Source organism: Cricetulus griseus, chromosome 4 (genome assembly GCF_003668045.3).
Source record: "Cricetulus griseus strain 17A/GY chromosome 4, alternate assembly CriGri-PICRH-1.0, whole genome shotgun sequence".
Lineage (NCBI taxonomy): Eukaryota > Metazoa > Chordata > Mammalia > Rodentia > Cricetidae > Cricetulus > Cricetulus griseus.
This window is the reverse complement of record NC_048597.1, coordinates 214,855,955-215,099,092: the sequence shown is the minus strand read 5'-3', so window position 1 is coordinate 215,099,092 and position 243,138 is coordinate 214,855,955. Positions and strand designations below refer to the sequence as shown.

Sequence of the window (243,138 nt, the reverse complement as noted above, 5' to 3'; positions counted from 1 at the left end):
TGCCGCGGCCGCCGCCGCCGTGGGACTGTCTCGGGAGCGGACCCTGGACTACTACGGGTTGTACGACGACCGTGGGCGCCCCTACGGCTACCCGGCCGTGTGCGAGGAGGACCTGATGCCGGAGGATGACCAGAGAGCCACCCGAAACCTCTTCATCGGGAACCTGGACCACAGTGTATCCGAGGTGGAGCTTCGACGGGCCTTCGAGAAGTACGGCATCATTGAGGAGGTGGTCATCAAGAGGCCTGCCCGTGGCCAGGGTGGTGCCTATGCTTTCCTCAAGTTTCAGAACCTGGACATGGCACACAGGGCCAAGGTGGCTATGTCCGGTCGCGTGATTGGCAGAAACCCCATAAAGATAGGCTACGGCAAGGCTAACCCCACCACCCGCCTCTGGGTGGGTGGTCTGGGACCTAACACCTCGCTGGCGGCCTTGGCCAGGGAATTTGATCGCTTTGGGAGCATTCGGACCATCGATCACGTCAAAGGAGACAGCTTTGCCTACATCCAGTACGAGAGCCTGGACGCAGCCCAAGCCGCCTGTGCTAAAATGAGGGGCTTTCCCTTGGGTGGCCCAGATCGCAGGCTCAGAGTGGATTTTGCCAAAGCAGAGGAGACCCGCTATCCCCAGCAGTACCAGCCCTCACCTCTCCCTGTGCACTATGAGCTGCTCGCTGATGGATATACCCGGCATCGAAACCTGGATGCTGACCTTAGAGTGCGGGATAGGACCCCTCCACACCTTCTGTATTCGGACCGAGACCGGACCTTTTTGGAAGGGGACTGGACCAGCCTCAGTAAAAGTTCGGACCGCAGAAACAGCCTGGAGGGCTATAGCCGCTCAGTGCGCAGCCGGAGTGGTGAGCGCTGGGGAGGAGATGGGGACCGGAGTATAGCCAAGCCCTGGGAAGAGAGGCGCAAGCGGAGGAGCCTTTCCAGTGACCGTGGAAGGACAGCTCACTCCCCTTATGAGGAACGGAGCAGGACCAAGGGTGGGGGGCAGCAGTCTGAGCGAGGCTCGGACCGCACCCCTGATCGTAGCCGAAAGGAGAACCACTCCAGTGAAGGGACCAAGGAGTCAGGCAGCAACTCCCTTAGCAACAGCCGGCATGGTGTGGAGGAGAGGAGCCACCATCACCACCACCACGAGGCTCCAGACTCTTCCCATGGGAAAAAGACTAGAGAGAGTGAACGCAATCATCGGACCATTGAGGCAGAGCCCAAGACTCTTGAAGAGCCAAAACACGAGACCAAAAAGCTAAAGACTCTTTCAGAGTATGCTCAGACATTGCAGCTGGGTTGGAATGGGCTTCTAGTTTTGAAAAACAGCTGCTTTCCAACATCTATGCACATCCTAGAAGGAGACCAGGGAGTTATCAGCGGTCTCCTCAAAGACCACACTTCCGGCAGCAAGCTGACCCAGCTAAAGATTGCCCAGCGCCTTCGACTGGACCAGCCCAAGCTGGATGAGGTCACCCGTCGCATCAAGCAGGGGAGCCCCAATGGCTATGCAGTGCTCCTAGCCATCCAGTCAACCCCCAGTGGGCCTGGCACTGAGGGGATGCCCACGGTGGAGCCAGGCCTACAGAGGCGGCTTCTCAGGAACCTGGTCTCCTACTTGAAACAGAAGCAGGCTGCAGGGGTGATCAGCCTGCCAGTGGGTGGATCTAAGGGCAGAGACAGCACGGGCATGCTTTATGCCTTCCCACCCTGCGACTTTTCCCAGCAGTACCTCCAGTCGGCACTGAGGACATTGGGCAAGCTCGAGGAGGAGCACATGGTGATAGTCATAGTAAGAGACACTGCCTAGCCCACACCTGTGCTTCCCAGCTGCCTTTGGGTCGCAGAAGCAGTTCTTTTAAACATCTGCTCCCTTCTCTACCTACCTTACTCCCTTGGTTTGAATTCTCTGCTGGTTATTCTGGTTCATTTGGTGGCATCCTGTCCACTGCTAAAACTGAGTTCTTAGATCTGGGGCTTTTTGTTTCTTTAACAAGAAGAAACTCCTGTTATGTTTCCCGTGTATGAGATATTGTCTGCTGTATTCTGTATTTTTTTATTTTTATTTTTTTGACTAACTGTATGGAAAGTTGTCAGTAAAGCCTTTGTCAGGATGAATTTTTAATCTGACCAGAGTCCTGGTTTAATCAGGTTTTTTCTTAAAGAATGGAAGACTTCCCTCGGTGCATGCCCTATGTCCTGCTTTTGGCACCGCTGCTTCTAAAAGTTGTGCTGCGTTGGTGGTGCTCAGCTCTTCATGTCAGGAACTCTGTTCACACTTGTCAATCTTAGCTGATGGCCAGCAGGCTTATGTGACATGGGTCCGGTTACACCACCGTGAGCTGACCCCTTAGAGGAAGGGCCTGCGCCTAAGATCTGTGCCAACAGCTACAGGTAGTTTTTTGTTGTTGTTTTCCCTGTCCTAAGTGTGTGCTTTAGTTTGAGCTATGGCTGTTAGACAAAGCACCCAATTATAAAGCCTGTTGGACAGAGGGTAGTTTTCAGTTTTGCAGTCTTGCATTCGGGGGAAGTAACAGTGCAATATTGATGCTGAGGGGCCTTGTACATGACCTGTCCAGGTTCCCTCTGGTTCAGGCTTCAGTCTTAATATAGTTTAGGGTCTCCAGTATCAGAGTCAGCTACCTGGTTCCCAGGGGTCCTGGAGGCAAAATGTTGGCATGCAGGGTGAGAGGCATCCTAACTTGTTTAACTCTTCAATGTGCTTGTGATTTTGGGCTTTCTTTGGTCTTCCAGGGCTATGTCAGTAGAGTTGAGCCTGTGCCACAGTCAAACCTAGAGCTTTATGGCAAACAGCAAACCCCCCCAACTACAATCCTCAGTGCTGCAAGGGAATACAGTGCCAGGAAGATGTCCTTGATGAGTAACGTAATGTTCGTGCTCTGATACACAGAAATGAGGTAAGGAAATAGATATTTCTTTGTGGGAAAGAAGTCAGAGTTGCTAAATGATAGGCTACAGCCACATCAGCTATGGTTAGAAGGACACAGATTGGGGCATCCTTGGGTTCAGGGGGAAAAGTGGCCTAAGGAGTTTGAGGTTCTGCCTTTGCTGTCTCAGTATGAAACTGGATCAGGCAGCAGTTGTCACCACAGATGACAGCCAGGCTGAGAATGTGACAACTTGGATAGTTGAAACCAGTCAGGCCTTGGACAGTGGGAATCCTGGTCAGAGATTCTGGCCCACTTCCTGAGACAGCACTTGTGACCCCTGGGCTCTGAGATGGACTTTGGGGGTTGTATGGAGTTCATGCCTGTCTACAAGGGCAGAATCTCTGGAGATTGGGCAGAACAGGGACTTTTCACTCACCAGGCCTTGGCTGATATTCACGAGACCAAGCATGGCTCTAAAACAATGATTTTCAACCTGTGGGTCTCGACCCCTTTGACAAACTTAATATTGCCAGAAGATATTTACATTGCAATTCATAACAATAACAAAATTACAGTTATGAAGTAGCAATGAAAATAATTTTATGGTTGGGGTCTCCACATGAGGAACTGTATTAAAGAGTCACACCATAGGAAAGTTAAGAACCACTGCTCTAAAACATAGAGTGTCAATGTATCTGCCTGTGTCTACCTGAGCTGTATGGCCACAGCCTTTAGGGATGGGAGTGTCAGTCGGCCTGGTGTTCCAAACTACTTCGGGATTCTTTGTTGTACCACCAGAAACCACAATGGGCCTCATCTTGAAGGCCTGTTATAGTCTTTCTTGTAGATCTTGAACAATGTCACAGAACAGTTGTTGTAGCACTTCTGTGTCCCCATCTTCCTTACCAAAACAGGTTTTATCACCCAGGCAGAACCAACTAAATCACCTTGGCCCCAGCTTTATCAGCCTGTTTGGAAAGGGGCACCCTTTGGCTCCAGTGATAACCACTGCTTCTGGGTGAAGAACCACACTCCACTGTAACCTTCTACCTTGGACCACTTAACTGCTTCCTTTTAGTCCTTAAGACATAATGGGTCCGGTCCTGTGGCCTCTCAGCTAGCCCTGCCAGCACTAAAGGTGGTCAGGTGGCCAAGGTATTGTTTGATCATGGTATTGTCTCCAGTGAAAAAATCGAACAGCAGGTACCCAGTGCCTGAGATGTTTCATGAAGGCAAAAAACATGAGCAGACAAAAACCCCTGTTTTCATATCCTGTGTCTTCCTTACTGACTCAGGTTTTGAACCCTAGTTAGTAGAACAAGAAAGGTAGATGTTTTCTTTTAGTCTCAGGAAGCACATTCCTAAGGGAGAGTTGTCAAGTCAACCAGAATTGTGCTTTCCTATTAAATGTAGCCATCTCCACCTTGGGAGGCCTGTGGGCGCTCCCAAGAGCTCCTGACAGAGAGCTGGGGTAGTGACAGTGCAGTTGTTACTGCTTTCTCTTCAGCTGTGTTCAGTACCAGCCATCAAGACTTCACTCCCCACTGTCAGATAACCATTTAATGCTAAGGCAAATGAGGAGCTGAGGCCTCGGCCTTTAAAGGAACAGGATGTACCTCTGGTAAAGGCCACTTCAGTGTGACAGGTTGTGTTCCTGAGTGTAGCAGGTTCTACCTACCCCTGGAGAGTTTTCACTGTCTTGTGTTGCTTGTTTACTTCATACCCAATGCACCCTTCTCTCAGTTAAGGGAGAGGTGTCTCTGTGGCTGTGTAATTAATGCCTATGTAACAGAAACCGAAGCTACCATTTGGACAAAGTCAGAGAAATTAATGTTTTATATTTATTGTGGGAAGGGAAGGGTGGGATGAACAAAACATGAGCCCCTGACACTGTCAATTTTAGACCCGTGAAGTTTTTTTCCATATGCAGCCTGACCAAGCTTCAAGTACCCCTCAACTTCTGGGACTGAAAAAGACCAAGGGATGGCCAGAATGATCCCTAAAGGTCCCACACATGGTAAGAGATGTAGCCCTACTCCCTCTGCCCCCACGTCATCCTCACAAGACCTCTGGTCTGGCCAGAACTGTGAGGAGGTGGAGAGGAACACCCACTTCAGTAAAAGAAAGCAAGGAAAGGCCATAAACAAAGACAGACTTGTAGTTTATTTTGTATTTTTTTTTAAATAAATACACTTTACATTAAAGAAAAAGACCTTTGATTTGTAATTTCCACATTGGGGAGAAAGGGAAGGAAAAAAAGACTTGAAAAACTGAATCACAGGGGGTGGGGTGGGGGGAGTGAATTTATACCCTAAAGTTCTCTCAACTCCACAAAGCCAAGGTCCACACAACTGCTGTCTGGCCACCAAGGTAGGGAGTTAGGCATTTTCCCAGTAACAAGCCATGCCTTCCATTCCCGCTCTGGCACAAAGGAAAACAAATTAACTCGACAGCGTATGAGGCAACAAAACAGGTTAAAAAATCATATATTATATTTATAATAAAATATTCTTAATCCTTATCAATTTAAGAAACCACGATTTTCCTCTTCATTTAAATACGTATGTAAAAATGCCTCTATATTGTTCCTTAGACATCATTTTCTTCAAAGAAAATGAAGTGCAGGGATAGGAGACTGGTGGATATAAGTTCAGACCCTCGGTTTATAAATGCCTGTTGCTTTTTTTTTCTTTTTAAAGTTTTATAAAAAACTATTTCTTGTTCTTTAAGTAAAGAACATTATACAAAGAAAATATATTGTGAAATACCCAGAGACATGTTTGTTTTTTCCCTTGAGGAAAGCTATGTCCTTCCTAGGAGGAGGGGACGCAAACTAGGGCCTAGTCCCTGTAGTCTTTTTTTTTTTCTTTTTTTTTTTTCTTTTTTTTTGGGGGGGGGTTGTGTGTATGTGTGTGTGTGTGTGTGAGTGTGTTGTGTGTGGTTGTTATTGTTTTTAGAAGGGCCCTCAGATTCCAGGGAGGCTCTAAATCATAGTCCTCAATGCAGAGCATACAGTTCCTTAACGGACAGCCCTGGGAGACCGCAAAAGGCAGGTGTTCTGAATTCATTCACTCAGTTTCTCTGGCCTGCCAAGATTCTCTTCCAAGTGGGGATGGCACATCACTCATTCAGAGATAAGATGATGTCATCTTCCAAATCAGAGTTGTCCGAGCTGTCTGCTGAAAGGTAAGAGAAGGGAGAGAGAATTATGTGCTAGGATTGTAGGAAACCCTGCATTCAACACACTTATGCCTGAGCAGGGTTAATTACCAGTTTCCAGAAAGTAGAAAACACAACAATTAACTCCTTGGAGCTTAGCTCCAGAGAATATGCCTGTTGCTGGCAACAATGAACACCCTTGGGACCTTTAGTTCTCTTGCCTTTCAAAAGACCTGAACCTGAGGCCCTGCTTCCTACCTGAGGTGCCCCAGAGGGATCAAGTGTCCTCAAGCCTCCACCTGGGGCACTGGGCTGCAAAGGGACAGGGCTGAGAGGAGAACAGAGGTCCCAGCCCCAGGCCTATTGTGTCTTTATGGCAGGATCATAAGCCTGACCCTGAGAAAGCACTAAAAAGGGAGGCTCATGAGCTCTAAGCCAGCCTGAGTTAGAGTAAAACCCTGTCTTTAAAACAAAGTATGTTACCAGGGGACTGGGAGACCAGACAGGAAGAACAAAGTTAACAGTTCAAAGTAGCAGACACAAAGGATAAACAAGTCTAGAGTCCTAACATACTAAAGAGTTTTGGGGAGGGGTATTTTTTGGTTTTGTTTTTAGCTGTTCTTGCCATAGGAAGTAGGTGATGGTTAGATAGTAGGCATGTCCATTTTTCACTACAGTAACCTTTTTATATAAGTCCCATATTTTCATGATGGATACCTTAAATGTACACACTGACTTTTTTTGGGGGGGGAGGGGGGGGCTGTTTTAATTTAAGACAGGGTTTCTCTGTGCAGCCCTGGCTGTCCTGGAACTCACTTTGTAGACCAGGCTGGCCTTGAACTCGGAGAGATCCACCTGCCTCTGCCTCCCGAGTGCTGGGACTAAAGCCATGCACCACCATAGCCCGGCACTATAATTTAATTTTAAAAGCAAGTTGAATCTCTTTCTCCAGTCCTAGGAGCCTACAAAGGCAGATGACCGTAGGACTCAATCCTTGTATTGTAATGCAGCTACAGAAGAGCCATCCATCCACAAAGGAGGAGGCCAAAAGGAGCACTGAGACCAAAGGCCTCCAACAATATGCAGACAGGAACAAAATCATTGACACTTCTGGAACGATCCACTGAGAAATGAAACTAAATGATAGCAAAAGAGCCCCCCAAAGCCAGGTGTGAGGACCATTGTAATCCCACGCTCGGGAAAAGTCACCTGGCTGTAATGAGACCCTGGTCCTTAACCCTCCCTTCACCAAAGGGCCCTTAAAAATCACATCATGCCTATCTGATGAAGTCAAAACTAGTCAAAAAAAAAAAAAAAAAAAAAAAAAAAACCTCTAAGGCCCTATGTGTTTGTTCAATAAACTATGGAAAGGGGCCAATAAAGTGTCTCAGCAGGCAAAGGTCCCTGCCACCAATCCTATCCAATTGCCATCTGTCCCTGAAGCCTACATGGTGGAGAGAACCAACTCCACAAACTGTCCTCTGACCTCCGCACACTGTAGAAAACATGTTCTCTCCTTAAATGTAATTTGAACTTTTTTAAAAATGTACATATGGGTGTTTTGCTTGCATGTATATCTGTGCAACACAAATGTTGGGTGCCCAAGGAGGTAACAGGCATCAGGTCCCCTGGAACTGGAGTTACAGATGGTTATGAGCTGTCATGTAGGTGCTGGGAATCAAACCCAGGTCCTGCAAGATCAAGTGCTCTTAAAATTTTTTAAAATAATAACAAGGTGTGGAGAATATTTTCCTAAGATTCCCAGGAGTGTGGACCACAGAGCCTGAATCCTGAAACACCTAGACTCTGGCGTGTCCATGTGGAAAGGGATGCCCACACATACACAGTTTCAGCAGCCTCTCCAAGGTACCTGAAAGAATTCTAGGGCAAGGCAAGGAAGGAAAAACTCATGTTCCCAAATCCTCATTCTCTTCAAGGACCCTGGGGGGAGGGGGGACAGTAAAACAAAAAGACAGTACTAACACAAGAATGCCCTTCAAGTAAAAAAGAGATGGTTTGACGGTAGGGAAATCGGTGTTCCCAGAATCCAAACGTGGCCCAACATTGCAAGGATTGGGAAACACAATGGAGTGGTCACAGAATAAAAAGCTGACACTTGAACATGAACAGACCGTACCCAAGCAGCTTCTCTGAGGTAAAAACTCCAGAAGACAGTAAGGAAGTGCTCCCCAGAGCCACACACAGCACCTGTCAGTGCCAAACACTTCTGCAAACCTCTACAGAATCCTTCAGTGTTTGTATCATAGGCAAGCCAACAAGGCCAGGCCCAACTGCCTGAGAACCTCCCCAGGAAGTAAGGCAGTTCAATCCCCCTAGCCTACTGCAAAAAGGAGCCAGCCAAGACTTAACTCTGCATCACATCTAAGGACTGCTCAGTGAGGATCACAGTACCCAGTGGTCAGATGACAGGACCCCTTCTATCAATCCCCCTAGCCTTTTCTCAGCCCCAAGTGTTGCAGTGACCCAATCCCCAGCATCTGGTCAGGATCTCCCATCCTGAAAGGTCTATGCAGCAAAGACAGATGAACTATAAATATCTTTCTGGTGTTTTGACCTGTTGTTGCTTTACAATATCCAGGCTTGGGAGCAAGGGGTCCCCAGAAGCAGAAACACAAAGACCCTGACGACATGCCTTCCTCTCAAGCACTAGGGTTCTGTGTCTGGAGCTGTGCCCTGCAGGACCCAGGGCCTTTGCAAAGTCATATGACAGCCTATAGGGTGTGGGTTTCTATGGCTTTCACCATACCCTAAAAAGGCTCCATAAGCTCAGGCACAGTTACTCTAGACAATCAGAATGAATCTTATAACAATTCTTATAAATAAGGAGTCTAGTACAGCCACAAGGGATAGCAATATCCACAATGGACAGCCCATAAAACACAGAAAGAGCAATCAATAAAGGACAACCTACAGGTGCCACCTCTGTGTCTCCATCTCAGAGTCCAAGCAGAAATATCCACATGTTGTCATGTATATGTCAATATTTACAACCAAGTTATAGTGACAATATTCTTATAATTTATAAAATTAAAGTTTTCCAGATTACCTTTGTTTTGAGAGAAGAAATTTTCAGAATGGCAAAAGGAGGGTGTACTGTTAACAAATACAAATTGAGAGGATTTATATTCAAATTAAGAATGGAAAACCTGAAGCTGGGTGTGGTGGCACATGCCTGTAATCCCAGTACTCAGATGATGAAGGCAGAAGGATTAGGGAATTTGAGGTCAATCTGGGCCACACAGTAAACCATGTTAGGTGACTAGGACAAACTCGGGGTCTGAGATGACGACCATTGTGCCCCACACAAAACCAAGCATCCTTGGCTGAACCAGTACCTGGTGTCACCTTGCAATACCTGAGAGCAATGTACATTAACCATGTAGCCACTGCTGCCCAGGATCCCCCCTTTCAGAGAAACACTGAAGCGTCAACTGTCCCTGCCAGAATAAGACCCAATGTAACACTTAAAGGGCGTTTCATACCAAAATGCATCATCCCAATACAGGTAAGCTAGGACTACGCTAAGGTGTCTGGAAGGCAAGTAGTCCCCACCACTGGGGATGTGCACAGTTGTATCAAAACAGTGAAGTCCAAGACCTAAAAAAAGTTGGAGCACGGATTAGGCTCCTTGCCGCGAATAACACTTAAACCCATCTTATCACCATATGGGTGTCCCTGCTGCTGTCAAGACTCCTTCCATTTTTCTTTGCATTTAATGGGTAGAGGTTTAGAAACATTACAGAATAAAAAAGCCCAGAGATCTTCACTCCTCTGGTGATTAAATGCACATTAGCACATCTATGTGTCATTTACTGTTGTAAAGCATGAGCAGAAGCTGAAGTGCCATCTGGATTGTTGGGACACGGTCACTGGTAGCGGCTCTCTGCTTTCATTCACTGCCCCCATCATGGATTAAGTACACAGCCCTGTGAATGAAGGCAGTTGTCAGGGTTAGAGTAGGGGGTGGGAAGGTTTCTCTATTTTATCTTTGTTGGGGAGTATTTTTATTTTCATTGCCTGGGTTATATTCCCTCCCAATCCCCCTTTATGGAGATAGTGTACTGGTTAAAAAAAACAGGGATGCAGTTCTTCAGGATATGCAGTCTAGCCACTCCTCGCTATAAAGTAGGCCCTGGAGGAATAGGCCTGACTGAACAAAAATGGGACACCCAATAACAGTATTGCAACCCTTGTTGGTAATACTATAACTTTGTTGTAAAGTCCCTCCTTCAAAAGCAGCTTTTGATTAGTCTTTCTAGTTTATCTAAAAACTTACTTAAAAACAAACAAATAAAAAATAAATGGACACTCTCTTACATGTGGTGGTGACACCAGCTTCTTGCAGTTAACTGACCCCACCTCCTGTATTATTAACTAATGTTATTAATTGAAAGGAGGTATAATTGTCTGTAACATCTCACTATTGGTATTTTATTTAAAATGTCTCTGGGTCCTTCTTACCTGGCTTTTAGGTCATGGCCGGGATCACCTCAACCTTTAAATATGATAAACAGCAGATAGGTGGATATAAGCAATCCCACCCCCACCAAGAGCTTCCTCAAGTAACTCTAAGAGGACTTGCTAAAAGTCTCTACTAAGGCAATCAGCTGTCAGTCTTCAGCACTACCAGCCCATAAAAGTTATTTGTCCCAAAGAAAGTAAACTTACATCAGGTGGAAAAGCATTGTGTATGCATAGTACATATGACAGGAGTTATTTATATTCACCTCTTCTACCAGAAAACATGATTATAAACATAAGGCCCTCTGATGAAGAAGCTTGGCATTTGCTTGGCCTAGGCCATCACAACACAACTTTCTGTCATGATATTAAATGATATGAATGTATGTATTCCTGCCGTAGCAATATATGGCTACAGAGCATTTGGAAATAAGAAGCTAATTTTTAATTTAATTAAACATGAACATCCCTCTGTGATTAGTGGCTGTCATTATTACACACAATACCTTACCATGCCTGTGAGAATGCTGGTTATGATAGCTGGGTATATGAGACAGAAGTCACTCCTCACTCAGGCAGGGCAGCAATACAAAGAACTAGGACCACAGTTACAAGTCTGGCAACAATGGCACTCTATAGCAATGCTGAGACATGGAAGAGTGCAATGGTGGTGTTCGCTCAGTCTTAACACTGCTGGTTGGTTTATTTAAGATTCATTTGTAGCAAAAGTAGAAGATGGCTTCCGAAATCCACTAGTGGGGAATTACTACACAGACTGGAGTTTGCTCTTCAAACTTTGGAACAAGAAGTGGAGGAGGAATGAACAAAACAGATGCATTTGTTCCTCAGCCTTTAGGGGGGACTGGTCAAAAGCAGCCTGGAAATGGCTCTCCCACAAAAGGTCCTTAATTTGTATGCAACAATCACAAAGGCACAGTAGCCTGTAAGGAACTGCTTCTCACTGATTCCAGCCTGAGCCTCAAGTGACAGCTGTGCTTTGGCCTTTCTAAGGCCAAGCCTTTAAAGAAGGAATTCAAAAGCTATAGGCTTCATACCTACTTTGTAAACAAGGTTTATTGGAACAGTCATAAACATCAACTTATGTTTGGCCTGTGACTGCTTTCTCATTCTTACAGCACAGCTGAGTGTCTGCAATAGAGAGCATACAAGCCAGGAAGTGGAAAAAAAAAAGCATTGGCTTTGCTTTAACAGAAAAACGTTTACAGGCCTTTGGTTAAAATGTAGAGGTAGGAGCCAGGTAGGATAGTTATAAAATCTGATAGGAGAATAGGGGTGATTGATGCCACAGTGCTATTCCTCAAGAGGCCAGAGTGATGAATCAGCAGAACCCAAGCACAGCTGTCTTCTGGACTGGGTTGGTCCAAGAAGAGGGACCTGGCCCCAGGTGCTAGGGTTCCTCCCAAACTCTGCCTTATACTTACTGTCACCCAGGATCAGTTCTACTTCCTCATCTGCATCAGAGTCTTCATCTTCCCCCTCCTCTCCCTCTTCTAGAAGATTTGCTAACTCCTCATCAGAGGGAGAGAAGTCATTGTCTCCATCCTCTCCTGCGTTCTCATTGTTGTCATCCTCCTCCAGTTCTGCCTCCAGCAACTGGTCAGTGTCAAGTTCATCTAAATCATCAGTGTCATCATCATCTTCATCATCATCCTCTTCCTCCTGTTCTTCCTCTTCCTGGCAAGACAGCATCAAGTCCATTAGGACAAACACAAAGGCTTAACCCATATGGGCCATGTGGTGATTCCTACTCTTGGGGTGGGGGAGGCACAAAGGAATAAACCGTTATCCATGATGATTGGGACAGACACACATGTTCAAGACATTTGAAAAACCCTTCAGCAAGGATTATGGGCCTCTCCACAAGGGCATCCTGGTGATACAGCCCTTATGCAAAGAAACAGAAAACCTGCTTCACATGTGTCTAAAGCTACCAATAACCTTCAAAGACCTAAAGTTCCATGTTCTAGCAAAACAGAACACAGCTGCTGAGTTGCCAGCTCCTAAACCCCGCAGCTTATGTACTCCATCCTACATAATGGGAGATCCTTCAGAGCTACTGAGCACTTAGTATGAACATTTCAACAAACAAGGCACACAAGACAGAGCAAATAGATACCTACTCTTCCCTGTTACAAAGCAATCAAGCAAGCAAGCAAGCAATCAATATTGTGCTAGAAAAGCAATGAACATTTTCTCTAGGTATCCTAGACTCTAAATATCCTGCCACTCCCTTTTTAAAAAAGCACTTTGTTGACAAGGCCCTGGGTTCAAACTCCAGCACCACAAAGAAGGAAAAGAAAAGGAAAGGAAATCACATCTACAGTATAAGTCAGACTTGTCCACAAGCAGTTCTGCATCTAGGCCTCATAACCCAGGAATAACCATTAAAGACTTTTTAACACACAACAGGTAGGGGGTGAGCGTTCGCTCTTTGGTGTTAGTATAGCTGGGCAGAAGTGCAACAGCACACATGTGGAAGTCAGAGGACAACCTCCACTGCTGATCTCATCTTCCATCTTAAGACAGGATCTCTTGTTCTTCAGCCAAGTATCTAGTCTGGCATGCAAGCTTCTCCTGTCTCAGCCTCCCCCATCACTATAGGAGTTACAGGATTATAACTGCTTACTACCATAACCAGTTTTATGTGAGTTCTGGAGACTCAAGATTGGGTTCATGCTTATTTGGCAAGTACTTTTCTCACTCAGCCATCTCCCCAACCCATAGATACCCTTGATAAACAGCTTGATGCAGTGATTCAGACTTTCCAACAATTGATGGCAGCTACATGGGAAAAACTAGTGATATTCAGTAATCCTAGTGTGTGCAAGGATGTGACTATACTAGAGGTGTGTGTGTTGTGTGATCACTTGAGACCACTATTCTACGTCTTTGGCTATGTATCACTTCCAAAAACAGACTTGATAACTACTAAGCATTCACCTACCTGAAAGGAGCTAAGAATGTCTGGAGGAAGCAGTGAGTGAGTAACACAGACGAGCTCACACAAACAAAAGAGAAACAAGAGGTCAAAGTCAGGAAAAGCTCAAAGACCTCATCAGATAATAACTTCAGCTCCTTTGCAGGCACATTTCCATGGCCTTGACCAAAATTACATCTATTAACAAAGAACCAACATTAAAAATAAACACAGAGGAAAGAATAAGGACCTATGTCTCTCTAGTCATTGTGGAACAAAACAATTATGTTTAAAATTTTTGACAGGTAAGACCTGTCAAAAACAAACAAGAAATTACAACAGCACAACCCCTGAGCTTTTTTTACTGGGAGTGGGGGGTGCACAGAATGTATGGGGCTAGAATACAGACCAGGACACCATATATGCCAGGCAAGCACTCTGCCACTGTATACCTCCAGCTAAAAACAACCTGGTTCTGTTTTTTTTGAGACAGGGTTTCTCTGTGTAACATCCCTGGCTGCCCTAGAATTGCTCTGTAGACCAAGCTGACCTCCAAATCACAGAGATCTGCTTGTCTCTGCCTCCCTAGTGCTGGGATTAAAAGTGTGCATACCACCACACAGCATCAACATAACTTTTCAAGGCCCACAATTGAGTGGATATGTTAGCTGTTCAACTAGGTATTAGTTAATCAGCAAATGCAAGCTTGGTTGACCAATAATTAAGTAGTTTCCAAATCAAGAGCAATGCTGGAAAATAGCAAATACAAGGGTTAAATTTCACCATCTACAAACCAAACTTTTTAGGCTTTATGTCACCTCCTTGTCTCTACTCTTAATGCGTAGTTATGTCCATCTTAACTGTCTAAAATTCAAATCTGAAACCTGGATCATGGAGCTCACAGACCTATCCAAATGTTGTGGCAGAATCCAAAGAGACTAAGGAAGGAACATTTAGAGCAATTACTGCGAGTCAAAGCCCCAACAGCACAGCATCTCTCTTTTCTATCTAAATAAGGGTTCCATTGGATCTAATGTAAAGTGTTGGCTTTTGTTTTTCTAATTCTTTAAGTCTTTACCAGGATTGAAGACACTTTAGAAGAACTGAGAATGAAGCCATTTTAAAAGCTACTAATAATCTCTGCAGGGAATGAGGTACATTAAAAAAAAAAAAAGCTACTAATAAGTTTTAAAACATAGTGAAGTAAACTTTTTTCTTTCTGAATTCAAGTCAATTTCATGATTATCTAAAGCCCCAAAGCCTCCTGCCAGATCAAAAGCAGGAATTCCCTCCCTCCTCTAGTCTCTGGCCCTTAAATGTGACTTTGGCAAGCTTCCTGCTCTGGGCCTGAATCCACCTTGAAACATGTTCCCACAGATGTGCTCTTTACACCCCTGCCCTGGAGACCTTCACGCCCTCCACTGCTACTCACTTCTTAAGCAAAAAGATTCAGCTCCCCAAACCCAACAATTTCTCATTAGTACGTAGGCTCCAAGTGCCTGCCACCTATCCACTGTTGAAAAGGTAACAAATGCATATCTGGCTCCCAGACACTCAGCTGCCACTACTCCACTTGCTCACTTTGTCTTTCTTCTTATACAGGGAGGACCAATTTCGGCCCACACCACTCCACAGTGTACAGTGTGCTCTGGAATGAGGCTGCCTCCACTAAGCCAAACTATAAGCATAAAGATCAACTGTGAGGTAATTTTTAAGTGGTATTTTACTTATTGCTTTGGTTTATTGAGACAGGGTCTCACTATATAGCAATGGATGTCCTGGAATTTACTATGTAGACCAGGCTGGCCTTAAACTCACAAAGATCTGCCTGACTCTGCCTCCCCAGTGATGGAATTAAAGTTACGCAACACCATATCTGGTTAATCTAAGTGTTTTGTGTGCTTCTGTTTGTTTGTTTTCTTTGTTTAATGTATGTGTAAAGTATATGCTTTTGGAAAGTGCTTGATGTACATACAATGTTCAATGAGCGAGTTTGTTGTTCATAGGCACGTAACCCTCTGTGCTGAATATCAAAACCTGAACATTAACCATCAGGCTCCAATGTAGTAAATGTCACTAGCCAAAGCTGGCATTTAAACTATCAGCGAATGTCACTAGACAATTTTGTCTCCTAAACTATTGCTAGACTGATCCTTATTTTTTCCCCTAAGCATATTTGTTTTATTTTTTCTGCCTGCATATATCATTTCACACCTAAAGAAATTTAAAACTCACATAGTTTTACAACCAAATTCTGGCTACTTCTAACAGCATTCATCCCCCTTCTCAGGTAAAATCTGAAGCTTCCTTGCAATTGTCCCGCTTCCTTGGCTCTGCTTCTAGTTAACTTGTTTCTCAAAAACCAGGGTCTCCAGCAGCCCCTTCCCACACCCTGCCCTCCACTGCCGCACTATCCCTCAGCCCACCAGCCCACTGGGCTCTGCGCTCTGTGTGCTCTATTCCCTTCATAAGCTAAACATCCCAAAGGCTGCGTGACAATCCGCCTGGGTGCTGGGATTAGAGGCATGTACCACCGCAGCAGGCAAGCAGATTGTTCTGGATGGAGTTTACGCAGTACAATTGTGATGGGAACCCTAACCCTGAACCAGTGCAGATGCCAGCTCAAGTACACACGGCTCTGAAGCTCCACTTTTCTGTCCACCTCACCTTCCCAAGGACAGGAGCATGGAAGTTACGTCTAGGCAATCCCACTAACCACACATCAAACTGGCTAGTTGCCAAGATTTGTGAAAAATCTTCATATGTGTGCTTATTTAATGTAGCATTTGTTCAGAGATAATTCAAAAATTCTTCTTGAATCTTTTTTTCAAGAGAAACGGCTTTTAGCTTTTATTTCCTTCCAAAATATAACCAGTCAGAAAACCAAATTTCTGGCCATACTTTAAAAACAGTTAATCAAAAACCAAGGACAGTTTTTAAAATGAAATTCAGATGCAATCCTGCTGTCTGACACGTCTCATTTGCACACCTCACTTCCTTCTTTAGCACCTGTTTGTTACTGCACTGACCACCCCAAAAGGCTACGGGTTTTTTAACTCAAGTACATTCTTTTTTTTTTTTTTTTAAAGGGGAAAAAAAAAAAAGAGAGAGAGAACCTTTCAGGGGTCACTACATTCACCTCTGGCCAGGGGTGCAGTTGGTGTGGACTCACCATCCGCTTCTAGGCAGTGGAGAACACACACAGGAGGCACAGCACACAGTGTGTCCCAGATTCCAAACAGAGTGGAAAAAAGAAAACATTATTCCCTTGTTCAGATTGTTCTTTATAAATTTAAGGTTAACAGTAATTAACTGACAACTACTGAATTTTCAAAATCTAGTAATAATGATCATTAACCTTTGGCTTCATAACTTTCCCTAAAAGCCAACAACAAAGTTGACTAAATTTTTTGGAAATAGATACTAAACTTTGAATAAATAATATGAACTCTAGGAGTACTTTTATGAACTGCCTGATGCTAGGCAGAGTAGCTGCCTCAGGACCAACGAAGCAAGGTTAAGTGTTCCTATACATTCCACTCAATCAGCATGATGACAGTTCATCCCTTTCTGTTAAATATCCACACTTACTTAAGCCTAAGGATAAAAAGCAACTTTTTCATTCACGTATTATGTATATATGAGCAGAGATCAGGAGCCATCTTGTGGGAGTCTGTTCTCTCCTGCCACCACAGGGTTTTAGGGATTGAATGCAGGTCAGTCTTCATCTCTCAATAACTAGCATTTCATATAGGTACTTTATAGTAGACCATTTTAGCAAATGGCAACTGACCACTCATTATCCTGAGCTTGTTTTGCTAAAGTGAAAAGGCAAATTCAAAGGTGTTGGTCACAGGTGCTTGCTTCCCTAACCCATATGGCACACCCAAACCATCTGAGAAGACCAAAGAGCAGGTAGCAAGCCCAGGACAAAATTTTGAATAGCAAATAACTTGTATGAAAATGAAAAGTCTAGTTTTAAAAATCAGGTGAAGCATATAAACCAAAGTGTTCATTTAAAAAATTCAAGGAGGCATAAAGCAAGGTAGTGGGGAAGAGATGCAATGGGAACAGTATAAATGCATCACACTATCACAAGAGTCTAGAAATGATATGGACCAACATAATATTAGAAATGAAACTTACAGTATTATCCCATCCCAATATCTCTAAATCAAAAGCATTCAGTAATGGATGTCTTTCAAACTTGAAATACGGCAGGTGGTGAACCACCAGAGGGTGGTATTAGTGTGCAGTGAAGTTAGCCTAGATCCTGAGAAATCTGAAAGTAGTACTAACTTACCCATGCCACACACCTATGCATACAAAGTCCCTCTAATGTAGAAAGCATTTGTACTTTTCTACACACTTGCTAGGGTCCACCTAACTATTGGACACTGGCATCCATGCAGAGATAGCCTCCATTTTTCCTTCAGAATCAGAAACTCAGAAGCCCTTACCAACAGCCTGTCCTCATTCCAATATCTTTCTTACTTAATTATTCACAAATTAAGCAGAATCACAGAAAGAGAACTGGTCTTTTTCCTAACACATGCTCCCTGGAGAGAGGGGAGAGGAATGCAATATTTAGGTTAAGTTGCTATTTCATGATGGTTCCCTTGCTTCCAAAGCCAGCAACTTCTCTTTGGCGCCTTTGCCTTTCTCACTACCCCATATACTCAACAACGAAGCCCTCGAAATGAATAGCCCCAAAGTGCTCTGGGCAATCCTAGCTTCCTTCCAACTTCCACCTTAAAAGACAAAACACCAGGCCGCACTGGTGCCAGGTGATGATACCCAGAGAAGACTGCCCCCGGTCTTAAACTTCAAAAATATGGAGGACAAAGACGATGACGTTAGACAAGGAATTCAAAATACAACTCAATTTTGCTTCAGATTTACAATTACATATATCTCAGCCAAGAAGCCTAAGACAGACCTAATGGATGTTTTTTATGACCAAACAGGGGAAAGATACTCCTGAGTCTATCAGTACCTATGTCATTGCTGTGTAAGATAATGCTTGACAACTGCACCTTCTCTATTTACTTACCAAGAATAAAATATTTACTAATGCATTTGCTCATGCACTTTTGGAGGCAGGGTCTCAATATGCAACCAAGCCAGTCTCAAACAAAATTGTCCTGCTACAGCCTCCCAAGTGCCAGAATTACAAGCATGTACTACCATGCCCAGCCACTAAATCTCATCTTATTTCATGACAGGCAGCATGAAGAGTATAGTGTCTATAGCAACAAAGTAAAGCAAGAATAAAAGAATGGCACAACTAAGAAACTTGTACTGAGCCAGCAGTAATTGAAGATACCGGCTACACAAGCCTAAAGAACTGAGTTCAATCCCCAGAACCCAGACGAAGGTGGAAGGAAAGAACCACTCCACAAAGTTGTTCTCTGACCTCCACATGTTCCCTGTGGCATACACACACCTACATATACCCCACCCGTCTCTCTATCAAATAGACACATTAATCATACATGATTTTTGTAACTGTTAAGAAAAACTTTTCAGAGAACTGGACATAGTAGCTCATGCCTAACTATAATACTAACACTTGGGAGGGGGAGCCAGAAGATCAGTTCAGCGTCATTCTCAGCTATATGACAAGTTCAAGGCCAGCCTCAACTGTATGAGACCACCATCTAGGAAAGGAGGGAAGGATGAAAAAAGGAAGCAATTTATCAGGCATAGTGGCGAATGCTTGTAATCCTAGTACTCTGAAGGGAAGGTGGAGGCAAGAGTAGATGGGTCAAGGCCATCTCTGGCTACATAGTAAATTTGAGACCAGTGTGAACTACATAAGACCCTGCCTAAAATCTAAAAGACAAAAAAGAAACCCACTCAAACCAAGACATGATAGCTTCTGCCTATAATCTTAGCATTCAGGAGACTGCCAAAAAAGAACTGCCACAAGTTAAAACTGCCACCAGCCTGAGTTACAATGACTCTACCTCAAAATTAAGAAAAAAACAAACACGCACACACGCACAAGCTTTCAATTCCAGCAGTGAAGGCAGAGGTAGGTGGATCTCTGTGAGTTCAAGACCACCCTACTCAATATAGTGAGTTCTAAGCTAGTCAAGGGTACAAAGAAAAGACTATCTCAAAAAGGGGAAAAAAAAATACAAAAAAAAAAAAACAGCAAGAAAAAATTCAAGGCAACTACATGAAATTTAGAGATTTTATTATCACTTTCAAGCTGTTATAAGGAAAGAGTAGCAACATATAAATCAGAGTTTAGCACTCAAGAAAATATTATTTAGCTGTATGACAGAGGAAAGGAAGTCACAAATGAACACTTGGCTGATGGGGGATATGTCCTTCTGTATGCTATGAATATATGTTTCTCTTATTGGTTGATGAATAAAGCTGTTTCAGTCAATGGACAGGCAGGATGTAGCCAGGAGGAAGTATAGGCAGGGCTACCAGACTAGGGGAATTCGGGGAGGAGAAACACAGAGAGATGCCATGTAGCCGCCAAAGGAATAACATGCCATAGCATTACAGGTAAGCCACAGCCTCATGGCAATACACAGTTTAATAGAAATGGGTTAATAAGATAGAGCTAGCCAATAAGAAGCCTGAGCCATCAGCCAGAGTTTATAATTAATATAAGCCTCAGTATGTTTAATTGGGACTGAAGGGCGGCAGGACCAGGCTGGACAGAAACATCCGTCAACACATGGCCCTACAAAGGAGAACACCCTACAAAGGAAAATGCCTCTGGGTCAAGCAGCTGCTAGACAGTAATGAAGATTCTGCTCCTAGTGATTTCAGCCTTATCCAGAAACAGAAACACACACATACTTCACAAACGCATACTTTTCTCTTACTCCATTCAAAACTCCTATCTGAGGACTACCAATCACCCCTGAGCATGCTTAGCCAGGTGGAATACACCACCCAAACCAGCAGAAACCAAGAAAGCACACACGGGGTTCTAGAACTGTGTCTTAGATTTCTCAACACAGTGTTTCTCACTCAGGTGTCCTGAATCATCTTTCAAGTTCAGACAACACAGTATTCAAAAACAGACTCCTAGTTAGGGTACAGTTCAGCTGGGTAAAATGATTGCCTAGTGTTCAGGGAGCAGATAATGCACCAACTATAACTACAGTGAAATACATTCCCTGAATTTCAAAGTGACACAACAAAATGCCTTTGTTTAGTCAGTACTAAGGGGTCTGTTACAGAGAAATTTGAGTCTTTAGCCCACTGCACTCAGAAAACTGCTGGGTTTTGTTTTTTATTGGTTTTGAAAATTACTTTGGGATTTGGGTTTGTTACTTTTTTGTTGTTGTTTTAACAAGGTATGGGCAACTTGGTTAGATCCTATGTTAAAGTTTTAAAAAGGGTGAGGGGCTGGGAAGTGCTTAGCATGTAAAAGGACCTGTATTAATTTATACTACCACAAAAGAAACAGAGAGAGCATGCACAAAAGAGACTGAGGAGAAAGAAGAAAATTTTTACTTAAAAAATATTCTTGTAAATGTAAATGTTAAGTACATGCTATTTGGGGCACTAAAAAAGGTTACTTCATTAGCCCTGACCACAGAGCCTGATGCTCAAAAGCCGGAGAGTGATATGGCCAGAAAGAGGAGAGTTCTTCTCATTCTTTAGTACATATCATCCAGGGGACCTGAAAGTCCCTTACATAAGACCAATACTAAAAGTGAAGAAATTAACTCAAGATCTGCAAAAGGTTATTTCTGGGGGCTTCATTATCTTTAGTGAGAAGTCCAACACTAGTCCTTCACTTCAACTCTGCATGACCTTGGCAGCAAATGTTGTAAAAGACAAAAAAGAGGGACTAGAGGGTACTCTTGTAAAAAGAAGGCTGTGAGCCCAGCAATCAGGAAAATCTGCTGATGCTCTCAAGTTTGAGATGCTCTTCAGAACTGAAACCAATACAAACATCTGCTACATAAAATTCCCACCTCACAAGAAAGGTAAAGCTAATACTGTGGGATACAATATGACCTATTTACATTGTATTTATGTTTAAATTTCTCCAAACCATCAAAATGATCTTTACCTAATCCTTCCACTATTATCGTCTCCAGCAGGAGTGCTATCTGATCACATTGGCACTGGGATATGAGAGCTGCTATCTCCTGTGTTACCTTATTTACGTAAGGGGTGGGGTGCACACCATAGTCCACATGTGGAGGTCAGAGGACAATTTAGAAAATTGGTTTTCCTCTTTTAACACATGAATCCAGGGAATTGAATTCAGATCATCAGACTTGGCAACTGGAAATTTTAAACAATAAGCTATCTCGATCGCCCTAGGGGAGCTGCTTATCTTGAAGCCCAAATGGACACTGTAACAAGCATGGAAGTAAAATCAGAGATTGCTAGGCTGCACACTGTAAATGAACACAGGGTCGTTAGGTACTAGGTTATGTTGCTGTTGTTCTGGTTTGGTATTTGTGCTTTGGAGACATGATTTTACCAGGTAGCTCAGGCTGGCCTTGAACTCACTCTGTATAGACTAGACTGGCCTTGAACTCACAATCCTCCTGCCTGAGTACTAAGACAGCAAGCATATAATTCCACCCTTTGCATATTTAAAAGCCTAATGACAAAGTAGTTTCCTGTCCCCCTTTTGTTTTAAAATTCTTCAGTAAAGATGACTGTTTTTTAATTTATCCATTTAAATTTTTAAGAATGTTTTACACTAATATAATTTCACTTTCTGTAAGTTTCAGACATATTAAGAAGTCTTTGAAATAATGGCAGCATGTAGAAGACTTATCTTAAAATCCCCTCCAACAAAAACAGAGCACGTATCCCTCCAGGCTTTCACAGAGATCTCCAAGCTTACTGACCTGGTCCTCCTCTTCATCCTCGTCTTCCGCCAGACGCTGCCTGCCCACCTCATAAAGCCTGCACACCGTGTCCATGTTCAGGGCATCCATGCTGCCTTGATTCTGGAATGGGAAAAACACTCTGAACTAAGCAGTGAGTCAGAGTGCCCACATCCATACCTTAGCTCTGACAGGTGCCCTTTTCTTAGACCCTGTAACTATCAAAGTTTCCAACACCTACAATCATTTGGCTGACTCTCAAAATGGTATACACAGGACAGAGTGGGAAAGAGATGGAATGGAAAAGTTTAGGCAATGGTAGCTGGAAGCATAGGAGAAGCCACTACCACTGCAACAAAGTTATCTTACTCTGATGAGACACAAAGACTCCTCTGAGAAAGAAAGAGCAGTTTGAGTACAGGAGCTAGGAATTTATAAAGGGATTTTTCTCACTGTTTCTCTTAAACTATGCATTTCCCAAACTCTATCAACTGAGTACAGTATCAGTTATCTCTAATCAAGAATATTACTTACTTTAGGATGCAGCTGATGCCAAATAAAATCTCTAAATATAACTTGGAAATTATTGTAAATACCATCACAATAGTAAAAAAGTCTCTGTAAGCCTCCCTTACCTCAATGACAGCAAGATAGCAATCTTTGGTGTCTGTACACAGGTCAAAGATGTTCCGTTTCACATCAATAGTTGCTGAAAAAGAGAATGTGACTGAAACTTAAATTACTGCTGTGGCGTAAAAACCTTTTTCATTCACAGGAATTAATTAGAAGCCAATATTTAGGACTATACAGATGACTCAGTGGTCAAGAGTACATCCTTGCAGAGGACCCAAGTTTAGTTCTCAGCACCCATGTTAGATGGTTCACAACCACCTGTAACTCCAGGAGATCTGATGCCTCTGGCCACTGTGGGCAAATGCACTCACATGCACATACCTACACACTGACAAACACACAGACATAATTAAAAATAAATTTTTAAAGGTCAATATTCATAGATACTTCTATAACTTCTGTACTTGTCAATAAAAAGTCCTCCTGGAAAATGGAGGATCTTAAGGAAGGATACCAAGACATGAAGAAAACAATGATCAAGTGCCTGCCCTTGCATGCTTACCTATAGGTTTATAATCAGTTGCATTAAATGTTCGGAAGGAAGACCCAAAAGGACTTTTCATCCTCTCTTCCAACAAGTCATCTTCATCATCTGCCTGCAACATTGCTGATTGAGGGGAGGAAGAGTAATGAAACATTAAGAATCAGAAACATTACTAAGTTAACATCATGGAATTCACTGCTTTTTTTTTTTTTTTTTTTTTTTTCTCTCTTTTGGTTTTTCCAGACAGAGTCTCTATCTGTAATAGCCCTGGCTGTCCTGGAACTCACTTCATAGACCAGACTAGCCTGGAACTCACAAAGACAGACCTGCCTCTGCCTCCCAAATGCTGGAATTAAAGATATGCACCACCACATCTGGCTCATATATTTCTTTCTATACAAATTATCTTCAAAATTAGTTGCCTTTTATCCTAATCAACAAAATTTTTCATCCATTTGTTCTTTAAAAATAAACTTTTAATTTTCAGTTACTTTTCATAAGTGAAAAGCATTTCCAAAATTCAAGTACCCAATTATGTGAGAATGCAGGAGAAAGAGGATGAAGTAAAAAAGTCTTATTACCTCCATACATCACTGTCCCAGTGTGGTTAAACACCACACGACACTGATCCAGAGCAGGAACGGTGTGTAAAAGATGGAAAGTTCGAAGGTCCCACTAGGAGGGATGTGATTAAGGGAAACTATCTTATACAGAAGTTGAGAACTCTGCTTTACGTGGGTAGAATGGAACCATGCTTGCCAAGCACTCTACCAACTACAATCAAAGGCTCTTCCCTAACCTCATGGAGTCTCTAAAGCATTACTTTCTCTTCCTACTAAATTCAAAGTACTGATGTTTTAAGTGCCAACACATGTTACTGACTGATATTCCTGGCAAATAATTCCATATAATAAACACTACATGAGCTCCCTTCCCCCCAAAAGTAGCAGTTCATTCCCCTCTTTTCATGTCTAGCAACTGATTTCTACGGAGCAAAAGTGATGTAGTCCGAAATGGTTCTGCATAACAATCAGGTAACAAATGCAAAGTAAGACATGCAATCTCTTGTAAGGATACAATCTCTGTATTGATGATGACCTCCAGCCCATTTGGATGGAAAACGCCACTGATATTCATGTTGAACTTGTCAAACTTGTGGATGGCCTGTGCAGAGCGGACATCCCAGAGGACGCCATCATTTAAGACAAGATCATCTGTAGGATTAAAGGTGGCACAGTTCCTCTTGTAGTTGTTGGCAAGATCTGGGTTAAACAGAGTCAACAGCTTGTTGCCAGTCTGAATATCATAAATCTTTAGAGAAGAAGGGGCGGGAAGAAAAAAATCAGACCAATCTACGCAGTGACAGGTTTAAAGAGAGACTGTGAAATGCCTCTCCGTGTTCCCAAACCCCAATCACAAAAGCCCTGACACTGGTCAACTGAAATCCTCACAGCACACCCCCTGAGAAAAGGTAAAGGACACCAGCTCCTATCTGAGCTCTGAAACACCCCTTTCTCACAGTAAAATGGGAGGATTTTAGATAAGGATTTAAGATAACAAACAAACCTTTTCTTCTTCTATTTTGAACAGAAAATGTTTGCAAGGTTAAAACTTGAGAATTCTCATTATCATCAAAGATCATAATCATCAATGATTAACCATAACATAAAAATTCCAGAGTATATTTTAGCCCCATCACACTAAAAAATTCTAAAGTTTACAATTTGCAACCCATGCACAAACCAGATCCTTTGCATCAACTAAGACATTGTAATATTTCCAGTTTAAAAAAGATCCTCCTCTGATATAAATAAGGAAGACACCATAAAGAAACAAAGAAGCCCAGAACCATGGACAAGACAACCATTCTAGTCTGCAAAATTCAAAGTCAGGAAAACTGGAGGAAAGATTCTTGGCTTTAAAACATTAGGAAAACATAACAACACATTACATGAGTCCTGACTAGGTCCTGGTTTAAAAACAAACAACAACAACAAACAACAAACAACAACAACAAACAACAACAACAACAAAACCTTTGAAACCAAGTTCAACAGGAACAATTATGAAAATTGAGTGTGGACTGGATAGCAGATACATGGGAATTATTTGGAAATTTATTATACAATAAAGTGTCTTTATTGTTAGAAGGTAAATATCATAAAGATAAAAATACCATGATGATGTTTATAATCCCTTTCAAATGATCTTTTAAAAAAGGAATTTACACAGAAAACACTGCAAAATATTAAAATGACAAATCTAGGTAATGAGCATATGTATTTTTTTCTTTTTTTCTTTTTTAAAATTTTCTACATCCTCCCCAAGCTCCTACCCTGCTTCTCCAGTTACCTGATAGTCACACTTCCTTCGGTGTTCTTAAATACTGCCCTGTCTTACTCTGTAACACTTACTATCTAATATATTTCTTTTCTTTATTGTCTCTCCAATAAGACTCCCTAAAGGCAGAGGCTATAATTCATCTAAAACAAGGTAAGAAATCAATAAACATCTGTTCTTAGTTGGGTGTGGCTGGCCACACCTATAATCCTACAATTTGGTAGGCTGAGGCAAAAGAATCCTAAATTCAAGACCAGGCAAGTCTACAGAGAGAAATGCTGGATGGGGGGTGAGTGGGGAGAGAAAGAAAGAAAACTGAAAAAAAGGACAGATTACTATACTAAAAATCTTTTCAAGTTGCCAAATTCATACTCAACCCTCTGCTGTGTTTCTCATGTAGCTCACTGTTTATGACATAGTCTCACTAGTGGTCAGTACTGACCTTGAACTCCTTTTTTCCCCAAGACAGGTTTCTCTATGTGGCCCTGGCCGTTGTGGAACTCTCTCAGGAGACCAGGCTGGCCTTGAACTCACAGAGATCCACCTGCCTCTGCCTCCAGAGTGCTAGGATTAAAGGTGTGGTCACCACCACTGCTTGCCCTTGGGCTTGAACTTTTGATCCTCTTGCCTCAGAAGTAAGAAATCACAGGTATTCACAACCATGTCTGGCTCTTTGCATAATTTACAACTATTTACTTCTGGATTCTAACTAGAGGGTTTGTTTTGGTGTTTTGGTTCTTTGATATTTTGTTGTTGAGATACTACAGATTGATTGCAGATCATGTTAGGCAAGAGTTCTCAATACCTTCCCAACTCAGCTCCCAGTCCTTTAAATTTTATTTTGAAGAGGCTCATTAACTGCTCAGGCCAGCTCTGAATCTGCAGTCTCCCAAAGTCTTGGTCTCTAGAATAACTGGGATTACAGATATGGACTATCACACCCACTTCACTGAGTAATTTCTAGCTGCCAACAGGACATAAATTCCCACATTACCTCCAGAAGATTTCAATGTGAACAAATGGGTAAAATCAGCTTGATAGCAGTAGACTCTTAAGTACTTACATGGGCGATGTCTCCTTTTGTGCCTATGACCCGATCCTGAGAGTGCTTACTGAACTCAACATAATGATCTTCTGTGAAGGAATGCCTATAAACAAGAACATTACTGAGTAATGACTGTAGGGACTACTCTTCAGTCACCTGAAAATACAGGTAATTTTTAACCTCTTGCAAATCACTTACCTGATTCTCCTTAGTTTCTAAAGAAGAAACAATTGTATACATAGATTAAAAAGAAAACTCCCTCCACTGAATAATGGGGAGTTTGTTGGTATAAGAAATGACAAATACAGGATGTGTGCTTTTGAAATATCCCAGAAATCAATACTGTCATGTGAACATAATATATAAATGTCCATTTTGGGGTAGTGACAAGTCCATTTTATAATGAAAATATAAAGACATAATAAAGTTATTTATAAACTAAGATAAATTCTTATTAAATGTGAATCTCAAATGAAAAAGGAAGAAATTACCAACAGTTGAGATTATTTCTCTTTCCCCAAAAGGCTTGAAATTTAAAATCGGATGAAGGGAAACAAAGTGGGTAAATAAGATACAAAATACTATGCTGTAAAGCAAATAAATACATACTTCATATCAAATACTGACTTCATCCCCCAAAGTGCAGACAAAGGCTGGCTCCAAGTGGCAGATGTCAGAAGTAAGGACCCATCCTAAAAAAAGAAGGAGTTAGTAATCACTAAGATCTTAATTACATGTGCCTATAGTGGACTAGAAAAAAAAAATTATTCCCAGAGCCTAAAGATGGTTCTTTTTTTAAAGTTTATTTATTGTGCATCTATGTATGATATGTAGGTATGTGCCACGCATGTAGAAGTCAGAGGACAACTTTGTAGAGTTACCTTTTTCTTCTACCAAACAAACTAAGGAAGTCGGGATAAGCATGGTAAGCACTTTTACCCAATAACCCATCTTGCTGACCTGGGCTTTTTGTTTGTTTTTCTTTTGATGAAATAGGGTTTATGTACTTGGGCTGGCCTAGAACTTATTCTGTAACCCAAGGTGACTTTGCATCACAATCACCCTCAGTTTACTATGTGCCACCACACACAGCTGAAATTTTCCTATCAATAGCTCAGATCCCTTCTGAGATCTGTGTCAACATCAAGTAGACTCTCTAGCTAATGACTCATCTGAAATAAAGTCTAATGAAAGGTAAGGCCCTTTAACTCTGGCCCCATCCACATCAAATTAAGAGCTAACAAGGGGAGGAGCCCTCACCCTGGAAGGTTCAAGATGTGTGATGGCTGAGTTGTGACAGTTATAGCTAGCCTCTTCCTGTCCACTAAATACGTTGTAGAGCTTCAGCTGCCCTGTGCAGGTTCCAAGCATCAGGAACCGCTCCCGGGCTGAAAATGCACAGCAGGTAAAGCCACTCTCATCTTCATTAGCTTCCCGGAACACTGAAATAGGACGAAATCTAAGCAAAAACAGACAAAGTGCATAAATCAGAACAAAGAATATCCAGGAACTCTGAAAAACACAAACTTTGCTAGACAGTAGGAGAGAAGAGTATTATGTTTCAAACCGTGAAGTCTTATAAATAAAAATTTAATTCTAAAACATTACAGTGACCTTCAGTAGTTTAAATTTTCAATGAATAGTGTGTGGCTAACGCCAGGCATTGGTGCCCCATGCCTTTAATCCCAGCACTCGGGAGGCAGAGGCAGGCGGATCTTTGTGAGTTCCAGGCCAGCCTGATCTCCAGAGCAAGTGCCAGGATAAGCTCCAAAGCCACACAGAGAAACCCTGTCTTAAAAAACCAAAAAAAAAAAAAAAAAAAAAAAGAAAGAAAGAAAGAAAGAAAGAAAGAAATAAAGAAAGAAAGAAAGAAAAAGTGTGTGGTTCCATGATCTGTCTGTAATATTTGTAAAGAACTAGACAGAAGACAACTCGGCCAGCACACAAGACAAGTTTGAGAAATAGCTAGAAACAGTAAGTTTAAGTTAAGATCTAACAAACATACTGGTTGTGATGGTAACAAAGGAATCAAAATATTGTTCAGAATCTAATAAAATGAACCCATAATTTACTTAATAATTAATTCACAAAACACATAAAAATGATGTTCAGTAATACTTAAGGCCAACAAATAACTTTAACTAATCACTCAGTGATGTTAGTGACCAAACACTTGATTTAAATAAAAGAATAATTCCAAGGAACATGGGGAACCTCTCCTTACCTGCTGAAGATAAGGTGCCTATCAAAGCATCCGCCATCTACCCCTCCATACTTTGGAAATGATGCCCTTCGGTTTAGCCTTGAGGTAAAGTTTATTGGCGCTTGCCGCCTCTGTTTTGGCTCAGGACACTGATGAGGAGTAAAGAGAGAAAAAGGTGGACAGGTGGCAACGGGGTTCTTGCAGCGAGCATGTTGCTCTCTAAGATACTCTGTGATGATACTGTCCAGTGTAGGTGGGGAAGGAAGATGTCTATCCAATTGTTTTTTTATGGCGGGGCTCTGGCTGTATGCACCATGGTCCGACTTCTGCCGTAAAACTCGAATTTTTCTGCCATTGCACGGTGACGGCCTCTCTCTGATAAAACTGATCCTACCAATCAAAGGGGAGTTGCCTGTATACGATGGGCCAGGCAAAGCCAATGAACCCTGGGGGGGACGAGGTGGAGGATGAACAGGGGGCGCAGAAGGGGCAGAAGCACCCACAGCAGCATGGCTAGCCAACCGATTTGCAATGCCATTGGCAATTCTAGGGGTCCGGGGAAGAGAGACAGGAGAAGCAGCAGCAGTTACTGGGGTGAAGGCAGAAGAATGGGAGGCAGCAGTCATGGGCAAGTCAGCCTCTCTCGTCAGCACAGTTGCTGTCTCTCCAAGCCCTTTAGAAATGAGATGATTTCGTATCAACAGAAGCAGCTCTTTCTCAGGGAAGGAGATCCTTGACTGGGCAACAACATCTGCTTTCTGTAGTCGTGCCAGTGATACATCAGTGCCAATGAGAAGAGGTTTTCCTGATACTCGCTCAATGAGCTCAGCGGCGTATTTGCAGAACTTGACATGGTCACTACGCTTGTCCTGTAGCACTGGCTCCTTCATCAGCTGTTGAATCTGGCAGCTACTAAAAAGGGGCAATTTGCTGATGATCTGTCGAACAGTGCTACTTCGAGACAAGCCCACCAGGGCCTTGCAGGCCAGGGCCCGGATCTGGTCTGCATCTGTGATGGGCATCTTGATGGACAACAGGGACAGAAGCACCTTGATGCCATTGTTGGACTGGACCACATTCCACATTTTGGCCAGGGTATGCTCACTGCTCTTGGGGGTCTGAGACAGCTTTCTCCGAGGAGTTCCAGAAATAAATTTACCAATACTGGATATTCGGTTATCTGGTCCACATACACAATTGATGATAATCTGAAGTGCTGACTTCTGAATTTCAGCATCATGGATAAAGAACTCACCCTCAGCCACTCCCAAAATAATGCTAATACCTATAACATAAAAAAAAAAAATTGTATTATTATTTGTAAAACTAGTAGCTAGAAGGACCTGAGATGTCACATTACAAGGATACTATACCCATCCAATCTTTATTGTGCACTACTAACAGCAGCCAAGTTATGGGATCAGTGTAAGTGTCCTTCAACAGACAAATGGACAAAGAAGACATGGTATTATGCACAGTATAATCTTACTCAGCAATAAAAAAGAATGAAATTATATCATGTACAAAAAAATAGATGGGGCTGGCAAGACAACTTACTGAGGAGTCAACAAAGTCTGGCGTACCAAATTGAGGCAGGACCAATCCCCCACCCCCATCAAGGCTGAGCAAGGTATCCCACCATAGGGAATGGGCTCCAAAAAGCCAGTTCATGCCCCTGAGACAGGTCCTGGTAAGTGGCATAAATATCACCCATACTCAAGAGGGTCTAGTTCAGTCCCATGAAGGTTCCCCAGATGTCAGTCCATTGTCCATGAGCTCTTACTAGCTCTTGTCAGCGGCCTCTGTGGTTTTCCCATCATGGTCTTGACCCCCCTTGTTCATACGATCCCTCCTCCCTCTCTTTAACTGAACCCCAGGAGTTCAGCCCAGTGCATGGCTGTGGGTCACTGCATCTGCTTCCATCCTTTACTGGATATAGGTTCTATGATGACAATTACTCTCTTTATATGAACTGTATGGTGCCAATTACAGCAGACAAAGAAACCTCCACAACCTTCTATTCCAGTTGTTCTCAATCTTCCTAAAGCTATGACCCTTAAAAACAGTTCCTCATGTTGTGGTGACCACAACCATAAAATTATTTTCATTGCTACTTCATAACTAATTTTGTTACTGCTATGAACTGTAATATAAATTCCTGATATGCAGGTTATCTGATATGTAACCCCTATGAAAGGGTTGTTTGACCCCAAAGAGGTGGAGACCCACAGATTGAGAATATCTGTTGTATTCTAGCATCCTGAAATTAAGTTATAAACATGACCAGAAGGGCAAAGGCAATTTATCAGACAACAAAAATGGCAAGGTGAATGCTTCAGAGATAACTTAGTCTGTAAAATGTTTGCCTTACCATCACAGGACTTAAGTTTGATCCCTGGACTCACCAAAATAAATAAACAAGAGTCAGGAATAGTAGCACATGCCTGTATCCTAGTACTGGGAAAAAAGAACAAATCCATCCCCAAGACTCAATGGCCAACCAGCCTAGCCTACTTGGTGAGTTCCAGATATCAAAAAGAAATATGGTTTAATCCCTGAAGAATGATCCTGGTGTTGTCCCCTGGCCTTCAAACGCATGCATACATTAACAAAAGCTAGCACAGTAACAAGGTGCAACCTACCTACAGTGGACACAGTAGAGCCAGCCTCGTCTAGTACATCCACTGACTCTGCCAATTGGAGCTGAATTTTTGGCACCACAGTGAGAATAGCCAGGACATCCAAAGCAAAGCGCACAGTGTCATTCCTAGACAGGAAGAAGAATTATTCAAAGGGGAACTACAACACAACCTCAAAAACAATTTAAACAAAAGGAAGAGAAGTCAGGAGGTGGTGTTGCATGCCTTTAATCCCAGAACTCGGGGGGCAGAGGTAGGTGGTTCTCTGTGAGTTCGAGGCCAGCCTGGTCTACAAAGCTACACAGAAAAACCCTGCCTCTAGAGAGAAAAAAGACCTAAGAGATAATAACAAATTGGAACCACCATCTGAAAGGTTTTAAAATACTTATTTTTAAAAAGATATTTAAGACAGAATATACTGGACACTCTAAAAAATAATCTGGAAATATGAGATATGATTGTAATTACATTTAATTATTCATGTGTGTGTCATAGTGTGTGCAGTCAAAAGACAACTTGAAGGAACTGACTTTCTCCCATCATTAGGTACCAGAGATCAAACTCAGGTCACAAGGCTTGGAGGCAGTTTCTTTTCCCACTGAGTGATCTCACTTGCCCAAAACAGGTTTTTGTGTGTGTTTGTTTTTTAAGATTTATTTAGGTCAGGCAGTGGTGGTGCACACCTTTAACACCAGCACTCAGAAGGCAGATGAGTTCAAGGTCTACAGAGTGAGTTCCAGGACAGCCAAGGCTACACAAAGAAATCCTGTCTCAGAAACACAAAACAAGACAAAAAAATAAAAACAAAAACAAAAGACTGGATGTCTCAGTATTCCCAATCTGGTGCTGGAGTCCTGGGGTCTAGAGACCTGCTGGTCTTCAGCCTATGTTGCAGCACTGAAGAGGCAGATTCTGATAGGAGCAAAGGAAAGTCAAAGCAACAAGACAGACATTTAAAGCCAGGAATGGTGGCAGACACCTTTAGTCCCAGCAATCGGGAAGCAGAGGCAGGATCTCTTTTAGTTTGAGGCCAGCCTGGTCTATATGGTAAGTTCCAGAACAGTCAGGGCTATGTAGAAATCCTGTCTCAAGAAGAGAAGAGGTACAAACAAGTATTTATGTATAGACTAAGAATTCATTATCCAAAATGTTCTGGACCACTTCAGATGACAGTGCTTTTCCAATTTTAGAGTACTTGGATAGAATTTATCAACTGAGAATCACTAATCTAAAAACTTACAATCTAAAATGCCCCCAGGGCATTGGTGCCCCATGCCTTTAATCCCAGCACTCGGGAGGCAGAGGCAGAGGCAGGCGGATTTCTGTGAGTTCAAGGCCAGCCTGGTCTCCAGAGCGAGTGCCAGGATAGGCTCCAAAGCTACACAGAGAAACCCTGTCTCGAAAAACCAATAAATAAATAAATAAATAAAATGCCCCCAAATCAATTATGGCCAACAACCCTGTACAGTAACAATCATTTCAAAAAATAATTAAATAAATTTCTACAGGAAAGGATTCAAAATACAATTATGTGAAAGAGAAAATATATGACACAAAATCTAAAATCTGAAAATACCAAACACTTATAAGAAGGTGGGAAACTATCAAGGTCACTCTACAACATCCCACAAGTTGTTCCCTAACTTCCAAATATTTACCTTACCACATATGTACCCCACACAAGCAAGCAAGCAAAGAAATAACTTTTACACCATAGATGAGCAGATAGAGTGATTTGCTACCAAGTATTACTAACAGTGGTGAAAGGGAAAACCAACACATATCTGCTGTCTCTGACACTCACAATCTCAATCTCTACATAAGTGAGTAAAAAATATTTTTTTGAAAAATCACATTATAGCTGGGAATCATAGCACACACCTTTAATCCCAACACTCAGGAGGTAGAGGCAGGTGGATCTCATCAAGTTCCAGGCCAGTCAGGGCTACATAGTGAGATGCTGTCACAAAATATAAAAGGCTGGAGAGATGGCTCAGTGGTTAAGAGTACTGGCTGCTCTTCCAGAGGTCCTGAGTTCAATTCCCAGCAACCACATGGTGGCTCACCATGCCCTCTTCTGCCATAAAGGTGTATATGAAGATAGAGCAGTCATATACATTAAATAAAAAAATATTTTGAAAAATACATAAAAGGCTTGAATAATAAGGTCTGGCAGATAGATCAGGGGCTAAGAGCACTGGTTGTTCTTCCAGGACACAGGTTCAATTCCCAGCACCTACACAGCAGCTCACAACTGTCTGGCTCTAAATTCATGCTCTCTTCTGCTCAAGATCCTGCATGTGGGAATACATAAGTGCTCACACAACCACACACACACAGAAAGAAAAAGGAAGAGGGGGATTTAAATAATAAAATAAAAATCACTTTCTTCTTTCTTCCTTTGTTACTTCCTTTGTTCCTTTTTGTTGTTGTTGTTGTTACTGTTTTACTCTTCTTTTGATACAGGGTTTCTCTGTGTAGCTGTAACTGTCCTGGAACTCATTCTGTAGACCAGGCTGGCCTGGAACTCAAAGATCTGCCTACTTCTGCCTCCCACCCAACCAAAAAAGAGGAAAAGAAAATTGACACTTTCATACTTAATCAGCTTCCTTCACAGAGTCAAGTATAAAACTTCAATACAACAAAAACTTGTTAAACATGTATTATGTGAAACAACTTTGAGTCCCACCTTGCATAATAGGTCTTCCAATTGCAGGCAATGGAAATAAGCTGCAGTAAGAGTTGCACACAGGAAAGCTTGAGGAAGACTTCAGCAGGTTCCCAATACAGCTGAGCTGGGCCATATTCTATCAAAAACTCCATCATCTCCACAATCTGCTCATGAGTGTATGAGCATGCCTATGGGGACAGGATTGTAGTATTATAAAAAAAAAAAAAACTGTACCATCTGCTACTTTCTCAATGCTTGACAAAGATTTTAATAATAGTATCAATTTCTACAATTCTGGAGTCACCAGTCCATAACAATGCTACATAATGCTTAGTCCTTTTGGGGTTTTTTGTTGTTTTGTTCATTTTTTGGTTTTTTTCAAGACAGGGTTCTCTGTGTAGCTTTGGAGCCTGTCCTGGAACTGTCCAAGTTGCTTTGGTCATGGTGTTTCACCACAGCAATGATAATCTAAGACCCATGTCTCAAGAATAAAATTAAACAAATAAGTAAATGACTATTCTCTTACCTTGTATGGAGGTTGAGGGTGAACAAGAATGCCACCCTCAGTCCTCTGTAGTGATTGTTTGACTTGTTCCAATTTAATGGCCAGGTGAGCCTCAAAATACTTTCGAAGAGCCATGCAGGTATGTTTGCCTGTTTGGCGGCTAGCAAATATTTCATCATCACTCAAAAGTGCACCCTGGTCTTCCAAATTTAAAATCTCCAAAGTACTGATCTATTAGTAAACAGGTATAAGATTCCAAAGGAGATGGGGAAAGAGCACACAGAAAAGTAAAAAGATTAAAAAAAAACATTTGGTAAATGTTTATATTCAACAGTACTGACAAGTTTCATATTCTAACAGTCATATGAAATGAAAAAATGACATCATCTAATCATATTAAAATATATAGAGAAGATGAGGTATGATGGTGTACTCTTGTAGCAAAACACTTGAGAGGCTGAGGCATGAAAATACCAAGTTTCAGGCCAGCCAATCTACATAGCAAATTCAAGGCTCTTGAACTACAGAAAAATTTTCTTAAAAATCAAAAAAAGAAGGATTGGAGAGATCAGCAAGAGCACTGGCTGCTCTTCCAGAGGAGCCAGGTTCAATTCCCAGTACAACACGGCAGCTCACAACTGTCTGTGGCTCCAGTTTCGGGGATCCAACACCCTCACAAAGACACAAACACAGACAAAACACCAATGTACATAAAATGAAATTGAGTAAAATCTTTAAAAAGGTAATCAACTAGAAAGGAAAGCAAAAATACACCAGCCTAAAATTGTTGCCATTTGAAAAGATCAAAATTAACCAATTGCAGTGTGTGGTAGCCCACAGTTGCAATCCAACTCCCAGCACTTGGAAGCAGAGCCAGAAAACTAGATACAAGTTCAATGTCAGCCTGGTCTACAAAGGGAGTTCCAAACAAGGTGACATAATGAAACTACCTTTTCTCACAAAAGCCAGAGAGAGGGAGAGAAAGGGGGAGGGGGACTTCCTCTCTTTTACGTGGTATCTTTCAGAATAGCCAAAATAAACAGGACTCCTAACAGCTAACTGAAGAGCCAGTGGAAGAATCTCACCAAGTTCACCAGGCGACGAAGACCATCATAACGGTCAAAGAGCTCCAAGACAGCCCGGAATGAGAAGCAAATTGAGAAAAACATTGTAGCATGGCAGCATCCTGAAGCATGAGAACATTCCATTAACCATAGGGTATAGTTCACCACATCAGATAGAACATTGTGGGGATGCATGCAAACCTGCAAAAAAGTAAATAAATATATTTTAACATTTGGAGCAAAGGTTTCTTTAAAAGGGATGAAAAATTGTCCAATGTAGACAGAAATGTTTACAGAATACAGTGATCATTCTAAATCAGTTCTAGAGCATAATTCATTCCAAACCTGAAAACTACCTAAATTTAATTAAGTACAACCTATACTTACCAAGAGCCAAAAATATATCATTTAATGCTTCTAAATGACTAGGTGCATAAAGTATACACATCTTGCTTAACAATTATAAGATGCTCAGAGACGTTAAGGACTGTGGTGATATCTTATTTGTATTCTAACAAATAAACCTTGCCTGATGATCAGAAAAGTTAATCACAGAGGTCTGGAGGTCTGTACAGACAAACAGGAAGTAAGATGGCTTGGCAGAGGAATATAAGGCAGGAGACAGTAGCTCGGACTCTTTACAAAGGTATGGAAATTTTATAGAGATAAGAGCGCTAATGCTGAAAGCTCTACTTCTCTGACCTTTCAATTTCACTCCCTGATATCTGACTCGAGGTTTTTATTATTAAGACCAATTAGAACTCCTGCTACAAAGGACCTTTTACAGTCTCACTTTATGGCCTGGAATTCAACTATGTAGACCAGATGGGTCTCAAACTCACAGATATCCACCTGCCTCTGGCTCCCAACTACAAGGATTAAAGGCATGCACCACCGTGCCCAGCAAGGACATTCTTAAGTGGCTGAGCCTACTGATGATACTAAGTCTACAAATGTATCAGCTGCTCTACTGATTCATACATCTGTATGCTTCCTATAAATTAAACACCGTCAAACATTACCTAGGTTTGCCTGGTACTATTTTCTATATTTTAGTCATAATTAACTTTGAGCATATAGTTTACTATTCACAAAAAGTAAAATTTTAACTATTGGTTATCTTAATTAATTAGCAAAGACAAAGACAACACTCAAGACAATCAAGAGCTATACTTAACTTAAAAAGTCATGTACAATACAAAATATTAGAAAAATGTTCCTGGTACAGAAATGATAAGCCCTCTCCTAGAAACACCTAGGGGAAGCATCACTTTTCAAATGTATAGCCCACTCACTTTTTAAAAAATGATCACTAACATAAAAGACTTAATGGAAAAACAAAAGACTCAAACTAAGAATGAGAACAGCTAAAATTAGTTCACTATCTCCAACACAAATTATTTAACATATATAAAGCATATATAGTTTTTATAATAAATTAACTTTAAAATATAATACAGTTGACAAATGAAAAGTGCCTATTAATTGTAATGCCACAAAAATCACAAAAAAAAACAAATAAAGCTGGTAAAACATCTGTCCTGCACTTTCTCAGTAGAGTCAATTTTTTCTAAACCATTTCACATTTTAGGATGCTTTATGGAGATATACATCCTTATTCTTCATGTCTTTCATAAGAATTTCATCTTGTCAACTGTTTCTTTCTTCTTCTTATCCAAACATTCATATGTGAATATGCTGTTTTAAAGAGATGGTCCCCATCAAATCCCATTCTCATCACCTGAATGGACTAGACTTACTCTTTCCATAGCATCCTGGTTGTAGGACAGGTAATACAAGCACATGGATACACCAGTTGCAGCCATAGAAGGACGAGGAATTTCCAGTAATTTCTGTACTCCACCATGTGCAACAAATTCTGTGGCAAATTTGTTATGGAGCAGGAGAGATGCTAGGTGCTAAACAGTAAGGACACATGTTACAGTGGAATAATCAAAAACATCACAAATCTCATAACACAATATTAACTTCTATAGAGTCATCTAAATAGAGAACCACCCTCATTCATATATATATATATATATATATATATATATATATATATATATATATATAGTAGAGTAGTCAGACAGTGATGATGCACGCCTTTAATTCCAGCACTTGGGAGGCAGAGGCAGGTGGATCTCTGTCAGTGTGAGGCCGGCCTGGTCTACAGAGCAAGTTCCACAGAGAAACCCTGTCTCAACACACAAAAAAATAAAACACGAATTTATTACGTGAGTGGCTATGGTGTTACATGTGGAGGTCAGACAATAACTTGCAGGAATTGGTTTTCTCCTTCCACCATATGGTTCCCAGAGATCAAACTCTGCTCATCAGGGCTTGGCAACAAGTGCCCTAACCTGCTGAGCCATCTCACTGGCTCTAGATAGGCTATCTACTGGCCTTGAACCCACTGACTCCCCACAGCTGGGATTACAGCTTGCACCACAACACCCAATTTTTAATGTTTAAATTTTGTTAATTTCCTGCTCAAAATTCCCACCAGTCTCTCAGGATGAAACAATCTGTACTATTTTAAGGACAGAAAGTCCCACAAAAGTGGGATGGTCTTCATATTTCTGAACCCAGGGCCTCAAAGACAGCCTCAGGAGAGCTAGAGCTCCCCTCCTGTTTCCAGAACAGACAATACAAGCCTGCAATTGCATACTTGAAGAGATAAAGTCAATGGCACCATTAACAGGTATTTACCCTCTTCTCAACACCTAGAGCTGGACTAAGCCTTATATAAAATTCAAATCCTTTCCTTTATTATCCTCTTGTTTATCATAAAGGCCTCTACCATTCTTCCCTCAAGAAGCAGCTAAACTAGGTATCCATTCCCAGTAACTTAGGCCACACAAATCGTTTTCTCATGTTACTACCACACCACCATGACCACTCACAATCACAAAAGGTAGAGAAATAGAGTAAGTAGGCTTACCATTTATCAAGAAACCTAGTTTCATTTGGGTCCTCACCACCTACAAACCCACTTCATCTCACCCTGTGAGCAGATCCTGTTGGTTTTCTTTCTTTTTGATAGTCAGAGCCTGGAACTTGCTCTGCAGACCAGGCAGGCCTCAAACTCAGATTTGCCTGCCTCTGCCTCCTGAGTACTAAGATTAATGGTGGTAATGGTATACCCAGCCTCAATTTTCTTTTAACCCATTTTGTTCCTATTAAGTTGTTCCTTTCTGTTCCTTCTCTTACACAACTTGAATCTTCCTTCTGAACAAAATGATACACCCAGATCTAACTTCTAACTCTCCCTCCCCCCCCCCCCCGTGTGTGTGGGGGGGGGGAGGTACTCAAGATAGTAATGTGGGTGGCCAAGGAGGACTCAGACCCTGGAACTGGAGTCACAAGCAGTTATGAGCTGCCACATACAGGTTCTGGAAACCAAAGTTGGTATTTTAATTGTTGAGCCATCTCTCTAGTTCCAATTTTGTTTCTAAGAAGGATCCTTTTTCTTTTTTTCTTTTTTCTTTTGAGTTTTTTCTTGTTCATACATATTTTATTATCTCTTGTCCCATTTATAAATTTTTACAGAAACAGATGGATAATAATACCCATTTCCAAAAAGAGTGAACAAACATTCAAAGCCACTATCCAATTGCATTTTGGTCAAAATCAGTGTTGTAACTGAATGCAGCTGGGCCACTAGACACAGCTCCAACCTCCAGTGCCATTTCACTGTTCAAGGTATAACCACCAAGTTCACTCCTCAGACACACACACAGACACACACACAGACACACACACCATCCCCATATATTACTTCAATTGTCTGATTTCATCCAGACTTAAAATGTCTAGGGACTGAAAGACAAACTTACTCATTTCAATTCCACGTCAACATAAATTATAGCTGTACTACTGTTTACCGCAGCAGACACTGGTGACATGCAGGTTAACTTAATCAAAATTAACTAAATTTCAAATTTAAAGCCAGGCTTGAATTAGCTCACAAATGTAATCCCAACATCAAAGAGGCTTAGGCAAAAGGATTGCTATAAGCTTGAGGCCAACATGGTCTAGCTATAGAGTTACATGCTAACCTGACAGACTGAGATCCTGTCTCAAAAGTAAATAAATGAAACTTGAGTTCTTCAGAGACACTATATTTTCTTGTTGTTATTATTTTCCATTTTTTATTTTGGGAGGGTGGGGGGTGAGAGGAGGGATGGAAGGGAGAATTGTGGTTGTAATGTAAAATGAGACACTATATTTTCAAGTACTGAAAACTCACATATGATTGGCCAATACTGCTGTACTAACTGCATTTAGCATGAGTTTCATAAACACCAAATACTAATAAAATGCTCAGTGACCTAATATTTTTGAGATCTTTACCTTGAGTGCCTCAAAAGTAAGCAGAACATCATTAGTCTGTTTCAGATCAATATAAAACATCATCAATTCTCGTGATCCAAGTTGCATGAATATGGGAAGTAACTGAAATGAAAACCAAAAAAAAAAAAAAAACTCTTAAACTATGGTTTTTCACATTCCCTGCATTTATGAAGAATATTAAAGAAATGAAACCTCAAAGAATAAATTAAAAAAAGTTAATTTTTTTTTAAAAGTACCCCCGCCATGAAGAATATGTCCATATGAATAGGAATGGTCCCCACAGACTCATGTGTTTGAATACTTGGTTCATAGAGAGTAGCACTATTGGGAGGTGTGGTTTTGAAGGAGGAGGTGTGTCACTAGAGGGTGGGCTTTGAAGTCTCAGAAGCTCAAACCAGTTCACTTCATGCTGCCCACCAATCCAGATGCAGACCTGAGTTCCTTCTCCAATACCATGTCTGCCTATATGCCAGCATGCTTCCTGTCATGATAATAGACTAAACCTCTGAAACTGCAAGCCAGCCCCAATTAAATGTTTTCCTTTTATGAGTTACCGGGGTCATGATATCTTTTCACAGCAATAGAAAACCTAATGAAGACATGTGTTCACATACCATGTTTACATGAATACAATTGGATCAAACTAACCTTTTATCAGGAGTGGGCTGCATAAGACCTTATTTATTTGAAATGAAGACCTTTCCAGAATGTAGTTAAAAGTGTCAGTGGGCAATATATAACCATAAATACCTAGACATAAACATAATAGTCCCAAATTGTGACTAGTACCTTATGCCAATAACTTACCTCTTGATACTCTCCTAGAGGGGTCAGATACTGGAGAATAAGTCGCTGCTCAATAGCAGGAGTCATAGGATAAAGGGTATAATTGGTGCCAATCACCCAGGGGGACATTTCCGACCAGCTGCTATTAGACAGCTCAACAAACACACGATCTGGGTCAGAAGATGAGAAACCCAACTTCTGCTTGGCCTTCCTAAAGTTCTCTCTGTCACCATGCTTTGCAGACTTGTTCTTCTTTAATCCTTCCTCAGGCTTAGTTGCTGAGTTCACTCTACTACTGGTCTTGTGACCTGAATCCAGACGAAAGGAGATCTCCATATCTCTAGAAGTTTCTTGCTCTCCATCCACAACATCTACTGTCATGTCACCATAGTCCATATCCACAGCTTCCTCATCCAGAGGCAAAAGAGGTTCTGATGAAAGCTTCCGTGGACTAGGACGCTTATTTTCCTGCCTCAAAGCCACTTCCTGAAGCTGTAGCTCTCTCAGTCTTCGAAGCACTATTGCCACCTAGCAACAAATATTAGAGTGAAAGGAGTTATTCTTTCTGAATTTTAATTTACATGATTCTTATTAAATAATTCTTTTCTTTGTGTTTGTTTTATGAGGTAGAGTCTCACTCTTCCTTTGCCTCTCAAATGTTAAGATTTGTAGTCACATGCCACCACAAACAGCTCGTTATATATTACTTCCTATTAAACAGAACACAATACTCATGCAATTAGCCCAATGCCTGGGAATAGTAGATTTGATAAATATGTTGATTTAATTTCTGTGATTTGATGAAATAGTCTATTTTAAAGTGGATATGGTGGTGTTCCCCTTTAATCCCAGCACTCGGGAGGCAGATGGATCTCTGTGAGTTTGAAGCCAGCCTGATCTACAGAATGAGTTCCAGGACAGCATATATATATATATATATATATATATATATAGAGAGAGAGAGAGAGAGAGAGAGAGAGAGAGAGAGAGAGTGTTTTTCCAGAAAACCCAAACCAGAAGATTTAACATAAAACACACCATTTACAAGTGGTCTGTTTGGGTCAAGGTAGACTAGACTATGCATCCCACCTAAAAAAGTAGAAGCTAGATTTATTCATGAACTATTTTTAAATTGGCTTTGAATAAAAATCAAAACTAAAGATTTCAAAAACTTACTGAATATATTATATGTCACTAGCAACTACATAAACTAATGTCCAAGTTTGCCTTCTTAAACCTTTTAGTATTTATTTTGGGGACCAAAAGTAAAAGCTGGTTCTATGTTTATTTGAGTGCAGTAGTACATGCCTATAACTTCAGTACTTGGGAATTGAAGCAGAAGTACTGCTGTAAGTCTGAAGCCAGCCAAAGCTACACAGTGAATTCAAGGCTAACCTGGGCTACACAGAAAATGTCTTTTTTAAAAGAAAACATACACACACACACACACACACACAGAGGAATAGCAAAGCAAAAAAGAATGATACTACATTAAAGAAGGGGTTTGTACCTGAACTTCAATCTGAATTCCATTTCTTTTTTTGTTTTGTTTTGTTTTCAAGACAGGGTTTCTCTGTTGCTATAGAGCCAGACCTGGAACTTGCTCTGTAGACCACGCTGGCATTGAACTCAGTTACCCCCTGCCTCTGCCTCTGCCTCCCAAGTGCAAGGATTAAAGGCGTGCACTACCACTACCCAGCTGCCATTTCTTTTAAAATTTAGAATATTGGATAAATGAAAGGTAGATGAGTAAACTGATAATGAGTCTAGTAAAATATTAACAACCCATTCAACTGGTACAGATTCAAATATTCACTAAAATTCTTTCAACTTTGCTACATGTTTCAAAATCTTCAAAACACAAAGGATAAGGAGAGAGAAGAGAGCAGAACACAGGGAATGGAAGATATACCTACTCAGATTCAGGCAGTAATTGTGCAACAATTCACTCTAAGATGGTCCTTACCAGCTGTGAATTTTCATCTCTGTAGTTGGCAGCAATGTCTTGATTTTCCATAGCACCTCCTAACAATCCAGTAGAATATGTTCTCAGTGGCTGATCAGCCTCTCGGGCCCATTTGAAAAGATTTTCAACAATTCCTTCCTATAGTAAAGGATAAGAAATAGTACAATTCAGAAAAGGCCTATTTTCATAACTAAAATAATAAGCCAAGGTTTCCATCCCATAACAAAAAAAAGGTAAACGTTTCAGTGATAGACTAGGGATGGTTCAGACAGCTTGCTGCACAAGCATGAGGACCAAAGTTCAGATCCCATACATACCTCTAACAACTCTAAGGGAGTAAAGAAAAAGAGGCCCGCTGGGATACCCTAGCTTCCAACACAACAGAGAAAATGTGAGCCTCAACTTCAATGAAAGACTGCCTCAAAAGAATAGGTGGACCATGATATAGCAGGCCACCTGACACCTTCCTATGGCCTCTTAAGTGCATGCACAGGCCCGTGCCTACACGTGTGCATGTGCATGTGTATTCCAGTGTTGCTCTTTAGAGTAACTAGGTGTAATCTCCTTTACCACAAAGGAAGAAAAAGAGCAAGAATTTAAATGAAACCACAATAAACTTTTTAAAACATGATCTTAGGCTGGGAATTGGTGGCGCATGCCTTTAATCCTAACACTCGGGAGGCAGAAGCAGGCAGATTTCTGTGAGTTCAAGGCCAGCCTGGTCTACAGAGTGAGTTCCAGGACAACCTCCAAAGCAATAGAGAAACCCAGTCTTGAAAAACAAAATAAAAAATAAAATAAATAAAAAAAATAAACAAAAACAAAAAAACCATAATCTTAAGATTCTAAAAAATATTATTTCACCCATATAGAAGGTAGCTGTCCAAATAACATACTTTTGTTGATTTGGGAGATAGCATATTAGGGAGATCAGTGTGGCATCGAACTCCAAATTAGCAAAAGATGACTTTCAGCTCCTGATTCTCCTGCCTCAAACATCCCCATGCTGAGGTAGCAGCTAGATACCACCTGATTCAAGTAACTGCTCTTTAAATTTTTCTTTTGTCTATCTAGAGCACCCATTGCTACTTGAATAAGACACAATTAACAATTACTGTAGTAACAAACACAAATCCAACAATTCAATCCACTCAAACAAAAACACAATGACTTTTCTTCTATCAAATACCTTTTCTTGAAAGACAACTGCAGTTTCTAGACCTGGCATGATGTCCAGTAGCAGTCTGCAAGCTGCAGTATTTAAAGGGGGCTCTCTACTTGTCATCACATACGCATTCACCAGCTGTAAAGAAAGAGGAGGAAAGAAAACAAAGGGAGGGATGGGGGTAAAAAGAAATGAGTGGACATGATCAATGTACTATAAATAAATGAGAAATACTAAAATGAATGCCATCAACTTGTATAATCAATGTGTTAATACTCGAAATTTTTAATAAAGGTATAAAGGAGTACTATTTGTTCTGGAATTCAATCCAATCCAATTAAGTAAGTTTAATGAATTTATTAAACTTATTTATTATTTATAATAAATTTTTATATTTATATTTATAATAAATATTTATATAATATTTATATTTATTTATATATATTTATTTTATAATTTTATATATTATTTATATATTTGTTTTGTTTTTGAGGTGGTGCTTATTTTGAATTAGGGTCTCATGAAGCTCAAAAGCAATCTTTTTCCTCCCTCAGCCCGCCAAGTGCTAGGACTGCTTACATACATAAACCAACACACTGGTTCCCATCATTTTCCACTTCCAACTACTAATACGCATAATTTCTTTAGCTACTGCTACTTTCAGGAACTATAAGAGAAATGTGTTCATAATGTGTGTATACACACACTCTCTTTTACACATCACAACAGACAGAAAACACCTTCCTACCCACTCACATACCAAAGCATACAACAGTTTTAATGCAGAATCATACAATGCATATCATTCTTATGTAGCAAGAATTCTAATTGGTATTAATAATAAAAAACCCAGAGTCAGCTATCAGGGGTAAAAGCTGAAAGATCAGAGAAGCAAAGCAGCCATCCACTAGAAAGTTTTTACCTCTACCAATGCTCAGACCATAGCAGTGATCCTGTCCTCAGACTTTCTGCTCAACTACATGGCTTCTCAAACTGCTTCCTCAGACTGCCACCTCAGACTGTCAAGAGCTGCTGGCTCCTCCCACCTTTTTTCCTTTCTCTGCCCAGCCATGTCCCTTCCTGTCTCCACCTCCATAGTGCTTAGATTAAAGGTGTGTCACCCCAAGTGCAGGGATCACCTCTGTGTGAGCTGTTTTTCTTAGACTGGATCAATGTCGTGTAGCCCAGGGTGATGGGGGAAGTGCTTCTGTGTATGTGTTTGTCTTATTGGATGATAAATAAAGTAATGTTTGGCCAATGAGGCAGCAAGTTAGAAGGGACTAGGAGTCAAGGAGGATTCTGGGAAATGTAGTAAATAAGTGGTGATCCACAGGAAGTGACATGGCAAGGAGACTCATATATAAACAAGGGCAAGAAGGAAGTGGGCCCCTTCTCTATTCCTCCAGAGTCTCCATGTGATCCCAGGATGAGGGCACCAATGGAAGGCATACTAAATAAGTCTTATAAAAATATATAGATTTATGATAATTAAGACTGAGCTAACAGATGAGAAATCCTAGTCATTTGCCAAGCAGCATTTTCTACCTAATATAAGTCCCTGTGTATCATTTTGGCCATCCATGTGGCGGGCAGAACTCAAGCAGGTGGCGGAAAGATTTATCGTAATACCAGGGTGCCTTGAACTAACAGAAATCCGTCTGCCTGTCTGCCTGTCTGCCTGTCTGCCTGTCTCCCTGTCTCCCAAGTGCTGGAATTAAAGGCCTTCACCATCACTGCCTGGCCTCTATGGCTAACTAGTGTGGCTGCTGGAATTAAAGGTGTGCACCACCACTACCTGGCCTCTATGGCTAACTAGTGTGGCTAGCTTTTCACCCTGATCATCATCTTCTTTTGTTAGATCATAAACAAAATATCACCACACTCTTACTTTTCCATTCAAAAGAACATTTACATTCCTAAATCAAAACAGTCCTGCTAAAGAATAAGCAGTGATACCTTGAGAGCCTTTACCAATACTTGACACTAAACAAAGTACACACCAAACAGAAAATAATTTCATCACAACCAGAACTTTGCTGAAAAAGGAGCTTGATTACTTTTTCAATAACCAAATTAAAATAAAAAATCTAACCACTCTACTCTGAACTTTAACAAAGTTTTAGGTGACAAAAAAACCTATTATATAAACAAACAAATAAATGTATGATTATCTTCTGATAATTACTGAAGGAAAGAAAAGCAAACTTACTGCATTCATGAAATCATCATTCTTGAAGAGTATTCTCAGTAAGTGGCCCAGCATGCACTCTGGATCAGCTCGACCTACCAAAAGAAGAGGAACACACAAAGGAATAAGTAACCCTGTCAAACAAATTAGACCTATCAAATAACATCTGGGTTCTTATAAATATGACTAATAAGCTGTCAGCAAAAATAAACAGAAACAAAGACAAGAGTAAATTTAGTAACATTTTTAGGGCTAGACAAGGTAGCACACACCTCTAATCCCAGCACTTGGTAGGCAGAGGCAGGCAGATCTCTATGAGGCCAACCTGGTTCACACAGCTAGAGCTACATAGTGAGATCCTACCTCAAAAAACACGCAACAGCAATAATTTTTAAGAATCACTCTCTAGGGGCTAGGTAGATAGATTAGTCACTAAAGTGCTTACCATGCAAACATGAGGACCTGAGTTTGATCCCTGAAACCCATGTAAAAAGCCAGGCATAGGTGCACACTTGATGTCCCAACAATTGGAAGGTGGAGACAGAATGATCTCTAGACCAGCCATCCTAGCCAAACTAGGAGCCCCAGATCCAAGTGAGAGACCGTAGGAACTAGATGGATAGCTCCTGAGGAACAACATCTGGCCTCCACATGCACACATATTAGAAAAAGTTCACTCACATACTTACATATATATGAATATACATAAATACACCCACACATACAAAGAAAGAAAGATTGATTTCTGAGCAGTGGTGGTTCAACCTTTTATCCCAGCAACTTGAGGGGCAATAGTAGGCAGATCCGTTATGAGTTCCCGGACAGCCAGGGTTACACAGAGAAACACTGCCTCGAAAAATCAAAATCAAAATCAAACAAAAAACCCTGATCTTCCCACTGCTCATCACACTGCCTATTCAACAATACTAAATTAAATAATGGCACTCTGGAACTAGATAAGCATTACTAAAGTCTTAAAAAAAAAAAAAAAAAGAGGCTGAAGAGATGGTTCAGTAGTTAACAGTAATTGCTGCTCTTACAGAAGACCCAGATTCAGTACCAAGCACTACATGGCAGCTGACAACTACCAACTGTATTTTCCCACAAATACCAGAATAATTATTTCAGATAAAGATAAAGAAAACCTGTTTTCTTTTTTAAGTTAGAAATGAGGGGAAGGGGTCTGGAAAGATGGCTCAGAGGTTAAGAGCACTAGCTGCTCTTCCAGAGGTCCTGAGTTCAATTCCCAGCAACCACATGGTGGCTCACATCATCTATAATGAGATCTGGTGCCCTCTTCTGGCATGCAGGGATACATGCAGGCAGAACACCGTATACATAACAAATAAACAAATAAATCTTAAAAAAAAAAAAAAGGGGGGGGGAACGACTAGTGAAATGGTTCAATGAATAACAGTGCTTGACGAACAAGCCTGATGACCGGAGTTCATCCTTGGAACCCATGGGGGAGAAAGAACCAACTCTTGAAAATTTCTCCTTTAACATCAATACATTCCATGGCAGAAGCACACCTGTACACGTACGTACACACACACTCTGAAACAAAATATAATTAATGAATAAAAAATTATAGCCGGGCGGTGGTGGCGCACGCCTTTAATCCCAGCACTCTGGAGGCAGAGGCAGGCGGATCTCTGTGAGTTCGAGACCAGCCCAGTCTACAAGAACTAGTTCCAAGACAGCCTCCAAAGCCACAGGGAAACCCTGTCTCAAAAAAAATATATATATATAAGGGCAGCTGGGTGGTGGTGGCACTCAGGAGGCAAAGGCAGGACAATTTCTCTAAGTTCAAAGCTAGCCTGGTCTATAAAATAAGTTCCAGGACAGCCAGAGATGATACAGAGAAACCCTGTCTCAAAACCAACCTCCCCTCCACCAAAAATAAAAGAAAAAAAAAAGTCAAAAGAAAATCCTTAAGTCTTTAGTTTAAGTACATTAATTTAGTTCCTTTAACTAATATACATTCTATTTGATCCTGAAAGTGATCTATAACCATCAAATATTTCATTTTCTTTTTATTTCTACACAGGGTTTCTCTATGTAACAGAGGCCTGGACGTCCTGGAACTTGCTTTATAGACCAGACTGACCTCGAACTCACAGACCTCCGCCTGCCACTACCTCCCAAAATGTTGGGATTAAAGGTAATGTGCCACCATACCTGACTTATCACACATATTACAATTTTACTAGAATGTTTTTCCATGTCTCATCTTGAGAAATAGTGTAACACACACACACACACACACACACACACACACACACACACACACACACACACTTAGTTTTTATGAGGGTCCCACCATGTAATCCTGGCTCCTGGCTAGTCTAGAATTCACCTCATTTAAGTCAGGCTGGCCTTGAATTCACAGAAAATCCAGTCTCTGCCAACCAAGTGCTGGAATTAAAGATATGCGCTACCATGCCCAGCACAAATATAAGAACTTAAAATCAACCAAAGAGATCCAGGCAGTGGTGGCATATGCCTTGAATGCCAGCACTCAGAAGGCAGACACAGAAAATCCTATCTTAACAAACCAAAATAATAATAATAATTACCACAAAGGATGCTATTTCAATTGAAAAGTACTATTAGCAATTTTCTTTTTAATTTTTTTTTACTATTATCTCTATGTCGGAGGGATTGATATATAGGTGTGTATATGATCATGCCACAGTACACCAGGGCACATATACAGAAGTCAGATAACAATCTTGAGTGCTTCTCTTCTTTACCTTTACATGATCTCCAGGGATCAAACAGAATTCAGCCTGTCAGGCTTGCAGCAAGAACCCACCAAGCCATCTGCAAAGCCCAACAATTTTCTTTCTTTCTTCTTTCCTTCCTTCCTTTCTTTCTCTTTTTTTTTTTTTTTTTTTTTTTTTTTTTTTTTTTCTGAAACGGTTTCTCTGTGGCTTTAGAGCCTGTTCTGGAACTCTCTAAGTAGACCAGGCTGGCCTGGAACTCCACCTGCCTCTGCCTCAGGTTGCTGGGATTAAAGGGGTGTGCCACCACCACTGGGCAGTAACTTTCTCTTTAAAAAAATAAAGAACACAGTAGCACAGTGGCACATGCCTGTATCTCAGCTACTCATGAGGCTATGGTGGGAGAATCAAGAATTTTAGACCTGTCTGAACAATACAGCAAGATCCTGTTTCAAAAGAAATAGAAAATAAAAAGTCTCAGACATGAGAATATACATCTTACCAGGATGTCGATCATCAAATGGATCTGGATCTCCTTTACGATATTCTTCAGTTTCTTTTTCAATTAATTCTGACATCCTAGCACAAAAGGAAAAGAGTTAACTCTGAACAAGCATACAAAAATGCCAGGCAAAACCCCAACATTGAGGAGGTTGAGGCAGGAGGCCTACTTTTAAGCTCAAGGGCAACCTGGGCTACACAGTAAGCATCATCAGCCCAGTCAGGGCCACATAGTAAGACCATGTCAGAAAAAAAGCAAAAGTAAAATTCAAAAAAGTACATCATTAGCCAGGCATTGTTGGGCATCCCGCCCAGCACTCAGGATGCAGAGGCAGGTGATTTTCCTGAGGAATAACAAAATCTAAATAAATCACCTCATAAATATTGTGTAAGGAGTCATGTAATTACTATCTTTAAAAATAACCGCCTCTCTCCTCTTCCAACTTTTTTTTTTCTTTTTTTTTGTGTGTTTTTCTAGACAGGGTTTCTCTGTGGCTTTGGAAGTTGTCCAGGAACTGGAACTAGCTCTTGTAGACCAGGCTTGGTTTCGAACGAGTGCTGGGATTAAAGGCTTGCGCCACCAACACCCAGCTCAAATTCCTTTTTATTCATGAACTCTTGTTTTATTTATTTATTTATTTATTTATTTATTTATTTATTTATTCTTGTGTACAGGTGTACATGTGTGTGCAGGCCAAAAGACAATCCCAAGTATCATTTCTCAGGAATGCAGTCCACATGTTTTTTCTTTGAGGCAGGATCTCTCACTGGACTGGAATTCACCAAACCCGACAGGTAGACAGACCAGCAAGCCTCAGAGACCCTTCTTTCTCATCCTTCCCAGCACTGGGATTACAAGTGTACATCACCAGGCCTAACTTTTGTTTTAAACACTTGGTTCTGGGGATCAAATTCATACTTGCAAGACAAGTACTTTAGTTAACCAAGCTATCTCTTCCAGTCCCCCCACCCACTTTTTATTCTTCTATGGCAAAAATCTGATGTACTCCAGGCTAGGTTCTAATTCCTTACTAAGCTGAGAATGACCTCAAACTCACGATACCAAACAATGGCATCTAATGTGTATGCCACTAAGCCTAGCTCTATTTATACAAACTTGATGAAAACAAGAAAAATTACTTGAGTACCCTAAACAAGTCACATCATTTTGGTCTTTTTTAAAAGACATTTTTATATAGATTTTAAGCTTAGTTTAGTCCGTTAATCTATTATTATGATAACTCTCTAATAGTATGCTATCCATCCCGAGTCAAACATGCCTATACAAAATCAAATTCCTCACTTTTTATTGTATCTTTCTTTTTGTCTATGTCTGTGCATGCATATGTGCAAGCACACCATGACAGAGCATATGTGCAGGTCAAAGAATAACTGCCAAGAGTGAGTTCTCTCTCTTGGATGCTCTGGAACTATACATAGATCAGGCTAACCTCAATTCATAGAGATCCACCTGCCTAAGGCATTGCCACCAAGTCCAGCTAAATTTCCCACTTTTCAAAAATTATGTGTGTCTGTGTGGGGTGTGTGCATGAGGCCAGAAAGAGGAGCTAAATCCCCAGCAGCTCGAATTATTGGTGGTTGTAGGCTGATGGGGGAAATGTCCTTCTGCATGCTTCAAATATATGTTTCTCTTATTGGTTTAATAAAATGCTGATTGGCCAGTAACCAGGCAGAAAGTATAGGCGGGGCTACCAGACTAGGAGAATGCTGGGAAGAGAAAAGCAGAGAGGAGCCGCCAGGCAGATGCCATGTAGCTACCAGGAAGATAGGATGCTAGGCATTCTCTGGTAAATGTAGAAATAGATTAATAGCTATGGGTTAATAATTAAGAGAGCTAGCCAGTAAGAAGCCTAAGCCATTGGTCAAACAGTTTATAATTAATAGAAGCTTCTGTGTGTTTATTTGGGACTAAAGGGCTGGGAAGAAATTCCGTCTTCAGTAAGCCACCCAACATTGGTATTGGGAACCAAATTTGGGTCCTCTGAAAGAGCAATAGGTACTTGTAACCAGAGCCATTTCTCCAATCATATAAATTTCCCTTTCTTTTAGTTTTAAACTTTTTAAAATGTTTATTTTTATGTGAATGAGTATCTGCATGTATGTATTATGTATACTACATGTGTGCCTAGTTGCCCATGGAAGCCAGAAGAGGACTCAGATCCCTGGAACTAGAATTACAGACAGTTGTGAAGAGCCATCTAAGTGCTGGGGATTGAACCCAGGACCAGTCAGTACTTTTAACCACTAAGCCCTCTCTCTAGCCCTAAATTTTCCTTTTCCTATTTTTTTTTTTCTTTTTACTTATTTTTTTTGCTATTGGATCTCACAAAATGGCCCGGGCTGTCCTGGAACTCACTATGTAGACCAGCCTGGCCTCAAACTCAAGAGATCCTCCTGCCTCTGCTTCTCAAGTGCTGAGATAAAGGGCATATGCCACCATACCCAACAACTTTTCCTTTTTTGGGGGGGGGGTTTCAAGACAGGGTTTTTCTATATCGTTTTAGAGCCTATCCTGGTACTTGCTCTATAGACTAGGCTGGCCTCGAACTCACAGCGATCCACCTGCCTCTGCCTCCCAAGTGCTGGGATTAAAGGAGTGCACCACCAACGCCTGGCAACTTTTCCATTCCTAAAACTTTGCAACCCAAATCTCTAAAATATTCCTCAATCGCACTCCATCTCATCCTCTGACACAGGGTCCATCTCTCACTGACTAGCTATACCTGCTGGTCATAAGCTCCAGAGATTTATTTGTCTCCATCTGTCTGCATTAGATTATAAACACAAACCATATCTGGTTTGCTTGTCTTATGTTTTTTTTTGTTTACATAAGTGCTAGAGATCTGATCTCAAGTCATCATGCTTACACTGCAGGCACTATCATCTCCTAATATTTACATTCTCTTAACTCATTTTGGCTAAATTCTAACTATTTTTTTAAATAGTTTAAGTATTTGTTCTTTAGACTTTGATTATTATTAGTGTGTGCATTAAGTCAGAGGACAACTTCACTTTTGTCTACTAAGCCTTGTCTTTTTTTAAAGACAAGGTATGTAACCCTGGCTATCCTGGAGTTCACTATGTAGAACAGTGGTGTCAGATCCCCTGGAGCAGTTATGAGCAGCCCAACATGGTGCTGGGAACCAAATTCTACAAAAATTACAGATGTTCTTAACTGCTCAGCCATCTTGCTAGCACCAATACACCTATTTTTTTAAATATAGTTTTGTGTATAGAAAAGAAAGACAAGTTTTGTGTGGAAAAGCAAATTATTCTTACCTGGTAAGGATAGGTACCATATCCTGCCCACTGCCATGGTCCTTTTCCCACTGCTCCAGCAGGGTAGTGAGCTCAGCTTTGGAGTCCACATGTACCACTACCGTAGTCATGGCTTGGCCTAGAGAAGTAAAAACAGTAAGAAATGAACAAAACAAACATATCTGACATAGTTGCCACAAAAAGAAAAGGATGGAGGTAGTAGGTAAGGGATAAGCTGGACTGGGGAGATGACTCACTTGTTAGCGTCTGAGGCCAGCCTGGTCTATACAGTGAGTTTTACTCCAGCTAGGGCCACAAGAGAGACCCTGTCTCCAAAATATGGGTGGGAGGGCACTGAAACTGAAGAGGTGATGGCTGCAATCAATTGTCAATCTACTAAATACCACTGGGTTGTAAATTTACAATCTTCCGGGATAGGGAGACAGGCTCTCATTAGTAGCTCCAGCTGACATAACCACCACATCAGGCTTACAAGTTGTTTTTAAAGACAAGATATGTATCCTAGGCTACTTTTGAACTTACTTTATATCCAGGAATGACTTTGATTTTCTGATTCTCCTGCTTCTACCTCCCAAGAGCTAGGATTAGAGATATATAACCACTACAGAGGTTTATGGAGTACTGAGGATTGAACTGAGCTTCACGCATGCTAGACGAGTGCTCTACCACATAACAGTCCAGCTCCTTTTTATTTTTTCCATATTTTAAAAGGTTAAATTTTTAAAAGAAATGAATAAATAAATAAGTAAATATAAAAGTAAGTAAATAAGCCAGGCGTTGGTGGCGCACGCCTTTAATCCCAGCACTCGGGAGGCAGGGGCAGGCAGACCTCTGTGAGTTCGAGACCAGCCTGGTCTACAAGAGCTAGTTCCCGGACAGCCTCCAAAGCCACAGAGACACCCTGTCTTGAAAAGCCAAAAAAAAAAAAAATAAGTAAATAAATGAGCCTCACCATGCCTTTAATCCCAGCACTTGGGAAGAAAAGGCAGGAACATCTCCGTGAATTCCAGGACAGTCAGGACTACATAGAAAGAGATCCTGTCTCAAAAAGAACAAGCTAGGCATGGGAATGCAAGCCTTTTAGTTCCAGCACACGAGAGGCAAACGCAGGTGGATCTCTAAGTATGAGGTCAGCCTAGTCTACACAAAATAAGCTCCAAGATAGCCAGGGCTTTGATAACCACCCCTCAACACTCCCCACCCCACCTCCCACACACCCCCCACACCCCCACTCCCCGCCCCAGCAAAAAAAAAAAAAAAAAAAACCTGTAAAGAATGCCCTTTAAGCAATCAGCCTTCTAGAATACATACACTGTTACAGCTTTCTGCTGCTTTCACTTACTTTTGGTTGGCAATTTTTGTTTTGTCCTTTGACAATGACAGGGATTGAACACAGGGCCTTGCTCAGGTTAAGTAAGAACTCCACTACTGAGCTACATCACTAACTCTTGGTTTATTCATTTTGTTGTTTGGTACTAGAATTCTAGAGTCTCAAATATATTAAGAAATCACTCTAACACTGAGCTATACCCCCAATATTTGTTTAGGGCTTTTTGTTTTTTAGTTTTGTTTTTTGGGTAGCTGATATTTTGGTTTGGGTTGTTTTCTTTTTTGTTTTTTGGGGAGGGGAGCATTTTGGTTTTTTTGAGACAGGGTTTTTCTGTGTAGCGCTGGCTTTCCTGGAACTCACTCTGTAGACCAGGCTGGCCTCGAACTCAGAGATCCACCTGCCTCTGCCTCCAGCACTGGGATTAAAGGCTTTCACCCCCAATACCTGACTTGTTTGTTTGTTTGTTTGTTTGTTTTTTGAGTGGTCTATTTGCCCAAATTGTCCTTAAACTCGCTGTCACCCAGGTAGACCTTGAGCCTTGGGTATTCTTAGTTCATCTTTGATTCCTGGGCCTTCAGGCCTACCACACTAGGCCCACTGTGGTAGTTTGAATGTAATTGGCCCACAAATACATAGGGAGTGGTACTATTAGGAGAAAGTGGCCTTGTTGGAGGAAGTGCTTCACTGTAGAGGTCTGCTATGCAGAAGCTATATCCAGTGTGGATACAGACTCCTTCTGCTGCGTTCGGATCAAGAGGTAGGATTCTCAGCTCCTTCTCTAGCACCAAGTCTGCCAGCACACCATGTCCCACCATGATGAAAATGTACTAAACCTTTGAAATTGTAAGCCACCCCGATTAAATGTTTTCCCTTGTAAGAGTTGTAGCAGTTGCCAGGCAGTGGTGGCGCACACATTTAGTCCCAGCACTCAGGAGGCAGAGGCAGGCAGATCTCTGAGAGTTCAAGACCAGCCTGGTCTACAAGAGCTAGTTCCAGGACAGCCTCCAAAGCCAGAGAAACCTTGTTTCGAAAAACCAAGAGTTGTAGCAGTCATGGTGTCTCTTCACGGCAATAGAAACCCTAAGACACTCATGTAACCCAAGGTTTGCTGGGTTGTTTGTTTGTTTGTTTTGAGACAGTGTCACTATGTAACTTGGGCTTGAACTCAAATTCATGATTGTTCAGCTTCAAGTTACATGAGTATTTAGATTACAAGCGTGCACCACCATACCTACTACATTAACATACTATTTTCAAGGTTCTTCCACATATTAGCACAATTTAAAGAAAAAAAAAAGTTTTTAGCACTCGGGAGGCAGAGGCAGGTGGATCTCTGTGAGTACGAGACCAGCCTGGTCTATAAGAGCTAGTTCCAGGACAGCCTCCAAAGCCACAGAGAAACCCTGTCTAGAAAAACCAAAAAAAAAAAAAAAAAAAAAAAAAAAAAAAAAAAAAAAAAAAAAAAAAAAAGTTTTTAAAAGCACAAGAAAATAGCTGGGGCCAGATGGTAGTGGTGCACACCTCTAATCCCAGCACTTGGGAAGCAGAGTCCTCTAAGCCACACTCTCTGTGATTGTCCATCTTCTCTCCACTCGAACACAGAGATGGAGACTGGCCTAGGGGCTTGGAAAATCCAGGCAAGGCTGGAACAGCTCATTTCCTGCATGAGGAAAATGCAGTCAAGCCCAGACCTCCTTTCTACCCCATTCCCCAACTGTCATTAAAGGCACATGCCTTTAATCCCAGCACTTAGAAGGCAGAGGCAAACAGATCTCTGTGAGTTTGAGGCTAGCCTGGTCTACAAGAGCTAGCGCTAGGACAGGCTCTAAAGCTACATAGAGAAACCCTGTCTTAAAAAAAGAAAACAGGGAGTGGACATGACACATGCCTTTAATCCCAGCACTTGGGAGTTCAAGACCAGCCTGGTCTATACAGCAAGTTCCAGGACAACAAAGAAACACCCTGTATGTGTGTGTGGAGGGGGTATAGAATGAAGGGGAATTCAAGGACATTATAACAGTAAAATTTTAGAATTCAACTTAGAAACACACACAAGGTTGCAGATCCAGGACAGTGGTAGAGCATTTGCATGTTATTATAAAACCCTAGGTCTGAATTCTACCTTATATTAAATAAAAGCCAGTCTGGTGATAGTGCATGTCTTTAATACCAGCATAGGCAGGCAAATCTGAGTTTGAGGCCAGTCTGGTATAGAGTGAGTTACAGGACAGCCAGGACTACACAGAGAGAAACAATGTCTTGAAAAAACAGCCAGGAGGTGGTGGTGCATGCCTTTAATCCCAGCACTCCATAGGCAGATCAAGTTTGATCTCTGATTTCGAGGCCAGCCTGGTCCATAGAGCACTTCCAAGACAACCAGGGCTATACAGAGAAACCCTGTCCTGATCAACTTTTTTTTTAATGTGCATTGGTGTTCTTGTCTGCGTAAGGGTATCGGGTACCCTGGAACCGGAGTTACAGACAGTTGTGCGCTGCCATGTGGTTGTTAAGAAAGAACCCAGGTCCTCTGGAAGAAAAGCCAATGCTCTGAACCACTGAGCCATCTCTCCAGCCCCAAAACCCTGTCTTGAAAAACAAACAAAAAGATAATGTGCCAAAGAATTTAGAAGTGATGTGCCTACAACCTGAAGTAATTCCACAAAATAAACACAGAGACAGAATATACAACAAAGCGGTTAACTGGTGAAACTAAAGATAATCACTTCATTTAGCTTTTCTACCGAAAGGGATTTTTGGTAAGATCCTGACTCAAAAATCAAGCTGGGCCGGGTGGTGGTGGCGCATGCCTTTAATCCCAGTACTTGGGAGGCAGAGGCAGAGGCAGAGGCAGGCGGATCTCTGTGAGTTTGAGTCCAGCCTGGTCTACAAGAGCTAGTTCCAGGACAGCCTCCAAAGTCACAGAGAAACCCTGCCTTGAAATCCCCCCCAAAAAGAAAAATAGGTTCTATTCTACACTATACTTAATAGAAGATTCAGCAAAACTGTCCCCAAATATAAGATAAAGTCTGTTAAAATAGATCCTGTGCCACGAAGAAAAAGAGGGAAGACAGCACTCCTTCAGGAAAGTTGCAACCCTTACTTAAAAGAAGTAAAAGGTGTAGGTAAATGATAAGGCCTGTCCCTGAGACTCTAAATTCAATTCCTAGCACAAAGAAAGAAGGAAGGGAGGGAGGGAGGGAGGGAGACAGGCAGGTCAACTTGAGCTTGTGGTGCACACGTGTATCACAGAACTTATAAAGCTGAATGAGGCACATTCACAAGTCTGAGACCAGCCTGGGTTACAGAGACTCTATTTCAAAAGCCATAAGGGAGGAAGAGAGCCCTGGGTCAATCCCCAACACCACAGGAGAAAGGGGAGAAATTCCGAATTTACAGCTTCAAGCAAAACCTTAACACTATGACACATAATCACATAACTATTACTGTCCTGTGTACTTTATGAAAACAACAGTAGTTATAAACCAACTCCAATCACTTCAATTTAACATGGAGCTCGTTTTATTACATTTTATTAAATTTAATAACTGAACAAGACAATGTAAATAAAATGTTATGCTCAAGAAATGTGTAAAATTTCCTCATATTACCTTAACACCCAAAAATATACCCCTACTCGAAAACTGTTAATGAAAAACTGCTATATACAAACACAAATCTTGACATCTGGAAGAAATATACTGTATCAACTCCTAAAGTCAAAACAGGTTTATAAAAGCCTTAAAGGTAAATGCCAGGAAACACGGGCGGAGGGGGTGGGGGGAAGCCTTCAAGTGATGCTACCAATGAACCTCTCCAACTACAGCATTAACAAAGGGCTTGCAACAGGATGATAGTGCTACAATAAATTAATAATTAAAACACGCAGAATAGTTAAAAGGCTTCACAGGAAAGAGATACAAGAAACTGGCAGACGGGGGCGTTAATAGTGCACTGGGGGGGGGAGGCAGAGGCAGGCAAATCTCCGAGTTTGAGGCCACCCTGGTCTACAGAGCCAGTTCCAGGAAGAAGAGAAAGAGAGCCAGGAGTGGGGGAGACAGACAGAGGGGGGCAACAGGAGGCAGACAAAAACGAGTGGTAGTCATTTATTCAAAACTCTAAGAGTTAATTCCTCAACAAATGGAAAAAACAAAGAGCTATCACTGCAGTAAGAGCAAACAGACCGACACCTTCTAGAAACAGGACAGAGCATGGCAAACGGCCCGCCCACCAGAAAACAACTAAGAGCCCTGGGTACGAGCTCCCAAGAAGCCTGGCAGGCAACCTTAGGTCGGCACCCACACACCTCTCTGCCCCTCGGCTCACCACTGCATGGTAGGAGTAGGAGGGGCTCCCGGAAAGCTCCTCCCCCTAGCCCTGTCCAAGAGCAGGGCGGGTGCAAGTGGGAGGTGGCACGAAGCCGGAGGAGGGGAAAGCCCGCCCAGGTGACTGAAGCCGGAGGCGGGGACACAGTCCGGGAAGGGGTCCACCGTGCGGCAGGGGAGAGGGAGCCCCTCGGCTCGTCAGAGACTCGGAGCGGACCAGAGAAAATGAAAGAGCACCTCCTTCAGGTAGAGGCGGGCACATCCCTGCCCCCCACTCCGGGCGGAAGAGTTACTCTAAGGAAGCTTCTTTGGAAGACTGGAGGAAGAGCCTGAGGCCCCGCCCCCGGGCCAGGGATCAGGAGGAGGAAAGTCCTGTCAGGCCCCAGGCCCAGCCTCCCGGGTGGTCCCGCCCGCCCCCTCGCCGCCGCCGGCAGCCGAAGCAGGTGCCGCCCCTCCCCCAGCGAGGCGCCCACTCTCCCGCCCAGCCGGCCGCGCGCTCGCTCTCCTCGCGCTCCCCACAGAGAGTCGGCTCCTTCCTGTCCCCGCTTACCTTCGCGGGCGGCTCCGCCGCTTCTCCCCGCACCCCTCCAGCGGCCACAGTTCACACACACCGCCTCTGGTCCCGCACTCACTCTCCCTCACTCACACACACAGCGCGACCACGGCTCCTGAGCGGCCCACATATTATGCGTCACTCGCATGTTACGTGCAGTGCGCGCGCGCGCGCGCTTGGCGCGAGGCTCGCGAGCTGGGAGGCGGGGGGAGAACGTCGGCGCGAGCGGAGGAACATCATAGGGCTCCTGGGAAATGAAGTTCCGCTTTTAAGGGCGGGAAGGGCGGGGGGATAGAAAGACCAGAAAGCACCTCCCCAGCGCATTGGCTTCTGGGATCCGTAGTTTTCTGTATTATACGTAAATTGCTGTGTATTTATTGGCTGTTTCCAAAAGCGGAAGCGAAAAGTGAAGGAAGGAATCGATCTTTCTAAAGCCCGGCAGACTACCGCTGCCTGATAACTTTGCCAATACGTAATTCTACCCTGTGTAATCGGTAAGGCTCAGTAGTACTGGTATTGACACATAAGCCTTATAATATGCCAAAAATGAATCTCGCACAAATGTATCAAAAGTTGCAGTACTCATTAATAAGAAACTCACTGGTTTTCCTTTGTCTTTCTGTTCAAAACATACTCGGCAAGAATCAAAACAGCATTCGTTGCTACGTATTTTATGTGAGGAAGAAAAATTAAAAAAAAAAAAAAGTCTTCAGCCAAGACTTGACTAACCACAGAGGTCATCTAATTCAATTTCTTAATTTTAAAGTTGAGGAAAGTGAAACCCAGAGTAAATGACTCGCCTAATATCACCAACCAAAGTGAAGAAGCATCAGGGGATCTGACTTTGACCCACAGATCCTATGTGAGGGCATGAAAGATAAACTCCACAATTGAGCAGAATCTTGACAAGACCTACCCAGACGTCAGGCCTGATGCAACTCATTATTGCTCTTGGAATTCTGAGTGTGTTCTGTGCGTTTCCATAGAGTTCTCGCAGTCAATACTTTCACATGGAGATTGTAAGACACTGTGGACCTATTGTTGTGAACAGATTCTATGGCTGTTAAGCCAGTATCAGCCAGGCAGTAGTGGCATTTGTGAGTTCAGGGCCAGCCTGGGCTACAGAGCAAGTTCCAGGACAGCCAGAGCCAGGGCTACACAGAGAAACCCTGTCTTGGGGGGAGGGAGGGAGGGAGGGAGGAAAGAGAAGAAGCCAGTATCCCAGATTTCAAACTCAAGTCCACCACCACCCTATCCCACCCACCTGAGTTCTCCCCCTTACTTGTGTAGCTTAGAGTAACAAGCAGCTAAAAGTAAAAATTCTAGAGGGTGATGGCAGTGCCACAGGCATGTAGCATGTCTTCAGTCACTCCTCTTGCCACAGAACAGCTTTCCCCTGTGCTTCTGAAATCTCTGGTCTCTTGCTGTGATGACCATTATCATTCAATTTGTCTTTACAGCAGGCCTGGCTTGCATCAAGACCAGGGCAGGTAATGCCAGCCAACTTTATGGAGGAGAAATCTGAAGGAGTAAGGTTGAATCAAGATACTGAGTTTTGTTGGACATGATGTCACATGCCTTTAATCCCAGTACTCATGAGGTTAAGGCAAATGAATCCCTGAGTTAGATATCATCCTGACCTGCACATCGAGTTCTAGGATAGCCAGAGCTACATAATAGAGAGACCCTGTCTTGAATGACAAGACAAGTGAACAAAAGATACAGATTTGGGGGCTGGAGAATGGCTCCACAATTAAGAGCACTTCTCTTCCAGAGGACCAGGATTTGATTCCCAGTATCCACATGGCAGCTCACAGATCCAGGGGATCAGATGCCCTCTTTTGGCCTCTGGATATCATGCGTGCTTGTGGTGCACCAACACACAGACAAAACACTTATACACATAAATCTTTAAATTTCTTTTTTTTTCTTTGTATTTTTTTTTCAAGACAGGGTCTCACTATGTAGCTGTAGCTGAACTGGACCTCCCTATGTAGACCAGCTCTGACTTCAAAATCAGAGATCCACTTGCTTCTGCCTTCTAAGTGCTGGGATTAAAGGCTTGTGCCACTGTGCCTAGCTAAATTCTTATTTAAAAAAAAAAAAGACAGTCTGGGAGTGGTGGCACACGCCTTTAATCCCAGCACTCGGGAGGTAGAAGCAGGCAGACCTTTGTGCCAGCTGATCTACGACGTGAGTTCCAGGACAGCCAGAGCTGCTAACACCGAGAAACCCTGTCTCAAAAAACAAACAAACAAAGACATGGAGTTCACAATACCTACAATACTACTTGAGGCAGCTTTCCTGCCCTACCTCCCTGGGCTTTGAACCCAAAATGTACAGGGATGGATCCCCTAGGTATCCTCCCCTAATACCTTGGATACCTTTGGTCACCTCTAAGAGCCCTTGTGAGAACCCAAAAGTAAACTTTCAAAGTCACTGCCTTATTCTGTCACCAGATGGCACTATTCCACTTTAGGAACCCAGTGTAGGGAGCACTGGGTTGGTGGTGGTCCTAAGGGGCATCTAGGGGAGAACTGGGGGAAGCTAGAGTCTGGGACACTGGAGAAGTACAGCAGTACAGGGTCTGCCTAGGAGCAACTCCCTCAAGATTGTCCACCCTAAACTAGTGATTGTGGTGATAGCTTGCTTGTACAGATAAAGGCTGTCTGAAGGTCAGAGAATGGAGTTTGCCACTAGCTAACCAGAGAGGTCTTGGAGGTCTGTATAGACAGGAAGTGAGGTACTGCATGCCTATAATCCCAGTACTTTGAGTTGAGAGATAGGGATCAGAAGTTCAAGATCATCCTCAGCTACCTAACATGTTTGAGGCAAACCTAAGACACATGAGACCTTGTCTCCCAAGAAAATACCAAAATCTCTACCCTGTAACTACCGCAGCCCTCCTTCCCCTACTGCAAACACCAGGTAAACACACAGTCACATGCCTGCAAGCACTCCAGACTCCCATCCTGGGAGGAGCAATGAGGTGGCACCCAGGCTTCCCTAGCTACATATCCCTAGGTGAGCATTGGCATAGTTCAGAGAAAGGGTGTTACCTATATTGCCATTTGCAAAAGCATGTGCATCTGTGTATTGGGCGCCAGTGTTTACTGTCAACATTTTCACACCTAAGCGCATCTGAACACAAAACCACAGATAGTCCAGGCCTGAATACCTAGCTTGATTCTGACACATTGATTCTGAATTCTTAAAGAATTGTTCTGGTTCATTTGTTTATTTTTGCTTCTTTGGTAGAATATCTGTGGGCTTTGTCCTACCCTCCTCTACACATTCCTTCCTACCTTGTGGTACAACTAAGACAGAAACCCCGAGCCTGGCAGTGGTAGTGCACAGCTTTAATCCCAGCACTCAGGAGGCAAAGACAGGTAGATCTCTGTTGAGTTTGAGGCCAGCCTGATCTACAGAGCAAGTCCTTGAACATCCAAGTCCACACAAAGAAACCCTATCTCAAAAAAAAAAAAAAAAAAACACAAGAAAGAATAGGAGGAAGTGGAGGAGACCCACAGCTGAAAGAGGGAGGAATCATACAGAGCTCCCCAGAATCCGAACAGGGCAAGAGGAGCTCCAGCTCTGTCCCCAGAATCAAGGGTTACAGTCTTAGACATAATCTACCTCTCCCTGTCCTAAGCATGCTCATTATGTATACGAAAATTCACAGAAGCAAGTCCTCTGGGCCTCAAGCCCCAGCTCCTTCTATAATTACTTTTCTCCAAGTGCCCCCTCTCTAGGTTCATTGCACCCAGGTGTTTCTCCCCTGGTGCCACCCAATACCTCCTGCTTTCTTCTGCAATTCACTAAGGCTAGAAGATGAGCCTCATATCCCCTTATGATCCCCTGTTAACTGAACAAAACTAAACTACCACTGCCACAGATGTCACTGAGACTAGTAGTAGTGCCACCAGGTGCTGGGGATCTCTGCCTAAGCAAAAAGGAAAATCCAGCAGTCCTCCAGAAAATGAGTAGGAAGAACACTACCCTACCTCCCAAAAAGGTATGCCTAATTATATCCATGTATACCACTTCATTTCACAGAGAAATAAACTGAGTATCTACAAAGTTAAGAGTTGAATCCCCTACCTTATCTGATAAGTTCAAAACAGCTTCTTAGAGACCAGAAGGAAATAAAACCGTGATCTCCATCTCTACCCAGCTCCCACCTCCCTAAGCCTCAGACAGAGAGGAAAACCCCACGTAATTATTGAGGACAATAATAATAATAATAATAGCTGACCATCCTACATTTTATCTGACTGCCCTATGGCGACTCAACCACAGACTTCCAAGGACTCCCATTTCTGCTCTTTATGGAGCCTCACTTTTGTTTTCTGAAAAATGATGAGAAACAGCTTAGGGCTAGCATGGTAGCACCTGCCAGTAATCTAAGCAGAGGCTAAGGCAAGAGGATCAAGAATTCACAGCAGAGCAGGCTAGATGGCTCAGTGGGTAAAGGCTCTTGATGATAAACCTGATGGCTGAGTACAATTCCTGAGACTCACATGGAAGGAGATGAACCAAAGTTGTCCTCTCCTCTGTAAAAAATGTAATTAAATTCTTAAAGAGTTAAAGACAAGCCTTGGCAATGCTGGAGAAATGATTCAGAAGTTAAGAGCACTTGTTGCTCTTGCAGAGGACCCAGGTTAAGTTCCCAGTGCCCACATGATGGTTCACAGCCATCCATAACTCCAGTTCTAGGGAATCCAGCACCCTCTTCTGACTTCCTTGGGCACCAGATACACATGTGGCACACATAGACATGCAAGCAAAGACTCACACACATGAAATAAATCTCAAAATACTGGGAAAAATGAAACAAGCATTGGCTATATGGTAAGACTATCTCAAACCAAATTTTAAAAAAGGAGAAAATAAAATAATCAAAACAATGGGTGTTTAAGAGCACTGGCTGCTCTTCTAGAGGTCCTGAGTTCAATTCACTGCAATCACATGGTGGCCCATGACCATCTGTAATGGGATCTGATGCCCTCTTCTGGCATGCAGGTATACAAATGAATAAAATTGTTTCCAATCACTCTTACTAAAGATAAGACAGATTTGGTGATGCTCATCTTTAATCCCAGCACTCATGAGGCAGAGGCAGGCTGATCAGTATGACTTTGGGGCCAGTCTGGACAGGCTACAGAGAGAAACCTTGTCTCAAAAAAATTAGGATCAAAAATTCAAAGTCATCCTGAACTACATAGAAGTTTCAGAACAGCAGCCTGGGTGAACTATATAGCAAGACTCAGTCAATGATTAGACAAATCCAGGAGTCTGGGCTCCCTTATCAAATTGATCCTGATGATCAATAACCAGGCTCCTTCTTTGTCACTGATGGTTAGGAATAAGGAAACAGTTTATTTTATTCTAGTGGAATTTTGAGAACTAGATGGCTCCATGGTTCACTTCAGCTTTGGAGGCAAACAGACCAGTCCTAATACTGCTTGTGCTGGCTAGTTTTATGTCAGCCTGACACAACTAGTCATTTGGAAAGAGGGATTCTCAACTGAGAAAATACTTCTAATAAGATTGGTCAGTGCATTTTCTTAATTATTGATTGATGCTGGAGGACCTAACCCATTGTGGGTGATGCTAGCCCTGGCATGGTGGTCCTGGGTGCTACAAGCAAGTCAAGGAAGGGCAAGCCAGTGAACCATGTTTCTCCGTGACCTCTGCTCCTGTTCTTGTTTTCAGGTTCCTGACCTGATTTCCTACCTTTGACTTTCCTCAGTGCTAGCCCTATAAGCTGTAAGGTAAAATAAACCCTTTCCTCTCTGTTACTTTTTGTCATGGCAGTTTATGGCAGTAGAAAAGCTAAAACAGGGCTGGAGAGATGGCTCAGAGGTTAAGAGCACTGACTGCTCTTCCAGAGGTCCTGAGTTCAATTCCCAGGAACCACATGGTGGCTCACAACCATCCGTTATGAGATCTGGTGCCCTCTTCTGGTGTGCAGATATACATGGAAGCAGAATGTTGTATACATAATAAATAAAATCTTTAAAAAGAAAAAGTAAAAGCTAAAACACCGATGTTCCCTTTTACCAGTTCTGGGGCTTCAGGTTACTCCATTTTTCATACACTTCAATTTTTCTGGTTGAAAAATATGGCTATCTCTTTTCCAGCACTGATAGAAGAGTTAAATATAAAGTGCCTTAACTTGTCATGCTTTAAGTACCAGATCCTAATTCCTGTGGCCTTAGCTCTGGCTGGTTACTTTGCCCCTCTGATGACTAGAGTGCTGACTTTCCACATATAAATGAGAAATGAGCTTTATATCAGAATAATCCTAGAGCACATTTTCAGCAGCCCTGAAAAATAGGATAGCCTCTCTCTTTTGAAGGGAAAGTGGAGTTTGAAACAGGATCTCGGACACCCAGACTGGGCTGGAATTTATCTAGATAGATAGTTATCAAGGATGACCTTGAACTCCTGATCCTCTTGCCTCTACCCACCCCCCAGGAATTCTGGGGCTACAGAACCACACCTAGCAAGGTAGAATAGCCACTTCTTGATCTGTTTCTTCATTCTTTGTCCTAGCAGAGAACAGAAAGTAATGGAGTCAGCAGAAGAAAGAAGACCTTCTCCAGGCTTTCTCACCATGAGAGCCATGCGTCTAATCAAAGTTGAAGGATAGTAAAGGCCAAAGAGTCTCTTAGATGTGAAACTAGACCTGCTCACTCTTTCCACAAACCAACCCATTCATACTGATTTCCTATTGAGCTGCTGTCTGTTTTTTGGATCCTTGCCCAAAGCACACGTACCTCCTTCCCTGGGATTTGCTGGCAGAACAGTGATGGCATAACCAGAGTAGAGGCCAAAGAGGGTGGCTAGAGATAATATACCAAACACAATTCTTCACAGTCTACTTGCCCAACACAAGGCAGGAATATAAGCATGAAAGAGAGCCAAATGTCCTCCAGATCCTCCCCCTATCCCCACTCTATCTCATTTGATCCCCCAGGGAGCCTATCATTTTTGACTGCTGGAGATTTGCCCATCCCAAAGGCTGTACTCCAGGTGCAGGTTTGGGAAAGGGGGTACAGGCTTTTGTTGTTTTTTCTGTGTAGCCCTGACTTTCCTGGAAATAATACTATAGATCAGGCTGGCCTTGCACTCAGAGATCCCCCTGCCTCTGCCTCCTGAGTGTTGGGATTAAAGGCATATGCCACCACCACCTGGCATTCCCAGCTTCTTTAGCTTCTCAAGTTCCTTTAAGAGGAAATAGAAGTGGAATTAACATCAAACAGGCAATACTAGTCTTGCCTTCAAAATGCCAGAAGATCCAGGCAGTGGTGGCCATGCCTTTGATCCCAGCATTCGGGAGGCAGAGGCAGGGGGATCTCTATGAGTTTGAGACCAGCCTGGTCAACAGAGCTAGTTCCAGGACAGCCTCCAAAGCTGCACAAAGAAACTCTGCCTTGAAAAAACAACAAAAATGATCAAATTTTGCCAGGCGGTGGTGGTGCACACCTTTAGCTCCAGCACTCAGGAGCAGAGACAGGCAGATCTCTGTGAGTTCAAGGCCAGCCTGGTCTACTAAACAAATTCCAGGACAGCCTCCAAAGATACAGAAAAACAAACAAACAAAAAAATCCCAGAAGACTTTAGATTGCTTATGTTCACTTAGAACCTCCTGAAAGCCCCCCTCCCTCTCTCTCCAATCTCCAACTGCTCAGAGAGTCTCTGAACAAAGGAAAGTTTCGAACTCTTGGAGACAAGTATAACTTCCTCCCATGTTAGCACCAACAGCCCAAATCCCCGCCTAACCAATCAACTTTTGACCATACCTGGGTACAAACCAGCTTGGGGCAAATACATCATCACCCCTCACCTACAACCTATAAAGTCTCCCTGCTTTAGTTCGGCAGTGGGACCCAGAGAACCTGCCCAGGAGTTGCTCTGCTCAACTATACCTGTTATACTTTTTCAGTTTGGCTTGATCTAGCTTACTGTGTTAGTGAAGAAACTTATGGGGGGCAGAAAACCTATTAGTTTATAGCTATAAGATTTCTACAGAAAGCTGGGCATTTGGGCCTGGAAGTCAAAGCCATCAGGGAAAACCATTGCTAGGTGCAGAGGGTATCCGGGGCTCTTACCGTAGGGACAGCTCTTCTTCATTCCCTAATAGGTGGGGGTGTATCCCTATGAAAAGTCACATGATGTTCCTGAGGGGAGCCCCTTCTGCTCAGTTCCTGATTCACTGGGCTCAGACTTGTCACAAGAGATTTTTGTGAAGTCACAAAGCTGACTCCCTCTATACAGGGCCAAGGGCCAGGACAACCAGGAACTAATTGGGCATGACTTAATGAAAGGGAGGATTTCAGACAACAGTCTTTGGAGCAAAAAGAGAAATATGGAGCTTGAAAAAACTCAGTGGACCAACCTCAGTTTGAAGAGCTGTCAGAGACCTGGGGTTGAAGACAGTTTCTCAGGTTTTAACAGGAACTTCTAGTGAAAGACCCTCTCGAAATGCCCCTGAGCCCCCTGCCCCGAAGCTGCCGGGGCCTCCCAAGCCTTCACCCCGGCAGGGCTCGCGCCCCCGGCCCGCCCCGCCTGGCACCGAGCCTCGGGGCTGGGGCCGAGCAACGAGCACCAGATGGGCAGGCCCGAGAACGAGCACCAGGTAGGCTGGGGCCGAGCAACGAGCACCAGGTGGGCCGGCACGAGGGCGAGCACCAGGTGGGCCGGCACGAGAACGAACACCAAGGGAGCCGGCCTGGAGCCCTGCCCCTGAGCCCCGCCCGATGAGAAACACTCTGTCCCAAGGTCTCCGCCCCCAAGGTCAGCCATCTGGACGCGGAGGGAGGGGGAATTGAGTCTGTTGTACCAGACACCAGACCTTGAGAATATGCTGATCTGGAATGGCTCTGTGTCTTATTTGAACCATCCAATAGAAATGATTCTGTATTTCGCCTCATTTGAAAGACTCTGTGTTTCACCTCATTTGAATAACTCTGTACTTTGCCTCATTTGAATAACCCTGTATAGCGCCTCATATACATTGACCAATGGGAATAGCTCTGTACAATGCCTCATTAGAATTATCCAATAGAATCCCTGCTCCTAGCTTGCGCCTTTTTCCCTATATAAGGACCCCTTTCCCTTGGCTCGGGGCGCTTAGCCACACAAAGGCTAAGTCGCCCCGGGTACCCGCGTCTCCAATAAAGCCTCTTGTTTTTTGCATCCAGTTCGTGGCCTCGCTGATTCCTGGGTGTGTGGGTCTCCCTCTACGAAAGTGCCTCTTCGGGGGTCTTTCATTTGGGGGCTCGTCCGGGATAGAGACCCCCACTCAGGGACCACCGACCCACGTTTGGGAGGTAAGTGTTGTGCGGATCCGCTGTTTTGTCTTGTCTGGTCTGAGTCTGTCTTGTGAATTGCGCTTGCGTTTGTAGTATACAGCTGTGTACATTTGTATTTGGCGGCTCCGAGAGGAACTGACGAGTTCCGACTCCCAACCGCGGCTCCAGGAGACGTCCTGGTAGCGTTTGTAGCCCTCGGCGTGAGGGATTTGTAGGGATTTGTACTTTGGAGCCCTCAGCATGAGGGATTTGTACTTTGAACCTAGATCTATGACTGGACATCTTCCCAGTCTCTTTGGAGAAGGCCCTCGGCTTGAGGGATTTGCAATCTTTACTGGGGACGAAGAAGGAGGGCCCCCTTCTTCGACCGACCCCCTCTCAATTCTTCCTTTCGACTCTCTGTCGAAACCGCGCTGCGAAAACCTGTTCTGTGTTCTGTGTTGTTTGGCCTTTGTTTTGTAATTGATGTGCATAAACGCAAATGAATTACTCTTTGTTCCTCAGCTCGAGCGTATAAACTTATCTGGCCTGATCCGGACATCTAAACGGCCTTAAAGTTATTAAGAACTGTAAAAAGGACTTTGATAAAATTTTGATGTTAACTGAGAAATGAAAAAAAAATGTAGGAGACTTAAATAATAAAGAGGGAAAGGAAAAAGGAAACTTGTCTAAGAATGTCTAAGAGAGTCAGAGAAATGAACTAAAAGGTAGGATAAAGAGTTAAAGCAAGCGGTAAAAGTTACAGAGGGTTAAAGCAAGTTGTTGGAGGTCACAGAAAGTTACAGAGGGTTAAAGCAAGTTATAGAAGGTCAGAGGAAAGTTGTAAAAGGTCAGAGAAAAGTTATAGAAGGTCAGAGGAAAGTTGTCAAAGGTCAGAGAAAAGGTTGTTACAAGTCACAGAAAAACCCTGCCTAAGAAAGAAGTTAAGCTACTGTTTAAGGAATCCTGGCACTTAGATGTGCCTGCCCTGGCCTTGCATCACCTGTACCTCTCTAGAGCAGGTGCTAATTATTTACAGAAATAAGACCTTATCTAGCCACCTGTAGATACTTAATGTATGCTTAAGGCAAGTAATTAAAACAGACAAACAGACCTCTAATGCTTCAGAGATCTTCAGAATATGGCATTTAAATTGTTATCTTTAAAGTTTTTAATGTCAGACAGACTGCCAGATCCTGACAATGACCCAAAATCTCCAAAAGATTACGAGGCACCTCGGTTCCCGCACCTGGACCAGTGAGCGAGATGCTCAGATATGAAACCTGCTGCCTGCCAGAACCTGGCCGAGACTGCGAGACTGGACAAAGCTGCTGGACACTGGAAAATTGATTGTACCCCTTTGCCTAGACAAAACAAGGTCAGTCTTTTCCATGTCCCTCTTCCACAGAGAGAAAATAAAACCTCTCACAATATAGGCCTGGCGAAGATTGCTGTTCTTTGAGACACCTGCCTCCAACGATAATGGAGAAACTTGGGTTTGGCTAACTGTATATGGACTTGCTTCTAACTGGCTTCTGTCATTTTTTTAGTAGATTCGGATAAAATATACCCTTCTCAGATCTCTGAAATATTACTGGTTGTCAGCTTGACAGCATCAGACAGTCAGATCCACTATAGACTAGTCAGTATGTTAGCTGATAAAATAATGACTATCTACTGTTCAGGCACAAGCTCAAGGTTTTTAAGTTTATTTTGGTTGTCATCTAAGTACAAACTTAAAGGGCTATTCATCAGGCCAAAGGCACCCCTGTCCAATCCATACCTAGCTCTCTGGACAGAAGAAAAATGTACATGCTTATAGCCCAAATCTGTAGTTTTTGCTAGGACTCAAAGTTATAAATGTGTTCTTGCTGTTTGAACAGATATCCAGATATCTGCTTTTTCTGCACTGTGGGCTTCTATAAATAAGTTTTAACCTCTGTTCCTAGTTTAAATATGTCTTAAACAGGTTTCTGCTTCTGACAGACATCTGAATATCAGTTGCGGACTACTAGCTGTTCCAAGTAGACGGCGAGCCCTGGACTTGCTATGGATGTGAACCAGTCTGCTGATGTGGACACCCCCTATCTCTACAACAGTGTCTGCTAACCAGAAGCCCCTGATGGATTCCCCATTGCCTAAAATTCCTTTTTGCTTTTGACTAGCATTTCAACCTTCTGGGGTCCCTAACTTCGTCCCAAAGTCAGCAGGAAGCAGTTTGGAAAGAAATTTCGCCGTCCATTTTCCCTGGTTGGAATGCTAAGTCAAAAGGAACTCCCTTGCATGGGGATTCGAAACGACAGGGGATGCTCACTAGAAGCCTTCATCCTCATGGGACAAGATTCAGGTAACCAGAGGATGGCAAAAGGGCTCCACCAGTATCACCTCTATGCCTCTCCTTATTTCCTTTACAGCGTATTAGGGAAATCAACCCGATATAAGAGGGAGCCAATATCCTTTACCGTGGCCCTATTATTAGGAGGGATAACAGTGGGGGGCATAGCAGCCGGCATAGGGAATTAATCATTTCAAACTTCTACAGCAAGCCATGCACACAGATATCCAGGTCCTAAAAGAGTCAGTCAATGCACTCGAGAAATCCTTAACATCACTCTCTGAGGTAGTCCTATACAGACCATACAGGAATAGTTAGAGGCAGCATGGCCAAGCTTAGAGAAAGACCTAACCAGAGACCTCTGAATGGAAGATTCCATTCAGTTACAAGAGAAATGGGGGAATGAAAGACCCGCTCGAAATGCCCCTGAGCCCCCTGCCCCGAAGCTGCCGGGGCCTCCCAAGCCTTCACCCCGGCAGGGCTCGCGCCCCCGGCCCGCCCCGCCTGGCACCGAGCCTCGGGGCTGGGGCCGAGCAACGAGCACCAGATGGGCAGGCCCGAGAACGAGCACCAGGTAGGCTGGGGCCGAGCAACGAGCACCAGGTGGGCCGGCACGAGGGCGAGCACCAGGTGGGCCGGCACGAGAACGAACACCAAGGGAGCCGGCCTGGAGCCCTGCCCCTGAGCCCCGCCCGATGAGAAACACTCTGTCCCAAGGTCTCCGCCCCCAAGGTCAGCCATCTGGACGCGGAGGGAGGGGGAATTGAGTCTGTTGTACCAGACACCAGACCTTGAGAATATGCTGATCTGGAATGGCTCTGTGTCTTATTTGAACCATCCAATAGAAATGATTCTGTATTTCGCCTCATTTGAAAGACTCTGTGTTTCACCTCATTTGAATAACTCTGTACTTTGCCTCATTTGAATAACCCTGTATAGCGCCTCATATACATTGACCAATGGGAATAGCTCTGTACAATGCCTCATTAGAATTATCCAATAGAATCCCTGCTCCTAGCTTGCGCCTTTTTCCCTATATAAGGACCCCTTTCCCTTGGCTCGGGGCGCTTAGCCACACAAAGGCTAAGTCGCCCCGGGTACCCGAGTCTCCAATAAAGCCTCTTGTTTTTTGCATCCAGTTCGTGGCCTCGCTGATTCCTGGGTGTGTGGGTCTCCCTCTACGAAAGTGCCTCTTCGGGGGTCTTTCACTAGGAGCTTGGGATTTTGTTCCTTAGCTGTGTGTCTATCTCTTGAGACTCCTTTGGGAGACCTTCCCTCAACTGAATACATATAAAGATACTGATTACTGGCATTTATTCCATGGGAAAGAGAAGCTTAAAACCTGTGACCCAGAACCATACATGATCACCAATTTGTTTTGTCTGTTTCCTGGGCAAACATGGGCTACCATATTCTACTACTTTGAAAAGCAGCGCTGCTGGGAGGTGATAGCATATGTCTATAATCCCAGCACTTGGAAGATGGAGTCAAGAGAATCAGGGGTTCAAGGTCAGCCTTGAATGGAAGAAAATGAATAAAAGGGAGGACATGACTATTCCTGAAGCATCAGGCTAACATGAGCTACAGGAAACCCTGACCAGGAAAAAGGGGTGGGGACAAAAGAAGAGAAGAAAGAAAAGTAATCTTGGTGGCCTTGGAGTTCTCTTACTTCCCTGTTAGACTATGCAAAGGAAAAAGAATGGCAGCAGAAGAATGGCAGTCCCCACTGTCTCCTAAATGTAGAGATTCACCTCCTGAAGAGCCAACCAGAGGAGAAAACAAGATGAAAGAGAACACTCAATTCTATAAATTGTGGAAAGGCTATTCTATAAAGTTTGGAGGTAACAGTTTATATGTGGGTCATGATGAGAGCCACTGATTGAAACCCTGTTTTAAAAAGTAACTAATAAGCCAGGCAGTGGTGGCGCATGTCTTTAATTCCAGCACTCTGCAGGCAGAGGCAAGCAGATCTCTTTTGAGTACAAGGACAGCTAGATCTACATAATGAATTCCAGGTCAGCCAGAACTACATGGTTCTGAGGAATAAAACAAAAGGAAAAAGAAAGAAACAGAAACAGAGAAAGAGGAAAAGAAAGAAGAAGAGGATTATTGGTGTTCACTTTGGCAGTACATATACTAGAATTGAAATGGTACAGAGATTAATGTAGCATGAATTCTAATTGATCTTAATAATAAAACAACTGGCCAGGTGTTGGTGGTGCATTCCTTTAATCCCAGGACTCAGGAGGCAGAGGCAGGCAGATCTCTGTGAGTTTGCTGCCAGCCTGGTCTACAGAGCAAGTTCCAAGACAACCTCCAAAACAATACTGAGAAACCCTGTCTTGGGGAAAAAGTAAACAAACAAACAAACAAATAAAAACTCCAGTTAGATATAGGGGTAAATACTGAAAGATCAGAGAAGCAGAGCAGCCAGACACGAGTTCTTACCTCTACCGAATCCTCAGACCGAATGCCCGATTCTGTCTCTAGGAATTCTCAGACTGACTGACTGAGATCCTGTACCCTCCCGCCTTATATTCCTCTCTCTGCCCAGTCTCCACCTTCCTAGTGCTGAAATTAAAGGCATATGACTCACAAATACTGGGATTAAAGGTGTCAGCCATGACTGGCTCTATTTCTCTTAAACTGGATCAATCTTGTGTAGCCCAGGGTTGTAGGGGGATGTTGTAGCCACACCTGCTTAGGGGCTGGCTACAGGTGTGCCTGACTACGCCTGCAAGGGCATGGTCAGGGGAAAGTTTAAGAGTGAGGTGGCTCTGGTTTCGCTTTCATCTTTGGCTTGCTGTATTTACTGTTGCCCGCCAGCTGGCTAGGTCGCTGTGTAAGTAAGGCTTTTCCCAGTTAAATTCCCTTGTATTTTTTTTTAACCTGGCTCTGTATTTGTAATTTCCCCCATTAAACCTAGGCCCCATTTGGGAGAGCCTGCGGGTCCCACCGGGACGGTGGCCTAGGCCGGGAAAGGGCTTCCTGCCTCTCCTCAGTGCAGCTGGAAAGTGAATGCTCCTAATTCACTGTACCCCTCTAGTGCTGGGATTAAAGACATGTGATGGTAGTCTTTTAAACTGATTCAATCTCGTGTATCCCTGGGTGGCCTTGAACTCAGAGAAAATTCATCTACCTCTTAATTCTGTGTGCTAGGATTAAAGGTGTGTACCACCACCACCTAGCTTCTGGCTGCTGGGATTAAAGGTGTGTGTCTGACTTCTATGACTTGTGAAAGATTTGCTTTCTGAATCCTCAGGCAAGTTTTAATAGATCATAAATAATGCATCAACACAAAAACCATATCCATTTTTTGTCCCTTGTTGCAAATCAGAAGGAAGGCAGGTAAGATAGGTGCCCTACTCCACAAGTTAGGCAGGTCTAGATTCCAGAAGCTTTTGTTCCAAAGAATAAAAGAGAAGCTAATGTCCTTAGTTCATTCTAAGGAGGGCAGCAAGTCTTTGATCATTTATAAAAGTTTGCCAAAATATGTGCTTTATTATTTCTCCTGAAATTTTCGTTTTATCTTCTAAGCTGTTCTGTCATCCAGATCAGTATGGTTTTCTGTAACAGGTATTGAGTCTTTTAATTGCTCTGTGAAGGAGTTTCCCCAATGCTGACCAATAATGACTGAACCAAATTTGATACGGGGCGGGGGGGACAGTGAGAGGTTCCCTATGGTGTTCCCCAATGGCAAAGGATTACCTTGCCTGCCTGTTTTGTGTTGATCTGCATTTGTTAGTCAAATGTTGGCCTTTACCATACATACCTTCTGCATATACCAGAAGGCTAGGGCCTTCTATTTGGATTCTCTCTAGAAAAAAATCTTTGTTTCAGGGAACACCTTGCCTGCAATACTTTTTTCAGAAGACCTGGTTTACACAATTAAAACATCTAACCTTTAGATTTTTCTTAAAATTTTTAGAAGTCACTTCTGTTATCCAAGTATCTTAAGTGTAAGGCCCAATATCCGCTGTATTTGTAATCCATTCATCTTTGGGTGCTGATCTTCCTTTAAAGGCCTGACCCACCCCTTTACATTAGCATTTTCTTTCTTTTTTTTTTTCTTTCTTTTTTTGTTTTTTGTTTTGTTTTGTTTTGTTTTTTTTGAGACAGGGTTTCTCTGTTGCTTTGGAGGCTGTCCTGGAACTAGCTCTACTAGACCAGGCTAGTCTCGAACTCACAGAGATCCACCTGCCTCTGCCTCCCGAGTGCTGGGATTAAAGGCCTGCGCCACCAACGCCCGGCTGAAACTTTGGCTTTTGAAAATGCTAATGTAGCCAGGCATTGGTGAGTTCCAGGACAATTTCCAAAGCTACAGAGAAACCCTGTCTTGAAAAACAAAAACAAAAAAAGAGGAAGGATACCTGAGCTTGGGATGTAGGTGCTGGTATTATGTACAAGGGTCTGATCCCCAGCACTATATAAACTGTGTGTGGTGGTATATGCCTATAGTCTCAGCACCCAGGAAGTAGCAGCCAGGAGAACCAGACACTCAAGGTCACCCTCAACTATTTGCCAATTTGATGCCAGGCTGAGACACCTGAGACCCTATCTCAAAAAACAAAAACATAGGGAATGGTGGTGCACACCTTTGACCCCAGCACTCAAGAGGCAGAGATAGGGGGATCTCTGTGAGTCTGAGGTGCACCTGGTCTTCAGAGTGAGTTCCAGGACATCCAGGACTGTGGAGACACTGCCTCAAACAAACAAGCAAGCAAAAACATGAAATATAGGATAACACTAGACAGTGTGATACGCATCTGTAGTTTCAGCCCTCAGGAGACCGAGACACCTCGGAGGATGGTGAGTTTGATGCCAGCTGGGACTATATCCTAAGACCCCTTTTCAAAGGAGAGAGACAGAAATGGACACACACACACACACACACACACACACACACACACACACACACACACACATTTGCTGCCCAGGCTGGCCTAGAACTCTTAGGCTCAAGCAATCCTATCCTATCTCAGCCTGCCAAGTAGCTAGGATTACTGGTATGTACCCCTGCACCTAGCTGGCTTTTGTTTTATTGCCCTCTCTGACCCATGTTTCCTCTCAGCTGTTACCCATGGGAGGGAAATCCAGAGAATCAGGCCTTTATCTCAGTATGCTGAAGCATCAAAGGCTTTGTCACTAGCTTAGCTACAGGGCTTAACTGGTAATATTGCAAGCTAGGCCTCTGGGACCAACCACTGATCTCTGTCGGGATCAGGGTTCTATACTCAGCTCAGACGTCTGAAAGGCATTGGGTACCTTCCCATTTTATGCAATCCCATACACAGTGTTATGACTTGACCATGAGGTAACCCCAAAGTCTCCTGTACTCACCCTTAGTTAATCAGTGACTGAGCTAAAGACACATTGCTCTATCATGATCTCCCTGCCTTACCCATGAATGGGTGGGTTACTTTATTCAGAGGAGGATGGAGTTAGACACATTGGTCTGAAACTGTAATTTCAGAAGTCTGGAGACTGAGGCAGGGGTATGGTGAGGAGGTCTATACTAGCCTGGACTATATAGTAAGACCCTGTATCAAACAGACAGAAGAGGAAGAAGAGCCGAACACACCAACACAGGAAGTGCATTTATTTTGTTTTTATTCTAACTCAGGTAGTGGCTGTGTCTTTTCCCCATTGGCTGGAATCCAACCTCACAATCTTATTTGATTGTCTGAAAAGAATTGGCCCACTGCCCCAATTGGAGGATGGGGAAGGGATCACTGCTGCCAGGAGAAAAGGTCACTGCTCCATACCATCAAATTCCTGGAGTGGAGCAGTGGGCCTCTGTGTAAACAAAGGCTGAAAGGATTAAAATATTTGCATAAAGGTCTTAGGAGGTGGTGGAGATAAAAAAAAGATCATACTTCCTTGCCCTAAATACAAAGTTTCATACTATTTGATAGAAAAGACATCTGTTTGATACTTCTTACACTATGTAGCAGGGCTCTCCTTGAAATTTCGATCCTCCTGCCTCAGCGTCATGAGTGCTAGGATTATAGTCATATGCCGCCATACCCAGACTTAATATGAGTAGAGTATTTCCTCCCTTGAGTTCCTACTCATCGTTCTGTGCTCACAGTAGTTAAGGTTTTATTATAATTACATTTGTGTGCTTGTTTCCCCAGGAGCTATGTGGCTTTGTATAACAAATCCCCAGAGTCTGTTGACTGAAATTGAATCCCCTTTGTCATATGGGTAGGCCGAGAAACCTAAAGATCCCCTGCAATAAATACATGCTGATTGAACCCAATCCTCTACCAGACTTCAGGGGATTGAGACTGACCCAGCTGGTCCCATCTGGAGCAGACAAAATTCTACTAGGAATGAGATGTTGCAACCAAGATAATTGCAAATGTGCAGCTGAGTCTGGGGAGGTCCAGCCAGCCTTACACAGATTCTGCAATTGCCTTAAGAGTGTAGAGGTTGGCTGCATTTTATGTGAACTAAATAGACCTGCACATACGTTTAACAATCCAAACTTCACAGTAAGTGCCCTACTAATTTTAACATTAGATTCCATAAACTTACAATTGATAGATTTCATACCCCCTGAGGTATGGAATGAGATACTTAGAAGGTTAATTTTGCTTATAACAATAAATCAGTTCAAATCCCAACTTTGAGTTCAAGGAAGGATTTCTTTTGATTTAATTTATTGTTTGCTTGCTTGTTTGTTTGTTTTTGACAAAGAGTCTCACTCTGTTTTTGTTCTAGTCTAATTTAGCTCTTGAACTCATTATGTAGACCAGGCTGGTCTCACAATCTTAGCATCCTCCTGCTTGAGCTTTTTATATGCCGAGAGGTCAGGAGTCAGGTGTATGCTAGCACGCCTCACTTCGTTGATGTTATGTTTGTTTGAAACAGGGTATCACAGTACCCCTAGCTGGCCTCCAACTTATGTTGTACCTGAAGATGACCTTGAATTTAGGATTCTCCTGCTGTGAGGCTTAAAGTTATCTTTTAGGTTTAAGTTATTGTGCATAAGAGATCTATAAAACAAAAAATGCCTCTAATCTGTAATGGTCACTTGCCCAAGGACAGATAATTTCCTAGAATGCTGGGGGATGTTTATGCAAGATAACAAGTGTGGCACGGTGTTAGTGACACACTCCTTTGATCCCAGGACTCAGGAGGCAGAGGTAGGTGGATCTCTGTGAGTTTGATGCCAATCTGGTCTACAAAGCAAGTTGCAGGACAGCCAGTGCAGTTACACGGAGAAACCGTGTCTTCACAAACAAACAAAACAAAATAAGATAACAAGCCACATGTATTCACCTCTATACACAATGTTGGTTGCCCCAATTGAACAGGATGTGCTTGATCACAAATAGGTGGGAGGTACTCAGGCAGGGAGTACCTCAGGATACATACTTGCCTCTAATTGGACAAAGGCAGGAAGTATATAGCCTGTGGGTTTTGCCTTTATAAGCACCTGAGTAACGTGGTTCTATAAAGGTCCAAGAAAACTCTGAAGGAAGACCCCAGACTAAAATAGTATGCAAGAACAAGAGCGCTTATTACTGTACCTGCATGCAGGGATTGAACACCTGTACAAAATGGCAAAGACCCCGAGAGGAGTGTGCCGGCTCATCTTAAGGGCAGCTAGGGGAATTTCAGGGTCAGTTAGGTCATCTCAAACATAATTGGTTAAGGAAGTACATTAGTATACTTTTAGTTGGCTGAAGTTTTATCTTTGGACATACTTGGGTAAATTTCAAGGGGGTTGCAGGAACTGTCCTTGAGACACTGTGGAGCTGACTCGGGCCTTGCTCCTATTCTCTCCCTCATCCCTGAATGCAAGGGTGATCGTTGATGAATGAACCTTTGTTGGGAGAGACACCTGTTTGCCCCTCTCAGGGAACTAAAACCTAAATTCAGTTGTAAAAGTGGGAAAGTTTAAACCCTTCAGTTTATGGCCATTCTCTGCGAATCCCAATATCCATTGTTCTGGCCAGAGTCCAATGTCCTGGCCAGTATCTATTGTACTGGCCAGTACTGAATAAAGACTGTTTCAAATTTGGCTCAAAAACTGTGGTAGTGAACTTATTCTCACCAGGTAGGACTAACAATGCCTCTACCTCCCAAGTGCCAGGATAAGGATCAATCCCTTATCATGGTATACGGTTTGCAAATATCTTTATCATCCCAAAGGTTGACATTTCTTTACTAATAAAGCCATTTGATATACATAAGTTTTTACTTCTGATGGAATCCAACTTTTCTTTTTCTCTTTTATTGCTTTGCTTTCCGTATTATTTCTAAAGCCACACCATTGCTAAACCCAATGTTCAGCTTTTCTCTGTGGTTTCTTCTAACAGTTCTAAAGTGTCAACGCTTACTTTTTTGTTGTTGTTTTTCAAGACAGGGTTTAACTTTGAAGTTTGCTTCTTTCTTGGCTTTGAACTTGGAGTAGTCTCCTATCTCAGCCTCCAGACTCCTGAGATGATGAAAGTGAGGTGCTTGCTCAGTTCCTGAAGTTTCTGTGTTGATTTTTGGGGAGAGGTGTCTGGATGATCTATATCCTGGCGATTGGTTGTTGAAGTCACCTGGAATTTACTGTACCTGAACTGACTTTCCCCTTTATGTATAGCACTATTTGTTCTAGGAGGTTAGGTGTCCCAATATTAGGCATGTATATATTTAGAGTTGTTATATGTAAATTTTCCTTAAATTGTCAGTGGTACCATTGTTGTTTTTGAACTCAGGATGTAGCTAACGATCATCTTGAATTCTCAGTCCTCCTGTCTTTATTTTCCAAATGCTGTATAAATGGAGGCTTTTCTGTCCAGTCTGGTCCTACAGCCACTTTTAAAGTAGTCACTCAGAGGCTTAATATTAATTACAAATTGTTTGGCCTATTGCTCAGGCTTATTACTAGCTAGCTCTTACAACTTAAGTTAACCCGTTGTTATTATTCTATGTTTTACCACATCTGGTGACTTTACCTGTGATCTAATACATCTTGCTCCTCTGGCAGCTGGCTGGTATCTTCTCCTGACTCCATCCTTCTCCTCCCTGTATCTCTGCTTGGATTTCCTGCCTGACTCTATCCTGCCTTGCTATAGGCAAAAGCAGCTTCTTTATTAAAAATGGTAAGAAAGCATATTCACAGACTACAGAAAGGTATCCCCACAGCAGTGTTGTGATTGAATGTAAGTGCCACCATTTCCAGCTCAGATATTATTATTACTTTTATTGCTATTTATTTATTTATTTGGTTTTTCAAGACAGGGTTTCTCTATGTAGCTAGCCCTGGCTGGTTAAAGAAACTCAATCTGTAGACTAGGCAGGCCTTGAGCTCATGGAGATCAGCCTGCCTCTGCCTCCTGCGTGCTGGGATTAAAAATGTGCCCCACCACTGCCCAGCAAGTAACATCTTTTAATTGAATACTTTAGACTTTCTACATTCAGGGTTATTACTGAAAATATGTACAAATTCTGCATCTAGAGGATTACTACTTTACTGAGTTAATACTTGACACTCTTGGCGAATTCTCATTTGTTTATTCTTCTTATTAGATGTATTCTTCCTTGAGCTCACTTCCATAGGTGTATCTTTTCCACTTTTCTGTGCAGATCTCCTTTGAATATCTTCTTCAATGCTTGCTGAGTGGTCAAGGTTTGAGTTTATGTTTATCATGGAAGGCTTTTATTTTTACTATTTTAATTTAAAAATGTACTTATTTACTTATTTGTTTTTTGTAGACAGGGTCTCGCTATGTTGTCTATGTTGGTCTCAAGCTAATAGTACTCCTCCTGCCTCCCAAGCACAGGGATTAAAGAAAAGAGCCACCAAGATTGGCCAGAAAAATGAATTGGAACATCTGGACCTAGATTATAGATAGTAGTGAGCCACAAGAACTCTTAACTACTAAGCCACCTCTACAGCCTTCCTCTTTTAGTTTTAAAGAATATCTTTTCTGGATATAATAATTTGGACAACAGCTGATTTATTTGGTGGCTTGAAATACATCAGCCTATATTTTTCTGATATGTAGTACCTTGAAAGTAACTTTGGAATTCTCTTACAGTTTCAATATTCTTTCTTTGTCCTATGCCCCTGGCATATTAGCTATATTATCATGCTTAGAGGTTCTTCTCTGATCATAGAGCCAAGGATGACTTTGTGTTCCTTATTGTACTGCTTCCACCTCCCAAGTCCTGGGATTACAGGCATGTACCACCATGTCCGTCCAGCTTTCCCTTTGGAAAGGGTGTCCTCCTAGACTTGGATGTCCATTCCTTCACTAGATTTGAAGTCTTTGGGGCTAAGAGATGACTCAGTAGTTAAGAGCTTATGCTGTTCTTGCTGAGGACTGAATTTGGATCCTAGTACCCATGTCAGATGACTCACAACTACCTATAACTCTAGCTCTAGGGAATCCAACACCTATTTCTAGCTTCTACATGCAACAGCACAATATAGTATATACTCTCACAGACATTAACCTGTAAATAAAATAATTCTTGAACAAAAGAAAATTTGGTTTAAAATTTGTGATTAAAGGCATGTGCCACCTTTGCCTGGCATGTGCTTTAATTTTTATTGAATACATTTTCTTTGCCTTCAATTTGTATCTCAGTTCCACCTTCTGGAATACAGATTCATTGGTTTTGTCTCTGTATCCTAGGGGTCTTTTTGTTCTTGTTGTTTTGAGAACAGGGTTTCTCTGGACTGTCCTGGAACTTGCTTTGTAGACCAGGCTGGCCTCAAACTCATACAGATCTGTCTGTTTCTGCCTCCCAAGTGCTGGGATTAAAGGTGGGTGCCACCATCACCCAGCATTGTTGTTGTTTATACTCTTTGGCTCTTTTACTCTTGGGGGCCCACTACCCAGCTCCTAAATTAATCACAGAGAATCTTATTCTCTTTTAGGAATGCCTGACTGTAGCTTGCCTTATTTTGCCAGCTTTTCTTTCCTTTCTTTTTTTTTCTTTTTCTTTTTTGTTTTTTCTTTTTTTTTTTTTGAGACAGGGTTTCTCTATATTGTTTTGGAGCCTGTCCTGGAACTCGATCTGTAGACCAGGCTTGCCACGAACTCACAGAGAACTTCTTGCCTCTGCCTCCCAAGTGCTAGGATTAAAGGTGTGCACCACCATTGCCCAGCCTTTGCCAGCTTTTTTTAACCTAAATTGCCCCATCTACCTTTTGCCTCTAGGCTTTTGCTTTTTCTGTTTCTGTATATCTTTCCTTTTCTTCTTACTCTGTGTCTGGTTGTGTGGCTGGGTGGCTGACCTTTGGTGTCCTCCTCCTTTTCTCTTGCTCCTCTATCTTACCTTCCCAGATTTCTCCTACTATTTATTCTCTCTGCCTGTCAGTCCTGTCTATCCTTTCTCTCCTGCCTTGCTATTGGCTCTTCATCTCATTAGTAGACCAATCAGGTGTTTTTAGACAGTCATAGTAACACAGCTTCACAGAGTTGTTGCACAAATGAAACATACAAGAATGCAACACATCTTAAAATAATAACCCAAAACAACTATTGAACAACAAAACATTGTTAGAAAATACTTAAAACCTTTCAGCATTCCTTAGCAAAGTTAAAAGACAGTTTGCACACCAATACATTGATTGCAAAACTGAGGAATTTTCATTAAGGAAAGATTGGATTACTGTAATTTGATTTTTACCAAAAGTTACTACAAGTGTCTGTAAGATGGCTTAGTGGGTAAGGATGCCTGCTGCCAAACTTGATGACCTGAGTTTGAACTCCAGCAGCCACCTGGTAAAAAGAGACAAGCAACTCCCACAAGTTGTCCTCTGATCACTACCCATGTACATCTCCAACAAATACTTTAAAGTTATGTTATTGATAACATAATTTCTCTTTTATTGTGTATTATTATTGTATGAATATGTATGATGTGGGGGCATGTACATGAGGTGGTCAGATACCAACTATTGGAGTCAGTTCTCACCTTCTATTTTTATGTATGTCCTGGGGATGGAACTCAGACCATCAGGCTTGATATCAAGCACTTTACCCACGAAGCCATCTGGCTTGTGTCTTCTTTTTCTTTCTTAAGTCTACTTCTGGAAATTCAATCAATGTTTCTACTCTTTTGACTCTGGACAGCCATGGTCACCTTAGAGAATACCATTGTTTGTTTTTCAATCAGAAATACTAATGGTATGGCACATGATTTCATTTTCCTCTTCTTTGTATTTCACAAGAGGAGAGAGGGAGGACTTGCAGTGGTCCTGTTAAGTCTTTTATGTCTCAACAGCAATGGGGGGAAGCAGTGACAATGCAAAATAAGACCAGGTAACCTTGTCTCCACCTAACCTGGTAACAGCAAGGATGGCATGGTTGGGTAAATCCTGTCTCAGGGTGACTCCGTCCAGGCCTTGGTTCTTCAGTCTGTTGGTTGTGAGTTGATATTAATATGAAGACAACTGTCCGAGTAGCTCAGATGTTCATCCAGCCTTTGCAAGGATTTTCTGACATTGGCTCAACTCCAGGATCTATTTTGGTTCCCTTTTCCTTCATCTTCAGAGAAATTACAGATGAACAAACTTATCTGAGATAGCCTAATATATGCTTCTGCTCATCTGAAGCCACCAGAGCAGTGGTTCTCAACCTTCTTAATACTGTGACCCTTTCATACACTTCCTCACGGTGTGGTAACCCCCGACCATAAAGTTACTTTTGCTGCTGCTTCTTAACTATGATTTTGCTACTGTTGTGAATTGTAATGTAAATATCTGTGTTTTCCCATAGTCTTAAGCGACCCCTGTGAAAGGGTTACTCGATCCCCAAAGGGTGTTAGGTGACTCCCGTGAAAGGGTCTCCCGCAAAGGGGTCGTGATTCCCAGGTTGAGAAACACTGCACTAGTCCCAACAGCTTTTAAATGAAATGTTTGTTCTTCTGATACGATCCAAAAGGGATATAACAAAATCCGATTTCCAGGGATGGAGAGATGACTCAGGAGTTAAGATCACATACTGCTCTTGCCGAGGATCTGAGTCGTTTTCAGCACCCAGGCTTCGTGGTTCACAACTACTTGTACCTCCACTCTCTTGTAGCCTCAGCATGCACCTGCACTCATGTGCACAGGTCTTAATGGGTTGTTGACTGACACCCTCTCACAACTGCCTTTTGTGTCCCCAGTATTACAGAGAAATCTTAGGTGACTGTCCAGGCAGCAAGCTGTTTCTGTCACTTCTTGACTTTTTTTTGGGATTCGCTTGCTTGCACTTCTGTTTACTCAGGTAATATTTCTTTCTCCGGTCTTTGATGGAATTGAAGACTCCATAGTTACAGTTATGATCCTCACATATTTTAGCTAAAGACCTTGTACCTTGTCAGGTACAAGCCTAGATTCTTCAGGAAAGGACAGTTATTGGAGTAATCTCTATAAAATCACCTATTACCTATGATCTGGACATTAGGATGTATTTCTTACTGGATGATTGTTCTTGTTTATAATCTCATTTTTGTTAAGATTATTACCTTTTCCTTCTTCTGGACAATACTTGATAATAGTTCTTTTTTATTTAAATTCTTTAATTACTACTCATATTTACATATCCATCCCCCCTATTCCCTTGCCCTCCCATCCTCCCATGTTCCCCACTAACCCTCCCTCCCCAACCCCCCAACTCCTCCCCAGGGATAGTGAGGCCCTCCACCAGGGACCTTCAAAGTCTGTCATATTGTTTGGGGGAGGGCCTAGGCCCTCTTTGCTGTATCTGGGCTACAATAGTATTCCTCTATAGGGAATGGGCTTCCAGATAATAGTTCTTATTGCATATAGTTTTTATTATGTTCAGATTAGAACCTTCCTTCTTAATTAGACAAAAATGGGTAAATGTTGTGGGAATTATTGATGCTGGCCCTGATAGCTAATAGTAAGTAGCAGCTTGGCCCAATGGGCCTGGTCTTCTCTGAAGGGCAGTGTCTGGGTAAGAAGGGGTCACTCTCTCTTGGACTGTGGAGGGCTTGCTGACGTCATGGCTTGGTGAGCTTCCCCAGACCTTTCCCATCACTCATTTGGGAACAAGAGGAGTGGCAGCTGTGTTGTAAGTGTACTATATTGATGGCACCTGTTAATAAACCTAACTTGGTCCCAGAATTCCATCCCTCTTTAGTGAAGATATAACATCATTCAAAGTAGTCAGAGAACTTCCAGAAGGGCAAAACAGCAGTGACATTATAGAGCAATGGCGTCCTAGAAGGAAGGAACAGAAGGGACTTCTACCACCTGGGGAGCCACTCTTGGCCCTTGTTACTCCAAACTCAGTTATGGGAGAAAAGGGTTAGTGCAGCTGTTTTGATAGTTGGGCTTTGCATCTTCATTTATGGGGACATATAAATAAAGCTCTTAAGTCTCTGGCCACCCTTACTGGTCTTATTTTTGTCCCTCCATTGATCTTTAGGATCATCATCTGAACATGTTTAAACTTGTCTTGTAATTTTGAGAAATAGTCCTAATAGCTGGATTGGTGGCACACACCTTTAATCCCAGTACTTGGGAGGCAGAGACAGGTGATCTCTGAGTTTGAGGGCAACCTGGTCTATAGAGTGAGTTTCCAGACAGCTAGGGCTACACAGAGAAACCCTGACTTCAAATCTCCACCCCTCTCTACCCCCAGTAAAAATGAAAAGAAAAGAGAGATTGGTCCTACTATGTAGCCCTAGCTGGCCAGGTATTTACTATGTAGCCTAGGTTGACCTCAAACTTGTGACAATTGTCCGACCTCATTCAGGCTTGTATTATGCTCAGTTTTTGAGCCCTTTCAACTGCTGAAGCCAAATTTGCTTTACTGTCACCCAGAGGATTCCCTACTAGGAGGCCAATGGGAAAAATTAAAGACTGACCTCAGGCTGCAGAGAGAAGTAAACCAGGTTTGGGGCATGCTTTGTCCATCTGCAGCCTAGGATTAAGTTGTTCTCACAGCAGCAAAGAACTTTCAGAAACATTGAGTATGCTATTTTCTAACCCACAGTCCTGCTTTTCAAGAGGGTGCTAGACTGCCTTTTACACATCCGAACACATTAGTAATTTCCTGAAAGACAATCCAAATGGAAATTTATGTGTATTACACAGTGATAAAAAACTTCAGGTGCAAATGAATGGTCCTCAGAGCTCTTCAGAAGAGTGTCAAGGCATCTCAGAAAGTGACCCTGGTGAGTAAGAATGGAAAACTGAGAACATGTCAAGTGTGTGTTATCTTTTTTGGGGGAGTATCTGCGGCATATCTAAATTCCCAAATAGTTTGGGAAAGCACACCTGAATTTTGACAACCTAATTTGTTTTGAAAATAGCCATGAATAGGTATGAAATAGGTATGAAAGCCCAGGAGATGGAGTTGAGAAGGGAATTTTTATACGATTGATTTCACGAGGAAAACAAAATAAAATTAAAAAATAGACTCATTTACCTAATATTTTCATATTTCACCCATATTCACTTCTGGGAAGGGGGAGAGAAGAGAGAGCCAAAGGAATGTAGTAGAGAGAGACAGCAATACAGATCATAGGAAAGTAGAACGTAATTGCTAACAATCTCCAGCTCCAGGGAGAAAAATCCCGTAATCTTAACCTGCGCTGGAGTGTCAGTGATTAAAAAAAAAGCCCCATCCGCAGTCAGCCCCCTCACCCCGACTCTGCTACTTTTCTAGATAATTCTGAAGACAGCTTCAACCAACAGAAAATCCTAGGTGGGTAGGGATGAAGGGCAAAAGAGCAAGAATTACATGGCTCATATCAATTCAAGGGGAGTAACTTATTTTGGAGGCGACAGCCGTGGTACCATTAACCAGCGGCAGCAACGAGCTAACATCCGCATCATCTCATTCCCGGTAAGTTTTGACATTATCCCCAAATTGAGGAGAGTAGCTCAGGCTCAATTGTACTGATTTGTGTATGTTTTTGTGGCTAACGAATGCAAATCCACTTACAGGCAGGTTCTGGCCTAGGATCATATTTTATTTATTTGTTTGTATCTCATTTATTCCTGAACAGGTCCTCTGTAGCAAACACACTTTATTGAGGCAAGAATCGCTGTTTATTAGTGGAAGGGAAAGAACAGCAGAGCTCACAGCGGAACTTTACTGCGGATGGCTCGTGTTCCCGCCCGGGTGGCTGGGTGAGCGGGACGGGAGGGGGAAGCTTTCTGGTGCGGACCGCGAGCGGAGGCTGAGAGCGCCGCCGGCGGAGAAGACCGACCCTCGGCCAGAGCCAGCCCGTGACGCCCGGGCCTGGCTGGCTGCTTCCCGCCTCAGCCACTGCTCCGGCTCCCACTGCCGCAGACACTGTCCAGGCAGGCGCGGCGGAACGCGAGGTCCTTCGGCCCAGCCCGGTCCGGTGCGGCCCGGATCCGTGGCACGGGAGGTGAGAGCTCCTGCGGTCCCCTTACTCCCTGCCGGGGCCGCTGGGACCGGCAACAATGGGGACCCGGCCAGGGTCCCCGGCGCGCAGCAGCCTAGGGCAGCCACCTATTTCTGGCGGCTTGGGCCTTGGGGGAGCTGAGTCCGACCCGGGAAACTCCAGTGGTGGAAGCTTGGCGGGGGTCTTGGCGTCCACCCGGGGCTTCAGTGACTTGATATTTGGGGATTTCGTAGTCAAGGAAGGGAGTCGGAATTACCGAGACTTAACTACAGTGGCTGTGCGCTCTTGATGCTTGTTACCGGCGCCCTAGAAGCTGACCATATCGTGGCGTGGTTTGGGCGAGCGTGGTTGTAATTCAAATTTTAGGGGCCTCTGTGGCTTGATCCCTAAAGCACACAGGGGCGCGTCTCCTCCATGCCCCGTCGGGAGGTCTGGGAATTGATTAGACTGGGCTCGGGCTTTGGGAGAAGAGGCATGGAGAGTTTAGCTTTTCTGAGGTAATTGGTTGCTAGTTCCTGGAAAGGCAGAAGCTTTGTTGGGCACAAAAGAGTTGAGCAAAGAGCTAGCTGGATCCTTCGCGGTTCAGATGTATCCGAGTTAAGAGTGGTTCTCGGGTAGGAAACTTGTCTCAGGAGTAGTGTTGGCTGCCTTAGGTTAGGAGGGGCCGATGTGAGTTGTCAGCTGGAGAGGGCAGAAGATGGCCGGCCGCTGCTGGGGTCGAAGAATTGGCTTTATGTGGATCATGGTGGCGGTCTGGGAGTAGAACAAGAACACTTTGCAGAGTGGGCTTCCTGATAGAGAATGACCTCTTACTGCGGGGGAGTGGGTGACTCAGATCTGTTAGATTACTGCTCTCGCAGGCGGATGTGGCTGATTGTTGGTGCCTGGACTTTGAGGCGGAGTGGGTATTTGGGGGCGGGGGGGGGTGTTAATGAATTTGTTCCAGAGGAAAGGACAATGTGGACCTTTCCTTCTTACTCCAAAGTCAAAGTGGTGGCTGTCGTTGGCAGTCATTTAAGTAAGGAATTTCTTAGTGGTATTTGAATCCAACGCTCCTCTGTTCATTTTCCCCCCTTTTCTCCCCTTTTTTGAATTGTGACTCATACTTTGTTTTTAGCACTGTGGCTATTGTTTGTAATGATAGACAAACTTAGACCCAATAATAATGTTGTAATTCTTGGAGCTTTCAGTACAATTCTTATAAATCCAAACTAGTTTTAAAAGACTTCAGTAATTTGTTTTCCATTGCTGTTCAAAGTTCTTTAGATTCCTAAATCCATGAAGTGTCATTATCTCCTACTGCCATGAAGTGATTATATTCAATCTGTTAAGTCTTTCTCAGCATCATTTCTGCCTCCTTGCTAACTCTCACAGGACGTGATCTTCACTATAAATGCTGTCTTCAGTGCTTTTGATCTGTGCATTGTGTTTCCATGTCACAGTTTCTGCCATTGAGGGTCAGAGTAAACTCCAGCTCTGAGTCTTACAGCTGTGCCCCAGAGCTTTGGATGTGCTATGTTGTCTATGTATATTAAAAGGGAAAGCTCTATGAACAAAGCCCTATCAGGATCAACGTACCGTCTGAATTTATCTAGAGTGTGTAGGATGTATTGCCTGTTTGCAGGCTAGTATTGTCAAGTGAGAAGAGAAGTAGTTGTGTACCTGTACTGATAATTCTAATTGTAGGAATTTTTTTTCCCTTTAAATTTAAAGGCATGCAGTGGTGGTACATGCCTTTAATCCCAGGAGGCAGAGGCAGGCAGATCTCTAAGTTCAAGGCCAGCCTGATTTACAGAGTGAGTTACAGGACAGCTAGGACTACACAGAGAAACCCTATGTGTGTGTGTGGGGGGGGCGCATTTCTGTTAAAAAGTTTTTTCTCTTTCACTGTTTCTGTGGGTTTTTTTTTTTTTGTTTGTTTGCTTGTTTTTGTTTTTCATTTTTTGAGACAGGGTTTCTCTGTATATCCCTGGCTGTTCTGGAACTAGCTCTATAGACAGCCTGCCTCTAAAAGTTTTTCTCTCTCTCTTTTTTTTTTTTTTTAAAGATTTGTTACTATTATTATATTTTGTGCATATGTGGGTATGCACATGTATGTGAGGGTGTCTGTGGAAGCAAAGAGGTTAGTCTTCCAGGAGCTAGAGGTATAGGCAGATGTGAATTGTGTGGGTGCTAGGAATGAAACTCAGGTCCTCTGCAAGCGCAGTGCTCCTAACTGCTGAGCCATCTAACCAGCCCGAAGTTCTTTTCTCTTGTTTTGGAACAGGGTTTCTCTGTATAGCCCCAGCTGTCCTGTAACTCACTTTGTAGACCAGGCTGGCCTCTTCTTCCAGGGTGCTGGGATTAAAGGTGTGTGCCACCAATGCCTGGCCCAGAATTCTTTTTAAAATTCCTTTTTGAGGCAATGTCTCATTATGTAACCCTAACTGGCCTCGAATTTGTTTATGTATTAAGGTGACCGAAAATTCACAGAAGTCTGCCTGCCTCTGCCTCTGAGTACTGGGATTGAAGGTGTGTGCCTCCATGCCCAGCTATGTTCTTTCTTTTTTTCTCTTCCTTCCTACCTTCCTTCCTTCTTCTTTTTTTTTTTTTGAGACAGAATCTCAAACTGTAGCTCAGGTTGGCCTAGAACTCACTGTGTAGCCCAAACTTCAGCCTGGCCTTGAACTCAGGCAATTCTCCTCAGTCTCCCAGTATTGTGATTATAGGTTCATACTCTGCAAGTCATTTATTCATGGGTAAACTTATGGTTTGCTACTTTATGCCAATAACTGTGTTAAGCAGCTCTGAAGTGGTGATCTTTTGACATTCTAATAATGCTAGTTTATAGTTAAGAAATAGCTGTACATATATGAAGAAGTGACTCAGGTATAGCAAGGCTTTATTAAGTAGAGCAGTTAAGTCCCCTCACTCACCCAGACAGGTTTTTCTGTGTAGACCTGGACATCCTGGAATTTACTCTGTAGATTAGGCTGGCCCTGAACTCAGAGATCCACCTGCCTCTGTCTCTCTAGTGCTGGGATTAAAGGTGCGTACCACCACTATCTTCTAGCTTAAGTTTTTGTAGTATATTGATTTTGAATAGTGATAATTGCTTGTCTTCATGCTTTCATGCAAAAAGCTTAGCATATATTCACACTGATATGGGGTTGCATTATTTTGTTTAAATATACCTGTTAAATTTAAGTTCTTCTGTGTGTGTGTGGTACCAGGTGGTGGTGGGGGAACCACAGGACAAAACATTTTGTTTCTGTGTCATTAAGTGAGCAGTGATTTACAAATAATATATGTATTTAGTTTTTTTGTTTGTTTTTTTGTTTGTTTGTTTTTTTTTTTTTGAGACAGGGTTTCTCTGTGTAGCTTTGGAGCCTATCCTGGCACTCGCTCTGGAGACCAGGGTGGCCTTGAACTCACAGAGATCCAGCTGCCTCTGCCTTCCGAGTGCTGGGATTAAAGGCGTGCACCACCAACACCCGGCTGTATTTAGCCATCACATTCTCCTTCTTAGAGCTGTTTTGGGAGAATTAAGCTTTGCTTACTCTATATATTGATGGCTTGGAGTGCTGTCCTCTTAATAACAGAAATAAGATAGAGGTAAGGCCCCACGTCTTCATTTTTCTGGCATAAAATACAGAGTAAACCCAATTTTTTCCTTAGCTAACCTTCATCTTAATACAAATTCTTCCTTTGCTCTTTTCTGTTTTGTGTCTTAATGGAAAATAAATTTAAAATCAAGATACTTAGATCATAAATTATTTTAAATAGCACTGGGATTTTCTTTTCATCTGTAATTAATTGGTCAAAGAAAGTAAAACTGTGAGCAGGGCGTTGGTGGTGCACACTTTTAATCCCAGCACTCAGGAGGCAGAGGCAGGAGGATCTCTGTGAGTTTCGAGACCAGCCTGGTCTATAAGACCTAGTTCCAGGGCAGCCTCCAAAGCCATGGAGAAACCCTGTCTAGAACCCCTCGCCCCCCCCCCCAAAAAAAAGTAAAACTGATTCATTCATTGAAGGCAAGGTTTTATTGACTACTTGAGAGACTCATCTTCACTTAAGCTTTAGAGATATTTCTTTCTTTTTTGTTGCTTTTGAGACAAGGTCCAAATGTAACACAGGACTTTCTGTAACGCTGGATGCTTCTATCTCCACCCGCAAGTGCTGGAAATGAGGCTTGTGCCACATCTGGCTAGACTTCTCAGTTTCTTTAGACTCCCTAGTACAATGGGAAGAACAGTCTTTAGAGTCATTCTCCTTTGTTGCTTTTGTTGTTTTGAGATAGGGTGTCTTATAGCCCAGGCTGGCCAGGGTCTCGTGTAATCAACCCATTTAACCCTGAACTCTTATGTAGTTAGGATGACCTTAAACTTCTGATCCTCCTACCTTCACCTCCTGAGTGCTAGAATTTCAAGTGTGCACCATTCCCTGGCTTATGTTGTGCTGGGGATTAAACCCAGAGCACTGTATATGGCAAGGAGCACTCTACCAACCAGGTTGCATTCCTGCATTCCCAGTCTTTACTTTTGCTTCTTGTTTGCTTTTTGTTCATTTGTTCTTGAGACAGGTCTTACTATGTAACCCTGGCTGGCCTTGAATTTGCCATTTGCCTGCTTTAGCTGGGCTTACATGTATGCACCACCAAACTTATTTCTTGCCTTTGACCCCGGGCAAGGTGTGTGTATGTACATCTGCATATGTGTGCATGTTCATGTGTGTATGTGTGGGTGTGAGGCCAGAGGTCAACCTTGGGTATCTTTTCTTAGGTTCCATCCTTTTTTTTTTTTTTTTTTTTTTTTTTTTTTTTTTTGAGATAGGGTCTCTCACTGACCTTGAACTTCTTTAAGTAGGGTGGATGGCTAGTCTTGGGGATCCATTTCTTCCTGCCTCCCCAGTTCTGGGATTACAATCACATGATACCATACCTAGGCTTTATATGTGGGTTCTGGTGATAAAACTCATGTCTTCATGTTTGTACATCATTCCTTTGCCCTTCGCCTCTCTGGCCTTTATAAGGTGTAGTGAGGGGTGGGGATGTGGTCATAAGTGCTCTACAGATGACCAGTGTAGGCTATTAATAAAAGTTGCAGTCTATTACTATATAGGGGCTGCTGCCATACCACCTCCCCCCCTTCCTCCTCTTCTTTTCGAGGCACCATGAACTTGTGCCTAGAACTTGTAGCAATTCACTTGCTTCAGCTTCTTGATGGTTCAGTTGCAGATGTGAAGTCGCTGCACCTGGACTCAGGAGCTGCTATTCTAAGTAACTGCAGTAATATGCAGCTAGGTGCTGTGAAGAAGCGAGGGACGCAGTTACCTGGTCTGATGTGGAAGGCAGGGGCAGTCCATTGTGCACCTGCTGGTGCTCAGATGGGAGGAGCTGTTGAGATTGTCTTTATCTAGTACTGGTAAGTAGGAGTGCACATATAAAGTTCAAGGTCATTGTCAACACACACAGTTTTTTCCTCTAGCAGTTTCTGTGGCATATCCTTCCTTGGGAACAGTGAAACATTGACAGAACACAACTCTGGCTTTCTTCTGTTGGCTTCAGGGAACCCAATTTTGGTCTTTCTAGATTTTCTGGAGAGATCTGTCATCTAATTGGGGCTACTTTGATAGACTCTAGCACTCTGCTCAGATGTTTTGTTTTAATTTTACTCATTACTTATTTATACTGTGTGTGTGTGTGTGTGTGTGTGTGTGTGTGTGTGTGTGTGTGTGTTTGTGTGTGTTACAGGCAATTGTGTGCTGCCTACTGTGTGTGCCCAGCATGTGCTCTTAACCACCTAGCCTCTTCCCAGCCCTCAGACGTATCTTTGATAGACCAAAGGTTGCAGGCTTTGTTAGAGAATCACTCTATCTAGTTGTTTATTTATTTTTGGTTTTTCGATGTAGAGTTTCTTTGTGTAGCCCTGGCTGTCCTGGAACTCTCTCTGTAGGTCAGACTGGCCTCAAACTCAAAGGTAGCATACCTCTGCCTCCCTAATGAAAAATAAAATTACACCAATATTCAAAGGGAAAATTAAGGAGTGACCAGAGTGATTTGAAATAAGCAACCATTGAATCCTTCACAATCTTACATTAGTGAAATCTACCCTTCATTTTAGAAAAGTCTTCACTTCCAGTTAAGAATAAATAATGTTTTACTGGCCTGGAAATATCACAAGCATCTCACATGTCTCTAATTCAACCTTTTATAAAAATTTTTCGACCTGGCCCCTCATATCTTTTAGTTTCTCTTCTATTGTAATTACTTTGATACTGGAAGCCAGGTTATAAAGTTATAAATGTTTTTGAGTCTGACTGATAGACTTTTTAGTGACCTAAATGAACTCATTGTCACCATATTCAGGAAATAAGATTGACCAAATTTTATTGGGAATTTAAATTCAGTGATTATGAAGCCTTCATACCAGTTCTCTGCTTGGCCTACTATTGTACAAATGCTGAAATATTTTAAGCTATAGTGAGTTCCACAAATATACCAATATGCTTCATTTTAGTGTTTGGCCAACTTTAAGGCTTGAGCCAAGAATTCAGACATCTCTTCATAAATCCACAGCTTCCCGAGGGATTGAACTCAGGCTGTGTGCATGCTGGACAAATATCCTACCACTGAGCTTCATGCCCAGTCCCGTTTTTGTTTTCATTTGTTATTTATTTTTCTACCATCTGCAGCAATGAAAACTTCCCTGGGATGGCCGTCTTTCCTTTGGATGCATTGCAGTTTGGGGTTTCTTCTCTAGCAATCATACTAAATTGTTCAGTTTTGTTATTTATGAATATTTTCCATGACTAGATTTCAAACTACTCAAGGATAGGACTTACAAAAGAGATTTAATATGTTTTTTAATTTATGTATATGTTTATATGTATGTTTACTGCATATATGCCTGGTGCCCCCAGAGTCCAGAAGATGGCATCAGGTTCCTTGGAACTGGAGTTAACAGGTGGTTGTAAGTGCTGGGAACCAAACATGGCTTCTCTTTGGGGGTAACAGGTGGTGTTAACCACTGGGTCCAGTTCTTTAGCCCAAGGACAGGGTTTTTTATTTCCTGTTTCTCCTTTAAAAATACCTATTAATTCTCTCTCTCTCTCTCTCTCTCTCTCTCTCTCTCTCTCTCTCTCTCTCTCTCTGTGTGTGTGTGTGTGTGTGTGGGGGGGGTCAGTTGACATGTGGAAGTCAGTGGACAACTTGCAGGGAATTTGTGATTCTCTTACCTTAGTCTCCCTAACGCTGGGATTACAAATGAGTGTCACAACACCCAGTTTTGTTTATCTTTGTGTCCCTGTTCCTAACCATTACTGGCACAGAATAGCTACTTGGCAAATGTTTAAGTGAGGAATTAAATGAACTCTGTGTATGTCTGATGTGAAGTCATTTCGTGGGTAGTGGTGTGATAAGGCCTGACTTTGTGGATGCCTCTCATCTGCAGGGCCTCTGAAGCAGTGCTCTGCTTTTGTATTCTAGGTTACTAATGGCCTCACTAAAATAGTGTTTATTCCATATCTTCTTCAAGGCAGGGTCTTGTAGTGTAGCCCAGGCTGGACTTGAACTTGGAATCCTTCTGTCTCTGCCTTACAAGTGCTGGGAATAATGGCATGTGCTACCAAACCCTGTTGGTGGGTTTGGGGGCTGAGGACTGTTGCTTGCTCTTTTTGGATCTCAGGTTTCTTCGGTAGCAAATGTGGCAGTTCTTCACTGGTATTGTTTAGATCTTCCACTGGCTGTTTATTGCTCTAGGCATTTTGCCCTCATGTGTAAAAAGTGACTAGTTTGTACCACCAGGTCCAGACAACTCCTTCGATGCTGCCACCTATTTGGGAGTGGGAAATGAACTCAACAGTAGGATGTTGTGACTTTTGCTAACTTTCTGGAGGCCTCAATAGACTCATCACCACTATACTCAGGAAAGAAGAATTATTTTACTAAGCTTTATTCGGGAATTTGAAACTGTTTGTACCAATTCTCTGCTCAGCTCAATATGGAAATTCATAGATCCTGTCCTAAGTTGCTTTGCGTTCTGATTTGTTTACCTAGAAGGTACAGACTCTTGATTTTTTTAAATCTATGTCTGTCTGTCTGTCTGTCTACCTACCTACCTACTTATCATCTATCATGTCCAAGCATGCATGTCATGGCACATGTGTGGAAATGAGAGAAAAACTCAAGGGAGTTAACTTTATTCTATTTCTGCTCTGTTCTACCATGTGTATTCTGGGAATCAAACTCAAGTTGTCAAGTTCCTTGGCAGTAGGAGGAACTTTATGAGCTGACCCATCTCTCTAGCCTCACTATCTAGTTTCTTTTCTTTCTTTCAATTTTTTTTTTTTTTTTTTTTGAGAGAATCTCATATGTAGCCTTGGCTGGCCAGGAACCCACTATGTAAACCGGACTAGCTCTTGAACCCACAGAAATCTGCCTACCTCTGCCCTCCAAATACTTTCTGAATATTGGGATTAAAAGCATGTCTTACTACAAAATATTCTTGGTTCTTAGTGGTAAAATATGAAATAGCATTTAAGTTACTGTGATTTGCTGGCTGTGGTGGCATGATTTTTATCCCAGTAGAGGCAGGTAGATCTCTGAGTTCAAGGCCAGCGTGATCTACATAGGGAGTTCCAGGACAGCCAGGACTACACAGAGACTCCTTGTCTTGAAGAATTCCTCTCCCCAAAGAAATTACTCTGATTTAATTTTTCCTTCCTTCCTTCCTTCCTTCCTTCCTTCCTTCCTTCCTTCCTTCCTTCCTGCCTTCCTTCCTTCCTTCCTTCTTTTTTTTTTTTTTCCAAGGCAGGGTTTCTCCGTGTGACAGCTCTGGTTGTCCTGGAACTCACTCTGTAAACCAGGCAGTCCTTTGCTCTGGGACACTAGAGCCTGGGATTGGGTTCCCTCTGAACTCAGATCTGCAACTCAGCTCTCCTAAGCATGTTTTCTGTGACACTCTGTACTTTGTTCCTCAGACCTTGCTAACTCTTCTCCATCTCCCCTCCACCTGGCAGCTTGCCTGTACTATTGTTTTTTCTCTCAAATGCTAATACAGTTGTCTTTGAGCTTGGGGCTGGGAAGGTGGCTCAGTGGTTAAGAGTGAGTGCTGCTTCTCCAGCGGACTCAAGTTCAGTTCCTCATACCCACATCAGATAGCTCAAAACTGCCTGTTAGTCCAACTCCAAGGTGATCCTATGCCTTATTTTGGCTTCCAAGAGCACCACATAAACTCACACAAACTTACACCCACCTACCCATATATACACATAATTAAAAGTTAAAATTAAAAAGAATTGTCCTTGAGGGACTACAGAGATGGCTGGATAGAGTGCTTGCTGCTTTTCCAAAGGACCCTAGTTTGGTTCCCTGCACTCATGCTCTCACAACTGCCAGTAGTTACAGCTTCAGGAGATTCAGCACTCTCATCTGGCATCTGCAGGCACCTGCACACTTTTGGCATACAGACATAAATACCACACATGCATACACACAGAGATGACACAGGTAAACATAAATTAAATGTTTAAAAAATGGTCTGTGAAGCTGGGTGGTGGTGGTGCATGCCTCTAACCCCAGCACTTGGGTGGCAGAGGCAGGTGAATCTCTGTTGTTCAAGGCCAGCCTGGTCTCCATAGTAAGTTCAACGTTACTGCATTAGTCAGGGATCTCTAAAAGAAGAAAACTGATAGAATGAATGTGTGTGTGTGTGTATTAAAAGAGGAGGACTTATTAGAGTGGCTTACAGGCTATGGTCCCAGTAATCCAACAGTGATAGAAGGAAAAGCCAAGGATCACATAGTTGTTCAGTCTATAAGACTGGATGTTTCAGCACAATCCAGTCTGGTGCTGGAGTCCTAGGGAAGTCCTAGAAAGCTGCTGGTCTTAGGTTTCATTGGAATCCTAAAGAAGTAGGTTCTAATCCCAGGGAAGGAGTGCCTCATGAAAAGGATAGATGAATTTGCAAGAGCAAGCAAAAGCAAATGTTTTCTTCTTCCCTGGCCTTTTATGTAAATTGCTGCCAAAAGGCATGGCCCAGATTTAGGGCCATGATTTCAAATGATCCAGTCAAGAAAATCCTTTACTCCTGTGCCCACCTGCTTGGGTTTAGTTGATTACAGTTGTAGTCAAGTTGACAACCAAGATTAGCCATCACAGCTACATAGTGAGATCTTATCTCAAAAAATAAACATAAACCCTACACAAACAAAAATCAAAAAATGTACAGTCAACATAATCATGCCAGTTTTTAAGTACTGTTCAGCCTTTATACATTTTTTAAAGAAAACATTTATTTTTTTAATTTGTATGGGTGTTTTTTGTTTTTGTTTTTAAGATTTTATTTATTTATTATGCATACAGTCTTCTGCCTGCATGCCAGCAGAGGGCACCAGATCTCATTCAAGGTGGTTGTGAGCCACCATGTGGTTGCTGGGAATTGAACTCAGGACCTCTGGAAGAATAGCCAGTGCTCTTAACTGAGCCATCTCTCCAGCCCCTTGTATGGGTGTTTTGCTTGCATGTATGTCTGTGTGCCATATGCATGCCTGGTGCCCTAGGAATACAGAAAGGGCAGTCAGATCCCCTAAAGATGGCTGCAACCTGCCACATGGGTGCTGGGAATCAAGCCCAGGTCCTCTACAAAAGCCAACGAGTGCTCTTCTGAGCCACGTCTCTAGCCCTCTTCATAACCCTTTTTGTGAGATACTTTAGTCTGTATGTATTTCTCTTTTGGAACGATCCTTTAAGTTAGAACAAAATATATTTGCACCATATCTTTCCAAAAAAATCATTTATCAGGGGCTGGAGAGGTGGCTCAGCAGTTAGAGAGCACTGGCTGCTCTTCCAGAGGAGCCAGGTTCAATTCCCAGAACCCACATGGCAGCTCACAACTGTCTTGTAACTCTACTTCCAGGGGATTTGACACCCTCACACCAGTGCACATAAAATAAAATTAAGTAAATTATAAAAAATATTTCTCATCCAGAGCAGCTCCCTTTTCTTTAACTTTTAAAACTAAAATATGTATTTTCAGACTTGTAACTTTTAAGTATCTTTTTCCTATTTGATGTTTTTGTTCTTCCTTGTTTTCCTTAAATTTGTAATTTGAAACATTTCTTACATAGTTCCCAAATTAATTAGTTAATTTTTTAAAAAAACATCGCTCAGGCTGGCCTAGAAGTCCTTTTCCTCTGTCTCCACCTCTGAAATGTTGGGATTTTAGGCACATGCCATACTTCTGACCTGAAATTTCTGAATCTAGACAAAAATATATTCCTTTCTTCAATAAAATACCTCTCTCTCTTTTTTTTTAAAAATTTTATTTATTTATTGAGACAGGGTCTCTACATAGCCCTGGCTCAGGAACTCAGTATATAGATCAGACTGGCCTCAAACTCACAGAGATATACCTGCCTCTGCCTCCCAAGTGCTGGACTAAAGGTGTGTGTCATCACATCTGACAATGAAATAATTCTTGATGATCTATATTTTCCTAGGAAATTTTGTTCAAGATTTAAAAAGTACAGGGAAACCCTTCCTTAAAAAAATAAAAAATAAAAAAAAAATAGCTGGGCTGAGGTGACATACGCCTTTAATCCCAGCAGTAGGGAGGCAGAAGCAGGTGGATTTCTGGGTTTAAGGCCAGCCTGGTCTACAGAGTGAGTTCCAGGACAGCCAGGGCTACACAGAGAAACCCTGTCTCTTAGAACAAAGAACAAACAAACAAACAAACAAACCCAAACCAAAACCCCTAAAAAATCCAAATAAATAATAAACAAAACAAAATATAGAAAGTTATAGACATTACATATCTAACATGTGAAGGTAAACACAGGCTTCAAACTCATAGAGACTCACCTGCCTCTGCCTTCCTAGTGCTGGAATTAAAGGCATGCACCACAGCTGTGAGCTGTCATATGTGTGCTGGGAATTGAACCCTGGTCCTCTGGAAGAACAGTCAGTGCTCTTAACCCCTGAGCCATCTTTCTAGTCCCTGTTTTTTATTTTTGTGAGACAGTCCACAACTCATGATGTAGAACAGACTAGCCTTGAACTCACAGAGATCTGTCTGCCTCTGCTCTGCCTCCTGAGTGCTGGGATTAGAGGCGTGTACCAACACCTTCCCACTCTTATAAATGGAAATTTCTAAGTAAATGTCAGCTGTGCTTTGGAGACTTTTTAAGGTAAGTATTTTTTATAAGTTATATATCAGTTAGAGCCCTTAAGTGATGAGGGCAAATAATACTTTCTATGCTCACCCAGCCCTGGAAAGACTCCTTTGCATTTCCTGAAGCTCTTCCTTGTTTTATGAGTCCAGGGCCACGGCAGGTAACACTGTGGGAGCCCTAAAAGGTTGGCAACAAGGAGTCCTCCATTCCTGTGACACAAAGTGTCTTCAGCAGGAGTGCCTGATAGGAGCTTCTACCCCACAGATGCCCACACAGTGGCACCCTTCTGCCTCTTATATCAGACAGGGGCTAAGCAAAGAGCTCTAGAATGTAAGAGTGCAAAGGAGGAAACAATAGAAAAGTTCTTAGGTCAGAGGAAACATGGAATGTAATATGGATATGGAGCTTGGGAGTTGGAGGCAGGAAGATCAGGAATTCAGGTTTATCTTCTGTTGCCTCTGAAGTTCAGGGCATCCTAGACCACATGAGACCTTCTGTCAGATAGGGTATGTAGAGAGACTTAACAGGACCTCACAGGATTATATATGATACCATGCCCAAATTTTATGGACAGGAGGTTTCTTGGGGGGGGGTCCTCATAGAGGGAAGGGGAGAGAGAGGGAAAGAGAGGTTTATTAGAATGGCTTAGTGTGGTCCAGTTAGTTCAACAATGGCTGTCTATCAACAGAAGGTCCAAGAATCCAGTAGCTGTTCAGCCCATGAGGCTGGATGTCTCAGCTGGTTGTCAGTATAGACACTGGGGCCCCAAATAAGTTGGCTGTAATGCCAGTGAAGGAATGGAGGAATGCACTGGCCTTGGAGGGCAAACGGGCAGAGAGAGGGCACATTTCCTTCTTCCATATCCTTTATGTGGGCTGTCAAGTGATTTAATTAAAAAAAAAGTCTCTCACAGGTGTGCCCAGCTGCTTGGGTTTTAGTTAATTCCAAGTGTCGACAAGTTGACAACTGAGAATGGCCACTACACAGCATCTTGAAACTAAAAGAAGTTCTCACAGTAACTAAGAGAAGATGGCTATGATAGTAGTTCTCTCTCTCCCGAGCTTTCTTTCCTTCCTTCCTTTCCTTTAAAAAAATATTTTGGTCTTTTGAGTCAAGGTTTTGCTTTGTAACCCAGGCTAGCCCAGACGGGTCTTCCTTTCTCAGCCTCCTAGGTGTTGGGGCTGTAGGCATGTGCCTGGCTACACCTGGCTCACTTCCATTATAGAGATGAGGAAATAAGCATAAAGAGACTTAGTCACCAGGGAAATATCACTGTCTTAGTTCTGGCTGGTGTGACAAAATGCCATCGGTTAGGTAAACACATTTATTCTCGGGTTCTGGAGTGTAGTTTTCCAGGGTGGTAGTGCTGGATGATTTGGTCCCTGGTAACACCTTTCACTGAGGTTTTCAGGTGATACCTTCTTACTATACCCTCCAACAGTAGACAGAGAGATCATCCCTCAGTGTTTCTTCTATTGCTCCTTCTATTTAATGAAGTCTTGTACCTTTGTGATCCAGTTACCTGTCAAATGTTCCATCTCCAAATACATTTAAAGGTTCAAATACAATTAAAGATTCAATGTAAAAACATGAGAATTGGGACTGGAGAGATGCTCAGCAGTGAAAAATGCTTGCTACTCTTGCAGATGACCTGGGTTCAGATTCTTCCACCAACATCAGGTGGTCCAGAGTAAATGATGCCACTCTCTGCAGTCCCAGCGACTGCCCCTTCTGAGGTACTTCCATCTCTGTAGAGTTTGACCCCTTTGTGCACACTCACCAGGCAGGTGCCTTTCTTCTACACAGACCCTGGACCCGTTCTCTGCTTCCTTCTGTGACTTCCCGAGTAGGTTAGCTCACTCCTGACAATCCTCTTTTCACCATACACCCTCCTGAGTATCTTCTAGCACTCGAGACTTTGCCTACCAGAATATAGTGAGAACACACAAATCTCTGACCCCAGTCTGTTTTATTAGTTGCTTTTTTTTGTCATTTCAGTGTCAGCAATACTGTTACCCGCTTGTTTAAGCTGGAAGCCAGGCTCACAGAAAAAAGATTGGGTTTTGGAGTTGGAAGTTGTCAGAATCACATTCTACTGTTCCCTATCTGTATATTTGGGGCAAGTCACTTAACCTCTTTAAACCATAGTTTCCTTTTCTGTGGAATGACAATACCTCCATTCTGGCATTATGAACAGTCAGTGGAAGAATATGATAAGGCACTTAACAATTTGGTGGATATTTATGGAATCCTTGCTATATGCCAGGAATGTGGATTCTGGGAGTTAGTGATGAGCAAGACTCATGGACTTGCCATTGAGATCTTACAGTTTTACTTCCTTAGTCTCTGATGTTCTTTTTGCCCTTCTCATTGCTGTTATTGTAGTTCAAGGTCTCATCACTTTGTGCCCAGATGGCCACACAGCTTTCTACCTAATTTTCCTGCCTTCACACAGCCACCAGAGTTTTTTTTTTTTTCTTTTAAATTGAAAATTGATATGAAGCCACTTGCCTGTTTGAGATCCTTCTGTGGTTTCAGAAGGAGCAAATGGATTGTGGAGAGGATTTTGTGTGTGTAGTTATGGAAGGTACACTGAGTTTAGGAGCTCAGTGGCATAGTTGTTGACCCTGCCAGAGGCACGGACAGACGAGCAGAATCAAGTACCACATATTTGCTAGTCGTCCTCATTCAAGACAAAGCTCGGGCTCCTTAGCAAATACCCAGGATATGTACAGTTGGACTCTTCCTGTGGTGCCCTCATATTCTTCTCCGTTCACCCCTACCTTCAAGGAACAATGCGTTTGTGTATGCTGTTTTCCCTAGTTCCTTTCTTCATCAGAGCACTGAATGGTCTGAGTAGCTCACATAAATGGAATTGTCCAATATGTCACTGTTGTTTGGCTTGTTTTTTGAGACAGGGCTTCACTCTGAAAGGCCAGGCTGTCCTGGATGTTCACTCTGTAGCCTTGACTGGCCTTGATTTTGTGACAGTGTTCCTGTCTCAGTCTGCTGATGCTGGGATTACAGCGATGAACCGCCATGATGATGTCCCTGAGTAATGCAATATTTCCTGTAGATAGTCTGCATTTTATTCCTCTATCCTATCAGTTAACAGAAGAACCATAGTATTTTCTATTATTGCTGTAATTATGTAGCTTATGCCTTTCATGTCTGCATCAGTTGACTGGGCCATCATTTGAAGGGCTTCAGTCATTCTGTGGCCAGGATATAGTCATTTGTATATTTTCAGTGTTAACCATTGCTAGTTAATAATAGATGCTTAATATTTATATTCTTGAGTAATTTTATCTGCCATTCCAGAAAACCTAACCCTTTGTGTTTCCAGCAGTTTTCAGATCTAAGTGATGGTTCCTATATTGACTTTTCTTCCTGTCACTTGTATAATTCAATTCTGCCCTGCTTTACAGGTTGTCTCAAAGTTGGTCTCTTCCAGGAGCACTAACCAGTATCTAAATCTCAGATTCTGTTGCCTCTTTCACTGTACTTGGTGCAGATGGGATCTCTGTCATTCATTTTAAGCACTTAGTAAATACAGCCTTGAATTGCTTCCTGAACTAGATTGACATTAAACCCATGAATACCAAGACTTCCTTTTTGTACCCTTCAGGACAAAACTGCTCCTAACTCTTTTTTTTTTTTTTTTTTTTTTTTTTTTTTTTTTTTTTGAAACAGTTTTTCTATGTAGTTCTGGCTGGTTTGGACCTCACTTTGTAGACTAGGCTGGCTTCAGACTTCAAATGATCCACTTACCTCTGTTTTTGAGTATAGAAATTATAGGCATGAGCCATTATCCTTGAATGGCACACTGATTAACATTTAGTTTTACTTGAATTTAGTATGTATTTGGCTAAAGGAAAGAGAAGGGGGATGGTGAGGCAGTAATAATTTAAACATTGAGATTGATTATTTTATTTATTGAGACAGGGTCTCTATGCTATATAGACTATGCTGGCCTTGAACTTACAGAGATCTTCCTGACTCTGCTTCCTGAGGGTTGGGATTAAAGGTGTTGGCCACTGTGCCTGGCTATTCTTTTAGGACAGGGTCTAGTGTAGTTGAGGCTGGCCGCCAACTTACTATGTAACTTTTTTTGCCTTAAACTCCTGAATCTCTTTCCTCCACCTCCCAAGTTTTGAGATTACAGGTAAATATAATAAATTCTTGAATGCTGACTGGAAATTGTTTATGTGGTGAGGTGGTGGTGTGGTTGGTTATTATTCTATAGGAAAAATAAAAGAATAAATGAGGGCTATAGAGAATTACTGACTCAAATATTGACTTGCTAGAAATGATAAAGGGAGAATCAGTAGGAACAGTTTACAGACTGGGATGTTCATAAGATTTCTATGTTGCCGGGTGTTGGTGGCACACGCCTTTAATCCCAGCACTCGGGAGGCAGAGGCAGGCGGATCTCTGTGAGTTCGAGGCCAGCCTGGTCTCTAAAGCGAGTGCCAGGATAGGCTCCAAAGCTACACAGAGAAACCCTGTCTCAAAACAACAACAACAACAAAAAGATTTCTGTGTTAATCTAAGCAGCAAACAAACAAGTAGTTTAATTTCTGAATATTGAATTCTTACTTTCTCTTTATATATCTACAGGAATGCTTACATAAAACTATACTGTATTAGTATTGTAATTGTCTTAGTGAGGGTTTCTATTGCTGTAAAAAGACACCATGACCACAGCAACTCTTTTTTTTTGTTTTGTTTTTGTTTTTTGAGACAGGGTTTCTCTGTAGCTTTGGAACCTGACTTGGGACTCACTCTGTAGACCAGGCTGGACTCGAACTCACAGAGATCTGCCTGCCTCTGCCTTCCCGAGTGCTGGGATTAAAGGTGTGCGCCACCAACGCCCGGCTCACACAACTCTTATAAAGGAAAACATTTCATTGTGGTGGGTCACTTACAGTTCAGAGGTTTAGTCCATAATCATCATGTCAGGAAACAAGGCAACATGCAGGCAGACATGGTAGAGGACCTGAGAGTTCTTACATCTTGACTCATAGGCAACAGGGAGTGAATAGTCTGAGGAACTGAGCATGGCTTGACCTCAAAGCTCATCCCCACAGTGATACTCTTCTCCAACAAGGCCATACCTATTCCAACAAAGCCACATTTCCTAATAGTGACACTCCCTTTGGGGGCTATTTTCTTTCAAACCACCATAGCAATTCAAAAGTTTTTTTTTTTTTTTTAAGATTGACTTTAACTTGGATAATGGATAGTCTTTTTTCACCTGGTGACTACAAACCCCCAGGAGAACACTCAGAATGGTCCTGTAATGAATGACCAGTGGACCTTTGGCATACGCCATCTGTAGTTGATCACTGCATGTGGATATGAATTGGGGCATCCACAGCCTAAGAAACAGGGAGCTTCTAAAGAGAGCCCAGCTATATTTTTAGCCAAGGAGGGTTTGTTCACTGATGACTTGATTTCATAAAGAAAGCATACCTACATAAAGATAAAATGTTGATTTTTATAGTCATCATGTCATGTGTTTGCTGTTTTTTAACCTTTTTTTAGTTGAAAAAATTTTCATATAATAAATTCTGATTATGGCTTCCCCTCTCCCAATTCTTAGATCTTTCCCACCTCCCCACCCACCCAACTCCACTCCTTTTCTTTGTCTCTTTAGAAAGTAAACAAACAGGCAAACAAGAATCTAACTCAGAAAAAAAATGTGTATATAACACATACACAAATCCCATAAAACCACAGAATGTTTTGTTTTTGAGACATGGTTTCATATTTACCCCTGACTGTCCATAAACTTGCTCTGTAGATCAGGCTGGCTTTAAACTCACACAGATCTACCCACCTCTGTCTCCCAAGTGCCAAGATTAAATGCATCATGCATCATTTAAATGTGAATTATGTGACTGCTCTGGCCTTTTTTTTTTTTTTAGATAAAACAAAATGTATGTGTCAATGTGTGTTCCTGGTGCCTTTGGAGGCCAGAAGAGGGCATTGGTTCCCCTAGGCCAGGAGCTACAGGTGGCTGTGAGATGTCGAGTGGGAGCTGGGAACCAAACCTGGGGCTCCTCAGCCAGTGATCTTAACCATTGAGCCATCTCTCTAACTCCTATAGGCCTTTTTTTGTTTTTTGACTGTTGGCTTTTTTGGTAAAGGAAAAAGAAGGTAATTTCTTCACTATGGACACACTGAAAAGAGGGATAAAGAAAGACCTAGTGACTCCTGTCAAGTTCTTGTTTTTGGAGACAGCATCTCTCTTCATAGCCTGAGGTGGGGTGGGACCTCTGCACTCTTTATTTCTATTAATGATCAGCCTGCCCCTCTCTACTTCCCTAGTGTTAGGATTGAAGCCATCTAATAAGAATAAAGAAGATAATATTAACTGTTTTAAGGTAAAACTAACAACCAGAGATAAAAATGGTTTATTTTTGGATTCATTTCCTTCTTTGACTCGTTCATATATAAATACTCTTTTTTATTTAAGTTGGATTTTAATTATTGAGCCTCTTACATATTACATACAAAAAAAAAAATGTCTTGAGGACTGAAGAGATGGCTCAGAAGTTAAGAGCACTGACTGCTCTTCCAGAGGTCCTGAGTTCAATTCCCAGCAACCACATGGTGTTTCACAACCATCCGTTATGAGATCTGGTGTCCTCTTCTGGTGTGCAGACATACATGGAAGCAGAATGTTGTATGCATAATAAATAAATAAAATCTTTTAAAAAAACAGTCTTGAAAACCTTAAAGTTTACACTGTTGTATTCTATATAGTTAGGTATACTTTTCCTATATAGGTCAAGTGCCTTTTTGGCAGAGTGATCTGTTTTAGGTATTGGTAGTTTTCTTTATGTACCTCACCAGGTTTGTCTTGCCTGCTCAGGTTAAGGTGAAGTAGGAGTCACTGATTAACCTAATTGAATGTGCCATACCAAATTTCTTTTCTTTTTATTCTTTAATTAAAAAAAAGTGTGTGTGTGTGTGTGTGTGTGTGTGTGTGTGTGTGTGTGTGTGTGTGTGTGTGTGTCTGTCTGTGTCTGTCCGAACATATGAACACAATACAGGTATGAAGATGAAAAATTTTATGGAGTTGGTTTTCTTCAGACTCAGGTTGCCAGGGGGAGAGTACCTTTTCTGAGCCATTATGAGGGTCATTGTTAAATGTCAATGTGACAGAATCTGCGGTCACCTGGGAGGAGGACCTCTGGGTGTGCTTATGGGGAATTAGCTTGGTTGAAATAGCTGTTGGTGACAGCATCCTCAAGGCAGAGGATCCTAGACTGCTGAGCTCTGGCTCATATGTATACATGCATTCACTCTTTTCTGCTTCCTGCCAGGGGAAGCAATGAAACCAGGTGCTTGGAGCTCCTGCTTCCAGGACTTTCAGCAATAATGGACTGTATCCTGGGAGCTAAAATAGATCCTTTCTCCCTTAAGTTGCTTTTGTCAGAGTATTTTATCACAACATTGAGGAAAATAGCTAAGACAGCCATATTGCTGGCCCTGTTTTCTCATTTTAAGGCAGTCTCACATAGCTCAAGTTCACTAATGTTATTAAATTATTTCCAAGAGTGCTTTGTGAGGTAGAGTTGCCAGCATCAACAAAGTAATCTATTCAATTGGAAAGTATTATTCTTTTTTGGGGGGGTGGGGTGGGGTTCGAGACAGGGTTTCTCTGTGGCTTTGGAGGCTGTCGTAGAACTAGCTCTTGTAGAGCATGCTGGTCTCGAACTCACAGAGATCCACCTGCCTCTGCCTCCCAAGTGCTGGGACTAAAGGCGTGCACTACCACCTGGCCTGGAATGTATTATTATTTTACATTTAAGGTTTCTAAATTGTGTCTCAACCGATGCTCTTTCCTAGGTAATATCTCTTCACTTTGCTAATCTGTCACGAAGAATCTTGAATCTTTTTTTTCTTTATTATTATTATTATTATTATTATTATTATTATTATTATTAATTCAAGTTAGGGAACAGGCTTGTTTCACATGTATTTCCCCTATCCCTCTCCCTCCCCTCACCCCCATTCCTTCTCCCCCAAGGAATCTTGAATCTTAATGTAGACTAAGTATTTGACTCTTGCTGCTTATGTTAGCTTCCCTTGGCTTGACATAAAATTTATTTATGTTTCAGACATCTTATATTTAATAACACTGGTTACATGCACTTGATTACTCTTTGCTTTTCATGGCTTCAAAACCAATTGATACATTCCAGAGCCCTCCTTGGTTTCCTTCTTCACTATGGCAAGCCATACAATGTGGATTAGATATCACCATTTTTTTTTCACTTCTCTACAGTGTTTTATTCAGTTCTTGTAGAATTGACTTGTCTAATTTTGTCTTAGAAGAATACCTGTTTTCTGTCTTTTGAGCCAATTTTTAAACCTAACTTTTGGGTAAAACTGTATCCTAGCTGTTGTTCCAGTGATGAATACCTTGAAACAAATTTGATTTGTTTAGTAATTAGACAGCAACACCTTAGAATATGTCAGACACATAATTGGAAGTAGAATCAGGCCCAGTTTATAATTTTTTGTTTTGTTTTGTTTTGTTTTTTGAGATGGGGCTTTTCTCTGTATCTCTGGCTGTCCTGAAACTTGCTCTGTAGACTAGGCTGGCCTCAAACTCACTGAGATCCGCCTGCTTCTGCCCCTCAAGTGGTAGGATTTAAGACGTGTGCCACCAGGACCGGCTTATAATGGTGTTTTCATGAGTGACACTAAAGTATGTTTCATAACTCTGTAGTTGTTTATGTTGTGCTATGTTGTTGTGTTTTTTTAAAGGTTTATTTATTATGTATAGTGTTCTGCCTGCATGTATGAGTGCCTGCAGGCCATAAGAGGGCACCAAATCTCATTGCAGATGGTTGTGAGCCACCATGTGGTTGCTGAGAATTGAACTTAAGGCTTCTGGAAGAACAGTCAGTGCTCTTAACCTCTGAGCCATCTCTCCAGCCCTGGTTGTGGCACTTTTATGCTGTTGTTGGGTCACATGCTATGTGAATCCTCACAGCCCAGGGTTGTAGTGTCATTATCCCTTTTGTACAGATGAGGAGAGGTAGAGTACTTTGCTCCAGTAAAATGGTGTCATTAAATCAGCTCTCTAATACCGAAGAGGTCCTATCCTGTGGTAGGAGTACTGCCTTTTCAGTAGTTAAAAGTTGAGGTATATGTGGACTCTGAGAGGTGATGATAGGAGCACTGTCTACCCTGGTTACAGATACCAGGAGTAAAGAAACTATTTTATACCTCTCTAGCTGCCTTCCGTCTGTCTTTGCCTTTTTGAGACAAGGTCTCATCTAGCCCAGACAGTCTTGAACTCCCTGTGCTATGTGGTGGCTGAAACTGGCCTTTGGCTTCTGACTTTACTGCCTCAGTTTCTTGGGATTGCAGGTGTGAACCACCATTCTTCCACCTTTCCAGCCCCCTAATTTTCAAGAATCTTTTGTTTGTTTTAGTTTCAGCTGTCTTTGAGCCCCACTTCCCGCTTCAGCTTCCTGAGTTCTCCAGATGTGAGCCACCATTCTGTTTCCCATCTTACTCCACCTTGTACATTTCTTCCAATAAACTTCGTTTTTCCCTTTTTACCAACTAAGCCTTCTCACTGTTAATCCCATAGGGTGAGAATAAGACCATTACCACAATTTTGAGCCAAATTTGGAGCAAGCTTTATTCAGTACTGGCTAGTGTTGTTAGTTGTTTTTTACTCTTTTATTCTTTTGACTTTTTTTTTTTTTGTAGGGGGGGCGACTACTGAGCTCCCAAATAAATTATACATGGAGGCTTATTCTTACTTATGAATGCATGACCTTAGCTTGGCTCGTTTCTAGCCAGCTTTTCTTAATTTAAATTATCCTGTCTCTCTTTTGTCGCTGGGTATCTTTTCTTTCCTTCCTACTCCGCGTCTGGCCGTGGAGCTGGGTGGCCCGCCCCTTGACTCTTCCTCTTTATCCTGATCCTCAGTCCTCTCCTCAGATTTCTATTTCTTCTCTCTTCCTGCCAGCCCCACCTGTTTCTCTCTCCTACTTTGCTATTGGCCATTTATAGCCCAATCAGTTGTTTTGGACAGGCAAAGTAACAACAGCTTCACAGAGTTAAACAAATGCAACATAAAAGAATACAATACTGCTGGGCAGTGGTGGTGCACACCATTTATCCCAGCACTTGGGAGACAGAGGCAGGTGGATCTCTTGAGTTTGAGGCCAGCCTGGTCTACAGAGCTAGTTCCAGGACAGCCAGGGCTACACAAAGAAACTGTTTCGAAAAACAAAACCCCAAACAAACAAACAAACAAAAAACCAAAAGAATGCAACACATCTTTGCATCATTAAACAAATATTCCACAGCATAAAAAAATAACACATCTTAAAATAATATTCCACAACAGGCCAGGATGATGGACACTGGTCAGGTCCATACCTGGTATTTCCAGGTGATGGCTGGGAATTACATTAGTTAGGTACTTATTAAGGCAAACCCCACAAGGCTATGTACTTTCTGCCTTCCTCCAATTGGGGGCAAGCATACATTATGACATACTTCCTGCCTACGTGTGATCAAGCACATCCTGTGCAGTTGGGGCAACCAACCTTGCTTACAGAAGTGGAAACAATTTTTTTTTTTTTTTTTTTTTTGAGACAGTTTCTCTGTGTAGCTCTGGCTGTCCTAGAACTCACTCTGTAGGCCAGGCTGGCCTTGAACTCAGATTTGCCCGCCTTTGCCTCCAGTGGGCTGGGACTAAAGGTGTTCACCACCACTGATATTGCAAGAAATGGATTGCTGAAGGTTGTGTCTTGCTTGGCCTTGGCTTTTCCCTGTTTGTGCTCTTGCTGTTTTCAGGTTGCTGTGAGGTGAACAGTGGTGACTCGATATGTCCTTCCACCATGATGTTCTCATCAAAAGAACCAGTTGACCTTGAATACTTGATTCTCTTGTCTCTACCTCTCGTCAAGTGCTGAGATTACAGTTGTGTGCCACCATACTGTCTGTAATTATTCATATGATGCCTTTATTTTATTTACTATAAAAAATAGTAAAGTTCAGAAGCTGGGGAGATAGTATTTGGTAAACTGCTTACTGTGCAAGCATGAGGATATGAATTGAATTCCTTGAACCCTTGTTCAAAAGTTGGGCATGGTGGCATTCTCTTCTAAGTGCTGGGGAGGTGGAGACAGGTGTATCCTTTGGGCTCTCTGACTAGCCAGCCCCGCCTCTCCTTACTGAGCCATTTTGCTGGTCACTGTCCCTGGGTGCTCTATTAGCTATCACCTTTGACTTAGCTGGGCCTTTTATTCAGCCTCACGGTTATGTAACGGTGAGTTACAGTGACTCCTCATGGTTGCATGCTGTAGTGAGTGGGAGTGTTACTAGCTTGTCATCCTGTCTTTCTCCATCCTCCAGTCCTCTTCTATGTTTTGGATAGGCATTTTCATTTTGGCTGGTTTGCTGGGAAAACGTATACTTGAGAAGAGATCACAAGAATGTTTAATGACTGCCTGCTGACTGAGGACCAGAGAATATACCTCGTTAGCTTCTTGCTCCAAAGCTAACCTGGAGTCTCTGTCTTTAAGATTTGGAAGTTGTGTCTAGTGTTTCATTTCTACTCTAGGTGTGTGTGTGTGTGTGTGTGTGTGTGTGTGTGTGTGTCTGTGTCTGTGTCTGTGTCTGTGTCTGTGTCTGTATATGTATATGTATATGTATATGTATGCGTGTATATCTGTGTGTGCATGTGTAAGTATGTGTGTCTGTGAGAGTGTGTGTATCTGTGTGTGTATGTGTGTGTGTGTGTGTCTGTGTGTGCATGTGTGTGAGAGTATGTGTGTCTGTGAGAGTGTGTGTGTCTGTGTGTGTGTCAGTGTGTGCACGTGCAACACATGAGGAAGTCGGAAGAAGACTTAGGAGTTGGTCCTCTCCTACTATTTGTCTTGAGGTGGTCAAACTCAGGTCTTCAAGCTTGGTGGCAGGTGCCTTTGCTCACTGAGCCATCTCCAGTCTTTTGTTTAAAAAAAATCTTTATTAATCTCACATATATATGTATAATATCTTAAAGAGCTGCAGTATTTGTTTTTGAGGGGTAAAGTTTTACTTTTTTTTTTTATGTGCATTGGTGTTTTGCCATGGGTGTTGGGTCCCTTGAATCTAGAGTTACAGACTGTTGTAAGCTGTCATGTGGGTGGTGGGAATTGAACCTAGGTCCAGTGGGAGAACAGTCAGTGTTCTTAACTGCTGTGCCATCTCTCCAACCCCTCAGCTCTATTGTCTTATATATAATAGTTGCTAATTGTTGTAGGTTGATATAGAGAACACTAAGGAGTCAAGAGTTTGGGATTTAACTACAAGGTATCAATTCACCCTGTAGCTTCAGGGTGTTCTTTTTGTGTTGTTGCTGTTTTGCTTAAGACAGTCTCTTTGTGTAGCTTAGGCTGTCCATCCTCCTGCCTCATCCTCACACAGTGGAGAATTTTAGGCTTGTGCTACCATTCCCAACCAGATGTGACTATGGTAGGCTGGGAGTTGAATCTAGGGCTTCAAAGGGCACATACTGTATCAAGAAACTGCAGTTGTTGTTTTTTTTTTGTTTGTTTTGTTTTCTTGTTTTTGTTTTGTCTGTTTTTAAAGGTAGGGTCTTGCTCTGTATCCTAGGCTGGACTTTAACTTGATCCTCTGCTCAGCCTCCTCAGTGCTGAGATTGCAGCTGTGTGCCACCATGCCATGCTATATGGTACTTTAAACTGTACTAGGATGAATGTGTATCTTTGGGGACCTAGGGACCAGATGAGAGTGTGAATATATTCAGGCAAGTGTTTAGTCTAAGAGGAAAGAGAGTGAATTATAAATCCTCTTGTGAGGCAATAGTATTGTTTTCATTTTTCTATTAAGGATATGATTTTATATTATGATTAGATGTGATTTGATATTTATCAAAATGATGCCGACTGCTTTAGTGGCCCCAAATGACATTTTTGTTGATTCTGCTTTGGAGATACAGATACTTTGCTTCTTGTTCTACAAGCATGAATCTGTCTGTTCCTACTTCCCAGTGCCTGGTACATTGTCTTTACACACAAAAAAAGGGCTTAGGCTTTGGACTGAATAAATTGCTAGCCTTTCTCTCTTTCCTTTTCATCATTCTTTCTCCAAAATAACTGTCAGCCAGTTTACCCTTTGTCCTTTTTTCTTTTTGTGTGTATGTGTTGCATGTGTTCATGTGTGCTAAAATGTATGGGGCTGTCAGTGCGTGTGATGGAGGTAGACATTGGGTGTCTCCCTCAGTCAGTTGGTTTTTCATCTTAGTTGTTGACATAGTTTCTCAATGAAACTGGAGCCTGACAATTTGGCTAGATTGGCTGCCAAGCAATCCCTAAGGTTCTCCTGTCCCCACCTCCCCAGTGCTGGGGTTACAGGCCTGTGCTGCTGTACCTGGCTTTTTCCTGGGTGCTAGGGAATCAACTTTCCTGACTGATCCTCTGTAGTTCCCCCCTTTTTGAAATTTGTTCTTTGACAATTTTCACATTTGTATAATGTATTTTGACCATATTTACCCCCATGCTCTCTCCTCTCCTCCAATCCTGCTGCCCCTTGACCTCTTCCTAGTGACTCTCCCTCCTATTTTGTGGTTTTTGTTATCTTTTGTTTTTGTGATCCACTGGGTTTAGGGTTGCTTAGATGAGCATTGGTTAGGGGTTATTTACTGGAGCATGAACAACTCACCAGTGGTTATACCACTGAAGAAAAAGACACTCTTTTTCCAACAACCATTCACTGCCTGCCAATAGCTCCCAGGAGCCTCTTCCTTATCTGGGCTGACAGGCCCCACCCCATTTTGTGTAGGTTGAGGTAGAGTATTGTTTTAAGGTGTGTGACTTTGTTTACACGGCATTTGTTTAACTCTGCGAAGCTGTGATTCTCTGCCTGTCTAAAACAACTGATGGTCTAATAAAGAGCCTAGTGGCCAGTATCGAGGCATGAGCAATGATGGGCAGGGCTGGCAGGCAGAGAGAATAAATGGAAGGAGACACAAGGAAGAGGAGGAGCAACAGAAGGAGAGGAGGACGTTGGGGGCCAGCCACCTAACCACCCAGCCACAAGCAAGACAAGGAGTAAGCAGGGGAATAAAAGATCTCACTGCAATAGGTGGCCACAGCTGCTGAGAGGTCATGAGTGCAGTGGTCAGGGCAGTTCCAGAAGACAGCTCCTCTCCAGCTCAGATTATCTCTGCTTCCTCTTCTGTCCAGTGAGCCTTGGAGAGGGTGACAGAGATACCTTATTTAGGGCTGAGCATTCAACAATCACTTTTTCAATGTTGACCAGGTTTTGGCCTCTGCATTAATTGATGCCCACTGCAAAGCCTGGATATAAATAAAAATAATCGGAAGGGAGTTTAACAACATGTATTTTAGCAAAACAGCTGTAGTAGATTGCCCCTACAGCTTCCCTAGCCATGTTGTTGTTTCAGGGAGGGACTCAGTCATTAGATTTTTTTTGACCAGGTTTATAGTTAGTACCAAGCTTTTTAGTTTTTAATTTTTTGAGACAGGATTTCACGTATTGTAGGGTGGCCTTGAACTCTGTTGCTGAAGATGACCTGTAGGTGTGTGCTACTATCCCCAGTTTGTTAGGCCAGCATTTTGCCAACTCAGTTATAGTTCTAGCCCCAGCTACCAGATACCCTTTTCTTAAAAATATTTTCTCAAAATATTTTATTTCAACTTTTCCTTTTTCCTTCTTCTTCCTTCTCCTTCTTCCTACATCTTTCTTTCGTTTCTTTCTTTCTTTCTTTCTTTCTTTCTTTCTTTCTTTCTTTCTTTCTTTCTTTTTCTGAGACAAGGTTTCTTTATATAACAGTCCTGGCTGAACTGGAATTCGCTCTGTAGACTAGGCTGGCCTTGAACTCAGAGATCCATCTGCCTCTGCCTCCTGAGTGCTGGGATAGAAAGTGTATGCCACAACACCTGTTGATAATGGCTCTCTAGAATAACTCTTTTTAGATCACATTATTTATTTATTTAGTGTGTACATACACAAGTGCCTGCTGGTGAAGGTTGGAAGACAACTTGTGGCTGTTATCTCTTTCGGCGAAGTGAATCCCAGGGATCAGAGTCAGGCTGTTGGGCTTAGCAGCTTGTCTTGTGCCTTTATCTCCTGAACTATCTCACCAGACCTATGGCCTGTCTCTAAACTGAATCTGCAGCTCCTTTTACTTCTGAAATTTACAGAGTTGGTTTTGTTCATCCTGCAATACTTTTCTTCAGATAAGTTACAGGATCAGTAACATTAGGCAAAGTCTCCATTTTCTGTCAAACATTTTTTAGATAAATATCACTGGTTTCTTCAGTGTTTATGTTTATTGTTAGACCAGAGATAGGCATACAGGATAAGTTTATGTAATTTTGGTTGTATGTTGCTGGGAAGGTTATTAAGGAGGGAGAAGAGAGAGAGTAGTAGGTTAATGAATATGAATGAATCCCAAGGCAAAGGAGAGCGTGGATTAGAATAAACTTTGACTGTAAAGTAATAGCGGAATTTGTAATCTAGGTAAATTACGTAAGTCTCCTTAGAAGACTCCTCAGATCTGGGTCACATCTATACAGAGAAGAGAGGAAGCTGATGAATTCAATTTCTGTCTGCTTGTGGGATGCCATTTATTTATGTCAATGATCATGCCTAGAGCCTTTCAGAGACAGTCCAGGTGAGACACTTGTCTAATTCCTGCTGGGCTCAGGGGAGGAGAAATAGACCCATCTCTTAGCTAGAGGATAGCCTGTCCACGTGTGGGGACACTAGGAGAGTTAATTAACCTTTTTGGCCCCCAGGTCATGAAGGTCTGAAACAAAAGGAAGCGCTTTCAAAGGTTATACTTAACAGTGGAGACCAGGTAGTATTTCAGATCTGTACTTCACAATAAGACATGTTTATGCTTGTTAAGCTATTTAAACCTTTGGAAAATTAGCAACAGAAAAACATCTTCTTCTTTGCTGCCTTTATTTTCAAATTTTTATTAATTTATTTTTGAGCTAGGGTCTTGCTGGCCTGGAATTTCCTGTTCAGTTTCTCTGAGAAATTTTTTTGCCTGTGGTATGGAATACACAGTAATTTTAGCATTTGGAGCACTGAGGCAGGAGGATTGCCAATTTGAGATCAGCCTGGGCTACATAGTGACAAACTGCCTAAAAAAGAAGGAGGAGGAGGAGGAGGAGAAGGAGGAGGAGGAGGAGGAGGAGGAGGAGGAGACACAGGTCTTTAATCCTAGCACTTGGGAGGCAGAGGCAGGAGGATCTCTGAGTTTGAGGTCAGCCTGGTCTACAGAGTGAGTTCCAGGACAGCCAGGGCTACACAGAAAAACCCAGTCTCAAAAAACAAAACAAAAATAAACTCCCAACCCCCTCAAACAAAACAAAAAAACAAAATGAAGGGGCTGGAAAGATGGCTTTGTTGTTTAGAGCACTTGCTGTTCTTGTAGAGTTTTAGTTCCCAGAACTCATGGCAGCTTAAAAAACACCTATTACTACAGTTCCAGGGCATCTGACACCCTCTTCTGGCTTCTCTAATCAAGTACTCAAGTGGTGCACATATGTACATGCAGGCACTCACATATACACATACAATAGCTTTTTTTTTTTAAATTAATGGTTTATATGCTTAGCATAAATTCAGAAATCAGTGATTTTCATTTATATTACTGCTAGTCTGTTTTAGTTTTATTGCATTTTTTGGGTATGATTGTTTGGCCTGTATGTATATATGTGCACTTTATGCATGTAGGAAGCTCATGGAAGACTAAAGACAGCATTGATCACCTGGAACTGGAGTCATAGGGGGTTGAGAGGTTTTTTGAGACAGATTTCCTATATAGCTTCAAACTCACATGTATTCTAAGCCATCTTCCTGTTTTAGCCTGCCAAGAGTAGAGGTTATGAGTGTGAGATCTGTGCCTGGCTGATTTGGTGTTTTAATGTATATGTACAAGGGAAGATTTTATTTTGAGACAAGGGTCTCACTATGTAGACCAGGCTGACCTGAACTCAGCAACCCCCCTGCCTCTGCCTCCAGAGTGCAAGAACGTCATCACACCCACTGTGTGAGAAATTTTCAGTCTAGGTTTTCTTTGTTTTGTTTTTTTTTCCTTTTTTGAGACAGGGTTTCTCTGTGACTTTTTTTGGAGGCTGTTCTGGAACTGGCTCTAGGCTGGCCTTGAACTCACAGAGATCCGCCTGCCTCTGTGCTGGGATTAAAGGCGTGCGCCACCAACGTCCGGCTTTCAGTCTAGGTTTATATCAAATCTTCTCAACCCCCGTTTTTACGTCCCTCCCCTGCTTTTTTTTCCCTGTGGTTATGATTGTATGGAGAATGAAATGCGTCTTTGACTGGTTTCTTCTAGTGGCTTCCCAGAGTTTTATGCTGCTGATCATTCAAAAATGTTTCTGACCCATAAGTATCAGTTTAAATGAAAAATTACTTTCCCATAACAAACATAAAATTAGAGTATAATCATTTTACACATTTGAGAGTGGCTAAACAGAGACAGCTGGATTTAGTTGTTCTGTATCTAAATGCTTTGTTGTTGACATTTTGCATTGTTGAAATGTAGGCTCCATTGAAACAAACTTGGAGAGGGACGAGTCTTTTAATAGACTTTTCAGCCTATTAAAATTATAATTGTGTGTATTCTTTGATACTTTGCCACAATTTCTTAAAAGTTTGCTGTGTGTAGGGATGCTGTCTCAGCCTGGACACATGGGGGAGGGCCTAGGCCCTGTGCTGCATGATATGACAGACTTGGGGATCCCCCATGGAGGACCTCCCCCCCCCTCCCTGAAGCCTGGGGGGGGATGAGGGGGGAAGTTGTGGGGGGCCGGGAGGAGGGGAGGGAGAGGGAACTGGAATTGACATGTGAAGCAGGCTTGTTTCTAATTTAAATAAAAAATATATTAAAAAATGTTTGCAGAGTGGAATTTGAAAGTGTGTCAAGGAACTTTCTGTATTCTGTTATGTAGAAATACATTGGTATGTTTTGCACTTTGAATGACTCTGTAAACTGCAAGCTTTTGACCTTGTGACTGACTCAAAGGGGACTCACGAGCCCCTTTGCCACCCTTCAGGAATGGCTGTTTTGAATTAGGAAGAGATCTTGAAAACTGACTTAGGTCTTTCTCTCTCTTGGCCTGAAATAAACGAAAGTGGTTGAAACTAAAGGAGAACTGACCTCCTTGAAGTCAGCCAGCTGGTTGTTATCTTCAGCGTTGTAGCTACTGTATTTCAGAATTCCTCGCTGACTTTTATAAATACATGTCTGTGTTTCTGCTGTGCGTGGTCCAGTTCCCTGGGTCCCACTCCACTGCACTGCCTTTAGAGAGTTAGCTTGTCTACCAAGGCCCCACTACTGGGAGTCTTGAATGGGTTTATTTACTCTTCTTTTTTATTTTGTCTTAAGTCCCAAATTGTCAAAAGTCTCATTCTGTTTCCAAGTAAAATATGTCAGGTGTGTCAGTTTAGCTTTGTGACTGCCTTAATTGTCTTAATATGCTTTTAAGAACTGATGTTCACTCCAAAGCATTTAAGCTTAGTAGGAGTTTGAAGTATGTTGTGAGTGATCAGAGCAGCGTCATTATTCTATATGGAAGGGCTCTGAAGTAACTTTAGTGATCTCTAGTGGGTTCCTAGCAGGATGGACAGCTTACCTGCACTAAACTCTTTTCTTGTCTTGGACTTATATAAATTCTTTGACTAGTGTTTTTGTTTTTGTTTTTTTACATAGGGCATTGCTCAATGCTATAGACTGAATGTTTTCATGCTCCCCTGTTAAGCCATTAAACCTAGGGTTATGTTTATATTTTTTGTGTGTATTTGTGTCTATGTGTATGTATTGTGTGTGTGTGTGTGTGTGTGTGTGTGTATGTGTGTGTGTGTGTTGTTGTTTTTCGAGACAGGGTTTCTCTGTGTAGCTTTGGAACCTACCCTGGCACTCGCTCTAGAGACCAGGCTGGCCTCGAACTCACAGAGATCCGCCTGCCTCTGCCTCCCGAGTGCTGGTATTAAAGGCATGCGCCACCAACGCCCGGCAGTATTTATGTTTTTAATGAAGTCAGATGCACTTGTTAGGAGTTGCTCTGAGGTCATTTGGGAATGTTTAATACTATTCAGAAATCTCCAGAGTTGATGAGGTCGTGTAATGAAAAGGGTGCTCTTTCTAACTTGGGGTTTTGCTGTGTATCCTAGGCTGGTTTCAAATTAGCAATTCTGCCTCTTCCTACGTTCCGGTGTTACTCCTGTGCCACCATGTTTAGTAGAAAGGCTTCTTTCTCTTAAAAGGCAGGATCATGTGCTATCATTACTGTCCATCTTTGAAATTGCATGGACCACCCTAGTGATGGTGTATACATCTTTATTTAGTCCTTTGATTTCAATGTGGGCTTTCTAAGAATGCAAGAGAGAGAGAGAGAGTGTGTGTGTGTGTGTGTGTGTGTGTGTGTGTGTGTGTGTGTGTGCGCGAGCGCGCGTGTGCGCACGCGCACATTTAGGCCAGGAGACAGCCTTGGGTGTTGTTTCTCAAGTATCCATATTTATTCATTTGTTTATTTGTTTGGGGGCAATGTCTCTCACTGGAATGAAACTCCCCTAGCAGCAAGGCTGGCTAGAGAATCCTAGGGACCTGTCTTGGCCTCCCCAGCACTGGGATTACAAGTGTGTACCACCATGGTTGGTTGGTTGGTTGGTTTAAAGTCAAGGTTCTGGGAATCAAACTCAGGTCCTTGTGCTTACAAGTGCTTGTCTTGTTCCATTTGTGACCTTTTTGAAAATCAGTAATAGAGCCTCTTAAATAGTTGGTGTGGTTCTAACGAGCTGGGAATAATGTTCATTGTGTCATCTCTAACAAAAATTTAGTGGCCTATGGAAGAATGGATAAAAAAAAATTGATATTCTCTGAGAATTTAGTCACTTTCTATTCTTCTGTTTACCCTATGGAGACCATTTTTAGTTCTAAAAGAGTCACATACAATAATTGTACATATTTATGGACAATGTGATAATTTATATATACAATGTGTAATGATCAAATCAGGGAGTTAGCTTTTCCTTTTCTTTAAAAATTATCCTTTTTTTTGTATTGGGAGCCTTTGAAGTCCTTTGTTTTTTTTCTTTCACTTTTTAGAAATAAAAATCTATGCTGAATTGAAATGTGGTCTTGACATGCAACCTTTGCTGTTCTGGAACTTGCTATGTAGACCAAGCTGGACTCAGATTTGCAGTGATCGTCCTTTCTCTACCAGGATTGCAGGCATGTGCCACTATGACTGGCAGTCTCCTGTTTGAAAGTGTTTTGAGTATGCCACAGCCGCCTCTCCTCCTCCTCCCCCTCCTTCTCTGCTTCCTCCTCCTTCCTCCCGCCTTCCCTCTTTTTTTTTCTTTTTGTTTGGCTGAGGTTTTGTGTTTTTTGTTTTGGTTTTTCAAGACAGGGTTTCTCTGTGGCTTTGGAGGCTGTCCTGGAACCAGCTCTTGTAGCCCAGGCTGGTCTCAAACTCACAGAGATCCACATGTTTCTGCCTCCTAAGTGCTGTGATTGCTACTGTGATTGTTACTCTAGTACTGCAAACCTTACTTCCTCAAATAACAGGCATCTGGGTACCTAAAGGTACTTATTAATTAGAAATTTTCTCTAAAGCCTGTTGTGGTTGTTCATAACTATAATCCTTGGATTTGGGAGGTAAAGATATTAGGATCTGGAGTTTGAGGATAGTTTTGGCTACGATGCCAGTTGACCAGCCTGAGCTACTTGAGACCCTGTCTCAAAAAAACTGTCCTATTCCCCAAACAAAAAAGGAGGAGAGTAGTGGAGCATGCCTTAATCCCAACACTTGTGAGGCAGAGGTAGGCGGATATCTGTGAGTTCAAATCTGTGGAGCTCTGCTGCGGAGTATATGTGATAAAGCAGATTGTCAAGTGAGGCGGGGAATATGGACAAATGAATACCCACAGTATAAAGATAGTTCCCATTTACATGTCTGCCCTGGAGGGATATTGTGGGGTCAGCGGGGAGCCTGTCTGAATTCTTCAGTGGAAGTCCATAGTATTTAGTATAGCTAATGGAATTCAGAAGAAAAGTGTGATTCTGGAAATTGAGAGCACTTTGTAAAGCTTTTTGAAAAATATGGTTGGAACTAGGATAAGAGGTAGAGAAGAGCCTAAAGACGACGTGGTCCCTGAGACCTACACATGGGACTTCCTACAAGCTTGAGCAGAGTGGCAGTGTAGTAAACAGTCAGCTTCTCACTAGGTTTAGATCTTGATTCAGTAGATTGGAGAGTGAGCTGTCGTGTGGGGTCCTAGTGCTCTGCCCTGTTCCATACAGGGCCCATTCCTTAGTCTCTAAGGATACCCAGTTCCTTGATTCAGGGCTCGGCTTCTGATGCTCACTCTTCCAGGTGTCTGCATAGCTTCCATGCCTCCTTTTAGTCTTTGCTTAGTGAGAGCTCCCTTGACACCCCAGTGTAAAGTAATAGGTCCTCCTGGCAAACACCAGCCCCTCACACCCCCTGCATGCTTTTCCCTCTTTCTTTACCTAGAATAGTATCTGGAATTGTAAATAAATATATGTGTATGTGTAGATGTGCAGGTATGGGCACCGGAGATGGTTTCAGGAAACCGGAAGCAGTAAAACAAAGGAGTGGACAAGGGAATTCTAAGACATTCAGTTTTTATTTAGTGGCTGTTACTTTCTTGTCAAAGCAGTCCTTGAGATGGGTGAACTGGGAAAACTCAGCAAAACATGTATCAAGGTAGAATACTCATGGACAAGACTGAGATTTGGATTTGGATTTGGTTAGTTTGCCTTTAAAAAGCTCCAGGGAATTCACCTTCAGTGTCCTTTTATTGGGGTGGGTGGGTGGAGCTTTGCACTTCGAAGTGAAACCTTGGTGATTCTGATTGATGCCTTTTGTTCCCCTCCTAGGACCCCTAGAGTGGACCATGAGTTGGTAATGCCCACTGAAGACTTCTGGGAGCCATGTCAGACGAATCCGCCTCAGGGAGCGATCCAGACCTGGACCCGGACGTGGAGCTGGAGGATGCGGAAGAGGAGGAGGAGGAGGAGGAGGTGGCCGAGGAGGAGCATGACAGGGATGACGAGGAAGGCCTGCTTGATGGTAAGTACCTCTGCTGATAACAGACACTGCCCTGTCCTTTTACTGGGAGATTTTTTTTTTTCTTCTTCCTTGGTGGGGAGAGATTGAGAGCTGTTGAGACAGTCTTGCTCTGTATAGCTGAAGCTGGCCTGGAGCGCACTATAAGCCAGGCTAACCGTGAACTAACTGTAATCTTCTTGCCTTATCCTTCCAAGTGCTGAGATTGTAGATACATGCCATTATTCCTAGGTTCTAGTTGGATTTAGTGGGCCGTTCTTAGTAAGAGGACATGGCTGAGAACCCAGCCATAGAACTTCTGTGTTCCTTCTCAGGAAATGGATGGTTGTTTTTACAAGTAAACCTTGTCTAGTGGTGGAAAGATGAGAATTTAGCCCATCTTTAACAGAAAGCTAGACTCAAATCCAGAGATTCAAGAGTGGAGTATACTTGCCCAAGTGATGGAGGAGTCATGGTAGAGTCTCTGTGCTTGAGTCTGCAACCTGAAGTGTGAACTCTCAGTTATAGTGATGACTACTGAGTGTGAACTCTCAGGTAGAGTGGTGGCTGCTGAGTGTGAACTCTCAGGGTATAGTGATGACTACTGAGTGTGAACTCTCAGGTATAGTGATGGCTGCTGAGTGTGAACTCTCAGGTAGAGTGATGACTATGAGTGTGAACTCTCAGGTATAGTGATGACTACTGAGTGTGAACTCTCAGGTATAGTGATGACTACTGAGTGTGAACTCTCAGGTATAGTGATGACTATTGAATGTGAACTCTCAGGTAGAATGATGACTACTGAGTGTGAACTCTCAGGTAGAGTGATGGCTGCTGAGTGTGACCTCTCAGGTATAGTGATGACTATGAGTGTGAACTCTCAGGTAGAGTGATGACTACTGAGTGTGAACTCTCAGGTATAGTGATGACTATGAGTGTGAACTCTCAGGTAGAATGATGACTACTGAGTGTGAACTCTCAGGTATAATGATGGCTGCTGAGTGTGACCTCTCAGGTATAGTGATGGCTGCTGAGTGTGACCTCTCAGGTATAGTGATGGCTGCTGAGTGTGAACTCTCAGGTATAGTGATGACTACTGAGTGTGAACTCTCAGGTAGAGTGATGACTACTGAGTGTGAACTCTCAGGTAGAATGATGACTACTGAGTTTGAACTCTCAGGTATAGTGATGACTACTGAGTGTGAACTCTCAGGTAGAGTGGTGGCTACTAAGTGTCCTGTGAGACTCCTGAAAACACAATTTGAAATTCTACTTGCATGTTTGTACATGAGGGAATTGTCTGCATAGAGATTCTCAAAACAGACTGACGGCCCCAAAATGTTGATCATCTGCAGTGCTGGTCACTTGTGACTGTAAATTACTCCAACTAGAAGGTTGACTGCATTTCCATGGCCAATAGGCTGCCTCTAGATTCCTCCTATTTATTGTTAAGCTCCCTGCTTCCTTTGACCCTCAACTTGGTTTTTTTGGACAGGGTCTTACTTTGTCGCTTAGGTTGGCCTCAAACTGGGAATCCTCAGATGCTCCAGGTTAACTTCTAGTTCTTGAAATAGCATAGAAACTTTTCTTCTCTTTTTGTGGCACTGGAAATTGAACTCAAGGCCATGTGCCTGGTAGAAAGCACTTGATCACTGAATTATGTCCCCACCATTTTTTTGCATTATATATTTCTAGACAGGGTCTCACTAAGTTGCTAGGCTTGAACTGAACTTGGTTGGTAGCCTAGGCTACAGATTTTAGTATATATGTTGCCAAAGTGAGCACTTTGCTTTTTTGAGACAGACTTGCTATGTGATACTCCAGATTGGCCCTGAATTTGCAATGGATAGGCAGTCTAGAATTTACTCCTTCTACCTCTACCTCCTGAATTCTGGGATTATAGGAGTGTACTACCATACCAAGTAGGTGGAATTGGAGGGTGGGGAGCATCATTGAATTTTTTTTCCTCCTTCCAGACATGGTTTCTCTGTATTGCTTTGGAGATTGTCCTGGAACTTGCTCTGTAGACCAGGCTGGCCTCAAATTCACAGAGACCCACCTGCCTCTGCCTCCTGAGTGCTGGGATTAAAAGCGTGTACCACCAACACCCAGCTGCATCATTGAAATTTTAAAGTTAAAAATTATTTCTATCACTTATAAAGTTCAAAATGATACAGAATGTTCTATTAGATACTATCTTCTTTTTCTTGTTCAACTAGTATATCTTGACTTCTTAAGTTTGACTCAAGACCATTTTGTGTTTCACTACAGTATCAGAGTTATATGCACCTTCCTGGACTTTTCCTAAAAATAGAGATACTTGTGTTAGTTGTTGTAACTCACTGTTTTAGGGTTTGTTTTTTTTTAAGTTGATTTGGTGTGAGTGTGTGTGTGTGTGGGTGTATATGTGTTTATGGTGTGAGTGTGTGTGTGTGTGGGTGTATATGTGTTTATGGTGTGAGTGTGTGTGTGTGTGGGTGTATATGTGTTTATGGTGTGAGTGTGTGTGTGTGTGTGTATGTGTTTATGGTGTGAGTGTGTGTGTGTGTGGGTGTATATGTGTTTGTGTTGTGTGTGTGTGTGTGTGTATGTGTTTATGGTGTGAGTGTGTGTGTGTGTGGGTGTATATGTGTTTATGGTGTGAGTGTGTGTGTGTGTGTATGTGTTTATGGTGTGAGTGTGTGTGTGTGTGGGTGTATATGTGTTTATGGTGTGAGTGTGTGTGTGTGTGGGTGTATATGTGTTTATGGTGTGAGTGTGTGTGTGGGTGGGTGTATATGTGTTTATGGTGTGAGTGTGTGTGTGGGTGTATGTGTTTATGGTGTGAGTGTGTGTGTGGGTGGGTGTATATGTGTTTATGGTGTGAGTGTGTGTGTGGGTGGGTGTATATGTGTTTATGGTGTGAGTGTGTGTGTGTGTGTGGGTGTATGTGTTTATGGTGTGAGTGTGTGTGGGTGTGGGTGTATGTGTTTATGGTGTGAGTGTGTGTGGGTGTGGGTGTATATGTGTTTATGGTGTGAGTGTGTGTGTGTGTGTATGTGTTTATGGTGTGAGTGTGTGTGGGTGGGTGTGTGTATGTGTTTATGGTGTGAGTGTGTGTGTGTGTGTGTGTGTATGTGTTTATGGTGTGAGTGTGTGTGTGGGTGGGTGTATATGTGTTTATGGTGTGAGTGTGTGTGTGTGTGTGGGTGTATGTGTTTATGGTGTGAGTGTGTGTGGGTGTGGGTGTATGTGTTTATGGTGTGAGTGTGTGTGGGTGTGGGTGTATATGTGTTTATGGTGTGAGTGTGTGTGTGTGTGTATGTGTTTATGGTGTGAGTGTGTGTGGGTGGGTGTGTGTATGTGTTTATGGTGTGAGTGTGTGTGTGTGTGTGTGTGTATGTGTTTATGGTGTGAGTGTGTGTGTGGGTGGGTGTATATGTGTTTATGGTGTGAGTGTGTGTGTGTGTGGGTGTATGTGTTTATGGTGTGAGTGTGTGTGGGTGTGGGTGTATGTGTTTATGGTGTGAGTGTGTGTGGGTGTGGGTGTATATGTGTTTATGGTGTGAGTGTGTGTGTGTGTGTATGTGTTTATGGTGTGAGTGTGTGTGGGTGGGTGTATATGTGTTTATGGTGTGAGTGTGTGTGTGTGTGTGTGTGTGTGTGTGTTTATGGTGTGAGTGTGTGTGGGTGGGTGTATATGTGTTTATGGTGTGAGTGTGTGTGTGTGTGTATGTGTTTATGGTGTGAGTGTGTGTGTGTGTATGTGTTTATGGTGTGAGTGTGTGTGTGTGTATGTGTTTATGGTGTGAGTGTGTGTGTGGGTGGGTGTGTATGTGTTTATGGTGTGAGTGTGTGTGTGTGTGTGTGTGTGTATGTGTTTATGGTGTGAGTGTGTGTGGGTGGGTGTATATGTGTTTGTGGTGTGAGTGTGTGTGGGTGGGTGTATATGTGTTTATGGTGTGAGTGTGTGTGTGGGTGGGTGTATATGTGTTTATATGCATGGAGGTGTTCTCTCTTGTCTGTGTGCTTGTGGAGGCGAGGGGTTGATATCGGATGTTTCCCTTAATTTCTCTCTACCCATTTCCCTCACTATATCTAATCTTGGCTGGCCAGGCCTGGGACTCAAAGAAATCCACCTGACCCTGCCTCCTAAGTGCTGGGATGAAAGGCATGTGCCAGCATGCCTGACTCTACCTTATTTTTTGAGACAAGGGTCTCTCTGAAGCTGGAAGCGGTGATTGCCTAGACTGGGTGACTAGTGAGCCTTCAGGGTCTTCCTGTCTCCAGCTCCCAGGGTTAGTGGTTTCAAACTCTTAACTGGATTCTCACCAGTCAGTAAATAGCAGCCATCTACAGGAAAGGGCATGCTCTCCAGGTTACTGAGAGCAGAAAAAGTACCGGGACCTCCAGAGTTTTAACCAAAATCAGAATGGATGGGTTTGGTTTTATAAAGAGTTACATGTATCAAAAAAAAAATTTTTTTTTTTCTTACTGGTAATTCCAGTACTAAGGAGGCTGAGGCGCAAGAATCCTGAAGCCAGCCTGGCTGTATAGTGAGACCCTGTCAACTCCTAACTGCACCCTAGAGTGTGGGGGTAGGAAGAATTATACCTCAGAGGCCTGGAGATGTAGCTCAGCAGTTAGCTCAGTTTACCTAGTGTGTGTGTGTGGAAGGCCTTCAGACAAAGCAAGGTGTTGCTAGGGGGTGGCTGTTCATATTCCAGACTCTGAAGGCTAAGGAGGGAGGACTGGTATGAGTTTGAAGCCACCCTGGTCAATGTAGAGAGAGCCTGTTTTGAAAACCAGCAAACAAGAAAAGGGCTAAGTATGAACTCAGTGGTAGAATATTTTGCATGCATAAAGCCTTGGGCTCAATCTCTGGTATTGCCACCCCCAAAAGTCCTCCAAACTGGGCTGGAAAGTTGGCCCTGTGGTTGGAAGTACTTCTTACTCTTGCGTAGGATTGGAGTTTGATTCCCAACACCCACCTGCCACCTCACAGCTGTCTGTACTCCACTTTTGCGTCATGCAGTACATCCCTGCAAGCAGGATACTCATTAAGTAAATCTAAAACTTTATTGGAAAAAAGTTCCTCAAACAAAACTGCACCTGGAAGGAGAGATTTGTCACTAATGATTAGTTTGTATTTGTGTGTGTGTGTGTGTGTGTGTGTGTGTGAGTGTGAGAGGGGGGTACGTTTGTGTATCGGGTGTCTTCTCTACCTTAAATTTTTTGAAGGCATGGTTCTCTGTGTCCAGCTTTTTATACAGGTGCTGGAAATCCAAATTCAGGTCCTCAGGCTTTCAGAGTTAGTCCTTTACCCACTAAGCCATTTAACCAGGCCTGTTTTCTAGAATTTTTTATATAAAAAGAACCGCATAGTATATTACATATTATATTCTTCCTCCCAGTTTAACTTCTTTACTCAACATAAGTGTGTGTGTGTGTATGTGTGCATGCGTGCATGTTTCTAGATGTAAGTAGGGAGAATAGGCATATTTTTAGTAACAAAAGGAGTTAGCAGTTGGGCCTGGCATTGTGATGCACACTTTTAATCCCAATACTACAGGAGGCAGGCAGACCTCTGTGAGTTCAAGGCTAACCTCTTACCTCTTACCCCTAGACTCCCTTTAAGATGAAGCATTACTGGCCAGGTGGTGGTGGCTCATGCCTTTAGTCCCAGCACTCAGGAGATAGAGGCAGGTGATCTCTGTGAGTTTGAGACCAGCATGGTCTACAGAGCAATGTCAGGATTGTTACACAAAGAAACCCTGCCCCCGCTCCCCCATGAAACATTACCATTTAGAATAAGGTTATTCCTCTGCCCTATGTCTAATTGACTCCTGCCTAGTTTACAGATCACTATAGACTTTGTCAAATATAATAGTTGATATTAAGTTCTTGTTAGACAGATACCTAATATTTAGAGTCTTCAAAGATTCAGAGTTGCTTAAAAAAACCCCAGGGACTGCCAGTGCCTGAAGTGGTGACAGATCCGAAAGGACCAGGGGCCATCAGGAAAGCAGTGTGATGTCTGAGAACAGCAGGGAAAGGGGAACACAGTTTCAGTCATTCCCTAGTATTTGTGGAGCCTCTGCTCTTTGTACCCAATGTCATGGGCATTGAGAATATAGAAGATAAAATATGGTTTTTTTTCATGGGATTCTCATTCTAGGAAGGTGGACATTTAAAATAAATACATAAATAATTTGTCTGTTCTTTTTTAATTATTTGTTTTTTGAGCTCTGGCTGGCTTGGTACTTACTGTGTAGCCTAGGCTGGCCTCAACTCATGGCAGTCCTTTTTCCTCAACCTTCCAAGTGCTGAGATTACAGTGAGTATCACCATACCTGGTTTATAAATGGTATGTCAAAAGTGCTGTAAAGAAATGGAGACTAGATAAAGTCCAAGTGAAATATGTATGTGAGAAATGCTACTTTCTGTGGGATGTCAAAAAACCAAAATAACCCACAGCCAACTAAAAACCCCACTTGAGAGGGTAAATTGAATTGTGATCTGAATTCACTGGAAAGAACAATCCAGTCAGATAGCAAGAGACGTTGGAGAGGTTCTGCAGAGTAGTAACAAGATCTGTCTTTTGTTTTGTTTTGTTTTTTTGTTTTTGTTTTTGTTTTTCTTTGAGACAGGGTTTCTCTGTGGCTTTGAGCCTGTCCTGGAACTAGCTCTTGTAGACCAGGCTGGTCTTGAACTCACAGAGATCCACTTGCCTCTGCTCCCCAGTGCTGGGACTAAAGGCATGCGCCACCACTGCCCGGCCTGTCTTCAGTTTTAAAAGATCCTCTGACTTATAAGTAGAGAATTAGCTACAAGGAGAGACCAGTTACAAAGCTGTCACAAAAATCCAGGCAGAAGTGATGATGGTGGCTTGGTGGAAGTGGTAAAAGTAGTTAGATTTTAGTTTTTTTTTTTTTAGATAGAACAAATGATTTTTTCAAGATTTGTTAATGTGTATTTATTTTACATGCACGAGTATTACACCTGCATGTATATCTGTGCACCATGTGCATGTCTGGTGCCCCAAGAGTCCAGAAGAGGGCATCCGATCCTCCATAACCGGAGCCACAGAGTGTTCTGAGCTGCCACGTGGGTGCTGGGAATCAAATGCAGGTCCTCAGGAAGAAGAGTCAGGGCTCTTAATCTCTGAGCCATCTTTCTTTTTCTCTGTCTCCCTCCCTCCCTCCCTTCCTTCATCCAATGGTTGTAGATTTTGTGCAAGAAATTAATGATGAATTCCAAAAATTTTGGACTGTAAAACTGCTGGAAGATTCCGTGTGTGGTGTTTGGAAAGTTTGGAGTTGGAGGTAGGGCACAAAGGAGTTTAGTTCTATAAACATTAAGTTTAATATGGCTTATACCTCTAAACTGTGGTTCCTGGAAAGCATTTAGATGGTTGATGGAGTAGGGGTAAAAGCATGAATTATAGCCGAGTTTAAATTGCAAATCAAGATGAGTTCATCTGAAGAATAAGAGAAACAGTGTGAAAACCCAAGTTTTAGCACATCAACATTTAGAGGAGGCTAGGAACAGCAGGAAAAAGGAAGAAATGACTACTAAGGTAAAGGAATCCAGAGAGTCTGTAGCCAGAAGAGGGCGTCAGATACCCTGGAGCTGGAGTTATGCAGTTATAAGCCACTATGTGAGTGCTAGGACTTGATCCCCAGTCTTCTGGAAGAACAGCCAGTTCTCTTAATCACCAAGCCATTTCTCCAGCTTCCCTCCCCCCTTTTAAAGTCAGGGTCTCACTTGGTAACCTTGCTAGCCTAGAACTCACTACATAGCTAGCCCTAGCTGTCCTTCAACAGTCTTCCTGCTTTGACTTTCCAAGTGCTGAGCTTACCCTTAATGCCTTGGTAAACAGTTTCGGGGCAGTGATAGATGCTTAAACAACAGATGGCTAGGATTTGGTGACCCTCTAAATAACTGTGTTTGTGTCCTGTGTGTTACTGAGGATTGAATCTAGGGCATTTTTGATGCTACTAGGCAAGGGCTATACCATTGAGCTACATCCCTGTGGTGCCTGCACCATGGGCAGGTCTAATGTATCGGGTGGAAGCCTGGAGATTTAAATGAAAGACAAGACGTCCAGTCGTTTGTGCTGAGAGAATGTGTGTGTGAGTCTTTATTGCAGGGAGGGAGCAGCCTTATATACAGACTTACAGCACAATGGGAAAACCCCAGATGTAAGAGTTTGTGTTTTCACAAAGGCCGGGGCTGTAAGCCAAGACTAGAAAACAGGATGCACCTGTAGGTTATTGGCTGACAAGCAACTCACAGAGACCCCGTGGGGGCTGGGGCCCAACACATTCCTAGCACTTTTCTCACTTTTAAAAAAGAATTAATTTTTCTTTCTTTTTTGACCATGGCAAGATCTCACTCAGTTGCCCAGACTGCCCTTAAACTTCGAATCCTCCTACCTTAGCTTCCTTGAGTAACTAGGATTACAGGCCTATGCCACAAGTCCTAACTAAGAGTAGATAGCTGAGAACTTTTGCTATATGAAGGCACAAATAAACAAGTCAATAGTGAAGGGAGAGTTGTGATCAAGAAATTTTTTTTCTGGTTTGATGTTTCATTTATTATTTGTTAGTGCTTAAATTGGATTAAAACTCCCCACCTCTAAAGTGCTAGGAAAGTGTATGGGCCACCATTCTCAACAAGGACAGTTTGATTTTATCTTTTTCAGTTAGTTAAGTTTTATCATTTGGCTTTATGACAATAGAAAGGATCAGGGAGGGAGAGAAACTGATGGTGCAGGAAAGGCTGGGACAGTCTGTGCTGCCTTGATCCAGGCTGTGGCTATGGCCTTGAATCGCCTGCACTGTAGAATACAGATGCTGAACTACACAGGAACATGCCTCAGGGCAAGACAATCATGTTCTAAACTCCTGTGATCTTGGGCAAATCCTTGATGAAACTTTTGGTTCTGGACCACAAAATGAAAACTCTGGAACCCAAACTCTAGGTTTTATTCTGTTCTTGTGTATGAAGATTGGGAGGGATGGGCATTGTTTTAGGAAGAAAAAACCAAAACAAAACAAAGCAATGAGTTGATAATGGGGAAGCAGTCAGAACCTGTGACAAATGGAAGGTGTCATCAGCTTCCTCATTGCATTTCAGCCAGGTGAGTTTCACCATATTGGTGTCTCTGTAGATGGCCAGCAGCATTTTTGAAATTACGGTTTCTATTTTTGTTTGTTTTGCAATAGGGTCTCTGTGTAGCTCTGGCTGGTCTGGAACTGTCTTTAAAGATCTGACTGGCCTTGAACCTAGAGTGATGGAATTAGATGTGTACATGACCACTCCCAACTGAATTACAGTTTCAAAGCAGTTCTTTTCTGAGTGTGCCCTGTCACCCTTCTTCCCACTCGAATACTCGACTATGTATTTTTGGACTGATTTTTCCAGAATAGCATTAGTCATAATTTTGCAGCCTTTTGGCTAAGATCAAATGTCAAGTAGCAAAAGTCAGAATTTATGACAGCCTCCCTGTTTGAGAAGAAGCAATGCAGATTTAGATACAGTTCCTGTTCTCCCTTTCTCTGCCAGGCTGGAGACACAAAGTGGCAGAGTGTTTGGGCATGCCATGGCCAAAAGATTATTTTTCAAAGTTGCATCAGAAAAGCATGCCAGACACTGACCCCATTGTTTAGCATGACTTGGTAGGACCTTTAGCACTCTTTCCCAATAATTAGGGAGGGGAAGCTTTAGATTGTGAGTTGTATTTGCATTTCTCAAATTATTTAAGACCTTGAGCTCTTTTTATGCTATGACCATTTTGACTTTTGAGAACTTTTCTTCCCATTTCTATTGATTTGTAGAGAGTCTTTATATGTAGGTTGAAGTCTGTTCTTTATACATAATATGAATATTCTCTATCACTTGATTCCCCTCATATCTTCCTGCCCCCCTTTCTGTTTTCCTTTCTTTTTCTTTTTTCTTTTTAAAGGTAGGGTCTCATGTGGCACAGGCTGGCCTTAAACTTGATTTGGAGCATAGAGGTTGGCCTTGATCTCCTGATCCTCCTGTGCCCATCCCCCAAGTTCTGGGACTTCAGGCATATGCTACCAGTCCTAGTGTCTGGCTTTTGACCTTGCTGTGTAGTTCAAGTTAGCAGCTGCTGCTGTTTCTTTTCCTCCTCCCTCCCCTTTTTTCTCCTCCTCTTTTTAGATAGAGTTTCTTGTAGTTGAAGCTGGCTTTGAACTAGCAGAAGATGACCACCTTTGTTGCTCTTCTATTGCTGTGAAGAGACACCATGATCAAGGCAACTCTTAAAAAAGGAAGCATTTAATTGGGACTTGATTACAGTTTCAGAGGTTTAGTCCATGATCAGTATGGCAGGGCTTTTGAAACCTCAAAGCCTACCTCCAGTTACACACTTCTTCCAACAAGGTCACACTTACTTAAAAAGACCACACCTCCTTCCTAATCCTTCCCAAATAGTTCCACTAACTGGGAACCAAGCATTTCAGCATAATGAGCCCATAGGGTTCATTTTCATTCAAACCACCAAAATGACCTTGAATTCTCCTTCAGCCACTTTCTAAATGCTGGGGTAACAGGCATGTACCTAAAACTTATTTTCTATTTAATGTAACCAGTCTGAAAGAGCTTCTCCTGTCTTTCTTTGATTATAATTTAACTCTGGCTGGGGCGGTGGTGGCACATGCCTTTAACTTTAATCCCAACACTCGGGAAGCAGAGACAGGCAGATCTCTGTGAGTTTGAGGCCAGCCTGGTCTACAAAACTGCACAGAGAAAACCTGTCTCAAAACAACCCTCCCACCCCCTAAAAAAATCAGACAAACAAAAAAAGCAACTCTGAAGTTTTTTGCATTAAACAGTCAACATTAAATGAAATAGTTGAAATGATAATGAGTTTATCATTTTGTCAAGGCATAACTTCAAATGTTGCACTTTAGGCTAGGTTATAGAAGCTAAGTATTTAGTTTTGCCTTTCATAGCATCTCTTTTTCACTCTGCTTTATTTTCTGTTCCTAAATCATAAGTTCTTATCGCAATTAAGAATGTGAAAGGGGCTGGAGAGATGGCTTAGAGGTTAAGAGCACCGACTGCTCTTCCAGAGGTCCTGAGTTCAATTCCCAGCAACCACATGGTGGCTCACAACCGTCCGTTAATGAGATCTGGTGTCCTCTTCTGGTGTGCAGATATACATGGAAGCAGAATGTTGTATACGTAATAAATAAATAAATCTTTAAAAAAAAAGAATGTGAAAGAATTATTTAAAGTTTTTAATTAGATCTGAGTACCGTATACAGTAATCCGGGGGTTTTACAGAGCTCATTTCCTCTCACTGGCCTCCTTCGCTTTCCAGCATAATGTTTACTACCCAGTCAGTAGTCGACTGCCCTTTCTGGACTACAGTGTCCTTCTGGGAATTTTGTTAGAGCTGTTGTGTAGTTTGTTGCTCTGTGCTCCAGTATGCTCACCAGTAGGAGGGAAGTACATGTAACTTCTGTTAGCTTTTTCTCCTTCCGGTTACTTGTTGTGGTAGTTTGAATGTAATTGGAGGAAGTGGCACAGTTAGGAGGTGTGGCCTGTTGGAGTGGGTGTGGCCTTGTTGGAGGAAGTGTGTCACTGTTGGGGGCAGGCTTTGAAGTTTCAGTGCTCAGGATATTGCCCAGTGTCTCAGTCGCGTTCCTGTTACCTGTAAGATGTAGGGCTCTGCTGCTCCTGCACCCCGCCATGCTCCGGACCATCATGATAATGGACTGAACCTCTGAAACTGTGATCCAGCACTTCAATGGAATGTTTTCCTTTATTAGAGTTGCTGTGGTCACAGTGTCTCTTCACAGCAATGGAAACGCTAACCAAGACACTAGCATAGACAGTTTTGCTCTCTTCTGCTGTGCCGGTTAAACAGGCGCACAGAACAGATTTAGAAGTATAACACTACAGTGTGTGCGCCTGAGTCGTCTTTTAAAGGAAGCTGGTGAGCTGTTTGTATTTCTCCTTGTCTCTTCTCTCTCGAAAGGGCAGCAGTCTCTTCTAATGTGTTGTGGCCACCCTTGCAGGGACCCTAGTGGAGTTTGTATTATGCAAAGATTTGTACCCTCTGTGCCCCTGGTCCCTTTTGTCCCTCTCATTCTTGACTCCCAGGTTCACTTGAGATGCCAGGAGGTCGGGTCCCTGTCCGTATCCCTCCCACATCCCCCATGGTACCCTGAAGAGAGGCTGCTAAATATAGCTTTCAAAAGCAGGAAGCCTGGGTGGATTCAGGATTGACACGGCCCTTGGCCCAGATCTAGCCCTGACACCTCTCTCTGGTTCTATGACAGCAGGCAACTACAGGGTCGGGGACTATTTTATCAATTGTAGTATTTAATGGTAGGTAGAAGAATATTGACTATTTAGTGACTTTGAAGTTTCTAGGAATAATGTATGTAAGTCTCCTGTCTTAGTCACTTCTATGCTGTGAAGAGACACTATGACCAAGGCAACTCTTACAAAAGAAGCACTCAATTGTGGGCTTGCTTATAGTTTCAGAGTTTAGTTCATTATCATGGTGGGGAGCATGCATGGTTCTAGTGAAGTAGCTGAGAGCTTTAAATCCTGATCCACAGGCAGAGAAGACTGGGGCTGGCATGGGCTTTTGAAACCTCAAAGCCTAACCTAATGGTAACACCTCTTCCAACAAGGCCACACCTCCTCCAACAAGACCACAACTTCTAATCCTTTCATTCAAACATGTTCGCCCCCGAGGCCATTCTTATTTAAACTCCCACAATCTTTCCCTTCCACGGTTAGATTGTTCATACTTATGGAAGTAACCAAAATATTCTACTTCCTTTGTCTTCCTATTCAGATCCCTAGCCCATTCCTTTTTACAAATCTTTACCAAAGAGACAAGAGACCCTTAGAGGTAAAATTGCTAAGGGTAGTTCTCTCGAGGACAGAGTAACCATCCTGTTGTCACTATGTCAGCAAGTTAGCATTGGGTCGTTCAGCACTCTTGTTTCTGAGTGAATGCCCCTTTTAGGGATGACCTAGCACTACAATGTCCTCTGGGCTGTGTAGTTTTCCTTTCTTCATGTGCGATGAGGGTTAGGTGTGGGCTTGTAGATGGAAAAGAGGAAATCAAGGTGAATATGTAATCTTGTATTGGGCTAATTGGCTAAGGAGAGAAAATTAGTATGTCTTTTCTATTTCTTTTGTGGAGGGTGTGGAATGGGCAAGGCACTTGAGACAGGGTCTCATAGCTCAGGTCCCAACTCACTATGTACCTGATCTTAATGAGTTCATCCCTCAAATACCGGACTTCTAGACATGTGTTCCCTACCATGTGGTCTCCTCCCCTCCCCTGTCTGTCTTTCTCTTTAAAATTTTTTCAATATTTATTAATTTTACATGCATGAGTGTTTTACCTGGGTACCATGAGAGTGCCTGGTGCTACAGAGGTCAGAAGAGAGAGCATCCCGTCTTTTGAAACTAGAGTTATGGATGGTTGTGAATCACTGTGTGAGTGCTTGGAACTGAAACCAGTTCTTCTGCTAGAACAAATGCTCTTAACCATTGAGTCATCTCTCTAGATCTCCTTTTTTGTTTGTTTATGCTTCCACAATTTCATATGTATATAATATACTTTGATCATATTCCTTACATTATTCTCTTAAATCTTCCCACCCTGCCACTAGCAAATCCCTTTTTCCCTACAAGTCTCCCTCCTCTATTCATGCCTTGTTTGGTGTATGTCCAACTATATTTAATTAGAGTTGATTGCATAAACATGGGTGGGGATTTTTTACTTAGCAGGGGTGACTTAGTTAGTGGTTATGCCACTCTGAAATATATACTACCCCCTCTCCCAACCCTCAGCAATAGTTAGCTCTCTATAGCTCTCCTGGGCTGGGTGGGGTCTTATGATGGAATATTGATGGCCCCAGTCTTCTGATGATCTTGTACTAGTAACCAGACAGGGTTTCTTTCTGTAGCCCTGGCTGTCCTAGAACTCAGAACAGACTGACCTTGAACTCACAGAGATCTGCCTGCCTCTGCCTCCTGGGTGCTGGGATTAAAGACATACACCACCACTGCTGGTCTCTTCTTTTTCTTTAAAAAGGTGTGTGTTTTTATTTGGTGTGTGTGTAGGGGGTATTGTGGGTATGAATATTGTGGCATTGAGTGTAGAGGTCAGAAGACAGGTTTGGGGAGTTGGTTTTCTCCTTCCACCTTTACATGGACTCAGGAGACAAAACTCGGGTAGTCAGGCTCAGTGGCAGCTGCCTTTACCCACTGGTCTTTCTCATTGGCAACTTTCTTTTTTTTGTGACCAGGGTCTTATGCTAAGCTGTCCTCTATATATCTATTTGAGTGGCCTCAAACTGCTGGCAGCTTGCTTCAGTTTCCAAAATGCTGAGGTTTGGCCCCTAAAATCGTCGTCATGTTATTGGTAAGAGTCAAATAAATCCCCCTGCAGCACTGGGCTGAAATTTCAGATGGGCTGAAAAGATCTGTTGTGTTTACAAATGATTGTTTCTTTACTGTTTTTTAGCCTAGATTCCACTGAAGCTCACATGGGGAGTGATTTTGCCCCTGAGGGAATATTTAGCAATGTCTTAGAGACCTTGCTGGTGCCAAAGCTGGGAAGAGTTTCATTTAGTGGGTGCAAGTAGGAAGTGCTGTTAAACATCCTGCAATGCACAGAGCCGCTTCCAGATCAGCTTATTACCAGGCCTACAGTGGTATTGGTGCTGAGGTTGAGGACTCTGTGAAGCCTTGGGATCACTTACAAAGAATTTGTAGTTGTTCCTCTCTGAGAGTTGAATCCATAAGCTGCCTATTTTCTTCATGTCTTAAATTGTTTCTTGGGTAGTCAGAGTGGTATTGGGTTGTTGTTGTCCTCTGATCTCCTTTTTATTGTTTTTATTGAAATTCTTCTCTTGAGCCAGGTGGTGGTGACTCATGCCTTTAACCCCAGCATTTGGGGCAGAGGCAGGCAAATCTCTTAAGTTCAAGGCCAGCCTGTCTACAGAGGGAGTTCCAGGACAGCCAGGGACACACATAGAGACCCTGTCTTGAAAAACAAAACAAAAAAACCAGAACAACATTTTGAGACAGAGTCTCAGTTATGTAGCCCTGGCTGGTCTGGAACTATCTCTGTAGACCAGACTGGACTTGAACTCACAGACACCTACCTACCTTTGCTTCTTGAGTGTGGGAATTAAGTACATCACCATGGCTGCTACTGCTTCAAGATTTATTTTTTATTTCTTTGTTTTTAAAATTATGTATTTAGTTCATCAATAACTATTTCACTTATTCTTGTTATGGCATAAATAAAGTTGCTTCTTTGCTTTCTTTATAAGACTTGGCTAAAGATGGGCAGAATTACTCTTCTCTGTATTTAATTTCAACATTAAATATTTTACTATTTTTCTTCAAATAACTCCTGATATTATACAAAGAGTGGTGACAAATGTCTACAAATGAAGGAGTTAAATATATGTATCATGATCTTTAATTATTGTTACAGGTATATATATATCCTATTTAGTCTATGTAGATTTGCTTGTATAAGCATGTGTCCGAGGCTGACCACCTAGGGTTGGACTTCCTGTGTGGTGTTTTGGCCCTGGAGGCATCTGATTCTCCCTCTCTCAGTATCTAAAGAATACTTATAGCTCTTCTCATCTAGGTTAGACCCATGTGAAATTTCCCTATCTGCATTGGCATGTCAACTAGTGTTGTCATTATGCCGACCTTCTTCTGGCAACCCTATTGCTGAGAGTCCTTAAGTGCATTCTCCCTGTCATGTCTAGGGGACACCATCTATCAACAAACACCCAGGGCCTCTGGCTCTTATCATCTTCCTGCCTCCCTTTCTGATGTTTTCCCTGAGCTTTAGGGCTAGAGGTTGCCTTGCAGATATATCACTTGGGATTGAGCACCTCATACTCTGCATTTTAAGCTGTTGTGGATCTCTATAATAGTCTCCATGTATTTCATGGAGATGATAGATGAGAGCTACTCTTGGTTTTTTGAGACAGGGTTTCTCTGTGTAGCCCTGGCTGCCCAGGAACTTGTTCTGTAGACCAGGCTGGCCTCAAACTCCTCTCCCTCCCTCTACTACTCCACCTCCCTCTACCTCCCAAGGGCTGGGATTAAAGGCACTGCACCACTCTTGGGGAATTTTGTTTTGTTTTGAGACAGGGCTTCTTTATTTAACTCTAGCTGCCCTGGAATTTGCTCTGTGGACCAGGGTGACCTGGAACTCAAAGATCTACCTGCCTCTGTATCCTGAGACTGGGACTAAAGGTTCATGCTACCACCACCCAGACATAAGAACTCCTCTTATCTGTGGGTATAAGCATAGAAGATACTTAGAAAATAGAAATGTTGTTGGTTTAGGAAAGTGGCAGTAGTAGGTTCTCCTTTAGTGTCTATGACTTTTCCATGACTGCTGTAGCCACAAGTAGTTGGCTAGGTTTACAGTACCGAGCATGGATTCCCTCCTGTTGAATGGGCTATAAGTCCAATTAGACAGCTGTTGGTTACCCCCAAGTCTCAAGTGCCACTAGTGCACCATTGTGGATTTTATGCTAATTCACTCTTTGTTGTGGGTTATAGGCTTTTGCAGCTGGACAAGACAATGTATTAATCCTTTGCCTTGACAGCTTGCATAGCACCGTCTGATACTATGAGACCTGCTTCTCAGGGAGGAAGTTTCCAGGTCATTTCCAGCTCAACTTCTCTAAAGTATGTGGTCTCTTCAGCAGTAGAGTCTTACTTTCAAATCTGGGAACCATCTAAGGGCATGACACTAACTTTAGAGGAGGTTTCCCATGAGTGGTTCTGGAATTTTTGTTAGATGTCCATGGCTCTTGGGGTGAAAATTACCACTCTTGGAGACCAGAAGAGTTAAAGTGGTTATGAGCACCTTAGAGGGTGCCGGCAAACAAACTCATATCCCCTGGAAAAGCAGAATGAACTCTCCAACAGTGAGCCATCTCTCTAACCCCATCTCAGATCTTGTTTTTAGAGAATGTTTAATTTAGAATCTGCTAATGCTATATAGTATAAATGTCATAAAGATTTCTTTTTCTTCCTGCAGAGTTTTGATCTTTCTGTAACCTGTTTTGATGGTGAACCATATTTTGGTTTGTATGTGCAAAAATTCATACAAGACCTAACTTACTTAGGCCTGCTTGCAGACATACTGGGTTGCTCTCAGATGGGTTAGGTCTCTGCTCTGTGGCAGACATTTATTTGTGTTGGGCATTATATGTATAGTGGAGAACGAGCTGAGAGGAATCTTTGTTTTGAAGGAATCATGTTCCAGAAGAGAAGATAGATGATAAGTGTTCAATCACATTACTAAAATAACTTCATGGGCTGTTGAGATGGCTTACTAGGTGATCTAGTTTGCTGTCTGTTGCTGTGATAAAACATTAACCAAAACCACCTTACACTTCCTGACCTCAAATCTATCAGTGGAGAAGTCAGGGCCGGAATGCAAGCACAAACTGCAGGAGCACTGCTTACTGCTTGCTCCCAGTTACAATTCAGGCCCTCTGGCCCAGAGGTGATGCCACCCCCATCAATCATCAGTTGAGAAAAGGCCCCACAGACGTAATTTCTGGCCTGTCTGATCTAGACAATCCCCCACTTGAGACTGCCTCAGATTTTGGACTATGTTGACAACTGAAATGGTCCAGGAGCCTAGGTAAAGGGGCTCTTACTGCTAAGCCTAACTACCTGAATTTGAGCTGACTCCCACAGATTGTCGTCTGACTTCCACATGCAGTGATAACTCCCCCCAAATAAATTAATGTATAAAATCCCTCCATATCCCGAAAAGAACTATGTAAACAATAAAGGAATGGATTGAACCCTAGCAGTGGGAGGAAGGGTCCATTTTAGCCAGGGTTTTTGGGGAGCCTTGAAGAAGGCCTTGTTTGTAGAATCAACTCTTGTTTTAGGTTTTGCTCTTAAAATTGCATTTTTTAAAAAGAATTGTTGTGGAATAATTTTTTTTAAAGATTTTATTTATTTATTATGTATACAACATTCTGCTTCCATGTATATCTGCACACCAGAAGAGGGCACCAGATCTCATAACAGATGGTTGTGAACCATCATGTGGTTGCTGGGAATTGAACTCAGGATCTCTGGAAGAGCAGTCAGTGCTCTTAACCTCTGAGCCATCTCTCCAGCCCTTAAAATTGCATTTCATTTAGCATTTTTGTTTGTTTTTTGAGACAGGGTGCTATATAGCTCAGGGTGGTCTCAAACTCTCTTTGTAACCAAGAGTGACATTGAGCTTCTGATCCCCTTGCCTTCACCTGGGTGCCGGGATGCAGGCCTGTGCTGCCATCCCTTTGTACTTGTTCTTATTTAAAAAAAAAAAAAAAAATTCAACTTTCCTTCCTTCCTTCCTTCCTTCCGCCCTCCCTCCCTCCCTGTCTCCCTCCCTCTCCCCCTTTCTTTCCCCAGGGTTTCATGTAGCTCAGGCTAGCTTTGAACTTAGTATGTAGTCTAGAATGACTTTTGAACTTCTGATGCTCTTGCCTCTATCTCCTGAGTGCTGGGATTACAGGTGTGAGCACCACACATGATTTATGGAGTCCTAGAAATTAAACCCAGGGCCCCATGCATCCCAGGTAAGCACTTTACCAACTGAGTGCCAACTCCAGCTCCATCTTATTTTTTAAGGAGTGAGACAGGTCTCACTATAAACCTGCTGGTCTGGAAGTCCACATGTAGACCAGATTGACTTTGAAATTCAATGATCTGCTTCCTAATTAGAGATTATAGGCAGGTGCCTAGTTCTCACCCTAAACTTTTTTTTTTTTTTTTAAACAGGGTTTCACTGTGTAGCCTTGAACTCACAGAAATCCTTCTACCTCTGCCTCCTCTTTGTAACCAGGGGTGACCTTGAACTGTTCCTCCTGCCTCCACCTTGGGTGCTGGGATTGAAGGTGTGTGCCACCACTTCCAACCTATTCTATTCTATTCTATTCTATTCTATTCTATTCTATTCTATTCTATTCTATTCTATTCTATTCTATTCTATTCTTTTCCCTCCCTTTCTCTCTCTTCTTTTCCTGAGACAGGGTTTCTCTGTGTAGCCTTGGCTGTCCTAAACCTCAACTCACTGTGTAGACCAGGCTGGCCTTGAACTCTCAGAGATCCACCTGACTCTGTCTCCAAAGTGCTGGGATTAAAGGCATGTGCCACCGACACCCAGCTTCTTTTATTCTTTTTTAAAATTTATTTATTTGTATGTATGACCTCACACTCCTTTGCAATCTCAGCCTCCTGGGTAGCTGGGGCTACAGGCACACCAAGTTTTTCTTGGCTACAAATGGTATTTTCCCATTTATTTGCATATCTTGTGAGTTTTATTAAAATTTGTCTGGGTTTAGTGTTTTGTTCTATGATTCCAGAATTTGGGAAGCTGTGGCAAGAGGGTATCTTGAGTACAGGTCCTGCCTGGTCTAGAGAAAGAGGCTCAGTGTCAAATAACAACCAAAAGGCCTTTGTAGAACTGTAGCAGACAGCTCTACATGTTATTTTCCTCAGAAGATTGTCCATCTTAATTTGAGCAAGCAGTCAGACACTGATTGATCACCTTAGTTCCAGAATCTTTGGTTTTAGGCTTTAAAAAAATTCTTTTTAGCTTTTTTAAAGTTTCATTGACGAGGGTCTAGTTGAGGATTTACTCTAGGGTAGTTATTCCCACTCTCTTCCTGATGTCTTCTCAGCTGGTAGTACTGGTGTTAATGAGATCTGGCAGAACTGGAGCTCCCAATCCCCCCCCCCCCACACACACACACATTAAATGATAGTTTCTTCTGCTTTCTGCTCTGCCTGTCTGCTAAGTCCAGGGTGGCGTGTGAAGGTACAGGCAAATCTTGTTACAGTCACACATTCATGTCTTTTACTTGGTCAAGGGGCTTGCAGGCTCTAATCGCTTTACTGACTGAGCTCTATTTTTTTGGTGTTTGTATGTGGGAGGTGTGCCACCTATATAAAGTTCTGAGGACAAGTTGTAGGAATTGCTTCTGTGCTTCCATTCTGTGAATCCTGGGGATCACACAAGCTCATCAGGCTTGGTGCAGTTACCCTGTAAGCCATGTATGTCATCATGTGTAGTCCTCCATCCCTTCCATTTTGTTTTTATTCTGATAAATTACATACCACATAAACTTTACTCTCTTAACCATTTCAAATGTGTTTTGCAATAGCTCAGTTTGGATTTGAGGCATTGTTTATTATAGATTAATAAAAATTTAAAGCCTTTGAATAGTAGTATGTTAGAAAGCTTAATTTTAAAAAATTGCTGTTTTAGTTGCTGACTTGATTGTCATAAAATATGGTTAGATGAGGGAAGTGTGGTGCTGTACACCTGTAACCCCAGCATTTAGGGAGCAGAGACAGGAGGGTCAGGAGTTCGAGATCACCCCATGTTACATAGTGAAAAAATTTTTAAAATGTGATGAATCATTTATCTTAAACTTGTAATAAAATTTATAAAAGGTAAGTTCACCTAGTAAGGCTTAGGAAGAGTAGGCTTGATGGGATGAATTCAGAGTTAAAGGGAGTAGGAATTTTTCTTTCAGTGTTTTGAAAATTTATTTTTATTCTTTAAAAATTTCATGCATAGATACAGTATATTTTGATTATATTCAACCCATGCGCCTCCCTCTAACTCCTCTCAGATTTACCCCCATACTCCCAGGCTCTTCTAACTTTGTGTCCTTTTTGTTTTTTATTGTAACCCTCCAAGTCCTTTTGTTTTGTGTTTTTCAAGACAGAGTTTCTCTGTGTAGGAACTGGCTGTCCTGGAACTCACTCTGTAGACCAGGCTGGCCTTGAACTCACAGAGATGTGCCTGCCTCTGCCTCTGCCTCCTGAGTGCTATAGGATTAAAGGTGTGAGCCACCACCCAGCTCAATTCAGTGTTTATATGTGGCCTTGTTAAACACTCAGCTTCTTTCTTCTGCTTGAGGATTTCTCAGCATTAGTAACTGAATGATTGTCATTTCCTCATTGAATAGTCATATGAGAGTTTATTTCATTTTTTATTCCATTATTCCAGGTGTGCTTTATGCCAGCATCTCATGGTTTGGCCATTGCAACTTTGTACTAAGTTTTGAGTCAGAAAGTATGAATCTCCAACTTTGTACCTTTCACCAATTTTTATGCTTAATTTTTTAAGTAAAGTTTTATTTTATTTTTTGAGATGCAGTGATAAAATGTGTGTGATAGAGACCTTATTGCCTGTAGAATATAAAATATTTATTGTCTGATTGTCTACTGAAAATATTTGCAGATCCCTGAACATTAAAGCACTGCTTATTACTCTCGTGGTAAAAATAGATGGAAAAGGGAAAATATACAAAAGCACTTATATACTGTAGATGCAGGTGAAAAATTAGAACATGCCCAGTAGCAGGAAAATGGCATTCTGTTGTTTGCGTACAGTGTGCCATGTAAATGACAACTGAGTACTGTCTGTCACCGAGGTATTTATATATGGCCAGTGAGATGGCTCAGTGGGCGAGTGTGCTTAATGTCAAGTCTGACAATCAAGTTTGACTCTCAGAACCCAAGTGCTGGAAGGAGAGTGCCAACTCCCACAAGTTGTCCTCTGACCTCCACTCATACGTGCACACAATAAAACATTAAAAGAAATATTCCGGGCAGCGTGGCTCACACCTTTAGTCCCAGCACTCAGGAGGCAGAGTCAGGCAGATCTCTGACTTTGAGGCCAGCCTCGTCTACAGGGCGAGTTCCAGGAGAGCCAGCACTGTTACACAGAGGAACCGTGTCTTGAAAATCCAAACCAAAACAAAAAAGGAAATATTTACGTGTATCAGGCAGCTAACCCAACAAAAAAATGTACATACTCATTAATTACTATATGAAATATGCAAATGCATTAACACGTGGGGAAATTGACATGTAAGTGCTCATTTAATTTCATTTTCTCTTGACATTAAAATTGACACCTGCTTATAGGTAGGCAACAGAGCACTTGCCTAGCATGCCTAAGATCATAATAGGCTCAACTTCTGGCACTGCAAAAGAATAAATAGATAAAATTTAAAAGTAAGTTATTTTTTTATATTATGGAATTTGGAAAAATAGGCAGTAAACACAGTGATAAGAACTCTGTTTCCAGCTCTCTGAGTAGTCAGACACTCTGGTATTTATCCTCAAATCTTCCACCTTTAACATTACAGCCCTACCCTTCCCCCCTCTTTGACAAGGGCTAGCTATATCCCTCTGGCTGGCTTGGAATTCACCATGTAGACCAAATTGGCCTCAGATTTGGTAGTGTGCAAGCTTCTTTCTCCTGCCTTCCACCACTACTGGGATTACAGGCATGAACCACTGTTCCTGGCCTTCAATTTTTAATTGTAGCTTCTGGAGCTGAGGAGATGCCTCAGTAATTGGGAGTATTAACTCTCTTGCAGAGGGCCTGGGTTTTGTTCCCAGCACCCATATCAGGTGGCTCACAACTGCCTGCAACTCCTGCTGTAGGGGAACTGACACTTAGCCTCTGCAGGTACCCACATGAATGTAGTATACCCTCATAAAGATACACACATATACACGTGGCTAAAAGTAAAATAAACTAAAAAAAATTGTTGTTCCTTATATTATGAAATATTGATATAATCCTCAATCACCTTTTAAAATTATTTTTAATGTTAATTTATTCATATTTCTACAAGGACTATATAGTTGATGTACCTTTTAATTATTGATTTTTACCTCCCTTTAATTATTTTTCCTCCAGGTTTATTTCTAGAGGAAAAGGATTTACTGGCTGTATAGTTTTATATATTCTAGATTTCGTTGATTATACCCATATGGTCTTGTTTAATTTAGTTCTTTGTCTTTTGTAATTTTGTAAGCACCTAATGAAATATAAGTTGTGTTGATATTAGAGTGTAAAGTTTTTGGTGCCCATAGTCCATAGATTGTGGTATATGCATAATTTTTGTTGGCTTGTTTCTTGAGGAGAGATCTGTGTAGCCTAGGATATCTTCATTTTCTCTCTGTCATCTGGACTCAGCCTTCTAAGTGCTGGGATTGCACAGCACTTAGTGTATGTGCTCCCATACAGACCCTGGTATATACATTTTATCATGGGCCATTAGCTAAGGCTTAGAGGCCACTGGTCTCTCTAGAGCAGGAGAGAGAGAGAGATCAGCTGAAGGGAGGGTCCTGGAAGTATATGCATTTGTGCACTCACCAAATGAAGTGTACTGTGTCCTGTTCTGCACCCCCCTCCCCTGTCCAAGCCATAGGTTTGCCAATTAAATATGTGGTGGTGGTATTTATAACTCATTCCCAAGAAGCTTATGCAAGTGTCCTTTGTTTATGTAGCTTGTGATTGCTGCTCATAGCGAAAGGGAAAGTTTAAAGGCATCCAGGTGAAGGCTATTACAAAGTTCAGGGGTATTTGTGCCCAGGTCTGAACCCATGATCTTAGCCAGGGTGGTAATAGCCATTGACTTTTAAGCTATGCATATACTAATTACATTTGTTATATGACAGAACTTAGGGCTCTTTACCTTCTTGTTTGATTATAGGTCTCTCATGACTAATGTCTGATCATTTCAGAATTGCTATTGTTACACTCAGCCTCCTGCCGGACAATAGTAATAGGCCTCATAACTTGGAATGGATATTTGATGTTAAATTTATTTGTAATCCTGGAAGACTAGAAGTTTGTGCTTTCTCCTTCTCAGAACAGCCCATCCTGTGAAGAAGCATGACAGCTAGAACAAGGAAATAACTACAGTTGGCAAGTTCTCACTCACTGCCCAGCAAGCAGATCAATTTCAGTCCCTGGGTTTGACCTTGCAGACCTGCCCTCTGTGTGCTGACTCTGTCCTGTCTGCCTACTCTTTAACCTTGCTTCCAACTTTTCCTCCAAGTAGTTACTCAATAAATTTGCTTGTGAAATAGAAACAAAACAGTAAGATTTGAAGAGCACCAAAGGTCATTATCCAGGCTTGGGGTATAGCTCAGCAAGAAAACAACTAGGCCATTGTGAGCTAGCAGGCCAGAGAACCAGCAGAAACACTAAGCTGAAGTGTCCCGGCTCAGCTGCAAGCATAGTAGGCCAGGCTGTTTCCCTCTACCCACCAAGCCTCCTCTGTAGGTGCTCTCTTGGCAGTGGTTAGCCCCCTCCTAGGGGATCTACTATCTAAGCAACTGTTTATCTAATGGGTGAGGGGGAGGCCAGATTGATGGCTGTCTCTTTTAGGAGATAAGAATTCAGGACTGTGGGTTGGACAGAAAATGCTATGCATCTGTCTTTGAGAGGAAGGGTGCTGAAAGGAAAGTTCTTTTGTCTTTTTCTTTTTTCAAGGCTGTCTCTCTGTGTAGCTCCGGCTGCCCTGGAATTCACAATGTCGACTAGGCTAGCTTTGAATTTAGAAATTTGCCTATCTCTGCCTCCTGAGCTGGGATTAAAGGTGTGCACTACTATGCCTGGCTGAAAGATAGTTCTTTTAGTGGCAAACAATTGCCTGGTTTTCTCTTGGGCTGTTTGAGGTAAAAACTGGAGAGGACAGATGTGGAGGGCAGCCACTTTGCCTGCAGTTCTTCTCTGAGATAATTCTGTTTATTGTTATTAAGATGGTAAAATGGCACAGGTTTTGCTTTGATATACAGTGTCATGGGTCCAAGAACTCAGTTCCAGGCATGAAGGGACACATATAACCTTCTTTGATTCTAGCCTCCTAAACTGTTGTATATAGAACAACAGGCAAATTGACACAGTTCTCCTGTGTAAACTCTTCCCTATTCTGTTTCATGACTTTCACTGGGAGGTCAAGAATCAGTCTGAGAACCCCCCCCCCCCCCCCCCGCCATGTAAGAGTTTTAAAAACAAAAAAAAAAAAACTTATTTTAGGACCGGAGAGAACACTTGCTGTTCTTACATTGAACAGGCATGCACTACCACACCCAGCACCCTCTGAGTATTCTCAGGCCTGGAAGGCTCCTAACTCCTATTAAATCACTAAATGGATGTTGCCATTTGAAGTTGGAGTTTCTGTGCAGCCTGGTCCCGCCACCCTTCAGCCCCTTAAGCTTATATTAATTATCAACTGTTTGGCCAATGGCTCGGGCTTCTTATTGGCTAGCTCTCTCTTAATTATTAATCAATTTCTATTAAACTATGTATCTCCATGTAGTCTTGGCTTACTGGAGAATGCCCAGACCTGTTACTCCTTTGGTGTCTACATGGTGTCTCCCTGGTGGCTCACTCTCTGCATCCTCTCTCCAGAATTCTCCTTGTCTGGTAGCCCCTCCTATACTTCCTGCTTAACTACTGGCCAATCAGTGTTTTAGTCATCAACCAGTAAGAGAAAATATATACAGAAGGACATCACCATCAGTCATTTGTTATGTGCCTTTCTCTGGTCAGGATTAGGTCTAGGTATACACAGTACTTAGTCCTCATATAGCCCTGAATACCACTGTCTTCATGTTATAGCTGCATCTACAGACATTCAGGGATACTGCTTTGGGTTATCTTCTAATAAGTTGCTGGGTTGAAATTTGAACCTGGGGATGTCTGACATCAAAATCCACCCATTCTCCCTCCACCCCCACCCCCAGTAAACCACTTCTTTCTCCCCTTTTTTCCAGACCCATCCCTGGAAGGCATGTGTGGCACTGAGCATGCCCAGCTGGGGGAAGATGGGCAGCGGCCGCCGCGGTGCACTTCAACTACCTCATCTCAGTCTGAGCCTTCAGAGCAGCTTAGGCACCAAGGCAAGATCCAAGCATCCGAAGACCCCAAAAAGAAGAGAGCTCAGAAGCCCTCCCATATGAGAAGAAACATACGGTGAGCTGTGTTCTGGGTAAGGAGAGTTGGAGGGGGTAGACTAGAAATAGCAGAAAGAATCTTGTCCTCTTTCCAATAAAGAAAAGTATCCAACTATGAACCCTCATTAATAGTGAAAATGGCTGAGCAAGGGGATCATGAGTTCCAGACCAGCATAGGTCGCATAAGGAGACCCTGACTCACATCAACCACTACCACTGCATAAACCCAGTATTGAAGGTGAAGTTTAGACCCACTGTCGAGCTGCACAGAATGGAGGGAAGATGTCTAGGCACTTTGACCATTGAGAGGACTTGGGTGGCAGCTCCATGATGGTGGGATCATCTGACTTAGACTTCTCTTACTTTATGTTTCCTAAGTCTCAAAACACCCCGAAGTTTAAAACAAATCAATAGACAGACAGCAACAACATAAAATTCTCAACAAAACTGAGCTATCATCTTCTTAGAATTCAATTTCAGATGGTAGACTCACCGTAAAGAAAACCAAACTTGAACTTTCTTAACTATTTAAATCCTCAGCAACCTTTCCTTCTGCCAAGTAACAGCTTGTTTTACTAAAAGAGCTGAATAACATCATTTCCTGCTTATGTTATAGTTTTTTTGTTCTTTGTTTGTTTGTTTGTTTGAGACAGGTTCTAACCCAGTAGCTCAGGCTGCCCTGGAACTCACTGTGTAGCCCTGGCTTTGAACTTTTGGTAATCTTTGTACCATAGCCTGTCAAGTGCTGGGATTACGGGTGTGAGCCCCCATCCCAGCATTGCCCCCTTTCAAAACACATACTGGAAACTTGAAAGTATTGTAAGCTCAGAAAATAATGATACAGAATCCCTATTATTCCATTTGTCCACTTAACAACTTTGTGTGTGTGTGTGTGTGTGTGTGTGTGTGTGTGTGTGAGTGATTGCGCCCATACCCCTGTGTTTATGGCACAGTGCATGCATGTGTGGAGGCCACAGCAGGACATCAAAGTATTTACCTCTGTTGCTTTCCATTGATTGCCTTGAGACTGGGGTTTTCACTGAATTGGAAGGTCATTTTTGTCCAGAAGCTCTTGAGATCATTCTGTCACTACCCCCCAATAGTAGAATTATATGCATATTCAGCCATACCTGGTTGTTTTAAATGAGTGCTGAGAATCTGAACTCAAGTTTTTTGTTTGTTTGTTTTTCAAGACAGGGTTTCTCTGTTTAACAGCTCTGGCTGTTCCGAAATTCACTTTGTAGACAGGCTGACTCCTCAGTGCTAGGATTAAAGCCATGTGCCACCACTGACCAGCCTTGAACTCAAGTCTTTATGCTTGTAGAGCAAGCTCACCTAACTACTGGGATGTCTTTTCTTTCCCCTAACAACACACGCACGCACGCACGCACGCACGCACGCACGCACGCACACACACACACACACACACACACACACACACACACACACACACTTATCCATATAACCCTGGTGTGGGCCAGATTGGCACCTCGAAGAGGTCTGCCTGCCTGTGCATCCTGAGTGACGGAATTAAAGGCATGTGCCACCATCACTGGTTCAACTTTATTTTTAATACTGGTTCAACTTTGTAAACCATACTATTTTATATCACTCTTGGTCTTTTATTTTTCATTTATTTGTGTGTGTTCATGTGTATATTTTGTATGTATGTGTGTGTGAGGGTGTGTGTATGGAGGTCAGAGGAGAATGTTACGTATCTTCGTCTGTTGCTCTCTACATTATACCCTTAAGACCAAGTCTGTCACCGAGCCTGGAGCTCAATGTTTTTCAAACAGCACAGGAGAGACACCAGGCGATTGTTGGTCAGCAAGCCCAGCAGTCCTGTTCCACCTTCTTATATGTTCTATGCCTTGTATACATATGGCCAAACCCAGCTTTTTAGGTGGGTGCTGGGAATCCTAACTCAGGTCCTCATGTTTTCACAATAAGCTCTCTTGCCCATTGAGACATCTCCCCAGTTCTTTACTCTTGGCCTTTTATATGCAGAGTTCAACTGGCAGGTGTTTGTGAGGAATGCGTGGCGGCACAGAGCCATTTGAGTTTCAAGTCCCCTGGCACCCCATCCCTTACTTTAAAAACCTAACTTCACTCCTGTATAAGTTGCAGTCCTCTGATTTGAAGGGAAATCAGCACTGGTGATCTCCTTTTTTAGTTTGCTATTACATTGCCCAAATCTCAAGGTAACCCAAGGGTTGTCTCTCTTTAATGTTTAGAAAGCTACTCCGGGAGGATCAATTGGAGCCTGTTACCAAAGCAGCACAGCAGGAGGAACTGGAAAGAAGAAAGCGCCTGGAGCAGCAGAGGAAAGAATATGCAGCACCCATTCCTACTGTCCCTTTGGAGTTCCTGCCTGGTAAGCAGCATCATGTTAGAAACGACTATGTGTTCTAGGAGAAAAGACCTCAGCTTGCAGAGTGGCCACACAGATCTGGATTGTAGTCTCTCAGGAATTCTGAGGTCCTTTGCCTGTTGGGAATGCGCAGTCAGAAGATCTGTCATTTACAAAGTGGAAATAGACTCAGATATTGGTTTAATTTTATGGAGGCTTCCTGTTTTTCCTATAGCTTTAGAGTTTAGCATGTAAAAGATGAGTTGTCACGCAGATAGATGGCACAATGTGAAACCCAGCAGAGAAGGGAACTTGGAAAGAAGGCTGGGATTTTTTTTTTTTTCTTTAAAGCTTTCCTAGGCTATTCTCAATAGCCATTCCCCATTAAAGCAGCAGAGGACAGCAATCACTGGTGATCACTCAGGAAAATACATTTGAGCTGCGTGTAGGGTGTTTTATTGCGTGCATGCGTGTGTGTGTGTGTGTGTGTGTGTGTGTGTGTGTGTGTGTGTATAGAGGCAAATTTTGTGAATCATGGCACATGTGTAGAAGCCAGAGGACAACTTGGAAAAATTAGTTCTCTCCCTCTATTGTGTGGGTCCTGGTGATTACAAGTCTACAGGCTTGGAAGCAAGCAACCACCTCAGCGGCCTTAAATGTGTTTCCTTCCATCCTTTTTTTTTTTTTCCCTAGAGGAAATTGTCTTACGAGCAAGTGATGGTCCCCAACTCCCTCCTCGGGTCTTGGCCCAGGAAGTCATTTGTTTGGACAGTAGCAGTGGCAGCGAGGATGAAAAATGCAGTAGAGATGGTAAGATCAGGCCAGAGGGGCAAGACCAATGTTCTCTCTCTCTCTCTCTACCTGTCTCTCTCTCTGTCTCTCTCCCTGTCTCTCTGCCCCCCCCTCTATATATTATATATATATATATCCCTCCTTTTCTCTTCCTTTGTCTCCCTTTCTATTTCTCCCCTTTCCTCTTCCTCCCTCCCTCCCTCCTTCCTTCCTTCCCCCCCCCCCCCTTTTTTGGTGGGGGTGTGAGACCAGGTCTTAGACTGTAGCCTGGCCTGGAACTCATAGTAATCCTTCTGTCTCTCAGCCTTCCAAGTGCTAGGATTAAGTGTACCACTATACCTAACTTGGCTATATTCTCGAAAAATTCACTCTTTATTCATTTGGTTTGGGACCTGCCTTTAGCGCACTTATCTATGTCACCTTAACTTGTTCTGAAAGAAAGAAACTTTAAAAAGCATTTGTTTTGGCTGGGTGGTGGTGCACGCCTTTAGTCCCAGTACTCAGGAGGCAGAGGCAGGCAGATCTCTGTGAGTTTGAGGCCAGCCTGGTCTACAGAGCTAGTTCCAGGACAGCCAGAACTGCAACACAGAGAAACCCTGTCTCAAAAAAGAAAAAAAAAACAAAAACAAACAAACAAAAAACCCCAAACCAACAAAACAAAACATTTGTTTTGTAAGTGGTAGCAAATTTTATCTAAGTCTCTGCCCTTTCACTCTGGTAATCAGCAGTACCCTGTTCCTTGGATGTTTGTTTCATTTTTTTCTGTCTCAGAGGTGATTGAACTGAGTTCTGGAGAAGAGGATACTCTGCACATTGTGGACAGCAGTGAGTCTGTCAGCGAGGAGGACGAGGAAGAGGAGAAGGGAGGCACCCATGTGAATGATGCCTTAAACCAGCATGATGCTCTTGGGCGGGTCCTTGTCAACCTGAATCACCCTCCGGAAGAGGAGAATGTCTTCCTGGCCCCACAGTTGGCACGGGCTGTGAAACCTCATCAGGTATGGCCAACCTTGATCCTACTCTTTTTCCTTGCTGCAAACATTGCCTGCTGTTGGATATTACTATTATAGCTTGTAAAATACTTGGTGGTTCCCAAGAGCAGCTGTTGGGAAGCCCTGATCCAGTTGATGTTTGAAGATTCCTTTGAGTATGAATATATAGGGAGAGAAAGGGGATATGCCTCAGATTTGTCCTGACATGTGGAAATCACTGTCGGGACTGGAAGGATGGCTTAGCTGTTAAGAGCATGCACTGCTCTTGCAGAGGACTCTGGTTTGGTTTCCAACACTGGCAAAGCAGTTCTGTAACTCCTGTTCCAAGGGATCTGATGCCTCTTGACATGCGTGAGGTCCTATATGCACATGGTGCACATACATGTACCCAGGCACACACACTTAAAATGGAATAAATACAAAAAAGTCACTTGACCACCATCATGTTTCTGTTGGATCAACAAGAAGCTTGTGAGGTAGAGATTCAAAAGACTTACAAAAGTCAGCTATCAGGGAATTTCTGAAAATTGAGAGCATAATGGTTTATATTGATCAAGTGCCGGAACTAGTACCAGTGAGTGAACATCCACACAGTCAGACATTGACTCAGTTTCGGGCTTCTCACAGCAACAACTATTGGGTTACCTAGAGGAGGCACCTCCTCAAGCCCAGAGCAGCCAGGCTGAATGAAAGACCTTGTCAGGAGATTGATACTGAAGATTCTTTAACTCACATTATACAAGGTCAATGCTATTTTGTGTATTCTCCAAGAAAATTGTCACCAGGCAGGGTGACAGAGAAAGTTGTATAGACCATTCAGGGTACAGGGAAACTTCCATGTCTACTCATGTTATCATGCTTATTTAGTGACCATCCCCAAGTGAGGAAAACTGAATAGCTCTGGTCTCTGGTAGTATTTCTGACATTTATCCTGTTTGTCTCTTGTCAGATTGGTGGGATCCGATTCCTATATGATAACCTAGTAGAGTCTTTAGAAAGGTTTAAGACCAGTAGTGGCTTTGGCTGTATCCTGGCCCACAGCATGGGTCTGGGGAAAACTCTGCAAGTGATCTCCTTCATTGATGTCCTCTTCCGCCACACACCAGCCAAAACAGTCCTTGCCATTGTGCCGGTAAGAGCTCTAACTCACTCCTCTGAACATCCCTGGCCACTAAAATGCTTGTTGAGTTCAGCTCTGAGCTTATTCCTTAAAACCTGAGTGTGTGTGAGTGAGAGTGTGTGTGTGTGTGTGTGTGTGTGTGTGTGTGTGTGTGTGTGTGTGTGTCTGTGTGTCTGCGTGCGTGTGTGTGTGTGTGTGTGTGTGTGTGTGTGTGTGTGTGTGTCTGTGTGTGTGTCTGTGTGTCTGTGTGTCTGTGTTGTGTCTATGTCTGTGTGTGTCTGTGTTGTGTGGGGTGTGTGTCTGTGTGTCTGTGTTATGTGTGTGGTGGGTGTGGGTATGTGGGTGTTGGGGGTGAGGGGGCATCTTTGCTTAGTGGATAAAAATGATGATAAGCTTAATTTTGGGGATCTACATAGTGGCGGGTTGTCCTCTGACCTCCACATGTACATACACAAACTAAATAAAAATGTTTTTTAAAAAAGCCAACTCTTCTGGGCTTGTCATAGGTTAATACTCTTCAGAATTGGCTGGCAGAATTCAACATGTGGCTTCCACCTCCTGAAGCCCTTCCAGCTGACAGCAAGCCTGAAGAAGTACAGCCAAGGTTCTTCAAAGTTCATATCTTGAATGATGAACACAAGTAGGTGGCCTACCTTGTCTTATTCCTTAGACTTTTCTGGGGCTACTAAAGTATGTCTCTCTGTTTTCCCAATTCTTTTTGATTCTTGATGTTTCCCTTTTCTGTTCTTGCTTACCTCCCCACCTCCAACACACACACACACACACACACACACACACACACACACACACACACACACACACACACACACACCTTTTCAGTGAAGTCAGAATTATATATCCTGAAGTTTCTTTGTTGTGTTCTAGAATGCTTTTCTGCCATAAAATAATCTGCAGCCTAGTCACATTTTCTGGTGTATATTGTAGTAATAATATTCAACATGACACAATGAACTTTAGACTCTTCTTTGAAGCACTGGCTTATAGTTGACCTTTAATAGTACAATTTCCAAACTTTGAAAAGTACACACTTTGGTTTTGATTTTCAAAAATCTAACTCGACTTCTTGGTCCAAACCAGCTAACCATGCTTTCCTTTCGTGTCTGATTGACACAGAGAGTTTAAAAAGGCAGACTTCCTTTCTACAAAGGCTGTTTTTTTTGTTGTTGTTGTTGTTTTTGTTTTGTTTTGTGAGGATTCTCCAAGTGACCCAACAAATGGTTGGTCACCTCCTCTGCTTTCTTGGATTTCCGAACTATTACTTCACATCTAGTTAGTGCAACACTGAGAGGGCTTGGGGGTTCGAGTGGAGTTACTGCCAGGGGTTTTTGGTTCTCCTTTGCCTCTGTCCTTGTACTTTTTTTTTTGGTGTTTTGTTTTTATCACTGGAGCCTGGTCAGGTGAAATATGGATTGTTGCTTTCTTCCCATGACTTAAGCTTACCATGGGAATTACTCGAAATGTTGTCTGTAATATTGCCTTGTAATCGTAGATATACATGCAGGGGCTTAGCATGTTCTTTTGCCTTCTTCCATTGAATTATTGATTCTTGCTGTTTAGCTACCATCAATGACCCAGTCTAGTATAAATGAGTATTTCTGGGATACCAGGAAAGTCCTTGAGTAGCTGGTCTGGCTTGTGCTTGCTGCCAAATGAAATCTTTGGCAATAAAGCATTCCAAATATAAGTCAGTGCAGCTATGATTAAAGAATTCTTCCTGAGTAGCAGCAGAAGCAACTATGTATTTTGTTTATCTTTTTTGAAAACTAAAAGCCGTCTTTATTGAATAGTTCATAGCTCATAGTTCTCTCTTCTCATTCCTACAGGACAGTGGCATCTCGTGCTAAAGTGACGGCTGATTGGGTTTCAGAGGGTGGAGTGCTGCTGATGGGGTATGAAATGTACAGACTGCTCACACTGAAGAAGTCCTTTGCCACAGGCAGACCGAAGAAAACCAAGAAACGCTCTCACCCCGTCATTATTGATCTGGATGAAGAAGATCGACAGCAGGAGTTCCGGAGAGGTGGGTGTCTTACCCTGGAGGCACTCCAAAAGTACTGGTTAGGTGTGAAGCTGGTGGGACCACCTCCAGGGCCTTTCAGAACGCTCTGCATTTTCTGCAAGCCACACCTGGGCTCCGAGGACTCTCCCCTGTCTTTGTGTCTCTGTTTGACTCACAAGACAGTTGAGAAAGTCACGACCGCCATTACCACTTCATAGAGATATTATAAGAAAGTACTAAGAAAACATAAATGGCTTATACTTATTATTCATATAAGGGCGAGGCATGATGGTGTGCGTCTTTAAATCCCAGCACCTGAGAGGCAGAGGCAGGCAGAGCTCTGTGAATTTGAGGCCATCCTTTCTACATAGTGAATTCCAGGCTAGCCAGAGCTACATAGTGAGAACCTGTATCAAAACAAACAAAAGAAACAAAAAAATCCTCTAAAGCTAATATAAAGACAGAAGAGGAATAATATTTGTGAATTTTTAAAAAGAAATAATCTCTGTTGCTGCTTGTAGTTCTAGTCTACCTTTGAAATAATAGTAGCAGCAGTTGCAGTAATAATATTTGGGGCTGTAGAGATGTTCCAGTGGTTAAGAACACCCATCTTTAACTCCAGTTCCAGGGGATCAGATGCCCTCTTCTGACCTCTACAACCACCAAGTATGCACATAGTACAGAGACAGGCACACGTACAAACACTCGCACATTAATAAAATAAAATGAATACGTCTAATAAAATTAAAACTTAAGAGGAATTTCATTCAATCTGTTTTGATCATATCATATTCACCCTCCTCCAACTCCTCCCAGACCTGCCCTCTCCACTCTTACCTCCCTGTCCACCCAACTTTTGAGTTTTCTATCCCAGCAACTCAAAATCAATTTTTGTTGCCCTTGGGAGTAGGTGTGGTCAACCCTCTAGGGGTGATATGATAAAGAAAACTGACTCTGCCTCTCCCAGCAGCTACTGAATACCAATTGCCCCTCAGTTAGTGTTGGGATTCCTGCCCACCTTTCCTCCTCCATGTTGGGATTTTTACCTGGCTTGCATTTGCTCAGGTTTTGTGCATGCACGCTAGCATGATAACTAAAACACTAATTCTTTGAAGTTACCTACCACCTCTGCATCTTCCAGCCTTTCTGCCCTCTCTTCCACGAAGATCCCTGGCGTGTGCATGAGTGTGTGCATGTGATATGTACATTTTATTTATAAATGAGCACACTACAGTTTCTTATTCTCTGCATGTTGTCCCATTGTGAGTCTCCATGTTAATTGCCCTTTCTAAGGAGAAACTTCTCTGCTGAGGATGAGAGATGTACTGAGCTATGGGTATCCATTCTATTTTTTAAGGAGCCTTTGTCCACTGAGAAAAAAAGGTTTCATTCTGTGAGATTATGTCTGTTCTAGGTTTGCTTCTATGGTAGCTGGGGTGAATATGCCATTTAGCAGTGACTGGTGAATAATTCTTGTCCTTAAAGCTCCTATCATTCAGCCTTCAGAAGGATCCAAAATGCTGAATGGCAGACATATTTTTAATGCTAGGCTTACAATTTGTGATGACCCCCCTCTCAGTTCTCCGGTTGACTTAAGTCCTAGGATTGTAAGTAATTTTTACTTTTGGCTTGAAAAAGAAAAATTTAAAGTGAATAAGGAAAATAAGGAAAAGAATGGGGATAAGAAGATACAAATGCCAGAGTCGGTGGCCAGGTTAGCACCACACTAAACACGTAGAGCTTGTCTGGCTGGTGCCCTTTTACCAACGGGGGCTGACTCTTGCTTCCCTGCTTCCTTCATTTCTTCTGTCTCTTCCAGGGTTCTCCCCTACCTGTCATATTATTGACTAAGAGCAGGCCCTCTCACCCTCTGACTCCGGATCCTCTTCCCTCCTTAGAGTTTGAGAAGGCCTTATGCCGCCCTGGTCCCGATGTGGTGATCTGTGATGAGGGACACCGCATCAAAAATTGCCAAGCCAGCACCTCACAGGCTCTGAAGAACATACGTTCTCGTCGGCGGGTCGTGCTGACTGGGTACCCTCTACAGAACAACCTCATTGAGTACTGGTGCATGGTGGACTTTGTGCGCCCAGATTTCCTTGGTACTCGTCAGGAGTTCAGCAACATGTTTGAACGCCCTATCCTAAACGGGCAGTGTATTGACAGCACACCTCAGGATGTCCGCCTCATGCGCTACCGGAGCCATGTTTTGCACAGCCTCCTGGAGGGCTTTGTGCAGAGGTGAGGCCTTGTTTTCTGAATCCTTAGCGGGATAGATGTCATGCCAAAGCTATTATGAAGGGGAAATGTCATCACTGGAGGGCTCTTCCTAGTGGAGCAGCAATAAACCCGGATAACGAGCAGATGATGGCTGTAATATTCTCTGGAAGTTTGGCCTAGAAGCACTTCATTCACAAGTTGTCTTTGTTGAATGTGGTGGTACATGTCTTAGCAGTCAGGAGCGTGAGGTAGCTGAGTTTGAGGCCACCATAGCAAGCTCAAGCCAGTATTATTTAAAGTTGCAAAAAACAAAAACAACTGTTCTAACTTGTTTAAAAAAATAATAAGATTGAGCCAGCATTTTGCTGAGTTTGATAAAAGAATAAATATGACTCTAGGATATTGCTTTGCCAGGTTCAACATCCCAGTTGATGTAGTGTAGGCTAGCCTAAAACAGGTCATTTCATCCTGGTAGGATGACAGATGTGGGAAAAGGTCAGAGAGGCATCCCTGAATTGGGGCATGAACCTAGAGTTCCTCTGGCATTAGTTACCTGGTTAGTCATAACTTGGGACAGGTTACTTTGTCTGAACCACCCTGATCTAACACAAGGATGCATTGCATGTTGAGAGATTTCTAGAAGATGGTGTGGCAGGAGTGCAAGGCCTTGTTTTCATCATATACTGACCCATCCTGGCCACAGTTCCTGGCTGTGCTTCCTATAGGCCATTTCTGATCTCTGTGCCTCTGTAGGAGAGGCCATACTGTGTTGAAGATTCACCTCCCTGCCAAAGAAGAGAATGTGATCCTGGTGCGGCTTTCTCAGATCCAGCGAGATTTGTACACACAATTCATGGACCGTTTCCGGGACTGTGGTAGCAGTGGCTGGTTGGGATTGAACCCTCTGAAGGCTTTCTGTGTGTGCTGTAAGGTGAGTGAGAGCCTCAGGGAAGATGGGTCAGAACTAAGGGTGCACACAGTTGCCACTCGTAGTGGGAATCCTTGGTAAAGGAAGAATAAAGTGAGAAAGGCCACCTCAGTTCAGGACACTGGAGTATTCTTTGGGGACTCCAAGTGAGACATGCTGATTGTATGCTACAAAACTTCTTGGGGTTGCTCATGCAGTATGCTCAGTGCTTGCTTTGGGAATACAGCTGCTGCATTGTTTGCTGTGCTCAACTCCAGAAACCATCCTTGCTTACTGACTTTTTCTCTTGGGAAAAAAAAGGGTGATGGATGACTGTTGTGGGATGCAGGTTTTTTGTTTTTGTTTTTTGTTTTATCGCTGTGTGATGGAGCCTGGAGCTGGTGGCATAAGCCTATAATGCTAACAGTCAGGAGGTTGAGGCAAGAACATAGTGAATTGGGATAACTTGAGCTACACTGGGAGACACTGCCTCCAAAAAACAGAACATAAAAGAAGCTATACAAAGTACCTTCTGACTGATGTGTATTTAATGGATCGTTCTCATCAGGAGCAGGGGCTCCTGATCCTGTTTCTTTGACTTAGTATCTCTAGTTCTGTTCTTGGCAGATGTTGGATATTGTTCCTGATTCCCCTTTAGTAAGTCTGCTGAAGATATATCTCTGGGGTCAGGTTATTTTTCTTCAGTCATGTTTTAGTCCAGGTTGTCTTAGAATTCAGATCCTCCTGCCTCCTCCTCCTACTACTGGTGTGTGCCATCATACCTGGCAATGGGTGGAATTTCAAAATATCTCTTTTTTGTCTTTTGAAACAGGGTCTTGTCATGTTGTCTTGATTGGCCTTAAACTCTTGGCAATCCTATTGCCTCAGCCTTCCTAGTGTGTGGATTATAAGCAAGTACCACGATACATGTCTTTCAGAATAGTGTTTTTGTAGCCACTGTCCTGATCAGAGCACAGAAACAAAAGCAAAATGCTCCTATCATAGTGCTCCAGATTATGGCGTCCTTCCTTCTTTCCCCTTTGCCAGGAATTCTTAGCTTTTCCTAGGGATTGTCCCTGAATCACATAAGATTCGTCATCTATCAGCCAGACGTCTTTTTTACATAGGGAGGGATTTTGTTTTGTATAGTAGCTGAATGTAGCCATACAATGAAAACAAAACATTCTTTCCCTGTTTGAGTTAAGAATGAAATACTTGTGGCACAGACTTTCTGATTATACACCAAACACACTGGCTTTTCCCATTAATATGTCATGGCCATCAGAGCCATAAGTGAAATTGCACACTCTTTGACTATGAAGGATTGGGGGATATATTAATTCTGGGTATGCAATGTGAGCTGTAGCAGCTGTTTGTTTGAGCGTGTTTCCATACTCCTCAGGACACCCTTGGAATGTTCTCTGGTCTGTACTCTTCCTTTGTTTAACTTTAGATCTGGAACCACCCTGATGTTCTGTATGAAGCCCTTCAGAAGGAAAACCTAGCCAATGAGCAGGACCTAGATGTGGAAGAGCTTGGCTCAGCAGGGACCAGTTCCCGTTGCCCACCACAGGGCACAAAAGTCAAGGGAGAAGATAGCACCTTGGCTTCCTCAATGGGAGAAGCAACCAATAGCAAGTTCCTACAGGGAGTTGGCTTTAACCCTTTCCAGGAACGAGGCAATAACATCGTTACGTATGAATGGGTGAGTCAATCAGAGCCTTCAGTAGCCATAAACTGCTTCTGAGGAGGGATGGTGATGACCAACCTAGGGAAAGAACAGGGTGCACACAGTCCACCGCACTGCCAGGCCTGTGAAAAGAGCAGTAAAGGTGCCCAGCTACTCAGCGGGCCACTACCTAAGAGGAGGTCATTTTATTTCTACCTATCCAACCTTGGACCTGCTCCAATCTTTTCTTTTGCAGGCCAAGGATCTCCTGACTAATTACCAGACTGGAGTCTTGGAAAACTCTCCCAAGATGGTACTTCTTTTCCACCTGATTGAAGAAAGTGTGAAACTTGGGGACAAGATCCTTGTGTTTAGGTAAGAAGAGAAATTCTCAGTTGAGGCTTGGTGTCTGAAGGAAGGATGAATGCAGCACCTATGAAGTGAGACCATCTAACTTCATACTTGCACCTTGCCTTTTCCAGTGCTCTGTAACCAAGCACTTGGAGGTAGGGCTTTCTTGCATCCCAACACCCAACCCAGGTCTCCCCCGACCCTCCACCCAAAGTATTTAAGACCAAGTGTTACATTGGAGATCCTATTGTAGATACTGTAGTCCTTCATACTGTAGCCCATACCAAGCCTGACTAGTTTTTAACTTATTTTTTTAATGTTTACTTGTGTATTTGCTTTGTTTATTTATTTGTGTTTAGGATTTTTATTTTACTTTAAGTTTATGGTGCTGGGAGTTGAGCCTAGGACCTCTTTCATACCAGGTAAGCACTCTAGCATTGAGATTAGACTTGGCAGCAAGTGCCTGGATGTGCTGAATTGTCTTGTCAGTTCTCTTTAGGTTTTTGAGACAAGACTCAAAAAACCAGGCTGGTTTGAATGCCTAATTCCTTGCTGAGTGGTGGGATTATAGGTGTGTGCCAACACCTCTGGCATTACTTTTCAAAATTTTGAGACAGAGTGTTACTAAGTTCCCTGGGTTGGTCTTGAATTTACTCTCTAGAACCTAGGCCAGCTTTAAATTTGTGTTCCTCTTGCTTCAGCCTCCCATGAAGGTGAGAAAACCAAGCCCAACTAGTTTTTACATTTTAGTCTTATAAAAAGAAATACAAAGAATAAAGAGTGTATTTGGTTAGTTGAGTGTGGTGGCTTGTAATGAAAGACCCCAGAAGGGGTACTTTCGTAGAAGGAGACCCGCACCCAGGAATCCGCGAGACCATGGACTTGGATGCAAAACCGCAAGAGGTTTTATTGGATACACGGGTACCCGGGGCGACTTAGCTTCTGTGAGGCCAAGCGCCCCGAGTCAAGGGAGAGAGGTCCTTATATAGCAAAAGCGCAGTGCAGAAGCGAAAAGCATAGTTACAGGGATTCTATTGGACAATTTAATGAGGTACAGAGTTATTTCAAATCAGCATTCTCCCAAGGTCTGGTAATCAGGCGAAACGGCCTTGGTTCTATCTCGTCTTCCTCCGAGTCCAGATGGCAGACCTTGGGACGTAGCGTTCCCCATCGGGCAGGGGCGCGGGGGCGGGGCCCCGGGCCGGCCTGCCTCTGGCCACCTCTCGGGCTCCTCGCTCGGCCCCAGCCCCGGGGCGCGGTGCCAGGCGGGCGCCCGGGGGCGCGGGCCCCCGGGGTGAAGGCTTGGGAGGGAGCCGGTGGCCGGGCGTGCGGCGGCGGGGGACGTGGAGGCCGGCGGGGGTGGGGGTCGAGGAAGCGCAGGAGGCGAGGCATCCGCCGCGCGCGCCCCATCTGCCGCCGACCGGAGGAGGAGGCGGAGGAGGCAAACTTGAGAAAGAGAGAGCTAAGGGGCGGGGTCTTTCATTCCCCCATTTCTCTTGTAACCGAATGGAATCTTTCATTCAGAGGTCTCTAGATATTCTGGATCTATTTGCTTTAGCTGGTGGTATTGTTGAGTTAAGACTAAGGTCTGTATGGCAGATAGTCGTTCTCTGATGAATTGAATCATCTTGTTCAGAATGCAGGGACCAAGCATAAGGATTAAAAATAGAATAATCAGAGGTCCCATGAGAGTGGATATAAGAGTAGTGAACCAGGGAGACTTAGCGAACCATCCTTCGAACCATCCCTGTTGAGACTCAAATAGCTGTTGCCTCTGGTTAAGTCTTTCTCTAAGTTTGGCCATGCTGTCTCTAACTATTTCTGTGTGGTCTGCATAAAAGCAGCATTCTTCCTTGAGGGCAGCACATAGCCCCCCTTCCTGTAAAAATAATAAATCTAGCCCTCGTCTGTTCTGCAGGACTACCTCAGAGAGTGATGTTAAGGATTTCTCGAGTGCACTGACTGACTCTTCTAGGACCTGGATATCTGTGTGCATGGCTTGTTGTAGAAGTTTAAAATGATTAATTCCTTGTAAGGCAACTGTACCGGTCCCTATGCCGGCTGCTATGCCCCCCATTGTTACTCCTCCTAATAATAGGGCCACGGTTAAGGACATTGGCTCCCTCTTATATCGGGTTGATTTTCCTAGTACGCTGTAAACATACTCAGGTTGGTGGTAGTTTTTACTTTGAGTCTAATTTTAAAGATGCCCCCCCCCCCAATCTGGTCCCGACAGGTACCAGCGAAGGCCCCAAGCATATCCCTTCTGCTATTCTGTTGCTTTCTTATCCTCATCCGTAAAGGAAATAAGGAGAGGCATAGAGGTGGTACCGGTGGAGCCCTTTTGCCATCCTCTGGTTACCTGAATCTTGTCCCATGAGGATGAAGGCTTCCAGTAAGCATCCCCTGTTGTTTCGCATCCCCATGCAAGGGAGTTCCTTTTGACTTAGCATTTAAACCAAGGAAAATGGACGGCGAAATTTCTTTTCCAAACTGCTTCCTGCTGACTTTGGGACGAAGTTAGGGACCCCAGAAGGTTGAAATGCTAGTCAAAAGCAAAAAGGAATTTAGGCAATGGGGAATCCATCAGGGGCTTCTGGTTAGCAGACACTGTTGCAGAGACAGGGGGTGCCCACATCAGCTGGACTGGTTCACATCCACAGCAAGTCCAGGGCTCGCAGTCTACTTAGAACAGCCTGTAGTCAGCAACTAATACTCAGATGTCTGTCAGAAGCAGAAACCTGTTTAAGACATATTTAAACTAGGAACAGAGGTTAAAACTTATTTACTGAAGCCCACAGTGCAGAAAAAGCAGATATCTGGATATCTGTTCAAACAGCAGGAACATATTTATAACTTTGAGTCCTAGCAAAAACTATAGATTTGGGCTATAAGCATGTACATTTTTCTTCTGTCCAGAGAGCCAGGTATGGATTGGACAGAGGTGCCTTTGGCCTAATGAAAAGCCCTTTAAGTTTGTACTTAGATGACAACCAAAATAAACTTAAAAATTTTGAGCTCATGCCTGAACAGTATATAGTCATTATCTTATCAGCTAACATATTTACTAGTCCATAGTGGATCTGACTGCCTGATGCTGTCAAGCTGACAACCAGTAATATTTCAGAGATCTGAGAAGGGTATGTTTTGTCCGAATCTACTAAAAAGTGACAGAAGCCAGTCTATATACAGTTAGCCATACCCAAGTTTCTCCATTACAGTTGGAGGCAGCTGTCTCAAAGAACAGCAATCTTCGCCAGGCCTATATTGTGAGAGGTTTTTTTTTTTTTTCTCTCTGTGGAAGAGGGACATGGAAAAGACTGACCTTGTTTTGTCTAGGCAAAGGGGTACAATCAATTTTCCAGTGTCCAGCAGCTTTGTCCACAGTCTCGGCCAGGTTCTGGCAGGCGGCAGGTTTCACATCTGAGCATCTCGCTCACTGGTCCAGGTGCGGGAACTGAGGTGCCTCGTAATCTTCCTTGGAGACTTTGGGTCACTGTCAGGATCTGGCAATCTGTCTGACATTATAAACTTTAAAGATAACAATTTAAATGCCATATTCTGAAGATCTCTGAAGCATTAGAGGTCTGTTTGTCTGTTTTAATTACTTGCCTTAAGCACACATTAAGTATACAGGTGGCTAGGTAAGGTCTTATTTCTGTAAATAATTTTTAGTCTGACTGTAACTGGTTTTAACTTAGTAAGATGTTTGAAACAGCACAGCTGAACTTAAAACTGCATAGAGCTACCTTATATTCCTTAAACAGTAGCTTAACTTCTTTCTGAGGCAGGGTTTTTCTGTGACTTTGGAGCCTGTCCTGGAATTTGATCTGCCGGACCAGGTAGGCCTTGAACTCATAAAGATCCATCTGCCTCTTACTCCCGAGTGGTGGGATTAAAGGCGTGTGTCACCAATGTTCTAAACTTAAGGCGTGTGCTACCTACATCCTGAGCTTAAAGGTGTGTGTTATCAACATCCTAAACTTATTTCTAAAACATAAACTGTAATATCTTATAATAGATCAGCATCTTTCATAAAACAAAAACTTTACATTGTCAGGCTTTGCTCAAAAATAATTCTAAATTGAAGCTCTTTAAGTACAAACATTAATAAAAACAAACATTAAAAAAAAACTGGTTTTAAAAAGAAATTTAAATTCCCTTAAGGTCTTTCTGTAATATATAGAAGCATTAACATTTTAAATCTTAATTGAAAAACTTGTTTCTAAGATGGTACCTCTAATTTCCATGCGGTCACCTTTAGTCAAGATGGCGGTTTAAGTATTCTTTTTTTAACTTTAGCAAAATGGCGACCAGTCAAGTCATGTGACCATTTTGCCATGTGCTGGCTACCGGGAAACAGAACATTTTAAAACAAGTATATATAATTTACTTGAGAAATAAACAGGACTTTTTAAAACAGAATTAGCTTAATATGGTTAAAATTTTAGCTTATATTATTATTTTTTAAAAAAATTATTATTTGTAGACATGAGAAACCATAGCCCAGTTTATATTTTTCTTTGACTTATAACCTTTTTTTCTGACTTTTAACAACTTTCCTCTGACCTTTTACGACTTGCTTTAACCCTCTATAACTTTCTGTAACAATCTTCTCTGCTATGACTTGCTTTAACTTTCTATAACCTTTTAGTTCATTTCTCTGACTCTCTTAGACATTTTTAGACAAGTTTTCTTTTTTCCTTTCCCTCTTTATTATTTAAGTTTCTTATATTTTTTTTCATTTCTCAGTCAACATAAAAATTTTATTAAAGTCTTTTTATAGTTCTTAATAACTTTAAGGCTATTTAGATGTCCGGATCAGGCCAGATAAGTTTATATTCTCGAGCTCCATGTGCTCAAGGCAGAGAGACCTGGGGTAGGGGTGCTGCTGGTAACCCCAGACCCTTGGCCAATCCAGGGGTGGGAAAAAGACTCCTGTGCCCCCCCCCCCTGCATACCATGTGTGTGGAGCACAGAAAGATGGGTAGCAGATGGTGGCCTTGTAGCCATGTTCCCTATGACCTCTTAGTCGGTGAGCCATTGGTGAAGGGTCATGTGGGGGAGCCAGGGCCGCCTCCGCCGAGGTGGCGGGGGCTCCTCAGTCAATTCTCCCGGGGGGGAGTACCTCAGGTGTCTTCTCTTTTACTTGAAATATAGTTTGGGGGTTAAAGGTACCATCCCGCTGCCAGCCCACGTCAAAGGCTAGCCATTCTGAGGAACAAAGAGTAATCCATTTGCGTTTATGCACATCAACTACAAAACAAAGACCAAACAACACAGAACAGGCTTTCGCAGCGCGGTTTCGACAGAGAGTCGAAAGTAAGATTTGAGAGGGGGTCGAAGAAGGAGTCCCCAGTAAAGATTGCAAATCCCTCAAGCCCAGGGCCTTCTCCAAAGAGACTGGGAAGATGTCCAGTCATAGATCTCAGCTCAAAAACAAAAGTACAAAGGTGAGCTCTCAGCTCAAAAACAAAAGTACAAAGGTGAGCCCACTAAGGCCTCAATCGCTACCAGGACGTCTCCTGGAGCCGCGGTCGGGAGTCCGAACCCGTCAGTTCCTCCTCGGAGCCGCCAAATACAAATGTACGCAGCTGTGTACTACAGACGCAAGCTCAGTTCATAAGACGGATTCAGACAGACAGGCAAGACGAGACAAGACAGCGGATCCGCACAACGCTTACCTCCCAAACGTGGGTCGGTGGTCCCTGGGCGGGTCTCGATCCCGGACTGAGCCCCCAAATGAAAGACCCCAGAAGGGGTACTTTCGTAGAAGGAGACCCGCACCCAGGAATCCGCGAGACCATGGACTTGGATGCAAAACCGCAAGAGGTTTTATTGGATACACGGGTACCCGGGGCGACTTAGCTTCTGTGAGGCCAAGCGCCCCGAGTCAAGGGAGAGAGGTCCTTATATAGCAAAAGCGCAGTGCAGAAGCGAAAAGCATAGTTACAGGGATTCTATTGGACAATTTAATGAGGTACAGAGTTATTTCAAATCAGCATTCTCCCAAGGTCTGGTAATCAGGCGAAACGGCCTTGGTTCTATCTCGTCTTCCTCCGAGTCCAGATGGCAGACCTTGGGACGTAGCGTTCCCCATCGGGCAGGGGCGCGGGGGCGGGGCCCCGGGCCGGCCTGCCTCTGGCCACCTCTCGGGCTCCTCGCTCGGCCCCAGCCCCGGGGCGCGGTGCCAGGCGGGCGGCCTGGGGCGCGGGCCCCGCCGGGGTGAAGGCTTGGGAGGGAGCCGGTGGCCGGGCGTGCGGCGGCGGGGACGTGGAGGCCGGCGGGGGTGGGGGTCGAGGAAGCGCAGGAGGCGAGGCATCCGCCGCGCGCGCCCCACCAGCCGCCGACCGGAGGAGGAGGCAAACTTGAGAAAGAGAGAGCCAAGGGGCGGGGTCTTTCAGTAATCCCAGCACCTGGGTGACAAAGGCAGGTGGATCTCTGTGAATTCCAGGACAACCAGGGCTATGTATAGAAACCCTGTTTCAAACAAAACAAAGGGTAAACAAACAAAAAGATTCTATGTGTCTACAGAACTGAAAATGTTTGCCCTTTATGGAGCACATTTGCTGATCCTTCTATCCTGCTCCCCTGGCCTCCTTTTTAAATAAGGTTTTGCATATAAGGCCAAGTAAGTGGCATGGTTTGCGCCATAGTCACACTCTAGGTTTGGCTGAGGATTTGAGTCTCATCAAGACTATATACAAGGAGAAAGGCATGAAGTGGATTGCTCTGGCCACACTGTGCCCCAAAGACTGGTTTGGAAGCATTAGTTTGAGAGCTTTCATCTGTGACGGTTGGTAGTGAGTCAAACTTGTTCTCTGATTTTTGCATACTGCCTTTCAAGAACCCAGCTCTCTGACTTTTGAAAACAGTCAAATGGATCCATCTTCATAGTAAGATGCTTAAGATTGCCTGTGGCCCACAGTTAGACTCATCTGTACCTAATGTAGTGTTGGGTTGCACCACCAAATACTACTGAGCATTGAGTTAAACCCCAGAATTTTCAATGGAGATATTAAGAAATCAGAGAAATAGTGGGTCTTTTGTTTTGTTCGTTTGATTGGTTGGTTGGTTTTCTGTTTTGTTTTGTTTTTATGGGTTGGTGGTGATAAGTATATGGATAACGACTCTCATTCTGAGTTAGGGAGAATAGCCTTGGTTGTTCTTGGTGGAGTTCTGTCTTACAGGGATTAGGTTATGGGAATTCCATTTAGAAGGTTGTACATGGATGTAAGAGCAAGGTTACTTGGGGTGTGGGAGCCATCTGAATTACTTCTTCCCTTTCAGCCAGAGTCTTTCCACCTTGGCTCTCATCGAGGAATTCCTAGGGAAACGAGATGTGCCCTGTCTGCCTGGTGCCGAGGGCCAAGGAGCACAGAAGTGGGTCCGAAATGTCAGCTACTTCCGTGAGTTTATTGCTGCATTGTTCCTGGAGCCTGGGCATGATCCATTCTCTCTCTCTCTCCCCCTCTCCCTCTCTCCCCCTCTCCCTCCCTCTCCCCCTCCCTCTCCCTCTCCCTCTCCATCTTCCCTCTTCCTCCCCCCCTCCCTCCCCCTCCCCCTCCCCCCTCCCCCTCCCCTCCCTCTCCCCCTCCCCCTCCCCCTCCCTCTTCCTCCCCCTCCCTCTCCCCCTCCCCCTCTCCCTCTTCTCCAACTCCAGTCTTCTTCAAGTGTATAGAAATAAGGGATTAGCCAAGAAATAGGGAGTTACTGAAAGGTAGCTTTTAAGAAAGAACCACTACTGGTTCTTAGATGGCTCAAGTGCTAGGATTAAAGACATATGTGACCATGCCCGGCTTAAAACTGGGTTCTAAAGAGGGTGGAGTCACTGTGTGTATGTGTGTGTGTGTGTGTGTGTGTGTGTGTGTGTGTGTGTGTGTGTACACACGCGTGCATGTGTGCGTACGTGCATGTGCGAGCACGCACGCGCAGCTGGAGGAGGAGGCTTAGAAGGAAGAATTGAACCACTGTGGTGTAGTGATCCATCCAAGTCAGAGTGAGTGTAAACCTAAATCATATTTTCTCTGTGAGGGAGCTAAGTACCCCTAAGGGGATGAAAAGTTTGGGAGTGTGTATGTTGTGGGGGAAAGAATCTCTATTTTCAGATGTATAATTTATAGGTACACATAACCATGTATACATTCTATCAATAATATTAATATTTTATGGAAGATATGGTGTAATTGAGAAAGGTATCTAAAAATGAGTGGTAATAAAAAAAATAAAAGCTGAGAAATATTGACCCTTCCCTGTAGACATTTGACCTAGACTTTAAGTATAAGTATCTAACCTATGTGTTGTAGGATATTCATTAATATCTGTATTTTTTCCTAACTTGATGTCAGTACCATCTTCAATTTTGAGAATTAAAAATGCCTGCAGTCATTGCGAGATTGTTCTATGGGGGTAGTAGAGTGGAGAAATAACCCTTTGAGAACCACTGGCCTAAAGAAATAGTTTAGAGCCGGGTGTTGGTGATGCACGCCTTTAATCCCAGCACTCTGGAGGCAGAGGCAGGCGGATCTCTGTGAGTTCGAAGCCAGTCTGGTCTCCAGAGCAAGTGCCAGGATACGCTCCAAAGCTATACAGAGAAACCCTGTCTCAAAAACAAAACAAAACAAAACAAAAACAAAAACAAAAAAAAAAAGGAAAGAAAGAAAAATTATAGTTTAGAGAATGGAGGTTCGGAGCTCGTGTTTTCTATAGGATTGTTCAATGAGACAGTGGCGAGCTGTGCTTCTGTGTTACAAAACTCAGGTTGGAAAGTAAGTTGGGGTCCTGATTGAAAACACTAATGCCAGGCAACTAAAATATCTGCTTCCTATGACAGCAGCAATGAGCTCCCCTCTGGTGTCTCATACCCTCAATTGTCCTCACCAATTCACCTCCTCTCTTACTTACGCTGCTTCATAAGTGAAGGTAACCATTTCTTCCACTTGTGAACTTTTGTCTGTTTTTTGTTTTGTTTTGTTTTTGTTTGTTTGCTTGTTTTTTGAGACAGGTTTTCTCTGTGGCTTTGGAGCCTGTCCTGGAACTCGCTATGTAGACCAGGCTGGTCTCAAACTCACAGAGATCCACCTGCCTCTGTCTCCCGAGTGCTGGGACTAAAGGCGTGCACCACCACCACCTGGTTGTCTTTGTTCTTAATGAATGACAGTGCTTCAAGTCTTTTTTCTTTTTTCTTTTTTCTTTCTTTCTTTCTTTCTTTCTTTCTTTCTTTCTTTCTTTCTTTCTTTCTTTCTTTCTTAAGACAGAGTCTCATTATGTAACCATGGTTGGCCTGAGACTGACCAAGTAGACCAGTCTGGCCTCTAACTCTTAGGGATCTTTCTGCCTCTGCTTCCTGAGTGCTGGGATTCAAGTTGTGCATCACCACACCTGACCCTTTTGGGTGTTCTTTTTCTCCTCCTCCTCCAGCTTCTTCATCTTCTTCTTTTCTTTTTAATGGCAAGTTCTTAACATCAAGAGCTTAAAACAAACAAACAAACAAACAAAAGAACAAAACAAAGCAAACAAACAAACAAACAAAAAAAACAGTGTCTTGCTGGGCCTGGAGCATATACCTATAAATCCAGCATTTAGAGGCTGAGGTAAGATGATTGTGAGGTGAAAGCTAGCCTGGACTATATATAGAGACACTGTTTAAAAAGAACAAAACCCTCTCAAGGAAGAGGGGTGGTGGAAGAACACTGTTCATATTAAAACACAAAATCCTTGGTGTTCCTGCACTCACTAAGAGTCCCAAATAAAGCTGAGTGATCATCTTGAGTCAGTCTTTTCTAAGTTCCATAGGTGAGTCTTCCGCACTCTTAAAGTCTGGAAACCCTAGTCTTAGAATTCACTAGAGGAGAAAAATGTTTTTTATAGGTTTCTTGTTATTGTTGTTTTGGGTTTTGTTTGTTTTTGACACAGGATTTCTCTGTGTAGACAAGACTGGCCTCAAACACAGAGATCCATCTACTGCCTCCCAGTGCTGGGATTAAAGGCATGTACCACCACCCCCCGGCCTATTTTATAATTTTGTGTTATATGTGAGAGTTACTTGAGTATACTTTCATAGTGCTGATGGCTAGGCTTCATCATAGACCCATGGTCTGTCCAGTGGGTAGATGTTTTATTTTGTTTTGTTTTAAAAACATTTTGCAGGGTTGGAGAGATGGCTCAATGATTAAGAGCTCATACTGCTTGCTCTTGCAGAGGACCAGAATTCAGATCCTAGCATCCATGTTAAGCAGGTCACAAATACCTATAGCTCCAGCTCCTAGGGAATCTGATGTCTGTGGCCTCCTCTGTAGGCACCTAATTCATATGTATATACCTACACACAGACCTAGAAACATATATGCAATTAAAATATTTTTTGAAAACCCAAACATTGTTCAGTGACTTTGCTGAGTTTCTCTGCCCTCATCAATTCTTTTTTTGTTTGTTTTTCTTTCTTCCTAGGGCTAGATGGTAGCACCCCTGCCTTTGAGAGAGAGCGGCTCATTAATCAGTTCAATGATCCCAGCAACCTCACCACCTGGCTGTTCCTTCTTTCTACAAGGTGAGTAGAGGCTGTAATGGGGTGTTCCTGCAATTTGCCACCTAGCCAGGTACTTCATAGGCCCATCTAAATCAGGGAAGAGGTCCGCTCAGGTTTGTAATTTTTTTTTTTTTTTTTTTGAGGTCAGAAAGAGAATCCCAGGGAAAGTTGTTATGAAGGTAGCCATCGTAATGTCATAAAGTTCTTTTGAGACCTTCACTAATAATTGTCATAGTTAGATTTTCTCTCAGGAGTGCTTTATTACATTAGGTAATGTGATATTAGTGTAAGTAAAAATGCTTTAAAAGGTGAAAAGTGCTCAGTCTTAGCAATCAGAAGGCAGGAGGATTTTGAGTTTAAGGCTAGCTGAGTTCTATCAGTGAGTCTTGCCTCAAGGCAGAACAGCAAACCAAAACGAAAAATAAATCTAAAGTGTAGTGTAACTGTAAAAGGCTGTTGTTTTCTGTTTCATGACAAGTACTTTAGAGGCTCTGTTGCTTTCTACCAACAGTGTTCAATAGCATATGGGTTCTTTTCCATTGGTTTGTTTGAAATAAGGTCTCATGTAGTCCATGCTGGTCTTTGGCTCCCGATCTTCCTGCCTATACCGCCCATATATTGGAATCATAGGCTTTTGCACTGCTTCCAGTAGATATGAGTCTGTTACCTGCCTTAGGTATGAAAGTACAAACACTGGAAACACTTTATGTACAGATGTTTCTACTCTCTAAGGGATAGCACTCTGGAGCTACTATGTAAGGCTTTCCCCATCACAGAGGGATGGAGAGCTATAGACACTGTTGTATTGGACTTCAGGGCACACTTGAGGAGCAATCATAGTGTTTATTAGGAGAACAAAATTCTTGAGTTTACTTAAGACAGTGATGTTGGGGTAGGAGTCACAGAGCAAAGCTAACTAGAAAACCATCTTTAAGAGTAAGGGTTTTATGGTTGTTGGTTTATGTCTTCAAGGGCTGGATGCTTGGGTGTGAATCTGATTGGTGCCAACCGAGTGGTGGTATTTGATGCTTCCTGGAACCCTTGCCATGATGCCCAGGCAGTATGTCGAGTATACCGTTATGGCCAGAAAAAGCCCTGTCACATCTATCGCCTTGTGGCTGATTATACTCTTGAAAAGAAGATCTATGATCGGCAGATTTCCAAGCAGGGCATGTCAGGTAGGCCATTTTTCCAGGCTGTTTCAGGTCTACTTCTCTACCAACTGCTGTCCTGTACGGAATCCAGGGTGTGACACGCGGGGAGGCCTGGGGCATGATTCAAAGGCTATCATTAGAATGGCAGAAGATCCTCCCGTGTTGATCATTAAGGAAACTGGCCTCGTTGTGGAAAGTAAGTTTAATAAGAAGAGTTAGTTTTCTATGATGTTTCCCTTTTACCAGGACCCTCGGCCTGTCCTTTGACTTTTGTATGTCGACTTTTCCTTATTGTCAGTTAAGCCGCTTTCTCCCCGCTGACCTGTGTGGTTGTGTTTTCGGTCTCCTTTGACGTGTGTTGGCTTTGTTCTTATCTCTTTCCTCTAGACCGGGTGGTGGATGATCTCAACCCAATGCTGAACTTCACCCGGAAGGAAGTGGAAAACCTGCTTCACTTTGTTGAGAAGGAGCCAGCTCCCCAAACATCTTTGGATATAAAGGGGATCAAGGAGTCAGTCTTGCAGCTTGCCTGTCTGAAATACCCTCACCTCATCACCAAGGTAAGTACCTGATATGTAGGAAGTCCTTTCTTTGGTGTGGCGGTGAAGACTTGTTTGGCAAGCTGACTTCTTTCTGAAGTGGTATTTCATGCACACAACTGGGGGTGAAGTGATTCTTTGGCTGACCCCACCTACCTCCACCACTCGTCTAGTCTTTGGTGTGTTGAGCTTAGTCAGCCATGTCCAATAATCTGACTGACCACTCTGAGTCTCCCTAACAGAAAGGAGGAGGAAAAAGTTCTGAATGCAGCTGAATTCTCTACACTCTCCATTCTTTTGGTAGAAACTGATACTAGGTTAGAGTTGTGAACTCTACTACTTATTTTTAAGATTTATTGTTACTTTTAGTTGTTTGCATGTGTGTGTCTTTGTGGGTATGTGCACGTATGTGAGTGCAGGTCCTGTGCAGCACAGAGGTGTTGGATCCCCCTGGACCTGGAGTTACAGGAAGCTGTGAGCTGTCCAACATAGATGCTGGAAACTGAACTTAGGTCTTCTGCAAGAGTAGTAGGTGCTGTTAACTCTTAACCACAAAGTCATCTCTCCAGCCCTTTTTAAATTTTTGCAAACAGCATGTGTATGTGTATGTGTGTGTGTGTGTTTACATATGTGTGAGCTTGTGTATCCAGCACGGCATGCGTGTGGAGGTAAAAGAGAACAACTTTGCAGAGTCAAGTCTCTTTCTCCCTGTATGTATATTCTGGGGATTGAGCTTGGGTCACCAGGGTACTGCTCACCAGCCCATGAATTGCACTCTTAACAGAACCTGCTTGCCTATAACAGATTTTTTGCCAGTGTTGGAGAAAACCAACCTCTTCTTGATTCAAAAATAAGGCTCACTGTACATCAGTTGTGTTTGCACAAAGACTGGCAATTAAATCCTAATGTCCTATGTCTCCAGGAGCCTTTTGAGCATGAGTCATTGCTCCTCAACCGAAAGGATCACAAGCTGACCAAAGCTGAGAAGAAAGCAGCAAAGAAAAGCTACGAGGAGGACAAGCGCACATCAGTACCCTACACTCGCCCATCGTATGCGCAGTATTACCCTGCCAGTGACCAGAGCCTGACCAGCATCCCTGCCTTCAGTCAGAGGAACTGGTGTGTTACTTGAAGGGAGAGAGTCTGGCTGGACTTTAGACCCAAATTCCTTTCATTCAGTTCTTGTTTAACCAAAGGCAGAATGTACAGCCTACTCTTTGGCTGCTAGGAAAAGAAGGTCCTGCTCTAGAGACAGGCGTCAAAGCAGCTCAGCAGCACAAGTGTTCTGAAATGGCTGGAGAAATGAGCTGCTCATTTTGCCACTCAGCAGAGTCCTTCTGATAGGATAGTATAAAACAATTGTTTTACAGGGCAAGCTTTAAGTCACATGGTAATGTATATATCAACCCAAGAGGGCATCTTCCTCATGCATCAAGACCACGATACAGACCTCAGGAAGCTTATTGATAGCTAGGGTTGGTGAGAGAGTACTCTGTATGCACGCCTGAGGACCTGAGTTCAATTCCTGGATCCTACATTTAAGTGGAAGGAGAAAACTGACTCTATGTAGAGCTGTCCTCTGACTTCCACACACATGCCTTGGCAACCATGCACCCACATATACACATCAAATACATGCATGCGCAATAATAATAATTTTTTCCTTATTTATTGAAAATTGACTATGTACAAAGCATTCACACATGCCTGGCAGAGTACATTTATGTACAAAGAATTAATAGAGCTGGGCATTGGTGGTGCACGCCTTTAATCTCAGCACTCGGGGAGGCAGAGAGAGGCAGGTGGATCTCTGTGAGCTTGAGGCCAGCCTGGTCTACAAGAACTAGTTCCAGGACAGCCTCCAAAAACAATACAGAGAAACCCTGTCTCAAAATTAAAAAAAAAAAAAAAAAAAAAAAAAAGAATCAATAGAGCCATTCCAAATCAAGTGTAGGAAAAGGCACAGGGTGGTCAAACGTCTTGAGGTAGGAAATGCCAACAAGTGTAATGAATTTCTAAAAGCTTAGCAAAAGAAAGCTTCTTTGCAGATGTATCAGAAAAGCAAATGTGGTGGTGCGTGCCAGTAATCCCGGCACTCGGGATGTAGAGGCAGGAGGAGAAATTTAAGATTATCCTTAGTGAGTTTGAGGCCAGCCAGCAGCACATAAGTGGTGGTGGTGGGAGGAAAAAGAGACACAGGGGTTGGGGTGGGGAATGATGAGCATACAGACAGGTAGGGAGAGAGAACGCGATCCCAAATCAGGAGTTACACTTTGCCTCGTAACACCATCGAGTTGAAAGTTGAACCAGGAAGGACGCTCCACTGGCCATGGGTGGTATTTTGTTAGAAAGAGATGCCCAAGCCGGGCGGTGGTGGTGCACTCGGGAGGCAGAAGCAGGTAGATCTCTGTGAGTTCAAGACCAGCCTGGTCTACAAGAGCTAGTTCCAGGACAGCCTCCAAAGCCACAGAGAAACCCTGTCTCGAAAAACCAAAAGAGAGAGAGAGAGAGAGAGAAAGAGAGAGAGAGAGAGAGAGAGAGAGAGAGAGAGAGAGAGATACCCAGCCAGGTCTCTCTCTGGTCGTAGTACTATCATGTAGAAGTCTGGCTTTGTTCGGGGGCTTTGGGTGCTGTTGTTTTTGTATGGTGGTCATAACTAGAGAGACACTGTGGAGACTGAGCCAGGAGGAGCATCATGAAAAGTAATTTGGAGTAGAGAAGGGGCGTCTGTATAATTTACTGAGGTTCAAGGTGTGTGCGAGAGAATCGGAGAGTGAGTAACGATGCCTGAAGTTGGGATAGATGATCCCTGATGGTCACCTGAGCTCACAAAGGTGAGTCAGCATAAATGCTGCCCTTCGGGATTTCAGTTGACATTGTATCGAGAGCTTGCCTTCCTTTTTATATTGTGTATCATCTAATCTTCCCTTTGGAGCTAGTTCCTGATGTAGATGGTCTGCTTTCTAGAGAAGCAGATGGCACCTTCCATCCCTGAAAGGCATTACTCCACTAATATCTGACTGCTTATCTCTGGAAATGACCTTCTTTCTTGGCTGTGGTATTTCAGTCATGCCTCTAGGCTTCTTTAGAATTGGCTAGACTCTGCATATTCTTCCAAAGCTTCCTTCTCTCAGCAGTAGCTAAGGGTGCAGGGCAGTGGCATCTGTAGTAGCTCAGTGGCTATTCTGTCCAACTCTGTAAATGTACTTGTGTTTCTTCTGCAGGCAGCCAACACTGAAGGGTGATGAAAAGCCTGTGGCCAGTGTTCGTCCTGTACAGTCCACCCCCATTCCCATGATGCCCCGGCACGTCCCACTCGGTGGCAGTGTAAGCTCTGCCTCCAGCACAAATCCATCCATGAACTTCCCCATCAACTACTTGCAGCGGGCAGGAGTCCTTGTGCAGAAAGTGGTCACCACGACAGGTTGGGAATTCCTACTTTCTGTTCTGCGGATGTCTCTCTGCCTGTCTGTCTGTCTGTCTGTCTGTCTGTCTGTCTGTCTGTCTATCTATCTATCTATCTATCTATCTATCTATCTATCTCTATCTCTTTAAATCAGCCCTTCCTCCCCCCCTTTTTAATCTTAAAGATTTGTTTATGTGTATGGGTCTTTTGCCTGCATGTTTATAAATGTACCCCATATGTACCTGGTGCCTGCAGATGTCAGAAGAGTATGTTGGATTCCCTGGAACTGAGATTACAATTATGAGCTGCTGTGCGAGTGCTAGGAACCAAATCTGGGTCCTCTGCAATAGCAGCAGGTGCTCATAACCATTTATTTTGTGTTCATGACCCACAGTGCTCTTGTGTGCCCTAGGGATCAAACCCAGGTTGTCAGGTTTGACAACAAAACACTTTTATTCACTAAGCCATCTCAGTGACCCAGTGTTGCCTTTTGTAACTTGTTGTTCATCCTTCATCCAGAAAGTGTTCATTAAACACCTTTTGTATAGACCTTTCCATATTTGACACTATAGATAAAAATGAAGGTTCCCCGATCTTGAAGAATTTGCATGCTGGTGAAAGATTTTAATATAATATATGGCTTGGGTTTTTGTTGTTGTTGCTTTATTGTTTTAGAATGGTGGTGAGTGGAATTCTCTGAATACTACAGGGATTCTGGAAATGTTACTGGAATATTAGTTTGGGCTTCAAAGGTTTTCAGAGATATGCCTAAATGCAGGGTCAGCTGGGTACCAAAGGAACAGCCTCCAGAGTTAGGAGACCTGAACCATTGGGATACTTCTTTTTTGTGTCAGTTTGCTATAGATTGGGCATGGTGGGCCACGGAGCAATGGAGTGAGGTGGGTGCTTCAGCCAAGCCCTGAGATTCAGAGTAGCTGGGGAGGAAAGCATTTCATGCTTTTCCTCTTCACTTGTTATTTATTTTTTTTTTCAAAGGTTTATTTATTATGCATACAGTGTGCTGCCTGCAAGTCAGAAGAGGGAAACAGATCTCATTACAGATGGTTGTGAGCCACCATGTGGTTGCTGGGAATCGAACTCAGGACCTCTGGAAGAGCAGCCAGTGCTCTTAGCCACTGAGCCATCTCTCCAGCCCCACTTGTTATTTGTAAATATCCATGTTATACACATTTTGATGAAAACATCTTGACTTTTCTGAGAATGAAAGCAATATGTGACATTTATTAACTAATGTGAAATAAACTGAACAAAGCCCCTGTTAATCTTATTTCTCAACTTAATCTTGAAAGTACTCTTTTCCAGTTGTGAGGTGACAGCAGCAAGGAAGAAGAGAGCATTTTTTGGAGCCCAAAATGGTGTGGAACAAATACACACAAATAGCTCAGAGTGGAGAAAAGTAGAAGTGGCTATTCACACTTTTCTAAACTAAAAACCCTATGAATTTTTAATTAAAACAAAGGAAATTGATTAGAAGGATGAACAGATTTCTAAGCAGTTTTGATTTTCATAGTATTCTTTGAGACAGTTGTAAAAAGGTTCTGCTTGTTCAACCTTCTCTGATTTTAGCTCTACAGACAGGCTGTGGGACACTAGTTAGGACCTGGGATGGATGTGAGACTGTTTCCTTCTTTTCTTCAAGCCCCGTGTGATCTAAATGCAAGGTCTGTTTCTCATTAGATATTGTTATTCCTGGACTCAACAGCTCCACAGATGTTCAGGCAAGAATCAATGCTGGTGAGAGCATCCATATCATCCGTGGGACGAAAGGTGAGAGCCTAGCCAAGTGTCTTTGTCTGAGTGCCAAACTGAGAGTCAGAATAAATGCGGTTTAAGCTAGAGAGGGCATAGGAATTATCTCATAAGAGCTTCATAGTTAGGGGAAAGATGAGAATGCTTTTCTATGAGCTGACATTGAATTTCGAGGATATCTGTCAGTGGCTTAAAAGAAGGAAATTGGGGTTCCCATTTTTCTGTATCTTTTGTTTTTATGGAAAATCTTGGGATGAATATGCGTAGCTATAAAGAGACCAAAACAGAGGGAAACAGTTGTGGAGTGGGCTATAAGCAAACATGTGTGCTGTCATTTATATACAATTTCATTGAGCCAGGGTCGTGGTCCCAAGTTAGGAAATGTATACTGTACATGAATTAGTGCACATGGGTTGCACAACAGAATTTTTGGTGCGGTGACTTTAAAAAGCCCAATATGATGCCAGGTAATGCACGCTTTTAGTCCCAGTACTTGGTTGTGAGATCAAGGCCAGCCTGGTCTATGTAGTAAATTCAAGGACAGACAGAGATATGTAGTAAGACCCTGTGTCAAAAAACCAAACCAAACCAAACCAACCAACCAAACAAACAAACCAAATAATAATAGCCTAATATGTTTCTAGTGTTCTTACAGAAGGTGATGTCACTGAAATGAAAAACATGGGCTTAATAGTGTCAGGATACAAACAACAGCTTGTTTCCATAGTGTCTTCATTTGAGGCCTGTGGCGGTTTCGTCCCCTCACCCAGCCCGCATAGCCTGTCAGTGAGTTCCATCCCCTGTGAGAGTGAGTGCACAGACACAGATGACTGTACACAGCTTGATTTAACTGCTCTCCTTGGAGCAGAGATTGGTGGGCTAAGCTGTGTGTGATAAGTCCAGCCTGTATCTAGTACTATACCTGAAATCTGTGGTATATTTTACTTTGAGACAGGGATTCTCTTTGTAGCTTTGGCTGTCCTGGAACTCACTCTGTAGACCAGGCTGGCCTTGAACTCTCGAGTGCTGGGATAAAGACGTGCACCACCACTGCCAGGGAAAAATCAAGAATAATATTTTGTGACATGGAAATTGTAGGAAATTCAAATTTTATGACTATTTGATAAGAAACGATAATCCAGGTTAAGAGAGAGATGGAAAACCAGTGAGGTAAGTCAGCAGATAAAAGCACTCGTCACCAAGCCTGGGTCCACATGATGGAAGACGCAACTGCCTTCCACCCTGGCACACACCTGCATACACACAATAAAGAAATGTAATAACAAGATTTTTGTTTTAATTTTTAAAAAATTTTATCTTATTTGTGTGGGTGCTTTGCCTGCATTTATGTTTGTACACCACATGTGTGCCTGGTGCCATTGAGACCAGAAAAGGGTATCAGATTTCCTGGAACTGGAGAAGAACAAGGTAGCTTAGCGCCTTTTAGGAATAGACTACAGGTCTTGAATTAACCCAACTAAGCAATAGAGGATACTGAAGCAAAAGGGTCCATTTTCCAGACCAAGAAGAAGATCTGGGCCAGAGTGCCTAAGAGCACAGAGCTTGTTTTTCACAGGACCTGTTTACTTCTTCCATTGTTTTGGTACTTTGTGAAGTAATTACCTAGAGGTTAAGGTCCATGAGACAAGCCCCTTTCTGTCTTAAGTATTCAAGTGTTAAAACTGCCTGGTATATGATAGGTTAGCAATCAATATTTACAGAATAGATGAGTCATTAGTTATCCTGTTCTTATTGCAGGGGTCTTGTGGGATGGGGTTGAGATGTAATGTTGTAGGCATTTCCAGCCAGTGGTGCCTGGAGTTTCTCCGGGCTGGCTATATTTCATGCAGGTTGATGATAGTCTGTCTCATATCTCTTAGGGACATACATCCGCACCAGTGATGGACGGATCTTTGCTGTCCGGGCGACTGGCAAACCAAAGGCCCCTGAAGATGGTCGGATGGCTGCCTCAGGTGTAGTGGCCTTTTTCTTTCTATTGATCTACACAACAATTTAGAACACAAGAAGGGGATAGGTGATGAAATATAAGTTTTTCTTTCCACTTCCCAATCCTCCTTAGTCCTCCCTGGAGGTTCTGCTCTGCTTTGTTGTTTTAAAGATATTCCCTACATGGGGTTGTGTGTGTACATACAAATGCGACTGTGTGTATTTTAAATGCATAGTTTTATTTGTTTGTTTGTTTGTTTTTCGAGACAGGGTTTCTCTGCGATTTGGAGGCTGTCCTGGAACTAGCTCTTGTAGACCAGGCTGGTCTTGAACTCACAGAGATCCACCTGCCTCTGCCTCCCAAATGCTGGGATTAAAGGCGTGTGCCACCAACACCCAGCTTAATGCATAGTTTTTCTTTGCATTTTAAAAACAAATGCTAATATATTATACTTTATTCCTTTTTTTCACTCATCAGAGATAGCTCATTTCCTGTCCTTTGTTTTAGTCATGCCTCGGTGAAAGTTTACTGTTGATTTGCATTTAGGTTATTAGTACTGGCTTGTGGGTTTAGTTAAGGGACACACTCTTAGAAGTAGAATTTTCGATCAAGGGTGTATCCGTGGCACATGAACAATGTTAAGGACTTTTGCCAATTTCTCCTCAATAGAAGTCGTTTTCATGTATTATCCAACCACTGAGATAATGAGATATAGACTGCTCCTGGTTTCTCTGTCCTAGCCTTCACTTGTGGGATGGAAGAAGGGAAGTATTGAGTGTCTGTATTTCCTGCACCTAGACCCAAGGGTTAATTTCCCATTAATCTTCTGTTTTCCCTTGCCTTTCTATTATGTGAATTATTTGTAAGCTGAAAACACACACACACACACACACACACACACACAGACACACACACACACACCACACACACACACACACACACAGAGAGAGAGAGAGACAGAGAGACAGAGAGATTAAGGACATTCACATCCTAGCTACAACATCATAATCATACTAAAAGAAAAATTAACAATAATTCCATAATCTTACATAATAACCAACTTTTATCCAGATTTCTAAGTTTTCCAAATTGTTTCTTATAGCTAGATTTTGTTCTGTCTTAAACTTGGATAGGCTGTCTTTTAACTTCATTTGTATCTTTTTATCCCTTAGTCACTAACTGTTGCCCTCAGGAGAAAAAAAAAATGACTAGTTAGTTTTAAGGAAAATTTCTAACTGGGCATGGTGGTGCAAACCTTTAATGTCAGCATTGTGAAGTGGAGGCAGAGGCAGGCAGATCTCTGTGAGTTTGAGGCCAGCCTGGTCTACATAGTGAGTTCCAGGCTAGCCACCTGTACATAATAGACTTGGTCTCCAAAAAGGGGCAGGGTTTCCCAGTGTTTCAGATCCATTGTGTCATTATGTCATAGTGCTCACTCTGTAGAATTGTTCGGACAGAGGAAGTTACAGGAAGGTTGCCTGTCCTTTTGTGTCTAGGCCTGTGCATTAGTTTCCTTGTTGCCATGATAACATACCTACCTGGCAAGAAGAAACTTAGGGAGGAAAGGTTATTCTGGCTTACAGGTCAAGGGGCTATAGTTGAGAAGGAGGTCATGTCAGCAGAAGCTGAGCCAGCTGCTCACCTATGTGCAGTCAGGAAACAATAATAAATGGCAGTGCTCAGCTCACTGTCTCCTTTTTATTCTGTTTCACACCCTAGCCCATGGAATGGCAACTGCTGCCACAGTTAGATGAACCTTCCCACCTCAGTTAACTTAATCTAGAAGCTTCCTTACAGCCATGCCCCGAGACTTGTCTCCTAGGTGATTCTTGTTCATGGTCATGTTGACAGTCAGTATTGACCATCGTAATGTGTTTCTGTAATAAAAAAAAATTCTGTTTTTGTGACTGGGGAAAGTTGACTGGATGTTGTTTAAATATCAAACAATGAGAATTTGGGGACCACATTACACGATTTATTCTTACTAGAACTGTTTTTCCTTTTCATTCTGGTTTCAGTTACCTGTATTTTATCTCCAGGTTCCCAGGGGTCTTCTCTTGCATCCACAAGCAATGGCAGACACAGTGCCTCATCACCCAAAGCCCCTGACCCCGAAGGGCTGGCCAGGCCCGTCTCTCCTGACAGCCCAGAAATCATCAGTGAGCTCCAGCAGTACGCAGATGTGGCCGCTGCTCGGGAATCCCGCCAGAACTCCCCAAGCATCAGTACCGCCCTGCCTGGCCCTCCGGCCCAACTTATGGACAGTAGCACCATTCCTGGGACAGCTCTTGGAACTGAGCCATGCCTTGGGGGTCATTGCCTCAATAGTTCCCTCTTGGTGACTGGCCAGCCCAGTGGTGGCAGGCACCCAGTGCTGGACTTAAGGGGCCACAAGCGAAAGTTGGCCACTCCATCTGCCACCCAGGAATCAGTCCGTCGGCGGTCCAGGAAGGGCCATCTGCCAGCCCCCGTGCAGCCCTATGAACACGGGTATCCAGTCTCTGGCGGGTTTGCCATGCCACCCGTCTCCTTAAACCATAACCTCACCACCCCCTTCACCTCCCAGGCTGGGGATAATTCCCTGTTTATGGGCAATACCCCCTCCTTCTACCAGCTGTCCAATTTGCTGGCAGATGCCCGCCTGGTGTTTCCAGTGACTACTGACCCTCTGGTGCCAGCAGGCCCTGTCAGTTCCTCTTCCACGGCTACCTCAGTCACTGCCAGCAACCCCTCCTTCATGCTCAACCCCTCTGTGCCAGGGATACTACCCAGCTATTCACTCCCATTCTCACAGCCACTCCTGTCCGAGCCGAGGATGTTTGCGCCTTTTCCTTCCCCCATGTTGCCCAGTAACCTTTCTCGGGGCATGTCTGTCTACCCAGGAGGCTATATGTCCCCACATGCAGGCTACCCAGCTAGTGGTCTCCTCCAGTCCCAGGTGCCTCCATTTGACTCCCATGAGGTTGCCGAGGTGGGGTTCAGCTCCAATGATGACGAGGATAAAGATGATGATGTGATAGAGGTCACTGGGAAATAGCGAGGAAGCCCCTTCCCACCTCACTTGGGGCCCCTAGCAGGTTGCCCACCAAACTGGAAGGCAGTGAACCTGGTCTTTCTGAAAATAGGTACTTGGCAGGAGGGAAAAGAAGACAAAAAAGAGTGGTTGGCCATAATGGCAGGGCTCTATTGCTGTTTATTAGAAGAAAAAACAAAAACAAAGACAAAGAAACCCCAACAGAGCCGCAATCGTGGGAAATCAGGGACCCAAAACAGGGAAGGAGGGGTAGAGCAGCCTGCCTCTTCCTCCCCGCCTGCTAACGCGGTCTGCTTGTTTGCCCATCTGAGTGTATAAGCTCACGTCCCGTTCTGCCTTTGGGAACATCTCTCCCAAGAGAGCTGCCTTACTGAGTGACTTCGTTTAGCCTGGGGATGGGAGAAGAGGGAGGGAGAAGTGGGGGAGACAGGACAGGCATGGGGGGCAGACTAAGGTTCCATGTGAAGTGGGATCTTTTTAGGAGGTTGGAAGGAAGCAGAGCAGGGGTGTGTGTGTGTGTGTGTGTGTGAGAGAAAGAGAGAGAGAGAGAGAGAGAGAGAGAGAGAGAGAGAGAGAGAGAGAGAGAGAGAGGAGGCAGAATGTGTGAAAGTGGGAGGGAAGGGAGGGAAAAACTAAGGTAAACTAGAAAGAAATGAATTTATCTTTTTTTGAAGTGTGAATCAGAGTGTGGTGGTGGGTTATGGCTACTAAGTTGAACATCAGAGTGAGTCCAGGAGAAGAGCCATGGGCATCAGTTTCCTTCCAGATGGTGAAGAGAACCAGGCGAGTCCCTAGTTTTCAGAGCCACGTTTGTTTAACTTGAGGGGAAATCATGAGAAAGTGAGCGTTTCCAGTCTCCTGCTTTCCACAGTGGCCATCTCTGAGCAGATGTCCCTTTCTACTCGGGCCAGAAGTGCACTGCGATGTGAGGGGGAGGTTACATGCTGTGGCTAGAGAAGACGTGCGCGTCACCAGGACAGAATTAAGCCCCTTAGGCGGCCTGTGCTGGTGGCCTTTCTTTCCCTCCCTGTTAGAGAGCTCCGTGTTATTTATTTCTTATGGGCAATTATTTATTTTCATTTTGGGTTGGGGTGGTAGGGGGAGGTTATAAGGAAGATAGGAGATAGTAAAGCAAGTTCTAAGCTATTCCAGACCTCTAGCTGCTGGTACAAAAGAAAGAAGAAAGAAAGAAAGAAAAGGGTCCCAGATGGATGGTGAATCAATTGACCAGGAAAAGAGAATTAGAATTAACCAAGAGTTAGATTAAACACCTGTGTTGTGGGGAAGTGGCCTCTCAGGAAAATCAGGGAGCTCTGAGACTGGCTAGTTGGGGGTGGTTAAGACTCATTCCACAGAAATTGAAACTTGGGATCATGGACTTTGCTACTGGGAAGTAAGTAACCTCCACATTTGGAACTGTTGTCTTCTGTGATGATTTTACAGGCCAGTCCTCTCTGCTGAATTGTGAAGCCGGATATGTAGCTGCTGGGTTGAGGCAGTGGACTATTTATTGATCTCCAGTTGGGAATTGTCCTGACCTTCCCAGCCTATCAGGTGGTCAGTGTGGGCCTGCTTTCTGTTGCCTCCATCTTCTCTGAAGGATCATGGGGAAACCCTTCCTCTGTAGGAGTCTTAAGTCTGGCTTCTGTTTTAAAAGAATACATGAGTCGTTCTGGTCTCTTTCCTTGTTCCAAATGCCAGAGCAGGGATATCTAGTGCTTACACATAAACACTGGCTGTTTTCTTGGTGTGTACTGTCTTGTAGCCTCTCGAAAGTTTTCCAGGCAGTTCTTTGCAAGTGAATAGCACACATGGTGCCTGGTTTTACCACCTTCCTTTGCCCCCCCCCTGATGGGGCCACTGCTAAATCGGCCTCCTAACCCCTTAAGTATCTTAAGCTCCTGTGACTCTTGACTAGCAACTTCCATTGTTGGGGGGAAGGAGGGAGCTTCAAGGCAGACCCTCTGAGGTTTTCTCAGAGACACAAGGAGATATGGCTGATGGGGTGTGTGTGTACTGTTGAGTTACACCAAAAGTGGACCTTTATCAGTTTTCATACACACCCTGTTAGACACCTAACTATTCTACTCATAGAAGCCTTAGATCTACAATTTAGCTATGCAAATTATTTTTAATAATTGGAAAATAGCAGTTCCAACCAGTGCTTTCTCTGTGAAATGTAGCCCAAGAATGGATAGTCAAGACATTTGAATTGGAGTGAGCTCTTAGGTTGAGGCTGGTGCAGTGGGAGCGAGCTAGTCCAGATCTCCATAATTTGAAGAATACACACAGAACTTGGGTTACATGGATGCCTCTCAGACCTTGGAACACTGAGCTCCCAGAGTTGTGTGTGTGTCTTGTGTCAAGTGTGTCTGTGTTTATGTCTGTGTCTGTGTGTTACATGGATGACTCTCAGACTTTGGAACACTTAAGTTCCCAGAGTTGTGTGTCTGTGTTTGTCTGTGTGTGTGTGTGTGTGTGTGTGTGTGTGTGTGTGTGTGTGTGTGTTACATGGATGCCTCTCAGACCTTGAACACTGAGCTCCGGACTTGTGGGTCTGTATGTATGCCCCGATAGCCAGGGAAATGGGTGATTCTGTGTTCACAGATAGAAAATCACTAGAAATTATTTCAGTAGGGAACCAAAACCAGTCGGTTTTTAAGCTGCCCAGAAGTAAATGGGCATTCTGAGAGGTAGCATGTATCTGCTCTACATGTTGTCATTCCAGGGCTTGGCACTCATATCAGCCTAGCCGAGGCTAACTCTTGGCAAGGCTCCTGGTTAAAGAAGGCTTTTGTGATATTGTGCAGCTTCTATTGTGTAGGGGTGGGAGGGAGATCATGGGAGATTGAATTGCCTACTAATCCCATGGGCTTAGGCACCAGTACCTCCCACCCAACAAACCTAAAACACCTGGCTTTTCCTGTAGGCTGGTGGGGAAATGTGCATGCACACAGAGCAGGAAACTTACAGATCATACTATACTGAGATTGGAAACACTTGGTATAAGTGGGCAGGAAGATGAGCTTGGTCTACATACAAAGTGAGACCCTGGGGAAAGGCAGACAAAGGCAGGCTCATGTATTTTCTTTCACTTTCTATTTGTCTTTCATGGAATGTTTTTAAGGATCTCTCAAGTCTAATCACTCTGATGGATTCTAGATTCTTATTCTAGGGAACACTACTAAGTGACGCAAGATGACTCTTGAGACACTTGAGTCCCTTTTCTTCTGTCTCTGGGTCAGATCCTTCTTGATGGCTTATCTCTGAAGTCCTCACCCCTTTAAGTTAGCTACTTAAGTATATTGTTTCCTGGCTTAAAGATACTTCTGTCTGGTCCTTTTCTAGGAATCAATGTGTAGATTATATGTTTGTGACTTACAACTAAAAACGAAGTTCCCCACTCTGGGAGCATGAAGCCCAAAGAGCTTCATGCTCTTTGCTAATAAGTTGAAACAAAGCATCAGCCATTTAGATGGGAGTGCTGGTAGCAAGCAGTCAGTATCTTTAAGCCTGACATTCATTGCTCTGGAACTGAGTCCTTCTCCCACGGGGGAAGGTTTTCTGGAGGCTTTACATTCCTTGTTCCTAGATAGACTCTTGTTCCCCACTTCCCTATGGTTTCTACATGACCATGAGCCATGGCTTTCTGTGCATTCAACTAGGTTGCTCTCTCCGCACCACAGCTGCTGAGAGAAGTCACCCTTCCCCCAAAGGATGACTGTGGCTTCTCTGCTGACTAATTCCCAGGAAATCAGCACCTCAAGGCCGGTCTGAAAATGCTGTGCTGCCCACTGCTCACTGGCAGATTCAGTTTCCTTTCCACGGACTCTTCTGCCCCTGTGCATTCAAATTGCTGTAATCCCTCGATGTCTGTTCTGTGCCTCTAGCTTGGCTGTAGGCCTTTACGAGTACCTGAGTCCTATAATGATGAACTAAGCAGGCAGTGTCCACCCTCTTTGCTTTTCAGGGACCCAAATCTGCGCCTTTCCCCTGCCATGAGTCTGTTTGCTGTAGTCATCTAGTGTGCTGGGGAGAGATAGCCAGGCAGGCTGCATAATCTCCAGTGTAGAGGGCTGAGGGAGGCTTGGGCACTCTGCTACCACTACTAAGATATGTTCAGACGAGAGGGGACCTCATACTGTGACCTGACCCAGGACCCTCCCTGGAAGAGAGTTCAGCCCAGCTGTGTTTGAGTGAGTGTGTGTATGTGTTTGCATGTGTGTGCTCATGTGCACTGTGGTGTAAAATGACTGTTATCTGGTTGTGTAACTCAGGGTAGGCTGGGGACTCACCAGAAGAATCCCTCCAGCCTGCCCATGACAGGTTTTTCCCTTGTACCCTCTTCAGAGGGGTCAGAGAGAGGGTCCAGGTGGGTTGAAGGGGTTGCAATGGATAACCACTAAGGCCACACTGCTACCAGAGGAGTTGGGGGAGAGGGGAGGAGATGAGGATGCCCCAAGGCCCTGGTATCTGGCTTTAGTTTTCTGTCTTCTTTGCTCAGGACGCCCCAGAAGGCCCAGGACCTATGCCTGGCTTAGAGGACCATCTGTGGCTGGGTGATCCAGCTGCTGGTGTGATCATGGGCTTCCCTCTCTCTCAGTAGGGCAGGCAACTTCTGCCCCAGAGACTGGGCAACTGGCTGTTTCTATGACGTATTTATTTTTACTTGTGTTTCATGTCACTTTTTTAAAAAAGCAAACAGAACAATTGTAAGTCAGTATAACTGCCTATCAGTTTTCTTTATTTCTCTTTTTGTAAAATAAAATTTAAACTCAAGACGTTGTTGTTTGATCAAGAAATGGGACAGCAGCTTAGCTGGGTGATAATGGAAGGAATATAACAGAGCAGCGGGCACTTGGACAGCACATGGAGATAGGATAGGCTGCTAGCAAGTCCTGTTGACTTTTCCCGCTTTTGCACACCAAAGAGGGTTGAATGCTGCATTTCCAGCTCTTGGCAGAACAAAGAAGCTGCCTTGGAGTTGCTGAAGCTAGGTAGTTCTCACCTGTGGAACATCCTGCAGAGTCAGCCTTTTCTAGGCCAAGTGGCTTCAGTCCTTCAGACGTGGGGCTGGCGGTTGTGGGAAGCATTGCATGAATATTCTCTGGCTGAGTTAGAGGAGCTCTGACAGGTTTTGGAATAGGAAGTGGGGAGTAAAGGAACAGTTCCATCTAACCCCATCAGCTTAATTACTTTAAGAAAAGCAACCCTGAGGAGATATTCTTGGGCAATTTGCACAGAACTAAAGAGCCTCAGTTGGTGATTCCTGGGAAAGAGGAAAGGCAAGTCTGGGCTTACAGTAAGGGAATATGAGCTATTGGGAGAGGACTGGGAGAAGGTGAGCAGAGCAGATCTCAGACCTGTCAGGAGTGTAGAAAGGATCTTGCAAAGGAGTCTGTTGCCCCCTAGTGGCCACCTGATAGTTGGCATTATTGGAAACACTGGGAGGCTGATTCCCAGCTGCAGGCCAACTCTCCTGCAATGCTGAAACTCCTAAGGCACACCTGGGAGCTCCCAACCAGGCTCAAGGGAGTGAGCAGAGAGAACAAGATTTGGAAAGGGTGTCTCCCGACAGTGATTTCCTGACAGTCCAATCAGCTTCTGAGAAACAATTAATCACGTGCCCTGAAGACAAAGGCTGTCTGTCTGTCCCTGAGCCTAGGCCATGCACCCTTCTTGTGTCTCAAGGACCGTATCTAGGGTATAGTCCATCTGCCCGAAGCAGCCAATCACTACCATGTTTGATGTTTACATCTACAATGACCTTGCTTGCTGGCCCTACCCTGGAGACTTTTCAATAGCCAGCTGCGTATTCTGTCAGACTGTCCAGCACTGGGACGGACTTCATGGATGAGGTCAAGAGTACTTGTTGCCTCATGGCTGCTGACTTTTTCCGAAGTCATCCTTCTGATACACTCTTTGGGGTGATCATCTCTCCAAATAACAGCCTTGTCAGAAGCATCAGGGTAGTCCTTGGACCAGCCTGTCTTGCAGCAAAATTTATGAACAGCCAAGTTTACAAGCATAGTTACCTCCCTCACCTCCACCATAAATCTGGGCGTCTTAGTGGGAGCCCTTCGCACAGCTCTCTGAGGTTTACAAGCCAGCAGATACTAACTCAAGATTGAACCTGTCTGGAAGGAGCTTGCGCTTAGCTTAGGAGAAGCCACATCCAGGGCACTGAAGTAGAAGCTTGGGAGAAAGGCTTTCTCTTCCCTGGAGTGAACGTCTGGAGTCTTTGGTTTGGTTCACTCATTGTTTCCAGCTCCTGGAACTGTCCTGATAGGAAGTGGCACTTAATAAATTTTGGATGGCGGAATGGTCACTCATCGAAGAGCTGATGGGTAGGTGAGTGGAGACACCGACATGTGCACTCTCCAGAGGTTATCCAAAGCTTGTTTAGACCAGGCTGGGATTCAGCTTCCTTAGCTGTAAAACCTGAGCAAGCGGCCCGACCCGGCTGGGTCCACAGACCTTTCATGAGGCCTCAGTGAGAGAAGTTGTCAAGTGTTAGAGTGGTACAATTGCTAGAAGGCCGACATTGCTGAGGCTGATTCTCCCTAAAACGCACAAACACTATCCAGTCCCGTCCTGACTTCTGGGCTTCTAGGGCAGGCAAACAGGTTGACTTGGCCGGTGCTTGGAGCTAGCGGTCGCCGCTGCGTTTTCCCATCCCACCCGGTCGGCCCGGGTACCTTGGGCTACTACTGATTGTTGCTAGATCACCTTCCGGAGTTCCGGTATGTTGGAGGTGAGAATGCGCGTCGTGGGCGCTGTCCCAGCCAGGTGGGGGGGGGGGGAGGGGCGTGCACGTTACCAGGGAGACGGGGCGGGGCGGGCCTCCAAGCCTGGGGCGCACGCGCCCACAGCCACGGCCACGTCCCGCGGCGAGTGGGGCGGAGCGAGCGTGAGGGGCAAGCGCGCGGAAGCTCCGCGACTGAGCCCTCGCCTCCTCCGGCGCCGGTCCGCGTCCGCGGGGCCGCTGCTGAGGTGAGGGCGGGGCCGGAGGCGAGGCCTTCGTTCCCGTCGGGGTGTGGGCCGGGGTTCTCCTCATCCCCCTCCCGCCTGGGTCCCGCGGCCCGAGCCGCCCTCTGCCCCGGCTCTGGCCCACAGCCGGCCCGGCCTGGTTCTCGGGGCCCCAAAGCGACGGTGAGGCGGTCCTGACCTCTCGGTGCGGCCCGCTGCCTCGGCCTTGGGTGCGGGCACGCCCCGGGTCAGCGGGACTAGGGGGACGGGACGGGGCGGGGCGGGGCTCACCGTTCAGCTCCGGCTTCCCGGGGCCGCGCGCCTCGTCGCGACGACAAACTTTAGCGTCTCAGAAGTTGCAGAGGTGTGCGCGAGGCCGTGCGGCGAGCCGTGCGGGGACTGGAAGCCGAGGGCGCAAAGCGGCGCCCTCCCTGGCTCCTAGCGCCCAAGTTCGCTGGCGCAGGTCCCTTTAAGGGCCGGGCCCTCCGCAGAGCGCACGTGAGCGGCCTCAGGAAGCCTGCGTCTAGCCGCAGCTCCGACGCTTTCGGGCCAAGGAAGGCATCTGCCCTGGACCTCTGACGTTAGTGGAAACTGAGGCCCAAGAGAGGGCACACACTGCCCAAGGTCAGCAGCAGGGACTCCGTTGACGCCAAGTGTGGTAGATGGGCCCAGTGAAGAGCCCAGACATGACGTTGTGAGGCTGGGTTTGGCCTGATTTCCCCTCCGGGTCTGAGGGTGGGGTCGGCTCGCTCGTAGACAGTCCTGTCCAGTGGGCTTTCACCGGAAAAGGGATTGCTCAGGGCCTGGTGTCCCGCTTTGCTCACTGCCTGTGTCTAGGGCTGTTGACTGTTCCTTTCTGTTTCCTACCCTCCAGCGCCGGGAGTCCTGGAGCCCTGCTGTACTGGATGCTATGAGTTGCTAAAAGTGAGCCTGGCTTTTTAGGTGAGCCCCTCAACACCTTGTCCTTGTCTTTCCCTACTGGCTGTGGGGAAATCTGCCTTGCTTCTCCATCCTAGGCTGACCAAAGCTATGGGAGTGGGCAGAAACATACCCCCTCTTTACCGAGCAGTTTGAGAAGTGGAAGGAAGAGCAGGGTTGGGCGCTAAGTTCCCTTAAAACAGAAGTGTGTGGCAGTGCTTGTCACTCCCAAGGCAGGTTGTGGCCTAGATGCTGAGAGCTTCTAGCCGTGAGTTCAGCAAGGTCCAACATGGATGGAACGCGTTTCTGGAAGCCAGAGGAGAGAAACAATGGCAGTGGACTGGAGTCTGACCATTAGGGCTCCTGTTGCCTGTGTTTGGGTCCAGGTGGCTCTGTGCAGCACCTGTGTGACCTTGGACATGCGTCGTGACCTCCAGCCACTTCTTCCCTGGTGTGTACCTACTTTACTGGCTTCTTTTGAGGATTGGTGAAGCAGCTGGGGCTCAACATTCAGACAGTGCCTAGGATAAAGTAAGTACGGGGTGGAAGCGCTGTTATCGTCATTATCAAAAAAGAAGAATGAAGCTAACTGGAGGCAGGGTTGAGCAGCACAGAATGCAAACAGAAGATAATGGCTCTTACAGGCAGGAGTACAGGATGCACGAGGAGACCAGTGGGAGGCACCTCAGTGTCCTGACACCAGAGTTCAGAAATATTCTTGGCCTCTTTGTAAGGCCGGTTCTGCCTGCTCATTGACTCCAGAAACAGATTTTTAGCATATGTTAGTTACACTCACAACGTTCAGGGAACAAACCATGGAGCTAAATTTTCTATAGGGATAAAGCATCATTTTTTTCAGCTCTGAAATCATTTACTTTTTAAATAGGAATTTTTTTTAAATTTAATTTCTTAAGTGTGTGGATGTTTTGCCTGCATATATGTATCTGTGTATCACTTGGATGCCTGATGCCTGTGGAGACTAAATGAGGGTGTTGGATCCTCTGGGACTGGAGTTACAGACAGTTGTTAGCCTTCCTGTGTGTGCTAGGAATTGAACCTGAGTCCTCTGGAAAAGCAGCCAGTGTTGTTAACTGCTGAGCCATCATCTCTCCAGCCCTTTAAAACACCATGTGGATGGTGTGCAGGATAACTGAAGGGAGTTGGTTCTCTACTTTCATCATGTGGGTTCTGGGGATTGAACTCAGGTTGTCAGGCTTAGCAGCAAGTGTCTTTACCCACTGAGCCCTCTCACTGACCATTAAATAATAAGAATTTCAAATAACTAGAGTGGAACTGTTTCCCTAGTAAAGTTCATGTTTCTCTTTTTTTTTTTTTTTTTAACTGTTGTTCTATGTGCTGTGATCCCTGGGCTACTCAAATGAAGCCAACTGTAAGAGTCTGCCTAGAACATTCAACACAGTCTTCTGTGTTGATGCTGGGTTTATTCCTGTAGACCTATCTATTAGGAATAACTCCTACTTTTTCCCCTTTTGTGTTTCCACTTCTAACAGCCTTTTTTTTTTTTCTTATTTATTTGTTTCTAATCTTTGCGGGCTGGCAAAAGTGGAATAAAGCTGTTTAGCATTTGGTGGTTCATGTCTTGGAAACATTGGACTTTGTTCTGGCCTCTCAGGCTGTTTTGATCTTGTCTCCTCTAGTTCTAGAGTTCTAGTTCTGCCTGAAATTCAGCTCCTCAGAGACCAGATGGGCCCACTATCAAACACAAAAGTGTCTCCCATGAAATTTTCTTCTTGTGTCCCATTTTCTCCATGGGTTTGGTTCCTCATGGTATACTGTTTGTTAATGAGTTTTTGAACCCCATACCTGGCAGGTGTGTGTCCCATGTGTCCCATGCCCCTCCCCTTCAATAGTGAATGATTCTTGAGGATACTGGGGTGGCAGTGTGGCTCAACTGCAGGAAGGAAGAGGCAGAGCAGGGAGAGGGATAGCTCCTGGTGGTATCTAGCCGAGTATGGGGGAAATCTCTCTGGTCAGGGCCTGGTGGATGACTCAGTTTCCTCAGGTATGAGCAGGGCTCCTAGTGCCAGGGAGAGCTGTTTCAGTAGCGTCAATAGCTATGATTAGGAAATAAAGAGGCTTGTGGCTTCAGTCATCTGTAGCTCCCTTCTAGGTCACTGTGTGTAAATACCTGTGGTCCCTCCCCCTCCTGGGTCAGAGCACTAAGGCATGGCTGAGATTGGGCCAGAACCAGCAGGCAGGCAGGGTTAGAGCAGGCTACCAGCCTCCTCTCCCTTCTGTCTCCTTTACAGCTACCTTGGGGTGCTGAGAGGGAGTCCCAGAACCATGCCGGATCTCCTACTACTGGGCCTGATTGGGGGCCTGACTCTGCTGTTGCTGCTGACGCTGCTGGCCTTTGCTGGGTATTCAGGACTGCTGACTGGGGTAACAGTGAGTGCTGGATCACCCCCAATCCGTAACATCACTGTGGCCTACAAGTTCCATGTGGGGTCCTATGGTGACACTGGACAGCTTTTCACGGAGAGCTGCAGCATCTCTCCCAAGCTTCGTTCCATCGCTGTCTACTATGACAACCCCCATACGGTAAGGAGCCTCAATGGGCTTCTACCTCTTGGATGAACTTGGGCCAGGTCATGGTGGGGTAGGAGAATTTGGGTTTCTGAGTAAAGGACAAGGAAATCTGAGCTGGTCCTGCAGTTACCTTCTCTCTCTAAGCTTAAAGCCCTTCCAGTTTCATCCTGGACCATTGTTGCATCCTGAAGCTTTGTATTTGCCCACATCTGTGTCCCTTTGCCCATGTCTGCCCAAGGATTTCTGAGTGTAGTAGACCCTAACTTCTACTGGACCTTGATTCTCTGTCTCTTGTTGTTCTTCCTTTTCTATCTCCATTTGAGGCCAGTACTCTTAGGCCATCTGCCCATTCTCTAGGGTTAAATCTTGTTTGTCTGCTTTCCATCCCTCAGCTCTCATGCCAGGTCTGTGGGCTCTTGAGGACCAAGAGGGCAGCTTCTGGGCATGGGGCTTGGAATCTTACCTTTCTAGTCACAGTGGTGCTTTACCACCCAGTGATAAGACTTTTCTGTAGACTTCAAGCCACCTATTGGGAGAGGGCCAAGTGGAGCCAAATGCCCAAGATGCTGGGGTCAAAGACTAATCCAGCATCACTGGTACCCTGTAGGCGTCCGGCTGTACTAAAGCCTACAGTGAGTCAGGGCTTGCCAATGTCATTTCCTGCTGTGCTATGGGGTGGTGCTGCCCACAGCTAGATGGGCTGGCAGCTCTGCCAGGGACTCTAGCCTCCATTAGAACCATACTAAACCAAGCCCTGGGCAGTTTTTGTTTGGACTCTTCAGCCTGGATTCCCTTGCCTGGAAAGCTCAAGTGAATAAGCCCTATACACTGCCTAAAGACAAGGCCTCATTGGGACACTTGGTGAAACAAGAGTGTGCTGATTTCCTCTCTGCCAGGTCCTGCTCTTCACCTGCACTCTGGACATGAATTAGATTGGCATTGCCCTCAGTAAACTGTAGTTAGCCTCACATAAATGATTTGCAACAAGACACGGGACTCAGTGTCCTTAGAAGTTTGAATTGGAGGATTTAGAAAAGTACCTCAAGCATGTGGGGAAGATTCAGAGAAGAGACAGAAGGTCCTTCTCACATGAGTAGAATTTGCCTCTGCTGTGCAGGGCTACTTGACTTAGGAAACTATAAGAACCATAAGAACAAAGGCTTGGTGTCGGGGGATGAATAGGAAGTGCAGCCTCTTGGATATGTGGTTGGTAGAGAAAGGGCATGAGAAGGTTCTTTGGGCTAATGGAGGTTGTGAAGATGGGTGTGACATCATTTATCACCTTTGTTTTAGGAAGCTGACTGGGGAACAAGTGGGGGAGAGAAGAAGATGAGGCATAGAAGCCATTGAAAGGGTTGGGCTGGGTCAGGTGAGAGGTGGCACAGGCTAGTTGAGGGATGAGTAAACATTGTCTGAGGTTTTGCAGTCACATGACTGGAGACGGCAGTATCTGAAGTCAAAAGCACTGAGGCCTCCAAGTACAGCAGAAGTGCATAACCGTCTTAGGTTGAAGGTACTCATTCCAGGATCAGAACTGGTCAAGGTAACAGGGGTCATCACTTAGAGGCACAGCCAGGGAAAAATAGACAGAAGAGCTCTAGTAAAAATGTACTTTTCTACTGGCATGGCTGCTTCTTCCAATCAACCGCCTTGTGGCCCTGTTCAGGAATAGTATGCGCCCTGGGACTCCAGTGTTGGTTGAGCATAGTCTGCCTTGGATGCTGGTGCAGGGAGTCGTGTCCTGAGAGTACAACCTGAGAGCTGGCATTCTGGGTTCTGATTGTATCTTATTACTTTTTATGATGTGTGATCTTAGGTATATCACAACTTTTCTGAACTCATGTTTTCTCCTCTGTAACATCCTGATAAAATACTTGCTTCCTAGATAGGCTGACAAGGATTCACCTAAGTGATATGAGTGAGGCATTCGCCCCAGCACGTGGTTCTTTACAGACATTTAACAGAAAAGGGTGGTGAAACACTCATGAACATGAGCTGAGAGATCAGGCTGACCTGACCAGCCAAGAAGATAAATGAAGAGGTTAAAGTGACCACTTTGATTCTGCACTTCCCTGACTTGGAAAGTTGGGTCACTCTGGAAGATACTTATAAGAGCAAGATTATATCCTGGCATGTACTTGGGGTGGCACAGGGACACTTGGGCTCTTCATGTGCTCCTGAGCTAGGCATTGTCTGTCCAATGGTGATTGTAAAAGGTCTAGGGAATCATAAACTCTCAGGATTCAGGGGTTCACGGCCGACTGTCAAACCACCTGGTCTACATTCTGGTATTGTAATAGATATAACAGGTGTACCACGGTATGGTAGGGGAAGAGATTGGGATGAAGATAGCCTGAATGAGGTACTAGTCTTTTTTTGTTTTAGTCAGTACATAGTTGAGTCTTGGCTCTGTACCAGGCCTGTGCTTGACACTGGGGCACCATGGAGACCACTTAAGATACAGAATCACTGGGGGCAAGGGTTCAGGAACCTGGAGATGCTGGAGATGAGACCCTGTTTTGTTCCTTAGGCTGAGAATCCGTGTTTGCCATTCCCTAGTTGCCTCTGCTATCAGTGCCCATTATGAATGTGTATACAGGGAAAGGACATAGGCCAACCTCATGGGTGTACCACCTCCAGTCTCCCGACATAGTGCAGCAGGAGTCAGATGGGCTTCTCTGATCTTCTTTGAGGCTCTGAGTGAAGCAGTGAGTAGCCAGGTTAGAGATTTGCTGAACTTTAGATGTCGCTCACCCTGCTGAGGTGTGAACCGACAGCTCCCTAGACATGACCATTCCTAGCCCAAGCTGTCTTAGAGTGAAGAATATTCCTGAGAAAGGCTTAGGGAAGCTCCACTTTTTTAGTATGGGTCTAGAAAATGGCAGAAGAGACACCTCCAAGGCAGGACAGTAGCAGTTGCTATAAATTCTTTCATATCATTTGCTGCCTGAGTCCTAGAGTCTTGGATGGGCAGATGGTTTCTGTGAGGCAGAAGGAAGGGTTCCATTCCCTGACCCAGAAAGTCTTGGATGTAGTTAGGGTTAAAGGAGTGCAGAGAGGAAGCTTGTGTCAGGAAGTGGACAAGCCTCGATACCCATCACAGGTGTTGTTCTCTCATCAATGGCTAACATTCATGGAGTACAGGCTGCTTCCTCTCTAAGGTACCTGGTGAGTACTTTAAAGTGAGTTCCAGAGGTCACAGCCACAGACCTTCCCTATTTCCTGTATCCACTGGTTCACACTGTCTCTTGCTAGAATAGGGTTCTGGCTGGGAAAAACTGTTCCACTTTCAGCCCTCTTTCTAAGTTGGGTACTGGAGAGTTGAAAATTGACCTTTGTCTCCTCTCCTACTATTAAAAATTCCCTAGGGAGCCAGGCAGTGGTGGCGCATGCCTTTGATCCCAGCACTTAGGAGGCAGAGGCAGGCAGATCTCTGTGAGTTTGAGGCCAGCCTGGTCTACAGAGTTCCAGGACATCCAGGGCTGTTACACAGAGAAACCGTGTTTCAAAACAAACAAACAAACAAACAAAAATGGCCTAGGGGGCCCTCTCTGTTGGAGGGAAATAAAGAACTGGGAGTCACCTGACCCTGACCATGCTGGCTTGCACATAGGCCCTTCTGGTTAGGTGCTGTCACCATTCCTGTAAGTCTGCTCTATGTGCACCTCTGTCATGCCTTCCACATTTCCTCCTCTGCTATTTGGGGCTTATGCAACCTGCCTGTCTACCATTGTGGAAGCCGAGGTGAGGCAAGAGGGTGTGGTAGTTAGTTATATTTACCTGGCCTAGGCAGATGGGATCTGCTCTTCACATCCGTCACCAAGTATCATGCTTTTCCCAGGGGCATGGAGTAATGGAGGAACTGATGGCATTCTGGGCTTAAAGAACCCTCTTTCCATTAGTCCACTGAGAATCAAGGCCTAGAACCACAAAGTTTGCAGGGCCTGAGAGTTTTCAGAGTTCTGATTTAGGTATGTACCGCTCTCCTCACTGCTCAGTGGGGTTAAGGCATGTGGGTCAGATGGAGCCTAGGAAGGAATGAGGAGATAAAGTTTCCCTGGGCTGACATCTTCAACAGGGCGGTGGAAATATGGGCTGAGCTGCTGTTTCCTGAGGACCCAGGCTGTCTATACTCCGATTAACCTGTGGATGTTTTCTGCCAGATGGAACCAGACTATTGCTCTGTAATAAGTTAAGCGTGGAAGAGGTCTCTCAAGGTGAGCTCCTCGCTGCCCTTGGGAGGTAAAGTGAGAGGAGAGGACTCTGGATTCACCCTTCTAGGTCTGAATCAAGGCTCTGGATGCTTCCTAGCATGTGATTTTGTGAGTCACTTGGTCTCCCAGTGAGCCTTTCTCTTCTATCAAATGGGATGAAAGAATCCTTCCTGCCTCAGGTGCTGAATGTTGAACCCAGGGCCTCGTTCATGCTAAATGCATCTTCCCAAATGCCAGGTTTTAGTTTTGTGGCATCAAAGTGATGAGGCAAAGGCCCAGTGCCTGGTTCCTAATAGTTCATAGCACATTTGACACCAGCCCTGACACTAAGAGCCTTGTACCACAGGGCTTTTATGCCTTCAGGAATGCCTGCTCCAGGTGTCCTGAGTCTGGGGAGACACAGTGCAGGGAAAGGCTATTTTTTCTAGCTAGGGCTGAATTCTCAAATTCCCATGTGATTGTGGGTTGTATGTTTCAATTCCAGAGCTTGTCTGCTTAGGTTTGAACCCTGACCCCAACACTGCCTTGCTGTGTGACATTTGCTGATTAACTTGGTATCCTGTGCCTCAGGAGCAAGGTTGAGAACAGTACCAACTGACCACACAATGCTGTGTGGATCTAATGAGCTTAGGTGTGGAAAGCAGCAAGTGGTGAGGCCTTGTCAGGCACCTGTTATCAGTAGGGTATGCTTCTGGGAGTAGAAGAGAAGGTTCCTAAGGAACTAAAGTAAAGATGGGAACTCTCAGAAAGCCCCCAGAGCCTTTTTTAAAAAAAAGAGTTGACATCCCAATGACTTCTTCCTTCCTTCTGAGCCCCCTAGAGTATGAGTCTTGTCTTCTGGCCTAGTTGTTGGTATCAGCCCATATTCCAGCTGTTGGCTACCTTATGATCCTTCACATAGCAGATAAGTTGAATACATATCTTGGTATGTTGACTGAATACCAGGTCTGGGTAAAGGAGGCCCAGTACACATCTGTAATTGGTAGATACCACCCCTTTTTAACCCTGGGAGTGCCAATGCAAGCACATAGCTTTATCTCTATGTCTCCCCTTGCCTTGGTAACTCTGATTGAGAACTGTCAAGAGAGGGATCATGGCAGTCCTCTGGGCTTGGACTGGCAGATGATATACCTATCCCTGTTGGCTGAATGGATTGTGGGCTGAGGTTGGCCATTTCCACTGAACCCAGTGTGCCAGCTGACATAATTTCTCTTTTCTGAATCCTGAAAGATACAAATCTTGTCCTATCCCTATAGTTTGGAGGTCTCAGCCAGGCAGTACCCTGAGATGACTCTTCACTGTGGCCTAATGGTTGTCAGAGACCTCTCTGCTAAGGGCAGTGGGCTAGCATCAGGATGGACTCATACCTGAAATCTTCAGGTTCCAAGCAACTCCTCCTCCTCATCTGGGACTGAGGAGGCTGTATACCTTGAAGATGTGCTGAAGCCTGGAATGCCCCTGTCTCTTCCTTGGTAGTCCCCACCCTTTCTTTTTCTTTCTTTTTTTGCTTTTTGAGATAGGGTTTCTCTGTGTAGCGGCCCTGGCTGCCCCGGAACTTCATTTGTAGACCAGGCTGAACTCAAACTCACAGGGATCTGCCTGCCTCTGCCTCCTAAGTGCTGGGATTAAAGACATGCACTGCCACCACCTGGCCTCTTGCTTTCTCCTCCCTCCTTCCCTCCCTCCCTCCCTCCCTCCCTCCCCCCCTCTCTTTCTTTCTTTCTTTCTTTCTTTCTTTCTTTACAGGGTTTCTCTGTGTAACAGCCCTAGCTGTCCTATAACTCAGTTTGTATACCAGGCTAGCCTTGAACGCAGAGATCCATCTGCCCTCTGCTAAGATTAAAGGCATGCACCGTCACTGTCTGGTATGATAGTCTTGGTTTTGATGGTAGATCCTGGGTGGGCTTTCCTTTCTTCAAAGTGGTGTTGGTTCTGCCTTTGTCCTGTCTCTCCAGTATGGTTCCAGGCTAGTGCAGTTCTGGTCCAGCTCTTGTTTTGGTCATAGATACTCCAGCTAGATTTGATATGAGTAGAAGTAATAGACAAATAGGAGACCCGGGCTTTTGTCTTGGACCTGGTCACTGCTATTGGACCAACTTTGCAACTTCCTGGATTATCTTTGTAGCTGTCTTGTCTCTTTGCTGGTGACCTGGTTCTACTGCAGATGGTAGGATTACTGTGGTGCCTCTTCTAAGCACTGGCCAGGATAGGGAAAGGGGCAAATAATAACCTTACTTGTAGAGTTGGTAGACATAGAGACCAATCGAGTCGGAGAGAGCTCTTGTGTTCCACACTACTACATTGGAGAGGAGCACTTCCCTTTCTGCAGATCATTTGATTGTGGCGTAGGGTTTGTGTGAGCAGCTGTGTGCATGCTGGCACCATTGTTAAATATACCCGAGAAATTTCTGTGTAGGATCCTAGACTTTCCAGCCTTGAGGCTGGAGTGGTGGGAAAAAAATGAGAAGACTTCATTACAGTGCAGTAGAAGACCTGTTCTATTTGTGTTTATTTGGGATCAAAGAGGAGGGGCAGCTTCCAGGAGAATAGCAAGGCTTTGAGGAGAGGAGTTGTAGGATGAACTGGAGTTTTCCAGAAAGAAGACTCAAATCGGGTGAAGAGGAACATTTTAGGCAAAGGAAGGAGCTTACGCAAGGCATGGGAAGACGTGGCATGTTTGGCTACAAATAGTTACATGTGGGTGTATATGGGGGTGTGGTAGGAGAGGAGGCTGGCAAGGCGGGCTGGGCCAGACCCGGGTTCTGCCCCTCCCTCTGCCACGTACCCAGTGGCTGCCTGCCCAGGTTCTGGCCCTGCTGATTCCTGATCCTGAGGTGAGTTCAGTGTCATGCCTGACCTGTTTGGCTTGGAGGTTTAGTTTTGCCGTAGATATGAGCTGGGAGTCTGTCATTGAGAGGTTCTAATCATGTGTTCAAGTATCTTGGAGTCAAAGAGTGTTTTGTTGGTATTTCCGTGGGGGCTGCTGAAGTGATTTCAGGAAAGACCTTGGAACTCAGATTAAGGCAGGCAAGGGAGAAAGAGAAGCTGTCAATTGACAAGTGACCTTCCACCCATTTCTCCCTCTAACTTACATTAACATTTTTTTTTTCTCTCTTCTCTACTCCCCTCCCACCTAGCATAGCTTACATTGGGGTCAGGTACCTTCCCTGTCCCTTGGCCTGGCAGTCCAGGCCTGTGAGAGCCTCCTGCCTATATAGCCATTGCAACTCTTAGGGTGTAAGTGGTATAGGTCCGCCATCTAGAGACAAGACATGGTACTGCAGCTCTGTCACGTTTGAATGGAATGGGAGGAGCTTAAGGCTAAGTAGTCTTGAGAAGGCTCAGCAAATTTTGCAAGAAGTTTGGGGAGAGGGAAAATGTTACAAAGCTACCCATTAACCCTGAAGGACGGGTGGGGGAGGACTATATTCAAAGGTTAGGTTGGATGGTCATTCTAGACCAAGGGACTGATTGGGACAGTGTTATTGTTATGAATAATCAAAAATAGTTATGGGCACTTCATTAGTGCCAAGCCTTTGTGAAGTGTTTCTTTTATGTGAAAAGCCTATAAGGAAATACCAAGGAATTGGTGCTCTGAGAAGCCAAGGGACTTGGCTAGGATCACATGACTTGGGTTTTACTCCCTGGCCAGTCTTCCTATAGCCGTAGTTATGAACATTGCATTATATCGCCTATGACTAAAACTCCTAAGTTATACTTGCTGCCCTTGGGTTCAAGGAAGCAACAAGGTCAGAACCATGAGAGTTGGCTAACCCCCCTAGGGTCTCCTCAGAGGTCAGAGCCCGGAACAGAAAAGTGTGATTCTAAGGCAGAGATAGGTTGCCAGAGTAGAGGAAGTGAATCAGGGCTAAGAAAGCCCCTAGGGAATGGTGACAGGTGTTGGAAGGACCAAAACAGGGTGGTAGGGGTGGTAGAAGCAGATGTATAGCAATAACTTCATGGTGCTGAGAAAGTGGGTTAGGAAGGTAGAGGTAGGAGAGTGTCCTGTTTAAATAAGGAGAGAGGTCAGTAGGCTCTGGTAGGGAAAGAATTGAATCGTGCCTTAAGATCAAAAAAATCCCAGATTTGAGGCACTATATCTGTGGTAAATGTCCTGGATTTAGGAACACCTTCCCCTGGGGGCCTAGTCCAAGAGCTGGTACATAGATGGCAGGAAAATAGACTTGGGAAATAGAAGGTTGGGCAGACTAGTGCCACCTGTTGCCATAAGTGAGCACTGGCCCTGTCATCCTTAGGTCAGCCTTGGAAGTGTTGGAAACTCAGAACTCACTGCCTCTGTCTGATGAGAGCCTGAGGAAAGAGAAATAGAATAGCAAGTACATTTGTTAGGGACTGGGAGACATGGGAACCACCAGTATGGAGTATAAACAGGAAGGGATTGGAAAGTAGGCAGGTTTTAGGTGGAAAAGAGGCTGTTGTGATGGTGGCTGTCCCTACATGTGTACCTAGAGGTGATTCCTCTTAAATTTTTATCTCACATCCTGACCCTCCACAGTAAATTCTAAATCCCCACCCTGGCCTCTGTCCTGTGTGTTCCACTGTATACATTTACACACACTTGTTTTCATGGAGCAACCAGGAAAGACAGCTGTTGTAGGCTTTTTTCTTTATTCTCACTCCTCAGTTCTGCTGCCTTGTTCACCGTGATTTCTCTGTTAGTGAAGCTTGCTCCTCTGGGATATAGGAGGGAAATAAACTAATTGGACTGTGCTGGATCCAGACCCTAGGATGGGCAATCTGCAGTCCTGCTGGAGGCCCTCTGAGACTGGGACCCATAGAAGGTAACAGCAGAAGATGGGAAATCCTTGGCAGCACCATGTAGGCTGTGTAGGGGGTGATAGCTCAGATAGCTCAGATACCTCTTTGTTCTTTCCTCCCCATGTGTCCTGGAGGGTAGAGACTAAATTATTTTCTTTCTCTTTTTTTCCCCCCCTCACCATGATTCTTGAATCATGTGTGCAGCTTAGCATGTTTGCTGAAGAAATGGATGAGAGTCATGCAGCAGGATGCTGGTTTTGGTACAGAAATGGTTAGCTCCTTCCTAGGATCTAGGGCTCTGTAGCTTGTCAGAGCAGGTGGTTCCTCCAGGGTTGAGTTAGTTCAGAAGCAGAGGGCCTTAGGTCTGAAGGCCTCCTTCCTTTGCGTGGTAATGACCCCATGCTCTGCCTCTACAGGTGCCTCCTGAGAAGTGCCGGTGTGCAGTAGGCAGCATCCTGAGTGAGGGAGAGGAGTCACCCTCACCTGAGCTCATTCACCTCTATCAGAAATTCGGCTTCAAGGTCTTCTCCTTTCCAGCACCCAGCCATGTGGTGACAGCCACCTTCCCCTACACCACCCCCATATCCATCTGGCTGGCTGCCCGCCGAGTCCACCCTGCTTTGGATACCTATATCAAGGTGAGACATAGGTATAGTGCATGGGGGGTGGACACTCGGATCCCTTGGGTGGGAGCTGAGAGGACTTCCCAGGATATGAGGAAGAGAGAGTAGCTCTCTTGAGACCTCATAGATCAGGCACCTATGTTGCCAGGGAATATTGGCAGAGAGTCCTGGCATCTCTTTTAGATGTTTAAGGTCTTGGGGTCAGACTATGTCCAAGAGCTTGTTCAGAAACCTGACCTGATGTAGTCAGATTGATTCTGTCTGTCCTTACCGTGTCCCTATCTTGCTTGCGGCCTAACAAGTTCTCAGAGGCCATGTGTCACCTTGGCCTTGATGCTGCATTTGCCCCCATCCCTGTCCTCCCAAGGACTTGAACAGCAGTGCCAGGCTCTGCTTCCTTTATTTCTGACCTGGAAGGAAGTAATGCTGGCAACACAACCTGTCTGGAGGAGGAAGAGAATCAGCCACCAAGAGATCTGACAGGGATATCTACCTACAGAAGTCTTAAAAACTTGACCTGTCTACAGGTCTTTGGTTGTGTTATAGGCTTAAGAGCTAAGGAAAGGACCACAGTTTGGGTTGAAAGTGATTGTTTATTCATTTGTTGGCTTGTGCTTATAGAGTGTGTACTGAGTGCTCTTCAGGACACAGTGTGGAAGACTTGTGCATGAAAGAGGCATATACAATGAGGTGATGAAGAAAGGCAGTAAATATGGGATACATGGTAGGAAATAGGATGGGTCAGGGTGGTTAGAGGTAGCAGGTCACTTCAAGGTGGAGTCCTAGGAGAGCTGTTGCAGAGAGCATAAGGGTTTTATTTTTTTCTCCCTCTCAAGTTCTCAGATGACAGCTATGCTCTGCCATTCCTGACAAGGAGCATGTAGATGTAGTAGGGGTATGATGGCACTCGCCTGTAATCCCAGCATCTTGCGTCCCACCTGGGTTACATAAAGAGATCCTGTCTCAAAGAATTGTAAATATCTTTCTCCCTGTGTCTCTGTGTGTATAAGTGATAGCTTGAAGGCATGTATGGGGCCCCAGATTCAATCTAATACCAAAAACCAACCAATTAACCCAACAAACAACCCAAAAAACAGAATAAGCCTAACAACCAATGCAGTGTTCACTTGGAGCCATCTCTTGAAGTTGGGCCATCCCATTTCTGATTTTGGGTTAAGGCATGGGGAGTGTGCTCAGGAGGCAGTCAGGATCTGAATGGGGATGTCCATAGGTTAGGCTGCCTCCTCCTCCTTACAGATGGTTTGGGTTGTCAGCATTACTTTCTTCCAGGTTGTAAGTCACCAGGCCAGTGACTGTAGTGATGCAGAACCAGCACAGAGGTTGGCAGCCTATTTTGTGGTAGAACTTTTGTCCTAAGGCTGGGTTGGCTGTTAGGAGGGATGCTGTGGGGGGTGTCACAGAAGCTGTGTGCTTTTTTAAGGTAGTTGAAAGCATAGTGTTGCTCTCCATTGACCTGTGGGAATCTAAAAGAGGTACTTGGTTTGGGGTAAAACTGATCTGTGAGCTAACAATGGAACTGCTTGACATCTGTATGGGCTGTGGGAATGGCTGAGTGGCAGTGATGTCTATCATGGTGGTAGGTCGAGGCTAGGGAAGACAAGAACACGTTTCCTTTGTGAGCTGTTATGGTAGCCTGGAGCACTGTTGGAGAGGTTGTGCTTCCGTGGGTAGGGGGGCGGGGGCTGGAAAAGTGGACTGGTATGATGGCAGGAAGTGAGACACCAAGGTCCTAGGCCTGCTCTGCATGGCACCTTAAGGGGGTTGTCATTCATTCCACTCAAGGGAGGGCTGGTGTTTTCCATCTTGTTTTGTCTATGTCATCTTCAGTTTTGATGGCTAATCTGGAGAAGCATCCTCTGGACGATATTTCCTGGGTTCCAGGCCTCAGAACAGGGTGTGTGGCATGTGGTGTGGTGGCCAGAGATTCAGCCACCAAAGCTTTTCCTTGGCTTCAGGGGTTTATTTTTAGATACCTTTGTCCAAATTTCCCGGCCCCTGACTGCTTCACAAGTTGGCTGGTTTTGACGTCATCATCTCTTTGATGAAAGCTCTTCCTCCTCCTGTGGGAGCCTGTCAACTCTGCTCTGGGCTCTGTTTTCCTGGGGTGGTGGCAGGGACAAAAAGCCAGGGGTTTGGGGCATGGTGAGGGCCATCCCTGTCCTGTGTTTAGCCTGGGACCTAGGAAACTAAGTTGAGGGGAGATGAAAGGAAAAGCTGGTTGGTCATAACTGGCAGTCTACAGGAGGTGGCTCTGTGCCTCTCAGCACAAGGGACAGAACAGAGTCAGCCTGCCTCACACCCCTGTCTTCTTCCCACTGCCCTGTGTCACTGAGGTTACCAGTGAGATGCCAGCACTTGTGACTCTCCCAGCCCAACAACTGTCTGCTGTTGACTTTGTGTACATACACACACACAACTCTCTCTCCCCTTCCCACTCCCTTTCCCTCTCCCCTCTCTCCTTTCTCATTTTTCTCTGGATTTGGAATTGCTGTGAATGTTCTTCAGATGAAATGACAGCAGCCATCAGTATTCTTTCATGAGGGACAGTCTTGCTGCCAGAATAAGGGAAGTATTGACCTGCTAGTCTCACTTTCTGCCCCAGAGGCTGAGGTGGGTGGGGTGAGGAGTCGGAGATGTATGGGAGATAGAAAGTAGCTGCTGCCCTGGCAATTGTAGATGTGCCTAACCCTGGGGCATTGGTCTCATGGGACAGCAAAGGACCTAGGGTCACTGCAAGGAGCCCAAAGAGAAGTGTTTTTCAGGCTCCTCTGGTTTCTGAAAGGGATTGCATGGCAGCCTCTGGCTCTCTAGCCAGCCTTTCTCAGTTTGGCAACCTGCTGGACTGAGCTGGAATCTCAATTCCTTTCCCTTTCCCTCTGTCTCTGTCTCTCTCTTCCCCCCATCCACCCCTCACCTCAACCGGTGAAGCTCTGGTTGACCTGGAACTCACTCTGTAGACCAGGCTGGCTTCAGACTCTGAGATTCTCATGCTTCTACCCCTGAGTGCTAGAATTAAAGGCATGTGTCATCACCTCCTGGCACTTGTTTTTTTAAGACAGGGTTTCACTGTGTATCCCTGGCTGACCTGGAACTCACTCTGTACACCAGGCTAACCTCAAACTCACAGAGATCCTCCTGCCTCTGCCTCCCGAGTGCTGGAATTAAAGGTGTGTGCCCCCACTGCCAGATGCTGGAATTTCTACCTTCAAAAATACAGCTAGGAACCTCCAGGCTCAACACTCTGGGACAGTATGTGTAAGGGCTACCTGGGTATCGTGTGACTATTTATGTATGTAGAAGATGTCCCAGCATGGCCATGCTGCTTCAGTGAAGTACAAGGGCAAGAAGAGTCCACAACACTACAGAAGAGATCTGGTCTAGATATGAGTCTAGAGCGATGGGCAAAGACTTCCCCACCACTGAAATTCACCTCAGGTTAAAACTAATCTTTTTGAGTGTCCAAGGAAGGCTTTGAGCACATGCAGCCGGAACTGAATTGAGAAAATGGGGGTTCTGTGTGTGGTATTGTGTATGAAAGGTCTCAAGCGTGGGTCATGGCTCATGACTGGGGGCATGAGTAGTTCATTGGGATCATCGAGGGGATTAGACTAACTAAGCCACCTGACTATATTGCCCCATGCTTCAGCAAGGTGCAGAATCTTTTCCATAAACCCCTTCTCTAGGGTCTTTTATATCTAGGTGTTTCCAGGGGAAAGGTCTTGTTAAAAAAAAAAAATTGCTTAAGCATCTTCTCCCAAGTTTAGGGAAACAGGGTCTTAGTCACACAATGGCTGGTAGTATAGGCAGGCCCCAGAAATCAGACCTGCTTCTTTCACTATAGAGTTGGAAAGAGCTATAAGAGGAGTTGTCAGAAAAGGTAGTTTCCTTACAAAAGTCCTGGGATAGCTGTATTGACTGGAGCTGATCTAACAGGGACTTAGAGTGAGAAGGAGCCCAAACCGTACTTTTCACACTGCTCTGGGGTGGGAGCTAAAAGCTATGCTAAGGTGTACTGTGGCTGGTAGCATGGACCCCCCCCCCACCACCTTGTTTGAGCTGTAATAGCTATGCCTTAAGGTTCTTTAATCCAATTGCTGTCTGGCCTTTGGTCTGAAAGAGGACCTCTGAGGCTCAGCTGGTTTGCAAATTTGTGTACTAGTTGAGATAAACCACTGAGAAGATTCCCCCCTTCATCCTAATGCATGATTGTTCTGGATTTTGAAGATTCTGTGTAGCTGCAGTATAAGTGGTATGAAGGGGCACCCTGTCACTGTCTGAAGAGACATGTTTCTGAAAAAGCATCACTCTGATTAGAAACTGGAACTGCATGGAGACTTGAAGAGCTTCAGGTTGGAGGTCTGTCTGAGTGGAGGTAACTGAACTCTTAAGTGGTGGGTGAGTTTGACCAGCTAGGATCTAAGGAGCAGGGCACAGCAAGGCGCCTGTGGAAGTGAGTCAGCCCGGTGAGCTGGATGAAGCTTATAGCAGCCTGTTGAGAAACTTGGCTCTGCCCACAAGGCTCTGAACCCTGTATTTGTATCCTCTTAGTCTGCTTCATCATCTTGGAGTCAGCGGGTGAGACTGGGTCCAGAATACTAGTGAGAGGTCTATTAGGCCCTGCTGTGGCAATCTAGATGAGGAAGCCCCATGGGAAATTTGAGATCTAGTCTACCATCTTGGCCCATCTAACATGATAGGGTTCCAAGTTTTATTTTAATAAGGAATGCTGGGCTACAGTAGGACTCAGCATGAAACATGCCATTTCCTTCCCTGGCACCAAAAATCAAAGGGTAAGGTGGAAGTCCTCTTGACTTCTCAGCTTAGTCTCTTATTCAACAGTTAAATGCTGAACCTCCCTTTGGATGTCACTGTTGTGAGCATGGTGATTAGTTAGAAGGTAATCAATCACAGGGGTCTTAATTAAAGCAAGTAGCCCAAATAGAGAGCAGATTTACCTAAGATCAGGGGATGAGGTAGTAGTGAATCCAAGCATGAATGAAGGTGGAACCAAAAGGCAGAAGACTTGTAAATTTGGGCTGTCCTTGGAATGGTGCCGTGGTGGGCCCGAGATGACAGTAATATGCACCAACTTGACACTCATTCTCCAGTACTGGTTGTTAGTGTTGAGCCTGAGGCTGCTGGTCTAGGCACAGGAAACAGCTGCTTCAGGCACCTTATTGGGCCTGATGTCCTCACCCTCAGTGAGGTTGAGGCTGCTCCATTCCTGAGCTTCTCTCACTAGGTCTCTAAAGCCAGGTTATATGACAGAGCTTTAATCTGCTAATTGGCCTGCTCCAGCATGGAGAAGGCACTTGCAGTAGCCCAGGACATAGGAGTAGGCTAGTCTTTCCCATTACCCTCATTGAGAGTTTAGCTGTGTCTGAGAGTATGGGGGTTGGAAGGGAGGATAGACTCACTGGGAAAGGCACAAGCAGCCATTTTGAGGTGATGGTAAGGATAGACAGTGTTATTTAAGTGGGAAGGGAAGTCCAGAAGACATTAGAATCCACAGAGACAAAGAGCACAGGGCGAGTACCAGAGTTTATGCCCAAAAGATCAGGCTGGGTCATGCAAATATCAGGGAGCCATGGGGGTATCTGAGTATCTGCCATCATACCAAGGGGTATGTCATCTTAGTGACAATGTCCAGGCTGGGCTTCAGAGCAGGACATGTGAGTGCTGGGAGAGGAGAAGGAAGAACTGGAGGCCATAGCCAAACTCAAGAGTAGGTAAGAGAAACAGAACTTAGTAACTGCTGTTCTTAGATGCCCCAAGCCAAGAAGTAAAAACAAAGACCATCCATATGCAAAGGCTTTCCTCCTGGCATCCCTCAGGGAACTGTTTCTGGAGATTGAGGTATATGGGGACCCATGGGGTTTTAGACCTTTCTCTTTTAAGGCTTCATGGATTCACCTCTTCTTTTCCCTTCCCTAGGACTGAAAGCACAAAGCCAGCCTTTGCTGGGGTGGCGTGGGAGCTACCACTCTCAAAATACCAGCTTGAGTATTGTAGCTTGGCAGCCCTATAGGACCCTAGGGGCTGAGGCTGTCTGAATGGTGCTGTTTGCTTGGACCATCACCAATTCATAGAGAACACCTTTCCTAGGCAGGTGGGACTTACCAGGGAAGAATTGTATTATTCTTCTCCAGAAAGCTTGGGATTTGGGACTAGGGAGCAGAAAGGATTGTGTTTCATAGGGCAGTTTGAGTGTGCCCTTAAACGACACCTTCAGATAAGTCAATAGGAAGGATTTCCCTGAGAGGTAGAGAAGGGGTCAAAGTGCCAGTTGGAACTGGGAAATTTGGGGCTACCTTCTCTCCCCCGCCTCCTGTTTCTCTCTATCTCACTTACCACTCATCCTTCCACCCTCGGGTGCTTGCTTCATGACTCCATCTGCACTGAGCAGCCTTCCTACTGCTGGATAGTGTCAGCAACATTTTTATCAGCTTGTGAACCAGGCAGGGCTCAAGGTCCTTGACTACATAGACACTGCAGAGTGGCTGAATCTTTGAGAAGGGGTAAACTGTGTAAACTCTGGTAGGAGGGGTATTATCAAGAACATCCAATTTGGAAGGGAGAGCCATGGCATCCTGTGGCTGACCCACCCAGAGCTCTAGCTGAATGTCAATGGGCATCTCGCTTCCAGGCTCCCTAGTCCTCTGTTCCCTTTCCATAAGGGCCTGGAAAGTCTAGAGTTTCATATTGTCCATCTATGCTCTGGAGAAAGGAAAGGCTGGACATGGCTGCAGTCTGTCCAGGTACCAGGATTCATGAAGACCTATGTCCCATGTACCTGCTTCCAGGGAATCATGGTTTCCCTGCTCTTCAATCCTCAGCACATCCTGACACCTGACTGTTACTGAGCACCCCATCCTATCCATGAGCCACCTGGGAAGCTAGGGCCTGGGTGACACCAGGGAGATGGACAGAAGTGTAAATTGTGTGGTGAGCTGCCAGCTCTGAGGTGAAAATGAAAAGTCTTCAGGCAATGGCAGCAGTAGGCACAGCAGGCTGGGGTGCCAGGCACAGCACCCCACCTCACTCATTCACACTTCCCCCCTCTCTAGTCTTCCCCAGGCTCCTATCCAGGTCTGGCCATGCCTGCTTAGCTCCTCTGTCATCCTCTGCCATTTAGGAGACTCCCAGGCTGACCCTGGGCTAAACCTAATTCTAAGAAGGTCTTGATTTTTTTGCTTCTGTTGTGTTTTTCTAATTTGTTGACTGGCACACAAAGAAGTGGGCTGTCCTTCAGTGAACTTTGTGTTTACTGATGTTTATGGTAGGCCTATCCATCATCTGTTCTTTTGTGGTTTTCCATATGCAATGCCTTGTCTTTAAATAATGGTGTTTTTGTTTCTCCTAGTTCCTCTCTTCTCTTCTCTTCTCTTCTCTTCTCTTCTCTTCTCTTCTCTTCTCTTCTCTTCTCTTCTCTTCTCTTGAAAGTATCTATTCTTCTTTTATTTTATAATTGGAGACACTGAGTCCCAGAGAGAAGCCACCTATTTGTCAGCAGCTTAGACTAAGATTCTAGGTACCTGTATGGGGCTTTCCATGCCACTTGTGTTGTTTTTCTCCCCTCCCTGACTGTCTTCTTTGCTTGTACTTTTCAAGACTTTGGACAGAGGTAGGATGGAGTGGGGAGAGACAGGGAGGGAAGGGGGAAAGGTACTCTAACCCTTCAATAGGCTTTCCCTGCTGGCTTTGGGGATCCCCAGGACCTGACACAGAGCTTTAGGTTGTGGGCCAGAAGCTGTTTGTGAAATCTGGTGGAGATGGTGGGGGGCGGGGGGCTATGGAAAGGGGAGTTGACAGAGTTCCTGGGCAGAATAATAACAATGTGCTGTGTTCTCGATGTAGCCTCCCTGCTGTGCCTCCCCCAAGCACTTTGCACATGCAGTGCAGACCGGCTGCCTGAGGGATCTCCAGGGTCTGAGCCCCCACTTGTGAGGACCTCTGTGTGCAGGCGGGAGCCTCTCAGGGTCTATGTAATTAAAAATGAGCATGCATCACTTCCCCCAGCAAGGAGAAGCTTCTACCTCGGGTGGGATGCAACAGCTGCTGGGTGGCTGTGTGACTGCGTCTTTGTCCAGCTTGGTACAGAGAGGGGAGTAGGGTCGGCAGCAAAGGGTGAGCAAAGAGGCCCCCTGAGGAAGGACCTGTCAGGCAGAGCTCTTTTTATGGGCCCAGAGCTTAGGTAATAGACACATGGTACAGACCCTGATCTGAACCAATGTTTTCTCCATTTGGGGCATTTGCCACCTGGCTCTAAGTAGACCTAGTCCCTGAGCAGCCTGGAGGTGGGACTCCCTTTCAGTTTCTAGCCTAGCCTGACTGCTTCTGTTCTTGCCCTTCCAATACACAGGCTGATGTGCTGAGAGCAAAGCACAATGTAGTCAGATCCTCTCTTACCTCTCTACCCCTGAATTCAGAAAGATCTACCTGTGGGTCCTGAGAAGAAACCATATCAGCCCAGTGCCTTGTGGGAGCATTGGGTAGTATGGGCAGACACTTGCCCCTACCCAAGGGATGGGCTTAGCCTGAGGTGAACAGTAAGTTCCCAAGGTGGCTGAGATACCCTTAAGATGGTAGCCTTGTGTAAGGTAGTGAGGTGCTGTCTTTTGTCTCCCTGTATTTTGGGGTATGTAACCCATGTTAGTGGAGGGTATAGTAATAGTAGGGTATATGCTGAAGTCTCCCTTTCTTATTTCCACTTCTAGAAGGCCTGGAGGTGTGTCTAAGGGACTGGAACTCCTGAATCCAGTTCCTAGCAGTTCCTGCTGAAACCTTGGCATGGCTGCCTGACTTCTGTTAGGTGGTATAGACTGTGCAGGTCTGCATCTCTTCCCCCTTTCAAGAGGAACTGATGGTCTCTGTGTGTGAATGAGATGCTCTAGGGTAGGAGTTTGTCAGGTGACCAATAGCCTCATGGCCAGGAAAGTTTTTTGTTTTTGTTTTTGTTTTTTTTGTCTTGGCATTGCTTCCACCTACTTTTTAGTCTCTTGGGATGTGGTAGTCCAGGGCTGATTGGGACTTCAGGCCTGTCTGGGCTCCCTTTCCCAGCAATACCAGGCTCTTGTGGTATTGAGCTGGTGTCCTTGGCCATTGGCATTCTGCTCTCCAAGGGCTCCCTGGGGCTAGCTGAGGGAGAGGCAGCTGGCTTCACCTTCCTCCAATGATTTTCCAATATTTCCTGCCTCATCGGCATGCTGTTTGGGCGGCAACTCCTGCTGTGTAGTGAGGACCCAGAAGCCAGCCCATGGCTACCCTCTTTTCCCTGGAGGCTGCACCTGTCTAGCATTGCAAAGGCTTATTTTTCCTGCCTGATCAATCAGGGACAGGGCATATGCTGGTTCTGACCCCTTTCTCTTTTATCTCTAGTTCTCACTAGACTCATTCCTGCTTGGTGAGCAGAGCACAGAGCTGAGAGTGGTCTTCCAGGAAGGACAACAGGGACAGCTATAGGCCCCTTCCTTGCCTGAGGGCTAAGGTAGAAGAAGTTTCACCCCTTTGCCTTCTACATGCACTTTCTTTTCTGCTTCTGAGTCTGAATTTTGACAGGACCCAGTATGTGTTTTTAATGATTTGGGGTTGAGCAGGCAATGGGATTTTAATTAGCTTTATACTTCCCTCTGGTAGGGAGGGCCGGGGCCTGTTAGGTAGCAAGAGGTAGGCCACTGCTGGATTCGGGTCTGAAACAGGCCTGGGCAGTTAGTGTTCTACTCCCTGTGTAGGAGGCTGTGAAGAAGTGGGGTGGCAGAGAACTGTAGCCAGGCCACAGTTTGCTCTCCATCCTCTGTCTCCCCCTTCTCTCTGTTCTCCCGATGGCTTTGAGATGAAGGCGATGGCAAGGATGGAGGATGCAGTTTCCATGGTAACAGGCTGTCCACAGCCAGGCAACTTCAGAGCTGGGCTCTCCGGAGGAGGCAGATGCGCAGAGCAGCCACAGAGATGCCTGCCAGTGAGGGGGCTGGCAGAACAGGTGGCACAGGGTGGCTGTCTGGTGCTGCCCACCCTGATGCCCAGCCTAGAGGAGAGGGTGGAAAGAGCACTACCCCCTCTTCCTATTACCATCAGACTCTTCCAGAAAGAAAAGTTGGGAGGTAGCATGAGTTTGGTAAGGGTCGGAGCTGGGCTAAAAGCCTCATTGTCTCTGGACTCTCTGGATGGACTAAGACTTTACTCTTGAGATGGCCATTGGTCATATTGATGCTTCCAGTTGGACCTCTCAAATTCTCAGAGTATGGTGATATTGGTGAATGCCATGCTCTAACTGTATCTGGGGACTACTTATTTTTAACTGCTAGGGAAGGAACTGGACCTTCTGGGAGCCCCCATGGCTTGGGCAGCCTGGCTCAGTTTGTTGAATGGAGCACAGGTTTAGCAGATACCTGTCCTCAGGTGCTGGCTTTGGAAGAGCCCCAGAACCAAGTGGCTCCTACTTTTTGACAGTATGACAGTTACTTCCCTGACAGTTCATTGTTCTCAGGCTCCTCCTGAGAACTGGGCCTTCAGTAAGCATGTCCAGAAACAAAAGCAACCATCAGAAACAAAACAAAAAGCTAAAATGTATTTTAGAGACGACATGAGAGTGCATATGGAGGAGTCCCAGAGAGCATGAAAGAGAGTCAAAACTAGTAAAAGTAATGACTGTTTCACTGACCTTAGAAGTATCAGGGCTAAGGTATTTCTCTTTGTGTTTGGATGCATGGATACTCAGGAGGAAAGACTTTGCCTGGATTATGTATGGAATTTGAATCTGAGCTGCTACTGATCTAGGCTGGACCACCTACCTCCACCTTGCCTCCTGGATACTGTCTCTCTAACTGGCACTGAGGGTCCTAGCTGGGTCCTCCTTTTGGATTTCTTACCCCTGTATTTCCCCTCCATGGGCTCGTTTTAATTGGAGGAGGTTCCTCAACCCTTGCGTTGACCAGGCAGGCGGACAAGTGGAGTCCTGGAGTGGCTTCTCTTTCCAGGCGATAAGTCTCTCATTACTGTTAAGTGGAAGGCTCATTTTAGAGCTCACGGTGAGAGCCTGGCAGGTGCTATAAATAGCCATGTTGTGAAGGTTGGCGGGTGAGCAGTGACAGGGCAGGGGCCTCACAGTTGTCTTGGTGGGTAATTGCGCCCCATCACAGGAAAGGGAGAGCCAATTCTAGATCGAGAGATACTTGCTCCCTGTTCTGGTGGTTCCTGCCTGCCTCAGGGCAGCTTTGGCATATGTCTGCTGCTTTGACACACTAGGGGACAAGAAATATTGGTCTGTGTCCAGGCAAAGGGGAGTGCCTGTCAGAACTTGGGGCCCTAGAAGTTGGTACTTTAGCCTACTAGGTGATAATGTTCAGTGCCTCCCCCATGGTGTACCCACCCTCTAGCTCAGATTCTGCTTCTTCCTCCTTTGGCAGAAACCCTGGGCTCAGGTGTAAGGAAGTACAGGAGCCATATTTGATAGTTTCAGAGAGTGGCAGACCTAGCCATGGGAATGTGGTAAAAGCAGTTTGTAGTAATATGTCCATACACAGGAGCTGGAGGCCCCAGCTTCAGGGGCCCTGACCTCACCCAATATCTCTGTCATTCAGCATTGTCCACAGAGAGCAGGGATCAGGCCACAAAGTTCTAGGATAAAAAGTCAGATAGGTCAGATCTTGGCTTGAGTGGCTAAGGCCATACATAGTTCATGGGGTTCTTGCCTCCTGTGTTTTATGATACCAACTATTTAATCCTAGACATACACATAGGGTAAGCAGCGCATCTGACTTAGAATGCTTACCTAAGGGTTTCCATCATTAGACCGCTGCTCCTAAATTGTAGAGTCCTGCTCTTGGAGGGCTCCTCATGTGCCTCCTTCAGTAGAGGGTTAAAACTTGAAAGAGACCAGGTGGTGGTGGTGCATACCTTTAATCCTAGCACTTGGGAGGCAGAGGCAGGTGGATCTCTGTGAGTTCGAGGCCAGTCTGGTCTACAGAGTGAGTTCCAGGACAGCCAGGGTTACACAGAGAAACCCTGTCTTGGGGGGGAAAAAAAAAAGCAAAACAAAAACAAACAAAACCTTGGAAGAGATTGGAATGAAAAGCACAACTAACTCCTCCTGAAGAAACAGGCTATTGACAGTTCCCAGGGTTCCCATGGGACAAGTTGGTCAGGGTCCTGTAGTGACTATACCACATTTTGCAATACTGGTAGGAGCGGAAGCTGTGTGCTCACCCTCGGCTGGAGATCTACCTGCAAGACCAGATCCATTTCATGTGCCCACTGGCACGACAAGGAGATTTCTACGTGCCAGAGGTGAAGGAGACAGAGCGGAAATCCCGGGGGCTTGCAGAGGCCAGTGATGCCCAGATGGATGGCACAGGTACCAAAGGTGGGAGAAATAGGATGGGGCCCTGCCTTGAGTCCCTTTCTGAACATCTAAGGACGCAGTTGAGGGGGCTCCTCTGTCTAGGGGAGCTGGTGTTGTAGGTTGACTCTGCTTGGCAAAGAAGTGAAGGTAATACCTTACATCAGGATCCACATGCAGAATTGCCAGTTCTGAGACATGTACATCCACATAAATGTGGATTCACACATGTTCCAGGTAACGAGGCCTTATCTGAATTCCCTTGAGATGCAGTAGTAATTCTAGTAACCTAAGCAGTTGGGTGGAAGTCATCTGGGTATGGCTTATCTGGAAGTGAGACTGGCCTAGGTCTAAAGGTAAGAAAGGAAGCGAGGTGTTCTTCTGTCTCCAGTATAGGGAGGGCTTCTTGTAGAGCCCTTGCTACCAGAGCCAGCCCATGCTAGTAGCTAGAATGCTCTAGGCTCAGGCCCACAAGCCATTTGCCTGTTTCCACCACCCTGCCATGATCTCGTGTGACACTCATGGGCAAGGAACTCTGTTGTTAACATGCCATGTAATCTTAGGGGCCCCAACTTTTGGCTGTTCTGTTAGGTGACTCAGAAAGTCTAGGGTTGATAACAGGACTGTGGGGAAAGGAACTGTCCCTCTACTTCTCTGGGAGTCTTTCTGCCCATTGAGTCTTCAACAGCCAAGGTCACTCTAGAGAGACATGTGTTGGCAGGGCTGATGCAGGGAGGGTTCTGGGAGGCAGTCTCTCCTCCCTTGGGGCTTGTGTCCAACATAGTTAACTTCATCTGCCACTTAATTACCTCCATGGGGTACTACTCCCTTCTGTTTGGTAGTGCCCGGCAGATACTCTTCGTGCGCCTACTGTGGGCACTGAACATGGCACAAGGTCAGCAAGCCCAGGCAGCCCCCAGAGTCGGAAGGAGGAGTGCCTTGACCTTCCTACAACCTTCCTCTGCTTCCTGCCTCCTTGGCCCACCCACCCAGTTCCCCTCCCTCCCAAACACTGCCTGCCAGGAGTGTTAAAGGACGGCTTGGCACTCACTACATACAGCTGGCTGCAGCCACAGCTCCCACACCCCTGAGGTCCTTGGCCTGTCCTCCCCACCAGTCTGCCCGCCTACTCCCTACTGTGGGTGCTGTGGGATCTGCCCACTTCTGACAGAGGCTGTCCTGACTTCCAGGGCAGCCACTCCAGGTGCATGCCACTTACACAGCAATGTATGGTGGGTGCCTGGCCACCCAAGGCTTGGCCTGTCCCTCCTTGCCTCCCTGCTGGGGCCCTGACTTGGACTGGGAGGTGAAAGGGGGTGATTAGCTGCCTTGTGCCTGTTATTACATTGATGTATTATTTAGCTCCACAGAAGCGATGAATATTTGATCTCCTTGCATTGGCTGTTGGCAGAGGAAGAGGGAGGAACTGGGTAAAGGTGGTAGCTTTGCATCCCCTGCCTAACAGCCCTGGGAATGTAGGTGCTCCTTTGCTTTGCCTTGGATCCTCTTTCAAGGGACACAGGCTCTTCAAAGGGACCTCCTTCTATATGGTTGTAGGGATACCACTCTCCTCCCTTGGAGAGCTCCTTTGTAAGTAGTGTCCATCTGTTCCCAGCAGCCATCTTCATTTGTTGCTCTGAGCCTGGGCTGAAGGAAACTGTCTTTTGATCACTCTTGCCCAGGAGTGGGAAGGGAAGAGGCTGGTCTCTACACCCAAGGGTCTTGGGTGAGCCATTAGTGGGTGGGTAGATAGAACTTGACAGTAATGGGGTTAGGGAGGAACTACCCCCCCCCCATGCCTTTCAGACTGGCAGCCCTTGGGACACTGATATCAATGTGAGTGAGTGAAGAACTAGAGCCTGCCCCAGGGTCAGTAGGAATATCCATAACTCAGCTCTCTTCTGACATGCTGCTGTGGGAGACATACCAAAGGCCACAGAAAAAGAGTTTGGGGCTAGCAGTCTTGTACTTTTAGGGCTCACCTCACCTTTGCTAGGGCCCAGAAGGCACAATAGATTAGTGGAGCAGTCCCTTCTATTGCTTCCCCCCCCACTACCCTAGGCCCAGCTGAGGCTCAAGGACAGCTCGAGGCCAGTGTAAATACCAAGCAGTCCCCATCTGCTCCAGGCTCCGGGCCTTACTACCATGGAGACAGGCGCCCTTCCATGATGTTTAACAGCTTTGACAGCTGTCTCTCTTTACTTGCACTTCGGATGAGGTGTTGGCCATCTGCCAATCTGGAGTCCTGCACACAGTAGGCCCGAGCTCTTTGTTCCTTAGCATCTTCCACCTGTATTCAGTGCCTCTGGTTTGTAGAGATGGACCAAGAGGTTGCTCCTGGACAGGGTTTACAAAAGACTGCTTACTTGGAGGACATACAAGGAGTAGAAGGGGCAGATTGAAAAGCATCAGGCATATGAGGAGAAAATCCTTTAAATGCTTCATCCTAGTGCTCTTCTTCCTTTTGACTGGGTGAGTGTTTCTCCAGATTTCTTCATTCTCTTGCTTCAGCTCCTCCTTTATGTAGTGATACAATGTGGTTAGAGGTAGGAGCCAGCTGATGTCCTGAATATCACTGTTCCTTGGGGAGGCCTTTGTGGGGGTATGGACTAGAAAGTAGTTCTCTTGGTCCTTTCTTAAGCCCTGCTGCCTCTTGGGCAATGTTCTGTATCTGTCCCTGGACAGCCTGAAAATGAATGGTAGAGAAGACACTTTTTAGGTCTCCTTTGTTCTACCCTCAGCTCCTCACCCTCGGGCTGAGTGGCCCTTAATGGATGTGAGGGTAGGGGTCAGTGGCTTTGTAAAAGTGCAGGAACAGGAGGTAATTTAGGGTAGGGAGAGAAGTGTACAGCCAGCTGCTCCTCTCTCCTGCTCTCTTCCACCCTGCAAACTCCCTTGGCTCTATCAGTACAGCCCCCAGTCAGGGCAGAGGGCAGAGGGCAGCTGGAATGGGCCTCCTGAGATAGGATGGCTATATTATTCATGAGTGGACTATACATGCTCAGTTCCTGAGCTGGTGGTAGAGCCCTTGCCCTGACCCTGAAGGAAGGTGCAATTGAAAATATGTGGTAGTTGGCTAACCACTGCTCCCTTGTCCTGGCCACAGGAGCTGACACAAGTGACGCCAGTTCTGTAAGCCTGGAGGTGCGCCCTGGCAGCCGGGAGACTTCAGCCACCACACTTTCTCCTGGGGCAAGCAACCGTGGCTGGGATGATGGTGATAACCGCAGCGAGCACAGCTACAGTGAATCGGGTGCCAGTGGCTCATCTTTTGAGGAGCTGGACCTGGAGGGTGAGGGGCCCTTGGGGGAACCTCAACTGAGCCCTGAAGCCAAGCTTCTGGGGGCTACCCGGGAGCTCAGCACCCCTGAGAGGGGTGAGGAGTAACCACAAGCCCTCGGCCCTCTTGTGGTGCGTTTGCTAAGGGACTGAGCAAACTCTCTATCCCCCTTTTTCCTTGACCTGCCCAGCTTGGACCTTGGACCAGGAGTAACAGGAGCCTGAGTTCTCCTACCCCAAGCCTAAACATCCTCACTGCCCTTTTGGCTCTTAGGGCCAAAGGAGCCAGAGACTGTTATCTGCACCAACCTCTTGGGTTGCCAACTTTTTGCAGACTCATTGGAGCTTCCAGAACCCAGAATAAAGCGAATTACTTTGTTTCACCTGGATTTGAGTTGTGTGTTTGTTCTATCTTGCGGAGTGTTTGTGTATAGCCTGGGATTGGGCTGTATAGTCTAGGATTGGGCAGGAGAGGAAGGAACATGACAGGCCTCTGGTCAGAGGGATATTAGAGGCCCTTCATTACCTGTTGTATCACCCCAGTGGAGAGTCACCCCTGCATTGCAACAGCACTAAGGGCTCCTAGAGCAAGGAGTGCCCTCCAGGTCTCAGGAGCAGGGAACTCACAGACTCTTTGCACCCAAGAGATGCCTTTGTGTCTGTAGTGTCTGCCAGCGTGCCTGTGCTCATGCTGGGACCTTCTCAGCGGGTGAAGACATCCCTGCTGGGCCTGCCAGTGCCTTTGTTCCTGGGCATGTGTATGTATACCATGGGGGAGGCTGTGTCCATGTGAGCTTCAGGATGTGACTGTTGTTGGACATGGCTGTACATGTGTGAGGATGGCTATATGGCTATGTGTGTATGTTGCTGTTCCTTCTGTTTATGTGGTTGCATTTATATTATATACACATTATATATGTATGTAGCTAGATGAAAGCATTTTCATAGACTTTGTATAGACAGTTGGGTATGTTCTTGTGTATACAGTTGTATGTTTATATGTAAAATTGCTTTACTCGGCCTCTGTGTATAAAGCTATGAGTGTAGCTGTGTGTCCATGGTTACAGCTGTGTTGGGGCAGGCATGTTTGTATGGCTGTATATCCATGTGTATGTACTGCTGTGGCTATGTGACTAAGTGTGTGCAGTTGTATGTATATGTATATACACAGATTTTTGGGTGTTATCCACATGTATAGTTATGGCTACATTTATGTATCTGTAGCTGTATACCTAAGCACGGATATGACTGTTTGGTTGAGTATGTCCTTGTCTGTGTGCCCAGCTAGGAGTAGTGGCTTCATAGCTGAGTGTCATCTGTGCTGCAGCGGGCTATTGCAGCTTGCTTGCTGCAGGCCATGTGATGGGCTTCTTGTACCGCTTCTGTGTACATCAACATCTGTGTAGAAAGTCCTGTGTCTTTGGTGAGGCTGCCTTGGTGAGTGGGCTGGAAGTATGGCTGGGAGAGCTCTGCAGTTTCTCACCTCAGCACCCTCCTGCTGTCATCCCCTCTGCTCTGAGAGCCTGGCCCATCACTCACTCACCTCAGGGAGCAGTCTCTCTGAGCCAGCCAAAGGGTGAGAGCAGCCGGTGGCAGAGCTGGATCTGGAAGACAGCGAGTCTGTCTCCCCAGCTTTGTCTGACAGCTCTGAGCCCTCATCCCGCTACCACCTTGTCTCCCATTAGTGGTTGAGCTTGTTTGTTTGCGTTTGATGTGTCTGTTTTGTTTAAAAGCTGATAGGGGCATCTGGTTTCTGTGTCCAGGGAAAAGGCCTATATGTCATCCCCCTCCTCCAATGCCACATGCCCTTGAAGGGAGGGATGCCTAAGGGGTCTGGCCATGGCATTTCATCTGCATGTATCTGAGCTGACCTTGCTTCCACTGACACCTGTGGAAGGCAGGTCAGTGCTGGAGGGCTGGGTAGGAATGCTGGGCCCTAGTGTTTGTCGGGTGTATGGATGCTGGGGCCCCATAGGACAAGCTCAGAGGCCAAATCTGAACACAGACCTTCTCCATGGATCCTTCAGCACAGCCTGGCACTCCAGAGCTTTTCCACCACCCCTACCCAGGGGTGTCCTTCCCCATCCTGCTGTGGGAGGGAAGAGTCAAGAGCATCTTCTTAGAGCTGTCCTCCCTCTGCTCAGGCTCCAGCTCCTACGCAGCAGCCAGTTCTTGGAGCCTTTCCTCAGCCACCTCTCCTTCTACCCCCCACTCCCTGCCCTTCTAACCCCTAACCCAGACCCAGCAGGTCCCTCAGGGTTAATTCCAGTCCTTTGCCCCGAAGCTCCTCTACCCCCATGGCCTGATACCTCTAAGGTAAATGCCCTTTGCACATAAGAGCAGAGATCCAGGGGGGAGGGGTAGCAGCTTTAAAGGTCATCTAATGGGAAGGAAGGGGAGGTCCCATCCTCTGACCTCTCCTCCTCCTAATCTTTTCTTCCTAGTGACTCAGGCCTTAGCTCTTATATGGGGCCTGTCTACTATGTAGACTGAGCTTCCGTCACAGGGTGGAGGGAATGGTTGGGAAAACAGCAAGGACCCCCACCTGCTTCCTATGTACCCTTTACCTATCTATGCTCCAGTGTTACCTCTCAACCCCAGGGTCCACCTCTTACTCTGTGGCATATAGGAACCCATAACAATATGCTCACTGTGCTAGCTCAGTGACCTTCCCCCAGCCAGTGCCTCCTGCTGGGTCCCAGTCTGACTGAGGGGCAGAGGGGCCTGAGAGGCACCTGCTCCAGCGCAGAGTGGGAGCGCCCGGGGATTCAGCACCACACGGTGGACAGCTCCAGGCCCTGCGGATCTGTCAAGAGCAGGATCTGCTGGAGGCTGCTGGAGGCGCCGGGCTGGGAACCCTGCAGAGGTCCGGCAAAACGGGAGGTGTAGGCCGAATTGGGGCGGCGAAGGGGTGGAGGGTAGGTGGACCAGGAGTCCGAAGGAACGGAGGAGGGGCTGGGGCGGGCCGGGCCGGGGCCGGGGCGGGGCAGGCCGCGATTGAAAGAGGCAGGGCGGGCGGGCGGAGAGCGCAGAGCCAGCGAGAGAGCCAGCAAGCGGGAACCGGAGCCCCGCGCCAGAGCTGGGCGCGCCAGGTAGGGTTAGCCTGTGGTGCTGCGGCCACTGCCAACCTTTTTAGCCCTGACCCCACATCCCGGGGCCCCGCCGGTCCTCGAGTTCTGGAGCACTCGGACCGAGGCATCCAGACAGCGCTTTCTGGGAGCTCCAGGAAGCGGGAAGACCGTCCCGGGCACCCCGCCTTTCTTCCCAAGAGAACGCACACCCTGCATCGCGCTTCCCAGTTCCTCCGGCTCTACCATCCTCTGGTCCTTCTTTCTGTCTGTGCCTCTGTCTTTGTCTCAGCCTCTAAGGTTCGCTTGCCCTCTCAGATTTTTGTGGTCCTGCCTTTCGGTTGGACTCCCAGGTTCTGCCCCCTTCTCTGCCTCAGCTTCCATCAGGGCCTCCCCTGGGTTTCTGGCCCATCTGTGTTAGTCTTCACCCCTGATTCTCCTGTTTGCCTGGCTGAGCTGCTTCTTTGGGCTCCCAGGCTCCCAGTTCCCCTGCCTTAGCACCAGCAGAAGACTAGTCCAATGAGAAACCTTAGTCTTTGTGGCCAGGACGGGGGTCCTTGAACTAGTTGCTGTCCTCTTAAGCTGTAGTTTCCTTTCCAATCCTGAGGAAAGGTGTGCCCCTCTCCAAGCCTGCATGTTCTCAAGAGCCTGCCTGTGTAGGGTTAACATAGGCTGGATGATTAGGTACAGATGATAGGATGCAGGCTAAAGAGGATGGGAGGGGAACTCTAAGGTCAGTCAAAGGCTGAGAGGGCTAAAGCTGGAAATGACATCCTCTGGGCTTGGAGTGAGTGAAGAGAGACAGAGAAGCTAAGTCTCCAACAGCTTTTCGTGTAAAGCTTGGGCAACTGCAAGTCAGCTCCATCCCTGTTTAGAGGTCTCACCAGGTTAATTGTTCCCCACCTGTGACACACATGCATCCACATCCATTTCCTCCGCTGACTTGAGACCTTTAGCTACATGGTACCTTCTCTCTGGGGTCAGTCCCTCCCCCTTACTGTCTCATTGCCCTGAGGGTCTCCATTTCTTTCTCATTCAGGAGACTTTGGGGACTGGCCCTTTAAGAACCAGAGTCTAGGACCCTGGGTGTTCCCCCTGGGCTTCAGTTTCTCTTGGGCTGGGAACTATCCCATAGAGATTCTTCCCTCCCCATGACGGGCCTTCCAATACCCCTGCTCTGGAAACCCAAGGTTCAGGATGGGAGCCAGACCTCTGAGTATGTAACTACCATGGCCTCAGCCACTACTGTATGGATTTCCTAGGGGGTTAGCGTAGGCCCTTTGGTTTATGTAGAATTTGGCAATGGCAGGATCCCCTATCCTCTGCCTGGGCCCCCACTGTCACCCTTCCTGCCCTCTGCTGAGTTTAGTAGGGACGCAGAGCCCATCTCTAGCCAAGATTAGGGCAAAGCTGAGAGTCAGACCTATGGGGGTAGGCCAGGAGCTTCTCAGCATAGTTAGTGACATCACTCTCCTCATGACTCCTGAGTACCTGGGAAGGGTATGTGGGGAGGAACAGATTCTGAGGGGAAGCCGTAAACAAAAGGGAGCAGCCACTCTCTGGTTCTACTTTTCCCTGTTTGTCTGTCTCTCTATCTCTCTGCAGGAGCTGGCCCTCTTCTCATCTCTCTTCCTGTCTGTCCTTTCCTGGTCCCTGTTTCCTCCTCTCTTTGCCTCTGCTGAGTCCATCCTCATCCCTTGAAGACCCCGGTTTGCTGGACCTAACCATCCTCTCTGGGGCCATGGGATCACTGCTTGGGTTTCTGGCACTGTTGCTGCTGCAAGGTGCTGTGGCTGAGGGCCCGGCCAAGAAGGTGCTGACCCTGGAGGGGGACCTGGTGCTGGGTGGGCTGTTCCCAGTGCACCAGAAAGGTGGCCCAACAGAGGAATGTGGTCCTGTTAATGAGCACCGTGGCATACAGCGCCTAGAGGCCATGCTTTTTGCACTGGACCGCATCAACCGCGACCCCCACCTGCTGCCTGGTGTGCGCTTGGGTGCTCACATCCTCGACAGCTGCTCCAAGGATACTCACGCCCTGGAGCAGGCACTGGACTTTGTGCGTGCTTCACTCAGTCGTGGTGCTGATGGCTCACGCCACATCTGTCCTGATGGTTCCTATGCCACCCATAGCGACGCTCCCACAGCCATCACCGGTGTCATTGGTGGCTCCTACAGTGATGTCTCCATCCAGGTATGTGGAAATCACCCAAATGGGTATTAGGAAGGGGGGCTGCAAAGGGTGATCCAGCATTCCTGATGAGCAGGGACTTCCTGGATGGAAGCGTTGGGAAGGTACCAAGCATCATCCTTTCATTAGTTTCTTACAAAAGGGCAAGAATAGGCCATATAATAGGGTCTCTTTCTAGAGACTGTGTAAGAGAAACTCCTCTCAGGAAGGGAGAGGAAACAGAATCATCCTGTTAACACACGCGCGCGAACACACACACACCCGATAGATATTAAATGTCCCCAAAGTATTATTAGGCAGCCTCTGAAGTCAATCTCAGGACTGAATCCTGGCTCCCCATCATACTAATTGCATGATTCTGGACAGGTTCTTTTTTCTATGTCTCAGCTTCCTCTTTATTAAATAAGATTAATAACACTTTCTACTTTTGCATTTGTAGTAGAAATTTCAGGAGATGAGTGTGTGTCACAGGACCTGGCAGGTCATAAGAGCATAGTCAATGAGAGCTGCTGTCAGTATTAGCCCATTTTATAGGCGAGAAAACAGGTTCAGGGGGAAGCAGGTCATAAATCAATGCGGTAGCAAAAATGAAGAATGAAATCAGGGCTGTCAGCTGAGTCTGTCAGGTCATTTCTATCTGGATTTGACAGGATAGACAGACAGAAGCCTGGAGCAGCCAAAGAAACAAGGTGAGAGTGTAGATGGGGAGCATAGCCTAAGGTCTTCAGGTGATGCAGAATTGGAGGGAGGAGGAAGGTTAGGGACCCCACCTGCACCACTTGTTCTTCCACAAGGGGTCAGCAGAGGGTGCCCCCTCCCCTTTCCCCGCTAGGCTTCAGCTGTGGATCCAGCCCACTTGCCACCGTATTCTAGAATGCTGGCCTTACTTGGATGCTTTGGCCTAGCTGGGATCTTTCTTCCTTCCTGATTGGGTCTCCTCACCCATGTCCTCTCGTGTCTGTGTCCAGTGTTGATGCAGAGAGGTCAGAGCAGAACTTGAACCAGGGCTGGGAACTATCTGGGGACCTTGGTGACAGCCTCGGTTTCCTTAGGAGAAGCCATTGCCATCGCCGCTTAGCCCCCTGACCTGGGATGGTTGTTTAGGAGAAATGAAACAGGGTCAGGAGCTGTGGGACCTGGTGGAACCTGTCTTCGCTAATCCCAGCTAGCGGAAGTGTTAGTGTCTGCTTGGACAGGTGTGGCTATGCCAGCACCTATATCTGTAGTCCTGGCTTTGACAGGAATGGGTGGGTGGGCAACCTCCTGTGGCTGTCTTCAGGGGACTCTGGGGCGCTTTATCAGCAACTCCTCTTCCCACAGTTTTCTCCAGGGCCCATGCATGCCATCCCAACACACCTTTCTCTAGCGGGGCCCATCCTTCAGAGTCAGGCTGCCTTTTTCTCTTGTTCTGCTCAGCAGAGACCCAGCCTTTAGTCCTTAGGTTATGCTAACCCATTAATGATTCCACCTCATCCCAGCTCCTCTGCCTTGCACATGTCGCCGTTGGCTTCCACCTGCTAGAACCTCCACACAGACCATTTTCAGCTGCTCAGCAACTTGTGATTCAAGCATGAGAATCCAAGGCTCAAGAGGACTTTTGTTAGAGGGGTACAGAGGACAAAAATGTGTGAGGAGCCATTTGAGCTCTAGACCATTTGAGAGCCCGTATCCCAATCACAGGGTCTTGGCCCTGGGACCAACTTGGGCTTCCTGAACCATGGAGCAAGGATCTAGGCTTTTCTTCTTGGGGTGACATTTTTCCAGCCTCCCATGAGAACTGGCACTTAAGAAGGGCACCAAACAAAAAGAGAGATTGGCATCTTTGAGTATCCCAGGTGCCACCACTGTCTCTCTATACTTATGCAGCCGAGTGCCAACCTCTGTCTGCCCCAGGCCTTCCTTGGTTCCCCTGCCCTGCATCTGCTTCAGGTGCAGCTCATGGCCATGACTGTTCTCCCTCTCAGTCCTTTGGGGAGGAGAGAAACCCTCAATTCCTAGGCAGAAGACGCATCAAATTCAGACTCATAGATAGGGAACCCTCAGGGATAGCCTGTGGACACTTGGTCCCAAGATCCCATAGGTATGGGGACTGACTCTAACACTTGTTTAAACTGGTCTCTGACCTTTACCCTCTCTACCCTTGCCCAGGTGGCCAATCTCCTGCGGCTGTTTCAGATCCCACAGATCAGCTATGCTTCCACCAGTGCCAAGCTGAGCGACAAGTCCCGTTATGATTACTTTGCTCGTACTGTGCCTCCAGACTTCTTCCAGGCCAAGGCCATGGCTGAGATTCTCCGCTTTTTCAACTGGACATACGTGTCTACGGTGGCATCTGAGGGTGATTATGGTGAGACAGGCATTGAGGCCTTTGAGCTGGAGGCTCGTGCTCGAAACATCTGTGTGGCCACTTCGGAGAAGGTGGGCCGTGCCATGAGCCGGGCAGCCTTCGAGGGTGTGGTTCGAGCCCTGCTGCAGAAGCCCAGTGCCCGGGTCGCTGTGCTCTTCACACGGTCTGAGGATGCCCGTGAGCTGCTTGCAGCCACCCAGCGCCTCAATGCCAGCTTTACCTGGGTGGCCAGCGATGGCTGGGGAGCCCTGGAGAGTGTGGTAGCAGGCAGTGAAGGGGCTGCAGAGGGTGCCATCACCATTGAGCTGGCCTCTTATCCCATCAGTGACTTTGCTTCCTACTTCCAGAGCTTGGATCCCTGGAACAACAGCCGGAACCCCTGGTTCCGTGAGTTCTGGGAGGAAAGGTTCCACTGCAGCTTCCGACAGCGCAACTGTGCAGCCCACTCCCTGCGGTCCGTGCCCTTTGAACAGGAGTCTAAGATCATGTTTGTGGTCAACGCAGTGTATGCCATGGCCCACGCTCTGCATAACATGCACCGAGCCCTCTGTCCCAACACCACCCACCTCTGTGATGCCATGAGACCTGTCAATGGGCGCCGCCTCTACAAAGACTTCGTGCTCAATGTCAAGTTTGACGGTACTAGTTCCGGCCAGTGTCTGCTAGTCTGGTGGCCTTCAGGTTCCATTTCTTGGCTAAGGAAACATAGGATGTAACACAAGGACATAGTCAGGGGCTGTGTAAAGTTAGGACAAAGGGACCATAAGCAGAGGACCCCAGCTAGAGTCAGGGCTGAGGTTCCACTTTTTGAGGAATATTCCAGAAAGTGTAATCTGGACTGGTCCTGACTCTAATATCCCTGACTGCTGCTTGGACATTATCCTCTAGTTCTTGCCTCTTTATCTGGCCAGGGAAACCCCACCGATTCCCAGCCAGAGTGAGAGTCTAAATCAGGGTAGGTTGAGGGTGAACCACAGGGAAGACATCCTATTTAGGTGAAACTTCTATTATTAATCTTGATGGATTTTGTAAACCTGTTTTTTATTTGTTTTTGTTTTTTTTAAGATTTTATTTATTTATTATGTATACAGTCTTCTGCCTGCATGCCAGCAGAGGGCACCAGATCTCACTCAAGGTAGTTGTGAGCCACCATGTGGTTGCTGGGAATTGAACTCAGGACCTCTGGAAGAACAGTCAGTGCTCTTAACCACTGAGCCATCTCTCCAGCCCCTTGTTTTTGTTTTTTAAATAAGGTCATGCTATATAGCCTAGACTTTCCAAAAGCTTCAAACTCATGGCAATTCTTCCATCTCAGGTTCCCAAGTGCGGGGATTATAGGTGTGCACCACCACACCTGTCCTAATCTTGATTTTTCTACCCAAAGTAGCCAAGAGTTCTCAAAGCAAAAGTTTTGGGTTTTTTGTTTGTTTGTTTGTTTGTTTCTGAGACAGCATTTCTCTGTGGCTTTGGAGGCTGTCCTGTAACTAGCTCTTGTAGACCAGGCTGGTCTCGAACTCACAGAGATCCTCCTGCCTCTGCCTCCCGAGTGCTGGGATTAAAGGTGTGCGCCACCAGACCCAGCTAAAAGCAAAAGTTTTAAGAAGAGCAAGAGCCTCAGAACCACTGTGCTTGGTTTCAGAAAGACTCTTTGACGGTGCAGTGGGAGAAGCTGCCAGGAATGGCACATAGAATCACTGGTCAAGACTCAGACCAAATGGACAGTTGCTTTCAGCAATAGGCTGCTTCTAGGATCTCTGTGGGTACCAAAGTCTGAGGGTGCTGATCCCTTATCTGAAATGGCACGGAATTCCCAAATGAGTGAAGGCACTCATCTTCCTGTTGCTTTAATTGATCATTCATCTACCAGGAATCCAACTTGGGTCATCAGGCTTGACAGCAAGACCTTTATTTGTTGAGCCATCTCACCAGCTCCTAACTGAATGTTTAAAATAAATGTTTTTGCTAGGTATGATGGCTCATGCCTCTAATTTCAGCACCAGAGGGCTGATGCAAAGGGAGGGCTGTGAACTCAAGGCCAACTGGGCTACAGAGACTCTCTCAAAAACAAAAGATACACTTTTTTCTTCTTGTTTGGAGTTGGCCAGCTCTGTAGCTGTGGAAACTGTGCCTGTGTTGAGGGTAATTCCACTAAGATCAACACCCAGAGTTATCATAAGGATCAGGTAGGGGTTTGAGCTAGAGCCGGAGGTCTCGTGGAGTTGATGTTGGAGATTTTGCTGGGCCTGGATGTATTTTGTGGCTGTGCAGAGTTAGACTGTGAGAACTTGGAGTCTAAGTGGAAGAAGTAGGGGCTGGGCAGATGCCAGTCTGGTCACTTATGAGGCCCTTGGCATCTCATGTGCTGGCTGGAGCCCTGATTTCTCACTGGATCAAGGGTGGCTGTAGTTGTGCCTCTAAGCCTGGCTGGGTCACAGGAGGGTATAAGGGGACAGAGAGTGGCAGTGGTCCTTCTGTGGAAGGCGGTGGTCAGGTGGTCACTGAAGTTGGGATTCTGTTTTGCAATGGATCAGTTAGAACTGACTGGGGCTGGAATGGGTGCTGCAGCTAGAGACCTGGTTTGGCTTTGGGATCTCTGGTAAGTTTTTGCGAGAGATCTATGTTGTGTGTTGTGATAAAGTTAAGAGCTTGAAGACTAAAGTCTAAGATTGGGTTTGGCAAGTCATAACAGGACTGGTAAACACCCATTTGGGGCTTAGGGTGGTGAGAGCCAAGGTTTGATGCTGGAGTGTAGGGTTGTAGTTTGTTATAAACTGTCTTAAAAAAATAACTGGGGTTAAAATGGGCTCCCGTGTTGGAAAGGGAGTTCAGGTTGCATCTGAGGGTGAAGGTTGCAGTCACATCAGAGTAACACATCATTCTAACGTTTTCCTTCTCTCCTCCATCTCAGCCCCCTTCCGCCCAGCGGATACTCACAACGAGGTCCGCTTTGACCGCTTCGGTGATGGTATTGGCCGCTATAACATCTTCACCTATCTGCGGGCAGGCAGTGGACGCTATCGTTACCAGAAGGTAGGCTACTGGGCAGAAGGTCTGACCCTGGACACTAGCCTCATCCCATGGGCCTCCCCATCCGCCGGCCCCCTTCCTGCCTCTCGCTGTAGTGAGCCCTGCCTTCAGAATGAGGTGAAGAGTGTGCAGCCCGGTGAGGTCTGCTGCTGGCTCTGCATCCCCTGTCAGCCCTATGAGTACCGGCTGGATGAGTTCACCTGTGCTGACTGTGGCCTAGGCTATTGGCCTAATGCCAGTCTGACTGGCTGCTTTGAGCTACCCCAGGAGTATATCCGCTGGGGTGATGCCTGGGCAGTGGGACCTGTCACCATTGCCTGCCTAGGTGCCCTGGCCACCCTCTTTGTGTTGGGTGTCTTCGTGAGGCATAATGCCACACCGGTGGTCAAGGCCTCTGGTCGAGAGCTATGCTACATTCTGCTGGGCGGTGTCTTCCTCTGCTACTGTATGACCTTCATCTTCATTGCCAAGCCTTCCACGGCAGTGTGTACCTTACGGCGCCTCGGTTTGGGCACGGCCTTCTCTGTCTGCTACTCAGCCCTCCTCACCAAGACCAACCGCATTGCTCGAATCTTTGGCGGGGCCCGGGAGGGTGCCCAGCGGCCACGCTTCATCAGTCCTGCCTCACAGGTGGCCATCTGCCTGGCACTTATCTCAGGCCAGCTGCTCATTGTTGCTGCCTGGCTGGTGGTGGAGGCACCAGGCATAGGCAAGGAGACAGCCCCTGAGCGGCGGGAAGTAGTGACATTGCGCTGTAACCACCGTGACGCAAGCATGCTCGGCTCGCTGGCTTACAACGTGCTCCTCATTGCTCTCTGCACGCTCTATGCCTTCAAGACCCGAAAGTGCCCGGAGAACTTCAATGAAGCCAAGTTCATTGGCTTCACCATGTACACCACCTGCATCATCTGGCTGGCTTTCCTTCCCATCTTCTATGTCACCTCCAGTGATTATCGGGTGAGCCGTCTGTTGCACAAGCAGGAGGGGGTGGAGTGCTAGAGCCACACTCCTTTCTGATATCTGTCTCATTGTATCTACTGTAAACTCTAAAGTTTCAAGAAGTCAAATGGTGAGAGGTTTAAGGGAGAAAGAAAGCTTGGAGAAATGTCCAGGGAGGTGGGAGCTTAGGGTGTCAGGGGCGGTCAGCTGTCAGGACTCTGATGCCCTCCCCTATCCTGAGAAGAGCTGGGGTTGCAGAGTGTAGGCCCTGCCTTGTTACAGTGAAGGGTCATCTCGAGATGGAGGAGGGGGTGGCCAACAAATGAAGAAAAGCAAAGGGAGGGGTAGGAGCCACAGGAGGAGAGCTGAGAAAAATCAAAGTAGGTGACAACTGTACTCCAGTTGGTGGCTTTCAAGCAAAAGGTTCCAACTGTCACTGAGTGTCTCAAGGGGGTGTCCTCAGCTCCAACAGGCAACAGCTACTTCAGATGAGATGGCCTGGGAAGGTCTGTCTGTGGAGGTGGCAGGTGAGCTGAGCTCTGAATAATAAGATGGTCATCTTGGTTAATCCTCATGACTCAAGTAAGTCCCACAGCTCCCCTGTTTAAATGATGAAATAGAGACACGGGAAGTCAGTTCCAGGCTCCACCCGACTCAGTGTGGGAGTCCAGAGAAGGGTCGAAACTGATGGTCTTAACAGTGAAAGGAACTGGGAAACTGGCAAAAGCCCTGGCGTGGGTCCTTTCCCTAAGACAGAGGTGTGGTGGTGCACTGCTGGGGGCGGGATGGGCGGGGGTGGGGGTGGGGTGGGGGCGGGGATTGCTGGCTTGGCTCTGCTTGCACCTGCTGGGCCACCTGCTTGGGTAGTGGAGGCCAAGGCCGGGGAGGGAATCTGCTCTGACTCAGCCTGTATTTGCATATGGTTTACATTTGCATGCCAATCATAGGCAACTAAAGATTCACCAGAGATACACAGTAGTCAACCATGCATGCACACACTTGTGCACAGACACACATGCCTGCAAACATGAAGATGCCTGCACATTCCCTTATGCATCTACAAGTGTGTACACACACATCCTGGCACACATAGAACATACACAAATCTTGTCCACGGGTACATTCCTCCCCTCCCGCAAACACTTGAACATACTCCCCTGCAGACTCATTACCGCACACATACACCCACACTGATATGCAGGCATCTACACAAATGTGCTCCATACCTGCTCCATACATGCATTCACCCCTATGCATACATGCGCCTTTTCATGTTCACAACACAGCTACAATCCTGGTGTGCCTTGGAAAACGAGTGACTGGGGCTGACACTGGGATTGTGACCATCCTCTCCTGAGGCTTGCCAAGGGGCTGTTTGGTGGAAGCTTACTATGTTTCCCTGTCTCAGCCTAGGCAAGGGGTCATGGGCCCAGGCCCAGGTTCTTGGAGTAGTCTCCTTGACCTGTGGCCTGTTCATTCACTCACCCCCCCCCCAGGTACAGACCACTACCATGTGTGTGTCAGTCAGCCTCAGTGGCTCTGTGGTGCTCGGCTGCCTCTTCGCACCCAAGCTGCATATCATCCTTTTCCAGCCACAGAAGAATGTGGTGAGCCACCGGACACCTACCAGCCGCTTTGGCAGTGCTGCCCCCAGGGCCAGCGCCAACCTTGGTCAAGGTTAGCATCCTAAACCCTCCCCTCCTAGGTCTCCTCTCCTGCCTAGCTCCCAGGCATGAAGTCCACTCCCCAGGACTTTATGCTGAGATTCCTTGTCTGGGAATGGGATGCCCTCAAGGTAACACTGGACACAAGCGAGAGGCGGGAGGATGTTCACCTCTATAGCACTGCTCCTCTTGCTGCCTCTTGCAGTCAGTCCCAACCTCTGGTTACCTTTCTCTAGGGTCTGGATCCCAGTTTGTTCCCACTGTCTGCAACGGCCGTGAGGTGGTAGACTCAACAACATCATCTCTTTGAAGACCCCACACTCCTGCCCTGACATGGCTGCTCCCGAACCCAGTGTAGACCTCTCCCGTGGCCAGGAGGAAGTTGGCTGGAGCAGTGCAATAACGCCAACCCCATGCCTGCCCCTAAAGTCACTTACCCACTTACCGATTCCCCAGCCCTTTAGGTAAGAAGCCAGGGTCCTTAGCTGGGGAACCTCTGCAATGGCCACTAACTGTCCTTGTAGCTATGCCCCGTGTTTGCCAGGCCTGGGACTCCAAGGGGAGAGTCAGTGTCTACTGTGCTCTAGAACAATGTGGCTGAGGATGGCAGGCCCAACCCCCATCAGCAAAGGTGCTTCCAGTCCAGCCCCTGCCCAGGCCTTTTTAATTTTTTTATATGTTACTCTGGGATGGAGAGGATGGCTATCATCCCTTCCCCTCCCCACCCCTCCCTACCCAGTAGTTTGTCCTGTGGTTTATTTTGGTTTATTTTGTATTATCTGTAAATAAAGTGTCTTTATTTAAACATTTTAGTTTTATTTCATAGACAGGCTCTCATGTATACCAAGCTGGCCTCAGACTTGCTGAAGGGCTGAGGATGACTTTAAACTTCTGACCTTCCTGTCTCCACCTCCCACGGCCTGGCGTTACAGGCATGCTTCATTATGCCTGGGTCTTATGCAGGAGTTTTATGTATGTTAGGCAAGGCACAATGGTGCCAACTGAGCTACATCTCCAGCCCATGTCTTTTTGCTGTTAATTATCAGTGCGTGTGTGCGTGCATGCGTGTGCGGGGGGTATTTTGCCTGGATGTAGCGTTTCTTTTTTGTCTTTGTTTTTGTTGGGTTTTTTTTGGGGGGGGCAGGTTGAGTCAAGGTCTCTCTACTCTCTATGTGGTTGGTCTGGGGCTCACTACGTAGACCAGGCTAACTTTAAACTCATAGAGATCTACCTGCCTCTGCCTCCCAGTGCTGGGATTAAAGGCATGCACATGGGTCTCCTACACCACATGCAGTCAGTGCCCATGGAGGCCAGAAGATGATATCAGATCCTGTGGGGCTGTACTTACAGCCCTGTAGTTGTCATGTGAGTGCTGGGAACTGAACCTGAATTCTCTGGAAAAGCCCCAAGTACTCTCAACCATGAAGGCCATTTATTTAAGTTTGTTTGTTTATTTATTTATTTAAAAATAACTCTGACTTGGGGGCTCCCTTCCTCAGTCTTTCCAATATTCATTCTGCTAATGCATGTTTACCCTGGGCTGTGCCCAGGCTAGGGCCTGGCAACCACCAAGGCAGACCCAGCGCTGCTGCTTGGTATGGAGCCTGAAAAGGAGTCAACTGCCCCTCTTTGAAGGGGCCATTGAAGACTGGTCAACACCCTCTAGAATTATCCGGTCCTCTAGGAGATGGTTTTCCTCAGAGACCCAACCTACAGGACAGTGTGGGAAGAGGGAAAAGTCCAGAGACAGTGGACTTTTCGTGACTGGTTGACTGGAATTTGGACAAGCCAGAGCCAGGGTGAGTGTTTGGTTAAAAGGGACCCAACAACTGAATGTTACTTGTTCTCAAGTAGGCACAAAGCCAGACAGGGCTCACAAAGGGGGGATAAAGCGGGGGAGGGGGGGCTGGAGAGGCCATGTTTGCCACTTGGAACTGACCAGTAGAGGGCTCCAAGGCCCACCCTCAGCTTCTGCTCCCAGGGCAGGCCTCAGCAGCTCTCTCCATGGCCGAGAGAGTGGCGAGCACAGAGCTGGAAGAATATGGCTACCCCAGTCAGGGACAAAATCCAGGGAGAGAAAAACAGCCAGAGACATTTATTTTCAAATGGACTAATTTGCATCAGTGGGCTGGTGAGTTTCTGGAAATTTGGGTTAACAGTTTTTTAAAAAGTGGGGGGGAAAATGAAAAAAGAAAACTTCAGAGATGGCTTCTCCTCAGCCAACATGTGGGGTGGAAGGATAAAAGAAAAATGGGATATTCAGCTAGTTGTGGAGGTCATAAACAGAGAACACCTTTTTTTGGGTCGTGGGGGTGAATACCTTTACTGAGAATCTTTGTGTCTTAGGTAAAATAATAGCTTTTCTCATTTAACCTGGACCTCTTGTATTTTTATCAGCTCATATTGCCGAGACTATCTAAGTAGCTGGAATAGAGATGCTGGCTCTGTGGTCCCAGAGAACACAGGCTTGTTCCCAGGGGTAGGGCACTAGGGTGCCTGGAGCAGCCGTCCCTGCTTCCAGTATGTCATTTTTTGCTTTTTCCTGAGTCTTCCGGCTCTCCTCCACCTGGAGGGCGTTTGATTTCACTCTGAACCCCTGGGAAAGCTAAGAGTGCCTTTGTTTGTATCACTCAGGGATTTTCCTTTTAAAATACATCAGTATTACAAGTAATTAGTAATGTAGGGAAGAAGAGCCCGAGGTCTAGGAATCTGGAGAGACACAAGAAATGGGTGGAGAATTCCTAAGGCCCTGCTAGCTCATGTGTCCACTACACCCCCCTCCCCTACCGTCTTCCCTCCCCCGCCCTGTGGGTACAAACTCCATGATTATAGTCTGTGGCCACCCCTTCGCCACTCTGTAGTGCACATCGAGGTCATAGGTCACATTAGGGGTCATTCCTCAGGAGATAATCGTCTCTTTGGGGACAGCTTAACCTAAAAATCACTGATGATAGGCCACCGAGTCCCGGGACCTGCCTGCCTCTGCTTCCCCAGTGCTGGGATTATAAGCACAGCCACCTCACCTGGCTTTTTCTGTGGGCTAAGGATTGAACACAGCTTTCCTGCTTGCATCGCACACACTTCACTGACTGAACTATCACCCCAGCCCCATGGGTGGTGAATCTTGGTGTTTGCTCCTCAATTCTCAGTTCTTACCACAAATGATGAAGCTCAGGCCATATCGTCTCCTCCTGAGTCCTACCTACTTCCAGTCCTCTGTGTCCGGGGTTTGTGTCTCTTCTGTTCTTCTCTCCATTGCCACATCCCACATCCCACTGAGCCTTGACACCTCTACTTGAAAAGGGACAGGAGCATAGGGTCCCTGCTGGGTTTGTTTCTACTAAGCATGGAGTCCTCAGGTCAGCCTGCTCGTAGTGGGGTCTGAGGACCAGATGCCCAACATTTGCGATTCATCCCTGGAAATGTCCACCATGGCAAACTGACCATCTGACTGTCACACTGCATGTTTTGCTTGAAGAACCAGAGTTCACACAGCAGTATGGGTGTCTCACTGATGGCTTTGTTCAGACTTTCCCAGCTCCACTTCTATCCTGTATCTGTCCCTTGCATTGCCCTATGAAAACAGCAAGGAAGCCCTTCTTTCTGTTTTGTAGATTCTCTTATGTTCCCCAAGTCATGGAACTTGTGGGAGAATGACTGAAGTGTCTCAGGTCCCCAAGACCTGGCATGTCGGAGTAGGGGGATGGTCACATCGCAGGGGCCATTCTGATGATAGATGGCCCCCCATTTGAGCCCTGTCTAGGAGCACACCCTTGAGATAGTATCTGTCTAAGAAGGGAGATGGCAGCTATATACTGAGCAAGGGTGTGGTGACAAAAGAAATGACGTGGAGTCAGGGATAAAATCCAAACTCTTCCATCCCCCAGCATCCCTGGGAGGAAAGATTTCTGAGCGGCACTCGGACACTCACCCTCCCCATGCTGTCCCATCCCAGCTAATCTGTCTTGCCTCCCCTGCTACTGTGAAGCTCACAGGAGGGAAGGGAAAGACGGCTTTGCCAAGGCCTCAAACCCCTCTGAAAATGTTTCCACCCCAAGTCCCAACAGAGAAAGGGAAAAGCCCACTGCTCCTGTTCCCATGGGCCAGTTAATCATGACAAGGTGAAGTGTCCTCAGTCTCAGAGAAAGAGAGAGAGAAAGAGACAGAGACAGAGAGACAGAGGGGGGGCTGGCTCTGGGGACAGCAGGGCCAGGAGAAAGGGAAAGATAAGAAAGGGCAGGGGAGGGGAAGATGGAAATGAAAGTGGAAACGAAACCCTGAGGGCTCTTACCAAGATGTCAGCACTGATGACAGTGATGATGGTGAGAATGGTGACGATGGTTATGGTGACTGGATGATGGAGATGGTGATTGGATGGTGATTGGATGGTGATTGGATGGTGATTGGATGGTGATTGGATGGTGATTGGATGATGGAGATGGTGATTGGATGGTGATTGGATGGTGATTGGATGGTGATTGGATGGGGGGATGGTGATTGGATGGTGATTGGATGGTGATTGGATGATGGAGCTAGTGATTGGATGGTGAGGATGGTGATTGGATGGTGATTGGATGGTGATTGGATGATGGAGATAGTGATTGGATGGTGGGGATGGTGATTGGATGGTGATTGGATGGTGGGGATGGTGATTGGATGGTGATTGGATGGTGAGGATGGTGATTGGATGGTGATTGGATGGTGAGGATGGTGATTGGATGGGGGGATAGTGATTGGATGGTGGGGATGGTGATTGGATGGTGATTGGATGGTGATTGGATGGTGATTGGATGGTGAGGATGGTGATTGGATGGTGATTGGATGGGGGGATGGGGGGATGGGGATGGGGATGAAGACAGTTGTATTGATGGGGATGGTGACTATGGGAATGGTGACGATGGTGATTGTGATGGTGGAGTTGGTGTTGTGGTTTGAAAGAAAATGGCCCCATAGGGAGCAGCACTATTAGGAAGTGCATGGCTGTGGGGACAGGCTCCGAGGCCTCCTTTGCTCAACTGTCCCTCAGTGTGACTGCCTGTTGCCTGCAAGATGTAGGACTCTCAGCTGCTCCAGCGCCACATCTGCCTGCGTGCTGCCGTGTTCTCTGTCATGATGATAATGGACTGAACCTCCGAAACTGTAAGCCACCCCCAATTAAATGTTTTCTTTGTAAGAGTTGCCGTGGTCATGGTGTCTTTTCACAGCAACCAAAACTCAACTAAGACAGATGGTAATGATGATGATGATGATAACGATCGAGACAGCATCTCATTATGTAGCCCTAGCTGTCCTAGAATTCATGATGTAGACCAGGCTGGCCTTGAACACAGAGATCTACCTGCCTCTGTCTCCTGAGTGCTGAGATTAAAGGATGCTTCACCATTCCTGGCCTAGGACTGCTTTTTTTTTTTCCCTTTTCTTTCTTTTTTTTTTAAGAAAAAAAAAAACCCTAATTTTTCCAGTATATACTCCCTGTAAACAGTTTCAGCATTGCAGAAAAGTATAAAAGAGAATCAAAGTAATGCCTCAAGTTTCATGATTCAAATATAACCATCATTAACATTTCTGGTACAGCATGCTAGACATATTTCTATGCATTTTTACAGATAGGAGGGATAGAAATACTTTCATAAAAATGGGATCATGCCATATGTCTATTTTTTAGTGGATTTAATTTTACTTGACTCTAATTGAAGAAAATGAATCTGAAGTAAAATTGGAAGGCATTCTTGAACTTTACATACATCTCTTCACCACAAAAGATGTTTTTCCTCCCCGAATGAGCCCTCTAAGCTTAAGAGAAGAGCTGGTGTGGCATTTGAAGGTAAACATTCCTTCAGTCTCCAGTTTGACCTATTGTCAACCTTCTTGCAGTCTTAACGGGCTCACCTACTACGGCATGCTGGGGTCTGCTGACACTCTCAGGCCCACACACAGGACACAGGGACTGGAGCCTGTCGGCCTGTTGTTTTGGCAATGCTGTCTAGTCAACAATGGGAGTGAGGCAGGCTGGAAATCTCATTGCTGTGGAGGAATGGGCTCCTATCTTCTCAGAGTCACCTCTCCTCTGGTTCCATGCCAGAGACTGGAGAGTTTTATCATTTCTCTTCAAGTCTTTGGCCTTTCATGAATTAATTTCTTGGAGTGGCATGAAGTAAGAGTCTCCATGACACAAATATTCAGTTGCTCCAGTGTTTGCAGACTAAGGTGCCCTCAAATTGCTTGGCTAGAAACAGGCATCTCTGTTTCTTTCTGGACACTACTGTGTCTCAGTGAGCTAAGTGTCTATCCCAGCAAACACCACCTTGTTTAAGTTCTCTAACAGTAGAGAAAGCTTTAGATGAGAGAGTCCCAGCCTCTTTGGCTTTCTGCTCTCTCTGCCTAATGCTGCTTTGGTCTTCCTATATCCTCTACATTTCAACATAAATTTTTCCCTTCCAGCTTTGGGAAAAATCATAGACAACTGTTTTCTTTTTCCCAGTGTAGCAGTTTTACAATCGTCACACTGAGTTTATTTTAGGTATCTGATTTTTCGATGTGACCAGAAGAGATTTTTCAAAGTATCAGTTCATTTTTCCAGCTGTTTTCTGCTAGTCTATTAATACACAATTGATTTTGAAATTGTGGTAAATTATAAATGACAAAAAATTACCAGTTAATCTATGTTTCATCACACCATATAATTACTCTCCTGTGTGATGTTTGGAAGATCTCTCAGCAATCTTTGGGGAGATGATACATTATTATTAACTATAATCACAGATACCCAGCCCCTATATGCTCAAACTGAAACTGCCTACATGTTAAATAACAGCTCCTCATCCCTTACTCCAAACCCTGGCTGGCTGTTATCATTTTATTCTCTGCTTCTTGGAGGGTTTTTGTTTTGTTCTCTCTCTCTCTCTCTCTCTCTCTCTCTCTCTCTCTCTCTCTCTCTCTCTTGTCTTGCTTTGTTTGTTTTGTTTGAGACTGGCTCTCATGTAACCCAAGCTGGCCTGAATTTACTATATAGCCAAGGTTGACCTTAAACCCTGGATGTCTCCTCCTCCCAAGTGCTAGGCTTATAGGCATGTGCCACCAGGCCTGACTCTGCTTCTATTTATTTTGGCTGTTTCAGATTCCACTTACAGATGAGATCATGCCATAGGCCTCTTTGTCTGACTAGTTTGTTGCATTTAGATGTACTCCAGACTCATCTCCATTGTAACAAACAACAGAATTTCATTCTGGTTTATGGCTAAATAACAGTTTATTGTGTACAAACATCGCAGTGGAAAGGCACATTTAACTATGCATTCTTGGTTAGGTTAATTCCATAGCTTGTAAATAATGCCACAATGATCACGATGCAGGTTCCCCCGCCCCTCCCCTCCCCTCTTACTCTTTTTTGCTGTTGTTGTTTGTTTGTTTCAAGACAGGTTCTCACTGTGTAACTCCGGCTGTCCGGGAACTCACAGAGATCCACTTGCCCCAGACTCCCAAGTGCTGGGATGAAGGTTCGAACCACTACATCTGGTTCTCCTATTGTTCTTTTTGACACTATCTCACCTAACTTGGCCTAAAACTCAAGATCCTCGGGCCCCAGCCTCCAAGTGCTGGGGTCACAGGTGTGTGGCGCCATTCCTGGCCATTCGATATCTCTTCAATGTGCTAATTTTATTTCCCCTTGGTATACACTGAGATGCTGGGTTGCTGAATCATATATATGGCTTTGTCTTCCATTTTGGAGGAACCTCATGCTGTTTCCCATAGCAGCTGCACCAGTTCACATTCCTAACAACAGCGTATGGGGAATCTCTGCCCACCCCCCTACCCCCTACCCCCCCCCCGTTACTGACACGTGTTACCTTCTTCTGTGGCAGTCTGACACGGGTGAGGCGGTAACTCTGGTTTCCATTTGCATTTCCTTGATGGTTAGATGGTTAGTCAAACTCGGAAGCTGATATATTTTCCTCCGAGAAATATCTATGCATGTGCTTTGCTCATTTTAAAAATCAAGTTACTTGAGGATGGAGAGTTGGTTCAGTTGGTAGAGTGATTGCTGTACAATCACTGAGTTTAGATACCAGCACCCATGTAAAAAAAAAAAAAAGGCACATAGGTGCTGTACTCCCAGCACCCAGGTAAAAAGCTAGACACATAGGTGCACATCTGTATCCCCAGCACCCATGTAGAAAGTTAGGCACACACACATTAGTGCACACCTGTAATCCCAGTGCAGACAAAGCAGAGACCGGGGACCCTGGCGCTTGTTGGCCAGCCAGTCTCTGTGAATCAATGAGCTCTAAGTTCAGTGAGAGACACTGTCTCAGGAAACAGGTTGGAGAGCGACAGAGGCCAACTATCCAGTGTCAATCTCCAGGCCACACATAGCCACATGAGCATACATATACATATGCCACATGTGTGTGCATACATAACACACTCCAAATAAACTTTTTAAAATTAAAGTAAGTAAATCAGGTCATTTGCTTTGTTGCTATGCGAATTTATTTTTGAGGCCTGTATTCTGTTCAGTTGTTTGTGTGTTTTTATGCTGGTAATGTGCTGTGTTGATTTCTGTCTTCCTGAAAGATATTTAAATTCAGGTACTGTGATGTCTCCAGCTTTGTTCTTTTTGATCAAGATAACTTTGGGAGTTCAGGGTCTTTTGTAGTTTCATGTGAATTTTAGAATTATTTCTTTCCTGTGTCTGTGGGAACGGCCAATGGAATTTGGGTAGGGATTAGCATGGCATCTGTGGATTACTTCAGATCGAATGGATATATCAATATGAATTGTTCTAATTTATTGAACATGGGTTGGGTTATCTTTCCCTTCCTGTCAAAATCTCTTTGATCAATGTTTTATAGTTTTCAATGTACTGGTCTTCCATCTCTTTGATTAAAATTATTGCTAAAGAGGCTGGAAAGTTCGCTTAGTGATTAAGAGCACCGGCTGCTCTTCCAGAGGACCTGAATTTAATTCCCAGCCCCCACATGGCAGTTCAAAACCATCTGTGACTCCATTTTCAGGGAATCTGATGCCCTCTTCTAACCTTCAGATGCTCACATGGTACATAAGACCTATATGCAGGCAAAACTCACATATGCATAAAATTAAGAACCAAATTACTCCTAGGAGATGGAGAGATGGCTCAGTGGTTAAAAAGCACTTACTGTTCTTGCTGAAGATCCACATTGGTTCTAGCACCCACGTGGTGACTCGTAACTGTCTGTTTCTCCAATTCCAGGGGATCCAACTCCCCCTTCTGGTATCTGTGGGCAGCCAGGCACAGGTATACATGTGTGCCTATACATACATGCAAGCACTCACACATACGTATGAAATAAACAAATATTTGAAAACTTACTCCTATATACGTTCATTATGATAGTGTAACTGGGTTGTTTGGTTGACTTTGGGAGCTTGTTTGGAGTTCCAGCAGAGGCATGTAGCCACTTGTATTCTCTTGGCTGAAGAGCAGTCATCTATGGAGAGAGGAAGGCCATCCTCACCGAGCACTCAGGGAACGTGAGGGAGGAAGGGGACACCTACCTCACTGACCAGGTCAGCAGCATCATCCTTGTGTTTAGTGGGGTGCTGGATAGCACTGCCAGATCACCCCCACAGCCTCCTGGGTTAACGTTGTAGCCTGCAAAACTTTACTGCCTTTGTTTAACAAGTCTCACAGGGTTGGGTTGTTTTTTGGGGGGTTAACTTTTGGGGTTTCTGTATATAAGATCACATAGCCTGCAAGCAGAGACGATTCTATTTCTTCCTTCCAGACTCCAAAGCCTTTTATCTCTTTCTCTAGCTTAACTGTGCTGGTGAAGACGTCCAGCTGCTTCTAGTCAGTCGGTGTTTGGTGCTGTGGAGTCCTCTCTGCCCTTACCACTTCTGATGCTGGCTTTCCCTGGCATTTGAATGCCTAAGCCCTCAATTACAATACTGTGGATTCATCTTTTCCCTTGCAGTTCCCTCAGCTTTTGTCTCGTATATTTTGATGCTCTGGTGTTAAGCCTACACACATCAAAGATTGCTATGTTTGTTTTTGTTTTGTAATTGCTTCAGGACAGGGTTTCATGTAGCCTGAGATGGCCTCAAACTTGCTATATTATCATGTCCAGTCTTTTGGGTTGTTTATTCCATTTTTATTATAGCAAAGAAAAACTGAATAACAGAAAATTTGCACATAAACACACCTGGAAGTATGTTTTATTGATTTCCCAGGTAAGCCATTGAGATGGCTCTGTGGGTAAAGGAGCTTGCTGTGCAAATCTCGTTGACCTGAATTCAAACCCCAGATACCACAGTGGAGAGAACCAGTTCTGACCTCCTCATGTGTGCAGTGGCACACAAACATTGTCCCTTACCACATAACACACACACATTCTCTCTCTCTCTCTCTCTCTCTCTCTCTCTCTCTCTCTCTCTCTCTCTCTCTCTCTCTCACACACACACACACACACACACACACACACACACAGGTAATTTGAGTGTGGTTGGCCTCCAAAAGAACATAGGGAGTGGCACTATTAGGTGTGGCTTTGAGGAAGTGTGTCACTGGGGCGGGGTGGGCTTTGAAGTGTCCTATGCTCAAGCTCAGTGTGACACTCAGTCTACTTCTTGTCGCCTGTGGATCAAGATGTAGCAGCTCCTTCTCCAGCACCACCTCTGCCTGCAAGCCACCATGCTCCCATGTTCCATCATGCTGCCATGATGATAAATTGTAAGCCGCCACTTCAATTCAATGTTTTCCTTTATAAGAGTTGCTGTGGACATAGTATCTCTTCACAGCAATAGAAACCCTAAACAACACACACGCACACACACACACACACACACACACACACACACACACACACACCAAATAAAGAATAAAAATCAATCTCCTAGGCATATCTCAGGGTAATTATTGCAAGATTAACAATCACAAAACTAATCCTTGACAACTTGACATCCAAAAAAGGCCCCTACACCATTTTTTTGTTTATTTTTTGAGACAAGGTTTCTTTGTTTTAATAGCTCTGAGTGTCCTGAACTCAATTTGTAGACCAGACTGGCCTCGAACTCATAGAGATCAACCTGCCTCTGCCTCCTGAATGCTGGGATTGCAGGTGTGGGCCACTACCACCCTGTCCTACACACTTTGTGACACAAGCTGATCTCAAACTCGTGATAATCCTCCTGCCTCAGCCTCCTGTGTGCTGAAGTTGCTGGTGTGTCTGCCACCTCCCCACAACTGTGGGGATGGGATTTTCAGTGTATCCATCATTGCTTTCCTGGCATAATGGTTGCAATTGGCTGGTATTTTACTTGGGTTTTATGTCTATACTTATTATTGATAATGGTCTCAATTTTCCTTTCTTGTAACACACTTGTCAGGTCATGCCTTTGCCACAGAGCAGAGTTCTATTCTAATCCTTAGGATCGTCTGTTGTTTAGCATTTTGTAGACTGTCTTGTTAAGCTCTGATTTTCCTTTATGTCTCTGTGTGTATGTCAATGCCATGTGTGTGCAGCTGGACACAGAGTCCATTAGAGGGCATGGGATTCCATGGAGCTGGGGTTACAATTATACAGGTGGTTGTTAGATAACCCCATGTGATGTGGGTGCTGGGAACTGAACCCCAGTCCTCTGGAAGAACAGCAAGCACTCCTAACCACTGAGCCATCTCTCCAGCCCCTATAGAACCCATCTTGGTGGTAAAGGATGCCATTGCCTTCAATGCCCATTTCATCCTTTAAAGGCACATGTATTGTTTTTACTGTTTTTGTGTGTTCTTTTTTAAAAATAAAAACATTAGATTGGGGCTTTTACAAGTCCCCTTAGAGAAGCAGGTGACAGAGTGTTTAAGAGCCTGGTTCTGGAGTCAGACGCTGCATTTGAGCCTTGGCAGCTTCCTCCTCTCACCCCTCTGGGCGTTTTGTTCCTCAGCTCCCCCCACCTTACAGGTCTTCAAATACTTGGCTTCCCTTTTCTAGGATACCATTTTCTCTTATCCCCAGTAGCTCTTTTCTCCTGCTTTCATGACTGTGCAAGCTTTGGGGGATGGAAGCCGTGGGTTTGTCTTCATCTTCTTCGGTCTCAAAAGAGATGATTAAATGTGTTTTCAGACAGATTCCTTCCTGTGCTACCTTCCACATCATTACTTTCAGCCCACAGCTTCCTTTCATTTCAGGTGTGTCCATTATAAACAACATATGGTTAAATTTTAAAAATGAGGTTCTGTTAATAGATGATTTTTACCTGATTCCACTTAATACAGACTCATTCTCATTTGGGGGTCTTCTT

General features: G+C 44.5%; 5 protein-coding genes across 16 annotated transcripts; 4 read left to right on the top strand and 1 right to left on the bottom strand.

Moving 5' to 3' along the window:
• On the top strand, window positions 1-2,135 carry Rbm15b (RNA binding motif protein 15B; the record flags this gene model as incomplete). Its single annotated transcript, XM_027414245.2, is given in 1 exon segment — window positions 1-2,135. A coding segment is annotated over 1 exon segment (1,810 nt), but the record flags the coding sequence as incomplete, so codon positions are not given.
• Window positions 2,136-5,031: 2,896 nt separating this feature from the next.
• On the bottom strand, window positions 5,032-59,211 carry Dcaf1 (DDB1 and CUL4 associated factor 1). Of its 4 annotated transcripts, none has more exons than XM_035443928.1 (24): window positions 53,107-53,125; window positions 52,871-52,988; window positions 49,572-49,648; window positions 46,365-46,438; window positions 44,180-44,293; window positions 42,991-43,128; window positions 41,046-41,552; window positions 40,239-40,340; window positions 37,643-37,801; window positions 35,904-36,083; window positions 34,840-35,049; window positions 34,332-34,501; window positions 31,646-31,770; window positions 29,025-30,288; window positions 28,061-28,259; window positions 27,410-27,492; window positions 26,819-26,903; window positions 24,493-24,726; window positions 23,997-24,090; window positions 23,434-23,538; window positions 22,934-23,007; window positions 22,320-22,421; window positions 11,975-12,227; window positions 5,032-6,070 (listed from the first exon to the last, which is right to left on the bottom strand). In XM_035443928.1, exons 2-24 carry the CDS (start codon window positions 52,978-52,980, stop codon window positions 6,012-6,014), a joined length of 4,518 nt encoding a protein of 1,505 aa, XP_035299819.1. In that variant the 5' UTR covers window positions 52,981-52,988; window positions 53,107-53,125; the 3' UTR covers window positions 5,032-6,011. The 4 variants fall into 4 exon arrangements, with proteins under 4 accessions (XP_035299819.1, XP_027270230.1, XP_027270231.1 ...); XM_027414429.2 differs by lacking the exon at window positions 53,107-53,125 and adding an exon at window positions 59,073-59,211 and having other exon boundaries at window positions 5,034-6,070; XM_027414430.2 differs by lacking the exon at window positions 53,107-53,125 and adding an exon at window positions 59,073-59,211 and having other exon boundaries at window positions 5,034-6,067.
• Window positions 59,212-86,844: 27,633 nt separating this feature from the next.
• Window positions 86,845-186,718, top strand: Rad54l2 (RAD54 like 2). 2 transcript variants are annotated; one of them, XM_035443923.1, is made up of 22 exons: window positions 86,845-87,059; window positions 121,153-121,345; window positions 146,960-147,158; window positions 149,374-149,513; window positions 150,183-150,299; window positions 151,053-151,279; window positions 152,223-152,405; window positions 152,900-153,033; window positions 154,238-154,434; window positions 156,312-156,654; window positions 157,387-157,564; window positions 158,994-159,245; window positions 159,466-159,584; window positions 166,851-166,969; window positions 170,010-170,109; window positions 171,061-171,266; window positions 171,630-171,802; window positions 172,704-172,900; window positions 175,006-175,205; window positions 176,886-176,975; window positions 178,838-178,930; window positions 180,924-186,718. In XM_035443923.1, the coding sequence occupies exons 2-22, from the start codon at window positions 121,207-121,209 to the stop codon at window positions 181,940-181,942; spliced, it is 4,425 nt and encodes a 1,474-aa protein (XP_035299814.1). In that variant the 5' UTR covers window positions 86,845-87,059; window positions 121,153-121,206; the 3' UTR covers window positions 181,943-186,718. The 2 variants fall into 2 exon arrangements, with proteins under 2 accessions (XP_035299814.1, XP_027270217.1); XM_027414416.1 differs by having other exon boundaries at window positions 86,846-87,059; window positions 180,945-186,718.
• A 2,080-nt stretch (window positions 186,719-188,798) lies between these two features.
• On the top strand, window positions 188,799-218,018 carry Tex264 (testis expressed 264, ER-phagy receptor). Of its 8 annotated transcripts, none has more exons than XM_027414424.2 (6): window positions 188,799-188,932; window positions 189,783-189,850; window positions 192,097-192,388; window positions 201,786-202,007; window positions 214,197-214,374; window positions 217,457-218,018. In XM_027414424.2, exons 3-6 carry the CDS (start codon window positions 192,131-192,133, stop codon window positions 217,735-217,737), a joined length of 939 nt encoding a protein of 312 aa, XP_027270225.1. In that variant the 5' UTR covers window positions 188,799-188,932; window positions 189,783-189,850; window positions 192,097-192,130; the 3' UTR covers window positions 217,738-218,018. The 8 variants fall into 8 exon arrangements, with proteins under 8 accessions (XP_027270225.1, XP_027270226.1, XP_027270228.1 ...); XM_027414425.2 differs by lacking the exon at window positions 188,799-188,932 and adding an exon at window positions 188,959-189,091; XM_027414427.2 differs by lacking the exon at window positions 188,799-188,932 and adding an exon at window positions 189,095-189,113.
• Window positions 218,019-222,438: 4,420 nt separating this feature from the next.
• On the top strand, window positions 222,439-231,172 carry Grm2 (glutamate metabotropic receptor 2). Its single transcript, XM_027414415.2, has 5 exons — window positions 222,439-222,888; window positions 225,034-225,871; window positions 228,141-229,216; window positions 230,695-230,875; window positions 231,099-231,172. Exons 1-5 carry the CDS (start codon window positions 222,439-222,441, stop codon window positions 231,170-231,172), a joined length of 2,619 nt encoding a protein of 872 aa, XP_027270216.1.
• The last annotated feature ends 11,966 nt before the right edge of the window (window positions 231,173-243,138 follow it).

What these genes read in the sequence shown, in the direction of transcription:
- Dcaf1 (XM_027414429.2), bottom strand. Translation starts at nt 52,980, where the DNA reads ATGACTACGGTAGTGGTACATGTGGACTCCAAAGCTGAGCTCACTACC. An exon ending in CAAAAGGAGACATCGCCCAT is followed by an intron (nt 24,727 to 26,818) that starts GTAAGTACTTAA and finishes TCTTCTCTAAAG; the next exon opens with ATTTATGATATTCAGACTGG. An exon ending in AGAACTGATCCTGGGTGACA is followed by an intron (nt 6,071 to 11,974) that starts GTAAGTATAAGG and finishes CTTACCTTTCAG; the next exon opens with CAGACAGCTCGGACAACTCT.
- Rad54l2 (XM_035443923.1), top strand. Translation starts at nt 121,207, where the DNA reads ATGTCAGACGAATCCGCCTCAGGGAGCGATCCAGACCTGGACCCGGAC. An exon ending in CCCTTTGGAGTTCCTGCCTG is followed by an intron (nt 149,514 to 150,182) that starts GTAAGCAGCATC and finishes TTTTTTCCCTAG; the next exon opens with AGGAAATTGTCTTACGAGCA. An exon ending in ACAGCAGGAGTTCCGGAGAG is followed by an intron (nt 154,435 to 156,311) that starts GTGGGTGTCTTA and finishes TTCCCTCCTTAG; the next exon opens with AGTTTGAGAAGGCCTTATGC.
- Tex264 (XM_035443925.1), top strand. Translation starts at nt 190,246, where the DNA reads ATGCGTCGTGACCTCCAGCCACTTCTTCCCTG. An exon ending in CTCCAGCCACTTCTTCCCTG is followed by an intron (nt 190,278 to 192,096) that starts GTGTGTACCTAC and finishes TCTCCTTTACAG; the next exon opens with CTACCTTGGGGTGCTGAGAG. An exon ending in CTTTGGATACCTATATCAAG is followed by an intron (nt 202,008 to 214,196) that starts GTGAGACATAGG and finishes CAATACTGGTAG; the next exon opens with GAGCGGAAGCTGTGTGCTCA.
- Grm2 (XM_027414415.2), top strand. Translation starts at nt 222,439, where the DNA reads ATGGGATCACTGCTTGGGTTTCTGGCACTGTTGCTGCTGCAAGGTGCT. An exon ending in TCACCTCCAGTGATTATCGG is followed by an intron (nt 229,217 to 230,694) that starts GTGAGCCGTCTG and finishes CCCCCCCCCCAG; the next exon opens with GTACAGACCACTACCATGTG. An exon ending in CAGCGCCAACCTTGGTCAAG is followed by an intron (nt 230,876 to 231,098) that starts GTTAGCATCCTA and finishes ACCTTTCTCTAG; the next exon opens with GGTCTGGATCCCAGTTTGTT.